The sequence below is a fragment of the Acomys russatus genome, chromosome 32 (assembly GCF_903995435.1).
Source record: "Acomys russatus chromosome 32, mAcoRus1.1, whole genome shotgun sequence".
NCBI lineage: Eukaryota > Metazoa > Chordata > Mammalia > Rodentia > Muridae > Acomys > Acomys russatus.
Window position 1 is genome coordinate 10,046,724 of NC_067168.1, and position 288,358 is coordinate 10,335,081.

The window sequence follows — 288,358 nt, forward strand, 5'->3', positions numbered from 1 at the left end:
TCCCACCCTTGGCTTTCATCAATACAGAGCACCAGCAATCTTTTCAAACAGCTCCCCTGAAACAGCCTTGATCTAGTGCCTGGCAGGACCTGGGAGAGATTTAATGTGCTATTAGTGTTGTACGTGGCGTGGTTCTGAGAGCATTCTACTTGGCAGCACATTATTACAACCGAAGGGCCATATTAATGTCTTATGAGGCTGTAAACTTGTTGAAAATGCACCTGAATTCTCAGAGGTAGGAAAATGAAGATGTAAGTAAGCCTGGGGCAAGTGGTTAGCTTTGCAGTTTGTTTTCTACTTAACAACAATGGGATGGGAAGTAGCAAATTCCTATTACTTGTGAGTCACACAGCAATATACTTTCCCCAAAGGTGGACAGCTTTGGGATGATGTAACTTCATCTTGATACTCAGGAGAAATATGCTGAGGATCTGACTGTGCAGGCCTGACAGTGTGAGGCACAAGACTGTTTACGAACACCTATTAGATGTCATTTGTGCTAATTAATATGTGGTCCTAGCATTTCTCCAAAAACACCTCCAAGGTTAGGCTGTAAATAGATTGATATCATACAAATTCCGTTTAGCTAGCCAGAGCATAAGGTGTTATGAATTTCAGTCAGCCATTACTGTGCTTAACAAAGGGGTTCATTTTACAGTAAAAGATGCTTCTATGGTTTGACTTTTGAAATATCAAATCACGTTATCTCTGTTCAGTTCACTCCATAGATAAAAACCTCCAGAGGATAGAGTTAATAATAGTAGAGCCCAGTGGAAAAAGCCTTATACAGAGAGATGCCCCCGACAAACAGATTCAACATATAGCCCAGACTGTCCTGGGAAATCTGAATACCTGTGACCTTGTTGGATGGGTAGATTTTCAACTGGTTCTAATTTTCCTCATATGTCCCTTCATAAATGCTGTTAAGTTATGCTTCTCCTGAAAAAATAATGTGTTCACTTCCCTAGTTTTGAGTTCTTCAAACACAATTTATTTATTTATTTTTCTAATATTAAGGACATGCCTTCCTCTTGCCTCATTTAACAGTTCCATTGAACTAAGATAAATGTAAAACTCTAGAAGAATGTTCTTACTTCAAAATAAATGTTGGACGGCATCCTCATGTTACATCTAAGTCTTTGTATAATGTGTGTGTGTGTGTGTGTGTGTGTGTGTGTGTGTGTTTCCCATATTATCAAGAAAAGCTAGAACCAAAATGGGGTATAAAGCTAGTGACGCAGCATGTACTCCATGCTCAGTATAAGTTTTATGCTGAAGTAATGAGATAAAAACATCTTAGGAAGGGTTCTGTGAAGATTTTGCACTAAGAAAATCAGGGGCTATGGGCAACTTGAGTTGCAACTGAAAAATAGCCAGTGATGCTCTTGGAAGAATAAGCAGAGGGCAATGATCAACAAAGGGATGATGTGATGGAAAATCTGGGGGAAATCCATTCATATTCAGTCATATTTTGTGCATGTCCTACAGCATTAAAATATACCTCACTGCTTAATGTAAACATAGCAAAATGAAATAACGCCAATCAGCAAAGTGAAAAGATGCATGAAGCACCATCTAGAAGGACACAGATGATCATATGTGGGCTTATCTGTGTATGCACAGATGCATCTTGGGTCCAGAGGCTGACAGTTGGTATCTTCCTGGATTGTTCTCAACTTTACTTACTGAGAGACAGGGTCTCTTGCTGACCCAGATCTTATTGATTCTAGCTCTCTAGCCAGCTTTCTTGCCTTGTCAATTCCCTGGCCTCTGACTTCCAAATGCTAAATTGCAGGTGGCTGTCCTTCCCTCATAGCATTTGAGTGGGTGCTAAGGAGATGAACTTTGGTCCTTATGACTACACAGTAAATACTCTATCCACCACCCTACCTCCACAGACTCTCAGACATGCTTTTTAGAACTTTGTTTGTACAATCTTTTTTTTTTTTTTTTTTTTGCTTTATTTGTTTATGGAAGTCTACATGATAATTTCCCCAGTACATTAATATTTCCTTGTGCTTATATGTCATCTATAAGAATAATTCAATGTCTGGAGGTCTTACTGAAGTTCAAAACACTGTCACCTTGCAATTAGGATTTAAATATTTTACAACTGAGAGAAATAGATGAGCAACTGGAAAAAAAAAGCCTAATGTTAAATGAAGACTCGGGTTAATAAAATGAAATTTATTTTTTACTGGAATCATATTAGCTAAGGAAGATGGTGCTTTTGCTTTTAAAAATCATCAAATGACAATATGCTGGCTAGAAAATGTTCCTATAATCTGCAGGCTAGCCTGGAAGATAGCTTGCTGGTTAAGTGTTTCTGCTTATCACAGAATGCATCCTCCCTTCCAGTGCTCTACTGCTCATCACAGATGCATCCTCCCTTCCAGTGCCCTACTGCTCTAACATAAATAATTTGGCAGAGCTCTCTATGGTTGTTATTTAGGTTGACAATATGGCAACTTTTATATTTATCCACTAGTGGCCATATACTTTATTTTATATTTTGGCTACACAGTGCAGTACTGCAATAAAAAAGGAGTGAAACTATCTCAACACTGAGTTCATTTCTTTTGGATATATATCCTGGAATGGGATTACTGGCTCACATACCACTTTATTTGTAATTATATCTAGAACATCCATACTCTTTTCATAATGCCTATGCTAATTTACTTGGTAATTGTATCAATCACTTTTCTTTTGTGATAAACTACAGTGAGCCAGGAAAGATACAGAAAGAAAGGTTTCAGAGACATAAGAGTGTTTCACTGTCACAATAAAGAAATGGAGCTGCAAGCAAGCATGGCATTTGGAGCAGAAAAATGAGAGGTCACATATTAAACCATAGCATGAAGTAGAGAAAACAAATTTGAAATAGTGCTTTAAACCTCAAATGTATCTCCCAGTAACATGCTTCCACCAACAAGTACATATCTCCTAAACCTCTATAAACAGTGCCAACAATTGGAGACAAAGTATTCAGATGCCAGACCCTATGAAAGGCATTCTTTTTCATAATATAATTTTTAACTATTATTATATTTCTTTTAAAAACATATACATCTATATTATTACACATAAATAATATAAACTATATGCAACAAGAACTGTGAAACAATCAGGAACTATATAAATGTTACATTCATAGTGATTTAGCTATTCATACTTGGGAAAACTTGAAAGTAAGCATATTTCCTATCTTGTTGAGACTAAAATTCTGAAGGAAAATCAATATATAGCATACCTTATCGCTATTAACTTAAAACACCTATCTAGTTCTAAAAACATCTTAACCCTACTCAAACCACCACACCAACAAAAAAATAATATGAAAATACAACTGTCATAATTTAATTTCCTTTTGCTGTAATAAGAACCTTGACAAAGGCATCCTAAAGGAGAAAAGAGTGATTTCCTTCACAATACCATGTTACAGTCCTTCTCTAGGGTAGTGATTCTGCAGAATTTGTAGCAGCTGATCACTTTACTTGCAGTCAAAAGCAGAGGCCAATGGACACATAAGTGCTAATGATCAACACTGTTTCTCTATTCTTATACACTCTAAAATTCCTTGTGCAGGGAATGGTGCCACTTTGAGTGAGTGAATCTTCCCACTTTAATCAATGCAGTAAAGTTAGTCCTCTACAAAGCAAATGTCTTAGGTACCTTTCTATTGCTATGGCTAAACACCATGTCCAAGGCAACTTGTGAAAGAATGCATTAAATGTGCAGCTTCTGGTTTTAGAAGGATAGAGTCTATAATGGTGGAGCAAAGATATGGTGGCAGGGACAGTTGAGAGCTTGTATCTTGCTTTAAGGGGTGGAGCCAAAGAGAGCTAATTAAATGATTAGTCTTTTGAAACCTAAAAGTCAGCTTCCAGTGACACACTTCATCCATTAAGACCACACCTTCTAGTCCTTCCCAAAAGATTCTAGCAACTGTGGACCAAGTACTCAAATATAGGAGCCCTTGGTGGCCATTTTCATTCAAAGCACCACACCAACACAATATACATAAGCTCTCACTGAAACACTCTTCTCAGGTGATTCTAGTTCAGTGAAGCTGATGATTAAATCACAATAACTTAAAGAATAAAAGTGAATATTTGCAAACTATATATTTGATTAGGGACTAATAGCTAAACAAACCAATAGCCAAAGTCCATATGCTTTCATGATCTCAGAGGTTTCTTGAAAGAAACCACATACAAACAATCAGCAAGGAGTTAAAGAATGTTCTGTGTCACTAGTCATCAGGAAAGGGAATCAAAACTACAGCCTGGAATGACCTCATTCCCATTAAAATAGTTACATCACGAAGATAAAGATTGAGGAACTTTTCGCTCATTAATTTGAGTAGTGCCTTTGTTCATTTCTAAGGTTTACTTTTGATCTTTTTCAACTTCATTAAGTTAAAGTATAAAGGTATTTTCCTGGTAGGTGAAGACTTTCATGAGACATATCCCTTGGCCTAGTGATAGGATATCCTAAGGTGGGAGAAATATAGGAGATAGGGAAATAGATGGATCCAGAGGGTCCTAGAAACCTACAAGAAGAACACTATGATGGGCAGATCTGGGCCCAGGGGTTCTGCTCGATCTATGGCACCAATCAAGGACAATATGTGCAGTCATCATCAAACCCCCACCCAGACCTAGCCAAGGGACAGAATATTCTCCACAGTTAAGTGGAGACTGGGGACTGACTTTCACACAAACTCTGGTGCCCCTTATTTGGCCATGTCCCCTTGATGGTGAGGCCCAATGGCACTCGGAGGAAGGCTAGAGGACTACCAAGAAGAAACTTGATACCCTAGCATCATATTCAAGGGGAGGAGGTCCCCCTCAGTCACAGTCATAGGGAAGAGGAATGGGGTGAAAGTGGGAGGGAGCGAGGAAAGGGAGGATGCACGGGATGGGATAGAAACTGAGATGTAATATGAATGATTTTATTTTTCAATAAAAAAAATAAAAAAGTATATATGTATTACTAGTGTTTTCAAATATTTAACAAATTGGCTGGGTGTAGTGGCACACACCTTTAATCCCAGCACTCGGGAGGCAGAGACAAGCAGATTGCTGTGAGTTTCAGGCCAGCCTGGTCTACAAAATGAGTCCAGGACAGCCAAGGCTACACAGAGAAACCCTGTCTCAAAAAACCAAAAAATATTAAATAAATTGTCCTTAACATAGAGTATTTAGTCTAAGTATTGTTTTGTGTGTATGTCATTTATCTCTGTTATTGAAGTCGAAGTATTCACAATTTCTGTTTATCACTCTATTAGGTATTTATAAACAGATATTTTGGAATGCTATCTTAGTCATTGCTGTAAAGAGACATTGTGACCACAGCAACTCTTATAAAAGAAAAAAAAATATTAATTGTGGCTTGTTTATATTCAAAGGTCTAGTCCATCATTGTCATGGTAGGAAGCATGGCAGCATGCCAACAGGCATGGGACTGGAGAGGTGCCTGAGGGTCCCATATCTCGGTGTGCAGCAGGAAGAGTGAAGGGGAGATAAACCTGTTTTTTAGGATCCCAAGTGTGGGATCAGAATGGTCTCATGAGAGAACAGGTGAGGTTAATTCACTAGAAGAGCAACCATCTCCTGCAGGAGCTTAATTGTTGCCAGCTGAAAAGATCCCATGAACAGACTCTGGGAGGAGATATATAAATGAGCCCAGAACTGGAGGTGGGGCTCTTTGTAGACTTGGGGTAGATTTGGCTGTTCATCGCCACACTTTGAGACGCTCCTAGAGAGAACCACTTGAAGGAATGCTTCAGGGCTCTGGCTCCTGCTGAGGTTCTGGATTCTGGTTACCCCAGGTTCCAGCAGAAGAAATCCTGCTGCTCACACCCGGAGAATCGTTCCTCGAAACTGATATCCTTAAGGTTTTGTTATTGTGTCAATTAATACTCAGTTCCTATTGTTCTGGTTAGTTGGGTTATAAGTGATGTATGCTCGGTTACTAAGTTGTTAATATAATATATTGGTTAAGAAAATTGAGCCTACAAAGAGAGACACTGGAACTCTCGTGAGCATTTTGAAACCCTGAAACCTATCCCCAGTGACAACCTTCTTCTAAAGAAGGCCACACATACTCCAGTAAGGCCACACCTCTCACTGTTTCTCAGGAAGCACTCCCTAATGACTAAGCAGTCAACTCTATGAGCCTTCGAGCCTAAATTCGAAATACCTCAAGTACTATTTATATACAGTGGTTTTGTTCATTTCAGTGTCTTTTTGATTGGCTTTAATTCTTACAATTTGGTTAGATAATACATTTATAGATTGGTTATTTGTAATTTGCCAAGAGTCTCTAGCACTGGTTTTTAAATATTGTAGATAGATTATAAATAAATCTCAGTGATTGATTCAAGGTCAATGTATAGTTTTCTTACAGGAAAGCCATTCTGTATGTTAAAAAAAAAATGCTGAAAAACAGCCATTATGAGACTGCTTCAAATAAGAGCAAGAATGACAGTTTAAGGCCTATAATTGTTGTGAATAGATTGACAAGTATAGGTGTCCTGACTAGTTTGTTTTCTTTGCCATTTCAAGAATTAAAAGGCAGCAGAAAAAGTCACTAGTTCTCAAGGGATATATGGTCACAGCAGGGAAAAATCTCAGCCACATCAGTCAGCTTGTGAAGAAGAGCTAAGATTAGAGTGAGGAAAGACATACAGCAAGCCACACATAGGAAGATCCTGTGCAATGCAAAGGGTCACTCAGGAAGTTGAACATGGTTTCTCCTTTAATGATGGTAGTTTAAAGCATCTTTAAGGAGTTTCATGCCTTAGCTTATTTTTGGTCAATTTCAGCAAAAAACAAGGGTTGTTGATGAGCCCACAACCTAGGGTATAAATATGTTTGATCCAATGTTAAACTTCTCTGGCTGGTCTACTGGCAGGGGCCCTAGTGGTTGGAGAAAAGTCCTTCCAGGCCTTTGTGCCTTTGTCTTTGGCCAGAAGCATTCAGAAGGAACCAGAAGCTTGTCATCTATATTATCTATTTGTGTCTCCCAATCTGTCTGGTACAGATCTGTGTGACCACTAGTCCTTCAGTATAAATGTAGTTCCCAGAAGGGGCTATTGAACTAATTGAAGCCTATAATGCATTTTATAAGACATGCTAATTTATTAACAGATGGAAAAGCTTACAACCTGGTACTCAAAATCAGCCTGGTTTAATAAAAATTCTATTTCTTACTATGTGCACAGTAAGTTCTTACCCAAGTTGTAGTTCTTAAAACTTGGTGTTTAATTATCTTAGCCTTAGTTAGATCTTTAACCCAGCTACCAATAACACAGGGTAATTAAGAAAGGGGATCAGGAAAGAAAAAAAAAAAAAAAAAAAAAAAAAAGAGAGAGAGAAAACATTAACTGTCAAATCAAGTTCAAGTTGTAATTTATTCTGTGAGAACACTATGACCAGTCTGTTAGGGCACTGTTCATTCTCCATGGGACCAAACACCTGTATGCTTTATTTTGTTCCACTCTGCTCTCTTTGCAGATTTCCTTTTATTCACAACAATACTATGCAGTTGTCCTAAACTACTCCTGAAAACTTTTCTCCAATTTAACCTGGCTCAGCCATTGTGTCCTGACAAATAGAAGGAAAAAATGCAGATGGCAGCAGTGCTGCTGGAGGACAGTAGAAAACCAAGTACTTTGTTTACCAATAGGCCTTGCTCAGTGAGATATAACCTGCCTTAAAATAAACCCATGGGAAAAGATGAGTGTACAAAGAAACCTCTAAGATGATCTAGCCACCCCTGGCAGCAACTGACTGAAAGGTTCCATACAAGGATCACCTAACTCCCACATGATTAATCAAAATGACTGTTGGCACAATTTATTTTGCAGGGGAGAGAGAGAGAGAGAGAGAGAGAGAGAGAGAGAGAGAGAGAGAGAGAGAGAGAGAGAGAGAGAGAGGAGAGAGACGAGGAGAGGAGAGACGAGAGGAGAGAGGAGAGGAGATGAGACGAGAGAGAGAGAGAGAGAGAGAGAGAGAGAGAGAGAGAGAGAGAGAGAGAGAGAGAGAGAGATGTTTTAGGGCAAAAGATGCTTTGTTCCTGTGCCTGAAAGCCTGTGAATATTACCCGGGATTGTCTTCAGGCTCTCTTCACCTTACATAATATACTTTGTTCTCCATTTCCTTCCATGTATCATACTTGAAGATGAAAATTGGGATATGGAAGCACCAAATCATTCAGAATATCCTTTCTCAAGATAATAAGCTGGCCTGCTAGGCTGCTGTTCTGCTCTATAAAATAACTGAGTTGTAGAAGCTATTAGCTCTTTCTTGAGGTAATCCTCCATGATAAATTCTAATCCCCTCCTACACTCACTGCTCCCCTTCTTCCAAAAAGGATCCCTACTGTAGACTGCATTATTCATAAAGGCAAAAGGCACATTCAGGTTTTAATGTAAAGCTTATATTACATAGATCCTATGTGGGTGGTCCTGGGTAACTACCCATAAGTGACTTGAAGGATATTGCTAATCTATGACAAACTAGATATTACAACTTGGCTCTATTGTAGCCTCAGGCAGAGCTTACTCCTCCTGCCTCAGCAACTCTCTTTAAGTGACAAATGTAAGAAAAGTTGCTTGCAGGTTTTGCGCTGGCATCCTTTCGTAAGTATAAGAGTACTACCAGTTTTAAGACTGGCCAAAAACATAACACTCAGATTTGCATGGGGAAATGTTTTCTATTTAAACTTAGGTTTAATGCATGTAATAAATGCATGGAAGTTAAGGATATATCTCCATGAAATTTTATATATGTAGATACTTTGTAACCACCATTCAGATCAAGATATGTCTCATTTCTGGACCATGAAGCCTCTTTAAGTGCCTTTCCTTGTCAGTATTCCACACAGAGGTTCATGTTATTCTGGTTTAATTGCAACCATTGTTTGCTTTATTTGACCTCTAATATATACATGTATTTTTAAAATATGGCTTATTTAGTTACTCAATCTTTTTTTTTATTAATTTATTCACTTTATATCCCAGTCCCACCCTCCTTTTTCCCTCATCCCGCATCCCCCATCCCCATCCCAAGTCCTCAGAAAGGGGAGTCATCCTCCCTTACCAACTGATCCCAGACTATCAAGTCTCTTCAGAACTGCCTGCATCTGCTTCCTCTGTGGCCTGGCAAGACTGACTGGCCCCTGGGAAGTGATCGCAGTGAAGGAAACAGACCTCATTGTCCTTAGTCATCTGGGAAATACACCTACCAGGATGACTAAGATCAATACTCAAGTGACAGCACATGCTGCGAGATTGTGGAGGAAGGAAAACACTCCTCCATTGCTGGTGGGAGTGCAAACTTGTACAACCACATTGGAAATCAATATCGTGTTTTCTCGGAAAATAGGAAACAGCTCTACCTCAAGACCCAGCTATACCGCTCCTAGACATATGCCCAAAAGATGTTCCACCATACAACAAGGACATTTGCTCAACTATGTTCATAGCAGCTTTATTTTTAATAGCCAGAATCCAGAAACAACCCAGATGTCTCTCAACAGAAGATTGGATAAAGAAACTGTGGTACATCTACACAATGGAACACTATTCTGCTATTAAAACAAGGACATCATGAAGTTTGCAGAAAAACGGGTGAAACCAGAAAAGATCATTCCTGAGTGAGGTAGCCCAGACCCAAAAAGATATGCATGGTATATACTGACTTATAAGCGGATATTAGCCATATAATACAGGATAACCACAGTACAATACACAGACCGAAAGAAGATAAGTAACAAGGAGGACCCTAGGGAGGATGCTTAATACTCACCCAGAGGGGGTGAATAGAATAGACACTGGAAGCAGTTGAAGAGAAGGAATAGGACATTAGCCTTCCATAGATGTACTCTGAAAATCTCTACCCAGCAGGGGATCGAGGGGGCTGAGACTCACAGCCAAACTTTGGGCAGAGCAAGGAGTTGGAGGACAGAAAGACTTGGAGGGGACAAGAGCACCACAAAAAAGACCAACAAAGCCAACAAATCTGGGTCCTGGCTGGGGGTGTGGTGCTGCATAGACTGATGCACCAACCAAGGGCAATGCATGGAGAGAACCCAGGCCTTCTGCTCAGATATAGCTGATAGGCAGCTTAGTCTCCATGTAGGTCACCTAATAAAGGCACCAGGGGCTGTCTCCAACATGAACTCTGTTAGCTACTGAATCTTATTTCCATAAAATCTACTCAGGTTGATGGACTGGGGCCACATGGTATTTCCATGTGCACATGTATCATGTTTTATTCCTTGAATTTTGATAGTAACTTCTGTTGTTTCCAATTTTGGACTAGAGACTTTTCATGGTATAATATAAATAACATAACATGTACTATTTGGTCCCTACCCCCGACTTTTTCTTGTTCTATGAGAGAGGATTCTATTCTGTTACCTGTCCTGGCTCTGCCCCCTCAGTGGTGAGATTAGAGTCCTGTGCCAGCATACCCAACCACTATGGCAGTCTGTGAGTGTATACCTCAGTGGTATTATTACAGTCACTTTGTAATGACATCAATCACTATTCTTCTCCAGTAATTTTCCATCTATTCAAACTAAAGCACTTCACTATTAAAGAACGTTCTCTTTTCTTTTCCTATGCCTCAACAAGTAGACTACTCAGACTACTCTGAGTACCTTATAGACATAAGCTTACCTTATCTGACATCTCTTAACATTCTTATCAATTTTGCATAATGTCTTCAAGGTTAGTTTACATTCTAGTTAGTATTCAAATTTCCTTTTTTTAAAAACTTGTTCAATTTACATCCCTATTGTAGCCCCCTCTCTTGTCGCCTCCAGGTCCCACCCTCCTTTCCTCATTCTCCCTCTCTTCCTTTCCTCAGAAAGGGAGAGCCCTCCTCCCCTAACACCTGACCTCAGCTTATCAAGTCTCATATAGATTACATGGATCTTCTTTCTCTGTGGCCTGGCAAGGCAGCCCAGCCAGGAGGAAGTGATCAATGTGTGGGGGACAGAGTCCATGTCAGAGGTAGCCCCTACTCCCCATTTTATGGGACCCACAAGGAGACTGTGCTGCCTATGTACTACATCTGAGCAGAGAGTCTAGGCCTTCACTATGCATGGTCCTTGGTTGGGTCTCTGCAACAACCCACCACCCCCTCTTGCCTGGATTTGTTGGATCCATTGGTCTCCTTCTGGAGCTCTTGACCCTTCCAGGTCCTTCTATTCCACAACTCTTCCACAAGACTCCCTGTGCTCCACTCTGAAGTTTGCCTGTGAGTCTCAACATCTGCTTAGATCTCTTGCTGAGTAGAGTATTTCAGAAGACCTCTATGGTAGGCTCCCTTCCTGTCCCTTCTCTTCAACTGCTTCCAGTGTCTATTCTATTTGTATTTCTAAAGGATAATTAAGCATTCTCCCTAGGGTCTTCCTTATTATTTAGTTTCTGTAGGTCTGTGTATTGTAGTGTGGTTATTCTGCATCATGGAGCTAATATCCACTTACAAGTGAGGATATACCATGCATATCTTTCTGGGTCTGGGTTACCTCACTCAGGATGATTGTTTCTCATTCCATCCATTTGCCTGAAAATTTTAAGTTTTCCCTGTTTTAAACAGCCGAGTAGTATTCCATTGTGTAAATGTACCACAGTTTCTTTAGCCAGTCTTCAGTCGAGGGACATCTAGGTTATTACTAGATTCTGGCTATTATGAATAAAGTTGCTGTGAACATGGTTGAGCAAAAGAGTCACAACCCACATTAGCTACTGTCCTGAAAAGGCCTGTGGGACAGTCTTTAAAACAAACAGACCAACAAATAAAAAAGGCTAAACAACTCAGTGCTTGTGTATACATAAGCAGATAGATACTCTGGTTACATCCACACTTTGACTATTACAGACAGCGGTTCTATGAACTTGATCATACAATTATGTGACTCAGTGCTCTCAGTTGTCTCTTGTGTATAGTCAGAGAAACTACACAGTAGTCCTCTATTTACTTTTCCTCTAGGAACCATTGTCATGTTTTACAGTGGTTAATCCACTTATTTTTCTCACCAACAACACACAAGTGTTATGATTTCTCAACATCATTTGACAACATTTGTTTGGTTGACTAAGTTCGGTTTTGTTTTATTCTATAATAAATATGTTAATGGATTGAGGAGAATTTCATAATCCCTTGATAGAATATTCCTATTTACTAGCAATGTTGAATATCTTTTCATGTGCTTATTTTCAATTTTTTTGGATGGATATTTGTTCAGGTCCCTTGCTCATTTTCATTAAGATGGCAGATTTTTGTTGTTCTTGTAAACAAGTAAAGATTTCTACCATCCTTCTTAATCTCAGCTTATTTTGTGCTTATGGGAATAGTCTTCATATGAAAGCAGGGTTTGTTTTCTCATTTATCATCTATGAGCAGTTTTTATATATACAGAAATACATTTAATTGTCTTTATCTGCAAAGTACTATAGTTACTTGTTTTGGACAGAGAAAGAACCTAGATTTTTAAATAGAAAAAAAAATGTTGAGTTACGATTCTTTTTTTTTTTTCCCCCTTCTGGATATAGTCTAAATACAAGCTTTTTAATTTATGGGTCACAGCCCCATAGAGGGTTACATATTTGGATGTGATCATTGTGATACATATGTCATCAGTAAGAAGGGGTTTTTTTTTTTTTGAGAACTTAATTTAATTCACAATCAACATATAATGAATGTGAGATGTTTCTGGTAGTGTTCATGTGACTTGAATCACATGACTTCAGTGCATCCTTGATTCTGAACACTTAACATGCGTATTTTGGCCTCTGTTGGACACCATGTTGTGCAACATAAACCAAAACAACTTGAAACAACTTCTTTGATTAAGATCTGAGACTATTATAGATTGTGAATATACTTTTTAAATTTTGTTTTGTTTTCATGTATATACAAAATGTACATATCAAATTAGTATGTATCCGGTTTTACTGTGTTTATGTTGTGTTAAGTTTAAGTATTCCTGCTCTAATTGTTTTATGGAATTGTCAAAGAGTTGGTTACCACATCATTATGATTTTTGCATAACACAAGGTTAAAGAAACAAATATATAAGATATAAAGTTACTTTTAAATATGCTTCAAGGTTTTCCTTGATAAATATCAGTAGTCAAGAACAACATTACAGCACCTCATCCTTCAAATATCCAAACTCCCTTATTTTGGGGACTATAAAATACTTTAACAGGAGGTTTCTGAGCTTCAACATCATAGAGAGTTGAGATTACATATATTTTCTATTTTTGCATTATAGCTTATTTGGGAAGATTTTATTCTTTAATGGCTTTTGCACCCACAGTTATAATAAAAATTCTCCTAGGAATTCTTAAGTGAGCCTTGGAGGTAAAATTTCCCTGGTCAAGAGCTACTGCTCCCAGCTAAAAGCATCACTTTGGTGTGTGATGTGTTACTTAGAGTGGTCTCTTACTAAAGAGAGAGTAGGTTGTGTTTGGGGCCACAATAATATATGAAGTGTAGCATTTACTACAAAAACAACAACTGCTACTACTACTATTATTATTAATATTAATTATTTTCTAATACAATATATCCTGACTGCAGCCTCCCCTCTCTCCACTCCTCTCATTCTACACACACACACACGCGCACACACACACACACACACACACACACACACGTCTCCTCTTCCCTAGATCCATTGATCCTCCATTTTTCTTCAGATAAGAGCAGGCCTCCCAGGGATAGCAACTGAACACAGCATGACAGGGTGCAATAAGACAGGCACAAACCCTCATCTCAAGGCTAGACAAGGCTACCCAGTAAGAGGAAAAGAGTCCCAGAATCAGGCAAAAGAGTTGCAGATACTCCCACTCCCACTGTTGGGAGTCCCACAAAAACCCCAAGCTAAATAACCATAGCTACAGAAAACACAGTGCAGCCTCGTGCAGGCTCTGTGATTGCTGCTTCATTCTCTATGAGCCATACTTATTTGATTCTATGGGTTGGGACATTTCTCCTGGTATCCTTGACCCCTATGGCTCCTATAATCCTTCCTCTTCCCACACTGGTGTATTTTAAATGTCTGGCACTGCTGTAACTTTGGTCACCTATGCTGTCTTCCTTTTTTTCTCCCTTGAGGAAATGTAATAATGTGTGGTCTATGCACACATGCTCAGACTAATGGAAATACCTAAAAAGAGAAAACTCTTGTGTCTATCAGGTAGGATTTGCTCATTTAGAAGATTGATAAGAAAATCAATATGATTGACATGTATATGTCTGGTTTGGTTTTTTGTTTGTTTGTTTCATTGGTTGGTTGTATTTTTTTTTCATTTTGTTTTTGCTTTTTTGCTCCCATCATTGATGCAGTCAGACTTCATAGAGAAAACACGTTTATTTAGCCCAGAAATTTTGTGGTTGAGTGACATTTACATTGGTGTAAGCTTACCTCTTCTGAGAGTCCAGTTTAGTACATATATGAGAGAAACAAGTAATATATATAAAAAAAATAGCTTCAGAGAAGTGGATGGGGCCAGCCTCACGCTTTCATAGCAATCCTGTCAAGAGAGCTGTGGAAGAGTTCCACAGGAACTGCCTTAATCATATCAATGGCAAAGCACTTCCCACTAGCGCCTACCTCCCTGTGAACCATTGGAGGACCAACAAACCATACCCAAACCATAGTAGCAGAAAATGAATCTGTGTGAAACATAAAGGCAGTGTACTCCAGGATATGAGAGGGAAGGAAATGATGGTAATAAACTGTGAGGAGGTGCACATCTATGGTTGATCATACAATAAAGAAGTAAAGTAACATCAGGACATCACGAAGTCTAACTTGTGGAGAAAATGTCTCATACATATGACCATGACATTTTATATTTAGCATTGCTTGAAATATTCTAAAAATCCTTTCTTTAAATGTTTTCCATCCATTTTCCTATGATTAGGCCAGTTGTTACGCTTGAGTAGAATGATTGTTTCTTACTGCCCTCCTCAGGGTAACAAAGCCTGCTTCAAAAAGATTTAAGCCTTCCTAGGTCTACAGGCAGAATGATGGAAATTCACACAACAGTCCCTAAGTCACACTAACAAGCCTTTGACCAGTACAGGATATCCTGCCACTATACTTCTGGGAGGTTAAAAGAATTAAATACGACTCTGGGATTCCATCTTACACCCATCAGAATGGCTAAGATAAAAAAAACTCAAGTGACAGCACATGGCGAGGACATTGTTAAAAGGGAACACTCCTCCATTGTTCATGGGAATGCAAACTTGTACAACCACTTTGAAAATCAATCTGGTGCTTTCTCAGAAAATTGGTAATAGTTCTACCTCAAGACCCAGCTATACCTGAAAGATGCTGCACCATACAAGGACATTTTCTCAACTATCTTCATAGCCGCTTTATTCATAATATCCAGAATCTGGAAACAACCTAGATGCCCCTCAGTAGAAGAATGGATAAAGAAACTGTTACATTTGCACAATGGAATACTACTCATCTATTAAAAACAAGAAAGGCTTGAAATCTGCAGGCAAATGGATGGAACTAGAAACAATCATCCTGAGTGAGGTCCCCAGACCCAGAAAGATACACATAGTATATACTCACTTATAAGCAGATATTAGCTACATGATACAGAATAGCCACACTACAATACACAGACCTAAAGAAATTAAATAACAAGGAGGACCCTAAGGAGAATGCTTAATTCCCATTCAGAAGGACAAATAGAACAGATACCAGAAGCAGCTGAAGAGAAGGAACACAAAGAAAGCCTTTCATAAATGTCCTCTGAAAGACTCCACCCAGCAAGTGACCCAAATATATGCTGAGACTCACAGCCAAACTTTGGGGTGGAGCACAGGGAGTCTTATGGAAGAGTTAGGAATATAGGAATAGAAGGACCTGAAGGGGTCAAGAGCTCCACAAGGAAACGAATGGAGCCAACAAATCCAGGCAGAGGGAGTAGCTGCAGAGACTGATGCACCAACCAAGTACCATGCATGGTGAGGACCTAGACCCTCTGCTCAGACGGAGTAGATAAGCAACACAGTCTCTTTGTGGGTCCTATAATATAGGGAGTAGGGCCTACTTCTGATATGCACTATGGTCCCCACATGTTCATCACTTCCACCAGGTGGGGCAGCCTTGCCGGGCCACAGGTGAAGAGGATGCATGAGACTAGATAGGCTGAAGCCAGATATTAGGGGAGGAGGGCTCCTCTTTCTGAGGACTAGGGTAGGGAGAGAGGGGGTATGAGGGAGGAATGGGGAGCTGGGTGGTTGGAGGGAGAAGGTTGCAATTGAGGTACACAGTAAACAAATTAAAAATTAAATAAAATAAGCAAGAAATGTTGCTGATACATGGAGGCTCCGTGAAAAGAAGCAGGGTGTTTCATCATGACGGCTGTTAATGTGACATTCTAGAAATGATTATATTAAGGATACCAGTAGAAAGTGGGTCCAGAACTGATCTGTGACATGGCTGGAGTTGATATCCTTGTGGAAGATCAGAAATAAGGTTTCTTGGTGACTTTCACATGAGTATAGTCAATGGATTATTCCTGCTTAACAGTCTTTTATTGTGTATCCAAGAGGGACATCATTGATGCATAAGAAGATCTGGATAGATTTAAGGGATCAGAAAAAGATTAAGCCTACAGGAAATATAGGAAGCCTTTAGATCGTTGCAAAAATAACTTTAAAAATACACGTGGTCTAGTAAGATCAGTAATTAAAGAAACGAACAATCAGTTTCTAAGGAAATTAAATTTGTTAAAAATAGAATTGTGACAGTATTTTGGGATGCTGCAGTGTGAGAACTGGGAGAAGAGCAATCAGTTTTGCTTTCCTGAGCAGTTAAGCCCTACAACTGCAGAAATTCAAAGACTGCAAAGTTGTGTAAGTAGTCGTGCTTCTTTTCAAAATTATTATTCCTAGCTGGAATAACATGTGCTTATTTTGTGTAAAGAAGGGTAATTAGAAGGACAGGATTTGTATTATGTTCAAAAATGCTGTGTGTTTACTTTGTACAAGACATACTAATTAACAGTAAGTCACTTGCAACTATTCCTGTAAAAGTTGCTTATAGATGTTAAAAACCATTGACTTCATCTTCATATGTCTGTAGATTTGAAAATTGGCCTCACTACCTTTCTTCTCACTAATTGGTTGCAAACTAAAATTAACAAATTGTTATAAAACCAGGAAAAACTAAGAAATTATGACATTTCTAAATTTAATTATGCTAATGAACTATCTCCATGATAAACTAATTTTATTACAGCAGAGATAAGACTGCAATAGTTTGGCAATCTATATTCCAAGAACAGAGAAAAGAGGAAAATTAGGATTGCCATATGGGAATTAATTATGAATCTTCTCATAATGTAATAAAACTGAGATATTCAAAGACATTATGTAACTTGGTGTTACATAATGGATCTCAGGTCAAAATAAGTCTGAAAAAAAGAAAAGAAACATGTCATTTTGAAAGCAAGTGAACAACTTAGGAAAACTGAAAAGATGTGAAGTGGAGAGGCCTTGGTGGCTGAACACAGCCACCTGCTCAAATGAGAAATACCTGGCCTTATTTTAACTGATACCTTCGTACACGGCAAAGGTGTGCCTCTTGTCTAGGCTACTTCATGTTCTTGATCACCAAGTGCCGTTCACGTTATCCTTTTTTGCTCCAACATCATGCTCACTAAGCTAGGGCTATACAATCTAATATTCTAGGCATTGAGATAAAGGCACAACCCGCACCAGTGTGAGCACATCCGTCCTAACAAAGAATGAGAATGAGCAAGTTGAGATTCTATCTTGTACATAGCTTCTGAGCATGCAAGTTTGCTCCCAATATTATATGACTTTGAGGCACTAATAGCTATGATCTAGCTTCTCATTTGTGATCACTTCACCAAGACAAAAGTCACTTTGTAACATGCTTTGCAGCTTTGAGGCACCACCTGTAGGTAGTGTGACCATCTCTCCAAACCCTTCAGCAGTGTATTATTATACTGGATTACACTTCTTCACTGGGAAAATTTAAGCAAACCGATACATCAATATCATCCTGAATGTTTGAGTCTTATAATTTGAATCTTAAACATCTCTTTAAACCTCAAGTAATACAGGCTTGGTCTTAGCTAATGGTACTATTGGAGGTGGTGGGTATTTTAGTGTGTGACAGTTGAAAGAAGTAGGTCATTGGGAGCATCCTCTTATAGAGTATTTTATTAATCACTTCTCTGTCTGTTGCTGTGATAAAGCTAATAGAAGAAACAGTTCATTTTAACCAATAGTTCTAGAGGAAGAGACAATAATGACAGTGAATAAATGGCAGCAGGCAGTTGAAGCAGAAGCCTGATACACTGTAAATATGAAACAGGAATCACAAAAAGTGGGACCAGATCATAAACTCTCAGTACCCACCACCCATAACATACTTCCTCTAGTAAGGCTGCACCTTCAAAAATGCCCCCTATCAACCTCCACTTGAGGACCAAATGCACAAATACTTGAGCCTAGGAAGGACATTTTTCTCTCAAGCCACCATGTGCTTGTTCAACTGAGACCTATGCCTCTCTCTTCTTTATTTTCTGGATACTATAATGTGAGCCAGTTTTCTACAATAAGCATCTATGATGTGAATTTCTGCCTGACCACCAGTATAAAGCAAAAGCACCAAATGTTCACTGACTAAAACTTCAGAAACCATGACCCAAAATAGGCCTTCCTACCTCTACATTTATTTCTTTCAGGTATTTTTGTCAAAATTGTGGAAGGCTGACCAACTTCCAAGATGACCAAGTGTTCTTTTCTGTGTCTAGACTTTGATAATTCTTTGTCTCTGAGAAAATTCTTTCCAATTCTCTTCTCTACTCACAAACTTCATGTGTTCAAACCCACTAATCAGTGATGACCTTCTCTCACAGAAACAGAAGGTGCACGGAATTTCCTATAATCCATTTGAATTATGTGAATTTACAAGTTTTTCACGGAAAGAAATCTTCTATTTCCATCTCTGAGAAACAATTTTTTCCTCTGGAGATCAAATTTATCATTCATTATTAGACTCCATTTCATATTGCATTAAGATTTTGTTTGCCAACAACTATCGTATTTCCTTTGTATCAAACCATGAAGAAACTACCATTCAACATTCCCTCTCTCAACTCAAACAGAACACAAACGCTATGTAATCAAAGATATCTTTGCCCTCACATCCTCTGTAGACCTACTAAGGCTTCACAACCAAGCTTCTTTGGAGAGTTGACATCAGACACCATCCTTACACACGTCCTCATCTTACCTATGCCCTCAACCATTTCTTTCACTTCTTATACACTTGTAGAAAAGGATACTGAGGTTCAGAATCCCGATTCAGACCGGAAACAAATGCATTTTCTATTTGTTGATGTTATTTGAAAATGTGAAAAAAAAATTTAAACTTATAAGGAGTGAATGAATGATAAAAGAGGAATAGCAAATACGTCCAAGTAGAACATGGTACCAAGAAGTGAAGCATTCCATAATACAAAGTTTTACATATATGTGTCGAATATGAGTATAAATAAAGTCACCCAAAGTATTTAAGTGCATAGGTCTTAATAATGAAGAGTCTCAGAATAAAGTTCTGGGCCCATGAAACTTTGATGTTTAACAGAAATAGCATATGGAGACACAAGCACATTACAAGATGACAGTGTTATTGTGGTACAGGGCAAATGTGGGCATTTCAGTGTGAGAGTTGTTATTAAGGGAAGGAAAAATAGTAGGGGGTACTGTAGTTTTATTTTTGATTCTCAAAAACATATGCTCATGTAATCATATGCTTACTAACAAATTATATCCTTATGACTATATTATATAATATCTAAAAGGGTACTTGTTAGAAAAAGAAAGTTTGACAGATAAAGCAGTGGGTAGCCATTCTTTTGAAAAAAAAATAGTGATAAGTTATAGCTATGAAGCTATAATCCTAGGGTTAAAGCTACAGTCCTCTGATAGCTAGAAACCCCCAGCTAGTAGAATCAGTAGAGAGGGTTCTTTTCTGGAGCCAAACAAGAACACAGCTCTACTGGTGGGTTCAGACCTTGAGTATGCAGGACTTCACAGGAACAAACTGCTTCTCCTAAACTATCAGGAGTGTGGTGATTTGTCTTGTGAGTATTAACAGACATTACATGAATAGAAATAATTTGATACAATTTTGAATATACTTTTAACATATTTTATTGAGAGTATTTGAATGTATGTTTATCAGGGGACTGGACAAAAATTTTCTTTTTGTTGTTGCTGTATCTTAATCAGGGTTAGGTACCAAATGTGATGCTGGCTTCATATAAAGAACTCTGAATCATTCTATAGTCTTGTACTTATAGACTAGTTTGAGAAGCATTCATTTTAGTTCTTCCATACAGGCTTGATAAAATTCTGTAGAAATTTATCTGGACCTGTGCTCTTTTGTTATTGTTTAAGGGAATTTCTTTTATTGTTTTTTTTTCAGTTCCATTGCTTGTGGTGGATCAATTTCTTCCTTGGTTTAATATTGGTACGCCACATGTATTGTTTATTATTTAATTTTGAAAATATTACTTTTATTTGTTTATTTAATTAATTTATTCAGATTACATCACAATTGTTTTCACCTCACTTGTTTCCTCCCATTCCTCCCTCCCTCCCTCCTGCTTTCACCCTATCCCCCTCTCCTAGGTCACCATACGTATTTTTTAAAAATTCATCCATTTCTTTTAGAGGTTTCAATCTCATGAAATAATGTTTCTGGTAATATGTCCTGGATTTTATTGGTGTCTGTTGTAATATTACACACTTCACCTATGATTTTATTAATTTTTGTTTTATCTTTTATTTTATTTATATTTTAGTTGATTTGGATGAAAGTTTGCCAATCTTGTTAATCTTTTCAAAAACCGAACTCTTCATTTCATCACTTCTTTATTTTATTTTTTTACTTCTATTTCTATCATGATTATTTCTATGTTCTATCATATCATTTTTCTCTACTCCTTTTAGCAGAGGTAGAGTGGTGAGTGTCGGGGAATGCTCCCCCCTGGAAGGTGATCACGGGCCACTGGTGGCCTGAAGTAATTTTTATTTGCACAATAATATTCTATGACTAGAAGATCTCAGTTCCCCTCACCATTCTGTGACGGTTTTTTTTTTTTTTTTTTTTTTTTTAGGCTTTTCTTAAATGATCTAAAATGCTATAGTGAACACTTGTAGACATTATAGTGGTTATATTTTGATTATTTAAGTGTAGAATTCTGCATTAATAATAATGGTAATTATGAGTTTAGAATAAGAATATTTACATGGAAATGAAACCTATAGCATTCTGAGAAGCACAGCAAATGCATGCATTTTAAAAGCCAACTTTAACCATTAGCTGTTAAGAATTTATGTACAAAATATTGTCTAGATCTTCTCAAACTCAGACAGAATACCATGGAAATACAAAAACAAAACAAAACAAAACCACCCTGGAATCTATAGACTTCAATGGAGACAGTGTGGCCTTCTTTCATAATAGATTAAAAGCCGCTGTGTCAAACAGACCCTCTAAGGGACACGTATTAAAATTACAACTGAAATTTTAACTCACTATTCTTGTTAGGAGAGGAAGAAAAAAAAACCCTTCTGGTGAGATGACTGAACTGTTTGTGCAGGAGGAACTATGAAAATGCTGTATTTGCACTTACTTTATGTGCACTGAGTGACTGTGTGTGGAAACAATAGCAGTTGTTGAATTTAAATGTTAAATTGAACGTTAAAGAATGACCTTGACCAATCATTTTATAATTTAGATTCCTGGCAATAATGAAGGGGTGGTGGATAGGTAATGTGGGCAATAGACTTGATTTTAAAATTAACATTATTTACATGATAAGTAAATAATCACAACAATTAATATTTAGGGATGCCACTTCTTACAAATTTATGTAACATAATATATTCTAAATTGTTAATAATCTCCCCAATAAAGTCATATGTAAATGTGGAGGAAGTGCCAAAATATATCATTTTTACCTTGAAGTTCATAAAATCTTTATGTGAAAAAAAGTCACTGAAGCAGTTCTCCAAGGATATTACATTCTGAGCTAATATTAATAACTTGTGTGAAATATTGGAATATTTGACAAATACAGCATATCTGCCAAAGGGCCTGTGAGAGTGTTTTCTCCCATCAATCTAATGAAGTTGACCATAAAAGAAAAAATACATATATTGCCATAGAAATGACTTGAAAAATATTTCTTAAATAATTTTAGTAGGTTACCCAATATAACATGATAGAAATAGTTATCTGATCTTTGGACATTTATTTAAAATGAAAGGTTTTAATATAAACTATTATCCATATGTTTAAAAAGTGAAATTTTTGTTTAGTTTTTATCCTTGCTTTTAGACAAGACATTGCTCAATCTGATCTAAAATTTACTATGCAGCACAGGGTGTCCTTGACTTCCTGATTAGCATATATATATATATAATTTGTGCTCTCTTTTCTTTAAAGTTTAAAGGACATTCTCCACTTTGGAGGCTTATTTGGACAGTTCGCTTCTAAATTGAACTTTGTCATCATCCATCATCTAATTTTAATCACAACTGTACACATTTTATATTATATATATATATAAACATATATGTATTAAAACGTGTATATATATATATAAATATGTTCTTCTGTTGGCTATCATTTATCAAGTTGCAATTTTGTTGTCTACAAATGAAAATAAAGAAATGTGAAAATAAGTTCTACGGTTCATCTTTCCCACTTATTACTGTTCTGCCTTCAAGCAGGCAAATCAGGGGCAACCTTTGATCACTTTCCTTTCATCTCACTTGGCTAAATTTACTTTCCCTTCAGCCAGCTTCTAAAATGTATCCCTTTGTCCATTAAGCTCTTGTGAGGGACGTTTCACACATAATATGGTGCTACTATTTTGCCTTCTGAAAAATTTTTCTTTATGCTTATGCACTCTTGAATGTAAAGAAATCATCAGTACCATTTTTCTCATTACATTAATCATTTAATTAATTTCTTTAGTCAGTCTTTCAGGTTAACAATCACATCTTTTTTTCATTCTACTTTTTGAAGATCTAATTTTAAAATCTTTTTTCTTTTATTGAAAATAGATTTTTTTAAATATAATATATATTTACTACAGTTTTCTCTCCCTCTACTTCCGCCAGTCTCTCTCCACCTGTTTTCCTATCTAGAGCAATTTTATTTCTGTCTCTCATTAGAAAACAAGCAGACTTCTAAGTAATACAATATAATCAATATAATACAATATGATAAACCAAAACATGTCACAATATGACAAAACAAGTAGAATGAAAAGAGGCTAAAAAAAGGCACAAGAAACAGAGAGTTGATATTTTGAAGCAAAAATATATACATAAAGGACGTATAAGGCAAATGAGTGACAAAATGTAAGGAAAAAACAACAACACATTGGAATCAGATAAAACAAACAAAAAGGAGATGACCCGAGAAAAAGCACAAGAAACAGAGATCCACTAGTTTACCTTCTAAGGAGGTCAATAAAAACACTACTCAGAAAGCCTTAATACATACACAGAAAACAAGTGTAAAAGATAGAAAATAATATATAAGCAAAATAAATAATAAACAATTACATATTTAAAGAAGGAAAAGCCATGATACGGCATTACAAGATGAAAATGCCATTCAGTTCACTTTCCGTTGGTTATCTATTGCTAGATATGCAGTCTGCCCTTAAGAGTAGTTTGCTTACCCAGTGAGACTCTTTTGGGGGAAACTAAGTTTTCATTTGCAAGAGTTAATCACTTCTCCTTTCATCTCGGACCCCCTCTTGTTCAGACATATGCAGGTCCTATGCATGCTGCCTCAGTTTTTGTCAATACATATGTGCATTTACAGTATAAGATTAGAGAGTCTTGTTTCCATGGTACTCTCTATCCCTGCTGGATCTTACACTTCCTATTTTCTCCTCCACAGGGTTCTCTGCACCTTGAGGGGAGAAACTTGATGAAGATGTCCCATTTAGGGCTGAGTGTTCCAAGGTCTCTCACTGTCTGAATGCTGTCTGGCTGTGGATCTCTGTATTTGTTCCCATCTGGTGAAGGAAGAAGCTTCTTTAATGATGACAGAGCCAGACCTCCACTTGATCCCCCTGTTCCAGTCCTGCTCCCATCCACCCTTGAAATTGACAGGTGAATGGATGGAAAAACATCCTGAGTGGTTTAACCTAGACCCAGAAAGACATGCACAGTACATACGCAGCTATTATTCTTATCAATGAGAAAATTTCATTGGTATTGTTATGCATAGAAAACAAGAGCAATAGAAGACCACACATGGTAAGAGAGAATGTTGAAGAGATGAAGCTGTGAATATAAGTCACAGAGTAATGGGCACTATCATGATTTTATTTTAAAATAGTTGAGCAGTAATTGCTAAATAAATAACTGGAAGTAATTATTTAATGCAGTTTTGTAAATCCTACATGAAACAGACACCCAAATGTTGAGTTCAGTGTATAAACTAGACTAAGGATAGGCTTTCTTTTGACTAGTCAAGTTTAACAGGTTGCCAGATTCAATTCAAATCATCCAATCTCCATGAAGTTGTTTAAAATTTAAATTAGTCCATAATTTCTTATACACTTGTCTGTATTTATAAAGATTTTAAGAAGTAAGTGAGGAAAAAAGTCCCAAACCTTGGACCAAGTGGATTTCTCATTTCAGAAACATGACACCAAGAACTGTTTGTGTGTTTATTAAAGCTTTTAATATTTTATCAATAGCTTAGTGAGGGAAGGGAACAGGTGATGGTAAATTATAGATTCATGAAAGGAGGAAAAGAAAAAGTGACCACTCTCAATCTCTTGTGATGCTTTTGCTCTGTCTTCAAAGAAATCACTACGATGGAATGAGTTTAAATTCTCAAAATTGTTCTCTAATTCGATTTTAAAAACTGCCCAAACAAGGAAGGCATACTTAGCACTGGAAATCTAAACAACTCTCCAATCCTAGTGAATCTGTGATCTTGGAGGAAAACCCACAACCGCCACTTTACTAAATCAGCACAATGCCTAACTACGTTCTAAATATCTGTCTTTATTCCCACAGATAAATGGAATCTTCACTTCTCAAGGAAACTTCTCTTTGCAACAAATGAAGACCATTGCACAAAACCACAACAAATCAAAGTGTAGAGGTGTAGACCCAATCGCAAAGGATGCAGCTACAATCCAACTCTTGTACCTAAGGCTCCGGAATGATTGCAGAAGACGGAGCAAGAAGTTTCTAAAAAGCCAGAGGATCAGGAAGGCTTCTGTTCGAGATTCTTAACATTGTCGGAAGATGCACCCACAAAGTCTCACTAACATGGCCGCCTAAACATGAACAGAATAATAACAATAACAATAGACAGGCTGAAGTGTATAGCGTGGAGGGGGGCCACACAGGAATCCCATGAGGCCTGAACACTACACAAAGAACTACATGTAATTAAATAATACTGAGAGCAAGAGAAATAGTCTGCCCTGAAAAAATAATATAAGTAACATTATATTATAGGGACTGAGCAGCTTGTATTCAGGTATTTAAGAAAATATTCATATCTACTTAAATATATGTATACAAGAAAAATTAATGAAAAGGAGACAAAACTTTGAAAGAGACCAAGGTAGGATAAATGGGATTGTTTGGAGGAAACAACCAAAGAGGGAACATGATACAATTATATTAAAATCTTAAAAAATTAAAGAAATAATTGAAAAAGAATTTCTCAAGATTGATCATTCATCCAGGTTCTAAGTCACAAAAACGTTTATTGTGTTGCTTAACAGGTAGGCACACATTTTTTGCATGCTCGTTATTTATTGGATTAAATATTATATTTTATTTCATAAGGAAAAAGATAGATTTGCACATTTATTAAATAACTATTGAGGGAACATAGCTTTTGGTAGTACAGACTGAATAATTTTACCATTGTCTGTTGGCTTGAAGGTTTGAAATGTTTGGAGGCTCATAGCTTTTTATCACTTTTCAACTCACAGAACATAGAACTGTTGCATAGATAAATGATGTGAATTATCCCGAATAATTTCTAGAAAAAAAGGCAGAAAGACTGTAAGAGCAAGAGGTGGTAGGTGGCTACAAAGAAAGAGTATTTTCTGAACACATCAAGACAGTTTCACATATGATCTCAGAGCAGTGTGACAACATGTACATCACCTGTGACAAGACAGACAACATCCTCTCACAGAGAGGGGAGATGGACAGAAAGCTCACTCACTAACTAAGGAAACAATGGCAACTGATGGGTGCTAGGACAGAAAAGGTATATTTTCCTAAAGAGTATTCTCCTTGCTAAGTCAACCAAGCCCAGTAGAGGGCCACATATGCAGCATATATGGGTTGTGGATGAGTTTTATTCCAGCAACATGACGTCTCTGGCAAGGGATCACATCTAAAGATCTAGGACTGTGTGCTCAGGCTAGAATGCAGACATGCCACACAGCTTTAATCTCTCTGGCTGGCATATAGATATTCTTTTAGTACACACCTTTAATCCCAAACAATAAGGTTAGTTTGCAGAAGGAAGCAGCCATGTTTGAAAGTGATGTCTAACTGAAGGGTAGACAAAGTGACAAAGCAGAGAGAGATTTGACAGAATGAGTCAGAGGTAGGATATGCCTAACTATAAAGAGACTTTGGACCACCAGCTCCCGCATAATAACATGGAGACCTTTTATTAATTATGACAACTTGGTCTTAGGTTAGGCTCCCAACTAACTCTTACAAATTAAATTAGCTCATTTACTTTAATCTAGATTGTTCTGTCAAATGGCTTGTTACCTTTCCTTAGTGCCAGCACCTGTTTCTTCCCCTGTATCTGGCTGGTGATTCCCTTGTGCCTGATTCTTTTCCAGAGTTCCTACCTCTCTCACCTATGCCCTCCTGCCTTTGTCACAGGCCATTCATCTCTTTTTAAAATATATTTTATTAATTTATTCATATTATATCTCAATTGTTAGCCCATCCCTTGTATTCTCCCATTCCTCCCTCCCTCCCATTTTCCCCTTACTCCCCTACCCTACGACTGTGACTGAGGAGGACCTCCTGCCACTGTGTATGCTCATAGGGTATCAAGTCTCTTTTTGGTAGCCTGCTATCCTTCCTCTGAGTGCCCCCAGGCCTCCGCACGCAGGGGACGTGGTCAAAAATGGGGCACCAGAATTCTTATTAAACCAAACAGAAGGTGTTGGAAAGAGTGTTTGCAAAACACTCTCCATCCATAAGAATAAAAATATTAAAGTCTAACCTGTAATCAGGTCTCTACTGGTACAGAAATAAGCATTTGAATAATAGAAAGACAACTTTTACACAGTGCACAAGAGATTATTCCAACACCCAACTCTCACAAGGATGGAGAGGAAAGAGTCTCGACTTAAAAGAGCAGCACTGCACTTCCAGTTCACACAAGTAATTAAGTTTCATTCCTTCTCAAGTCTATGATGGGGTTGAAGACAAGATAGTTTGGTCTTAGAATTAACCTTAGCTACTTAGGGGTTAAGATGTTTTTAGGTGTAGATAAATGTTTTAATTTGACAGAGATGAGATATGATGTATATTGATTCTCATTCAGTATTTTAGACTCATTAAGATGGGAAAGATGCTTTCTACAAGGTTGACAAATACAATTAGCCAAACCCTATGAATGTAACATTTGTATAATCCCTGATTGTTTCGTGGTTCTTCTTGCTGTATGTAATTTTTTAATTTACTTGTAATAATATAAATTTATATGCAAATAAAATAAAATAAAATCTTTGGAAAAAAAGAGAAAGCAGCACATAGAGGAAGAGGGAGGGGCAGATTTATCTGGACAGTTTTACAGAGACAAGTTGTAGAGAGAACAAACTAGACACAGGTCAAGGCAGATGAGCCAGACAGTGAGAAGGAGGCAGAAGATTAGAACAGAGTGCTAGAGTTAATTTGAGGCCAAGCAAAGAAATTCAGTCAGAAACTGAGCGAAGCCAGTTCGAAACAGACAGCTTTAAGAGGAGTTTGAGCCAGAACAGCTGAGTTGAACCAGACAGTCAGAGTTCAGCAATAGTCCTCCAAGACAAAACTTACATCTGCTGAATAAAAGCTACTTTTACAATGTGAAGAGTAAATAAGGCTTCCCAAAGGGGTTTGCTGAGACTGAAGCACCAACCAATGACCAGCCTAGGCCCCCCAATGAAGATGTAGCTGATGTACAGCTCAGGCTTCATATGGGACCTGTAGTAAGGGGAATGGGGGCTGTCTCTGACATGGACTCTTTTGTCAGCTTTATGATCACTTCCCCATGGTAGGACTGCCTTGCCAGGCCTCAGTGAAAGAGGACATGCTCAGTCCTAATGTCACTTGACTACATGATGAACTGAGATGGATGGGAAGGGAAGCTTCCCTTTTCTGAGAAATAGGGGAGGGGGATGGGGAAAAAGGGAGGGATGGAGGGTAGGACTGAGAGGTGAGAAGGGATTTAAAGTGAATTAAAAAAAAAAGCCATGAGGACATATAGTTGAGTGTGTGAAAAGGAAGGGTGGATGTGGGATGAATTGAGAGACGGAGTGTATGATGAAAAATCATCGCATGAAATTCTCAAAGGATTAATGAAAAAAGGAAAAACAAGTTCAGAGAAAGAAACAAATCTAACTCTGTGATCGAGGTAGTCATTTGCTAGTTTGTAATACTTCAAAGCTCAAAATAAAGAACTCTGATGACTTTTGAGAAATATCGTTTCATCTGCCCACATAATGGTGATTTTCAAATAAAGTAATGAGTTGTAATGCATGAGAAATGGTATGGCTATATGGGCACGGTTATATATGAGACTGGTTGTAGAAAAAAAACACTCTAAACTATAATTATAATTCTTCTAACCTGAACTTGAGCAGAACTTTGCTTTAGATAAATCTAAGTCTACAATAATTGGTATACTGAGAACTCAGTTGCTTTTTCTGTTTGTTTCACTTACTGACATAGGAGCATAGAATTAGGCTTGCAACTAGTTGATAAACTAATGAACAAAAGGGATTGCAACCTGTGAATTATGTATTTAATAGTCTTCTGGGGAAGTAGAATTGGCACAGAAACAAAACAAAGCAAATTCAGGAAAGGCTTCTCTGCAGACTCTAAGTACTCCTAAATGCTTATCCGTCTCCTACAGCCTCATAATGTGTTGTTTTTCTACTTTCAATTCCCTCCACCTCCCTACTTTGCTCAAAAGTAGTAAGACTTCATAAAAAGTGTGCAGTACTATTGGGAACTATTCAAGGCCTTGGCTAAATGGATCCTCACTTACATTACTGGGAGCTGAACCAGCAGCAATAACATGTTCTAGTCTGCAAAGAAAAAAATTAAGATATATTTGGGTACTTATTATTTCTATCTTTCACTATTGAAAATTCCAGAATGTTAAATTGTCTTGGCATTTTAAAAAAATGGCTAGAAAGTGTGTTTTGAGATGAATACTTTCTGAATTACTTCTCTCTTGTATCCTTGGCTTCTTTTTCTATATGACAGACAAATTTTGTGTGAGTCTTTTCAATTTTATTCTAAAAGGTAGACAAGTAGCCAACTAGAATTGATTCAAACAGAATTGCATTCATTTTTTTCACATTCTAATTCTGAGGAGGGGATACTGGGTAAAGAAAATACATTTTCTATTAATTCTTTTGATAAGCCAATATGTATGTGTGCTTTGAATGGAAAATCATATAATATAAAGAAAATGCATGTCTGCATAATTATTAACTTTCTTAAAATATATAAAGTGTTTACAATGTCTGGCTAAAAACCTAGGAGTCTTTATGGTTTTGCAAACTTTGAATGAAGTCTTAGTGGCAAATTATGGATGTTTATAATTGACAAACCTAAGGAATAAATGTAGATTTCTATGTCTTTGTTATATTAATCATTTGAGGAAATTTTATTATTTATTTGTGTTTGTTTTTATTCAATTTTGAAAGTCCTATATACCAATGCAGTATAGTATATCACATACTATTTGTTTTTCATTTCATATAAATAGGTTTAAAATTGTTATATCTTTTAATTTTTTGAAAACCATTACATTTCTAAATTCTGATCCCAATACACAGTGGCTTTATTAATATAGATTTATGCCACCAAGCAACTCTCATTTTTTAATCTGTCAGTAATCAAACTCTAGAATCTACTGTTCCTTATGGTTCAATAGCATAAGAACTGAATGTATATGGAGTGTATTTAAATGTAGGATGCCAGGGCCAGCCTCTGGGCATTTTACTGAATGAAACATGGAAAGCGTTCTTAGTGTGGCTCCTGATAAACTCCAATATGTGTTCAGAGTGTTTATACCATCACAGGACATTGTTGTTGTCATCACTGTACACATGAAATATTGTAGAAGCTGAGAGGTTAAACCGCATGACTGAAGGTAGCACAAGTCATTGTTTAAAATACAAAACAGGTATCCTCCAGGGAGCTGCATATATTTTAAAAATTGAAATCTAATTAAAACTACTCAAAATTTAATAAAAGCTCTTGACAAGAAAGGGGCTGGTATGTGTCTAGTTTCAAAGTTTTCCAAACAGATTCTATTAATTACAGCCTTGTCTACCCATTCTCTTCCAACGGTGCCTGTGTGGACATCAGAGATTGACTTTGGGGGGTCAGTTCTGTCCTTTCCCTGTGTGTTCTAGGAATTGAATTCAAGTCCTCAGCCTTGTGTGGCATTAAGTTTTTACCTACTGAGCCATCTTGCTGGTCTGATACTCTCTCCTTTAAATGAGCCACCATGTCTCCACCCTTTACTTCCTTCTCATCCTATTCTAGTGACATGACACTTTATTCCTAGATCTCAAATCAGTTTAACACATATTTTCTGTCTACAATGAGAAATGTAGAACCCTAAGATGTACATTTATTTTGTCTTCTTTTATATTTTAATAGAAACGCTGTTCTTTGACTGCACTTTGTGTTAACATATAGCTCAAAAGAAATGAATTATATCTCATCAAACTTGATATTAAAAATAAATGACTAATCATATTTCATACTCAATAATTTTATACTTTGGATTGACTCTGTAAATTAATTAGCTATTTAAGCTATATAAAGTCTTAATGTGTTGAGTTATGAATTTTTAATACAGCAATTTTTTCTGTTCAATTTTAATATGCTTCTGGCAATAATTTTGGAGGCGTAGAGAGCATTTATATCTACTTTTCTTTCCTGTTGTCCTGTTCTAATTTTAGATGTAATGCCAGAGATCATACCTTCGAAAATAAGTTTTTGTCCTGGACACAACAAACAATTCTGATGGATGCTTTTGTCAGGAAGAGTATGGATAAATAATCACACAGAAACCACAAAAAGGAATGATTCTATCTACCTCCTTCTCCTCTGGTGCCTGCTTACTCTCCTCAGTGCATGTTCTTATATTGCTGCCAGCTTTACTGAATAAAGACCACAGTCACTCTGCTGAGACGTCTAAGTATAAAGAGAACAATATGTCTGTCTGATATTTCAGTGACAGTGAATACCTTTCCCGTGTGCCAGACATTTTGTTATGAGCTCTCTGGGGATATCCTCATTTAATTTTCATGTCAATCATATTCTTCATCTTCTACATATGGACCCTAAAACTTGGAGACAATAACTTCCTTTCTCAAGGTGACTTGGTCAGGATGAAGCAAAGCTTGAATCTGAAGGGAATTCACTGGATACTAGAAATGCAGTTTTAAAGACAGTGCTGAACTGACTGTTCAATATAGGCGGAGGACCTTCATAAATCTTAAATAATGCATGTACAGAAATGAATAGGTAATCGGGTAGAAGACATCCATGCCTGAAGCTTCAGGGAACGTTAGGTTTCGGGAGCATTTTGCTCTTCTCATAAGACATTTGTGTCTTATAACTCAGTTCCAAAGATATCTGGGCTAGAATTAATATAATCGACAAAAGTCTAAAAGTGTCCTTAACATTGTTAATGTTCTACAAGCTTCTTCAATCTCCACCTCTGTCTCTCATGACTCATCATCAAAAAACCAAGTCAATTTCTGACCTGTATTTGAGAAATAAATTTGTGTAATCTATATATTTAAAATATATATTACAGGTTTTAAAGGAAAAATATCAACTTGCAGCAATATATTCAAATATAAATATTTCTACAGATTGGGTTAGAAAAATAGTTTCCCAAATATTCTGTCAGTTTTCTGAAAATACCTGCATAACTGTTTCAATTTATAGTTCCCTGCTATTTCTTTCTTTTTCAGAGTTGCTGAAATAAAGTTGTGTGACAAAGAACACAGCCCTGACTGCCACCCATGTCATTCAGAACTGGTAAAGATCATGACGGATCTCAGAGGTTTACCTTGCTAGTACACAGAGACATTGCAGTCCCACGAAGTTGTAGGAGAAAACAGTTTATAAAGGAAGCTTCAGCGCTTCAAATAGGTTCTCACACCGTTGATGCATCTGTTCCCTTAATATGTCCTATCAAACCACACAACAAACAAAAGGGGGTCCATCAGAGGATGGAATTGAAAGCAAAAGCAAGAAAACGATGAGGACCATATTCTTCTGATGTGTTTGCTATCAAGACAAACATGCACCGCCAGCTGTGGCTTTAAAACTTGTTTATCTGGAAGATGCATCCATGTACAAAGCTGTCCTCAAAAGAGTAGCATTTCTAAAACCTGATCCAGTAGGGAAATCATCAAGGACAAATGGCCTCATTTATATGAAGTTACATTACAACCATTGCATTTTGACTTCTGAAATGAACTAGTATTCATGAAAAAAATTCTACTGATTTTCAGCCTAAAGATAATAACTTGAAAGCATAAATAAGAACTGCAATTTAAATACACAAAATTTCCTAAATGAATGTACAAAGGTCCAGTTCACAGTGAATAATTAGGGTTCATAGTTTCAGCAGGGAGATGAACTATATGTAAGCAGATAAGGCCTCAGACATGATCCCATAGGTAAGAAAGTGACAACTCAGACATGGTCTTTCTGTAGTATAGCTCAGGCTATTTCTGAAATTCAGAAAAAGAGAAATTTGAAATTATTCTTGGCACTCGATATCATTAGGTTTGGGGTCAGACTGGAGATTTTCTCTTCCAAACACTACTAATTTTGAGTAGCAGCACTTAACCTTTCCCAAAGCCACTAATTTCCTCTCTACAAGAGAATCTGGTGTCTACTCCTATGTTATTCATGGCTCCCAGTGTTGACCATTGTTAAAGTGATACCCTAATGCTGAATTAACTCACCTCTGTCTTCACATGACTCTAAACTCCTTAGTAGTATTTCCTTCTCTCTGTCTGTCTCTCTTTCTCTCTCTCTCAGTACCCTGAATGATAGACAAGATGTCCAATCAACATTCCAGTATGGGTCACTATATTAGTTACTTGTGTTATTGCTGTGACAAAATAACCCAACAAAAGCAACGTTAGGATGAAAGGGTTTATTTTGGCTCATAGTTTGAGCATACAGTGGCATGGATGGGAAGCCACCGAGGCTGAAGCTTAAGGCTGCTGTCAAATTGTAACTGTAATTAGAAGGCGGAGAGTGAAGAGTGCTAGTGCTCAACTTGTTTGTCCTTTTCATTACGTCCAGGACCTCAGCCCATGAGTGGTGCTGCCTCCAATTAAGACAGCTCTTCCCACCTCAGTTGACCCAATCTAGATAATCCCTCACAAAGGCCACGCACAGAGGCTCGCCTTCTACATGGCTGATAACCAACAGTGAGATATCACAGCCATTAAGAAATTCATACAATCCAGGCACAGTGGCCCACACCTGTAATCCCAGTACTCAGAGAGGCAGAGGCAGGCAGATCTCTGTGAGTTCGAGGCCAATCTGGTCCACAAAATGAGTCCAGGACAGCTGAGGCTCCACAGAGAAACCCTGTCTTGAAAAGCAATAAATAAATAAATAAATAAATAAATAAATAAATAAATAAATATTCATATAGTTGTCTCCAAATGCCTATCATATATAACTTGTATATTGAAATATCAAAAACAGCTAAGGTAACCTGAGTTTTGCAGATGATGTAGTGAGCTGGGCAAAAATTAATAGCAACTTGAATATATTTAACCTCCCACTTAATACATATTAAGTTATTAATTTTCCTCTTATATATACATATATGTCATTGTAAAAACAAAAAATAATGGTGAAAGTAGAGGTCATAGAGGAAGATCAGTTGACATCAGAAGTTTGAACCCCTCCTTCTCCCCAGGCAGAGCCAGAAGCTCACTGCAAGGCTTTATTGTGATTCTGTTGAGGCCTTTGCCCAGTGAAACCATTCATATTAAAAAAAAAAAAAAAAAAAAAAAAAAAAACCCAACATATCAGGTGAAGGATATTTTAGAAGTAATAAGACAATAATTACAACACCAAAGTTTGAAAGAAGTTGAAAATTATTGATGTGGCTGGGAGTATGGTTAGAATATTAGACCATAAAGGAAAACATGGTCATCGTGTTCAGTTTTCTCATTTTACAGAGAAGTGATGCTTCACAGAGTTACAATGCAATAGAGAACACAATCGAGATTTAATCCCAGATATTCAGAAACCAAAACCCACTCTCTTTCCCCAGGATATCGTAGCTTCGTTTGGTGCAAGCAGAACTGGCATGTTTCCAGCTCTCTCTTAGCAAGGACACCAACAGATGGTTATTGCTGCGTAATGTAACTGCAGAAGATGATGTCTGCTAACATTTGTGATGCAAATTTCTTCTACCATTGTAAGACAGTACCACTATGATCAAAAGAATAACTCTTTATATTGTCATCTGGAAGAAGACATGCAAATGAACACTGGCTAATGAGAATGTATAAGGAAATGGTCTTACTTTCTTTTTTTTTTTTTTCTTTTTTTCTTTTTTTTTTTTTTTTTTTTTGTGATGTTGGGATTGAACTCCAGTCTTCATACAAGATAATATAAAGAATGGATGTTTATTTCATATTGCAATGTTTATGGCTTGCAAAGTCCTTAGCAAAGAGTATCTTATCAATGAACAGTAGCTACTTGTCATTTGCTGTTGTCTTCACATACTAGGTTTGCCACTTAATGCGTTAGCTAGGATATTCTTCTTATATTCATTTTCAAACTAGAATATAAAATAATATATTCCATTATGTAATATATATATGTGTGTGTGTGTATGTGTATATATATATATATATATATATATATATATATATATATATAGTGATCTTTTTATGCTCTTCCAACTTCCCCCTGTCTCTTTGCTCCCTCTTGTTAATTTTCTCCTCTTTCCTGCAACACTTTTCCTTTTGTCTTCCTGCCACATGGATTCTATTGCTTTCTTTTTGTCCTTAAAATTATTTCTTTCCTGGGACTCAACACCCCTTTAGTGGTTGTCTAATGCAAAGTAGTCAGCCTGGGAACTTCATACACACAAACAACAAAATCAGACTCAAAAGGCTGTTTTATATATTTGTGTATATATAAAAATTTGACATATATATATTATACTATATGTCACATATTATAATGTGTATAAAATATATATGTAACAACAATAATCAAAGAAAAAAAGCTATCAACTTGAGATTGGTATGGGAGGCTTTGGAGGAAGGGTACCTGGGAAGTACTAGAGGGTGGAAAAGGAGTGGGAAAGTGATGTAACTCTACTTTTATTAAAATAATACTTCTTCCTTTCTCATGACCCTTTTTCCTGTTCATGACCTAACCTCATTCCCACAGCCACACACACCAAAGCCCTCCGACCCACCCTGAACACAACAAAATATAAAACAAAAAACTTCAAATTGAAACATTTTAACATCTTGACTGAAGTTCAATATAAAAAAAATTTTAACGAGCATAAAATGAAGCAAAAAAATGTACCAAACTTGTGTTGAGCATCAAAAGTGTGTTGATTATTTATTTTTCTTCTCTATAGTTGTATTTTATATATGTATGCATAATATTATACAAAATTAACAACATGTATTTACTATATCTATGTATCTATGCTTCTAAAATGTCTGTGAGACACCTACACTAGTTTTGAATAATAGTTGGTTTTACATAATTTTGCAACAGCTCTATAAATTTTGTGTTTTGAGGACACAATAGAGTAAAAGAATTTGTGCTATTTATTTGACATTCTATAATTTATTTTAGTAAATTTTATTTGGAAAAGATTGCGCACAATGGTAATGTTTTCCTATGGGATTTTTGAGTTGCAATGCTTGGGGAATGGTTGGGAAAGATTTGCTATGAAGATGTGCTTCTATGGTAGACTACTTCACTCATGAATTCCTGCTACCTACAGTAAGTAGAATGAATTATGTAATGGAAATCTGTTGTCAAAGTACATTTTCTATATTAAAGTAAATATGTACTACAATAATCTATTTATCTTTGTATTTAGAGTTGCTTTAAAAAAAATCACCATTAATGGGAGATCAAAACCTCAAGCAAAGTCATTACAAACATTTATCTACAACAGTATGACTCCCACACTAAGGTGCCATGCACAAATGGTACTATTTAATATGAGTGTGATTATCATTATCTCATTGTCATAGGTTAGAAAATTAAAATCATAAAAGCAATCAATCTGCCCTGGTTCATTGTCATTTGCTCATAAGAGTCAAACCTGGTAGTCAGAGCCCGTACTCATATTTTTATTTTGCATATACCTATTCCTGTGAAAAACAAGAAAGATTCATTTCAACTCAAGATAAAATAAAATATTGAGTTTGCCAAATTTCAGTAGTCTTAATAGCAGCCATTTGACCATTTTTAAGCAATTTGTATAATACAAGGCTGTAGAACAGTTTTCTGTAATACTAAAACCTCCCCATTTTAAAGAAACTTCTTGCAACAAAGGAAATAAAAAAGAAAAGTAAGAGAATACAATGTTTTTAAACAGTATGATTTACTCTCTCTCTGTGTGTGTGTGTGTGTGTGTGTGTGTGTGTGTGTGTGTGTAACAACAGAATACTCTAGAGTGTGGTAATGCATTCCATCTTTCAGGGAAGCTCCTTAAGGTTAGGAAGTAAACATGTCACATAGCGTCAGGAAGTCCCTGAAACTGACCAGATTCAGTAGAGTCCCTTTCCCCAGGCATTCATAGATGCAATAAGCACTAGTAGGAAATACTCTGGCAAGCCTATATACCTAGAAGACCATCAGATAAGACAAGCATCCTAGAGGACTCTCAATCTGATGTGAAGAAGCTCAGCTCAGCCACACCCCCTGGAAGAAGCTGAGACAGGGTGATCCATCTTCTAAAAGTAGAAACTGGCTGTACTGTTTAGAAGTAGAGAGTAACTGAATTGCCTAGAGCAGTGGTTCTCAAGCTTTCTAATGCTGCAACCCTTTAATACAGTTCCTCATATTCTGGTGACTCCCAACTATAAACTATTCGGTTGCTACTTCATAATTCTAATTGTGCTACTGTGATGACTCATAATGTAAATATCTAATATAAAAGATATCTGATATGTGGCCCCTGTAAAAGGGTAACTCCACTCATGAAGGGGTCATGACCCACAGATTGAGAATTGCTGGCCCAGGGGAAATAGAAACCAATGAAACTGCCTAAGGAGGCTTATACTTACTGAGTCACCTGGATAGGACACTCTGCAACTTGCTGAGTTGCTTAATGCGCAGATTTCCAGCTTTCATGAATTTGTACTTATACTGGGGTGGAGATGTGCAGAATGGACAAAGTCCTTAGTGAATGTGTATTACTGATATGAGCGTAGCCATGTCAGAGACCTAATGCCTCTAACCCTTGGGAATATATTAACTCTCCTGGGTCAGGGTCAGAGGAATGGCAAAGCCTTCCTCTGTTCCAAATACAGAAGTTATGAATGATTGACCTTTAAGTAAAACTCAAGGCATGCAAAAATTTCCTCCTCTTGATGACAGCAAGCTGAGACTGCTCCCCTGTGGAAAGCCCACTATGGAGATTACTTAACTCACCCCCTTATCACTCAGTGGTATACAGCATACCTGCCTCTTCACTCAGAAGTATATAATAAATGTGCTGAATCTCAAGGCTGCTGGTGTGTCTCCACTAGAGTACACAGCTCACCCAATCCTGCTTTTTTAAATTTAAATTTAATTTTATTAATTTATTCAGATTACAACTCAATTGTTATCCCATCACTTGTATCCTCCCATTCTTCCCTCCCTCCCACTTTCACCCTATTCCCCTCCCCCAGGCTCTATGACCGAGGGGGACTTACTTATATGTCTGTTTTTTCTTCATTTCTTCATCAACCTAATCAGGTCAAGTCCAAAGTCATGTACTGTAGAAGAATTTTAATGCAGCAACATGGCTACTCTGGCAAGGAGTCATATCCAAAGACCCAGGTCTGTGGGACCCCAGCTGGAATACAAACACATCCTTAGCACACACTTTTCATCCCTCTGGTTTGAATACTCACATTTAATGTCTCTATTTGGAATACATACACACCTTTAACCCAAACAATGACTTCTAGTTGAGGAACAGACAAAGTGGCAAATCAGAGAACAATTTGACAGAATGAGTCAGAGATTGTATATGCCCAACTAAGACAGGAACAGCAGGAAAGAGAAGCTACTTAAAGAGAGCACAGAGAAAAATCAAAAGAGTTCATGGAGACAGTACAGTATAGTTCAGGAGCACAGTACACTTCAGTGGCATTCAGTGCAGTTCGGTTTAGTTCCTGCAGTTTAGTTTGTGGAGGTCACAGGCAGTTTTCCCAAGAAGAGGAATTCAGTGAGAAGCAGAGAAGCCAGATTGAATCAGTCAGCATGGGAGAGGAATATTGAGCCAAAACAGCTGAGTTGAACCAGCCAGCCGGAGTTCAGAAAGAACTAGAAAGGGGGTGAGCTTATTCAGTAGTAAGTCTAGGAGGCTGAAAACATTCTAGGCCTAGGTTAGCAGAAGGAGGCTGGAAGCTGAAGCCTTCAAGGTCAAGGCTTGCAGAAGATTAAATTGTTCAGGGGCTAGAAGCTTCCAGGCCTAGGCCTAGGGATAGTTAGAAATGCTCTGGGCTCAGCCCAAGCCATGTGTTCATAAAGCTTGGAAAAGGCTGTCATCTCATCCCCTAATTTGAGGAAATTAAAAAACAAATCATTTACAATGTATCATGGCTGGTTTTTAAAAGTGCCTTAGGATAAAAGGGCCAGATAATTAATACCAATGTCTGAAATGTTTTAAATGCTCTGTCAGATCTTGCTAGTAGTGTATTTTAGAATCGTCTTGGTTGTGAACCTTTCAGTTACCTGAATCTTAGAACAGACGACAACAGATTCTTCAGAGTGTTTCACCAAGGTTATCTCCTTAACCCCACTATATGTTATGGGATGTTGTTTTGGGATTTTCATTATTATCCTGCTCACCCCTGTACAAAAATCCCTGGTGTGTATAGACAACAACGCTAACCCATATGTGTTTTGCTGATTTAGACAACTATTTGCGTATCATGTGAGTACACCCAAAGGCGTAAAGATTTGACAATCTGTTCATAAAGAGTAAACAAAGACATTTTGTAAAGAGTAGGAACAAACACTCCCCAAAGCCAAATGGTTGCCAAAAATCCCAGTGCTAGCATGAGTTATCTCCCAAGAAGTTGTTACCCAGGGAGCCCTAGAGACCCGTAAAACAATAAAGACTATTTCCGCTGATGTTGGTCGCACTTTGGAACTGGATGGTAAGAATATATTGCTGAAGATATCACATGCTTTTGTTACAGAGTTTTGGGGAAATAAGGCTAAGACTGAGCTAGAATTGTCCCCTTCTTGTGGTCTAGCTTTTGTGCATGACATCCACTGTTCCAAGATTAATGAAAAACCATATTAAACAAATTTGTTTGTATTTTAAATTATTGACGTTCTTAAACAAGCACATGGATAGCACCATGAAACTTAACATTTCCAATACATTTAAAATAATAAAAGTTCATCTATGTAGGAGAAGGAGATGAGATGAGCAGAACTCTAGTTACAATACTTGGTAATTTATACTATACAATTCTTTTTCTTTTCTTTTCTTTTCTTTTTTTGTTTTGTTTTGTTGTTTGTTTTTTGTTCTTCGAGACAGGGTTCTGGGCTGACCTCGAACTCACAGCAACCCACCTGCCTCTGCCTCCCGAGTGCTGGGATTTACTATATAATTCTTGAAATGTCTACCTATTAGTGACTTAGCACTTTTTTAAAAAGTTTTATTTATTTATTATTAAGTACACAGTGCTCTGCCTTCATGTACACTCAGGACTTCTGGAAGAGCAGTCAGTGCTCTTAACCTCTGAGCCATCTCTCCAGCCCTGATTTTGCACTTGTTTATTATAAAGACTACAGAACTGCTTTTAGAATGCTTAGGCTCTATTTTGCATCTTAACGAGGGATTTCAGTATTTAAGGGAAAAATAAATTTAAAAATACATTAAAATATCATGACAGATGGACAATTTTAGAAGCATAGTTGTAGAGTAATTACATTCCCCTGAAGGAACCAAAATTTTAAAAACACCTTTGGAAACTAACATACCAACAAAGTCGAAACAAAAAATCCATTTTCCTGACTGTTTTCATGTAGAGTCAGAAGTTTTCATGAGATTTTCCATTTTCTTCGAGGCCCAGGTCCTTCGGGCTCGCAAGTCTTGTGGGGTTCTCTCCTTAGAAACCAGGCACAGTCCAGCCTCTCAGCAAAGGAGCGGCAGGCTGTCCTAGACAATTATGGAACCTAGCATCAGGCTCCAAGATACAGGAAACTCTCACCTCTTCCCGCCAAACCCGCTCCGAGCCCGCCCGAACCCGCCCGAGACCCTCCGAGGTGTGGCGCAGTGCCTTCTGGGGCTTGTGGTCTCTGCGTGCCCCCCTCTTGATTGGCACGGGAAGAAAGGAGCTGGGCGGAGTAGAGCTCTGGGCTCTGGCGCCTACCCGCGGGAGGCGCTTGCATCCGCTGGCGTGCGGAGAATATCCGCCCTCCTGCTTCCCCCGCCGCCTGAGGGCGTCCTTCCTGTTCAGGAAACCTAGGCTCTCTGTTCTCTCAGGCCTCTCGTGCCCTCAGGCAGCGCTGTGGCTTGGGGTTCGGTTCGGTGTCGCGCCTTTGGAGGAGGTAGGTCTCCTCACTCGTGAGGAAGAGTCTTTCTTTACCTGATTAAAGTAGATTGCATCTGGAGCCTCAGAAACTTGGTCGGGCAAAGCGTGTGTTCTGTGGTGTGTTCTACACGTTTGAGTGTGTAAAAGCTTGGCTCCAGCAGCATCAGGATGGTTTCTGAGGCTTCCTGGAGAAGAGAACATTTTGGGGACCAGTTAGCTACTTGTTGATCAGATCTTTTATTTCTCAAGTACCCACCCAGAACAACTGCAGAAAGTACTGAGAGTGTTAAAGTTGGCGCAGGTGGGGTCTCCTTGACTCAAGGATCTGACAAGTGATGTATCAATAAAAGCCATCTAACGAAGGACTGCATCATGGTGGGATATGTACCCTACCTGAGCAACAGGGCAAGGTAGGGATCTACATTACAGAAGGAGCTAGTGAGGGTTTGGTGAGTCTGGATTACCCAAAGGAGCAGAAAATACGTGATTTGAATTGAGTTAGGTAAAGCCTTGAATGAATACTTGATAGTCTGCAATTTGCTATTTAGCGTTTGAACTCCATCAGGAACCAAAGAAAAAAAATAAACTAGTGTGTTGATATTCACAAAGTACGCGTATTGTAAGAATTCCGTAACATGGAGTCAGGAGCTGGAGTTTTCCCAGATGTTTTGGATTTTTGAGACAAGGTTTCACTCTCTAGGCCAGCCTGACCTCCTGCTCTCAAGACTCAGTCCTTATATCCCAGACTCCCAAATGCAGGGACACCTGTGTTAAGTCACGAAGTCTGAATATATCAGGCCATTTTCAATTAGCAATACTTGTATCGCGTTCATTACAAACATTCTGATCTGTTTTGGATTGTTTGTATTATCTTTTCCTACTTTATGGTATTTTTCGGTATGCCGTGTGACTACAGTATTGAGATTCAGGAGTTACCTTCACCCACGACACTTCTTTCGTTTGTGATAGCTTCAGAAAGGGCTTTAAACCAAACACAATCTCATGTAAGCACGTGTCAGCCAGATGATACGAAAGGCTGTCAGTGGATCACAAAAATGACATAATTCAGATGTAAAATTTTGTCATGTGGTCTAGGAACACAGATTTGTGACTGAGTTTTTTTTTTTTTTTCTTTTAGTTCTTTTTTTTCCCCCATGAGTGGCAGTGGGAATATCAACATTTGTAATCAGATATTTAAAACCAATATTATTGAAGCCTTGTTAAAAATTATATAATATTAATATATTCCATATTCAAAGGAAACTTGAAGTCTAGTGTATTTTAGCTTTCATGGCACATATATGTTAAGTTCTTCTGTATGAAAACACTTGAAGCCAAAAATCAGAGCCTCAATTTAATAGGCAGCTAAATTAAGCCAAATAAGTTGAAGCATTAGCGAGGCAAGCATATGCAATGACTGTATTGTGGAGACCGTTTTTGGAAGAGTTGAGAGTTAGCTAGGTTATAAAGACGAAAGATGTTAATGAGTTGAAAAAAATAAATGGGTAAGTTAGTAGATACTGAGGTAAGTGTTTTAAAAATAGGGAAGTGCTTTTGAGTCAGATACAGCAGCTGCAAGAAATGGCACGGGGGATTTGTCTATTCCGTCACTTGTAGCAATAGTAAGAACACTGAGGTAGTCTGGGAGTATTGAAAACTTCTCTTAAAGCTAATAACTTAAAAGATTTTTGTAAATGTACATTTTATGCGGAGCACAATCCACTTTGGACTCTGCCCCTCCACTCTCCTTTTTCAATCCTTTCCTTTCCCTTTAGCACCCATTGTTCTCCTAGACAGTTTTCCCTGCTTTATGTCATATGCATGCACATGACCTTATGTATCTATATAAACTCTAGGAACCACTCTGAATGAGAGAAAACACATATGTTCAGATGTTGGCTTAATTGCTTTAAAATGATTATCTCCAGTTGCATCAGTTTTCCAGCAAAGGACATGACTTTTACTCTTTAAGGTTGAAATGATAGTCCATTTTGTATATGTAAAACATTTTTCCTTCTCCCTTCCTCTGTTGTGAACACTTCCTGGGTCCTATAATGTGGTTAGTGTCAAGAGCAACTCAGTAAACACTAGTGTGCATGTATTTCTGTGAGAGGTTGACTTGAGTCAGTCGACTAAATACTCAGGAGTAATATAACTAGGAAACATAGATTTATATTTACTTTTGGAAGAACTTCCATTCTGAGTTCCATAGTGGCTGAACTAGTTTACAGTTTACCAACAGTGTATTTGTGTTTACATCCTGGTCATAGCCCCATTCCTCCTCTCCTCCCAGTTCCACCCTCCCCCCCCCCCCCGTCCTGCATCTTCTTCCTTATTCCTCAGAAAAGGGGAGCCCCACTTCCAGTCCACCTCAGCTCATCAAGTTGTGTCAGGCCTGAGTGTGTTCTCTTTCCCTGTGGCCTGGCAAGGGATCAAAAAGCAGGCAACAGAGTCCATGTCAGAACTGTCCCCCTCCCCCCACTAGAGGACCCTCATGAAGCCTGAGTTGCCCATTGGCTGTGTCTTTGTAGGGGGCCTAGGTCCAGTCCATGCGTGGTCCTTGGGTGATGTTTCAGTCTCAGCATGCCCCTCTGGACCCTGGTTAGTTGGCTCTGTTGGTCTTGTGGAGCTCCTGTCTCCCCCAGGTCCTTTTATCCTTCCTCCTACTTTTTCACAACACTGGCTATACATCGCCCAGTGTTTGGCTGTGAGCCTCAGCGTCTGTTTTGAAGCAATATATGTGCTCCTTTTTGTCCATGGTTTCATTATCACTTTCTGTTAATAGTTATTTTAGTTATTACCATTCTTACTGTGGTAATACATGGTCTCACTATAGGTTTTTAAACTATTTTAAACGTTTTTTGAATTTACAATATAATTAACATCATTTACCGACCTTCTTAAATTTCTTCTCTTTAGCACCTTCCATGTACACTCTCCCCTTTGCACTCATTCAAATTCATGGCCTCTTTTTCTCTAATTGTTCATATATATCAGACATACACACACACACACACACACACACACACACACACACACACACATATATTATAATTACACATATACAACCCGCTCAACCTTTATAATATTTTGATTTGTATTTCTTGGATGACTAATAAGGTTGAACATACTTTTGCATGTGCATGGATGATTTGCATTTCTTATGAGAATTTTCTTTTTACTTCATTAGCTCATTTTTTTTATTAGGCTGTTTGATTTCTTGTTTTTTTTGTTTGTTTTTTGTTTTGTGTGTGTGTGTGTGTATGTGTGTGTGTGTGTGTTCTTTATCTATTCTAAATATTAATCCTAAAAATAGCTAACAAAGAGTGTCTCCCATTCTATAGGCTTGATTCACTCTATTAAATGTTTACTCTTCTATGCTGAGAAATTAATTTCATTATATCCTAATTATTTATTGTTGATCTTATTTCATGAATGACTTGAATTTTCTCAAATCTTTTCCTATGCATATATCTTAAAGTGCCTTCCCTACTTTTTCTTGTAACAGTTACAGAGTTTCAGGTTTCATGATGTCTTAGCTAGGGTTTTATTGCTGTGATGAGACACTATGACCCTGGCAACTCTTATAAAGGAAAACATTTAATTGAGGCTGGCTTACAGTTCAGAAGTTTAGCCTGTTATAATCATGTCAGGAAGTAAAGTGTCATGCAGGCAGAAATGATGCTGGAGAGGTAGCTGAGACTGTTTGGCAGGAAGAGAGAGTTACCACTGGGCTTGACTTGGGCTTCTCTGAATCCCTGAGTTCCACCTTATCCTTCAACACCTCCCAACAGTGCCACCTATGAGCCTATGGAGGGCATTTTCCTTCAAACCACCACAGATGTTAATCTTATTTTTCCGTTGTTAGTGGTGAGAGCAATCCGAGACTCATGATATTTTGAAAGGCAGAAGCCAAAGTGTATGGGGGAAAAACCCATGAAGCTTTAACCCTAAACTTTAGACAGTTGAGTTAAGCTGGCTTGGGAAAGTTGAGCTTCCCCAGGGTAGAACACACCAATTGCTTGTCCAATGCTATAAGGTTAGCCCTGAAAACATACAGAAAAGGAACATTATACAGACTGAGCTTGTTAGTTAGGAATATATATATATATACACACACAATAATAGTGAAAAAACAGGCCATGAATTTGAAGGAGAGTGGGGATGGGGACCTGGGAGAATTTGCAGGGAGGAAAGGGAAGGGAGAAATGTATCATACTCTTAAAAGTAAAATAAAGAAATTGTAAGAGGATCCATTTGAGTTTATCCTTATTTTTTGTTTTCTGTGTTAGGGATGGAACAAAATGCCTTGATCTCATTAGGCAAGTGCCCTATCACTGAGATGTACCTTCATCTCGAGTGGTCCCCAGTCAGAGGAGGGGATTCCATGTACTAAAGAGGGGAGATTGTTAGTGGAGAAGGCACACACGGGTTTGATAAGGAATTGGTGTGTATTTGTGGAACATTGCTTATGTTATGTAAGGACGGACAGACACTGGCTGTTATTTTTGAGGTGCATATCACAGAATAATCACAGTTTTTCTCATGATCTTGCTGAGTGCCTAAGCATCTAGCTTGCTTTTCTGCGCATTCACTTGCTATGTCAATTACCTCATGCTTTTTCAGTACCCATCCTGTGTTAGTGATAGGGGTTTCTCCTCTAGTCACATGGAATGTAATCAGTGGCATTTTCTAAAGATGGAATGATATTTATATAAGATGATCCAGCTGCAGTTATAAAATCTGATAGCAAAGAGTGTAGGTTAGGGCCACCTGAATTAAAGGGAAGAACCATGTCCTATGAGCATCAAGGAAAGCAATTTCAAACATAGGATAAACTTAGGTCCTTGTTAACAGGTCAGCCACACCTCTCCCATGCTGACATTTCTTCACTTACCATCAACTACTTCCTGGGTCTAATTTCATTGTCTTCAGCGTTGGGCTCAGTCTCCTCTCTAGGGCATTCACAACATATTTTTCTAGTGGGCTGGTGAGGTAGGCCAGGAAGACTTGAAAGAACCAAGACTTTGTAAGGTTCTTCCTCAAGCTTAGTATTGCTGCTTCATAGTGACTAAATATGAACTAAGTGGCCATTTAATTTGTTCATGGTACCATTATTTCTATGAGGGGAAAAGGAAAGGCTTGGGAAATAATACACTGATCAGCCACAGCCACCACAGACTGGGTCTCTTCACCTCCTTTGGAGAAGCCACAACAACACAGTGCCTGTCACTTCTTATTAGGAATTTTTGGTAATAGCTAATGAAAGTAGCTTTTCTCCCTTTCCTGTTTTAAATCTTAATGCTTTCTGAGTCAAATGATTGGGGAATAAGCATCCACTCTGCAGGGAAGCAAAGTGGCTATTGCTGCTATGATTTGGCATTATAGCACCAAGTGTTGGCTAAGTGCTTTTACAATCAATTTTATTGTTCAATTTAAAAGATAGACTAAAATCACCTCTGTCAAATTTTGTTTGGTGTGATTCAGAAAAAGGATCTTTTCTTAAAAGAGCCTCTTCTTTGATGCGGAAGAAGGTGACTAATGAGAACTAGATAAAATATAAGAAAATGTTATCATCACTTGAAAAGAGTAAAGCCTTTAACAGACAATATGAGCCATATGGTTCTTTTTTGTTCCTGGTTTTAGCAATGGAAATACAAGTGAAAGTTAAAACAACAATAGCAGAAATACAGTGTTGTAAGATGACAGCTCTCCTCATGTTTTTTAACTAGGGTTTGTGTGTGTGTGTGTGTGTGTGTGTGTGTGTGTGTGTGTGTGTGTGTGTGTTGCAGCATACCAGTGTATGTCTTTTAATATAAATAGAACATTTTTAAAACACTAGGATTTATTTAGAACAAAGGCTGGCAAACATTCTATATATTGCCAGACAGTCAATAGTTAAGGCTTTGTAGGCTATTATATTTCAGGTTCTCAGCTTTGAGGTTGTAATGTAAAAGCAGCCATCCATAATCGAATGAATACATCCATTTTATTTCTATCTTTGGTTTCATGTTTCATAGGAATAAGATGCCCACATTTGACCTGTGGGCCATGGGTTGCCAATCTTTGATTTACAGCACCACTGAGATTTTCTAGTAAATAGGGAGTACTACAGGTAATGGTTGAAAGCTGAATACTACATAAAGTCAGAGATGGACTAGTTTTATTGACTGTTATAGCGTCATTTCTAGCACAGTGTCTGATAGGTAAGAGTTCATTTAGCTTCTTTGTTGAACAAAGTAATAACCAGCAAGGCTGTCTGGTGGAAGATTACCCTAGGTAGGCCAGGACATTCTACAATTGAATTCCAGGTCATGTGATAGGACTCTAAAATCCTACCATTTTGGATAGGACAGGTATTTCCTTTGAGTACTTAGTTCAAAGAAAATATTTAGGGAAAGTGACTGAGGGAAAAAGAGAGATACTATAAAATGATAGTAAGAGTTATAAGGCTTGTGAGTCTCTACCAGTGAAAATGAAAATCATGTTCTTTGGAAATTGACTGAGAAAATGTACTTCAGCCCCTCTCAGTCTTGGGCTTTTTTGGACGCCCTCAGCTCTGTGTGGCTTTGTTAACATCCGTGAGCATATCGTCCTCTTGTCCCTCCAGATACTGTATCAGTTCTTGGAGTTTCTTGGAACTTTCCACTGTGCTTCCTCCTGCTTCCTCCCACAGCCCTCAAGATGCTCCAAAACCCCCATCAGAAGTCCTCTTCTTACTCAACTGTCTCTTGCACTTCTCCTAACTGATCATTTGTCTCATGTCCTTAGGCTGTGATCAATGGAGGGATGCCTCTGTTGTACTGCTGTGATTACCAACTCCTGGGTCAATGTGTTACCATCTTAGTTGCCCCCATACTTAGAAACAGTCTCCAGTAATTGTATTCACATTATTCAGATTGGGGTACCATCAGCTTTTCTATGGACTATTGGTTTTTATAGAAGGCTTAACATTTTCAAGAGATACATATTGTAGGTCAAAGCATGACTTAGATTAACCAAAGTCAGTGACTCTTTTATCTATCTATCATCTATCTATAATCTATCTATCTATTATCTATCTCTCTCTCTATCTATCTCTATCAATCATCTGTCATCTCTTTGTATGTGTGCACCTGTGCATGTGTGGATGTCACAAGGAGTCAGTTCTCTCCTTATGACTGGGTTCTGGGCATCAAACTCAGGCCATCATCCGGCAAGCACCCTTACCTCTCGCCATCTAACCAGCCATCTGCTCCTAATTTTAGGATCTCAGGGTCAAAATGGTCCTGGAAGGTGACTTATCTGACATCAGAAGTTAAGGTTGTCTACCCCAATTCTATCCTATCCTGCTATACATGAATACTTTGTTTAGTAGGGAACTCAGTTGTCTTTACATCCTAACACATCTTTAAATTCCTGACTGATGGAATATATGAAAATTACATTTGCATAGTCTCTGTTCTCTTCATTGGGGCTTCTTAAAATAAGTCTTGTTTGTACTCCCTTCTAGCCTCTTGACAAAAGACTTTCAAGTTACTTTGTCACCTCTGTCTGAAATTGGGGTGCCTAGGCCAAACCCGTCCTCAAATGTGTTGCCTGATCATGCTGGATTGAGCCTTGATGGGCAGGATAACTTCACCTGGAAGATGAAGATGAAAAGGAGCAGCATCTCCTACCTTGTTTCCATAGATGTGGGATATTTGGGTCCATGGGCATCACTCCTTACCTGTCCTTACACAAGCACCAATGATGTGAACTGTTGTATTCAATAATTCCTTAGTTTTCCCCTTCTATCACAGACTTAGCTATAATTAAAGACTATATTTAAAGACTTTCAATCAATGGGATAAACTTAAAAATTGTGGTATTTATTAATCACTTTTGTTTGTTTTTACTTAAAATATATAAGGTATGATACTTATAATTTTATTATTTTAGGGAACGGTATTTCAAATATTTTACTAAACTTTATTTACATGTAAAATTTATATAATAAGCATCACCACACCTCTGTTGGCATGTTCTGTTTCTGTTTTTAATTTTTTTCACTCTATTTTTTTCCGGACTTCAATTCTCCACTATATCCATTACTATACACCTTAAGTCTTGTGACTTTAACAAAATATGTATAAATGTTTCATCCTTTTGGTTGACTATCAAAATGACTGCAAAGATGTTTAGAAGTGAATCCTTAAGCAAGTCATTAAATTTAGGTGGTTTTTATTATGAAAGTCCAATTTATTTTTTAACAGGCCTCTTGTATACGTCTTAGCTTCTCCAATTCTTCCTTCTTATTTATTCAGTGAGTTCATTTCTTATTTCATTTTTGATTAGATTGTATTCACCGTGGCAGAACTCAGGAAAATAAACCCTCTTGTATTTGACACATGCTTTAGTTTAGTTGGAGTAAATAGAATAATAAAAAAGCCTATTAAAAACTAATTTTGATGGTTGATGTAACATTCTTATCTTTAGTATATTTCAAAGTCTGCTTCTTTTCCTGTATTTTCCCTTTGCTTACACAAATTTAAGTTTTCTTTTTGCAAAATGAAAAACCAAACAAAAATCTTAATTTTTTTTTCACCTCACAATAATGATTGATTGTTTCGTCTCAGAACAATGGACAGATAAACTTACTTTTCTTTCTTCACACTTTGTATATAGGCTTGTCATTCATGTTTGTTTGTAATTTGTTAATTTTCTTATTCTTTTATTTCTACTGTCTCCCCAACACAGTAAAAGTCCAGAGGGATGGGACTTCTGGGTCTGTAGTGTCTGGCACAACCAGTCATTAATTATGAATGCTTACTGACAATATAAAATTGTTCAATATTCTGCTTTTCTATAACAATGCACAGAATATTTAATGTAGTTCTGAAAAGATTACTGCTTCCCCAAATTGTATTTGTCTGATGGCTATATCTTAAATAATCCATTATAATGCAAGCTTTGTCTTTTAAAATATTCATGACTTTCATCCATTAATCTAATGACTAATCATAGCTATTGTAACTATGTAACAAAAAGAATATATATATTTCTGATAAGCTCATCATCAAAATAAGTTTCCCAAAACAAATATGCTAGTTTCTTTCAATGCTATGTGAATACAAGTGGGCCCAATTTAATTGGAGCACTGCTTCGGAGAGTGGATTTCATCATAGGTCACTGTTAAAAGTATGGTAAATACCAGACAAAAAGCAAGTTTCCCAGCCTATCCTAAAAAAGACAGATGCTGCATAAAATCAAAGTTATAGGACATGGTTGGGAAGTGAAGTTTTTCACTTATGAATGTGTATACCTCCTGTTTTACTATTCATTGATTAAAAGAAAAAAAACCCTAAGGTTCAGTGAAGAATTACGGAAAAATAAAAAGCTCAAGCTGCGTGAGTAAATATTTTATCAGCATTATTTTGAACTATTTTTTACTTTCTGATACTTTTAGTATGTGCTTCTGACTGGGGTGCGTCACTTCGTGGACACAGTAGAGCCTTTCTCTACTTGTCCCGCCCAGTCTGGTAGCAACCTTCCCGAGCTTCTAGCATTTTTTGTGCACACTTTTGCTGTGTGCGCCTGGTTCTCTTTCTAGATTCTTTTTTTTTTCTTTCTTTATTTTTTTTTATTAATTTATTCTTGTTACATCTCAATGTTTATTCCATCCCTTGTATCCTCCCATTCCTCCCTCCCCCCCATTTTCCCATTATTCCCCTCCCCTATGACTGTTCCTGATGGGGATTACGTCCCCTATATATTCTCATAGGGTATCAAGTCTCTTCTTGGCTACTTGCTGTCCTTCCTCTGAGTGCCACCAGGTCTCCCCCTCCAGGGGACATGGTCAAATGTGAGGCACCAGAGTACGTGAGAAAGTCGTATCACACTCTCCACTCAACTGTGGAGAATATTCTGACCATTGGCTAGATCTGGGAAGGGGTTTAAAGTTTACCTCCTGTATTGTCCTTGGCTGGTGCCTTAGTTTGAGCGGGACCCCTGGGCCCAAATCTGCCTATCATATTGTTCTACTTGTAGATTTCTAGGACCCTCTGGATCCTTTTATTTTGCTGTTCTCCCATGCGTCTCTCATTTAGATTCTTTTACTTTCTAGTGTCGGCATCTCTGCAATTTTTCTTACTAAGCAGAATGCACTTATTCTTAGATTATTTCTCTTTTCTGCTCAGAAGGCTAAGCTATCTGCTAGCTAGCTAGTGTAGCAAGTTCACATTTTGCCAACTGACATTCAAGGTCTCATTTTCCCAATCTTATTTTCCTTTAGTCCCCAACTATTGCCGAGGATGACCTATGGCTTAATATCATCTTGGATGGTATTGAGGAAAGGTTCAAGAGTTGTAGCTGATTATCTTCATCACTAAATCGTAGATTTGGTACTGGATGTCACTGAATATGATTTTTTTCCCAATCAGAGACTCATCAGAGGAGGCAGGCATGATGAAGGGAGGCTGTGGTGTTGGGAGGGATGGCTACAGAAGCTGCACTGGGAGAGCTTGATTGCTCTATTCAAATCCTCGGAGAGTGATGTAGGAAAGTGAACTTTATGCTGTTTTACCACCAAGTGCAGACTTGGGAATAAGAAGAGAGTGCAGAGCATATAGAAGGAATTTCCAAACATTGATCCATCCTTCGGTAATCAGACTTTCAGTATCATTTGTATCTGTGTTGGATGTCTAATTCTGCTATTAGCTAACATACTAGACCATCCTTCTGAAGTGAAGCTCTTGGGAGTTCATGGCATATACAGCATGGTTTTGGAGTTACATTTTATTATACCTGAAATATACTCAAAAAGTTATTTGTGGCCCAGATGCTAATTTACGGTGTTCACTTGGTACCCAGTATAAAAAGATTAAAGGTGGTGAACCCAAACTGTATCTTTATTTCCTAGTGTGTGATTTTGAAAAAGTGTCACTATAGCACCTCTTTAGCATAACTATGCAATAAGATCAATTTTAATGAGCTTGCTGATGAATTTGAAAAGATGAACAACACCCCCCTCCAGATATCATAGTGCATTAGCTTGGTTGAAAATATTGTCCAAGTTTCAAGATAGAAATTGGTATTATTAAGTATTATATTTGTGTGTGAGTATGTGTGTGTGTGTGTGTGTGTGTGTGTGTCATACATGCATGCACACATGGTTGCATAAGCATGTGGAGGCTAGTGATCTTCAGTCACTGTCCAGTTTTTATTTTGTTTTATTATTATTTTATTTTTGTAGATAGGATCTCTTAGTGAACTTTGAGCTTGCCAATTTGGCTGGACTGGCTGACCAGTAAGCCCCCAGGGATTCTCCTGTCTCCGCTTGCCCAATGCTCGGACTATAGGCATGTGTCAGGGTCTCAAATGTTAGCAATTGTCCCAATAAATCATGCATTCTGTAAAATTGTTCAGCTGGTTGCTGCATGACCCCGATGACCTTAGCTCCATCCCTAGGACCCATCTAAAGGTAGAAGGAGCACTGACTCCACAGTGTTGTCCTATGACCTCCACCAGTGTGCCATGGTGTGTGCATGCCTGCACACACACGCATGCATGCACACATGCACACATGCACACACACACAGATACACACACATAAACATATAAGAATAAAATTTTACAAAAGCTTAGAAGGCTACACTGATTTTTCATTACACACACACATAAACATATAATAACTAAATTTTACAAAAGCTTAGAAGGCTACACTGATTTTTCATAAGTTTCAAAAGGTGGCTCAAACTTTTAAAATATAACATAAAAAATTATCTTGTGTTAGAGATAACTGCAATATGACTAAATTTGAGAAAAATATATAGACGTTTATTATTTCTGCAATTTTAGTATCACCATGTGAATATAATATATTATAATTATGCTGAAAGAGTTCAGTTTTGGAGCATTTTACTCTTTTTTGTGCTGAGCAAAAAACTAAAAGTAGAGAGAAATGAATTTATTCCCATCATGTATATATTTTATATAGTTCTCTTAGATACACAAATCCATATTGTAACTGATCCATTAACATGCCTCCCATGAGCGAGGCGCTGTATTAACTCTTCTGTGGGAGTTTTCTTGCTCAATATTCCTCAGAAGTGTATGGTAGCATCTATCATCTGCTTTAGTTTTTTAGAAGGCAGCAGGCTTGTGGAGACCAAGCAAACACATGTTTTGAGTGGCAGAGCCTGCACATTAACCGTGGTCTTGGCCTTTGCAGCTGGAACTTTTCACTGTCGTGTAGCACTTGTTGGATGCTTCTGTAATTACAGATTCAGAATTGGAAAAGATGGTGGTCAAACTGTATGGCTTTCATAGCATTGCTGAAATCTGTCCCCATCTCAGGCACACGGCTGCTCAGCTTCTGCTTGAGTAATTCCTGTAATTGGAATTTCATAACGTCACAAGACTGCACATTCTATTATTGGGCAGCTCTTATCAGTAGATAGCTTATTTGTCTGGTTATTGGAAATTTGTCTCCTTGTAATTTCTACCTGTTGGTTCTAGTTCTGCTTCTGGAAAAATCCTGAATGTCTGTCCTTCCCCTTTTGCCTGGCAGCTTTCCAAGGCCACACCTGAGTTCCCGGCAGCCCCATCTGGGTGTAGCACTCTTTTCTTTCTTTTCCTTTTCTTTCCTTTTCTTTTCTTTTCTTTCTTTCTTTGTTTGTTTCTTTCTTTCTTTTATTCTTTCCCTCCCTCCCTCCCTCCCTTCCTTTCTCTCTCTCTCTCTCTCTCTCTCTCTCTCTCTCTCTCTCTCTCTCTCTCTTTTTTCTGTCTCTCTCTCTCTCTCTGTTTTCCTTGTTTGTTTGAGACAGGGGTTCTCTGTGTAGCCTTGGCTGTCTTGGACTTGTTTTGTAGACCAGGCTGGCCTTGAACTCACAGAAATCTGCTTACCTTGGCCTCCCAAGTGCTGGGATTACAGGTATGCACCACTACGGCTGGCTTGGGTGCAGGATTTTTTAAAAATTAATTCATTTATTTATTCACTTTATATCCTACTCAGAGCCTCCTCCCTTCTCTCCTCCAAGTCTCACTCTCCCTTCCACATTCCCCATTCCCCATTCTCTATTTCTCCAAAAAGTGGAGTCCCCCTACCCATCAAGTCGCATCAGGACTGAGTTCATCCTCTTACCCTGTGGCCTGGCAAGGCAGTCCTATCAAGAGGAAAGGGTTAAAAACAACAGACAATGAAGTCCATGCAAAAGACAACCCCACTTCCCTTACTAGTGGGTCCACATGAAGCCTGAGCTGCCCATTGGCACTATCTATGTAGATGACCTATGTCCAGTCTATGCATGGTCCTTGATTGGGGCTTCAGACTCCACAGACTCATCTAGGTTCTGAATAGTTGGCTCTGTTGGTTGTGGAGCTCTTGTCACCTCTAGGTCTTTTTATCCTCCCCCTGCCCACACACTTTTCCACTAGATTCCCTATGCATTGCCTGATGTTTGGCTGTGAATCTCAGCATCTGTTTCGAAACACTGCTGGGTGGAGCCTCTCAGAGGACAGCTATAATACGCTTCTGTTTGCAGGTATAGCAGAGTATGGTTAATGGTGTCAGGACTTGGCTCTCTTCCATGGGGTGGGTCTTGGGTTGGGCCAGCCATTAGTTGGACATTCCCTCATTCTCTGTCCTATCTGTTCTATCTTTATCCCTGCATGTCTAATAGGCACTGTCAGTCTTGGGTCAAAATGTTTGTGGGTAGGATGGTGTTCTCCTCCTCCTACTAGGAGTCTTGTCTAGTTAGATAGTGTCCTCTTGAGTTTCTGTGGCCCCTGGTACTAGGAGTCTCAGCTATAGTCCCCTGTAGAGGCCTGTTCTGCTTCAGGTCTCCAGCTTGTCACAGAGATACCCCCACCCACAGATTCCCATTTCTCTGCATGCCTTCTATCCTCTCACCCTGTTCTCCCCAGGTCTGATTTCCACCCTCATTTCTCTCTGCGTTCCCTTTCCTACCTCATTCTCTCTCTTTAACCGCTACCTCTGTCTGTTATATTTCCCCTTCTGAGTGAGATTTAAGCATCCTCCCTTGTATCTTCTTTGTTACTTATCTTCTTTGGGTCTGTGCATTATGGTGTGTTTATCCTGTACTAAATGGCTAAAATCTGCTTGTAAGTGAGTATATATCATGTGTGTCCTTCTGGGTCTGGTTCACCTCACTCAGGATGATGTTTTCTACTTCCACCCTTGGCCTGCAGAGTTCATGATTTCCTTATTTCTAATGGCTGTGTAGTATTCCACTGTGTAACTGCACCACAGTTTATCTATTCTTCCCTTAAGGGACGTCTAGGTGTAGCATTCTTAGGGAGGAAAATCCAGCCGTGCTTGGGACAGCATTGCTTACATCTCAGCCACTAGGTTTCCACTGCCCTCTCCTAGGTATGCATGTCCACGTTCTTCCCTATCAGTGGAGCTTCTTTTTGCATCTCTGCTAGGAATTCATCTGTTAATTGGGGTCATTCCTGATGACTTGTTAAAATTGGGACAATTTTTGTCTTACTATTCATTTTATCTGAGATGTTTGTAGCTACTTATCGCAATATGAAATATGTACACTTTGCTTATTTTCTTAGTGTCTCCTCCTGTTTGAATGAAAGCACTAAGTGGTCTACCTGTTTCCGTCACTGCCACAGTCTTCAAGGGCTTGAGGCTGCAGTATGCGGCCAACAGGCATGCGTTAAGTGAATTAATGCATTGCCGTCACACTTACATTTCAGGGTGCTGTGCACGCCAAAGAGCTCACGGAGAGATGCTGCTCACATTCTAAGTTTTCAAATTAATAGTAATAGAAATAAATCAGTGTTGTTATTAATATGTGTCTCTCTGTGTGTAGGCCAGAGGACAACTTTGTGTAGTCTGTTCTCTCTGCTCTTGTTTACATATTTCTAGGCACTGAGCTCAGGCTGCCAGACTTGCATGGCAAGTTCCTTTATCTGCCATCTTGCCAGCCTTCCCCGTCTTCTTAGCAGAAGAAAATGTACAACCGGAAACTGTTACTTTTTCTTTTCATCTTTCAATTTCAGACACTTATTGGTCAGTTAATTTCCCTTTGACCCAGGAATGTTATCTGACAAAATATTTGCCTGTCTCACATTTTCTGGTGTTGAGTATTAAATAGTAAAATTCTACTATACAGGTTATGATGAGAATGAACTTTAGCATTGGTTTATCTTTTAGAAGCCCAAAGTCATCCGTTAGTGGGTAAACGTATGCTGACTTTAAAAAAAAAAAATTTATTACTCCCTTTGTAGCTTTTCATCTTGTTTCTTTGATTGACAGTGTGTCATACATGTTTATTTGGGTTTTGTTACTATTGTTTGTTTGTTTGTTTGTTTTTGTCCCTGAAAGTGATCACAGCCTCATATAGTAGGATATTTCTTCATTAATTTTTTTGGGGGCACCCAGTAACTGAAGATAGGTGAGAATAGATGGACTTGTTGAAGTGTAGACTCTAGGGAAGTGGTTCTCAACTTCCCAAATGCTGCAACCCTTTAATAGAGTTCTTCATGTTGTGGTGACCAACAACCATAAAATCATTTTTGCTGTTACTTCATAGTGATAGTTGTTTTCTACTGTTATGAATCGTAATACAAGTAGCTGTATTTTTGATGACCTTAGGTAAGCCCTGTGAAAGGGTACATTTGATCCCCACAAAGGAGTCACTACCCACAGGCTGAAAACCACTGTTTTGGGGGCGCTAGACTGTCTGTTTCCCGGTGGGTAGATTTTAGGAAACACTCCTTGAGTCCTGAGAAAACTTTGTTTATTTCCAGAAGGTGAATACAGGATGTGGTCACTGAGAGAAAGGACAGGTTCCTAACAGATTGCTGCTTTGTCATGCACAGCAGATGGCTGAGTGCCTGGCCTTAATGGAAGAAACCAACTAAAGTTAGCAGAACATCTCACTTTAACAGGTTATCTGTCTATTGGCAGAGTGAACAGCAAAGAATTTCTTTGTAGTTAAAAGGTGTCGAGATGCAGTTGGAAAATAAGAGACAGCTGTGCTTTCCATGCCTTCATAGTTGACTCTAGACCTGTGAGTTATTGACACATGTGGTTATGGTTATTGAATGTTTCGACATCTTCAGAGATCAAATGATGCTGCCAGTCGTTTGTGCTCTGTCAGGCCATTCTGAATTTCTATCTGCCGAACTGTGATTGGTCAAAGTGCTGTAAAACACTTGCGGCTACTTAAAAGTTATTTTTTAATGTGTTTGGAAATGTTTTAATAACAAGGGGGCTTTCAGCAGTATGTTGAGAATCTATCATCATTAATGCTTTGCAGATACATCTGGCAAGGCAGAGGATGTGCTCTATATTAACATTCCATTTTCTATCTGAAAGGGAAGGCTATATATTTTAGGATAGTATATATTTATGATGTAATTATAAAATATCTTGAAATATTTTGTGAAGTATATCAGAATTAAAATGATTTCACTGGGAATATAATTTCAGTATAAATCTTAATCCCAACAATCGCGACTGGAGCATTTGTTAAACTAACAGATACCATTGCTTGGGAGTGAACATTTGGGAATAAATGTGAGTAACTGTTCCTTGTATTACACAAAGAGCTGTGATTTAGATTTGGGTTCACTGATTGGTGTTAAGGGGTAGGGAGGACTGGTTGCCATAATGGCTGAATGGATAAATAAGGAAGAGCAAAAGTAAGGAATTACGTAGTTAAGAAAACTTCTCAGATAGCTTTCTCTTTCCCAGATAAAAAGTAGCATCATAGTGTGGCTCTGACAGTAGTAGGGAGAGCACTGCCAATGCTGCTGATGCTGCAGATGCCAGCTGTCAGTGTAACTTAAAGCCTTCATTTTATGTATATATATCTCTGTGCATACATGGACACAACACAACACAAGTGTCACATCAGATAGCAACTCAAGGGAGTTCTCTCTTTCTACCATATGGTCTCTGATTTGACTCACATCCTTCAGCTTGGCAACTAATGCCTTCAATAATCATGAGTTATTGTTTATTTAGAAACAATCTATAAGATTATTGTAACTATTACATATATAAAAATATATACATTATACAAAATATAAATATATATAAATAATTAAGTATAATATATAATAAAATAATATATAATAGATATAAAAAGTATTAAATATAATATAATAAAATATACATTTATATACAAATAATTTTATATAAAACATACAAATATGTTTGTTTCATATGCTGTGTTAAGGAAGGGGCAGAGATTTCTCTGAGACATCTGAAGAGCTGACTCAGAATGTACGACACAGTTTGAGTTCTGTGGCTCAGGCCTTCTATTTGGTTTAGTTGGGTATATCTTCCTACTTACAATTTTTGGGTGTTAAGGTAGTCTTCACCTCAAGGAGGTTAATGCTACTGCACAAAAAGATAATGTTGATGGTAATTGATTATGACCCCAAAATGGTGTTGTATACTCCAGCAACACTGGGGTCAGGGGGCAGCACTAGGGTTAACCTGTTAGAGAAAGCTGCCCAGAAGAGGCCGACTTCACCTTATACTTTCAGCTATCTACCATAACATGTTGTGGGTTTTGGTGTGTAGGTTCCGGTAAGGATTTTTTTTTATCTTCTTTATGTTTAAAGGCTTTTGAAAATGCTTTTTAAAAAGGTTCAAATGTAAGGCACCAGCCAAGGACAATACAGGCGGTAAACTTTAAACCCCTACCCAGATCTAGCCAATGGACAGAACATTCTCCACAGTTGAGTGAAGAGTGGGGTATGACTTTCTCACGTACTCTGGTGCCTCACATTTGACCATGTCCCCTGGAGGGGGAGACCTGGTGGCACTCAGAGGAAGGACAGCAGGTTACCAAGAAGAGACTTGATACCCTATGAGCATATACAGGGGGAGAAAATCCCCCTCAGGAACAGTCATAGGGGAGGGGAATAAGGGGAAAATGGGAGGGAAGAATGGGACGACACAAGGGATGGGATAACCATTGAGATGTAACAAGAATAAATTAATTTAAGAAAAATAAAGAAAAAATAAAACAAGAAACCTGAAAAAAAAAAAAGTTCAAACGTGTGTATACTTTTGATGTGGTAACTGGCTCACATCAGAAATACTGCCTTTCTAATGTGTTATCAGCATATATGTGGCAGGGTGAGTTCTGAGAAGTCTTAGGAATCTGAAAAACAAATCCATGTAGTTCATATGTTCAAATCCAGCCCAGTAGATGCTGAAGGACTCATTTACTCTTCGTGGGAAAACACTGTCCCATTGTGATCCAGACCGAACACTTTTCCTTGTTTTCTTCTCAGCCTGGGTTATAGTCTACCTGTTATGGAGGTAGGCAGGTCCTGAGGTCAAGGTGCAGAGCCATGCAATGAGCTGAAGAGCAGTCTGTGTATTTTAAATTTGAATTTTTATCACCTACACTTTCATTTATGTTTTGCATATGATTGTATTTTAAGACAATAAAGTTCAGAGGCAGGCGGATCACTGTGAGTTCGAGGCCAACCTGGTTTATAAAGCAAGTCTAGGACAGCCAAGGCTATACAGAAGGACCCTGTCTCAAAAAAACAAAAACAAAAACAAAAAAGACAATAAAGTTCTTTATATTAATTTCATAATGCTGCATTTGATGACTTTTTAAAATCAAAATTCACTTATTTTAATGTGTAGTTCTATTTCATTTATTTTTCACAACTTAAATTTATTCATCTAAATATATCAATTTGTTTACATATAATCATATACATATTAGTAAATATTTAGGTTATAGATAATTTTTGTTATATACAACTAAGTGAAAACACATGAACATTTCTCTATCAACTTTATGTCTGTCTTTTCTGTGTTCACATACTATTTTTATGAATAGCTTTTTCCCATGTAGTGCCTACTTGTTTTAATATGTTTTAATTTCCCTATTGACTTATAGGTATTCTTTTGATATTATGAATATTAATCATTTATTAAAATCTAAGTATTGAGAATGTATTTAGCTAGATCATGGCTTCTTCTTTTTTTTCTTTTCTTTTTCTTTCTTTCTTTTTTTTTTTTTTTTTTTTTTTTTTTTTTTTTTGGTTTTATGGTCACTCAATGCAGAAAAGTTTGACTTTTTTTTTCTTTTTTTCTTTTTTTTTTTTGAGACAGTGTTTCTCTGTGTATCCTTGGGTTTCCTTGACTCAATTTGTAGACCAGGCTGGCCTGGAAGTCACAGAGATCAGTCTCCCTCTGCCTCCCAAGTGCTGGGATTACAGGCGAGTGCCACTAAGCCAAGCAAAAGTCTGACAATTTTATGAGGCGATATTTATCATTTTCTCTACTATCGTTTATGTTCTGTTTTGATTTTAAAAGACTTCCATAATGTCAAAATAAAACTTGAGTTAAATATGTTCTACAAAGCATTTCAAATACTTAAGATAAAAATATTAATAATGATCATTTTTTAAGTTGAAGAGTCAAAATTAGCCTGTCACACCCAATTAAAATATTGCTTAGGATTACTTAATTACTACAAGGCAACATTTACTGTGCTACCATTAGTATTATATGCATAAATTTACTATTCAAACTAGATATTTCATTTAGATAAGACGTTTTGGGTAAGGAATCTATTGCTCAAGACACTCACAATTCTGAATACTCTTGGATTTATTAAGCATTCATCTCTCTCTATATATATATAGATCATTCTTTATATTAAGTTTGTTTCTGAAATCTGTGTTTTATCCCACTGGGCTATTTATTCTGTCTGTATTATACTATTATAGTCAGTGGTGCCTAATTTAAAATGTGTGTGTGTCTAAAGTTTCTTTTTAAGTAATTTGAGTTTCCCAATGTTGATATTTTCATGTTAGTTTGGCTATTACATATTTTATTTTGATAGAACTTTGTTTTTAATTTAGTAAATTAATTTATTAGTTGTTTTTTCTTTTTTTGAAACAGGATTTCCATTTGTAGCCTTAGCCGTTCTGGACTTTCTATATAGACCAGACTGGCCTTGAACTCACAGAGATCTTCTTGCTTCTGCCTCCTCAGTGCTGCACCACCATGCCAGTTTATTATCTGTTTTTTGAGACAGAATTTTACTATGTAGCTCTGGCTGTCCTGAAACTCACTATGTAGACCGGGGTGGCCTCAGACTCACAAAGTTCTGCCTTTCTTTGCCTCCTAAATGCTGAGATTAAAGGCATGTGCCAGTGTGCCCATATAGTTTCTTTTCTTTTTTCTTTTTCTTTTTGGTCTTTTTAGACAGTTTTTCTATGTGTAGCCTTGGCTGTCCTAGACTTGCTTTGTAGACCAGGCTGGCCTCTGCCTGCCTCTGCCTCCTGAGTGCTAGGATTAAAGGCGTGCACTACCATGGCTGGCCAATATATTTTCTTAATTGTTTTTGAGACAGAGTCTCACTATGTAGCCCTGGCTGTCCTGGAACTCTCAATGTAAACTAGGCTGACTTTGAACTTGCAGTGAGTTTCCTGCCTCTGACTTCCAAGCAATTGGAGTACTGTGATGTCTACCCTTGATTTAAGTTTGAAATTGGTTTATTAATTCTATAGTGAGTTGACTGGAATTTTGGTTACAATTATGTGTATAGGTGTAGATTTTATATCTCACCAATGTTTTCTAAGCCATGACTAAAGAACTTCTTACTTGATTTGGAACTTTATCTCACTTATCTATTGTTGAATTTATTCTAAGTTGTTTTATTAAGATTTGCATATGTAAGGAAGTTGATTTTTTTTCTCAATTATCTTGTAGCCTTAATATATTTCCTCAAAAATTCTGAAGGCATTAAGATTCATTAGTTTTTTTTTTTTCAGAGACAATCACATCAATATCGATAAGGATATTTTTAAAGATAATTTTAATCCTTTCTAATACTTACATCCTTATCTGTTTGATTATGCTATTACCAGCAGAAATGCAGAGTAGACAACCTGTTGCTGCTTTCATCACCGTTTTCTGCTTCTTGTCGATGCCTGTTACTGCAAAGGGTGCAGCTTTAGAGCCTTTTCTCTTTCCTTCCAAAGGATTCTGTGCGTGTTTGTGCCAAGAAAATGTTTTAATATATGAGTCTCAGAGCTTTGAAGGTTTTGTGATAGAATCTTGATTTTAAAATTATTTTGTTATTATTTTGAACTGTAGTGCTGGTTTTGGAGTATTAAGCTAATCCTATATTCATGAAGAAAACTTTGTGATGATGGTTTTGATTTTCTAATAGTTTCTAAGCGACTTTTCGAATCCCAGTTTATGATTTATGTAAGACTCTTTTCATTTGAGGTTTTTACAGCATTGTTAAGTAAATATTATAGATTATGCTCTTTTGTTTTTTTTTTTTAATGTTAAGATGTATCTTGTTCCTTATACTTTAGAGAACTTTAGGGTAAATGTTTGACAGTTGCTTCTTACTGTTTTGTTAGAGTTCAGCTGCAGAATTGCGAGGACATGCGCTCTTTGAGCGTGGCAATGTTTTTAATAAGAAGCCAACGCCCTTAGCTGGTGCAGACTGAAATGTTTTGTTTCTGTTAGTCAGTTTTAATATATTTTGTACAACATTTATTCACTTGATATTAAGTTTTCAACTTTATTAGCATAGGTTGTGCATAACTTCATTTCCTTCTTTTCTGTGCTCGGAGCATGCTTTCCTCTTTAAAAATCAGTTATTTTATCACGCAAAAGTAGTAAGCCCATTAATGTAACATAGTGTGACACAAATACTAATGCCATTGTACATGGTTAGAATCTGCTCTCCTCCCTCTGTCCTCCCTCTGTCCCACTCCCTGCCTCTGGCTGCCCTCTCCTTCTCCACTCTGTCTGACGATTGCTGCCCTCCCCTTCTCCGCTCTGTCCAGCCCATTGTTCTGCTTTTGTGGTACACACATTTTCTTACCGTTTTTCCCTCTGTCTCCCCCCTTTCTCAAGACCTCGCCCCTCTCATGGTTTTTTTTAATCTTCTTTTGGGACCATGCTCTCAGCCACAGATGCTTGCATGTGCATGAATGTGCACACACACGCATACATTTAAGTCTAGCATTGAATATGAGAAAATATCAGTATCTTTCTAAATCTAATTTATTTCCAACCCTTTACATGAAATATCATGGTTCCATTTTCTTTTACAGCCGGAAAAAATCCATTTGTGCCTGTAGTATACACATTTGTCTGTGTGTATGTGTGTGTGTGCTTATATGTGTGTGCTTATGTGTGTGTGTGCATATTTTCTTTGTTCATTTGCTGTTGATAGACAGCTAGGCAAGTTTCTACTTCTTAGCTTTGGTGAGTGGTGTAGCAATTAACATATATGGATGTTTAATGTTTATCATCTCTGTTTCTTAGGGTTGTGAAACCAGAGTTGTCATTTAGCTTGGTTTAACATATGAACCCATGAAGGGAAAAGGCATTAGATTGTCCTAGAAAAATGAAGGCCCGAAAGAGGCCATGAAACACTGTCAATTGCCACCAGGAATTGGTAGTAGTCTTCCTGAGCTTTCAGAAGAGCAGACCATATTTTCAGAGTTAAAATGAGTACTAAGTGAAATGTTTCTGTATGGTTCCTACTGTTTATCTTGAGTTCATATCCTCAGATTATACAGAAATAAAGTTAAAGTAGGTGTCACAATAATAGAACATTTTGTTTTTGTTTTTTGTTTGTTTGTTTCTTTTTGGTAATACAGTATTTATAAAATGGACCTTATTTGGAATTGGCCATACTTGTACACTGCTGGAGACTTGGCTTTCCATCATCCCTCTAGTCCTTTATCCTTTAAAGATGAAGACCTGGCTTAGCTGCTCCTTTGGAGCCACTGCCTATCTCTACTGGGACGGGGGAAGTGCTCTGCCACTTCCCCTGGCTGTTTCTTTAGTCTGTGTCCTGCATAGTCTCTTCATTTTATGATGTGTAGTTTTTGTCAGATCTAGAATATAGCTTTGAAATAATACAAATTTGTGTGGTTTGTGTACTTGAGTTATACAGTTGTGTAGCTGCATAGCTATATTTCATGTCGTTTCTCAGGTGTTTAATGCAGCTTACAATTAAGGTGGGTTTATATATTGGTTATATTTTCAGGTTTATACCTATTTCATCTTATGAAATGGCAGTGCACTTGACAGGCACTGATAATTCTTTTAAACTATTTTATCAAATTCATGTAAGTATCAACCCTCTGAACCTGTTTCCTTTTATGGGTCTATGAGGATCTTTGGTGATATGGTATATGATTTGGTGTCTAAGCAGTGTGCTTTTTAGAAATTTATAAAGTGTTTGTGAGACATCTTTTCCATGTGTGTTTCTGCAAAAGTTCAAAGAAAATACACACTATGACAAAGAAGGAATTCGAAGGAGAAAGTGAGGGCATAAAAAACAAAACCAGTATCAGGAGGCTTTTAGACAAAGTCTATGATTAGGTAACATGTTATGTGTGTGTGTGTGTGTGTGTGTGTGTGTGTGTGTGTGTGTGTGTGTGTGTGTGTCAAAAATTATAGTTGGTTTGTTTTGATGGGACTGGAACAGAAATAGAAAGAAAGAAAGAAAAAAGAAAACTGAAATGCTGTTGTTTTATCTTTACCAACCTCTCATCACCAAGACTCCACTAAAAAGGTTTTTAAAGCTGCCTTAATAATTAAAGTAGACAGTGTTGAAATCTTGAGTAACTCCTGATCCTCTTATGTAAGACTTCCCATGATGCTAATCTGCTGAATACTTCATAGTCACTTAGTGCTGAAACTATAACAATAATTAGTAAATTTGTCAGCTGGATCTAATGCAAAAATTAAATTGTGACATTGTCTAAACTTTAGTGAACTAACTATTTTTTAAAATCTCATAATGACTGGTATTCCCTGTGCTATGCTGACCCAACATTGATATTTGATAAGTGCCTATTTTCCTATCATGGTTCATAGGTATTTTTTTTCCTATTTTTACGTTGTCTGATTATGTTCATCTCAGTGATTTCAGAAATGCTTTATCACTGTCTTCTAATTGTTTTATTGGAGGATCAAGTATTTCTTTTAGAACTCACAGCAGATAAAATCTTTCTCCTTTAGAGGTTACCTGTGACTTAACACTATATATGAATAGCTGTGATTCTGCTATGTATTGAGGTGGTGAGTGATGCAGGCACGAGAAGACCGGCATAAAGCTCTGCAGCTTCATTCTAAACCCTTCTTCCATTTTCTATTCCTGAAGTTCACTTCCATTTATTTTTGTAAATCTCATAATGGATGAATATCCCGTACATGACACTTGAACTTATAATTAATACTCATATATATGTAGTGTACATTGAAATGTTTTGACATGCGTATTATTTTTATTAGTTCTTTGATATTTTCATGCACATATATACAATAGATTACCTATGGAAAGAAGAACTAGGACACAATCAGGAATTATTTCAATGTTACATTCTTAGTGTTTTGGCTATTCGTATTTGACAGCCTTGAAGAAGACATCTTTCCTATCTTGGTGCATCTAAATTTCTGAATGTAAATCAATCTCCATCACATATTGTCATTATCAACATAAAACACCTATCTAGACCTAAAAACATCTTAACCCCTAGACAACTAAGCTTCATTGTAAAATTAAGCTACCTGGTCTTCAACTCCCTTAGAGACTTGAGAAGGAGCAAACTTGATTATCTGAGTATGCCAGGAGTACAGGTTAGTAGCTTTTCAAATGAAAAGATGACAGAGACAGTTTTCTACCTGAATAGTCACCCCAAACTCTCTATAACATTGGAGCATCTTCTTCAGCCTTCTGGCCCAATATATCTGACAGACATATTTATGAGGCAGGAACTATTGAGGACTTGCTTACCTTGTCTTGGCAGAGTTTGGCCATCTACTCTGCCTGAATCCAAGCAGGCAGAATTGTTTGTAAGCAGAATTCTGTCTGTCTGCGGTAGGAATGAAGACCTTGGATGTAGTAGCACAGTCTCCTTGTGGATCCCACGCTTGGAGAGTAGGGACTACTTTAGGCATGCACTCTGGCCACCGAATTTAGATCACTTCCCCCTGGCAAGACAGCCATGCCAGGCTATAGAGGAAGAGGTTACAGCTAATACAGATGAGACTTGATAGGTTGAGGTCAGATATTAGGGGAAGAGACTAAGGAAGGGAAGGAGAGGAGATGAGGTAGGGCGGCGGCTTCAGGAGGGAATGAGGGAGGGGGCTACAATCAGGATGTGAAGAATTTAAACTGCAGAACAAGCAGGTAACTGACATTGCTAATCCCACCACATGGGACTAGCTCTGAGACTGGCTGAAAAGAGAATGTCTAGGCGTAGACAATGCTTCTTGTTGACTACAGAACCCCTATGAATTACTATTAGATGCCATTCTTCATATGGCATGAATGAAGATTTACAGACGTCTTCTTTTCCTGCTCATACAAAGAGCAGAAATCCAGCCTTAATTGTTCCATGCATCATGCACACCATTTATACAGTTATAATTTTAGGATTGTATAATGCTTGTGAGAAATTATATGCTTTCAGAGCAAAAGAACCAGACACTGACACTTCAAGGAAAAAGGTCTTAACCTTTTTGTGGATTCTTAGAACATATTAAAGATTGACTCTTGTTTGTAATTATCTATTTTAAATTCTCATCAATGTCATAGAGGAGCGAGTTGTGGCTTTTATTATAATAGAATTTTCATTAGTGTTCTTGGAAATTAAGCAAGTCCAGAATCTTGGATTATACTTCAAATCAGTTTGGATAGTTCAGCAGTTTTGGTTGTTAATCTCGTATTACAGTTCTTTATGGAGAAGAGCGCTAGTAGAATTGCAGAAACCATTTTGACAATAGCATTCATTGCCAGGTACAGAATCCAAGGGTAATAGGAATCTACCAGATTAGTATTCCACAGCTCAGTGGAGAATTTTTTATGATAAAAGCTTCTCCCAAGTGGAAAAATCCCATTTAATGTAATGTATAACACAAATATAAAACTTTATATTTCAAACTGCTGAGAATTCAAAGACACTAAAGACTTGCTTGGGGAACATTAAATGTTCATTTTAATTATTTACTATAATTATTTCCGTATAAATTGAATTTTAAAAGGCTTTCTGAATATAGTTAGGAAGCTAAGGTACTTTTCAGTTACAACAACAAATTCTCTAATTCCCCACATCCCAATGGCGTGTTCCACAGTTCAGATCATTTCTGAACTTTGTGACCAAGGACAATGTTAGACTGCATGGATGTCCCGGCCCAGTTTACAAAGACGACCACAAGCTCAGGTGCCTGATGCAAGCAAGGTCTTCAGATTGCCTGTGCTCTGTACATGTGAAGAAGGGATTTCACAATCTACTAATCAGAAAGGAAATCTGCGTCCTAGAGTTTGCCACAAAAGATCCGTGTCAGGAACAACCTCACGGGAGAGACTCTAATGGTCTCTGTGTTGTGGAATATACAAAACGGTGATACTCATTTTGTGTGCAGCGTACTCCTATCATCTGCATGTGCTTAGTAGCCTGGAAGTTGTCCACTCTCCGTTGTTTACAGGTTTTTTTTCTTATTTATTGCTCGATGTGTCATTCAGTAAACACATGTCCCCATTATCTAAATCATCTGTCTCTACTTTCCTTGAAGTTGAGGTGGGAGTCGGTCATGAGAATTCCAACTATCTAGTTATGGTTTGGTCTTCCTGGGACTCAGTTCCCATTTGGAGACATGGTAGAAGTTACCTTATTAGAACAAAAGTATACTCTGCCATTGAGGAATTTCTAATCTAAAGGAGTTAGTAGCTTTGCATCAAAGTCTGGGGACAAAGGCCAAATATATATTTCACATGTCATAGAAGCCTGTACTTCTTTCCTTTTTTTCATAAAATTTTGGGGCAGATACATTTGTATGGCTGCTCTAAAATTAAAAAAAAAAAGACACAATTCTTTCCTCTTCTCCCCTCCTTGCCCCCTCCACACACCCTAGGAACCCAGTCTGATTGTTTGTAGTTTATAGTCTGTATGTGTTCTCAGTTTGATTTATAGTCTACAACTCTATACCAGAGATTTCTATTAAAATCATTTCTGCTCATTTGTGATTCAATTCTAATTAATGTTCAGAACCTGAGCTAGAAACAAACCAAACAAGTTGTAATTTCATCTTTTTTTCCTCAGGACCAATAGCATTGTTGAAAGACAAATCTCATACAAAGACTAAAAGTCACAGTATGTAGTCAATCAAATGACTTTAATTAATTATTTCTGCATAATTTTGTGAATTTGCTTGCTTTTATGATCAGGGACCTTTTCACTCTTGTCTTGCCAAATTATATTTTCTTTCTAGGCTATCTGCCCCACTATACACATTTGTATTTGATAAGTTTTTTCTATCAAAAACAATATTAAATAGATTTGTGTGTGTGTGTGTGTGTGTGTGTGTATAGGGTGTCAATATTGTTAAATATACAAGCAAGGTTACTTCTTCAGGGAGGATCATCCATGTGTCTGATCTGCATGCAGGATGCTTCTCTGAGATTAATAAGTGTCAGAGCCCTTAGCTCTATTCATGATACAGCAGATGGAGGATGAGCCAGCAAGTGAGATGGCTGTTGCCAATGTTAAAATAAGTGGGGCTATAATTCTAATTAGCATTTCTATCTCACTAGTATAGTCCTTGTGTGTTTATTCAGTAGAGGTGAAAGATTCCAAAAATGTCACCCTGTTCTTATTTTGGAAATATATTCTTTAATACTTAAATATAATGAGATACATGATCACTGATAATAGGATAACAAACAAATGAAATAGAAAAAAATCTATAAATCTAAAATTGCACATAAGTACTAATTTACAGTTTTTGTGTTTCTATTTTTTATATAGTTGGGGCTCTTACTCTTTGTGGATTTCCATGTTCTCATGTATCTCAGTCAGTATATCATTAATGCTTTTCCATCCAAATAAAAATTTTATTAATATGTAATTTTTGTTGACTAAGTAATAGTTTTTAATCATGACCTTATATACTTAACTATTCAATTGTCAGTCCCAATTTTCAATATAAAAGTAGTGCTGTGAGGATCATATTGCATTCAGAGTTTCGTGTTTATCACACTTAGAGTGAAACACTAGGGGCTGGGGAGATTGTTCAGTTAACAAACATGAGGATCCTAGTTCAGATTTCTGTGACTCATCTGAAAAGCAGCTTTGATAGTGTGTGTGTGTCTATAATAGTACTGCTGCGGAGGCAGAGAAAAAAGGATCCCCGAGCCTTCCATGCAGCCTGTTTAACTGATGAGTAAGATTCTTGGGTCAGTAAGACAGACTTTGCCTCAAAAAATAAGTGGAAACTTGGTAAAGAGGAAACTCAACACTGATTTCTGAGTTCCCTATGTACATGCACAAACATATATGTTCATCTCCTCATATATAGACACTCAGGAGCACAGACAGACAGACACACACACACACACACAGAGAGAGACACACAGACACACACACACACACAGAGAGAGACACACAGACACACACACACGGAGAGAGAGAGAGAGAGAGAGAGAGAGAGAGAGAGAGAGAGAGAGAGAGAGAGAATGTTAGTTTTAGGGTACTTGTCACAGAGTGCCAATTTTTCCCCAGTGGCAGGAAATCAGATAGGCTCATGTGGTTCTGGGTGGGGGTGAATCTCAGGAGTTTCATTAATTCTCAGATCATCTTAAAAGTGCACTGCAACTAGTGGCCTTTGGGTTATCCAGGAAGGATCCAGACAGGCCTTAGGCTGCTATAAGGGAGTTGGGGCATCATAATTGGTGAAAATTCATTAGCAGAGATATGATTGGGAAAGAACATGGGCAGTTCAGCCCTACTGCAGTTCAGCAAAGGCCTGAAAAAATTGAAGTTAACAAAATATGGGGTATAATGAATGTGAAACTATGTTTGTAGGATCAATATTGTAACTAGACTCTGAGCTTTTGCAACATTGCATTGTCATCTCTGAACTTTGAGGAAAGGGGTTCTTGGAGCCTCTCAAATATAAAGATAAGCAAATGCACAAATCTTTTATGTAAAATGGTTTACTATTCACATGTAATCTATGCATATCTCTTGTATGCAATACCTAAATATGTGAATACCATGCAGAGTTGTTGCATGGTATTAAGAAACAACAAGGAAAACAATCTGTACATGTTCAGAATAGGTGCAAGGTTTTATTCAAATGGCTTTGCTCTGCATATGGCTCAATGCATGCACATGGAAGTGGGCACTGCAGGCATGACCAGTTACTGTACTATTTAACTACTCAGCAAACATTTTTATAGTATGCTTTATGGTCAAAGTCTCTTTGGTAGTTTTAAAATACAGTAGAAGCCGCAAAGTATGTAGCCTTCAGTAGAGGTGATGGAATTAAGCTGATTAGGCATTGTGTTCTCCCTTTAACTTCATTCAGGTTGCAAGACTGTGAAGTGTTAATGCTTTGGAAAAGTAAACTCTTGGCAGCTGCTGGAACAGTTGGAAGAGCAGGAGTCTAATGACTTCAGCAACACAAATATTTAAGAGATTTTTGTTACTTTAATTTTTTGAGATTATAAAATACATTATTTTTCCCTTCTCCATTCTCCCTCCAAACCTTCCTATGTACCCCTCCTTGCTCTGTTTTTGATTTATGCCCTCCTATTCCTTACTTGTTGCATGTTTATACATATACATATTGCTACATACAGCCTGTTCAACTTATATAATGTTACTCATCTGTATGTTTTCAGGGCTGACCATTAAGATTGGATAACTAGCTGTTGTCTCCTTCCCTGGGGAAGACTGTTCCTCCCACTCTCCGTATTCCTTCCATTCCTGTAGTTCCTTGTGTCTGGCTGCTGCCTCTGAGATTGTTTCCAAGGAATGTCAGAGACTACAGGCAGAGAGTCTCGCTACTATGACTACTTAAACATGAGTTGACCAGGACAGCAATAGACATGCCAAAGCAGACTGTGGAAGCCCGTCAGATGTCATGTTAATTTTTAGTTCCTGAGAATTTTGTTACTGTTGCTTGGAACTGATTTATAATATAAGCTTTTTAATTAGCACTACTCCGAAAGATCGATTTTGTTCAAATAAAACACACTTCTAAAGTTAAAAGGAAATGTTGTAACTTTTTTTTATTCGTACAATAGGGACAAAAACGAAGATGGATATTCAGACATGGTATTTGAAAACGTCAAAGCTGGCAGTGGCATTGGCAATTATCCATTCAAAACCAGCGGACAGAAGCATCAGAGAATACACTGAGCACCTTGCCACCCTGGTGACCCAGCAGGACAACAAATGGAAATCAAAAGTTGAAGCTTTAGAAGCTGAAGTTCTACAATTACGTCAAAAACTTCTCCTCAGTAGAATTTCCTCAGAATTGCTTAAGAATGGTGAGTATGTGAAATTACTTTTCAGGACCATAATTAGTTAGAAATTTATTACACACCTGAGGATTTTTTAAAATTCAAGCATAATCTTCTTGCCCTAGTAGATTTTTTCCCTTTTGGTTAGTCATTACAAGTTATTGTCACTTTGTAATGATCAGAACCATATTAGACTATGTGATTGAGTTAACAGAATTAAAGTACTCCAGATGTGAAAACAGTGTGTATTACTGTTGCTGTTGTGGTAAAGAGGGTTGAACCCATGGTATCTGAGAGCAAGCATTCTACCACTCAGTGACAATAATGCTTGTTGCCAATTGGAGAAATTTATTTTAAAATCTCATTCTTCAAGTCTACTATTTTATTTTTCTCCTTTATAACTGCCATTTATAAAGTACCAGCTCTGGTGAATGAATAAGGCCCCAAAATATTCAAGATGAGCTACTGTTTTTCTCTATTGATCACCTAGAATTCTAGTGGGAGAGACAGACCTAAAATTAATCCAGTTGTGATGTGTTACAATAGAGAGCAATTGAGGCATGGAGAAAACGCCAAAGAAGCCATTCATCCTGGCTAATTCCTCCGGCACGTTTCAGAGGTCTGGTCCTCTGGGTTTGTATACTTGTCAATGAAATTGTTACAGATGATGTAGTAAAAGGCAGGAGTATGTGCAAAGAGGGAAGAATAGAGAATGCACCCCCATCCAGAATCCCATCCCAAACCCTGTATTTTGGCGTTACCGGACATGACAGGAAGAAAGGAGGAGAGATGACTTCAGAAAGTTCAGAAAGGCTCTTAGCGCTTATCCTGGGGCAGTGAAGGCAAACCAGCGTTCCCTAGAGCAAACCCATAGAAAATACACATCTCATGATTAACTTCATTCAGGAACATTTTGAAGCAGAAGAATAATTGGAAGACAATTCTGATAACTTGGGGAAAAACATCAGATCATATTGTAAATTAGGTCATGTTACTTCTTTAAAAAAAAAAAAACTCTTCCTTGACTTCCAGTTTTGTTTCAGTTTAGATTAAAATTTTTTTTAGTGTCCCATACATGATGTCACTTGTACTCATCCCTTCTTCCCAGCTTATCCAACCTCCTATGATAAGCTACTTGTGCCTTTGAAGGCTCCATTTGGGGTGTATCTCTGCCAACATTTCTGACATTTAATGTCTGTTCCTCGTCCTTTGGCTTTTATTCTAAATGCATATCCTCAGTGAGGTCTTGCCTGAACCATTCTGTTAATCCTCCATGTAAGTTTTGCTTGGTTGCAGCCTTCCCTCCAGATCTAGAGCCTGAGCTCGCAGAGGAGAAGGGGGAGGGGGAGGAAGAGGAGTAGGAGGAAGAAGGGGAGGAGGAGGCATATTTTTATTTTCTCAGCCTAAATCGTAACACATTACAAGGTGCTCAATAAATTCTTGGTGAGTGAATGTGGAACATAGCCATCTCTAGAGACAGGAATACCAATTTCAAAAGCTTTCACCAAAGCTCAGGATTTGAACTCATGTTAAAGTGTAAACAATTAGTCTGAGCTATTAAGGGGTGAGGCTCATTGAGGCCTATAGAAGGTGAGTTGACTAGTTTGATAATGGATTATTATCAGAATAAGTCTGTTATTAATGACAAGTTGGATTTTGTGTTTTGAACTCCTTTACTCCACCAAGATCAGTGGACTATGCAGAGTCCTCCGTATCAAGAAATTTGTTATCAGCTGTGGCCCCTTAGCTGTGAATTCTTGAAGTATCAGCTGAATAAACCTGTATTTTTTAACCTATTATAAGTCAGTGTTTTTAATGTAATAACAGAAAAACAGACTAAGACATTTTGTATGAAGATTAATGAATTGAACTAGGTTTATGAGAATCAGAGCTTAAAAGACAGATGTTTTTGGACGATTTCCAAAATGGACACTTCTGGTGTCTGTTGGGAATGAGTTCAGAGACTGGATGAGTGGAATTTTAAGAATATTGAGGCATCCATGCAAGTTTCTTAAGTGGATTGTGATCATTTCTATGTTCATAGAAAACTTATAGGAGAAAATGTTGAGTGTAGGCTTACCTGACTTTAGGCTGATCGCAAAAAAAATGTAGGTATTACCTAGAAGGGAGGTAGATATGTGATCAGAAAACTCAGAGCAGATGAGTAGTTAAGTAATAGTTGAAATCGCAATTGTGGATAAAACTTACAGGGAGAAGTGAACTGTGAGGGTAGAAAAGGGATGTTCGTACCTACTATTCCAACAGAGAACAGAGGCAAGGAAGCAGCTTCATATTTTGTGTACCAGTGTATTTAATGTGAGCATGAAGTGGGTAATGGGGAGACAGAAACACGGAGCAATTATATGAATGACATGGTGACTTTGTAGAAAACATGGTTGAGTTAGTATGTGGAAACCATGATGACTTAGTATCTAAATGTTACTAAAGTCTCACAGTATAAGCCAACATACTACTGTATAACTTACTGTCATATTTTGTCTCTATAGAGTCCTTTTTGACAATGAGCTGTTTAGTATATACAGTGAGCAATTAGCAAACACAATCAATTGTTATTTTACTTCTGGGAAGTTATGGGATTGATATAATGGCAAAATGTAAAAAAATCCAGCAAACTTGACTTATGCCTATCACAAGCTTCCGTGATATCAACATTTTTGCTTGCCATCCAAAATCTATTTGTAGCACTGAAATAGTACACATACAGTGTGTGAGTTTGTATAAACAGTGACTGTGTAATAACTTGTTTTCCCCCCTAGGTAGACGGTTTTATTTTTAATTTATTATAATATATTCAGATTACATCCTGATTGTTATGCCCTCTTTTGTATCTTCCCATTCCTTCCCCTCCCTCTTCTGTACTATTCCCCTCCTCTAGACCTCTGACAGAAGGAGACTCCTTCTCCTACCATATGGTTATAGCCTATCAGGTCTCATCCAGATAGCCTGCTTCCCCTTCGTTGCTGTGCTGCCAGGCCTCCCCATTTTTAAGGAGAAGTGATCAAATCAGGGGCACCAGAGTTCATGTCAGAGTCAGTCCCCACTCTCCATACAACCATGGAGAATGAGCTGTCCATTGGCTCGGTCTGAACAGGGGCCTAGGTTTACTGCATGCACTACCCTTGGTTGGTGCAACAATTTGCAGATGCCACCCTCCATCCAGATCCACTGGCCTTGATGATTTCCTTGTGGGGCTTCTGAACCCTCTGGGTCCTTCCATCCCCCATTGTTCCATACCACTCTCACCTGGAGTGCAGCAGCAAGTCCCAGCATCTGTCCCAATCCCCTGCTGGGTGGAGTCTTTCAGAGGACATCTCTGGTGAGCTAATATCCACTTATAAGTGAGTATATACCATGTGTGACTTTCTGGGCCTGGGTTACCTCATTCAGGATGATCATTTCTAGTTCTGTCCATTTTCCTGAAAATTTCAAGATTTCCTTGTTTTTAATAGCTGAGTAGTATTCCATGTAAATGTACCATAGTTTCTCTATCCATCTTTGGTTGAGGGACAGCTGGGTTGTTTCTAGCTTCTGGCTATTACGAATAAAGCTGTTATGAACATTATTGGGCAAATGTCCTTGTATGGTGAAACATCTTTCCAGTATATGCCAAAGTGGGTATAACAATATTCCCAATTTATTCCACTTACAATGCCTGCAAGAGAAATTTTCAAAAACCATATAATTAAGTTTTTATTGTGGCAGGAGTTGCACGTCCAGTGTCTCGGTGGAGGTGTTTGGAAGTAGTCTATCGCGCCACCTGTTATCTCAAACTTAAAAATAGGAATAACCAAGTATATACAGAAATTGAGTAACTGTTAAAGGGATGTGGTGGTTTGAACAGAATGGCCACCACAGACTCATGTATTTGAATGCTTGGCCCATGGTGAGTGGCAGTATTAGGAGGTATGGCCTTGTTGTAGTAGGTATGGGCCTTTTGAAGGAAGTGTGTCACTGTGGGGTGTGGCTTTGAGGTCTTAAATGCTCAAGGTATACCCAGTGTGGAAAAAATCCAGTTCCCTTCTGTTGCTTGTAGATTAAGATGGAGAATGCTAGCCAGGCATGGTGGCACATGCCTTTAATCTCAGCACTTGGGAGGCAGAAGCAGGTGGGGCTCTGTGAGTTTGAGGCCAGGCTGGTCTACAAAGTGAGTCCAGGACAGCTGGCTCCTACTCCAGCACTGTGTCTACCTAGATGTTGTCATGCTTCTTGCCTTGGTTATAATGGACCAAATCTCCTATACTGTAAACCATCCCCAATTAAATGTTGCCCTTTATAAGAGTTGCCGTGGTCATGATGTCTCTTCACAGCTATAAAACCCTGACTAAACCAGACTAAGACAAAGGGAGACAAAAATGAAGCAAAGGTGGCATTAAAATGTCAGGAAAGTAAAAGAAGAATTTAGTGGTTGTTTAAAGATAGAGAGTTTGACTGGAGAGATGGCTCAGCGGTTAAGAACACTGACTGCTCTTCCAGAGGACCTGAGTTCTATTCCCAGCAACCACATGGTGGCTCACAACTATCTATAATACGATCTGATGCCCTTTTCTGGCATATAGGTATACATGCAGGCAGAGCACTGTGTATGTAACAAATAAATAAATAAATAAATAAATAATTAAAAAAAAAAAAAAGATAGAGAGTTTGAAAGAATGTCACAACTTGTTCTATAAAAACCTATTCCAAGGAATCAAAACTATAATAGAGAGATATTTATATTATTAAGTATTTTTTTCCTGGAGTTTTCAGTGTTTCTTTATATTTGTATCTGTTCTTTAGTGTTCCAGGACTCTTAAATAGATGCTGAATTGAATACATCTGGAAAGATTGACAGGCTAGGGAACATAATTTACAAAATCAACTATCCACTGAAGCAGTGAACAATCTAAAGTTAAATGAAGCAGAGCTGAAATGTTTTATATGGCATCTTAGGAACCCAGCTAATTCTGTATTCTGATTTATTTTCTATACTTTCTCAATGACGAATAGATCCCTTAGGGAACAACACTGCAGAAATGGTAAGAAGAATCTCCTTCTAGAATTGTCCCATGGGTTTATCTTACTTAACTGTTCAGTGCTAGTAATGAAGGAGGTGAAGAAAGAATGGCGCACGTGAGGCAAGGAGACCAAAGGGGGAGAATCCTGAATATCTGTGACACCTTTCTCAAGCATTTTTTTTAGTGATTTGTGCCAGACACAACTCTCTAGTCAGAAAGCAAATCATCTCTTTTAAAGTTATTCGTCTTATGTGGAAAACATGCTAATCTTCAGTGGGTTGATCCACAAAAGGCTTAGGGCTGTTTTTGAGAGTTTTGTTCTCAGTTTTGTGAGGCTCAATTTTGGCCAATGAAAGGAAGAAAGCAATTGGGAGTAGTGACCTATTTGGATGAAAAGTTAAAGGCTCATCAAAGATAGGGATTAGGAAATCATTTTCCCTAACCTCTTGTTTCTTGTGTATACCCTGCCAAGCCAAGCAATGACTTGGGGCTGTGCTAGCTATTGAGTAACATGCTAAGACTGGAAAGCCATGAGGGTGACATGAGCCTGTATCCTAGTGACATTGTCTTGTATCTGAAGCAAATCTTGTTAATGAACATTTAAAAGGTAGAGCTGTTGCTCGCAAGTCTTCTATTCTTCAGTTTTTGTGCAAGGGTCGAAGGTCATGAATGAGTGGAATTAATGATGAGTATGGTGTCTTTCACCCTGAGAGTCTACCTGTTGTGTAGGGGAGAAAAATGAGAAAAAAAGAATAATGTTCTTTAATCTGGAACAGATTTGTTGAATATAGCCTCCAGATGTTTGCTAGTACTACTTAGTCTGGGGCTAAATACAGGGGAGAAAGAAACCTGAAGGCAGAGAAGCATGCCAGGAACCTGCTAATGGCAGTCCTTACCTTGTAACAGAAAATGTCAAAGAAGAGGAGATATCAGTAACAAGGCTTCCATAGTGAAAAAAATATATGGGTCTTTATTGAGCATAATGAAGATTAGACTTTAATGACAGTTGGGGAGGGGCATTTTGACCCGTTATTTGTACCTTCACAGTCGTTTGGTGTGCCAACGAGGAGAGTAGATGGATAAAGCATGGAGTATATACTATTTACACTACAATTTTCATGCTTTCATCATGACATCCTACAAGATGACCAATCAATTGGCCAGAGCAAAATATTTGAAAGAGAAAGACCAAATTAATTAATTGACTTATACACCTGGTAGTAAGTGCTCATTGAGCACAGGCATGGAAGTGATGCTCACCATGTACTTGCCTATGGCTGAGCTTCGGGTTTTGCCACTGTGTCCAGGAGACAATTAGCTCAACTAGATTGTTTTGTCAGTTGTCTGGCTGACACTGTGTTTTTGTATTTGTCTCCCCAGACTCCTAACTTATGTTTGTCCCGAGGATTAATTCCTAACCGCTCCACTACTTCAACAGCTCCTACTTTTCATCCAGTGTAAATGTGGATTCAGCAAAATGTTCTTAGCTGGGCTGATGGCAACAAGGCAAGAGAACAGGAGTTGTATATCACTGCCTCCTTGTGCACACTCTGCTAAAGCTAAGGCAGAGCTTGCTTTAAGAAGCTGAGTGCTATTCTGGTTGTAGCCTATTCAGCCTTAGTCCATCCCTGTGTTCTTATCCTTTGTCAGACCACATACAGAGGATCTGTCTCAAGGATCCAGCTGTGAAACTCAACATTATTTATTGGAATATCAACTATTTATAGGTGTGCAGAGAACATAGACAATGAAAACCTAAGCATTTACTTCTCTGTTATTATATAGCAATCATAATATATATTATCAAATATGATCATAATAGAAATTTGCCTAAAATTGTGGCTAATTTAAAAGTCACAGATATATGCATTAAACAATATGTACTCAATGGAGATTTTATTGAAAGTCTTTATAATGATTGAAAGGAAATTTACAATTGTATGTTAGAAATGCTTTACTCATTATACAAAATTGAATTACCCTGATATTAGGGATCCTTGAATGGAAACAATTAAAATTAAGTTTAAACTGATTAAAATATCAAATAGTGTTAGCAGTGAGAAATCCACAATTAAGAAATATAGGTACCTAAATTATCATAACAAATCCTGATGAAATGTATATACTTCAATGACCTTAACAGAATTTCTTTCTATAGTAGTGATGGCCCATAAAATGCGTGGAAGGACCAAAGAAGTGTGGACCCAGGGAACAAATAGATCAGATCTTCAAAAGCTCATCCATGAAATTCATACTGGTTAACATCTCAGACCGACAGCATCCTTCATCCCATCTTCCTGGTACAGGGCTCTGAATCTGATTGTTTAACTGTCCTCTTTGAAGTCCCTGGGTTCTAGGACATTTTGCTGGGAGCTCAGTCAGATAGCCTCTTGAGTTAGGTGGACTCTACTTTCTGAGTACCACTGGACTCTCTCCATATCTGATATCTGACCATTCCTAATGGAAATATTTTTACCCAATTATCCAAATTGAACTGTACAACATTATTTATCTTGTTTAATTTCCCCTAATTGTAGTGTATATATTTTTGTAGCATTGGCTTTTCTTGCTCTAGATTGTTCCCAATCTCATCTTCTAATTGCTTTGGGAAGAGCTCAGAAATCCTTTAGCTGTTCTACAACTTCTTCAGTCGTTGAGGCTTCCTTGCTCCTCTATCCCAGCCTGGTCACATCCGGTTCCTTCACATTATGTATGGTGGACAGAGAATTTTCTCACTTACAGTACTGTCTTCCTTTTGCTTTGCTCCAGGCTTGCGCACACGCTGTTTATTTCTGGTGGCATATACTCTCTCTCCTTGTCTCTAAATACTCTTCATTTTTTCTGATACAGTTTGAATATTCTACCTCTTCCAACCACCTCTCTAGATCAGATTAGTTTTTCATGTTTTGGGTCTTATCATCTGCCTTTTCACAGCACACATAAGGTCAATTGTAAATGTTTAGCAGTCTGCTGCCTTTGTGGAGCTGGAACCATGCTTACAGAAACTGTGGTTGATACTCATCATCAGTATATGATGATTAAATACACAACGCCTGCCATATTAAGGGTGGTTGGTGGCTATTTGCAGAATAAATGCATGTAGACATGTTGATATTTGTAAACATCTACCCTTTCTCATTTGTGTGTTTCTGGAGATATCTCTACCCCTTGTAGCAATAGACATAAGACACAGGAAGCAAGTGCAGTATGTTAGACGAATCTCTGGAAGAGTGAGGGAGGGTGGTACTGGGAGGAGAGGAGGGAGGTAGTGGTGGATGTAAAAATGTTTTTGTTTTGATTCCAAGTATGGGATGTGAAACAGACTTGTGTGAGGGTGTGCAGTGTTTGTCTTCTGGAAAAAGACTTGTGAGAGAACACTTGATATGTGTCCACTGGAAGAGGAAGTGCCTCTTATGGAGGCATGGTTTTTGTCAGCTGATAAACATCTTAGTATGGACTCTGAGAGGATATATATATTAGCCCCAAAACAAAAGCCCTTGCTTTTTGGTCTTGACATTGTTTCCTATTGTTTAGCTGTTCATTGCTTTGTTTCAAGATGCTCCTAGAGAGAAACACTCCAGAGAATGCTTGGAGGTTCTGGGTTCTGGCTTCTGTTCTGGATTCTGGCTGCTGTGCTTGACCTCACCTTTGGTGAGTTGCTGCTTTTCTGTTTAAGGAGTCTGCTGAAATCCTAACTATGAAGAGTAGAATCACTCCAAGGAACTGAGTCTAAGAAGGTCTACTTCTCCTGTTCCCATTAACCTTTTTTCTCTCCTACCTAGGATAGGTGGGTTGGAAGGGAGGTATAAGCCTTAAAGAACCCCAAATAAAGTAGGTGTGAAAAAGTTTAAAGCCTACAACATGCATGGTATAAGTGGATGTTAACCCATCATAGATGTCCTTTGTGAGACCCAACTCAACTTGGGAACAGGACAGATGCGGAGATTAATGGAGATTTCCTTCAGAAATGTGCTTTTCATTTTCAAAGCAAAAATAAAATCAAATAAGCGAACCAAATGGGGTGGGCTTAAGAGCATATGTCTAACCATCTTTAAGAAGTGTGGTGACTGGTAAAGGCTAAGACTTGTTTTTGTTTTTGTTTTTGTTTTTTTTTTTTTTTCTTCTTTTTTTTCTGGTTCTTATTTTATTTTATTTTATTTGTCAATATATATATGCTTATTTATTACACATACATAAAATAAACTACATACAGCAAGAAGAACCACCAAAAAAAAAACCCCAGGAATTATATTAATGTTATTCATAGTGTTTTGGCTATTTGTATTTGGCAGCCTTGAAGAAAACATCTTTCCGATCTTGATGCGCTTACAATTCTGAATGTAAATCAATATCTATCGTATCTCATCTCTATCAACTTAAAACATCTATCTAAACCTAAAAACATCTTAACCACTAAACAACGAAGCTTAATTGTAAAACTAAACTATCTGGTCATCAACTCTATCAGAGACTTGAGAAAGAATGAAATTGATTACCTGAATAAACAGGAAGTTCAGGACAGCGGTTTCCAAAGTGGAAAAAAAAAAAAAATGACAGAGACAGTTTGCTGTCTGAACAGTCACTTAAAACTCTCTATTAGATAAGGTCTTCAAAAACCTCAGAGACCTACAGAATATGGCATTTAATGATGTTTTTACTATTTTAAAGATCCATTGAGTCAGAAGACTGAAGATGATGCCCTGATGTTACAGAGAGTCTTGGGTGACTATTCAGGCAGCAAACTGTCTGAGACTTGTTTTTAATACAATGAGCTCAACTGGAAAGAGTAAGGGAGTAAAAGTAGTTGGCTAATGTGTGAAGGTATACATTCACTGGCTCCGTTCTGTCACTTTAGCTAGAAGGAACTAGAAGGCAGGGAAATGGAAGCTATTGAAGGAGGGTGTGAAAGGAATCCTATGTAGCCTACTACTTCTGTTCAGAATAGAAATGAGTAGAAGCAGGAAAGGATGGCCTGAGCCCCACAGAAGGGCAGACATCACAGAGGCTCTCCTGCCCAGAGTGCACATCAACCTGGCATTATCCTTTCAGGTTCACATTCTTCTTCTGTCCTTCAGGCGTCTTCACTTGCACATCTGCCTTTTTAGGCCTGTTGTTTAATCTTTCAACTGCCTTGAGTGTTAATTTCTGGCTTTATTTCTCTGCTGCCTTTTAGAAGCCATCCATAACTCTTTCTTGATCCTTGTTAAATGAGGAAAGCAGAGTAAAGGCATATCTAGAATTAAATCAATAGTAGCCAATACTATAGGACCCTCTGCAATCTCCAATAATATTCTCCTCCAACATGAAGGTGTTTTCTTAAATTATCGGGGATGTTGTTGGAAAAGTAACATTCTCTGATTCTATTCATAAATCAAATGAGAAACTCTGGACACCCAGCAACCCGTAACTTTACACTCCTTTGGGTACTCATGATGAATACTAAAGTTTCATTGCTACCAGTTCAAAGAAAGAAAATTGAAATATATGTTCATGAGACATAATTGAAATTTTATTGGAAGTGAACCAATAGAAACCTAATTAGTGCCTGGAAAAATACCTGCATGCAATAAATGAAGAGGGAAATAAGCCTTGGAGCGTTATGTAATACCAAGTGAAAATACCGAGCCTGCAGTTCCAGAGTTCAGTGTTCATTTGTTGTCAGTTTAAAGCAGCACAGTAAAGAGAAAGCAAGCAAGCTCCCATGCTGTTTAAGGTCTACTAAGATACAGCATACTGTATGGTATGAAATGTACAGTTATTGAAGGCAGCCTTTCTTCTCACCTCAGGAGAGTTTCTGTTTCTTATATCAATTTAGGTAATTTTAAAGACATTTTATAGGGAAAACACCATTAGGAAGAAATTCTATATATCGCATACTAGAATTCTATATGAACTTTAAATTGGACTAATTATAATAACCATTTGAAAAGTATACATGCTAATTGAGGTAAAAACACATTGCTGTGGATGAATGCCAGCAAATTCTAGACAATAAGATAAAACAATTTTACCATGTAAATAAAGTTTCATATCACAAATGCAGAAGTGTATTTGCATTATATTCCAGGTCATATAAAAACCTAAAGTAACTGGCCTTAAAATATATTTTGAGTGGATTTCTAAGAATAATACATACAATAGCACGTTCAGTATAAGTGGTACATGGCCAGCTGAGAAAACCACAGAGGGATGTCTTGGGATCCTGGTGTGCTGCAGGAGACACTAGAGTGGTGGGAGCTGTTCTTAGCCTGTGAACAGATCCATTGTTTCATATCATCAGCTGTTTTACAGAAAGTATATGATCATTTTGCTGTTCTCAATGTCTAGTTTTTCTCAGAGCTAAAAGGAAATATTGCTTATATGTCTATAATACACTCAAGGCCGGGCGTAGTGGTGCCCGCCTTTAATCCCAGCACTCGAGAGGCAGAGGCAGGTGGATCGCTGTGAGTTCGAGGTCAGCCTGGTCTACAAAGGGAGTCCAGGACAGCCAAGGCTACACAGAGAAACCCTGTCTGGAAAAACAAAACAAAACAAAAAACAAAACAAAACAAAACAAAAAACAAAACAAAACAAAACAACAACAAAACCACTTGAGAAATGACTGGTGAAATCTGACTTTTATCCTTTTAACATTCTGGAGCTAAAGTGTTTCTTTATGTTTTAAGTTAAATTTTCATGAACAATTGAGTTGTCTTTGTGCTTTTAGATTTTGTTACATCTTGAACATAGATTTTCTCTCAAAAGATATTTCCATTTCTAGTTATGGTATCACCTACAATTAAGCTAACAGATATGAAATAATAGAAATTATGTTCATGAGGGTTGGTGAAGTTTTCAATGTAAATTAGGTTATAAATTATAGGAGTTATAATTTTATGTTAACAGACGTACCTTGGTGAAAGGTGACTGTTGAAAATTTAAATATGTCTGCTCCTCCTACATATTTTATGATATTTAAAGTTTTCTAATTTGTAGTTAAAACACAATATAGAGGCTTTAGGCATCTTGCCTCCGCCTACTGTTATTCTGATAACAAATACTGTTTACCGTGGAGTTTAGTATAATTTGCCCATTTCTTTCCATAAAGTAGTATTTTTAACAGAATGTCCCCATTCTTTGACCTACTTCATACAAATTAGATTGCAGTTTGCATAATTTAATGCATAATTTCGTTAATAATTTACTGTGCTTTCAATGACTCTGAAGCTGGTGCTCTCTGTGTGTTGTATGAAGCTCTTAACCTTACTGCATTAGTTCTTCTTCAGTGAACCATGAAGCATCTCATTATATCTGTAATTTCTGAGCAGTTGTCAGTCCATGATGGTGGGCAGCTTTGTGTATCTCTGTGGCTCTTTGATGGAACTGTAGAGAGGTAGGGATATCTGGAGCCAGAGAGGTATTTGCCTTTGTGGTCTGGAGAAAGAAAGAAGGGGAGGGAGGGAGAGAAAGTGGGAGGGAGAGAGAGACAGAGGCAGAGACAGAGAGACAGAGAGAGAGGGAGAGAGACAGAAAAGACAGAGAGAGGGAGAGAGAGACAACAGAGACAGGGAGAGACAGACAAAGAGAGACAGAGAGAGTGAGAGTGAGAGTGGGAGAGAGAGAGAGAGGAGCCCTGCCCGCAGGGCTGGGATTGTGAAGACAGACATGGCAATCTGAGGTGTCCTTTTATACCTTTTAACAGCAAATGAGAAGTCCAAATCTTTTGCTCATGATTGTCTCCCCCACACTCCAAAGATGAGTTACCACAGAGACATTTGTAGTTCACTTTAAATTTTTATGGGCTTTTCAGAACTATATCTGAAAGTGTTTGTTATTTTACTGTTGGTGTACAAGGGCAATTTTAGGCATGGCTCTCATCAGCCTTGGTTTTAATGCCAGAATCCCCTGATGCCTGGCTACACCTAGGTTTGTGATATCAGAATCCAGAGGTGAGGCATTGGACTCAAGAATCAGTGGTTTTCATTTTCCACAATATTTGGGTGTTTTCTTTTCTTTAATTTTAATTTTATTACTTTATTCAGATTACAACTAAATTGTTATCCCATCACTTGTATCCTCCCATTTCTCCCTCTCTCTTGCTTTCACCCTATTCCTCTCCCCAAGTCTATGACTGAGGGGGACCTCCTCCCCCACCATATGGTCATAGGCTATCAAGACTCATCTTGGTGACCTGCTTATTCTGACAAAGAAGCCAAATCTATTCAATGGAAAAAGGATGGCATCTTCAACAAATGGTGCTGGTCTAACTGGATGTCTACATGTAGAAAAATGCAATTGGATCCATATTTGTCACCAAGCACAAAACTCAAGCCAAGTGGATTAAAAACCTCAACATAAAGCCAGAAACATTAAAATCGGTTTAGAAAAAAAAGTGGGGAAGAGCCTGGAACACATAGGCACAGGAGACAACTTCCTGAACAGAACACCAACAGCCCAGGCCTTAAGGTTAACAATTAATAAATGGGACCTCATTAGGGTATTTTCAAATACATCCAATGTTAAAACCACTGTTTTAATGTGAACTTATATTTTCAATATTAAATATAACTGTACTTACTACCAGCTTATACTATTAATGTCATCTAATTTGAATTCTTTTATGTCATTGAAATATTGACATACTCCATCTCCATAGTTCTTTTATGTGCCTCTGTGAACTCAGTGTTTTGCATTCCACATACAAGCACAGTCATGGATTTTTTTCGTAGTGAGAGCATAGAATGGTGTTGATCGAGTGGTTTAAAATTTTATGCAGACAAAGTGAATAAGGTTGGAGACATCCTCTGCAGCATAATGATCATAATTAATAAGAGTGTGTTTGTGGAAATTATTAAAAGAATAGTTCTTTAATATTCTCATTACAAAATTTTAGCAAGTTTTGTTTGTAAAATATATCTTAACAAACCAGGGAGAATAAGGCACCTGACATAGGCCACTGGAAGGAAGAAAATAGAGATTTGTACAGATTCCTGTACATTAATAGCTCTACTTGTGAGATGTGAGGGAATCCAAATGACTGGTAATAAAGGACAGTGGAACAGTGGCCTTGCGTATTAGGTAGGCTGATAGCACAGCTGTGTTTCGAACTGGACTGTAATTGAGGCAGCTTTCAGGCTCCTTTGTGTGAATAGTTAGCAATTGTTATTCCAGTCCCCTTTGACTTTCTCAACAGCACCTAGTAGCACAAACTAAGAGTGGAGCCTCATGAGCCATTCTACCTTCCATACTGGAATGTCGACTTGTTCAGTCTCTTACAGGTCATTTATATAGACAATAGCCATAGCTGCTATGAGTTCACATGTACAAATGCTATGATCCAAAGAGACCAAAGGCTGTATGTATCTCAAGATAGTAGCACAACTTGGGAATGTGTAAGACTCTCTCCCATAGTGCTGGTTTTGAAAACATGAAGGGATCATAAGATCAGCTGACTCTTGGGTCATTGTAAGAGAACAGGAGAGGCCACTGGTGTTGTTACAACCTCAGTTACAATGAAGACCCTAGGTTAGGAAGACCCCAAGTGAAGACTACAAAGGATGGTGACAAGGGAGTGCTGAGCTGGCTTGAGCTCACCAAACAAGATGTATGAGCAGTGGGTGTCAGCAATACAGAGGTGAGGCTGCCCAAACCTTTTGGAGCCCAGACTATGAAGAAGTCTCAGACGTTGGACATTTAACTATTCATAATGCTGATTTCAATTTTACTTTGACCTGTAACTATGCTCTATTCTTCCCTCTTACAATAACAAAGTATATAACTTGTTTTGGATTTTACAGAGACCATAGTTGAGAGGCTTTGGATTTTGAAGGAGACGTTGGAATATTATTATGTAGAACTTTTGAAAGACTATGGGACTTGGAAAGTTTTACTATATTTTATGTTGTGATATTAACATGAGACCTTGGGAACAAAGAAAGGCAAAATTATAGCTCAGGGTGTTGTGTTTATATGTCAAGTTTGACAAGGAGTGAATTGTGCAGGTTAGTTTTTGTCAACTTGATACAAGTCTAGACTTTATCTAGGAAGAAGGAATTTCAACTGAGGAACAGCTTCTTTTCCATTGAATTGTGGCCAGGGTTGTGTGATATTGTACTGACTGAAATTTTATGTAGGAAATGCCAGCCTGCTTGGGGTGCTACCGTGCCTGGACAGGTAGGCCTGAGCTGCATAAGGAAAGTTAGCTGAGCAAGGCAGAGGAAGCAGAAGAGAAAGCAGTCTTTTCCCTTGGTCTCTGCTTTGTTCCTACCCCCAGGTTCCTACCTTAGGTTTCCTCAGAAATGGACTGTATGTAGCCTGTTAGCCAAAGAAACCCTCTCCTCCCCAACGTTGCTTTTGGTCCTGGTTTTTAACACAGCAACAGAACACAAACCAGAACAAATGTGGAGGCCAGCAACTCAATGAAAAGGTTCCATATCAATGAACTTTGAAAGAAAATTAATATAATTTCTTGAATAACGTACTGGTCATAAGAAGAGAAGGAAAAGGCTACTTAAAGGAGATCAGAACAGAAACAGTTTTCTTCTGTTCAAACATGGAGATTCTGTGTGTAAGCCAGACTAGCCTAGAGCTTGCTGTAGAAAACAGGCTAACCTTTATCTGTGTTCTAACTTTATCTCTGTACATCTTGCAGGCAGGGTAAAATTTGGGTTGAAGTATTTGAGAATGGGTTGATGTCCTTCTCCATCCACTGGAAGTCCTGCCAGCCTAGGAGCTGGTCACTTCTCACTTCCCTCTCCCTGTCCTCCTCTGCTGGGAGTCTCAGTTAGGGTCACCTCCATATCCTCCCAGGAACATACCCTGTGGAAGGTCTCCAGCTGATCTCAGACATGCCACCCCCACCATTTCCCTTCTCTCCAGCGGCCCTCTCAGCAGCCACATGCATCCCCCTGCTCTCCCCACACCTTATATTCCACACTGTTCCCCTCCACAACCCCTTTCCTCTCTTCATCCATTTCCAGTGTCTATTCTATTTCCCTTCTGGGTGAGATTCAAGCATCCTCCCTTGGGCCATCCTTGTTACTTAGCTTCTGTGGGTCTGTGGATTGTTGCATTTGGGTCTGTACTATATGGCTGATATCTACTCTAAGTGAATACATACCATGTATGACTTTCTAGGTCTGGGTTACCTTACTCAGGATGATATTTGCCTGCAAATTTCATGATTACAGAGATTGTGGGAATGACCAATCAATGACTGGCCAAACTTGAGACCCATGAGAGACAGCCAAATCCTGACACTATTAATGGTACACTGCTATGCATGCAGACAGGAGCCTAGCATAACTGTTCTCTGAGAGGATCCACCACCCATCAGCAGATGGTAACAGATGCTGAGACCCACAGCAAACATTAGGCAGAGCTCGTGGACTCTTGCAGAAGAGTGTGAGGAAGGATAGAGGGATGCAAAGAGGACATGACTTCACAAGAAGGCCAACAGATTCAACTAATCTAGGCCCATGGGGGTGTACAGAGACTGAAGCACCAACCATGGCACTTGTATAGACTGGACCTAGGCCCCCAACACATATGTAGCTGATGGCAGCTTGGGCTTCATGTGGATCCTTAGAAAGTGGAGCAGGGGCTGCCTTTGGCATAGACTCTGTTGCCTGCTTTTGGATCACTTTCCCCTAGCTGGACTGCCTTTTTGAACCTTGGTGGAAGAGGATGCTTTTATTCTTAATGCGACTTGATGTGCCAGGATCGGTTGGTGGGGAGGGGCCTTCCCTTTTCTGAAGAGAAGGAGAGGAGAAAAGGGGAAAGGAGGGTGGCAGGTGGGACCAGGAAGAGAGGAGAGAGGGGGTGTAAAGCGAATAAATAAAGAAATGTAAAGAAATTCTCCAAAAATTTGGATGGAGCGGCAAATGGAGGATTTCTCTGAGAATTTGGGGAGCTAATTTAAAAAAAGTATAAAAAAGGACAGGCTGCCCTTGAACTAAAAAACATCCTCCCTTAGATTCTTCCATGATGAAATTACAATTACATCATGCTAAACTTCAGAATTATTTTTCACCCAAGAGTAATTATTGCACATGTGATTTAACTATTACTACTCAGAATACCTGAAAGTATTTAGCACTTTAAAAGAGAAAAGGGAAGAAATTTAATGAGCCGTTCTTTTCTTTTCTTTTCTTTTCTTTTTTTTTTTTTTTTTTTTTTTTCATTTCTTTCTGGTATCTGAAAGATTTGTCAGATTTCTCTTGTAGTGAATGGTGTATGGGGGGGGGGGGAGACGTGCACATGGCTGTTCTAAACTCTCAAGGCAGACTCCTCTCACCTGGGCTAGTAGGGTTCAGAGGTACTGAGGGAGGTGGGGACATGCACATGACTGTTCTAAACTCTCAAGGCAGCCTCCTCTCACCTGGGCTAATAGAGTTCAGAGGGACTCTCAGTACTCTGGACAGACAAGAGGCAAATGCATCAGGATTCTGAAAGACACTTAGAGATGTGCATTGCAGATTTTATCATGACTGTCAGCACTTGAAGAAAACACAATCAATAGTCACTAAAAGTAAATATTAAAGAGGATTTTATAATTGTTTTCTGTTTCATAGGACTGCAAGGTTATATCATTGGAGATGTTAAGTTATTTTAAGATGTATGCTTAGCAGTTAACTGGAAATAGTATGACCATCATTAGCTCTGAGGAGGAACTAACACCTCCTTCCAAAGAAAGGGCATAGGAAAGTAGGATTGCCTACGATAGCCACACTAAAGCAATAATGTAAAAAGACAGTGATAACCATTATTGCTTGAATTTTGTGGTATTTCCCTTCCTTAATAGAAAATAATTCCCTTAATGCAATAGGTGTTAGTAAAAATGTTTTATTTTAGTGTAGCACACTGAAAGTTTTGATGGTATTTGAACAAGGCTTACATTTCATGGACTAGTTTCAGTGTATGGAGTATAAAAAGCAAAATCTTGAAGCTAGACCAATTTTCAAAGCCACAAATTATACACAGTAACCTGTAAAAATGCTGTAGTCAGAATGTTTATATTCAGTCCGGCAGCTCAGATGTGGGACATTTTCTGATTAGGATTCCTATCTGTTTCATTTTAAGCAGATACGCATTAGTAAAATGTGTGTGGCTTGCAGGAGGCAATCAGGACCTATAGAGCCAATCCTACAACTGTGGATCAAGCTTTCCCCATTGTCTTCCTAGAATATGGAAAAGATTTAGTGTGTGGATTTGAAAGATAAAGGAATTAGGGTGTGCATAAATTTTACAGATGTCTTGTGTGCTTTTAATTATGATATAATAAAATGACAGTTTAGGCTAGTGTTTACAGATTGAAAGTCTATGGAGAAACTGTTATACTGTTGCTCAGTACTGTTGAATTCAAAAATATGCTGAAATACACTGAAGCAGAAAAAATAATCAACCTATGCGTGAATATGTCATGTTCTCTCACTATGGTGCTTGAGTTTGAAGACTAGAAAAGGAGAAAAAGTATGTATATTCATTAGGTGTCTATATCTGGTTAGAGAGACAAGATCTCTCCAAATAGTTACTTTAATTCATCAGTTCATTCCTTATTCAATATACAAGTGTTATTTCTGCCATTCCTGTAGTGATAATACATAAAAAATAAAATTTCTATTTGCATAATAGACAATAACTTATTGAACCAATAAGCAAGGGAGATCAGAGTCTGTTAAAAAAAAAAAAAAAAAAAAAAAAGAATACAATAAAAGCAGGCTGTGGTGGTGAACTGCCCAGAGAGAAAAAGAACAGAAAAGTTAGATTGCATGGGTAGTTCGCCTTTGTTCAGAAGGAAGTGGTTGAGCCAACTCCATACAGAGCAGCTCACCCCATGACCTTGAGAAAGGAATGCTCAGCAATAGACACAGGCCAGACTAATTGTGGAACAGAACGAGTAAGGACTATTGGGGCTGTGATGAAATCCAAGGAAGAGACAGGCGTATAACGTATGTAGGATTTTCATCAGTGGGTAAAACTTTTGTGACAATGGAGAGATGCTTTGGCTAAAATAACTATGCGTTTACATTTTTTTGCTGTCATTTCTGTGTGGATTGGGCTGTTGGTGGGAGAAAAATCAGAACTGCTGGGCAGGAAAGAGGCTGTGGTATCATGAAGAAAATAATAATGACTTAGGCTAAGGTGGGAAAAGGTTGAAGACATTGGAGCTGCCGCTGAGCTTGGAGATATTCCATAACATGATAAAGACAGTGAGAGAAAGTAGGAAGACATTCTGGAAGTTGCAAAGGTGCTATTTGGAACAGCACAGAAACCATTCTTCTCCCCTCCCCCCAAAAAAAAATATCAAAATAAATATGACTCAATATATAACAATTGTATATTGGCTTTTAGGCTCTGTGCTTAGATAGTCTAGTGTATTTGGTATGGATTATGAGCTGACTCTACTGGATTCTAAAAGAGCTGAAAAAATTCTCACCTGCAGGTAAAACAGAACATTAGAGATGAAAGGTGTTTCAGAAGTACTTCTTGTATCATAGAGATTTAGACCTGGTAAGGCAGGTACAACATGCTAAAAGGTTGATTTTGGGAACAAGAAACAGCAGCCATTGTGAGACACACATTTCCTTTGATTTTGTGTCTGAGAAGGAAATAGCAGTATATGACATAAATAAGAGAAACTCTTTAAAGGTTTATTTGAGATACAAGTTTACCATCTTCCCCATGGACAAATTGAGTCCCTGGCGCAAGGCTACACAGTTGAAGTATATTTCCTTTGTGATGTAAGTTTGGGAAATATTGCAATGGTACAAATATTTCACTATGCGAGATTTTTTTTTAAATAAAGACTACGAAGCAATTATTTTTAGAGAGCTCTGTGTAATGAGTGTTTTAAGCAGGAGAGAATAGTGTCAAGATAAATATAAGAATCTACTTGAAAAAGTTTAACTTGACTTTGGCATATAGAGCAGAGGAATAAGGGTTGTTGTAGTAAGTAATGAAAAAACTAGGGTATGTCCTTTCAAGGGAGGGGATGACATGGGCACACAATTTGCTTTTCAGTTGGTAGTGAAGAGCCTTGGGGTTTTTTTTCTAGGATGCAAACAGAACATTAACGTAACATTTACTTGACGTAGATTATACATGTTGCGAGTAGTATGTATTCTTTAAGGTATTCATCTACATTTATCTGGGTGATAAGTTATTCATATTTAGATAGAGCAATTGAACAAAAGATTGAAACTCCCTTGTCCAGCCCCACTCGTATAATCACATGTGCATGGAAATAAAAGAAGCTGTGGTATAAGAAGGGTTTTTATTTGCTTAATATTACTTAGCTCTTACTCAGAAACACGTACTCTGAGATACAGCAATAGACCACATGTCTGTGTCTTTCTTGGAGCATATATTGTTAAGGGTCACGACAAAAAATTACCAGTGGGAAATGGTTGTGAACTGATGACAGACTAGGGAAATAACAGGAAGCTAAGACAAAGATTGATCTGGAGGCTTCCTTTGGTTCAGGTGGCTAGAGAAGGAATTTCTGAAGAAATGATGTTGAAAGAGATTTTGAGGGACAGGAAACCAGCCTCGAGAATATTGTAAACGAGTCAGAGCAATTTGCATAGCATGTTTAATGCAAGGGAAGTTTCAAAAATGGGAGTAGACGGAACAGAGTAGATCCTCAAGTTTCAAACACTGGAGTCCACGGCGTAGAGTGCATGCCAGGATGCTGAAGTGAGTCTAAGGGAAGCTGCTGGCTTCTGGGCTTGGAAGGTATTAGGTGCAGAGCCAAGGACAATACAGGCAGTAAACTTTAAACCCCTACCCAGATCTAGCCAATGGTCAGAACATTCTCCACAGTTGAGTGGAGAGTGGGATATGACTTTCTCACGAACTCTGGTGCCTCACATTTGACCATGTCCCCTGGAGGGGGAGACCTGGTGGCACTCAGAGGAAGGACAACAGGTTACCAAGAAGAAACTTGATACCCTATGAGCATATACAGGGGGAGGTAATCCCCCTCAGGAACAGTCATAGGGGAGGGGAATAAGGGGGAAATGGGAGGGAGGGAAGAATGGGAGGATACAAGGGATGGGATAACCATTGAGATGTAACAAGAATAAATTAATTAAAAAAAAAAAAGTCTTGTTGAGCTATTAGCCACACTGCGACTTGGATATAAAATGTACCCCCCCTCCCCAGTTAACATGTTTAAGCTCTTCAAAACAAACAAACACACTTCTAATTAATCTTTTTTTTTCACTTTCTATCCCAATTGTAGCCCCCTCCCTCTTTGCCTTCCAGTCCTACCCTCCCTTCCTCAAACCGTCCCCTTCCCTCCCCTAGTCCTCAGAAAGGGGAGCCCTCCGTCCTATCACCAGACCTCAGCCTATCAAGTCTCTTCTGGACTGCCTGCATCCTCTTCTTCTGTGGCCTGGCAAACCTGCCCTGCCAGGGGGAAATGTTTATTCAACAAGTGGGCACCAGAGTCCATGTCAGATTTTGTCCCTACTCCCCATATTATGGGACCCACAAGGAGACTGTGCTGACTATTACATCTGAGCAGAGTGTCTCGGTCCTTGGTTGGTGTATCAGTCTCTGCAGCACTCCTGACCCCAGCCCCAGATTTGTTGGCTCCGTTGGTCTCCATGTGGAGCTCTCATCCCCTTGAGGTCCTTTTATGCCCCAGCATTTCCATAAGACTCCCTGTGTGCCACTCTGAAGTTTGGCTGAGTGTCTCAGCATGTGCTTAGATCCCCTCCTGGGTGGAGTCTTTCAGAGGACATCTGTGGTAGCCTCCCTTCCTGTTCCTTCTCTTCAACTGCTTCCAATGTCTATTCCGTTTTCTCATCTGAATGAGAATTGAGCATTCTCTCTAGGATCCTCCTTGTTATTTAGCTTCTTTAAGTCTGTGTATTGCAGTGTTGTTATCCTACATTATGTGGCTAATATCCACTTATAAGTGAGTATATACCCTGCGTGTCTTTTTGGGTCTGGGTTACCTAATCCAGGATGATCTTTTCTAGTTCCACCCATTTGCCTGCAAATTTAAGGTCTCCTTGTTTTTGTTTTTGTTTTTGTTTTTTTCCATTTTATTATTTTATTCATATTACATCTCGATTGTTAGCCCTTCCCCTGTTTCCTCCCATTCTTCCCTCCCTCCCACTTCCCCCCTTCTCCCCACCTCTATGTCTGTGATTGAGGGAGACCTCCTCCCCCTATATATGCTCTTGGAATATCGAGTCTCTTCTTGGTAACTTGCTATCCTTCCTCTGAGTGCCGCCAGGCCTCCCCATCCAGGGGACATGGTCAGAAAAGGGGCACCAGAGTTCGTGTGAGACTCAGATCTCACTCTCCACTCAACGGTGGAGAATATCCTGTTCGTCGGCTAGGTCTTGGTAGGGGTTCGAAGCTTACTGCCTATATTCTCCTTGGATGGTGCCCTAGTTTGAGGAGGACCTCTCAGGTCTCCTTGTTTTAATAGCAAATGTACCACAGTTTCTTGATACTTAGCTGATGACACTGTTGTAAGAGGCTGTAGATCCTTTATCAGCTGTGCCCCATGGGAGTAAGTGAATCACTATGGGGCAAGCTTTGAGATTTATAATTCTGCTTTTTGTTCACTTAGCCATGAACAAGTAGTTTTAGGGTCCTTTTACTACAACAAACTGGTTCTTCCACCATGCCTTCCATTCTATGGAGGGCTTATGTCTTCTCAAACTAAGCCAAAGTAAACACTTACTTAGCTTGCTTCCTATTAGGCATTTATTCATGGGATGGGTAGCTAAATGACCTGATTTATGTCTGATTATTTATCTATTTCAGTATAGATGGTCACACTCTGGGTTGTCAGCATGCTGGGCAATCATGTAAATTTGTTCACTGTACTGTCTCTGATTATTTTTTCCAGTAAATCCTTCATTCTGCCCCATATATCCTAAACCTAAGTATAAGTTCAAAGCAAAGAAGTAGTTATTTTAACTTAATGTTCAATAAAATGTGAAAAATTATTGTGTAAGGAATAACATATTCTGAGATAGCCCCTGCTTCTGCTTTAGGAGTCTCACATGAATACCCAGGTACACAATTGTTACATAGGTGCAAAGAGCCTAGATCCATCTCTTCAGTGCTCTCTGGTTCACAGTTTAGTCTCTATGAGCTTGAATAGGTCCAGGTTAGTTGGTTCTGTAGGTTTTCTTGTGGTACATTTGACGTCTCTGGCTCTTCCAATCCTTCCTTCCCCCTCTTACACAAGGTTACCCAAGCTCCACTTAATGTTTGGCTATGGGTCTCTACATAAGTTTTCATCTGTTTCTGGGTGAAGCCTCTCTTGATGATATTCATGCTAGACTCTTGTCTGCAAGTATAATGGAACATCATTAATAGTGTCAGGGTAAGCTCCCTCTCATCACATGGATCTCAAGTTGGGTCAGTCATTGATTGGCCCTTCCCTCAGATTCTGCTTCATCTTTTACCCATGCATACCTGGAGGACAGGACAAATTCTGGGCCTAAGGTTTTGTGGCTTGGTTGGTGTCCCAATTCCTCCATTAGAAGTCTTGCCTGGTTACAGGAGATGACTCTTACAGGCTTCATATCCTCCATTAGTAGGAGTCTTAGCTAGGGTCACCCTCCTAGATTCCTCTGGAGTTTTTATTATCCTGGGTTTTTAGCTCATCCCAGAGATGACCCCCCCCAATCCAATGGTCTCTCCTATTATGTGCTTCTTCTGTCCCCCACCTCATCCCTCCTGTTCCCATCTTTACATCTCCTTCCATCCACTCCCTATGTCTAATCTACTTTTCCTTCTCAGTGAGGATTCAAGTGTCTGTCCTTGGGCCCTCTTTGTTACTTAGTTTCTTTGGGTCTGTGGTTTGTAGCATGGTTATCCTGTACTTTATGGCTAATATATAATTATAAGTGAGCATGTACCATGCTTGTTTTTCAGGGTTACCTCACTCAGGATGATCTTTTTCTAGTTCCATCCATTTGCTTGCAAATTTCATGAAACCATTGTTTTAATGGCTGAGGAATAAATACTCCATTGTGTAAGTGTACCACATGTTCTTTGTCTGTTCTTTGGTTGAGGGGCATCTAGTTGGTTTCCAATTTCTGGTTCTTACAAATACAGCTACTTTGAGTGTAGCTGAGCAAGTTTCCTTGTGGTATGATGCAGATTATTTGGGGTGTATAACCAGGAGTAGTCTAACTACATTGCCTGCTTTAGGATCCCTTTCCCATAACTGGGCTGCCTTGTTTAACCTCAATAGAAGATGCACCTAAACTTACTGCACCTTGATATGTTAAAGCTGGTTGATATTCATGAGAAGCCTCCCCTTTTCTGAGAAGAGGAGGAGGAGTGCATTGGCAGAAGGTTAGGTGAGAGGGAGGGACCTGAAGGGAGAAGAGAAAGGAAGCTGTGATTGGATATAATGTAAATAAATAACATAGTCAATAAAAAAACAATAACTTACTAAAGTGCTGTCATCATTAAAAAACAGAGACAATAGCCAGCAAAGAATGGAATGAAATATAGATTTGAGTGCCTTTAGCTAAAATAATTCATCGAGACTGTCTGATTGAGGTATTCACAAAAGCTAAATAGGTGGAGAAAGCCACAGGTACAACAGGTGAGGAAAGTTCCTGTTGGCAGCTAGAAGATGTCTTAGGAAAGAGAGAATGAGGACATCCCAAAGGTTGAGCACTTGAAGACATGAGGAATAATGGTGTCAAATTGTCTAGGATGAAGTCGTCTCACAAGTACAGACTTTGTTTTGTTTACATTCAGAAAATACAGTCAATCAAGAGAAATCATTCCATTTAGATATATTTCCATGAATACAGTAGTTTTCTTTTTTTGGTGTATTTAAATTTAGAATGGTGATGCACATTGATATATATGGAAAAATACTTTGTCAGCATTTCTCAAATATACTTTGTCATGTGCTAAAATGTATCTTCCTAAAGAAAGACGCAAACACATGCTTTTAAGTGAAACAGTATCATCAAGAGCTCCCAAATTGTTGGTTATCCTATACCAAGTTGTCAGCCCCCAGATCATATAAATACAGGTAACGTGGACTAAAAATGTGTTTATTTATGTAATTACATATATGTAAAAAATAAAAAGAGCCCAGGAATTTCAGGGGGGAGATGGGAAGTGTTGGAGGGAGGAAGTGGAAAATGTAATTTTTAAAATAAATACAAAATGTAATAATCTTACAACTGCAAGTGTAATTATATTATAATTACAAATATAATTATCTTATTATATTTTCAAAAACTATAAAAAGTATTAACTAAAATGGAATTATAAGATGGCTTTAACTAATATTTTCTGTTTGACCACTAAGTGGCCTAAACATTACTTTTACATTTTTTGATGCATTAGTTTATGTTGAGTAATGTTTATTAATGCTTGTAAATCATAATTGGTAGTATCAAATCATAATGCCTACATTGAGTATATTTGAATGGATGTTACTTGATTTAATCATAGTGTGTGTGTGTGTGTGTGTGTGTGTGTGTGTGTGTGTATGGGTGTGCTGTGATACTTTTAACAAGTATTCAAATTACCACATAGGAGGCAAGTATCAAGTATCAGATACACCACATAAATAAATTTATTTTAAAAATTATTTATTTAATTAATGTACTTGAGATCTATTTTTTAACTGGCAAATAGATTTAAATTAGAATTTAAAAATAATAAATGTGAGGTCCATGGCTCATAAAAATAATGTAGAATATCTGTAGGATTCACTATGTAGGAGAGACACATGCAGCATTTATAGAGAGAATCAGTGAGTAGTATTTGATATAGCTTTTAGTTAATATTTTCTTCCCTGTATTTTTGTATATGATACATATTCACTATAGATTTCATAAATGTGCTGGTGTTTTACTGCAATGGTTTACGTTTATTGAGCACAGACTATTAGAGTACAGTACCAATTTGTTTATGTGTATTTTGTCTCTATTAAGTCTACTGATGAACACGTTAGGAAGCTCACATATACCCAGTTGGAAAGCTCTTATATTCCGAACTCCAGCACAATAGTAAGTTAAGAAAGGGTCCTCTCGTTCAGGAAGATTTCTATTTACTTAGTCAACTTTTTTGTAATAAGCATTTTGTAATAAGCATGTAAATAAGCATTGTAATAGTAAAAAAAAAAAAAAAAAAAAAAAAAAAAAAAAAAAAAAAAAAAGCAATGCCAAAACCAAAAAAAAGCATCTCAAAGTCTGTACTAGGATGCTAGGATGTTTGTCAGTTGACAAAGACCTTGCTCCTGTCCGGTTGCTCACAAATCTGTTTCCAGCTGAAAAACACCACACACCCTCACACATGTCTTTCACATCCCACACTTGGGATCAAAACAAAAACATTTTTACATCCACTGCAACCTCCCCCCTCTCCTCCCAGGCCCACCGTCCCTCACTCTTCCCAGTGTCCCCTTCTGCTACCCCTCAGAGAAGGGAGCCTCCCTACTTACCCAGCCCAGCCCCTCAAGTTGCATTAGGACAGCGCATATCCTCTAGCACAGTGGCCTGGCAAGAGAGCCCCACCAAAAGGAAGTGAACGAAAAGGATGCAAGAAAGTCCTTCTCAGAGACAGCCTGAGCTCCCCTTACTAGAAGACCCACATGAAGACCAAGCTGCCCATCTGGTACATAGCTGTAGAGGGCCTAAGTATAATCTATATATGCTCCTTGGTTGGAGTTTCAGTCTGCGCAGGTGCCCTGGACCCAGGTTAGTTGGCTCTGTTGCTATTCTTGTGGAGCTACTGTTCCATCCAGGTTCTTCTGTCCTCCCTCCCACTCCTCCACAAGGCTGTCTGCACTCTGCCCAGTGTTTGACTGTGAGTCCCACATCTGTGTTGATCTGTTGCTGGGTGGAGCCTCTCAGAGGACAGCTATGCTAGGCTCCCATCTCCAAGTATAGCAGAGTGTCATTATTTGTGTCAGGGGTTGGCTCCAGGCATTAGTTGGATATTCTCTCAATCTCTGTTCTTTCTTTATCCCTGCACATGTTGTAGGCAGGGTAAATTTTAGGTCAAAGTTTTTGTGGGTGGGTTGGTGTTCCCCTTTCTCTGCTAGGAGTCCTGTCTGGTTTGAGGGTGGCCTCTTCAGTGTCCATGTCTGCTGTTAGGAAGGGTCTCTGCTAGAGTCACCCCCATATGGTCCCAGGAGTCTACCCTGTTGTGGGTCTCCAGCCTGCCTCAGAGATTCCCTAGGCTGTGGTTTCTCTTCTTTCTGCAAGCCCTCTGCCATCCTGTTCCCTTCCCCCACTTGCCTCACATCAAATCCCCACCCTCATCTCCCTCAGCACTCCCTCTCCTATCCTGTTCCTTCTCTTCAAGCATTTCCTTTGTCTGTTCTGTTTCCCTTTCTCAGTGACATGTGTGCATTCTCACTCGGGCCCTTCTTGCTCATCAGATCCCTTGAGTCTTTGAATTGTAGTCTGCTTATCCTGTACTGTATGGCTAATATCCATTTATAAGTGAGTACATAAAATGTGTGCCATTCTGGGTCTGAGAATTCTCAACAGAGGAATCACAAAGGACTGAGAAGCACTTAAGGAAATCCCCAACATCATTAATCATCAGAGAAATGTAAATCCAAATGACTCTGAGATTCCATCTTACACCTGTCAGAATGGCTCACATCAAAAACTCAAGAGGCAGCACATGCTAGGGAGGATGTAAAGAAAGAGGAACAAAGAGGAAAATGGGAGGGAGGAATGGGAGGATACAAGGGATGGGATAACAATTGAGATGTAATATGAATAAATTAATAAAATATATTATTTAAAAAAGAAAGAGGAATAGTCTCCATTGCTTGTACAACCATTTTGGAGGTCAATTTGGAGATTTCTCAGAGAATTGGGTATAAATCTACCTCAAGATGCAGCTATACCACTCCAGAGCATATACCCAAAAGATACCACATCATACAAGAAGAACATATGCTCAACTGTGTTCATAGCAGCTTTATTTGTAATATCAAGAAACTGAAAACAAACCATCTGTCCCTCAACCAAAGAATGGATAAAGAAACTGTGGTACATTTACACAAGGAAGTCACAAAATTTGCAGGAAAATGGATGGAACGAGAAAAGATCATCCTGAGTGAGGTGTCCTAGACCCAGAATGACACACATGGTATATCTTCTTCAATACCTTAAGTGATTTCAAAGGATAGGTCTTCACCCCTTGGTTAAGTTTATTTCTAGTTATTTTGATTTCTTAAATATATAACAAATGATACTCCTCATAACTGATTTCATTCTCAGTTCATTTTTAGCATATTGAAAGGCTACTGCTTTTTACATGAGGATTTTGCACCCTGCTGCTCTGCCGGACATGATCTCAGATCTAGCTTTCTAGTTGTAGTCTAAGATATTTTAAATACTGGATCATGTTATCTGCAATTATGGATACTCTGGCTGCTTTTTTCTTGTTCACATTTCGTTTTATTTGTTGAATTCCATTTTATATCTTTCTCTTGTCCTGTTCCACTACCAAGACATCAAGTGCTATATTACAAATAAATGAAGAGAGTGAGAGCCTTTGTCTCATTCCAGGTTTTACAGGAATTGTTCTTAATTTTCCATTTAGTATAGAGTTTACTGTAGATAGCATTGTTGATAATTTTCTGTGTTGTGTTGAGATATGTTCCTTCTTTTCTGAAGTTTCTTCAGAGTTTTGATCATGATAGGATGTTAAGCTTTATCAAAGCCTTTTCTACGTTAAGGTGATCATGCAGTTTCTGTCATTAAGCCTACTCATGTAGTAAATTACACTTACCGATTTATGTATGCTGAAACAATCTTGCATTCCTGGAATAAAACCAATTCAATCATGGTATATGATCTTCTTAATGTGTTCTTCAATTTAGTTTGCCAGAATTTCCTTTAAAAAATTATTGGTCTATAATTCTTCTAGCATACAATCTCCCTGTTTATACAATTCAATGGTTTTTAATGCAACATATTCATAGGATTGTGCAGCCATCACCACTTTTAATTTTAGAACATTTTCTGAATATTTCATGAATGTATATTATAAAGTACTCATATTTATTCTTCATCACTTTCTTTTCTTCTTCCCACTCTTTTTGACACTTTTGTTCTTCCAAACTACTTGTTATATCATTACCTTTGCTCCCACCCTTCCCCACGCTGTGTGTGTGTGTGTGTGTGTGTGTGTGTGTGTGTGTGTGTGTGTGTGTGTGTGTCTTGTACAGGTATTCTTGCTTGTTCTGTGTTTATGATTGTAATGACCATGATACATCTAGAAGCGACAGTGTTTTGTACTACTCCCCTCCATCCTCGTGGTCTTCTCCACACCATTCCCTGGGCCTTGCGTGTGTGTTAACGGATGCCATGTTGGGTGCTACGCACTTGTCATTCAGTTGTTAGCAATATTTCAACAAGTTAAGGGTCTCTATGTTAACTGTTTCCCACTGCATAAAGCAATTTTTAAAGCAAGATTAAGAACATTATTAGTCTCTAAGTGTAAATATAAATGTTTATATGGCATTTTCACTTCATGTTCATTTAACACAAACATTAGTAGTACTCCCTGCCCCATCCTGCATAGGCTTTTGTCCGGTTTATAATACTAGATGTGAATTCTCTTTTATGGAGTTGGTTTTAAATCTAATCAGAAAGTAGATGATTACCTCAGAATAGTTGTGTTCCTATTGTACCAGTGGATAGATCATGGATACTGTGTTGTTCTGGTAGCTCCCAGAGGCCATAGCTGAGTGAGACTGTTAATGACCTTCCCCACCAGCACCCTGCATTATGTATCAGGTAAACTGGTCTGTAGCTGTTTCATTCTTATGTTTCTGTTTTTTATGTTGTTATTGTTGCTGTATCCTAATCTACTTTTGTTATCAGGATAATGCTGGCTCCATAGAGTGAGTTTGTATTGTGTTGTTCCTTTCTATTTTGTGGAAATGTTTACAGAGTACTGGTGTTAGTTCCTTTTTAAAAGTATGGTAGAATGTAACACTGAATCTGTCCAGTTCTGAGTTTTTTTGTTGATGGGAGACATGTTATTACTGTTTCAAGCTTATTACTTGTTACGTATCTGCTTAAGTTATTTGTGTCTCTTTAATTTAAGTTTGGTAGAATTTAAATGTCTAGGAATTGATTCATTTCTTCATTTTTCATCTTTTTTTCTTTGTTTGGTTTTTGTTGTTTTTTAAAAATTTGTATTTATGTTTTCAAACCATATAATTTGAGAAAAATGCCAAAATGAAACCAAATGTTCACCAAAACATAGAGGTTTTTTTGTTTTGTTTTTTGTTTTTTTGTTTTTGTTGTTGTTGTTGGTGGTGGTGTTGTTTTTAATCAAATACTCTTGGAGCCCTGGAGTGTAGTTGATATGCACAACATGTATATCAACAGTTTTGTTTTGTTTTGTTTTGCTGTGGGGTAACAAGTGACTCAGAATAAAAGGACAGTGGATGGTGAGGTTGGTGCAGCAAGACTCAAACATCCTGAGTAGGACCCTCCTCGGGCCGTCAGTCATATCCCACTGGAGAAAACTGATTTTTCTTTTGCCAGTGTATACCCATTGCAAATGGCTTCTCGGTTAAGAGTACTTTCTTGGTGTCCACTTTCCCCTCTCAATTCAGGGAATGCTTATAGCTTGAACCTGTGCAGAACTTGTAAGTGTTGCTATTTTAGTTTCCATTTTATTAATATCTTCATGTCTTCTCTAATCTATATAATGTACCATTGGTGAGAACGGTACTCTCTCTCACTTTGCATCATTCCTCCCCTACACTACTGAACATTTCATTTGAACATTTTTGCCAGTATCTGGATACACAAATAGCATTGTTTCTGGCACCTAGAGATCCTGGGCATCTTACACAAAATGCTTAGGAAATTCTTATAAATCAGTTAGTAATATTGGCACTAAAGAAATTACTTATAATCAAGTTATGTAAAGGAACAGAACTGGTGTACACACACACACACACACACACACACACACACACACGAATGAGAATATAGCTCATGCTCTTGCAATAATTAAAACATCTGTGCTATGGAAAAAATTTATAAACAGCCAGGACAATTGATGGTCAGTTTCAGAATTGCTCTCTTCTAGCATTCACATGCGAGGAAATAACTCCTGTCCAAACTGCTGGTTTGGCATGAGGGGATTCTCGGTGGTTAGCAGTACCTGCCTCTCTTGCAGAGTGTCTGGAAGCTACATTCTGTAACTTCCTCCCCAGATGTGGCCCATTTGTGGCTTCTTCATGGTGCACTGAGGACTATGGACACATATACATACAGAAAATAATAATAATAATAATAATAATAATAATAATAATAATAATAATAATAATAATAATAATAATAATAATAAAACTCTGATCCCTGGAGTGGCTGTGACTTCCTGAAAACATGCTTGTAGTTGAATGAGAGCTCCTATCTGAAGATGCTTAAAACCGTTTCTTTAGCCAAATCAAGCCATTTGCTTTTGCCTCCACTCAGCCTTTATACTGTTTGCTAAATGCTTTATATGGTTTGTGTTTTGTTTTGTTGCTAAGATTTGTCAAGCATGATCTTTTTTTCTCTGCAATCTAGAAAAAGAAAGATGACTCTGGTAATTGGGACCTGAGTGATGAAGGCGGACTAGAACACGTTTCAAATTTTAATCTTCGGGATTTTAGTCTTTTAAAGCTGAGTCAGAGAGTTATATGAAAGAGGGACAATAATCTTATCTTCACCATGAACATTACTTTTCTAGATTTTTCTATTAAAATTTATTTCTGGTCATTACAGAAAATGATTATATATTATAATAAAATACAGCATTCCTCAGCTTTACTCCTGTATAAAATAAATCATTACACATTTCTGGATGGAAACACACACACACACACACCACACACACACACACACACACACACAATTTCAAAACATGACAACAAAAGGTAATAAAAACATAACTTTTATATTTGATCTGTGATAGTAACAATGTATGAATTTTGATATTTCTGCTTTATTACTCAGATCTTCAGTCCTTCATACTCCCTGTTTGTCCTTCTTTCTAATCCTATCTCTGCTCACACCCCCCACTTGGCTGCCAGAGTTGCCAGATCCTGTGCTTTTATTGTCCTTGTTCTTCTGTCTCCTTTGTCCTGATTTCCCCATTTCTTTTCCAGACACTCAATTTCAGAGTTTTGAATACTTCATGTCTTCCTAGACTCACTCCGCTGTTTTCAGGAGAATGTTTTCAGGAGAAGGGAACAGAGACAATATGTCATATATCCCAAGTTGGTCTTCGATTTGCTACATAGCCGAGGAGGACCTTGAAGTCCTGATGCCCTTGGCTCTTTCTCTTTTTAAATTTTTTATTATTTCTCTTTTTTTACATATACATTTATATTATTACACATAAATAAAATAAACTACACACAGCAAGAAGAACCATCAAACAATCAGGAATTATAGAAAAGCTACATTTATAATGTTTTGGCTATTTGCATTTGGCAACCTTGAAGCAAACATCTTTTTTATCTTGGAGTCTAAAATTCCGAATGTACATCAATATCTATCAAACCTCATCTTTACCAACTTAAAAAACATCTATCTTGACCTCTGAAAACATCATAACCCTTAAACAACTAAGCTTAATAGTAAAACTAAACTATCTGGTCTTCAACCCCATCAGAGACTGGAGAAGGAATAAAACGTAATTACTTGAGGGTTAGGAGCTTCCAAAATGAATAAATGACAGAGACAGTTCTCTGTCTGAACAGTCACCCAAAACTCTATAACACTGGAACATCTTCTTCAGCTTCTGTCCCACTATAACTAACAGACATATTTGTGAGGCAGGGACTACTGCAGACTTGCTTACCCTGTCATAGCAGAGTTTGGCTGTTGACTTTGCCTGTATCCAAGCTTGCTCATTTTTAGGCAGAATTCTGTCTGTGGGATATTGTCATTTAGAGCAGAGTCATTGTCTAATTCGTAATACATTTAGCTGCAGGAAGATAATGTGTCTGTCTGTTTGTTTCAGAACATGGTGTGCTCCCTCTGTTGCCAGATCAGGAACCTACAAGTTCTGAAAATTCATTGACTTTGATGGATGATTCTGGATGCATCTTATCAAATGAACAGAGAAGTGAACCTACTCCATTGTCCCAGCATTTTGTGGAGAGCTGCAGTCCCCCACTCCTTCTGCCACTGCCTCTCGAGAAAAAGCCATGCTCTACCCTGGAAAATCCCCCGTCTTCTCACCTGCAGTTCTTGCAACACCTGCTTGAAATGAAGAAACTGGCCGAATCCAGTAGTCTGAAAATATACTTAACCCACTTTGAAAAAGACTCTTCCACAGTGTCCGATTCTGTTTCACAGCTGTTAGATGGCCTGATCACGTTTTACCGAAACCCCAGACTCCCCTTCTCAAGCTTTTGGACAGAAGCAGTTGGTACATTAGCCAGAGTGGTGGGTGATTTTAATTTATCTAATCATATTCTTAAAAAATGTTCCAAGAAGTTGGAAGAATTTCAGAAAACTCTACTCCAGGCTATTTTAGGGAACAGCAATATAAACCGGGTAAGTGATATATACTACCTAATTGTGCCCTAATATGTAAGCCATTTCTATGATCATCCCTGTGGGCGGGGATATTGGTGGTTCATTCACATTTGTGCCTGAGCATCTGTCATTGGGCCTTCCACGTGTGTGCACATCTCTGTCTAGTTGCATGTTTCTAGCCTTCCCTCGCTACGGTGTTGTTATTATCTCTTGAGATGCCTCTGCTTCAAGCTTCTGCTGCCTCTAGTTTGAATGCTTTAGCTGTTGTAACTATTTCTCAGCCTTTTGACTTTTTCTCTTTTTAAATTTTCACTTGTCCATGTTTATTTTCCATAGGTCAAAAAGTTGCATTCCTTTACCCTCTTCTGGCATGCAGGTGTAGATGCAGATAGAGCACTCATATACATAAAAAAATAAATAAATCTTATTTTTAAAGGTTGCAATCCTTTCCAGATAAACCTAATGCACTAGGACCCCACACTGGGACCACTGCGATAAAGTTCCTGTGGCCCAGCATCTGGAAAGGGATGTAAGGGAGATGTAAAGGCAAAATTATTAGCATTACAAGCCCTCGGCAAGAACCAGTCTGGTTTAAATGTTCAAACAGACGTCCCTTAGAATATCTTGATAGGCTCAAGAGGACACACGTCTGTTGGCAGCTCCATACTTCTGTACTTCTCTTTGGCCTACAAGGCTGGTCTCTATAATGATGAGCCCAGGATCTGCTTCCAGGCTTTTTGATAGTTGTTGAAGTGGCTAGAATAAACAAGATGCCCTCCTCATGTGGATTCTAGATATTTGGTCATCATCCAGGTTTTAGACTAAGACAGTAGTGGGTTTGTGCCTTTTTCTTGTGAGTAAGTGCTATTGTACGCTGAGGTTTGAAGTTTTATATCTGGGCACCGTTTTTCTTATCAAGAAGAAATTAACTAGTGATAAATAGTTGTCTAAGTAGCATCTTATTAGATCAGTGCCATTAAAATATTTGGGGTTATGCTTCTGGAACTATTGAAGTTTCTAATATACTTTCTTGCTGGATAAGGCATTTTAGCTATCCAAACTCTAACCTTTCCTCCTCCTCCTCCTTCTCTCCCTCCTTCCCTCTCTCTCTCTCTCCCTCCCTCTCCTCCCCCCTTCTCTCTTTTTGTACCACCAAGACTAGGTGATGATCTTCTCCTCAGGAATCTCTTGGACTTGAGACAAACCTCTGCCTCATCTAGTCTTTCTTGTATCACCTGTTCCGTTTATGTGAGGATAAGTCAAAAGCCTTGCTTGACCATGCTTCACTCCGAAGCACTGAAGAAATCATCCCTTTGTGCTGACCTTGATCTTTGTAGAGCGCTCATGTTTTAGAATACACCACATGAGGTTTCCATGACCTTCATGAACAAGAGAACAAGTGACTCCCCCGCAATTACCAAACATTTCTAGAGATACCAGACAGTTGACCTTGGAGGGAGAAAGAAAAATATTCTCCTTTTTAATCCATGGATCATTCTTAGAGAATAGCCCTCCAAGTATGTTTACTGAATACAGAGAAGGTCAGTTACACTAGTTTTGTACTTTTAAATACTGTGTAATAGTTACCAGAGCTCCATGGTGTTTCGGTGGTTTTGTTTTGTGTTGTGTTGTTTTTGTTGCTGTTGTTGTTGTTTCGTTTTGTTTTAACATAGACAAATTGTTTTACCTGATGTAACTTCTGGCTTCTACAAGAGACTTAAGAATTTTTCATGCTCTTTCAGCACTAGACAATGACCAAAAGGAGCTGAAAACTTGAAGTAGCTAATCTTGGAAATCAAATGTGATTTTACAGTAACCCAGAGAAAAAACATGGGTGAGCACAGAGCCCAACCTCTACCCAAAGGATAAATTACAGGTGCTAGACAAGCTTCTGATAAAGGGCAGCTACAATAGCCAGAGGCAAAGGGAAAGCATCCCCTTATTTCTGATAAAAATTCACTACCGTTATCACTTAGCAGTACAGCCTTTGCCTGAGTCTCCCATTTCCAGGATCCCATTAGGCAGCTAGGGATGAAAAACAAAACAAAAAAAAAGAAATGAGAGAAAACGGGGACATGTGGCTAAATGAACGCCGGTAGCACATGAAATTCAAGGGGTGCCAGGAAGTTTTATGGTTTATCACATGGGACTGCATTAAGAAAGGTAGCAGTTAAGACATCATTGCTTTCCCCCTCTTGACCATGTCCCTAGAGAAATGCTCATCATTGTAGACTGGACACTGGCTTGAATTTACCAGGTGAGGTCTCCCTGGACAAGGGAACAGGTGACTCCAAGAATTACAAAAGAAAAGTGAGACACATCCCACAGTCCTCTGGGACCTACTTGACTTCAGAGGACAAGGAAGAGAAGGTTAATTATACGAGTCTGCTACTTTTCACTATTGTATAATATTTAGATATAAGTGGGGGGAAAAAATCAAACACTTAAATTTGATTAGAAACAATCTTTTATTATTTAAGCTACTCCTTGTAATTATTATGGAGTGTATTATATCAATTGGCTTAAGCAGAAGTTTGACATCATTGTATTGAAATTTGATCTTGTGAATAACTAAAATAACCTGCTCATACCCTTGCAACTTGCTTAAATTGTCCAGATTTATTTTTCATTTTGGAAAAAAATAAACCACATTATGGGACATGTTAATAGTAACATTACCTTACTAAAAGGAATTTGAGCCACAAATGTATGCATAATAAATTAATATTACCTGTGTGGAGCTTATTATGTTCTCAGGTAAACTTTATAGAAACCACAAGACATACATCATGATATTAAATAATAGTAACAGTGCCTTTACTCCTCTGATGCTTTGCTTTTCTCCTTTTCCCTGTCATAGAGTCAGAGAGCCAGCCTGACTCAGAAAATGAGGTTTTGGAGAAGATTTGAGATAAAATACTTGAGGGTGAAGTTGGAGGGCCAAATCCCATTTCCCGAGCCAGCATCTCTGTAGGTTCAAACAACATGCGCCAATTAATGTATACACAGAAGGCATTTGTTCCTCCATTAATCTAGGCTTGGTGGCTTACACTGAAGAAAAGGCTTGCTGTTGAATCTATTGACAACCTGAAGCACCTCTCCTCCTTATAACCAGTATAGATTTGATTTGTTCAGATGAGTCTTATCTGACCTGTTCTGCGTCGTGATATGAAAAGGGATTGACAAGCTTTCCTTTTATTTTCTTTAACCTTTATAAATTCATGGGTAAGTGGTGGTGTGCCCCCATGATCAACAAGGATAAAACATTGTCTAACCTTGCGGTAAGCAAATGCTTGGAAGCCTGTAATAAACTTGTTTTTTTGCCTCTGAATTCTTGCAAGAAAACCTCCCAGGCAATATCGTGGCAATGCCTCCTAGCAAAAGAAAGTCGGCAGAGGCAGGTAATAAAGTAGGTATATGCATGCAGATCTAATTCTATTTCTGCTCAGTGTTTAAAAAGGCATCTGAATGGTCACTTTATTAAAACCAGCTTGTCCCATCGGCAATGATATAGATAAAGACAAATAGAGAAATCTTGGTTCGGTGTTGTTTCATTTCCTAGTTCCCATGGACGGGAATGTGCAGTCTGTCAGCAGAGAAGAGCTAGTGTCGTCTAATGTGTCCCCCGCAGAGGTGACACTGAGCATGGTATTTCTGTACCTTACCCATGGATTGGTACATTGTCTTCTTCCAGTTTCCTTCTTTCCTGAACCACATATGCTCTGAGGGAAACCAGAAGCTCCATTTGCCTCTGTGATGGGTCCTGCTCTACACTGACCTCCCTTGATCTAATGATCAGTCACAGAGCTACAGACAGAGCCAGGTGCAGAAAGGAGGCTGATAGGTTCAAGCTCATTCCCCCATTGATCTCTTAGGGGACCTCAAGCGTCACAGTTTGGACTTCCTCATCCCGGGACCCATCCACCTACCAATTCAAAAATCAAGTCATTTGCAGAAATCTGCTGACTATTAATTCTAAGTCCGAGAGGGAATACCAGGGTACAGTTACAACCACATACCAGCAAAATGAAAGTCCAGCATAGTAAACAGCTCAGTGCCCAATATCTAGGACTCACTCGTGATCTTCTGGGCTCTGAAGGACTTGGGTTGCTCTGTTTCTCTGGCTCTGTACTTCAGAGTACATGCAGCCCATCTAGTCATCACACAATCCTGGCATTTCCTTTGGCTTTTATGACCTCAAAGCTAGCACCATGTTGGAGACCTTTACAAATTACCAATTCTGTCTTACAGAGTCAGGTTCACCCTTGGTCTCTCTGGACTGTAGTCTTTGTGTGCTGACCCTTAGGAAATACTTTCCAGAAGATTCATCTCAATGGCATTGCTCTCATGTTAGCTACAGCCTGTTTTTCAGGCCAAGCTGAGTAGAACCACACAAGGATTATATGAATAACCCTAGGGTAGTCTTTAAGCGATTCCAAACTTCCCCCTGACCTTCATAAAATCATGTCTTCTAGCCATTAGCCACAGCTGGCAGACAGACTTGGCCCTCCCTCACAGGCTGACCTCTAGGGCACATCACATTCCTGTCAGTCCCCAGACAAACAGGCTGGAGGCCTTTTAGGGGATAACTGTGACTTGGCCCAGAGTCTGATGCTACCCAACTGAAACAAAGTTACCAGCAGGTCATGGGTACTTTTAGATTTGGCCAGCAAGATTTCAGACATGTGCTGGGCCTGCATTCATGCCACTAATAGTTGCCAACTATTCTGCCAATAGTTAACAGAAACGGGCTATTCATCTCCACCTTCCCTATTAGATCTCACTTCAGAACCATCATGCCAAGGGTTCAAGGTCGTCACAAGTTGCACCTGTAAGAGAAAGAGTCACGGTGAGGGTAGATCTTCAAGGGCAGGAGCATAAAGCCATTCCAGGTGGAGCAGCAGTATCTAATTGGGAGGAAAAGTGGAACATCTGCCAGGACCCTCTTACCCAACAACTGTATCCTTTGCCCTTTTAGAGATTCCCTGGCCACAGTGACCAGCTGGTAGCAGGTAAAAGGCTTGGTTCTGAGGTGGAGAAAGCAGGATCAGGGGAGGAAAAAGTAGACACTACATACTCCCTCTTAATCATAGGAAGCCAGCATCTAGGATAATCACTCCAAGTGCTCATAGCCTGGCAGTCTGACTTCAGAATGTTTTGTTCTCTTGGCCCTAACAAGGATATGACTCTCTGTTGTCATCGAAGACGCTCCTGAAGGTGCTTTCCTTCTTGACACTTGACAGGAATTGTGAAGGAGTTAGGAAACATTGGAACTTATAACATGGGTTTCCCTCATTAAGAAACATCCTAACTTCTAGTCAGCTCAAAGCTATGGAAGCATTGCCCTTGTTGATCACTATGTATTTCGCAATAGAGGCCATGCCTTTTATAGGTCAGACCCTTGTGCAGCAAAACAACAGCTATTCCCTTCTTAAGGCCCGTGCATCAATGGTGCCCCAGTGGTTAAGGACAAGTCTTGGGCGCCTTTGTGGACAATTACCCATCTGTAGGCAAAAGTGGATGTATTGGACCATCTTCCAGGTCTTCTTTGTTTCCTTCTCCAGAGCTTCCTTGGGAGATATCACAGACATGAGATTCTTTATTAGCAACCATGAAAGAAGGCAGAGCCTGTTCAGAGCATTTGAGTTCCTATTCATTCACATCAGGTCTAATACTTAGAAAAATCTCTGGAGAAGATGTTCTCTTTGACCTTCTCTTTCTCAGATTTATAATCTATAACCAAAACCAATCCACACTTCAAGTGAATTATTTACTGCATATAAATATGGAATGCCTTTTTGTCTCTCAGCTGGTTAATGGCACAGCGACTGGAAAGCAAAAACAAAACTGGGAGCCCTAAGATGCGATGGGGAAGGGACAGGAGCAGACAAAAAGGGACATACTTGGCTTTCTCCTTTCTCTCCCACTCTCTCTTTTCAGTTCCTCTGACAAAATCTAAAACAACATGATGAGACATGGTGGTGTCAAGCATCCCTACGTTTATCAAAAGTTAGAGGAAAATATTCAAAAGCTTATTGATTATTATTTTAGCAGTAGATTTTTTATACATATCCTTCTCTACATTGGGATGGGACCCTATGATGTCTATTTTGTTTTAGTCGTAGTTTGTCAACTGCTTTTCCCATAAATGTTGAGATTGGCCCTCTATATCTCCTCTCTCTCTCTCTCTCTCTCTCTCTCTCTCTCTCTCTCTCTCTCTCTCTCTCTCTCTGTGCTAACATGTTGTATCATGTCAACCGGCTGCCATGAAATGAACTTTCCTTGCATCCTTGGGATACATTTGAAGTGAACATGGTGTTTGACCACTTTAATATTTTGTTGAATTCGGTTTGCATTTCATGAAAGAGTTTCTCACCTAACTTCAGAGAAACAGTCATATTAACTTTTTTTTGTAAAATATATTTCTTGCTTTTGGTAACTTTTGGTGGTAGTCAGAAAAAAATATATTTAGAAAGTGTTTTAGAAGAATTAGCTTTGAGTCGTTGGTTTTTGTGATAAAATTCATCTGTAACAATAGAGGGATGTTGGCAATATTTTTCTTCATTATTATTATTTAGCTTGTTTCATATTAGTTTGTCTATTTTTCCTATTTCTTCTTCATCCAGTACTGTTTAAGTTTTATTTTTCTAGGAGTTTATCATTAATTCTGTTACTCAGTTTGTTAAGATTGTTCATATACCTGAGACATGCAGTGTGTCTCCTTGGATTCTTAATTTTACTTTCCTTTGTATCATTGTTTTAGTATTTGCTCATTTTTTCATTATATAAAAATAATTTGATTTGATTTTTAAAGTGGTTATGGTCTGTTTTCTTTTTTCTTGGTCTAATTTTTACTGTTGTATTTCTTCTGCTAATTTTTGACTTTGTTTGCTTTTCTTAGTAAATGTTAATACTTCATTTACAGTACTGGATGTAGCACATCTGGAGAGAAAATCAATAATAGAACCGTCTACTTGAGCAACAGTGTAGGCCAAATGCTTTTAGCTGGCATTGACAGAGCTCTCCACTCAAGAGAAGAAGAATGCTCATTCTTCTGAAGCACACTTAGCATGTTCTCCAGATAAATCACAAATTAGTCATAGAACAAGCCTTGGGGACTGTAAAAGTCTGCAATCGTTCAGCGGATCTTTTCTGACAACAATGTTGTAAAGCTAGAATTGAAGGAAAGCAAATAAAATGGGAGGATTTATAGGAATGTAGAAACTAAGGCACAGTTTAGCAATGATTAGGAACAAATCGAAACGCAAAAGAAAATTTAAAAAGTATCTTAAGGTGAATGAAGGTTTACCAAAATTTGTGGATTTCACTAAAAAGTTGTTATAGAAAGAAAATATATGTGTATGGGTGACTACTACATTAGAAAGAAGTGAAATCTAAAACCAAACAAAGCAACAAAAACAAAACACCAGCAAAAAACAAAACAAAACAAAACAAAACAAAAACCCCAAAAAACAGATGTTTTAAACAGATTTATAGCTTAAATTAGTATGAGAAAGCCTTATTTACTAGTTGTGACTTTGAATAGGTCACCTAACTTACATGTCTGTAAAGTAGAACTAAGAAATGTCACTGCATAGTAGGAATGTTAGAAATATTCATTGATTAAAATAAACTACCTAGCATGACACTTAATATCATAGAAACTCAAAATATATATTTCATATCTCTCTTTTTCTTTCTGAAAATTAAGCCCACCTACCCTGTTTTCTGCCTGAGCTCACACTAGTACCCCAAAGAGCTCTCTGTTTAAAAACAAATTATATTTAAGTTACATGTATGGCAGCTTTGACGGTGCATATGCGTGTGCACCACAGGTATGCAGTCGCTGTGCACTACATATGTGTCATGACTAAAAAAGGAGAGAAGTCATTGAATCCTCTGGAGAAGGAGTTAAGACAGTTGTTAGCTTCCGTATGGATGAGGTAACTTGACAAGTCCCCTGCAAAGAAGCAAGTGCTCTTAATTGCTGGTTCGTATCTCCAGGCCCCTGATGAGGGCACCTTTAAACTGAAAATATGCGGTCATTCATGTGTCCTGTCACTCTCTAGCAGCTTGTCTTACTGACGTGGTCTGTGCATTCCTGGCATACTTGCATTTGTCAGGTCATTGGACATGGTGTGCACTGGCACACTCAACCAACCTTCTCTAGTTGCAGCTTGCGGTGACTAGTAGGATTTCCTGGAATTTGTTTTCTTCTAGTTGAATTGTAGGACTCTACTATAAATTAATTATTTGAGCATCAGTAAGTTTTACTGACTGTTTGCACTGATTCCTTCCCCTAAAGATCCATCATGCTGTGGCTCTGATCTAGAAATTTATAGTTGATGATTTCCTCATAGATGGCTGGGTTTTTGTTTGTTCGTTTGTTTTACCCAGCATGTGTGTTCCTTAGGTGTACCTTAAGATTCATTCTTATCGTAATCATGCTGACCACTTCTTAAGCAGAGAGCCTTTTAATTTCTTTCTGTACAGACGTAGCATTAGGTACACATTGCTTTGCTGTGAGGTAGAGCATCCTTGCAGTAATGCTATAGATTTTGTTCTTATTCCTTTTGTTCCTTCTCAAAGCCTTTGCTAGCCTCTCTTATCTTTGTTTTTATCATAGGCATTTATCAGTTTAGTTACAGTGTGCCAGAAAGATTTTTTTTTTTAACTAGACTAAGTTGGCTGTGTTTACATTATTCCTCAAGAACAGAATAAATGGATTTCAAGATTAAGGTTCTGTCTTACCGGTGTTTTGATCTAAAGAGACACCAAGGCAACTCTTCTAAAGGAAAGCATTGAATTAAGGGCCGGCTTACAGTTTCAGATGGTTAATGCACCATTATCATGGCTGGGAGCAAGGCAGCAGGTGGGCAGGCATGGTTCTGGAGAACTAACTGAGAGCTATATCCTGATCCCCCCGCCGTGGCACACCCACGTGGCAGAGAGAAAGAGAGAGGAAGGGAAGGAGAGAGAGGGCGAAAAAAAGAGAGAAGAGGGAGAGAGAGAGAGAGACAGAGAGAGACAGAGACACAGAGAGAAACAGAGAGAGACAAAGACAGAGAGATAGGGAGAGAGCCCACTCCTAGTGACATACCACTTCCAACAAGGTCACATCTTATCAAGGCCTACACCCAACAAGGCCACACCTAATCGTTTCCAGTTTACTTACTGGTGGCTAAGCTTTCAAATTATTGAGCCTGTGGAGACCATTTTTATTCAAAGCATCACAGGTCCTATGAACCATTTTCTCCTATGCATAGAGCCAATATTATTTTAAAAATATTTTATTATGTTTCTTTTTTAGAACCATGAGACAATTAGGAGTTATATAAATGTTACATTCATAGTGATTTGGCTATTTGTATTTGGCAAACTTGAAGTAACCATCTTTCCTGAGGCAAATTTTATGGTTGCTTTGCAATTTTCAATTAAACCTTAAGTATTTATTAAAACATTTGTGTCACAAGGTACAATCTACCTGCTCTTTTTGATAATGGTATCGGTATGTAAGCAAACAAGTTTTAGATTTTCACAGTAGTTTTAACTTTCAGGTTGATGAAGAAGGAGCAGACAGACTGCACTTTTTTCAGTTTAATTTCAAAGTGTACTGTACACCTCAGTATCTCTTTTTATGATAATTAATAGCAGTCTGCCTTCATAATCCATCTTACAGCTTTAAAAGCACTCGCACTGAGAGTCCATTATCTGTACTGACCACAGCTGAGAACCATGTAGTGGGTATCAATCCTATCTAAGTTTAGAGATGAACAAACCGAGGTCAGGAAAGTTAAAAGACTCATTCAAAAACGTAATTAACCTGTAATGAAATGACTGAGTCTCAAATATAAATAGATGATGACAAATTCTTCTTCCTACTGTATTATATTTCCATTTTAGTTTTAAAAATTAGTTGTGCATTTTTCCTAAATGCAGAAGAAACAAAGTGACTTATATTTATGAGCTAAAATATAGTCACTGGGAAACAAACACCTTAGTAATATTTCTCTCAATTTCATAATGAGAATATTTGCAGTTTGCCTTGGTAAGTGTTGCTTATATTCATATTTATAGATTACTGAAAAATGTCCTGTTCTGCAGTACAATGTAGAATTACATTGCTTTCTTCGTTAGCTGTAAATAAATATATCTTGGAAACTTTCTAATTGTGTGCTCAGCCTTATAATCTCCTTTCTAACTGAATGAAAGTTATATAATTATGGGTGTATCTATATTTTCAAAAGTCCTCCTCCTGCTCCAACAATTCTTGTGCAATGCATTTTGGATCCTCTAGAAGCTCTATAAATAAAAATAAATGAAAGATTACTTCTGCATAGCTCATGGTTTTTTCATCTGTATGTCACTAAGTTAATCATTTCTGTCAAGAAGCTTCTTCCGCATGAGGTAGTATTAGTCACAAGTTCCTGGGACTGAAAGTGAAAATCATATTTATTTATTTATTTATTTATTTATTTATTTATTTATTCACTTTACATCCTGGTGGTAGCCTCATCCCTCCTCACTTTCCAGTATCACCCTTCTTTACTCTCCCACTCACCTATATCTCAGAAAAGGGGAGCCCCCCTACCCACCCACCCCTGATCATCAAGTCTTCTTCACCTGTGGCCTGGGAAGGCAGCCCAGACAGAGAGAAGTGACCAAAAGCTGGCAAGAGAGTCCATGCCAGGCACAACATTTTGCTCCCCTCAATAGAGGACCCACAAGAAGCCTGAGCTACCCATCTGCTACATCTTTGGAGGGGGCCTAGGTCCAGTCCATGCAAGGTCCTTAGTTGGTGCCTCAAGTCTCAGCAGGGCCCTCTGGGCCCTGGTCAATTGGCTCTCTATTGATCTTCTTCTGAAGCTCCTGTCACCTTCAGGTCTTTTTCTCTTTCCCCCAACTCTTCCACTGGACTTGTATGCTTCATCCAATGTTTTATGGTACTGCTGGGTGGAGCCTATTAGAGGAAAAGCCTGCTAGGCTCTTGTCACCAAGCATAGCAGAGTATCATTAATAGTGTCAAGGATTAGCTCTCTCCCATGGGTCAGGCATTGCTTGGACATTTCCTCAATCTCTGCTTTACCTGCTCTACCTTTATCCCTGCACATCTTGTAGGCAGGGGGAATTATAAGTTTTTGTCTCGGGGTTGATGTTCCTCACCCTCTACTAGTTAGAGGGTATGCTCTTCCCTACTACCAAGAGTCTCTGCTAGAGTCCCGGGAGCCTACCCTGACTTAGGCTTCCAGCTTGTCACAGTGATGCCCCCACCCCACAACACAAAGTTTCTCTTTTCCCTACTTTGAAGACTTTTTGAAGTATTGTCTACCTACTTACTCTACTTAGTATATATTTTCCAGCATAGCTCTTTAGCCTTTACTTAAATTGTGTACTCATTTCTTCATATAGCCATGTACCTTCCTAATGTTCTGTGATCCATGGCTAGTCCCCTGTGTCAGGAATAGAAAGAGAGTGCATCTTTGGTTGAGGCCCGGAAAGGGCTTTCTCTAGCTTCTGGTTTCCCTTCACTCTCTGGGGCATACTGTGAAGCACTTCTTGGTCTCTTTATGATGCTCTCTCCTGTGATGATGTAAAGCTGAGATCTTACAGTCACCTTCCTATACCTGAAGGGTTAAACAGTCATGTCAAGGAAGATAAAGCCCACGGAATAAAATAAAATTTAACAAGAACTAGGTTAAATCAACCCTGAGGCCTACAGATTTTATAGATATCCAGCCATAAGTGTCAGTGAATTTTATTAGCGTTCAAGGAGATTTAAGCTGTTTTTTTTCCTTGAAAATTGAGTACAACGTGGTTCAACTGAATAATTTTTTGCAAAAATTGAAGTTGAGGCAGTAGGTTATGGGAAGTCATTGATTGTTTTGGGGTTCAAAAATCTCTCATTGAGTAATATCAGTATTATTGATTAGCAGTAGAATAGGTTACCTACTCAGACATCATACAGGAAGACTTTTCTGGAAAAGCAAATGACTGTCCCAAGAGGAAAAACATGAAAGTTCTACCACAGATGATTCCGAAAAGGAAAGGACAATATTAATACACCATGAAACTTATATCACATTAGCCCTTGTCAAAAACCAAGATGTCCTAATCATCCTTTCATCCTTGATCTTAAGTAATAGAATATAATATAGTATTTTCAAATTTCCAAAGTAGGATACTAGTAGGAAAATTTGACTTTGACAACAGCATGCTGGAACCAGAGAGAATGCAGAAACAACTTAAATTTTAAACTCTACAAATGTGTATGCACTTTAATACTCTCAGAAAGATAAAAGCATGCTTTGTAATCACTGAAAAAGAATCAAGTACTTTTTTTTCTAGAAACAAAATAGACCTTTTTAAAACTAAGACAATAGTGATAAAATATACAATTAAAAAGTTAGACAGTCAGGTAGGGAAAACTACCAGGAACTACAAGAAAAGGAAAGGAGAATATATGGAAACAGAAGCAAAAATGAGTCCACCTGTAGGGCAGTGTTTAAATGGTGGGAATTCCAGAGACAGGGAACTGTGAAAAATAGGAGGGTGGGGGAATAATTATAGATTATATTTTAAAGATATTCCTAAAATTGAAACCCTGTAATTCAAAACTGAATACCTACTAAGTATCCAATACTCTCAGGAACATATATTTTTATATTAAGGTCATCATTGTCAAACTCTAGAATGTAAAGACAAAGAAAACTCAAACTCCTGTATACTTCCTGATAGAAGAGAAAAATACTAAAACAAAATCCCTCCAGAGTTCTCAAACAGAATGTCAGGAGTATAAACAAATCAGAATTTTCAAATACTATAGTGAATGAATTTAGAACAATGGACACATCCAGAATTTTCATATTTACTGTTTCTTTATGATCTCACTTTGTTTCTGTGCTGTTAGAGATAATTTGAATAAATTTTCAGACATACTGTCTCCAGTTGTCTTTAAGGATATCTTCTAGACCACTAACAGTGGGAGAGAAGGTTGTCCCCTACTCTTTTCTCTGCTCTCGTGGCCCTTTTCTTCCATTGGGTTGCCTCACCCAGCCTTGATATGAGGGTTTGTGTCTTGTCTTATGCAATCTTGCTATGCTGTGTTTGGTGGATATTCCTTAGAGGCCTGTTCATTTCTGAAGGAAAACAGACAAATGGATCTGGGGAGCTGGAAGGTCGGGTAGGGGAGAGTGGGAGGAGTGGAAGGAGAGGAAACTGTGGTTGGGATATAGTCAAAACAAACAAGTGTCTCCTAGGCCGCCCTTCTTGGATGCTGTTGGATCTTACTCTCTGATAAAATGAGCTAGCAAAGGAAACAAAGTCAAAGGCATTAGATTCAAATAACTGCAAGGAATGATGAGTGAGGAGGACACTGACAGGAGACTTCAGGCTGAGAAAACAGCCATCTGGGTTTGGGGTCAATTACAAAATAGTAGAAATTAAGACAATTATATTGGTGGAATAGTAACATGCAGGAACACCTTGAGAGTAACTAAGGATGAGTTTTTATTAAGTGCTTAGAAAACTAACCTGGTGAATAAAATAAGACCATTATTAAATGGGGAAAATATAATATTCTTATGGAATGTAGCTGTGTGTAAGTAGTTATAATGACATGAATAATGCCGAATAGTGGTTTAGCCAAAATTAAGAATAACCTGTATATAAGGGAAGAGTGAGGAGAGATGAAGGAATGCCAAAGACAGTCAAATCTAAGCATCCAAAATGTAAAAGTAGGTGTGCTATTTATAGTGTTCAAGGTATCAAAATAATCAGCTAAGACAGCTTCAGATATAATGACAGGGAAAGGGGTATCCTGGAAATGAACACACATGCAGGGTAACATATGTGTGACCATGTTGGGTACTATTAAAAATACTAAGAACATAAGTATTAATGCATCAAATTTTTACTGTTTGACTATGGGCCTCAGGTGGAGAGTAAGGAGAAATAGACATGAAATTGTTTCAAGATTTTGGTAGCTAGTACATGATGAGGTTTCTTTGGCAGAGAGGACGCGTAACCCGAGTCCCTATTCTGGCCAAAGGTTTAATAATGATTGCAAGGTAACTGTAAGACAGACAGCAAAGCCAGCAGTCAGCATTACAGTATGAAGTTCAAGACAGAGCAGTGGCCATGAGGTAAATTTATAGAGATAGTAGAGATGGGTGCTTTTGTTTGTTTGTTTGTTTAAAAAAAAACTATTAGAGAACAAATTACAGAGAGAGAGCAGTGTCTGAGGCCTGGGGAAACAAGTGGTCAGGTACAGATGAACATTAAATTAATGAATTAGAAGCCTGAGCCTTAGAGGAAATGTTAGGAAAGTATTGTAGATGCCAACAAAGGAACTCAGACATGCTGCATGTTACTAAGGTCTCATAAGGTCAGAACTGAAGGATGTGCTTAGTTGCAGTCATTGCATATGGATGTACAACTAGATAATTTGGTGCTGTTGTCATAAGCTACTTTGCTGTTTCAAATATTAATGGCTTGTAGGTCCTAATGTTACTCAAAGAAAATAGGTGAAAGGAAAGGCCAGTTGGGTAAAGTGCTTTTTCGGATTATCTGTGTTCAGCACAAGAACTTAGCAGGAAAGGAGAGGAGTGACACCTGAAACGTATACTCTTATATAGTTCATGTGCCGTAGAACAGGTATGTCTGCATTCAACTCACCTCTCTCTCTCTCTCTCTCTCTCTCTCTCTCTCTCTCTCTCTCTCTCTCTCTCTCTCTCTCACACACACACACACACACACACATAAGAGAGAGAGAGAGAGAGATGCACACACAGATGCACATACACACATATATGCATACACAAAGACACATAAAAACACATACATACACATGTACACATATACATGTACACACATATGCACACATATCATACAGACTTAAAACCGTGTATCATACACACACACACATAAAAAAACCAAACAAATAAACTGTAAAGACAAGTAGGTTTATTTTTGAGTTAATGATGGGATTCTGTATCGATAATCCAAATACCAGCATTGAGCATTTTACATTGTTTCATTTTGTTATTTGGTTATCTTTTTGAGGGCTTTAGACAAGAAGAAAAGGAAAAGTAGAGAGTGTGGAGGAAAAGAGAAAAGGAAGTTTTGAAAGTTGGGATACAACTCAGTAGGGATGCTCGCCTCACAAGTCCTTAGATTCCATTCCTGGAACCATAACACAAAAACAAAACAAAAGGAAGAAACACCACACAAAAGGATACAGAATAATATGCCAGGATCATGGCAAAATCACCAAACTCCATCCATGAGCCACACATATGGATAGAAACAGGTAATAGTTTTTTTTTTTTAAATACTACATAACTTAGTTAGGTAAAACATTATTAAGGATAAAAAAAAACCAATCCCTTAATAGTGTACTGTACAGTAGTAGAGATGGCCACGATAGGTCTAGACAGAGACTGTACCTCCTTTTTAATTTTTTTAAAATTGCCGAAGCCCACATCACTGAAGTTAGGTTTTGAAGAGATCTGCTGTTCTTTTCCACAGCACGTGGATGATGGCTCCTGCTTTAATGTACATTAGACCTTGCAATACTAAGATTCTCAGAATGTAGTTCAAGAAACCGCCATGTGAGCAATCGCTGCCTGAAAGCTTGTTACAGGCTCTGAGCCCCTATCTCAGAACAATGGAATTTCATTCTGTATTTTAATAAGGTCCCCAGGTACTTCATACAGACATTAAATTGTAGAAGCAACTCATTACCAGATTTTGATTCCAACTTCTAATTTGTTAGACCTACATTTACTGAGTTCTTGCTAACTACTTTGAAATAATCAGTAAGTGTAATTTTAGTAACAGTCTGGGAAAGTGGTTGTTCCTGCTTCACGGATATGAAAAGTGAGGTGTAAAGAGGTGACAAAGTATTACTATCAGAGCAGCCATGAAAACCCCTGATCTCACTTCAAGCATATGGGTTGTAAGTACTTTCCCTGAAAAAAGAGTTGGTACCTTTCCAAGTCTTTACTTCTAAGCTGCATCCCACAGAAGTCCAAGGTTTTGTTCTGAACTTCACTCATTTCTTTCTTTGTAAGTTTTACTTGAGTTCTGAAAGTGAGTTATTATGAAACACAAGGCCATATTTTTATCCAAAAGGAGAGATTTTATTGATGTCTTTTAGGTATAGTATAGGATTTTGGCTTGGTTTGGTTTGGTTTGCTGTGGATTTTTGGTTTTGTTTTGTGAAAAGGAACATCAACTTAAACAAAATGCTAGATATTAGATCCTTCGTTGTGAACATGTCATGATTTTTTGAGTAAAATTAATTTGTAATGTTTTAATCACTAATACATATCAACTAATACTTGAATATGTTTATATGCAAATGCATGAATTCTGGTGCTTAGTTTTGCTCTTACTTATATGAAATAATGCTATGAGCCAGAAGGCCAGGATATTGGCTGTAAGTGATAGGGAATACCCATGAAATCTGAAAAATATAATCACCTAAATAAGACCTGTACTACACCACTACCATATGACATGCCAATGCAGGTGGGTAATTTCATATGGCCCAACACCTATAGGAAGAGCTACAGATAATAAGTTGTTTCTGAGAGAGGAGTTAACCTGTCTTCTCCAGGACTGAGTCCCCTCATAGGTTATGTACTCCCAAGTGCTCAGCCTTATGTAAATATACATATGAGCAACACAAGTGAATGCACACTACTCACACCTGTAACTATAATAAAGGAAAATTTGGTCAGGAATTTGAGAGGGAGCTAGAGGGTGTCGGAGAAGCTGTAGAGGGAAGTGGAGTGGTGGGAATGATATAACTGCAGCATTTGTGTGAAATTCTCAATGTAAGTTAAAGGATGTTTTGTCTTGAAAATAAATTAGAAACTTCCAAATTTACCTTACAGAGCTAAATTAAGAAAAATCACTTGGAACATTTCAGTGTAGAATCCCTCCTGGTGTATGGACTAGCTGCTGTTTAATGAACACTGTTCTTGATTTGATCTCTGACCAGTGATGCCTATATGCCCACTGGATCTTGTGGTATATGAAGTTTCCAAGAGTTTCACGGCTTATTTTAGGGATTAGAGCTGATCAGAGCAGTCATCGCTATGCTAAGAGGCATGGTATTTAAACATCAGTACACAAATATGTGTAGAAACACATATCCTGCTTAGTAACGGACGGAACAAGCTCTCGTTACCTTTCAATTTAGTATGTGAGCTATGCAATATCTGTGCTGCAGTGAACACTGGTATCTTAATATATTGTTTGCTTACCCTCTGTTTGAAGTGGTTCAAGAGACAGATATCATTTGCTGGTTATTATTTTTAAAAACCCTCACAGTCAGAGTCTGACTCAGCAACTAGGGCATGCTTTTGAGAAAGGTTGTATACCAATTCTAAGTAAAACTAGATTTACATATTTTCGAGATGCACTTCAAATCTATGAACCTCAGGGTTCATTTTCTATAAATTAATTAAATACCAAGGGAATGAATGCTGAGAAAACACTGTGCACTCTTAGGTGCAAGTGTCAATTAAAGCTGGCAGAACAGCAACTCAATTACAGAGGTTACTACAAAGCTCTTTGTCAAAGCTGCAATCTGCTAAGTGTCAGCAAGTAACCTGGTGCTGAGCACTGTTAAATGTAAATGCCAAAATTAATTGACTTGCCATACATTGCCTTTTCAGAACGCCATATTGGCTGGCAAAGTTTCTAGTCTTCTACCCCAAGATAAGTGGGAAAGAGGATATAATTGCCCACCCAGACGCTGTTCAGTTGCTCTCCTATGCATCCCCTATTTTTCCTTCCTCTTTTCCTAGTGACTCTGATGTTAGTTGTAAAGCCTAATAGGATCCTTAAGGAATGAGCCTCAAGAGAACCTAATAATAGTGCTTCCTGCCACCCTGCTTGTCATTGTCACATCAGATGCTTGTATAAGAATTTTCCTGTCCGTAAACATTTGGAGTAAGGATAATGTAGAATTCAGAAGTTCATAGGGATTTGCGTTAGGGAATAAGAAAGCTTTCACTTAGTTTCATAAGTCACCTAAGTCCTCTCTGACTACATTTTACCATTTGAAAATGGATTAGAAGAAGATAAAATAATATTCTTGAAATTACTTTGTCAATTTGTAAACCTTTATGCAAATACCATTATTTTATTATAAATACAGCTGTCTTTCTGAAGTGAGAGAAGATATGTAGATGTCAAATTAATCATTAAAACAATTGTGAAGGTGTGTTCAAAAGAAATCTCCAATTATGCATATCTGCTTAAGATGAATAATTTGTTCTAGTCAGAGGTATAAATATGTTCCATACTGTATAATAATAAAGTTTTAGGAATGAAGACTAGAATTAAAGGTGATGGGAGGACAAAGCAAGACACTTATTTTTTCCTTCCTTTCTTTCTGTTTTGAATGTGCCATGTGATTATGCAAAGGAGTTAATGGAATGGAACAGTGAAAATAAAGTCTGTGGAAGATTGCATGTGAATGTGCCACAGGACTTTTCCTAGTGTATTTTGCTGTGATAGAGAGAAATTGTTAATGTTGACTTTAGGATGAGGTAACAAAATATTCATTTCTATTTACTCTTCCTCATAAGATAACCTTGAGTCTCAGGTAAGAATCATTTGACAAATACAGCTTAACTGAATAAGGTTAAAAGAAGAAATTAGAAAGGAGGAGGTGTGATCTTTAACTCAAATCTAAAATTTGTTGATTTTGTGCCACGATAGTACCAACCTAACTTGCAGGCAGGTTACCATTGTAGATTGAAGGGTTTGTGTCAGGGTTGGTGTTTTACTTTCTCCTTTGGTAACATGCAGAGTAATTACCAATACCATGAACTTTATTTATAGAGGCAAAGGCTCTGTGTCCAATGAGTTGTTCAGGTACTGTCTTCATCAGCAGTGTAATTTCTATATTCTGTAGGTGACTACTCAGTTTTCTCAGCATTACTATTGAAGAGACTGTTATTTCTTCTTCTTGTCTTTGTCAGAAATTCTTTGTCCAAAATTTCATGGGATTTTTTTTCTTGATCTTTCTTCTAAAGAGAGAACATCAGATATTTAAAAAAAATACATACCATATACCATGTTATATATAATGGAAATTATGTATGTCAAATTTCCCAACCAGAACCTTGCAATTCAGGGATATTCAGAATGCAAAAAGAAAAACAAACCAGAAGTAAACAACCAGAAATAGTTTACCCCTAAAGACTGTCCTACAGAAGTAAAAAAAGACATTTTTAGACACTGTAAAGTCAGGGGAGTTTATCATTATAAAGTTTATCTTCTAGAAATTCCAAAGGAAAAATTTTAGAGTGAAATAGAAGAGCATTTAATAGAATCCTGAGGTAAAATAGAAAATATATGAACAAATTGAGACTATTGTATCACTATGTTAGAGGTTTGCAAACTATATGTAAAATAAGTACATAAATTGTACTTTAAATCAAATCACACAACCACAAAAACTTAATAAATCAAAGGATAGCATAGTAAGATAGGAAGATATGTACAAACCTTCAAATTGAAAAAATTAACAAAATGTCAGTAGTAAATTCTTATCTATTAATAAGTACTTCAAATATAAATGATTTGTTATTATGTTTTTATTTTCTCATACTCAAGAGAAATTAAAAGTTAGAAATGAGGCATAACAAAATATATGTTAGCTCAAAATATACTTCCTATATGTAGAACAAATTCCTTTAGCAACAGATAAATTAATTTTTCTTCCAGTTTTCTTTTCAGTGTATTTAATGTATTGTTTATGTGCTTTTGTTCACAATTAAAAATTACTAGGGAGCTATAGTGTTAATATACCAGCTTCTATTCTGCATTCACATGTTTATCTGATATGTAGGGCACCAAATTGATATAATAATATTGAAATTAACTTTCTTAACTATATTGAAATTTTAATCCTGAGTTTGTATATGCACTAGATATAACACATAAGGTGGTGAAATTTCTATGTCAGATTTATGAAGAATTTTGGCAATGTATTTAGCTGAAGCCAACTTGGAGGTTAGACATTCATCTCTTGGTTGGCTTTTGAAAGTACAAAGGCACCAGCCAAGGACAATACATGTAGTAAACATTGAACCCCTACCCAGTTCTAGCCAATGGGCAGGACATTCGCCACAGCTGAGTGGAGAGTCTGACTTTCACATGAACTCTGGTACCCCATATCTGACCACATCCCCTGGATGGGGAGACCTGGTGGCACTCAGAGGAAGGATAGCAGTCTACCAAGAAGAGACTTGATACCCTAAGGGCATATACAGGCAGAGGAGGTCCCCCTCAGTCACAGCCATAGGGGAGGGGAGTAAGGGGAAAATGGGAGGGGGGAGGGAGGGAGAGAGGAATGAGAGGATACAAGGGATGAGATAACAATTGAGATGTAATATGAATAAAGTAATAAAATATATTTTAAAAATAAATATCATTTCAATGTTCATGTGAAAAGAAAGAAAGAAAGAAAGAAAGAAAGAAAGAAAGAAAGAAAGAAAGAAAGAAAGAAAAGCTTCAGTACAGTAGGATATTCTAACCTGGCAAATAGAAAGTTCCCAGGTTGGTTTGTAGAACTTTGAGTGATACAAACTTGTTCTGTATCTAAAATATTTGTAAACCACCACTCATTAGTGCAGCTAGAATGCCAGTTTGTCACTCAGAAATGCTTCATTCCAACTTCAGGGCTAATCTTTATGTAATTATTTCAAGTGTGACAACTTACAACCTAAGTAGGAAAAAAAAAAGCCAAAAACCTCAGTTGATGAAAATTGATTCCTAGGAAGGCTGAGCCAAACTGGAGCATTGTATGTTAAGCTTGTAAAACCTAAGAATGTTTACGCATGTGGTGTTGGGTGTTTGTGGCACAATCAGAATTAGCAAAAATGTGGTGGAGCGGACAGAAATTCTCAGGTGAAATATGTACGTTTAGAAGGGAAAAAAAGAATCCTTGGATTTTACTTAGCCCGTTTGAAAAAAAGTTAAGACAATATTTCTTTATCCAAGGTTGAGTTTCAAATTGTTTTGGTGGCTTTATCTGTACCCATGTTTCGAATGAATCACAAAGGAGGTTGCTTAGGGCAAACAAGAGAAGGCATGTTTGTTTCTGTAGGAATTTAGAATTAGAATACAAATCTGAGTGAACTGTTGGCAAACACAGTGGTTTTTAGTTAAACAATCTATGAGTTGGCCAAATAATTAGTTGTGTGAAGAGTTAAAAATCACATTTCTAGAAAAATATCAATGTTAATAAAATAGTAAAATCAAAAGTTCCTGTTGTTCCCAACAAAACGAACAAACTGTGGACAGAAATGTGGGACTAGGCGTGGCAAACTTAACTCCTTACTGGTCTCTATTCTTCCTGCACATCTGGCCCATTCCCCTCTTTGTTCTTTTCCAGCAAATGAAATTCAATTTGTACTCAGCTGATAGGTTTATCTTGTTTAATGTCCCTAAGATAGGGACAGATAAGCCAGTCCTGGAATTTTCTAGCAACTAGTAGTTCATATGCTTTGCTATGTATTAGGAGGATTAGCCTTGAATAATAATCATATCCAGGGTTCACTGCAGAAAATTAAGATGCTCAGCTAGTAGAATTCAGGTGTGATATCATTTTCGAACTTTCCTTGTGATTCTGAAGTGTACCTGGATTAAGAGGCATTTATGTCATAATGTTGATTTAAGATGGGATCTTCTGAGATAGCCACTTGTCATTTTTATCTAATATAGTTTTAGTTATACTTAGAAATGTCATGATTTTGGTGTGTTGTGTCAATAAATTTTATTTTTGGATACTGATAATCATAATCTGAAAAGATCTAGATCCAAGTACCATAATTCTGAATGTTGAAATCCTGAAAGATAAATGTACCTAATATGTAAATCCCTAAAACAACCACTGGGAAATATTAAAATCCTAAATGTTCAAGTCTTATATGCTAAAATAGTGATCATTTTGTTAGATATAGGCTATATACATAATTTATATATGATATGTACTACATTTCATATATAATTTATGTATATAATATATCCATGATTTATATGATATATAGAACAAATATTTTTTTTAAGTGGCATTATTTGGGATGTATCTATGAGGGTTCTTTCTAGTGGGGTTAATGAATCAGGCAGGAAGGGTACCTCATCCGGGGGAAATAACCTCTAATTTTCTAGGAGCCTAGAAAGAATGAATATGATGAATTTCAGCCTGTTTTGTTATAGGACAGAGTCTAGAACTCTGTGCTCACTGGCTTTTGGTTTGTAGAACATGTACGAGTGGCCCCATGGAAATTCAGGAATTTGTTCTACAACTGACAGATACACAACTTGTTTCTAGAGGTCTCAGGCATTTAAAATTGATTGAACAATACCACCAGCATCTCAAGTACTCTGGCTGGCAGATGGCATATTATGGAATTAAGATCTAAAGTACTTTTGGCTGATTTCATTTCCCATAAAGCTGGCTGCCAAGAATTGCCAATCACGGTGGCATGCTTTTTAAATTTGATCTTTGCACTATTTCTTTATGTATAATTTAACTGATCATTACGTTTAGGCCTATGTGACTATTATTAATATATATATGAGTGGTTTTGTTTGAAAAGATGTGCATTATCATTAATCCACATTATTGTATAAAGTAGCCTATGGCATATCCTATCATTCTTTATGTATCAATTAATCTTAAGAGACACAGGGGCAAACATTCATTAAGATGGAGTTTATTTAAGCTGATCAAAAACACTAATTTCTGGGAAGTTACAATATGCTGAAGGGTCTTAGAGAATTCAAACAAATGTTTAAAGACAAAAACCACTGGTTGGGAATGAGATTGCATCAGGTTCTTGTCAATAATTAATATCGGTGCAGGCAAGCACTACACATAGCATGGTTCTCATAAAGAGATGTGAAGAGGGCAAAATATAAATGTCTTGTAACAGGAAGAGAATTAGACCAGGTGGTAGTTCTTCCATATACAGGACATATAAGCTCTCAGTATGTTGCAAACCATCATGTAGCAGGCTACATATTGTCATATATTTATACGAAAATAGACAAAGCTGAAGCACACTTGGAATCTTGTGTCCCTTCAGCATGGTGGCTTGGGGAACTTCGGTCTACCTTTGAGGTTTAGTTTTAATTTTTCTTATTGCTTAAATAAATTCTGTTTTAAAGAGGTAAATGATTATGTTAAAGAATTTTTTCCAGAATTATTGTTTGGGAATTTGACATTTCAGAATTTTAGATGTAAGGTATCTAGACCATATCAATTTTTGTTTTTGTTTTTAAATCTTTATTTATTCTTCTTTAATACAATATACCTGGACCGCAGCTTCCTGTCCCTTCCCTCCTTCACCCTACTTCCCCTCTTCCTGAGATCCACAAAGAAAAGAGCAGGCCTCTCAGTGATGTGAGGGCTTATGCCTGGTCTTATGGCACCTTGTTAGGCTGTTTCCAATTTCAACATTTTTAAATTAAATTAACAATTTAATTTGGAATTGTGACATTCTGGACTTTTATGTATAGAATAAATCATTTATGAAGTTTTGTGTAAATGTTTTTATTTCTTCAGATGTGGGCATGAGATGAGAGCTGTTCCCAAGCCTTTCTAGTTCTTTCTGAACTCTCCCTGGCTGGTTCAACTCAGCTATTCTTGCCTAAACATCTCTCTAAGACGACTGATTCAAACTGACTTCTTTTGGCTTCTGACTGAAGTGCTCTGCTGGGCCCCAAACTAATTCTCGCAATATGTTTTAATCTTCTGGCTCCTTTTCCCTCTCTGGCTTGTTCTGTCTTCTTGTGCCCAGCTTTTCTCTCTGAGACTTATCTCTGTAAAACTCTCCTGAAGTGGAAGTTTCTGGTTTCTTAGAAGACTCAGTTTTGTCATGTGAATGTGGTTTTTTGTTTGTTTGGTTTTTTTTTTTGTTTTTTTGGATGCCATGTATAGGATGTGGGAGTGTTTTTCCACCACTGAAGACAATGTCATGACAGTGTCATCTTTTGTTAGTGGAAAACAGACCTGTGAGGGCACCTGATGTTTTGCTGGAAGCTGACTTGTGAAAGGGTCCTGTTTTTTTTTTGCCAGCTGCATCCTTGTACGGACTCTGAGAAGAGATAAATAGAAGCCCACTGCCAGTGAGACAAAACTTTCGCATCACTGTGCTTTTCAATGGTTTACTTGGTTCCGTGGTCTTCCTTTTTCAGCACTTCACAGAGAGAAACACTCCAGTGCTACTATGGCTGATTCTGTTGACTTCTGTCAATTAGGTAGAGTCTTTATCTGCTGGATCCTGCTGCCACTGTTGATTTGTGTTGCTGTTTTGTGTTTGCTATTTGACTAAACTACTGGTGTCCTGACATCGTAGAGTGGAATTGCCCCAAGGAACTTAAAAAGCACCCTAAAGTATAGTTCTTAAGCTTACACTCCTCTCTCTCTCTCTCTCTCTCTCTCTCTCTCTCTTCTCTCTCTCTCTCTCCTCTCTCTCTTCTCTCTCTCTCTCTCTCTCTCTCTCTCTCTCTCTCTCTCTCTCTCTCTCTCTCTCTCTCTCTCTCCACTGCTCTTAAATAGCTATATTTTTCTGGTATCATGAGAGTTGGGCATATCCTATCTCTGATTCATTCTGTCATATTTTTCTCGGATATTTCACTTTGTCTATCCCTCAATTAGATACCATGTTTGAAACATGTCTGTTTCCTTCTATAAAGTAACCTTACTTTCATTGGGATTAAAGTTGTGTACTAATGGAATGTCTTTATTCCATCCCGATTGTGTCTGCATTCCAGCTAAATCACATAGACCTAGAAGGTCTTTAGATGTGATTCCCTTGCCAGACCAGCCATAATTCAGGATTAAAATTCCTCTACAATATTGAGGTATTTATTTTGTTTTCTTTCTTGTTCAGAAGGTTTTATATGTATTTCATTGTAATTATTTAGCATATACATTTTCACTATAAATCAGGTTTTAGGTCCTGATGAACAATATATTGTTTATAACTTTTATTATTATATATCAAGAAGCAATAGAATAGTATTAGGTATTTTTAGTCTGAATGAAGATGATAATATAATGTTACTCAGTAGAAGATACCTTTAATTGGAAAGGTGAATACTAAGACTTGATACAAGCCAGAAACAGAACAGAACTTTTTTGTGCCACCCTTTGTAATCCTGGGAAAATTGTTCTTTGAATATGGATGAAATAGGATTCTTTGGTTCTTTGAGTGATCACTATTCTTTACCATATGTTTCTTATTCAAGATGACTCATTAAAGTTTCATGAACTATCCAGCCTCCTAATTTAGCTAATGTTGTGCTCATTTATTTTCAGTTTGATACGTGATATAAAACTGTGTTTGAAGAATCTTCTCTGTGACATATGTTAAAAATGTACTTTATTCCAGGGACATCATTTTTTAGAGGGCAAAGAAAAGAGCATGGGTTGATTTTTAAATTATATGTTCTTCCATTTGAATATTAATCAGAACCTTACATTTTATTGAAAAGTAAGAAAATAAGACCAGTGAAATAATTATTTACTTGTTAATAGTTAATAGTAGAAAGGCTAGATATTTTGACTATAGTTTCTCATAATACAGAGTGTGAAAACCAGAATCACTCATGAAAGAAATGGATTTCCAGAAAGGTGAGGGCAGATAGCTTAGGGATTAGTTTGCAGTGATTCCAAGTGTAAGAAAATCTTACCCCAGTAATTAGGTTGTCTTTTCCAACTTTGCTGAAAACAGGATAAGAAAAATATCATTTCATTCTACAGACTTAAGCAAAGATTTCTTTTGACAGAACAACTTGTTAGAGCATTAGAGAACATTACTAGAGCAGATGATCAAATATTTTCCTAAGGTCCTGAAATTGGAATCAGCTTTCCATTCCCTCAGAGCGTAAGCAATCTCCAATTAAGTACAAATGTCCTCACCTCTCCTTGTTCTTACATCTGGCTTGCCCTCGGGTTGCTGTATGTAAGGAGGAAAAGGGTCCCAACTTTTATTACTGGTCTAGCAAAATAAAGAGATAGTTAATAAATATAGGTTCACCACAAACATGCGCGGACAATGCATATGGGGCATGCGGCTGATGTGTGTATAGTTTTATGTCTGTGTATTTGTTGCTTTGGATTTTAAGGAAAAAATGTGGCTCCCTTTTACTAGTGTCATTCAGGTGTCTTTCTATAAAGTATAGTGTCACTAAGATGCTGAATTGTTCCTGTCTGTGTCACTTACCTGCTGCTCTGTGAAACCACGAAGACATACCCATGGTATTAGACTGTAGGCAACAGAAGCAGTGCTTGAGGACATGCACAGTATAGCAGATGGCATAAGTACATGTGATAAGTACATTAGTATGCGTACATATATTATACATGCAGTGAATGTGTTATTGGCCCTCCATGGCATAAGATATAGAGATTTTCTTTAGGTTCATATTCAGAATTTCCACTCCATCACTGCTTAAGTGTGTTCATTGGACCTGCAAAGCATATCTTTACCATAACATGTGGCACAGAGACGAGGTCCACCTATGACAAGAAAGCAAAGAGAAAGAAAAAATAAGGGTACCATAATTCCCTTGGAGGCATAGCTCAATGACCTTAAACCTCACAGGAAATGATCCCTCAAAAGGCACCACTGCCTCCCAAGAGCATCATGGAGTACATATCTCCTAACATACAGGCCTTTAGGGAACACTTAGCATCCAAATTATAGCATTCTACCCCTGGCTCCAGGACATTCATGTCCATCTTCTAATGCAAAATTCACTTAGTATATCTCCCCAAATTTCCAAGTCTTAACCTCCAAGAGTGTTCATGAGTTCAACTCAAAGATCTCCTATGAGATTCAAGACAAACTCTTTATCTATGAGCTCCTGTACAAAAATCAAGAGAGTTACATACCTATATGATACATGGTAAACATTTCTATTGTAAATGAAGGAACAAGAAAGTAGCAAGGATCACTATACTAAAGCAAGTCCAAAGTCTAAGAGGACAGACATGAAATTCAATACCTCCATTGTATGTGTGTGTGTGTGTGTGTGTGTGTGTTTGTGTGTGTGTGTGTGTGTGTGTGTGTGTGTGTGTGTGTGTGTGTGCTTGTGCACGCACACGCGCGCGCACCTAAGATAACTATAATACGATGTGGACTCTCCTAAGCTTTGGCAGCTATGGACCTATGCCCTGACTGGATGTAGCCCACACAGCCATTGTTTGGGATGCTTTGTCCAGGCCATTATGCTTATGTGTGAGTCAGGGGTGGATGCTGGACCATCTGGGGATGGGTATAACTGTAGATAATCTAGCAGCTGAGCAGCTAGCTGAAGGATTTGGCAGCTGGAGGTTTGAGACGGCAGTCCTCGTAGCTGGGATGACAATGATTCAGCACATGGGTTTCTGGGTGGTACATCAGTGTCTTCCCTAGAAGACAAATTATATCATCTTTGTTTATCTTCGTACTCAAGAGATTTATGGAATGCTCATGTTCTTCCTGGCAGTAAACTAAATTCAGGTAGAGAAATGTGCAAAGCTACTATCACATTTTGGAAAAGTGCAGAGAATGAATGAACAGAGCTATATTATGGTGGGCATGTTGGGATTTACCCAGATTACTTAAGGGTATCATCAACATCCCAACAGTATTAGTTATCAGAGTGCTGTGGGAACAGACATACAAATAGCAATGAATGAAGTAGTTCTATTTCAAATATTAACAGCTTAGATTTTTTTCCTCTGTGAAAACGGACAATTACATTCCTTTAATAACCCTCCCCCCCTTTTTTTTTTACTTAATAACAAAGCTTTTGTTAAAAATTATTCTCTGGAATGAAATCTTGGCTCTACCTGCAAATATTTGTATTTAAAAGGCCTCTTGAGATGCTTAAGGATATATATATATATATCTCCATTTACTTGTTTATCTCATCACTTTACACCCAGATCCCAGCCCTTTTCTCTCTTCTCTCTGTCACTTCCCACTCTCCCTTCCTCTCATCCCCCCTCCTTCCTCCCAGAGAAGAAGAAGCCCCCTATTGGTATCAATCCACCCTGGTATCTCATGTCACTGCAGGACTAAGCACATCCTCTCCCACCTGGGAGTGACAAGGCTGCCCAGCTAGGGGAAAGTAATCCAGGGGTAGATAACAGATTGAGAGACAGCTCCTATTGTTAGGGGAACCACATGATGACCAAGCTGCACATCTGCTACAGAGGGTCTATGTTCAGTCCATGGAAGCTCTTTGGTTGGTGGTTCAGTCTCTTTGAGCCCCCATGGGCCCAGGTTAGATTACTTGAAGGTTTTCTTGTGGTACCCTTGACCTTCTGGGTCCCTCTGTCCTTCCTCCCACTCTACCACAGCACTCCGCAAGATCAGCCCATTGCTTGGCCTTGAGTCTCTGCATCTGTCTCCAGCAGCTGCCAGAGAAAGCCTCTCAGAACATAGTTATGCTAGACTCCTGTCTGCCAGCATAACAGTATCATTAACAGTGACAGTGGTCTGTTTGCTCCTGTGAAGTGAGACTCAAGCTGGGACAGCAACCGGTTTGCCATTCTCTCAATCTCTGTTCTATCTTTGCCCTGCACTACTAGTAGACAAGACACAATTTGCGTCAAAGGTTTTATGTGTGGGTTGGTGTCCCCCTCTCTCCACTGGGTGTCCCATCAGGCAATGGGAGGGGCCAACTTTATGCTCCTTAACACCCATCCCTTGGAGTCTCAGCTAGAGTCAACCAGATAGACTCTCAGGAGGCTCCTTTGTCCCAGAGATGCCCAGACGCCAACTTCTGTTCTCCCTCCCAGTTCTTCTCCTCATACCCCCTCCTCCTTTCAGCCCACCTGATCCCTACTTCCTTTATGCTCTCCTCCACTTCTCCCATCTAATCCCCTCCCTCCATCTATTTCAGATGTCTATTGTATTTCTTGTTCTGTGTGAGATTCAAGCACCTCCATTCCCTTGGACTCTGCTTGGCTTCTTTGGATCTGTGTATTATGTATGGTTATCCTGTATTGTATGGCTAATATCCACTTATAAGTGAATACATATCAAGTATGTCTTTCTGAGCCTGAGTTACCTCACTCAGACTGATCTTTTCTATTTCCAATTATTTGCCTGGAAATTTTATGGTTTCTTTGTTTTTAATAGCTGAGTAGTATTCTGTTGTGCAAATGTCTCACATTTTTTTTATCCATTCTTCATTTGAGGGACCTCTAGGCTGTTTCCAGTTTCTGGGTATTACAAATAAGGCTGCAATGAACATAGTTGAGCAAGTGTACTTGTGGTAAGGAGGAGCATATTTTGGGTATATGCGCAGGAGTGGTATAGTTGGGTATTCAGGTAGCACTATTTCCAATTTTCTGAAAAAGCACGAGGTTGATTTCCGAAGTGGTCGTATGAGTTCACACTCCTACCAACAATGGAGGAGTCCTCCTTTTGTTCTGCATCTTCACCATCGTAGGCTGTCACTTGTGTTTTTGAACTTAGCCATTCTGACAGGTGTAAGATGGAATCTCAGGGTCTTTAGATTTGCATTTCCCTAATGGAGTACATTGGGCATTTCATTTTCTTTTATTTAGTTATTATTATTTATTCAGATTATTTCCCAACTGTTATCCCCTGGCTTGTATCTTTCTGCTCATACTCTCCCTCTTTTTTCCACCCTATTCCCCTCCCCTAGACCTCTGACAGAATGAGACCTTCTCCCCTACCATATGACCATAGCCTATAAGGTCTCATCTGGATAACCTGCATCCCCTTCCTCGGTGTGCCCTCCTGGCTTCCCCCGCAAAGGGAAGTGACCAAATTGGGGGAACCAGAGCTCATATCAGAGGCAGTCTCTGCTCCCCCCACAACCGTAGAGAATGAGTTGTTCATTGGTTAGATCTGAACGGGGGTCTAGGTTTACTGCACGCATTGTCCTTGGTTGGTCCAACAGTTTGTGCAGGTGCCTCTGGGTCCAGATCCTCCATCCTTAATGGTCTCCTTGTGGAGTTTTGAACCCTCTAGGCATTTTTAAAGTGTTCTCTTCATTCTAGATTCCTATGTTGAGAATTCTCTTTTTAGCTTAATACCCTATTTTTAATTGGGTTGTTTGATTTGTTGGTGTTTATTTATTGGGTTCTTTATATATTTTGGATATTAACCCTCTGTTAGATGTAAGGTTAATGAAGATGTTTTCCCAGTCTGTAGGCTGTCATTTTGTTCTGTTGACAGTGTCCTTTGCCTTACAGAAGCACTTCAGTTTCATGAGGATCCATTTATTAATTGTTGATCATAGTGCCTGAGCTGCTGTTGTTCGGTTCTGGAAATTGTCTCCTGTGTCAATGAGTTCAAGGCTCTACCCTGATTTTTCTTCTAATAGATTTAGTGTATCTGGCTTTATGTTGAGTTCCTTGACCCATTTGGACTTGAGTTTTGTGCAGAGGGAGAGAGAAGGATCCATTTTCATGTTTTTCTATATAATGACATCTAGTTAGACTAGTACCATTTGTTGAAGATGTTATCTATTTTTTCTTTTTTTTTTTTTTTTTTTTTTTTTTTTTTTGTTTTGGCTTCTTTGTCAAAAATCAAGGATTCATAGGTGTGTAAGTTTATTTCTCAGTTCTTCAATTCTATTCCATTGGTCAATCAGTCCATTTCTATGCCAGTACCTTGTAGATTTTATTACTATTGTTCTGTAGTACAAGTTGATATGAGGGACGGAGATACCTTCATAAGTTCTTTTATTGTATAGAATTGTTTTAGTATTCTGTTTTTTTGTTGTCGATGTTTGTTGTTGTTTGCTTGTTTTCTTTGCTTTTTCATATGAAATTTAGTGTTGTTTTCTCAAGGTATGTAAAGAATTGTATATGTATTTTTATGGGAATTGCACTGAATCTGTATATTGTGTTTGGTTAGATGGCTTTTTTTTTTTTTTTTTTTTTTTTTTTTTTTTTTTACTGTGTTAATCCTACTGATCCATGTGCATGGGAGATCTTTCCATCTTCTTATATCTTTGTCAGTTTGTTTCTTCAGAGACTTGAAGTTTTTTGTCATGCAGGTCTTTCACTTGCTTGGTTAGATTTACATGAAGATAATCTGTATTATTTTTGGCTATCATTGTAAATGGTATTGTTTCCCTAATTTCTTTCTCATCCCATTTGTCTTTTGTATAGGGGGGGAGGGTACTGAGATTTTTGAGATAATTTTGTATCCAGCTCCCTTGCTGAATGTATTTATTAGCTTTTGTAGTTCCTTGGTGGACTTTTGGGGGTCACTTATATATACTATTATATGAGCTACAAAAACCAATCATTGTTTTTTTGTTTTTTTGTTTTTTTTTCCTTTCCAGTTTGTATCCCCTTGATCGCTTTCACTTGCCTCATTCCTCTCGCTAGGACTTCAAGCACTGTGTTAAATAAATATGGAGAAAGTGGGCGGCCTTGTCTTGTCCCTGATTTTATTGGAAATATTTTTCTCTCCATTTAATTTTATGTTGGCCGTTGGCTTGATGTATATTGATTGTGTTTAGGTATGTGCCTTGTTTCACTGAGTTCTGCAAGACTTTAAGCACGAAGGTGTGTTGGATATTGTCGAATACTTTTTCAGCATCTAGTGAGATGTGTTTTTTTCCTTTCAGTTTGTTTATATAGTAGATTACATATATGGATTTTTGTATATTGAGCCATCCCATATCCCATGGATGAAGCCTACTTAATCATGGTGGAAATATCTTTGATGTACTCTTGGATTTAGTTTGTTAGTATTTTATTGAGTATTTTTGCATCAATGTTTATGTGGGAAATTGGTCTAAAATTTTCTTTCATTGTTGGGACTTTGTGAGATTTAGGTATCTGGGTGACTGTGGCATCATAGAATGAGTTTAACAGTTTTTCCTTCCGTTTCTTTGTTTGTTTTTTTATACTTTTATTGAATGTCTATGATTTACATGCCATGCACCAAAATCCCTCTTCTCTTCCCAGTAAAATAAAACAAACAGATAAAAAATCTTGTCTCAGAAGCTGTAGTATATCACACAGTATAGCCTTTTGTCCACATATGTTTACTTTCAAATGTTCATTGCTACAAGTCATGGGTCTGGTTGGAGGCCTACACTATCGTTACTGGATCCTCACTGGAACTATTGTTGGATATCCCTTTGTTGCTGTGTGTCAAGGAGATTCTTAATCTTTGAATCTGTAGGTCCGGCCCCTTGTGTTCCAGCAGGTCATACATGAGGTAGATGTTGGGGTGAGGTTCACTCAGAGCCCTGGATCAGGGCCCACACCCTTATCTGCAGGGCAGGGCTTGCTCTCTTGCTCCCACATCCCCAGGGCAGGGCCCGCTCTTCTATCCCCACACCATTGGTGTTAGCTCTTTGAATAGTCTGGTAGGATTCTGCACTAAAACCTTCTGGTCCTAGAGTGTTGTTGTTGTTGTTATTGTTGTTAGGCTTTTAATGATTCCTTAGGGCTTATAGGAATATTTAAATAATTTGCCAGATCTTGATTTAGCTTTGGTAAGTGGTATCTATCTGGGAATTTGTCCATTTTGCTTAAATTCACAAAATTTATTGAGTACAGGTTTTTGTAATAAGAGCTAATGATTCTTTGGGTTTCCTCAGTGTCTCTTGTTATGTCTCCCTTTTCAATTCTGATTTTGTTAGTTTGGATACCATCTCTCTGACTTTTATTTAGTTTGGCTAAGGGTTTGTTTATCTTGTTGATTTTCTCAAAGAACCAGCTCCTGGTTCCATTGATTCATTGTATTTTTCCTTTATTTATATTTTATTGATTTCATCACTGAGTGAGATGAGTTTAGTTATCTCCTGTCCTATACTCCTGAGTGTGTTTGCTTTTTTTTTTTGTTTTGTTTTGTTTTGTTTTGTTCAGGTGTGTTATTAAGTCAGTAATGTGAGTTCTCTCCAGTTTCTTTATGAAGCCACTTAGTGCTATGAGCTTTCTTCTTAGCACAGCTTTCATTGTGTTCCATAGGTTTGGGTATGCTTTGCCCTCATTTTCATTGAATTACAGAAAGTTTCTCATTTTTTAAAAGACTTATTTATTTCATACAATGCACATTAGATCACATTATAGATGGCTGTGCAACACTATGTGGTTGCTGGGAATTGAACTTCTGGAAGAACAGTCAGTGCTCTTAACTGCTGAGCCATCTCTTCAGCCCAAGTTTCTCATTTCTTTCATTCTTCCTTGACCCTGTGATCATGGAATTAGAGAGGTTTTTAGTTTCCAAGTCTGTGGTTTTCTTTTCTTTTTTTCTTATTGTTGTTGAAGTCCAGCTTTAATCTACAGTAGCCTGATAGGATACAAGATATTATTTCAACTCTCTTGTATTTTGGGGGGTTTGTTTTATGGTCCACTATATAGTCAGTTTTGGAAGTCCCATGAGGTGCTGAGAACAAGGTATATTCTTTTGTGTTCAGGTGAAATAATCTGGTGATGTCCATTAAGTTGATTTAATTCATAATATCTGCTAATTTCATTATTTTTCTGTTTAGCTTCTGTCTTGATAACCTGTCTAGCAGTGAGGGTAAGATGTTGAAGTCTCACACTATTAATGTATGGGGTTCAATGTGTGATTTAATCTTTACTAATTCTTCTTTCATGAATGTGGGTGCTCTTGCATTTGGGGAATATGTGTTCCAAATTGAGATATCATTTTGGTGGATTTGGTGATGAGTGTGAAGTGTCCTTCCCTATATGTTTTCATTATTTTGGTTGAAAAACCTATTTAGTAGATACTAGAATAGTTACTCCAGATTGATTCTTGGGTCCATTTTCTTGGAAAACCCGAAAATATCTATCTGTGTTTCTGTGGTGTGTTTCTTATAAACAGCAGAAAGATGGATCCCATTTTCTCATCCATTCTGTTAGCATGTGTCTTTTTCTTGGGAAATTGAGTCTATTGATATTGAGAGATATTAATGGCCAGTCGTTGTTAGTTTCTGTTAATTTGATATTTGAGATGCTTGTATGTGTGGTTATGTGTGCTTCCTTCCCCCCTTTTATTTGGCTGGTGTAGAATTATATATTTCCTGTGTTTTAGGGGTGTAGTTACCCTCCTTGGGTTATATTTTTCCTTCTAGTATTTTCTGTAGAGATGGCTGACTTTGTGGATAAATCTTGTTTAAATTTGGTTTTGTTTTAGAATATTTTGTTTTCTCTATCTATAGTGTTTGAGAGTTTTGCAGGGTATAGTAGTCTAGGTTGGCATCTGTGGTCTCTTATGAGTTTCAAAACATTTGTCAAGGCACTTCTTGCTTTTAGAGTTTCTTTGAGACTCTGATAGGTCTGCCTTTGTATGTGACCTCTTTCCCTTGCAGCTTTTAATATCCTTCCTTTTTCTGTCCATTTAGTGTTTTGATTATTATGTGGCAGGGGTGGGGATTTTCTTCTCTGGTCCAATATAAATGTTGTTCTGTATGTTTCATGTATACCTATAGGTATTTCTTTCCTAAGGATGGTGAAATTTTCTTCTATGGTTTTGCTGAAAATATTTTCTGGTCCTTGAAGATGGGACCCTTCATCTTCAATTCCTATTATTCTTACGTTAGATCTTTTCATAGCATCCCAGATTTCCTGGATATTTTGTGTCAGGAAATTTTTAGATTTAGTATTTTTTTTGACTGATATACTATTTTGTCTGCTGTGACTGAGATTCTCTCTTCTTTCTCCTATAATCTGTTGGTGATGCTTGCATCTGTTGTTCCTATTCTCTTCTCTAGATTTTTTTTATCTGCTGGATCTCCTCAGTATGTGTTTTCTTTATTGCTTCTACTTCCATTTTCAGGGTTTCAACAGTTTTATTAACCTCCTTCACCTGTTTAATTGTATTTTCCTGAAATTCTTTTTTTTTAAATATATTTTATTAATTTATTCATATTACATCTCAATTGTTATCCTATCCCTTGTATCTTCCTGAAATTCTTTAAGGGATTTATTTGTTTCCTCTTAAACGTCTCTACCTCTTAGATGGTATTTTCCTGTATTTCTTTAAGGGATTTATTCATTTCCTCTTATGGGTCTCTATCATCTTCATAAGACTGGATTCGAGATCATTCTCTCATGCTTCTGTTATGTGAGGGTATTCAGGGCTTGCAGTGGTAGAATCATTGTGCTCTGCAGTTGCTATATTGCTGTGGCTCTTGCTTGTGTTCTTACACTGTCCTCTAGCCATTTGGTTAGTCCTGGATGTTCTTGCTTGATGCTGGAGTATCTGGCTTGGTGACCTTGGGTGGAACTCCTAGATAAAGCTGGGGTATTCTGCTTGGTGGCCATAGAGGAGTGCCTAACAATTCAGGTCGGGACAGCAAGCAGCTCAGGGCAGCTCAACTTGTCCCTGGGCCACTGGTGGAAGAACTATTAACAGCCTTCAATAACTTATACATGGAGATATCTTCAAATCACAGTTAATATTCTCCATTTCCATGTACATAGTTTATTCTCAATCCAGTACTTTCAAAAAGAAAACTTATGCATTTCATGTAATAAATTATGATGCTAGATTTCATAGGCTTCGATTTCATAGGCTAGAGTCTGTGCAATCGCAGAGTCAGTAGAAGCTCCTGGGCCCCCTATCCTTTTATACATCATCCATGATTTCTCCAACAAGTAAAACTGACCTTCTGAATGATTGGCATTATGGAAGTCTTAAATATCAGGTGTAAAATTCAGATATCACACATGGATATCTCTGATCAGATAATATAACCAACTTATTCAAATTAATTAGGTTTCCTACATTTTAATTTCCTAAGTCTGGCAACTGTATTTGTATAATCAAACAATAAATCTCAGGTTTCTTTTCAGACTATGCTAAGCAAATTAAAAAGGTGAACTTGCTAATAGCATGTGAATTGACAACAGTGGAAATATAAGGTCTGCCAAATGTATAATTCGTGTCGATGGGCACAACTAGATGTGAGTTAAAGTGAGCTAAATCAATGAATGCTGAGCAAGTCTGGTTGGGATATGTTGCCCAGTCTCAGCTGTGGAATCTCATTACTGTCCACCTCATCTTCCCAGGTGAGAACAGACACGAAAAGATAGTTTTAATGAGTATAGAGGTGTACTTGGCAGATGGCTCAGCATTTTTTTTTTTTTTTTTTTTTTTTTTGGTGCCAAACTGCAAAAATTTGCAGTTAACACTTGACTAAATCTCCAAATATTCCTCCAGGCCACCTGTTATTGACTGTGGAAGCCTGGCTCTGGCATCAGGATGGTAAATGCCATGGAATAAAGCCCTAAGAGTAGTTTGTCTAAGTTACCTAGGTACTAGACAGATCTCTAGGCTAATGGCGATCCAGAGGAGCCATTGGCAGGAGTTTGATCTCAGGAGTAAAAAATCTCTATTAACCATATAGGAGCTGAGCAGTGCACATTAATATGGCCAGGAACAGGTGAGGGCAGCGCATAATATAAAATTTACAAGCATTTGTTTAGACATCAGAGTGAAAATTGCCAAATGAGCTCTTATTTCATGACACAAGAAAGTAGTAGAACTCATACAGTAGGGGACTTTTGAGTATTTATCCTTAGTTCTTTCTGTCAAAGGGAAAATGCATGTCATGGATACTCTTATTTCTTTCTTTGTTATTTATTTATTTATTTATTTAATCATTTTTGAGTTCTTGGTAAGGAAATATAAATGTAAATATCGTACAAATTATAGTAAGACATATCCATAAATAAGTTGCTTTTTTTTTTCAAGTGTCTAGCAGGGCTCTCTACCTTTGTTCATATCCTATATGCGGGTACATGCCCCCCTTCTCTCTTGTAAATATGCATTCTCTTTGTCCAAATTAATGGATTGGAATATATCCTCTTGATTCGATCTTTTTCTGAAAGTAAAAAGAGATGGAGGGAAAAACAATTGAAATCAGAACTTCTTGCACTGAAATTGATTTCATTACTGAGTATCAAAAGTTATTAATTAAAACTTAGTTATACTATAATTTTATTTTAAAATTGATGAAGGCTGTGTAAATAGACATCATACACACGTAATTCCATTGCTTACAGATGCAACTCAGTTATTGGAAAACAAATGTATTCAGGAGAACACATGGACGCAGTAGTAGTTTTGTATTTACTTAACAGCACATTCTAGTATCAGGTTGTCAGGCAGTCTCAATTTATTTTATATTTTTCTTCAAAATTTTTAATTTTATTTTTAATTTTTTTCCATATGCATTTGTATTATTACACATAAATAAAAATTGAATACAGCACAAAGAACTGTGAAACAATCAGACATTATATGAATGTTACGTTCGTGGTGTTTTGGCTAATTATATTCGCTACCTTGTAGGACTAGCATACAGCCCTGTCTTATGCTCTAAATTGAAAATCCCTCCTCTCAGATGAATTCAGCTATGTCATATTGATATAAATCTAGCTAGCTAGGATGTTCTCTAAGTTTTTTTGGGGGAGAGTTTGGACAGATATTTTATCACAACAATAATAATGAAACTAGGGCATTGAGCAGTCATTGATCATAAGTGTGTGAGTTTACTTTTTTTGATTGCCTATTCTATTCCAGTGATCAATATACCTTATTTTCTTCAAAATAATATGCCGTTTTGATCACTTGGTCTTTTTTTCCCAAACAAAACTACGTTGATCTATTTTCGCAGTGTGACAGCATGGTTGTGGGGCTCAGAGAGGAGCTTTCAGGGGTGAGTTCTTTCCTTCCACCATCTGTGCTTTGGAGACAGAGCTCAGATCACTGAACTTGGCACCAAGCCTTTGTAGCTTTGTACCCAGTAAACCATCTTGTTGCTCTTACTATAAACTAAAGCACATGATAGACTCCATTCTGGTTTGTCAGAATTTCTTCATAGCTTATCATATAACTTTTAAGATTTATTTCCCCCCAGTGGAGAATGATGTCGAAGTTTTGATCGTAATTACACTGAGTTTTTGTATTGTTTTGAGTGGTATAACTATTTTAACAATAATATTGGTACTCATGAACATTAAATGTCCCCCTGTTTATTTGTGTTATCTCACTTCTTTTGCCAGTGTCTTCAATTCTCATTTAGATCTTCACTATTTTTTGGCTAAAATTTCGCTAAGGTGTTTTTAATGACCTTATATATGGAATTACTTTCTTATTTTGTTTTTCTGACAGGTGGTATTTAGAATCAGTTAAGTACTTTTGTAAGTGTTTTCGTGTCACAAAACCTTTATAATCCATACATTTTCAGAATTGTGTGTGTTTGGCCTTCAGGATTTTCTCTCTATTAAACGGACTAGTCCTTTTCCTCTATTCTTCTAAAGTGCAGTTGGCATTAAACTAGTTCACTTTTTAGTCCTACAGAGACCTGTTCTTTTTTCATTAGATCTGCTTATTGTTAAAAAGAAAAACCCACCGTGCCACCTACTTATATATTGTTACTTTTCATTGTGCACAAAAATTGTACTTTCAGTAAGGTTGTAATTTGAGTGAAATAAAATGTGAGCCTCCTTTTCTCCACCTTTTCGGTGTACACTTTTAAAATGTAAGGACTTTTTTTTTTCATGAGTCTTTCTTTTTTAAATTATTGGCCCTCACTATCTAGAACACATTAGAGAAGCCATCCAATCAAAGTGAGTTCACTTAGCTTCCTGAAGGCCAAGCCTGCAAAGTCAGGACTTTCACAGCAAAAGTGAGTCCCGGAGCAGCTTCTTACCAGAGTCTGAGCTTCTGCTGTGCAACTCAGAAGAAAGATTAAGAAGTGGAAATTGGTTTCAGAATTTGTTACTGTCAGGATCAGGGGCCAGGTTACTAAGTGAACATTTCCGTGATCTTTGTCCAGGAGATTAGAAGAACAAAGCAGGGCTCACTAGTCATCAGTAAGAAAGCTGATCCCTGCAAAGGGAGGACTTGCTGTTTATTTCATAGCAGCTGTGCAATGTGCTGGCTGCACCCAGCTAGAAGTACATCTGTGCTCTGGTAGGAACTTTATGAGCCAATTGATACCTGGGTTTTTTTTTTTTTTTTTTACTTTCTCACAGGATAACACAGGCTCTCTCTATATGTGTGTATTGTAGAGATTCTTAATTCCTCTTCTACCACATAACAGGACCTTGTATCTGAAGAAGCATTCGGTAACTCTTGCATATGCCTGACTGGCCCCTAGAAATGTAATTTTTTTCGTCTTTTTTTCCTGCTTTATTCTTCTTTCATACAATAGATCCCAGCCACAGACTCCTCTCCCTCCACTTCATCTACCCGCCTCCACCTCCCCACTCTACCAGATCCACTCCTCCATTTTCCTTCAGAAAAGAGCAGGCTTCCCAGGGATAGCAACCAAACACAGCATAGCAAGATGCTATAAGATTAGGCATAAGCCTTCATGTCAAGGCTGGACAAGGCAACTCATAGGAGAAAAAAGGGTCCCACAAGCGAGTGAAAGAGTCAGAGATACCCCCTGCTATCACTGTTCGGAGTCCAACAAAAACCCAAGATAAAAACCACAGCATGTATGCCGAGGGCAGACAGATGCAGCCTCTCCCGTTGCTGTTTCAGTCTCTGTGAGCTCCTAGGAGTCCTGCTTAGTTGAATCTGAGGGGGTGTTCTCCTGATGTCCTCAACCCCGCTGGCTCCAACAATTCTCCCCCTCTTTGTCCACCTCCCTGAGCTCTGCCTAATGTTTGTCTATGGGGCTCTGTATCAGCTGCTGGAGGAAGCCTTTCTTATAACAAATTGACTAGGCACCAATCTATGACTAGAGCAGAATATTAAGAAACATATTCACTGACTTTTTTTTTTTTTTTGTCAGTCATGTTTGGTTCTAACCTAGGTCTCAAAATGTCTAGCTTCTGAATCCGGGGCATCCAGGAAGTGTCAGGCTCGGGACTCAAGTTAGAACAGTCATTGCTTGGCCACTCCCACCAGCTCTTAGCTACCGTTGTTCCACACATCTTGTACGCAGGACACATCGTTGGTCTAGGTTTTGTTGTAGGGTTGGTGTGCCAGTCCCACCACTGGGAGAGTAGCCTGGTTACACAAGACTCAGCAGGTTCAGCCTCCATCTTCTCAAGGAACTTTTGCGATGCATTTCACATGAAAAAATAGTGGCTTCAGACGGATTTCACTGTGTGACTAGTTACAGGTTCACTCCCAGTATTGACACAAACCGGGTCTTTATAGTCTCAAGTTTTCGTTACTGATGGCTGTGAACAGCAGAGCACTAGCCAATACAGTTAATTACAACCCACATTGTTGAGCCATCTCTTTGGAAAATGCTGCATTGACGGCTTGTCAAAACTGGTTATGGTATTTCTTTTTTTTTTTTTTTTTTTTTTTTTTTTTTTTTTTTTTATTTTTGAGACAATGTTTTCTTTTTTTTTTTTTTTTATTTTTTTTTTTTTATTTTTTTATTTTTTTTTTTTTTGATTTTTTTTTTTTTTTTTTTTGGTTATGGTATTTCTATGTTCCACTGTTTCCTGGGAAGGCAGTGGCATATGATTGAATCATCACTGGATAGATCACCTTTGAAGACTGACTAGCTAATATAGGTCACACCCACTGCTTTTAATGACCTAAGGTGATATTTATTCAATATTGGGAAGTCAGACTAGTATTGGCTTAATTGTTCTTTATTTCTTAATTGTTGCTTATCTCAGCCTTGTGATGGTCTTAACTCACTTGTTTGGGTGCCAGATTTTATGTATCCTAACCTGGCTAAGTGTGAGAATTCTACGACTAAGGTTCATCAATTCCTGGTGACTAGCAATGCAGACAAAACATGGGGTCTGAAAGTGCTATCCAGTTGGCATGTGGCATGTATGACAAAGTGTCATTGTGGAGTGACTGCTTTAGGCTATTCTGAAATATCTGGTTAATTAGTCAGTTCTGTATTATACAGTCTTAGCTGAAGCTCCCATACTCTAACCACCTGGAGACTAAGCCAAAAAACTGGCACTGGTGAAATTGCTGATGTGATTTTAGGTTTCATGTAGTCCACCTCCAAAAATTATTTTATGTTTGCAATGTGGATAAAAATTACATGGTTTCTTTTGAGCCAAATGTAATTATGTCTCAAAAAGTTGAAACATTTCAGAACAAGTACCTGGGCAATCATAAAAAAACATTATGTATTTTATCCCAGAACATTTAGTTTTGAGAAAATACCTGGTTGCATAAGCCATTCAGGAGGAGTACACTAAAAAGCTATGTCTGCCTTCCTGAATCTGATGGGTTTCCTGAAAGAATTTAAGATGCTCTATTTGTATGGGAAATAATATCTACTCAATTCACAGTTTGACCTTTAACCTGTCTTCATCTCCTCTTTATAACATTAAGAGAAAGGGCATGATAATGCACACCTGTAATCCCACTGGTCTGGAGGTAAAGGCAGGTGTATCTCTGAATTGCAGACTGTCCTGATATACAGAGGGAATTCCAGGATTGCCAGAGCTACTGAGAAGAACTCTGTCTCAAAAACTAGACACACATACACATATATACACACATATTTTATATACAATATACACTAATATATATACTGTGTACATATATTTTAACTTAATACATTAATTTATATATTATCTATAACTAAGCAATGACTTGTATTGTTTGTAAAACTGCATTTTTATCAAAATATACTTCTTGTAAGAAGATGGACTTGATTTAATTTCAGATGGATCATAGCTGATACTTTTAAAAGGCAGCAAATGTAAATTTAAAAGAATAGTTGCAATCATTCACATTTCAAGCCACTTGAAAATTTAGTGAGTTTATTTGTTTTTGTTTTTATTTTTATTTTTTCTTTTTTTAGAGACAGGGTCTCTCTGTGTTAGCCTTGGCCATCCTAGACTCACTTTGTAGACCAGGCTGGCCTCGAACTCACAGCGATCTGCCGGCCTCTGCCTCCCGAGTGCTGGGATTAAAGGCGTGTGCCACCGCACCCGGCCTTAGTTTTAATTTTACATAAATTTAAATTTTTGTTTTACTGATAGTGCCATGGATTCCTTGGCTGCTAAAGAATAGAATGAGATCACCTTGACCATTACATAACATCTGCATGGAAAATCATGGGAGGTTATGTATTGTCACTAGGGAGACACATTGTTTTTCTGTTTTCTTGACAAGATAAAAACCTGGCCTTATTTTAATCAGTAGAGAATGTACACTTAAGACTTGGTGGATCTTCTTGAGTGCTCTTATGATCAGAGCCTAAAATTCTGTTTCAAAAAGAAAGAATGAAAATTAAAGTGGATCCAGCTGGTATCTGAAACTGAGTAGAGAGTTCTGGTTATTCTTACTATTATGGAATGGAACTTATTCCTTTCACTGTTGCTATGTTGCTCAAAGAGCGAAAAAAAATGAGCCCATACACAATCTATAAGAATTCAAATTAGGCTAGACACTATGAAAGTCCATATACGAGGCTCCTTAAAACACTGAAGTTAGAACTATCACATAATTCAATTATAGCATACTTAAGTATGTACCCAAAGAAATGAAACTCAGAATAAAACAGAGATATCTGCATACTCATGTTTATCACAACAGTACTCAAAGCACTATCTTATAGAATCAGAGTAGATGTGCATACATATTTTAGTTTAGTGTAGAGGAATTTTAATCCAGCAACATAGCTGCTCTGGCAAGGGATCACATCTGAAGACAGGTCTGTGTGATCCTACTGGAATACAGACACAACCTTAGTACACACCTTTAATCCCTCTGGCTGGAATATAGACAAGACACACCTTTAATCTCTATGGTTGGAATTTAGTATACACTTTTAATCCCAAACAATGACTTCTAGTTGAGGGGCAGACAAAGTGACGATCCGAGAAAGATTTGAAAGAATGAGTCAGAAATAGGATAGCCAACTCACAGGAGAATAGGTAAGAAACAAAGCTCCATAAGAGCATCCAAGAGAAAGAAAGAGAAAGGGGGGGGAGGGGAATGTTGTGGAGACAGTACAATGGAGTTCAGAAGTACAGTACAGTTTGGTGCAGCTCAGTTGAGAGCAATTGAGTTCAGTTGAGTTGATGCAGTTCCATTCAGTTCCATTCACTATGGGAAGTCAGTGCAGTCCATGCAGTTCAGTTTGGAGAGTCCAGAGGCTGTTTTTCCAAGCAAAACAAATTCAGGAGAAGTGGAGAAAAGCCAGTTTGAATCAGTCAGCTTGGAGAGGAGTTTTGAGCCAGAACAGCAGATTTGAACCAGCCAGCCAGAGTTCAGAAAGAACTAAAAAGTGTGAGGTTATTCAGGAGTAAGTCTCAGAGGCTGAAAACATTCTAGGCTTAGCTTTGCAGATGGAGGCTGGAAGCTGAAACCTTCAAGGTCCAGGCTTGTAGTGGATTAGATTGTAGGAGGCTAGCAATTTCTAGGCCTAGGCCTAGGGATAGTTAGGTAGACATGTTTTGGATTCAGCTTGGGTATGGCTCTCATCTCATCCCCTCATCTGAGGAGATTAAGAAGACAATATTTACGATTTAGCTTTTAATGGGAACTAGCCATCCTGTTTTCAGGAAGTGAAATGGAGATCATCATGTTAAGCACCACAATCCCAGAACAACAAACATCAGGTTTTCTCCTCTGGGCAGGAAGCTAGACTTTTCAAATGTAGGATAAAGAAGACAATCTTTTGTGGCTTTGCAGTCCCCTGAGTTCCTAGGGCTCTCTGCTGGATTCTTTGCATTGTGTTGAATGTGGGGAATCCTCTGTGTTGCACCAAAAGAGATTTTAAGAGGGCATGCACTTGGCAGTATGTACTGGGCCACACTTGGAATTAGGGTGTGTAATACCTTGGTCTGTTGTCTATAACTGTCTTTTCCAAGCAAGTTTAACTCCTAATGAATCAAAATATTCCCAAGACGATTACTATTCATCTTTGAATTGAAATAATATATAGAACTACCGTTGTACCTTGGGATTTACATTGAATAACAGTTAATGTTTAGCATCTGTGATTTTTGGTCAAGGAACAAGTGGAGTCTTTAAATTTTTGTTTTATGTATATATATATATGTATGTATATATATGTATATATATATATCCATATCCTTAATGTGTGAACAGATATAGTATTGAAAAAAAATCACATGCAAGTAACAGTAAGAATTTAGTGAGGACAAGTAGAAATTGAAAGTTAGGAAGAGAGAGGAAGAATTAGAACATACGAAAAACAATTCATATGTAATCTGAATAAAATATAATAAAATTTAAATAAAGAAAGAAAGCTAGCTGTCGGCCACATGAGTCAGTAGTATTTAGCAATTGCAATGCTGCCAATTCTTCATCATTCCTGAACTATTTTAAAAGGATCACTTGGAATCGGGTTACATAATTTATATTAGCAATACATCTCTATTCTTAATTGTTCCAAATATTTGACTGCATGTGCTTACCAAAGTCAAATGTGTTGAGCCGTAGTGAAATGGTAACCTTTAAGCTCATAATGGGTAATAACAATTTAAATATCTACTAACAATTATCATTTAAAACCAACGACTCAAGAAGAAAAAAATAAAGCAAAAGTTGGGATGGCTGTGTGTTTAGACTCTTTAGGAAAGATTGTCTGCATTGGTTCAGCTAGTTCTGTTGTTGAGAAATTGTAGTTGTAATTACTTTTCTGTAGTATAGGGGAAAAAAACCCAACATTCTGTGTAGGCATAAAGAGAGGAAAAAATAAGTACAAGTTACAAAGAAAAGGACATGACTGCTTGCAGTCACGTTAGGAACAAGAAGTGACTGATGAATGTTACTCTAGAACACAGGCGTCAAGGGCAAAACAAAGCAACCTTTGGCAACTACAGGAAAGAAAGGTCTGCTTGCTCCATAATGTCACTGAGAAAGGAAGTAGTAACCTGCTTGTGTTAATAAAAACGTCTCGGTCATAAAATATTATCCCCATACTTCAAGTGTTCAACAGCAGTGACATGAACGGTATTAGAGAGGTGCCCTGCAGGGCTCTCTGTCCATGGTGTATATAGGGAGGGCACACTCAGAAATTAGTTTTAGCCTCTGGTGGACAATAAATCTGCCTCAGCTCAATAGACATCAGCTCACAGACAAAAAAGAAAAAAAAAAGTGAAGACCCAGATGACATGAAAGAAAATCAAATAACGCCCTGGGAGTAAGAGGAAATAGCACTTGGCATCTCTCTACCCCCTCCAAATACAGCACCTCGGTACCCCCGCCTGATACAGCACCTCGGCCCATTCCTCTGCTGGGTATCTTTGTATATTGTGTAAGTTCTTGACTCCAAATTCTCCAAATTCTGACTTTGCTATATCCTTGATACCTAAATGTAGCTATTGATGCTTTAGACAAGCAAACTTTACTGCCCCTTCCGGTATTCACTCGCATTTTTTCTTTTTTTTTTTTTTCACTTGTAGAAGGGCAAGGGACTTGATACAGAGAGTGCTGGGTAATGGGTAGTAGATTCTTGAAAACTGGAAGACCTTTAGCTAGCAAGAGGAAACATATTCCCAGGCACTTCTTATCTCTATAATGTGTGGGAAGAACAATGGAGAATCTAAATTAAATAATATGATTCCCACAAAAATCTCCCTTTCAAAGCGAGGGTAAAAATGTTTTAACTTTGTAGAAAAGAATGTATTCCCAAAGGTCAGATCTGATATTTCCTCCCATATATGACATTTCCATATTTTCCTACTTTATTAGAACCCTAGATGAGATTCCTCTTTTTAAATCTTTCCTTTTATTCTCTGTGTATGCATATTTTGCCTGCATGTATGATGTTTTGTCATATGCATGCTCTGGCTTCAGAGGACAGAAGAGGGTGATACATCTGAGAGCAGAGTGACAGGGCGTTGTAAGCTCCCATGTGGACACTGGGAACCGAATCCAGATCCTCTGGAAGAGCATCCAGAATTCTTGGCCACTGAGCTCCACCTCCCCATTTTTATTTTGCCAAATAAATTAGTATCTCTCTGTAGGTTAATCTATTGTTCAACTTGTAGAACACTTCAGTCTGTGCTAAGGTTATTGGACTAACTTCTGTGTTCTAGCTTTCACATCCCTGGGTTCAGTTTTGTCATATATTTTTGTTTTCAAAACAATAAGATGTCTATATTCCTAAATTTTAGACTTCAAATCACATACGTATATACATACCTCTGTGTGTGTGCATATAAAAAACATGCATGCATGCAAATGTGTGCAAGGAGTTGTTGTCCTGGCTTTATGGTCTATATTTACATTTTGATAATCTCTTTATTTGAAATGGAATTGTATCACTTTTTCCTTCATTTTCATCCCCTGATCCCCTTCTTTCTTTCCCTTCTTAAGTGTCTCCCATTACTCTATATTCTCAAGTTGATAGCTTATTTACCTTTGCTATTATTGTTATGTATGTATGTAGTACACAAATATGTGTATATATATATATATATAATAAGCAAAGAAAAATATATATTTGTGTTGTCCATTATGAAAATCAGATTCAGCAATGCAAATATCTATCTATCTATCTATCTATCTATCTATCTATCATATATCTAATCGATATCTGTTTAGATATATAAAAATATATTAAAATTCATATATGATATATAAATATACATTATATATTATATGTATATATACATATATATATATACACATGTTTATATGCACTGTTGAATCTGTTTTGGATGGTATTGGTCTATGGTTTCAGGTCTGACCACTCTGCATTGTACAATTACTAAGGTGCCTTGTCTGGGAGGGCATAGTTTCTCTCCCATCAGTCATTAGTTGCCTGTAGTTCTTTGTCTAGCGGTAGGAACCTGGGAAATTTCCCTTTGTAGTTACTTTCTTAAATACTTGTACAACCAACATTTTATCCTAACTCATTTATATTATTTTAGTGTAGAAATATATATATATATATATATATATATATATATATATATATATATTCTATTCATTTCTACCTATATATTTGTTATCCTTAGTGTAAGCAATACTTATAAACAATAAAGCTAGTCTTTTTCTTTTTCATACTCTGTGCCTATGGTTTAGAAGAATTTCAGGTAAAGTTAAATATTTAAATTCATTCTTTGTGATAGTTCCTCAATCCTTTTGAATGACAGAGCCCTCTGTGAGGACAGAGACAGAAAAATTCCCCGAAAGACACACATTGTATACATTCATTTATAAGTGGATATCAACCCCACATAGGGAAGGATCCTGGGACTTGTATCCAGACTCTGGGCAGAGATCTGAGAGTTGTGTGGAAGAATGAGGAGGATGGATGGGCCAGGAGGGGTCAGGAGTTCCATAGGGAGACCACCAAGGCCAGTGGACCTGGACCCACGGGGGCTAAACAAACTGATGGAACAACCAAGGACAATGCATACTGCGTACCTAGAACCACAGTTCAGATGTAGCTGATGGACAGCTCACTCTCCATGTGTGTGGGGAAGGGGTAGAGAGTGGGCTGCCTCTGACATGAACTCTAGTCCTGGTGATTTGATCATTCCCTTTTAGTGGGGCAGCTTTGCAGACACATAGAGGAAGAGGATTCCGGCTACTCTGATGAGACCTGAAAGAATGTGATCAAATGGTGGAGGAGGAAGCCTCCCACCCGTTTTAGAGTTCTAGGGGCGGGGAACAGAGTGGAGAGGGACGGAAGCAGTGTGGGAACAGGAAGATAAGCAAGATAACGATGGGAATGTGAATAAATGTGTAACAAATTAAAAACAGTTTAATTATTCATTTCTCATCTACAGTTGTCTTTATTTTTCTAGTACTTGGTAATTTTATTCATAATTATTTTTATTCCCATACTTGATGTGTGTCTAATGCTTCACATCTTTGGAAATCATATTTGTCATTTCCATCATTGTTTTTTAGATGATAGCTTATTTTCAAGTTTTTTTTTTTACAACTTTTATTATAAGTCCATGTTTATCTGATTTTAATCTGCAGGAATCTTGAAAACCAAAATTGAAGTAGCTTTTTCCCAAAAATTGTTTTACATTTTCATGTTCCAAATGCCAGGAGTAGTCAGAAGTACATAGAATCCTTGTAGAGGATCAGAATTCAGTTCCCTGCATCCATGTGCCAACATGAGGCAGCTCACAAACCTCTGTAAATCTAGCATCAGTGAATGTCACATTCCCTTCTGGCCTGTCTCCATGCATTCCTATTCAAACACACACACACACACACAGAGAGAGACAGAGACAGAGACAGAGAGACAGAGACAGAGAGATAGAGAGAGACAGAGACTGCAACAGAGAGACAGAGACAGAGAGACATAGAGAGACAGAGGAGAGAGAAAAGAGAGAACACATTACAGAAGACGAGGTGCTACAACAGAATGATTATCCTCTTAGCAGACATCCGCATTCTCTGACTGTCCAATTCAAGGCCTAAGTATTCTGGGGAATGTTACTTGAGTAGATCCTGCATCTGTGAGGTTCTGTAGATCCTTCTCTGACATAGATGTACTATTCAGTAGCAAAAGGAAGTACAATAGTTATGTATGCATTTACTTTGCATGATGTTAACGAGCTTATCATCTAATTTACTAGTTTGTAACCAGAAGGATGGCTCAGTGGTGAGGAAAGGACTGGAGTTGAGTACCCAGATCCCATGTCAGGTGGCTCACACCTTCCTGCAGTTCTACCTCCAGGGGATCTGATTACTCTCTTCTGTCCTCTGCAGGCACCTATACATTTACACACACATGCACACATGTGCATAAATAAATTTAATTAAAATAAATATTTATTTTTGAGATAATTTTTTAAATTTTATTAATTTATTCATATTACATCTCAATGGTTATCCCATCCCTTGTATCCTCCAATTCCTCCCTCCCTCCCATTTTCCCTTTATTCCCCTCTCCTACAACTGTGACTGAGAGGGACCTCCTCCCCCTGTATATGCTCATAGGGTATCAAGTCTCTTCTTGGTAGCCTGCTATCCTTCCTCTGAGGGCCACCAGGTCTTCCCATCTAGGGGACGTGGTCAAATATGGGGTACCAGAGTTCGTGTGAAAGTCAGACCCCACTCTCCACTCAACTGTGGAGAATACTTAAAGCCATTAATTCTTTGACCTTTTTTCCTGCTGTATCATCAGTTCTGCCATCATGACAGCTCAGAGTTAAAAGGTACAGTTGGAGCTGGGTGCGGTGGCTCATGCTTGCAATGTGGATACTCCAGACACCGAAGCAACAGGCCCTCCAGAAGTTCCAGACCGATGTGGGCAGCCCAGTAGTTTCTAGGCTTGCCAGTTTTGTATATAATATTGACCATTACAGAAAGCTCACAGATCCAAGTATCAGACCTACTTTTTCTTACTTTATGCTTGTTTATCAAGTTTTAAAGTCTTTGGATTTATTCAATAGATGTCTCTAACTTGTAAGACAAATGGATAGATTTTTCCTTAATTACTCAAAAAGACCTTCCCAACATTGCATTTCTAATCATAGGAAATGCACACTAAACCAACTTGTTTTACACCATGGAGAAAATATTACGATATTAATCAATCAAACACTGTTCACATGTTCTTCTCATGAGCTCACATTCTGAGATTTATCTCTTACTTTCTGGAATATTCATGTTTTTCTAGAGTCTTCAAAATACCATCCCCTTGGTGGCAAGGCCTGAGAGCACTCAGAGAAAGAATAAGCCGGCTACCAAGATGAGACTTGATAGCCTATGACCACATAGTAGGGGAGGAGGTCCCCCTCAGTGTTAGACCTAGGGGAGGGGAATAGGGTGAAAGCAGGAGGGGCGGAAGAACAGGAGGATGCAAGTGATGGGATAACAATTGAGTTTTAATCTGAATAAATTAATTAAATAATAAAAAAACAAAACAAAAGAAAAAATACCATCCTGATAACCTTAATATACTACGTCAACCCGATGTCCTGTGGAAAAATTTGAAAATTGCAATGCATGTAAACTAACAGCTAAGAGAGAACAGATTGGCATAGATTTGAACAGTACATAAAAAGTTACCTGCCTTTTAACTATGCAAATGCAAACTGCTTCATTTTGCCTGTGTACTAGGATCACCGCATGCCTAACAATTGTAGGCTGGTGTTGCTTCTTCCAGGAAATGCTACCTCTGCAGGATAACACTGCGTGCCTTGCAATGCCTAGATCCAGTTGATCACCTTCTGATGTTCTAAGATCTTCCTACCTTCTATGGAGCTCATAGGGACAAATAATCGGGCAGGTGGTAGGAATCTCCACCCTCCATATTCCAAGACTTTAATGTGGCAGTGTACCCAATGAATCTTCCAGGGGCTGTGGGAAAAAGCACTTTGGGAACTGAGTTTTAAGGAAGAACTCTATAACCCATAAGATTACAAATGCAGTTGCTGCTTCTGCGATGGTAACAGAGAACCTGCCTAATAGGTAGATTCGGAATGATCGCTGAGTCAGATCCTTGTCAATGAACAGCACACCCACTACCTACTTCTAGCCAGTTCTTCTGTAATGCACTCTTAACTCAGGCACAGTGAACAGTCTCATCAGCAGAACTTATCTCATCCTCACTACACAGGCATTTGGGAAAAGATTCTTTCTAGGTCTTAAGGCTCCTGAAATAAACGATGGTTTGATAGGGGGCGAAAAAGGTTGATTTGAGTGTTAAGCCAGGCCTTTCATAGTTAGCGAAAATATTATATTGTGATAGTATTAACCTTTATTCAGTCTTTCCAAAAGGCTCCATTTTGTATCAAGAGGGAAGAAGCATGGATTATTACTTCAGATATATAGAGGTCACTTTAAAATAACAGTTACGGAATTGTAAACAGTACTAAGAGTTATATAAGTCTCTTTCTTTATGAAATTTAGTTAGAATAATAGCTTTTTGCTGTACTATGGAGGAGGTCTTTATTTTGAAATTGTCTGTATCCTCAATATCATTCACTAGCAGGATTACATCATTCTATAAAAAGTTTATTCATAACATTTCACTTTTCAGTGGCTAGTGATTTAAATTTATATCATATAACCAGGAGTGCTTTTATATTATTATTATTAGGAATTATAGTGTTGTGTTTCTTATTGGGCACCTTTCTAGGTGTCTGATACTATGCTAAGCGTTTTTACTGCCTTAATGTGCCTAACAATTCTACGAGGTAGTTAGGGTCACATCTGTCATTTTGCATGTGTGGAAGCTGTGACGCAAAACGCCAAATGAGGGCTAGTACAAGCTATGCAACAGGCACGCTTAGATTTGAGTCAGATGACCTTAGTCAGAATCTCAAGTGTAGCCTCATTACTGGCAAGACCCCTTTACTACGACTCCAAAGTCTCCTTCATTTTCAGTAAATTTTTGTACTGACTAAAGCATTAAAATATGGGGAAAGGTGTGCACAGAATTAAAGGACCACTTAAAATAAAATAACCATCTGCAATCTCTCAGAGTTCAGAAAAGGGCATGTTTTTCTTTCACTACAAAAATGAACGTGGTATAAAAAAGTCAGGCTTACAAGCAGAACTACATTTTTATGAGGAATCTGAAACTTAATCAATTATGTTGATAATAAGCAATGATAAGAAATATCTAAGAGTCCCTGTGACAGTGCATTTCCAGAATAAGTTTAGTTTAGCTCACTGTGAAGTTTAAGCTATATAGTCCAGAATTGTGTACATATTTTCATCGGCTCTTTAGCCTGAGTGTTATTGTCATTGTGAACTTCCTAAAGGAATATACACTCTTAAGTATCAACCAGAGATGTATCTGTAGATACATGTTCATCCTAAAAGACACATGCAACATTTTCTAGTTTTATCTGGCATACATAGCACTGAACTCGATGTCTCCTCAGTGTTATTTATGCTTATGGAGAGCACTAATCACATCTGGCCATTTCTGCCTCTAGTCTCTTTCTTTCAGCTACGCTAATGATCATATTACATAAAATCCTGCTCATGAACTATATACATCACACTATGATTTTAAATCCCACGGCTTTATTCCTAATAGCAGAGATCTGAGGTGTTGTGTCCTGTTGGCATTTGCAGTTTTCTTAACAGTGGGGGGTTTGGCAGGATAGCTGAGTGGGTAAAAGCTCGGCAGTCAGTCACATGACCTTGGGACCCACATGTACAAAGAGCCAACTCTCTCAAGTCTCCATTTACCTATACTTCTATATTTTGGCACTTTTACTGGTGCACATAGACATACAAATATGAACATGAACTATAAAGAAACAAATATATAAATTATTACATAATTTTTAAAAACTAAAATGAGGAACTCAGGCTGTCATGTGTGTTTTGTTTGTTTGTTTGTTTGTCTGTTTGTTTGTCTTTGGTTTTGGTTTTTTTTGTTTTTTGTTTTTTGTTTTTTTTTGGTTTTTTTTTTTTTTTTTTGCTTTTTGTTTTAGTCTGCAACTATAAAGGGTGACTCCTGGTAAGTAGGGCATATTCTACCATGCCCTGTCCACTGTGGAAGTGGGACACACAGTGTCTCAAGTTCTCATAGCCTTCAAAGTTCACCTACCACCTTGCAAGTCTATTTGTTTCTATGTCTGTCTGTCTTCCTTCTATGAAGTGAGGACTTAAAGTTAGTTTTATTATTTTCTTTAGTCATTTTGCATGTAGTCTCTCATCTGTTCTAAACTCAAACTTTATGGTCATTCAACTTCTTCCATACTGTCATACCTTTAAAACTTTTGACATAAAATTACAGTACCTATACTATATTTTTTTTCACATTTTTCTCTTAGTACTAACCCCGAAGTATGCCAACATCTTGTAGTCTCTGCAGCATTTACCTTAGCAAGAAAGCTCTTAGAAGCTGTCCATTAAGTATGGTGAGATGATAGAAAACAGAATCTCACTCATTTTCATTTGTAGTTTCAGGTGCAGCATTATGTCTCTCAGAGTCTTGTGACCTTAGGAAGTTGCAGCTTGCTGAGGAAGTCCGTTATACTGCTACTGCTATCAGAAGTGAACAGCTTTGTGGATGACCTGGGAGCCATCGAGCAGGTACATGGAAGTTGAAGCTTTAGCTGATTAACTTGTGCTTAACGCAGCTATCAGCTTCGGCTGCATTCATTTCTTTTCTCCTTCTCATACTGATTTGGTACTATTTCACTTGTTCATATATATTGCATTAACTCTAATGTACGTGCATATTCCTGGCTACCGAATTTACAGGAAGGTACTTCCACCAGGAGGGATTTTGAAGTGGGTTAGTGTGTTATCAGTATTGCAGAAGTATGCCTGGTAATTATGCTATTTGGCCTAGAGCTACCACCAGTTCTCCCAGCCCTGTCACCTATACAAAGCGTTACATGTGTATGGATAAACAGGTATACATTCCCAGATTTTGATGTTGATAATTGCTGTTAAATGTGTTTACCTTATAGTTACTTTATTATTCCTATCATCTCTATTGTAGGATTAAAAAGAAATCAGAGATAAGTTCACATATGTAGGTAAATGTAAAAGAAGTTTAATAATTCAAATATATCATAGGGTTTTAAAGTGCTTTCAACTAAGTACTTACCTCTAACTTCTCTACATTTTATGGAACAGTCTTAAAACTGTTGTTCTAGTCTTGTTCAGTGGAAAGCATGGTACACCATCTAGTCAGCAGCTGTTTGACTCTGAAAGATGAGTTTATAAAGTCACTGCCACAGATCCAAAGGAGAAAATGTAAGACCATGGTGAAAAAGAACAAAATATTGAAACAAATTCATACTGATGTTTGTACAAGTTCCAAGGTCAAAGAACTGGTCATAGTAGTTTACAAGCTCAAAGTACTTCTTGTCAAAGAAACAACTTTAAAAAATGATTTGAGTGGTATCAACAGAGGCTAGCAGAATACACAGGAACTGGGTTGTTGTGTAATAAGAGGTATCCCAGGGACTCTGAGGAAACAATATGCATTTGGCACTTAACAGGAAACAGTGTGGAAAAATAAGTTTAACTAGATTGAGTCATTTGTTTGGAGCATAAGAACAAGTTGAGAAATCAGAATTTTATCTGTATAGTTTCATTTAATTTTGAAGCACATACACTTCGTATCCAATTCCTGCACACAGAAAACAAACCTTAACATTGATAAGACATTTGACCATGACTGCAGAATGACATCTGAAAATGCATAATTTATACATAGATGTTCTGTTATGCTACTTTAAAATAATAATAAGGGCGTGGGAGAGATGAGTTAATGGTTAAGAGCATTTCCTGTTCTTGCAGTGGATCCAGGTTTAGGCTAAAACAGCTATCACAGGTACCAACAATTCCACTTCCAGAGGATTCAATTGCCTCTTGTGGCCTTCAAGGGTATCAACTTGCGCTTGGCACACATTAATGCATACTGTTTAAAACACATATAAAGGAGGCAGTGAAGTGGGGGTGGAAAGGAAGAAAGGGTGATTTTAAATAATGAAAGATGGAAAAGCAACCGTAAGACAGAAAGCAACTAATTGTTGGCAGGCATTTGATGAACTGGTTCACTTGAGCTCTCCCAATCAATCCTTTTGACAGCTCTTCCAAATATTAGTATTGATCAAAAACAAAGAAACTGTAAGTCAGCATTCCTAGTGACAAATAGCAGAATACTGTGCAGCCAATTTAAACAAATGGATTAATGAGCAGCTATGAAATTTGATAGTGGGCTGAGGTATGAGACTCCAGCTGTACTTTGATGGTTTAAGCCATTACTACACAACTGAATTAGGCTACCGGGGCCATTGGTACTGCTTTTGCCATATGACCATGAAGCTGTGTGCTGAACTATTAGTGCTTGTTCTTCTTTGTGGTTCTGAGAGTTCCGTCCTAGTGCAGCATGAACAGACAGTGTGAGCCCTGCGTAAGATCTAACTCACTTTATTGCTTACTTTCATCTCAACAGTTTTTTAATACAACCAATGAATAACACATTCAGCCTATAAACAAGGAATAGAGATATGTTTATATGCATTCTTAACTTATTTGAAACTGTGGAAAGAGGATAGAAGGATGGATGAGAAGGTAAGTCATGATGTCCCTCACATCTAAGGGTCAGAGAGTCGGTGTCAAAGTCTTAGAGGATGAGCAGGGATAGGACACAGTTGAAGAGCTTACATTTGGGAAGCCACAGGGAGTGCAGAGATACACAGTTGAAGATTGGATGCAGGAAGCCACTGATTCCCACCTCTCAATGTATTTTGTATACAAGCAGATTATAAAGAAAAATTAATGGGAAGAGATTTAATTTAACCCAAACAGTGTTGCCCAACTAAGAAATGTGGAAATATCAGTGAGAATAATAGGCTACTGTGGAATGAAATGCTTGTGTATGGACAGATATTGAGTTTGCATATAAGGAACGTGAAGAAGCTTTGAAGTACCATAAGTGTAGGCAGATGAGAATATGAGACAATGTTTGAAGAGTTCTTAGCTGATTCACAATTGGATGCCTCTCTACTAGAGCAACGTAGGAAAACAAAGTCCATAACATGGCATCAACATCTTCTCTCACACCTTTATTTCAACCCTCAGGGATCCAGAGACAGGTGGACCACTGTGTTCGAGGCCAGCCTGGTCTAGAAAGCAAGTCCAGGACAGCCAAGGATACAAAAATAAACCATATATCAAAAGGAAAAAATAATAGGAAGAGGAAAAACAAGGTTGAATAACCTATAACCTTTAGGGAAAAATTAGTAGAAATAAAATCCAAACTGGAGCTGGAAAGATGGCTCAGTGACCAAAGCACCATATAATTTTCTAAAGGACCTGGGTTCATTTCCTGGTATCCATAAGACTGCTTACATCAGGTAGTAAATCCTAAGTAATTCAATGTCCTCTCGTGACTTCTGAGGGCACTGCACACATGTGGGGCAAAGACATCCATGCAGAATGCTCATACACATAAAATAAAATGAAGAAACTGGCAGAAATAATGGCATTGGTGTTTATTATACATATGATATAATACTTTAAAGACATCTCTTATACATCTGTTAAGTATCTTAAAACAAATGAGAATAGTTATAAGAAAATAGATTTCAAAAAATAAAATTGAAAGCAATATACCTATGAATAAATCTGTGACCACTGAAATAAGTATAAGAATGAAGGAAATCCTTACTGATAATCTCAGTAATTATGTCACACACACACACACACACACACACACACACACACACACTCCTTCATTGCCAATTTCTAAAGTGCCTGAAGAAGTAGAAGGTAGCGTAACCTTCTGTGCACTAGATGAGTCACATGTACAATTATAACCGATTTCCCTAGAAAAAGTTCGGGATCAAATCATAATACTCTTCCACAAACACTGGAACAGCGGCTCTCAACCTGGGACCACGACCCTTCCGGCGGGGGTTGGAGGTTGGGGGTCGCATGTCAGAGATCCTGCATATCATATATTTACATTATGATGTCTAACAGTAGCGAAATTGAAGTTATGAAGCAACCACAAAATAATATTATGGCTGGGGTCACCACACAAGGGACTGTATTAAAGGGTCACAGTGTTTAGAAGGCTGAGGACCAGTGCTCTAGAACATGAGACGCTTTTCTGAACTCAGGTTAGAAGGCCACTCGTCTACCAACACTGAAAAAAGACACTAACAGCATCTAAAGAGAAGCTGTACTCAGGATTAGGATATGTAATCAAGCAACATATGAAAATGATAATAATACCAAATAATCACATAGAATTTACTCGAGGAATAAAACACTGTTTTCACATCCAAAAACAACATAGTCACCATATTTTTAAGAGTTATAACAAGTAATATTTCAGAATACGTAGAAAAGGCAGTTGACAAAATTTATCTTTTGTTCATGATTTTTGAGCAAGGTACTAAGGTGGGGAAAAAAAAAGATTCTCTGTATGTTACAGTTCATCTGTGAAAAACTACAGTTACTGTAGTCCTGTTGTGAAAATATTAATGCTTATTTCCCTGTTCTCACAATATGGAACATTCTTCTTTAAATTTCTATTAGAGTATAATGTAATTGCTACATTCCTCCCTTCTGGATCCTCCCTTCAATCTCTTCTATGTACCCAGCCTGCTGTCCTTCATTATAATGACCCATTTTTCACTAATTCCCAATTCTTATTGCATACATACATACATACATACATATATATATGTGTGTGTGTATGTATATATATATATATATATATATATATATCCTAAACATAGCCTTTCTTTTTTCTGTATATTGCTTGGATGTATGGTCATGGTTAGCCATGAAAACCTCTCATAGTTTGGCATCATTTGTATTCATCAAGTTAGGCTGCTGTACCTTTGAAATAATATAGGTCAACTGATCATTGTTTACAGTCAACATGGCCATGAATATAGAAAATCCAAAATTGTTTTCTAAGGTAACAGTCTGTAAACAATTCCATATATATATATATATATATATATATATATATATATATATATATATATATATATATAATCAATTTATTTTAAACTTACCTTAAGGGATTGGGGCAATGCTCTGTATAATAATGGGGAAAATATTTGAAAAGACCTGTTCTACAAGTTGCTATATTAATGGTGAGAAAGAATGTGAATAATTCACAGCAACAGGAATATGCAGTGGGTGGAATTGCTAAGTTAAAAAAAGATCTACCAGTCCTATATATTGAAAGGTGGGTATCAACTTGAATTTATGAATTTTTATTGGGATGTAACAAATGCACATATTTTCTTAGAAAGCTAAGCATTCTCTTAAGCCACCATATGGCCTCACAATCCAAAGCTCTCTTTACATTTTTAAAAAATTACTCATGAATGTTTGTTGTATGTGTGTGATAGCTTGCACGACACATGGCCACCATAGGCTCTGGTATTTGAGCAGTTTTAGTCCCCAGTTGTTGGTGCTCTTTGGGGAGGCTTAGGCAGTGTGCCTGCTGGTGGAAGTGTGTCACTGGGAGCAGGCTTCGAGAGTTTACAGTCTGCACCACTTCAAGCTTGTTCTGTGTGTCGTGCTTGCATTTGAAGATGTGAGTTCCCAGCTACGTGACCTTGCCTGCTGCTTCTTGCCATGTGCCCCTGCGACGATGGGCTCTTGTCCCTTTGTTCATAGATTTTGAAAGAATTTTATTAGGTTAAAAAGGAGGTTGAAATATCCAAGGAAAAGAAGTACTCAGGTGCGAAATTATAGATACAAAACCATTGTACACATCTGACACTCTTCCGACAACACACGTACTTTTAAGTGAACTTTCCTAAATATAGACTCAGAAGTAGCCCATGAGAAAATATTACTGTGCTTAAAGCCACACATTTTATGAGTAAACACCTGTGACTTTTGAATTATAAATATTTTATTTTGAAGAGAAAAGCTCTCCTTACATATCAGAAGTATATTGACTGAAGATGAAAATCCAAATTTAATTGCATTTTTACAGAAATGTTTTTCTACTTAGATGCAGTTCCCTCTGCCATCTACTCATCACATTTTTTGGAAACAGCGGCCAAACTATTAAAATGAAAATTACATTGGGACATTAGTAAGGATGGGTGAGATCTGAATTCTCAGTAGCACATTCATAATTAAACAGTTCAGTGACCCAGTGTTTACAAAGTAGGTCAAATTTCTACTTGATGACAGATTTAAAATTTAGAATAAAAGCAAACTAGGAAAGAAACTCAAAATCTATGTTGTTTATATCTTTTAGACATCTGCTTTTTCTAACTAAAATAAAAATCAAGAATTTCATTAATAAAAGTAGATATGCAATATTCGGAATATGGTCTGTTTGTACATGCATATGCCTGACATAAAGCTAGCTAAATTTCTTCATCAGGGTAAATTATGTCAAGAAAAGAAGTATTTTTAATCTGAGACACTGAGAAGACAATAATCATAGCCATAAATCTGAGCAAGTAACAGCTGGCATATTTCATATGAGAAATTGTACTCTTTCGAAATTATTAATAATCATTTGGCAAACCAAAAAGCCCCAGTGCATGCAGCAGCCAGCCAATCCATTGTATAGAATAGAATTTATATCAATGTGCTCAAGATAAAAACTAAAGATAAAGGAAGCTTGGCTTTTTTGTTTTACTTAAAAGGAACTTAGGAGAAATTCCTGACTCATCACACATGCATTTCCCACATGTGCATTTCCTCATGAAAACAATCATTGTGTGTGGCTAGGAAGCAAAGCTCAAAATTCAGAACGAACATAAAAAACTCTACATTTTCTGAAAGCCCATTTAAAACTGTTGACAAAAAGTTCATCTGTCAGTTCAATGATCAATGGAATTACAAGTTCTCTGGAGTGTTAATCGCTGCCGACTAGATTATTTTACTTTATCCTTGCATTTTTGGGAATTTTATACATGAGTACTATATTTGCATCATTTCCACCCCACCCCACTGGAACACCTATCGTGTCCCACTACTCTATCTCTTATGCATGACCAACTCTTCTTTTTTAAATTTATTATTATTATTATTATCTTATTTTTATTATATTATTATTATTATTATAAGTAGAGAAACTATGGATTGCTCGATTTCTCTGATAGTAATATGGAATGAAGCTTTTACAATGGGCAGGGGTAAAGAAAACAAAAGAAGTGCTTGGTATCTGGTAAATATGGCAGAATAGGTTATGGTTGGCTTCTTAACAGTCTCCCAAAAGCGCACATATTAACAGTGTGTTCTCAAGTGTGACAGTCTTGAGAGTTGAGCCTTGGGAGGTGATTGGCTCTTTAGGGCTCTATCCTGATAAATACGTTAATCCAGTTGTGGTTTTATAGTTTTGTTGCTGGTAGATTTTTACAATCTTGACACAAGCCAGAAATGTCAGGAACGAGGGATTTCAATCGGACAAGTCTCTGGGGCCATTTTCTGATCAATGTCGGAGGTCCCAGCCCACTGTGAGCTGTGCTACCTTTTGGCCAGTGGCCCTGGGATGTGTGGCCGAGTGAGCCACAGTGCAGCCCAGAAAGCATCACTGCTCTGTGGTCTCAACATGAGTTTTTGCCTCCTACTTCCTGTTTTGAGTTCTTTTCTGATTCTCCCCATCACGGTCTGTGATCACGCCCTGTATCCTAAATAAGCTCTTTCCTCCCCAAGCTGTTTTTGGTTGTGATTTATCATAGCAATGAAAAGCAAGCTAAGACAAGTTCAGTGGGCATGGGGCAGGGGATGTTTTAGAGAGGTGCTTGCTTTTAGTTTCCCCAAACCATGAGGACAGCAAGCTCTCTCCATTGAGTTCTTCCTCCATAACTTTCTTCCTCACCCCACAAGCCAGGCTGACTATGGACAGAAAGCTCAGAAATCATATGGTAAAATAAATCTATCTCCTTAATATCAATTTTCTTCAGATTATTTTTTCCCCACACTGATAGAAATCTAACAGATCATACTGTTTTCCTTATGTGTTATAAAATCTAGACTACAACATTATTAGGTCTGTCTGGATATAATGTAAATGTCAACTAAAATGTAAAGGGTTCAGCTATCTGGGAGCTATGATTGTAAGGTAACTAATTGCAAAGAACATAGTAACACTAACACTGATGCAACCAATATGGTAAGAAGTTGAGAGCTTACTCAGAAAACTAAAAGTAGAGCTTCTGTAAAATCCGGACATACCTCTCCTGGCCATATGTCCAAATGATGGCGTATGATACAACAGAATTACTGACACATCCAGGTGTATTGCTGCACTTTTCACAGCATCAAGAGAATGGAACCAAACAAGATGTCCAACAATATAGGTTAGTAGACTATGAAAATGTGATACAGGGCTAGAGCAATGGCTGGGTGCCTTTCAGTTGGCCTTGGTTTGTTCCCAGAGCCTTGCTTACAATTGTTTGCACCTTCAGTTACAGGATACTCAACACCCTGTTTTGACCTCCAATGTCAACAGGCATACACATGCTACATACACACATATAAAGTCCAAACATGTGTTATACACAAAAATAAATGTATGTATTTTTAAAAAGAAAATGTGCTGCAAAAATATGAAAGAATTTTAGTTAGCAATAAAGAAAAATGAAATTTACAAAAATGTGCCTGGAATTGGTAATTATCATGTTCAGGGAAGTAACATAGAGAAATACTATATGTTTTCTCTTATACACTCTTAATTTTGTATATGTGTGTGTGTGTGTGTGTATGCAGATGTAAGTGTGAATAAAATTCATGAAGTTAGAAAATGGACCAGGACGGTGTTCCAAAAGTTTTAAGAGATGGAGGGATAGGAATAGATCACTTGTGATATGAAAGTATTGTAGAAAGAGGACTTACTGACATTAGAAATGTACCAAGGTACAGAAAAGTAGGATAGCTCAGTTAAAGTACTCATATTTGAAGTTGATGTCATGAAACCAAGTACTTGAATATTAACTAAAATTAGCACATGTAAACAAAAATCAAGAATGTGTTTTAAATCTTTAGTAATCTATAGTTCTAGTGGTAGATACATATATGAGAAACATAAATAAATTATTCACATATAATATTTGTACTCTTTTCCATCACCATTTATTGGGAAGATCTTTTTCCAGTTCACATTTTGATACCTTTGCAAACAGGAATTTATACTTGGGCCTTTGTTGTTCTGGTCTATTGCCTTTATCACTGTATCTCTGTAGAAAACCTGAAGGGCAGATATTATGATGCTTAGGATTTTTTTTCAATATATGTGGTATTACGCACTTGGGATGCTTTTCTATTTCTGTTAACAAAGTCATTGGATTTTGATTAATATTGCGTTGAATCTATAGCTATTGTTGGTACCAGCATTTTACAATATTAGTTCTGCCAATCCCGCAGCAGGGGAGTTCTTATCCTCTCATATCTTGTTTATTCCTGTGTTCCTTCATCTCAAATATTTCATTTTGAAGATCTTTTATTACCTTAGTTAGGTTTATTTCTAGGTACTTACTGTTACTGAAACTGTGGGAAATGGGATATTTTTCTCAATTTCTGTCTCTTGTCATTTATTAATGTTATATATAAACCTACCTATGCTTGTGTGTAGTTTACTGAAAATATTTAAAGTAGTAAGTCTCTGGTAGTTTGTAGAGTCCCTTAAAATTAGAATAGTTTCATCTTCAAGTAGGAATTGTTTAACCTCTTTTTACTGTCCTATCTATTTAGATGTTTCTTTTGTTATATCTATCTTTTGTTTATTTGGTTAATTTAAGCAGTATAATGAACAAAAATTGGTAAAACTACAGTAGAACAGGAGAGGTCTCCAATTGTTCCAAATATTTTTAGCATTAATAGCTTAGTTATAGATAGTGCAGTAGATGAAAAGTCAATAAACACTATGGAGAAACTGCATGAAGCTATTATCCAGTTTGGCCTCAGTGTTATTTCTGGAGTAGCTCATCAGTCAGTCAAAGACTGCATCATTGTTGTCAAGTGTGAGTAAGACAGGCAACTCAAAGTATGACATAAGAATTAGTGAGGTTCACATAAAGTAGTAATTATTATGGAATGTTAGAATATCAGGGCTTATGAAAGTACCGAAGAATCCTATCCATAATGTAGGAAGTGATAAAAGCAAGGGAGAGCATTTAAGCTCAAGAATACAAAAAGAATAAAATACTAAATATCACTGATATTAAAAAGAATGAAAACAATAGAAGTAGTCAGTAACCCAAAGCTAATTACTGGGGGGAAAATAAAACAAAATCAAAGTTACCAGTGTCAATTTTGAATGCCACTCAATATGTGAACCAGCTCTTAGATACAGTCTACTGAATATTCGGCAGAAAGGAGCAAATAGTTTGATAGTTTACCACATCCATTAAACAAATTGAATTTTAAAACCTTCCAACAACAGCAAAAGCAACTGCTAATATCGCATGGGTTCAAAGAGCATGCTGCTATACTAAACATTTCAAGAAGTGTTGCCTCTGCTATAGCCTATTCCAAAAAACAGAGATGTTTGGAAACTCATTTTAGGAGACTGATGCTATCATGAAACTAGCAATAGGCAAAGACATTATAATGATGTCTCTAAATGTAGAGCACAGGAATCTGTTTACAATGATGACCTGCTACGTAGAGGACAGAGATCTAGTGGTTGGAATAAAAGGCATTCTCTAGACTGCTGTTGCTGAGTCTGCTGGGAAACCATGGAAACATTCAGTTCAGTGAAACAGTTCATGACATACCATATTACCAGCAAATCTGACTTGAGCAGAAGCTATGTGATAGCTAAAATAGGCAAGGAGAGTCCCAAGGACTTTAAACAAACTTTCAGGGGGATGGCTAATCCAGCACTAAGTATGGGCTCTCATTTATGACCAGTTAGTCTGGAGATTGTCCTGAGGGTTATGGTCAACAGATGTCCACATAAAGTACATCCAATAAGTGTTGCGTCTTAGAATGGCACATTAATCTGTTTGTATTTTTCTTTCTGTTGACACCCATCATATGGGTAATAGCTCCTTCGAGTTCAGGATCATGAAGAATGCTCTAAAATTTGTACTCATAATTCCTAAATACGTTATGCCCTGAACAAGAAGTTCTTTTTATACTCTGAAAGCTCACACATTAAAATATTTGTCAAGGCCTTGGAAAACATCAGGAACATTACAAAGGAATGCTTGAGTCCATTGTAGTTACTTTCAAATACATGTAGATATACAACAGTCTTTTCTCAGTGACTTGATTAACCTTGCTGTTCTCACCATTTCTCTCAGGAAAAAAAAAAAAAAAAAAAACATGAAGTACATATGGCATTAGGAAGTGTGACTCAATAACCCAAAAGGAATAAAACAATCTGATGTAATTTACATGAAAAACATTCTCAGGCTTTGTGGACAAGTTAGTGATTTTACTAGATTATTAGACTTTTGGGGGGGTTGTTATTGGTGGTGGTGGTTTTGGTTTTTTGTTTGTATTTATTTGTTTTTGAAACCACTTGCAGCCACGTGAATCCAGACAAGTCATTCACTTGCTGTTTGAGTTTTGCATTTTCTTTCCTTTGTGTACTGTTTGATGTGATGATGGCTCAGCTTTGTGTCCACAACTCAAATCAAAACACTTCCTCTTGCAGCTAACTGTGAGGAACAAGTCAGGACAGAGTGAGAGACTGCCATTGCAGGACAGCTCTCTATAACAGACTGTCCCTTGTCATTTGGTGTTTCTCACTATTGCAGACCCTCCAGGGAGAGTGTTTGCAGATGAGTAGTTTTTAAACAATGTTAAGACTGTGTCTTCATGATTCTGTAAAGAAGAAATGGGTGCTAAATACGTCAGTTGATTTGGAAGGTTAATTTGCTTACTCAGTTTTTCATACTGTGAAGGATCTGTTCTTTTGAGACGTAGTTTTTCATGCTCAGTTGTCTGGTGTCTCTCAGAAGTGCACTGGTATGCAGAATGCAGTGTTCAGTGGTTAGCTGCTCTCACCTCTCTCCCTTAGGATTTGATTCTTCTTCCATTTTATATGCAGTTTCCTCATAGGCAAAGATTTCTGCTTGATTATTCCATCAATTTCTTCACACATATGGCACTATTGTAGTGAGTTCTTTTACTCTCTATGTTAATACCTAAACCTTGTGTCTTCATTCTAGTGAAAAACCATCTTGTTCTTTTATCAAATGACCTTGAAATTAATTTCTCAAGTACACAAGTAATACTTTTTTAGATTCTTTGTATTTATATTTAATACTTTTTAATAGAACTTTGAAGCAAATTTCTTTAACTGTTAAAATGGAATGAATATATGCACATATGAGAAACTCTGAGTAAAATTTTAAAATAAAAATTACAAATGAATACTTATTATTGTCTTGATATAATGCAGATTACCTGGCAAGATGGCTAAGGAGAGGAACTTGTCATCAGGTTCTTACATGTTGTTCTCTGACCTCTGAATCTGTATTGTAATACATGTGTCCCTCAACACATAAAATATAAATAAAAACAAATAAAACTACAATGTTTGGTCATGTGTTAAAAATTACTTTCAAATCACTGTTGGTAACTTTAAAATCATCATGCAAACTACTGTATGTGAACCTGACCGTCTGTTTATTTTTTATTAAAAAAAATAGTTTTAATTTTAAAAAATTTAGACATGTAAAAAACTAAGACATTTTAAATTAAAATAGAATTACATAACTTTCCATTTCTTTCTTCAGAGACTTGAAGGGTTTTTTTTTTTTCATACAAGTCTTTCGCTTGCTTGCTTAGATTTACACCGAGATACTTTATACTATTTCTGGCTATTGTAAAGGGTACACTTTCCCAAATTTCTTCTCAGCCCACTTGTCATTTGTATACAGGAGGGTTACTGATTTTATTAAAATTAATTTTGTATCCAGCCACTTTGCTGAAGGTGTTTATCAGCTGTAGAAGTTCTCTGGTAGAATTTTTGTAGTCACTTATGTACACTATCATATCATCTGTGAGTAGTGATACTTTGACTTCGTCTTTTCTTATGTGGATCTCCTTTTGTTGTCATTTTGCTGTAGCTAGAACTACAAGTACTATATTGAATAGATATGGAGCGAACGGACAGTCTTGTCTAGTCCTTGATTTTAGTGGAATTTCTTTTAGTTTCTCCCCATTTAATTTGACGTTGCATATCGGCTTGTTGTATATGGCCTTTATTATGTGTAGGTCTGTCCCTTGTATCCCTGATCACTCAAAGACATTAAACATGAACAAGTGTTGGATTTTTTCAAATGCTTTTTTGGGAACTAAGGAGATGATTATTTTTCCCTTTCAATTTGTTTATATGGTGGATTATTACATAGATGGATTTCTTTTTATTGAACCATGTTTGCATGTCTGCAATGAAGCCTACTTGATCATGGTGAATGATGTCTTTGATGTGTTCTTGGATTCTGTTTGTGAGTATTTCATTGAGTATTTTTGCATCAATGTGCGTAAGAGAAATTGGTCTGAAATTCTCTTTCTTTGTTAGATATTTGAGTCATTTAAGTATCAAGGTGACTGTGGCCTCATAGAATGAGTTTGATAATATTCCTTCCATTTCTATTTTGTTAAACAGTTTGAAGAGTATTGTTATTAGCTCTTTTTTGAAGGTCTGGCAGAATTTTGTGCTGAACCCATCTGGCTATGGGCTTTTTTTTTCTGGTTGTGAGACTTTTTATGAATACTTCTCATGCCATAATGGATATAGAAATATTTAACTTGTCTACCTGATCTTGATTAAACTTAGGTAAGTGTAATCTATCAAGAAAATTATCCATTTCATTTATATTTTCAAATTTTGTGCCGGGCGGTGGTGGTGCACGCCTTTAATCCCAGCACTCGAGAGGCAGAGGCAGGCGGATCGCTGTGAGTTTGAGGCCAGCCTGGTCTACAAAGTGAGTCCAGGACAGCCAAGGCTACACAGAGAAACTCTGTCTTGAAAAAACAAAAACAAAACAAAATCAAATTTTGTGACATGTAGGCTTTTGAAGGAAGACCTAGTAATTCTTTGGATTTCTTTGGTGTCTGCTGTTATGCCCCCTTTTCATTTCTGATTTTGTTAATTTGGATAGTATCTCTCTGCCTTTTAGTTAGTTTGGCTAAGCGTTTGTCTATCTTGTTGATTTTCTGAAAGAACCAGATCTTTGTTTTGTTGATTCTTTAAACTGTTCTCTTTGTTTCTAATTTATTTATTTCAGCCCTGAGTTTGATTATTTTGATTCATCTACTCCTCTTTGGTGTGTGGCTTCCAGGTGTGCCATTAAGTTGTTTGTATGAGATGTTTCCAATCTCTTTATAAAGGCACTGAGTGCTATGAACTTTCCTCTTAGCACTGCTTTCATTGTATCCGGTAAGTTTAGATATATTCATTTTCACTGAATTTATAAAGTCCCTAATATCCTTATTTATTCCTTCCCAGTTGTCATTGAGTAGAAAGCTTTTCTGTTTCCATGTGTGTGTTGGCTTTTTGTTATTTCTGTTGTTGGTGAGGTCCAGTTTTGTCCATGGTGGTCTGATAGGATACAGGATATTATTTCAATCTTCTTGTATCTGTTGAGGCTTGCTTGGTGACTGACTACATGGTCAATTTTGGAGAAGATTCTGTGAGGTCCTGAGAAGAAAGTATAATCTTTTGTGTTTGGGTGAAAAGTTCTGTATATATCTGTTAGGTCCATTTGATACATGACTCAGTGTTATTATTTCTCAGGTTAGCATCTGTTTGGTTGACCTATTCTTTGGTGAAAAAGGGATGTTGGACTCTCCCACTATTAATGTGTGGGAATCAATGTGTTTTAAGCTTTATTAATATTTCTTTTATAAATGTGGGTGCCCTTGTATTTGGGGCATAGATGTTCAGAACTGCGATGTCATCTTGGCTGTATTTTCCTTTGATGAATATGAAGTGTCATTCCTCACCTCTTTTTATTCTTTGGAAGTATATTTTATTAAATATTACAGTAGCTACTCCTAACTTGTTTCTTGTGTTGTTTGTTAGGAAAACCTTCTTCCAGCCCCTTATTCTCACATAATGCCTATCTTTGATGCTGAGATATGTTTCTCATATACATCAGAATGGTGGGTCCTATTTATGCATCAATTATGTAAGTCTGTGTCTTTTTGAGAACTGACATCATTGATATTGAGAGAGATTAGTGACCAATGACTATTAGGTCTTTTTATTTTGATGTTGGTTGTGGTGGTGTGTTTGTGTGCTTGTCTAATTTTTGTTTTGCTAAAGTGAAATTATCTATTTCCTGTGTTTTCCTGGGTGTAGATAGGCTCCATGGATTGGAACTTCCTTTAAGATCTTCCATAGGACTGGATTTGTGGATAGGTACTGTTTAAAATTTAAGACTATATCTTTAGAATTGAAAAATCTTTATGGCTTATAGCTCTCGTTGTTTATATTTGTTATATTTTCTCATCACTTTGATTTATTTATTCTTTCTCAAGTTATATCCTCATTATTTCCTCAATTTCTTCAATACTTAATCTCAACAATGTTCTATCAATGGTGTACATTTCAGTTTTCCTTTTGTCATATTATGTGTTATTTCTTCTTTTCATTATATTCTTGTTTTCTTTAACTATATATATGCCTTTTGCAATTCAGTGCCTGCTTATCTTTTTACATTTTAATCAATTTTCTGTAGGTTAGGTATTTTATGTCAGTGAAGATGTAGATTGAACTCTCTTTTCTGTTTTTCCTTCTGGCTTATCTTTAATAAGTCATTTTCAGTCTTGAATTTGCACTTAATATTTAAGTTACCATTCCTTTTCTTGGCCACTTAGTATTTCTGAGAGGGTCTGTTTTTATTCATTTATTCACTTATGTTTATTAAATTTGTTTAATTTTCAATTAAACTCTAATGAGGCATCATCATTGGACCTTACTATGGTTTCCTAGAGGGTAGTCATATGAGTTGCTCATTTTCCTAATGGCGGTGTACTTAGGCATTAGCTAGCATGCCTTTTCTATGCTTATGTTCAGTCCTTTTTGACTTACACCCATCTGGAATCCTGTACCATGGACTATGGTGTTTTGATGGATTCCTGAGACCCTCAAACTAATATATTGAGTTCGGCAGTTTTCAGAGTTTTGCTTCACGGTCTTGTATACACATCACTCACGCACCTAGGTCCCCTCCCTCACTATTTGTAGAATCCAGGAGAGATTTTAACCATGGGTTGTATTTTCCATCAAACTTAATCAGACACTGGCCTAGAGCTTCCTTTTCCTTTTTCCTTCTATAGTGAGAAACTGGAGGACTGAGTGTTGTAGAAAATATTTTCAAGAAGAATCCTTATCATCCATAAGGATTACTTTTGTTAAGAATTGAAAGGAGTAAGAGAACATGTTTATTATTTATTTTGGTGAGTTAATGAAAAATGGAAAATGGGCTTAAATAAAATAGCTAGGAAGGCTTGCTATGAGCATTCTGAAGTGGGACGTGAATCATTATGTACAGAACATGGTGGGGAGAAACCAGGTGCGCAGTCACTGTCTGAATAATTCTGTGCTTTAGATGATAATTAATTCAAGAGATGTTTTGAGTAACTACATAAAATAATGCTAATTATTTTCTCTGTATTTGGCTACCCTGGTAATAAAATGCAAATTAAAATATGATTAATTCTTTCTTTTTCCATGTGTAAGAATATATTGCTATAGCTCTAATGGCTTTTGTGCTGAGGTTTATCAGTAACTAAAAAGAAATCACTAGTCATTTCAGTGTAATGAAAAAATTCTAATGTATCTCAGCCTACCTTTTTCTGGTTTTCTGTCTTGTTATTGGTGGTGAATAGTGTGTTCTGAATAATTTTCTGGTGAAATTAAAACCTAATGCTTTCTATAAAGTTTCCTCTAATCACTATAACCAGGACCAACTGTCTCCTTATTAGTCCCACTTTGTACCATACATATTAACACATTTTTATTGGCTACAAATATAGTTATGCTTCATTGTGTCTATTTGCTTCTTAGAATGTACTAAGATTAGCAGAAGTTTTACACATTGTTTCATATCTCACATGTAAAAAATAATTAGCTTACTAACAAGGAATTTTCACCTTCAAACAAAAAGTAGCAGTTTTCACTTAGAACATTCCACTGCTTGTTTTCTAACCTGGAGTCATAATTAGAGAGAGAGAGAGACAGACAGAGAGACAGAGAGACAGAGACAGAGACAGAGACAGAGACACAGAGACAGAGAGACAGAGAGACACAGACAGAGAGACAGAGACAGAGAGACAGAGACAGAGACAGACAGAGAGAGACAGAGAGAGGGGGAGAGAGAGAGACAGGGAGAGAAAGACAGAGAGAGAGAGGGAGAGGAGAGGACAGGAGACAGAGAAGACAGAGAGAGACAGAGGGAGAGACGAGAGAGGAGACAAGGACAGGAGGACAGAGAAGAGAGACAGACAGAGGAGAGAGAGACAGAGAGAAGACAGAGAGAGGAGAAGAGGAGGGAGAGAGGAGAGACAGAGAGAGAGAACAGAGAGAGGGAGAGACAGAGAGAGACAGAGAGAGAGAGGGAGAGACAGAGAGAGACAGAGAGACAGAGAGAGAGAGAGAGAGGGAGAGAGAGACAGAGAGAGAGAGAGGAATCACTGTCTCCCCTTCAGCTCATTCAGATAGCTTTTGATCCCTGAAGAGACTGGTTTCAGGTACAAGATGAATTTGAAGATGTTTCCTTCTTGGAGGATATAGGATAGATCCATGCCACATATTTGGTGCTTTAAAATGTATTTACTGAAGGAGTTAAAAGCGACAAAATGATCAGGAAGAAAAATCATCCGAGATGGTGGGGAAGTTGTGAGTGGTACTGGGGTGTGGCAGTGTCAAGTCAATGAAAGCAGCCGGAAGGGGGAAGGTTCCAGTCTGAGTGTGGAGTCTACATCTGCTGTGTAAGCGCTTACAACTATAAGACTTCCAGGGGTTAGTACAGAGTAGATGTAAAATTCACTGGAATGTTCTACCACTCCTACCCAATGTGCATTTTCTCTGGGCCCACTCGGCTACAATTAAGTTGCCACCTGCTAAGAGCACTCAGAATGCAAGGCAGGCAGATCACAAGTTCAAGGCCTACCTGGGATAGTTACACCTAACCTCAGAAGTTGGGGGGTGGGACAGAAACCATTTATTTGTTCCTTGTGCTTGGTGTTTAGATGGTTTGTCCACAGGCATGGGAATCCCTGAAGAGAATGTCAAACTGAAAAGCCAGAGAAAGGGGAACCTGAGAGAAAGGTGTCAGACACTTCAGCTCTTGTAAGAGTGAAGGCTGCCTTGGGTCTCCTGAGTGAGTGAAAAAGCAGAAAGAACAGTATAGGAAAACAGCCTTAAGTCCTTCTGTGGACCGTGAACTTAATTCTGCTGAGACCTCTGGAAGGTGAGCTTGGTGGCTATGACATGGCACATCCAGATCTTCTGCTATGCATCCCCGCTCCCTCTCAACTAGGTCTCCATGGAAGCTCTTCTCTCAGAGGACCTGGAGTTGGCCGAGTAAGTGAAGAGGTTGGTTTCATGAGGACAGAGAGGGAAGAGATCATCTCTCTAATTGTGCCTTGTAGTTAATAAGGATGTAATTTTTCACTTTTTTAACTATGCCACTGTGAATCTGAACTGTAATGTCCTTTAAATCTGTATTGTTATATAATAATCTAATGAACTTTGTTGAGCGACCGTGACTTTAAAATGTTCTGAAGGGCTCAGAGAGGGTACATGGTATATATATATATATATATATTATAATATATATATATATATATATATATATATATATATACATATATATATATATATATAGCGATTAATTATAAAGAGAAATACTACAGCATCCAGTGTAAAACATATCATCAATAATTATTCTAAGTGAATACACAAAATTGTTGTTACTCTTTAAGGAGTGATAATGTTGATCCCAGAAACCATAGTATATTAAATAAAAAGCTCAGTTCCATCTATGGGATATATCCTTTCAAGTTCTTGGAGAGGGTGTTTTGAGAGACCCAAAATAATACAGGTAATCACTATTGCTCTCGTATCAGAACTTTATGGTAAAAACCTATTCCTTAAGGCAGCACACATTGTACTCTCACGAGAAAACCTGCGTGGCACCTTTGGGTAATACAAAGGCTTTCCAGAAAGGAGGACACTTAGTCGTCAGTACCAGTGCTGCTTTGGCATGTCTTGTGTCCCCAGCTGTACAGTCTTACCATCAATTCCTGATGAGCTGCCAAAAGCAGTGGCAATTGCTTGTTTTGTTTTGAGGCTTTCTGGGCCGTCTCTGTCCAACTTCTTTGACAGAAGGTATTCCTTCCCTAGCACTGGGTTTTTTATTTGCCAGTCTATGGTTTCTGGGAAGAGCACTGTCTTCTTGATCTACTCCCTGCACTTTACCCTCCTCTTCCTCTCTGCATTTCAACCTCCCTTCCCCTTATTACTGTTGCCAATCATAATCCCCTGTGTTATATGTAGATCCTCCCTTCATTAAGATCTCTTTCCCCCTCTCTTTACACTAGAAAGGGCCATTGGTATTAAGGGAGAAAAGTGAGTTTTATGGTGGCTGGTATTCTCCAGAAGAAAGGATTTTCCCTCAGAAGGAAGGTGGTACACACACAAAGCACCCTGTGCTAGCTCAACAAATGATCAACCGCACCACTGTTGTGTGTAAGAGGGCTGCATGCTTCCACTCATTTACTGTGGAAAGATTATACTCCATATCCCAGTTTAAAATATAACCTGTACTTTATGATTTATTGTATAGACATTAATTTCTTCTTCGTGTAATCTCTTCAAAGTGCTTAGATGGATAAAGAACATGAATAAGAACAAGAGAAACTTCAAAGAGATTTGTGGGAAAATCCACTTCTTTACACAGCTGTGATGTTTCCAGAACTGCTGTACATTGTAGGCCAGAGTAACTGTTTAGTGGTATTTAGAATGCCATAGTGATCATCTTATGGTAGTCTCTGTAGCACTATAAGAAATCCTTCTCCACTCAGTCAGTGAAAATATGACACATTTTGGTGGAACTGCTAGTCTCTACCGAATTATGTCAACATGGGAATGTTTCCACAAATACTCAGAATCTGCTGCACACTGATCCGAAGTGCTTGGTTATAAACACATCTGGTATGGAAGGGTAAAAGCAGTGGCAGACATGTAGGAAATGGCTAGACATGTGAGAGACTATATTATACATTCTAGTTCAGCCTGTAGAGTCCCCGCTTTCTAGCACCATCGCATTGTTTCAGCATGTGAATTTTAAGACCGCAGAAATAAATAATCAGTAGAGTCAATGAGAGAGTTAATGTGAACAAAGCAACAGTTTCATGACCTGGAACATTTTCCTGTACATTATATGTTATAGTATCATAGGGACTCAATGGAAAAGAGAAATAATGTATCTGATCCTTTTGTTTTAGTAATGAAAGATGAATCACATCTATTCATTAAATTACAAAGTCAAGTCTGCTGTTGTGCCTCTGTAGGTTACTCAAGGCCCCATGGTTTTAGGGGGACAAAAGAACATTTAATATTCTTAGCTCCTACTTCATATGTTATAATTCAAAATTAGCAGATATCTTGCGTATATAACCGAAATGGCTGTGGAAAAGCCTATGAGGAAATAAATGTTGAGATGCTTTGGAACTGTGATGGATAAGGTTCTAGAGAAATCTTATTCTCTGTGAAAATGCCTTTCTCAGAGGCATTAAATTGAAAGTATGGTCGGAAGTCTTGCATGCATGTTTTATATTCCTGTATTGAGTCATAAATTAGGTTCTACTAGAATAGAAAGTAAGATACTGAGGGGCATAGGAAATACAAACTAAAAGAAAACTAAGTTGGACAGTTTGCTGGTGTGTTCTTCAAATATGCTCTCAGGAAAGCTGAGGGTCTTCGTTTGCTTCTCTGTTGTGATAAACCACTGACCAAAGGCAACTTGGGGAGAAAGGGGGTTATTTGGCTTATGGGGTACAATTCACATCAAGGATAGTAAAGAAGGGTTTACTACCCTCTCTCTCTCTCTCTCTCTCTCTCTCTCTCTCTCTCTCTCTCTCTCTCTCTCTCTCTCTCTCTCTCCTCTCTGTCTCTGTCTCTCTGTGTCTGTGTCTGTGTCTGTCTGTCTGTCTCTGTCTCTGTCTCTGTCTGTCTGTCTGTCTGTCTCTCTCTCTGTCTCTCTCTCTGTCTCTCTCTCTCTCTCTCTCTCTCTCTCTCTCTCTCGTCTCTCTCTCTCTCTCTCTCTCTCTCTCTCTCTCTCTCTCTCTCTCTCTCTCTCTCTCTCTCTCTCTCTCTCTCTCTCTCTGTGTGTGTGTGTGTGTGTGTGTGTGTGTGTGTGTGTGTGTGTCTGTTTGTGTGTGTGTATTCTAGTTTGCCATAAGGAAAATTTGCATTTGTGCAATGCCAAGTCTTTTCTCCAAATTGCATTTTATTCCTATTTATTTCCAAGTGTCTTGATTTTATGGTGAGCATTATTGCTATCTTTTTCATTTTAAATCTAATTAAATTATATTATGCTCAAATTTGGCCTTCATGATTTACACTTGAAAATTTCTTTGGGATCTAACATATGACTACTGTTTTTTCTGTTTATTTTTTCCATAAGATGTGGCTTTTATATAGAATGTATTCTGTAAACCGTTTCTGAATACATTAACTATGCTGTCTTATTCTATGCATATTTAATTATTTTTTATTTCCTCTCCTAAATTTTTGTCTTACAAACATTAATCTAGTAAGATTGTGGATACTATATACAACTATTTTAACATATTCTGCTTTGTGTGTTCCTTTATTGTTTGTAGCTATGGTGTTGGTATGCTTGCATATCTTTCTGGTGCTTTCTAAGTTTGTTCAAAATTAAACGACTTTTTCTACCTTATTCAATAATTCTTATCTTGAATACTGTTGTTGTCTATCATAAACGTATACTTCATCAGTTATGTTAGTATTTTCTGACTCTTTGATCCATCTATATGATTTGTACCTTATTATTTTGTAGTTGTGTGATGTAAGCAGCATGTAGCACAATATGAATGTCCTAAAAATCATAGTGAATAAGAAAATAATAATCCCTAATGGTGCTCTCATTCTTTGGGGCCTGAAAGAGAGCCTTACCAAAAACTGTAAAGTAATTTCAGAATTGTATAATCCTATGAAGAAAGCAACTGAGTCTTACATAGAAGTCAGAGCAAATAAAGTCACTAATATATTATCCTTTGCCTTATGTTCTATACTTCTTATTTTACTTCTGATTATCCTAATAATTCATTATTGTTTTGCCACCCCTTCCTCATCTTTTTTATTGAGGCTGCTTACCTAAAATTCATTTAAAAGGGGTTCACTCTATTTAAACTCATACTATATATTAATTTGGAGTCAGTATTAAAACTAATTAGTATTTCTGTCAACCAAGAGTAGGACCAAATAACATTGTCATGTTATTCATCTGTCTTTTCCTTGAACACATCACCTTTGATTCTGTGCTCTCTTGAAATTTTATTTCCATAATTTAGTAATTTATTTTGTAAACCAGGCTGTTCCAAGACTTTTCACAATACCCTGATAAATAGAGAAGAAATGTTTTTCCCTTTCTAAGACAAGGAACATGTACGGTAAAGCCAGGAATACCATGGAGCCATGGTCTTGCGCAAGCCATGACTTTTGAACTCTTAAAGGACTATGATTAGCAGTCCCATGACCACTGTGTTCTCAGTCTGTGATACACTTCTCATATCCTGTGTTCTTTTTATACAAAGTTATTTGATGAGTCCTCTACTGACTTAGTCTCGTGTATGTATGATAGCTTTCTGTTGACTTTCTCACATTTTTTTCTCTGAAAACCGTGTATAAGATGTTGTACTTCTTAATAACGTCATTGGCATAAGCTATAGCTTATACAAGACTTCCTGACTCCAGTGTCTCTATCTTTATTTTCTCATCTGATGGTCTCTCTCTTCAGGACCTGTCATTGAAGAAACACCTGATTTTCCAGGTCACTTTTTGTGTCACGTTACATGTTTGTCCTAAATTCTCATTGTTCTGAATTTCCTGCTCCCCATTACTTTAGTTTCATTGGTTGTGTGTGATTGCATGCCTAAAGATGTTGTAGAAATTCTATTTTAATAGCCATATATTTTTCTTCTAGAATTCTCTTTTTATTTGATAATGAATAGACTCCTCAAATTCTCCCAGAGTCATCATAAAAGTGGAAATTTGGGTTAAGTTTTAGCGGTTTTGAATAACTATTTTTTTGTGCCTAGCTTAGAATGCTGTATTTCATTGAGTCATATAATTCCCAGTAGATGATTAATGCTATTTTTAGTTACTTATTTTGTAAAAGATCTACATAGATAATATGTATAAAACACACATCTCAGGAAGACAGAGGCAGGCAGATCTCTCTGAGTTTGAGGCCAGCCTGCTCTACAAAATGTGTCCAGGACAGCCAAGGCTACACAGAGAGGCCCTGTCTCCAAAAATCAAAAACCAACACACACACACACACACACACACACACACACACACACACACACACACATGAGTTCATGCACACACACATACTTCTCAATGTAGCATGCTATTAAGTAAGTTACTGTAAGAATTAAACTTTACTCTTAAACTAGTTGGAGAGTGAGTATCATTAAAGAATGGGATAGTACCTTAACACAGTGAATAGTTGGTAGTGCTTTAATCACATTCTCTGGTCATACAGCTCATAATTTGAAGGTGCACATGACTATTTCATAGAAATGACAGTGTCAGTATCTCAAGTTAGTTTTATACTTGTTCTTTCCTCCAAAATCACCAGTATGAGTTATGATGGAATACGTCCCTCCAAGAGTTCCATTAAATTTTTCATCATTATCATCACTTTAATCACGCACATGTCTGCTGCGCAATTTGATCTTCTGGGGTATTTAAAGGTTCTTTTGAGCAATAAGACATTCAATCTTGAGCAGTATGTTGGCAAATGAGGATATTTTCCCAAATAATGTTTAGTGTATATTGTTGTCAGATATGTTTGTTCATTCTTGAAATTGATGATTCTTCATGAAGAGCCATGCTTTCAACTTTACATGAAGGGATGCTTTGTACACAGTGACATTCCAGACACTAGTGCTGAGATGCAGTCTGCCTCAGAGGAACTACGAAGACAATTACACAACAAACACGAGCCCTTTACCGACTTGTTTAACAGTCATGTCACATTTTCATGTTAACAAATGATGCCCAAAGGTATGAAAGGAACTACAGTCAAGTTTATTTAAGTGCTTCTAGCTAAAATTAAGTATTTTAAGAATTTTTTCAGTTATTGAATAGAAAGCAGTTTCTTTAAAAACTGTACTGAAGTACTTTAGATAAAGAAATATTATGTTGTTAGCTTTCATTGCTGCACATTTTTGTTGTTTGTTTTGCTTTGTTTGCTTTGCTCTGCTTTCTTCAAACAGGGTCTCATTTATCCCAGGCTGTCCTTGACCCTGCTATGTAGTAGAGGGTGATATAAAACTTCTGGTCTTTCTTCCCTACTTCCCAAGTGCTAATATTACAGTTGTATACCACTAGACCAGTTTATGCAGTACTGAGAATCAGAGCCAGTGAACCCAAAGGACAGAACTTGGATGTAGGACCAAATTCGCTTTGTCTTCCACCTCAAGGTGGCTGGACCATCAGGGTAACTGGAGCAGCTCTCTGCTAGGATATCTTTCCTCCTGCCACCTAGCTGCTTTGCCCACCTGAGTCAGAAACAGGGAGTAAGCAGCGACAGGAACTGAGAGGAGATGACTTGGGTGTGAGCCTGAAGCCACATCATGTATGCCTATCCCAAACTTCCAGGCCATCAGAGACCATCAAACCTTCTAACACCAGAAACATCATAATGGAAAGAGGTCATCTTAAGAACACAAGCAACAATTCCTATGGCCATTTGACATCACCAGAAACTAACAATCCTACCACAACAAGCCATGGAGATACTATCACACCCCATACACAGGAGAAAGATTTCAAATCTGAGGTTATGAAAATGATAGAGGCCTTAAAGGAAGAAAATAAATCCCTCAAACTAGAACAGGGATATACAAAGAAGAGGTGAGTAAAAATTGAACAAATCACCTAAAGAAATTAGTGAAAAACAGGAAACTACATTCAAACAGGAAAAGGAAATGAACAAAAGGATTCAAGACTTAAAAATGGAGATAAAAGCTGAGACAGTCCTGGAAATGGAAAGTCAAGGGAAGAGGACAGGAACTACAGACATCAACATCAGGATATAAGAGATGGAAGACAGAATTTCAGGGGTAGAAGATATGATTGAAGAAATTGATACAATAGTTTAAAAAATGTTAATTCTAAAAAGATCCTGACACAGAATATCCAAGAAATATGGGACACTATGAAAAGATCAAACCTAAGAAATAAGAAGAATAGAAGAAAAAGGAGACTCCCAGCTCCAAGGCCCAGAAAATATTTTAAACAAAATCATAGAAAAAAAAACTTCCCTAGCCTAAAGAAAGAAATGTCCATAAATGTACAAGAAGCCTACAGAACTCCAAATAGATTGGACCAGAAAAGAAAATCCTCCCACCACATGATAATCAAAACACTAAATGTACATAACAAAGACAAAACATTAAAAGGCTGCAAGAGAAAAAAAGACCAATTCACATATAAAGGTAAACCTATCAGAATCACACCTGACTTCTCAATAGAGACAGATTGCTCAACAGACAAGCCTGGACAGATGTCATACAGACACTAAGAGACTAATTTGCCAACCCAGACTATGCCCAGCAAGACTTTCAATCACCATAGATGGAGAAAACAAGATATTCCATGAGAAAATTAAGTTTAAGCAGTACCTAGACAAAATCTATCCCTACAGAAGATACTAGAAGGAAAACTCCAACCTAAGGAGGCTAATTTTACCCAAGAAAAGAAAGGTAACACATAACCCTACATCCGCAAAAAAAACAAAAAATAAACAAACAAACAAAAAAAAACAAAAGAAAAAAACATACATAGGCACTCTACCACCTTCAACATCAAAAAGGCAGAAACCAACAACCACTGGTCACTAATATCTCTCAACATCAGTAGCCTCAACTCCACAGTAAAATGGCACATTTACAGAACAGATGTGAAAACAGGACTCATCGTTCTACTACATACAGGAAACACAGCTCAGAAATAAAGATAGACATTACCTGAGAGTAAAGTGCTGGAAAAATGTTTTCCAAGCAAACGGACCCAAGAAGCAAGCTAGAATATCCATTCTAGTATCTAATAAACTAGACTTTCAACCAAAACTAACCAAAAGTAATGGGAAGGACAGTTAATATTTATCAAAGAAAAATATACCAAGGTGATGCCTCAATCCTAAACACCTATGCCCCAAATGCAGGAGGAACACCCACACACATAAAAGAAACATGACTAACGCTTAAATCACACATCTAACCCCACACGTTAATAGTGAGAGACTGCAACACCCCCACTATCCCCAATAGACAGATCATCAAGACAGAAACTAAATGGAGAAATAAAGAAATAGCTATCACAAATCAAATGTACCTAACAGATGTCTGCAGAACATTTCACTCAAACAAAAAAGAATATACGTTCTTCTCTGTAACTCATGGAACCTTCTCCAAAATTGACCATATACTTGGTCACAAAGTAAACATCAACAGATATAAGGTCGAAATAATCCTTTGCATCTTCTCAGACCCACCATGGATTAAAGCTGGAATTCAACAACCCAAACAACCTAAAGCCTAAAAACTCATGGAAAGTGAACAGCTCCCTACCTAATGACCCCTGGTTAAGCATGAAAAAAAAAAAAAAAAGAAAAGAAAAGAAATTAAAGACTTCCTATAATCCAATGAAATTAAAGGCACAATGTACCCAGACTTATGAGACACAATGAAAGCAGTGCTAAAAGGAAGGTTTATAGCAAAAAGCACCTTCATAAAGAGATTGGAGCGATCTCCAACTAACAATTTAACAACATCCTTAGTCATCAAGGAAATGCAAATCAAAATGAGCCTGAGATTCCATGTTACACCTATCTGAATGGGTAAGATAAAAATCTCAAGTGACAGCACATGCTGGCGAGGATGTGGAGAAAGGGGAACACTCCATCATTGGTGGGAGTGCAAACTAGTACAACCATTTTGGAAATCAATCTGGTGCTCTCTCAGAAACTTGGGAATAGTGCTACCTCAAGCACCAGCTATACCACTCCTGGGCATATACTGAAGGATGCTTCAACATACTAGGACATTGCTCAACAATGTTCATAGCAGCTTTATTTGTAATAAGTAGCCAGAATCTGGAAACAACGTAGATGTCTGACAAATAAAGAATGGATAAAGAAAATGCGGTACATTTACACAATGGAATACTATTCAGCTATCAAAAATAAGGACATCTTGAAATTTTCAGGTAAATGGACAGAACTAGAAAAGATCATCTTGTGTTAGGAAACCCAGACCCAGAAAGACAAGAATAGTATGTACACATTCGTAAGTGGACATTAGCCCAATTTAGATGTCCACTGATGCACTAACCAAGGACATTGCATGAAACCTAGACCCCCTGTTCAGACAAAGCTGATGCATATCTAATTCTCCACATTGGGGCAACACGCTGGGAGAAGTGGTGACTGCCTCTGACTGGAGCTCTGGTGCCAGTGATTTGATCACTGCTCCCAGGCAGGGTGATCTTGTGGGCAAACAGAGGGAGTTAAGGCAGGCTATCCTCATGAGACCTGATAGGTTGAACTCAGCCTGTGTGGGTCAGGAAAGATGCTGGGACTTGCTGCTGGACTCCAGGTTGAGTGCTGAGAGTGGCATGGAAGAATAGGGGGAATGGAAGGGCCCAAAGGGGTTAATAGCTCCACAGAGGAACCATCAATGCTGTCAGATATGGACCTAGGGAGCCCTGCATAAGCTGTTGCACCAGCCAAGGACAGTGCATTCAGTAAACCTAGACACCCTGTTCAGATATAGCCAATGGACAGCTCATTCTCCAGGGTTGTAGGGAGAGTGGGGACTGCCTCTGACATGAACTCTGGTGCCCGCCCTCCGTTTGATCACTTCCCCCTGGTGTGGTGGCTTGGCAGGCACACAGAGGAAAGGGAAGCAGGTTTTCAGAATGAGACCTGATAGGCTGTGGTCATATGTTGAGGGAGGAGGTCCCCTTCTCTCAGGGGTCTAGGGAAGGAATATACGGTGAAGAGGGAGGGAGGGAGGGTAGGAACTGGAAGATAAGATCAAGGGGATAACAATGAGGATGCAATGTGAATAATTTATAATAAATACTTTTTTAATGTTTAAAATTGAATCATACCAAAAATGATAATGCATTATCTTATTTATTTGCCAAAAATGTCCTTTGTTGTTATGTAACCATTTTAAAGCTCTTATATAAAGCTCATTAAATTATATATATTAATTAGGATTCAATTCTTATTCATATAATTATTTCTTGACCATATTATGAACCACTTACTGACTAGTACAGCGTTCAAAACAATCAAGTAATCTAAGCAGATGTAGGCTTCCCTTTGTAAGACTGAGTCTTTAGTTTTGCCTCAGAAAGTAACATAAGAGCCAGGCAGTGATGGCACCTGCCTTTAATCCCAGCACTCAGGAGGCAGAGACAGGTAGATCACTGTGAGTTGCAGGCGAGCCTGGTCTATAAAGTGAGTCTAGGACAGTCAAGCTACATGGAGAAACCCTGTCTCAAAGAAAGAAAGAAAGACAGACAGACAAATAAACAAAAAAAGGTTATTATATACCCTTGTTAGATTTTCATACTTTTTCCTACCATTCCTTATATTTCCAGGCAGAAATTTTGGTTTGATTTGGGTTTGGGTTTTGTGAGTTTGGTGTTGTTATTTGTTATTATTATTTGTTTTTGTTTTGTTAAACAAGATATTACTTTGTAGTCCTGGCTGGCAAGGGATTCATTATATAGTGCAGGCCGGTCTGGAATTCCTAAGTTATGAATAGAAGCATGAGCCACCACTCCTATCTGCAAGTTATTTTCATTGAGAGGCTAAACAATAAATTTTAAGTTTTTAAAAAAAATTCTTTTAATGTAGACTTCTTTTGATTTTGAGCACTCTAAGTGGGAAATGAATGAACATTATGAAGAAAGAATTTTATTATAAATACCATGCTATCTTTGCTTTCTCTTTTCTTTCTTTCTTTCTTTCTTTCTTTCTTTCTTTCTTTCTTTCTTTCTTTCTTTCTTTCTTTCTTTCTAAGCTACTGATCTTCAGTCTGCAAATTCATCTCAAGAGCAGACTCAGACATCTCCACATCCACAGAGAGAATGATGGCTGTAGACATGCCTGAGTGTTGGTATCCATATGCTTCTGATCTATGTCAATTGAATTATGCCAAATGCCTGCCATTGATCAAAAGCCAGATGAAAATCTTACAAACATTCCTAGTTGATCTTATTGATTTCTTCCCGTTTGATTTCAGTGACTTATTAAACTCATTTACTTTGAAGAATTATAAATCACAGGGTAACAAAATTTTATAATTTCCAGGATTTTGTTCACATGATTTAATTTGGGTTTTCACAGTATTGCTGTGCCAAGAAGAACAAGTATTGAGTATTCATACTGTTCAGGGAAAATTAAGTAGGAATTGGGCTGCCTGGTTATTTTTCAGAAGGTTTTGAGCCTGCATTTTCTGACTCCGTTTTTGTCTTTTTTCTACTGCAATGCATGCCGTCCTAAAGTGATTCTGCAAAAACTGTGGAATGAAATCAGAGGAGAGAACCAATAACGGTTTCCCTATGTACCTAATTCTATTCATAACTGGTTTATGACTCCATGGAAAATGGAGCCATAATCTTGTTTAGAAAGATTCAGCAAATATTCTGGTTAGTGTGCTACATTAGAAAAGCTGTTGTTCATACTCTGATGAATGTTAACATTGATCATAAAACTGCATTGAAACGCTGTGAAGTTATCTTATTTAGTTAAGAAGCATGATCTTATTTAACAACAGCACTTTCTGATAGTACTCTCTTAGACTTCAGAGCACCATGTCAAGCCTTCGATGGAATCTTGAGCGTGTCCCTTACACATGTTCCTCAGAAATTTTCTCAAATTTGTGTCTTTGAATGCTTTTTACCCAAGTCTCATTATATCCTAGCTCCTTCTGTCCCTTGATCTTTATGTAGAGAACAATACCACTTTCTCTGCCAAGACTCTTTTCTAATGCAACCCCATTACCCAAATATGACTTATCTAGAATAATACTTCCTGTTCATTGTGGTCCTTTCCTGCCTTTTCCTCTTCCATAGTCTCCATTAGTGCCTCTTCTTCCATGTTGCTCTTTAGATTGAGTGCAAATGTTTATGTAGTGAGTGAATTATCTACCTCTTAGCCCTTTGTACAGTTTCCCTATACAACATCGAAGGCCTGGCTCTTTCATTCAGCAGTTACTATTGCTGTCTTCTTCAAAATCGGTGTTTGGACTCAAGCGTCACATTAGTCAAAATTTATTAATCATTTTTCTTAGAAAATTGGAGCAATAGATATTATAGGAACTCGTATGCTGTAAAATGTTCTGGTTTTTCTTTCATAATTTTTAACGTTTTTAACGCATTCCTCCTCCTTCTAACATCAATATAGATGTGCTCTGAGAGGCTGTTCGCAGTCAGACAAGTTTAGTTTGTGCAATCAAGCTGCCGTGAGTTGAGAAGCCTGAGCAGGAACTCAGTAGCTTAGGAAACCATCATTACGTTTGAGCTTCTTTATCTGCCCAGTGTGTGTTGTTACAGAATTCATCAGAAGTAGCTGTAAGGATAAAACGACGTAGCGTGTTAGAGGCACTTAACCATTGCCTGGCACATGACCACTTATATTATTTTACATGTGTAGAGGCATCTTTTTCTCTGGCTGCAGCATTGGCTTCAGGTTTACATCTAAGAACAGTTTATGCAGATAAATGTCATGGTTTTTCTGTCTTTATTATCCTAATAAAACTCAGCATGCAGAGCCTTTATTAGTTTGGCTTGCTTTCCCTAATTGTCTTGTTCTGGAATTGTGATTTTTGACAACTGGACTTCAGGTCTCCCCTGAACTGATTGAAGCACAGATACTTAATAATAAAAGGCAACATGTGGGTATTTTAAGCTGTAATTCATTAATTCTGTAGTCATAAAAATGTCTTCCGTGAAAAGTCACATATACACAACCAAATATATCCTTGGATTTTGCTTTGCAAAATTAAAAAATTTATTAGTGACAGAAGAACTCTCCAGACCATTCACTAAACCAATCTTCTTGATATATCTGCCTTCGCTCTCCACATAAAATGGTATAATGTTTTTAGCATGTTGTGATTCAAGACTCTGGGACTGATGCTCTTTGTCCGTACTATTCTCTTTAGACAATCGTAGCTCATTCTCCCTTATTTCACTGTGACTGGCATCCAGGTGGCACCTTGCAGAAGTCCACTCTGACTGCATCAGTTTGCCATGAATACTGCAATGAGATAACATAATCCGGGTGACAGAAATGGCATGTTGATTTTTTTCTCACAGCTTCAAAGTAATGGAAAAGAATAAAAAGCAAGACTCTAAAGCTTTCCTCAGTCTTTCGCTCAAAAGTCCAATCTTTCCAAATAATGAATCTAGCATGGATATCCTGGCCTCCAAGGAGAAGGAACATGCAACTCCAGTCTCCATGCTTGCTCAGCATCCTGTAGTCAACGCTAAGACTGTAAGAAGCAGCGTCCACATGAAGTGCTGCATGAGCACTGAAGTGATAAGGTATTAGATAGTAATAACTAAGAATGCCCCAAGAAGCAAGGCCTGTGAAAGCAGAGGAGAGGCCTTTCAAGCAAGCCAAGGCTGCCGGCACCTAGGTTCTGGACTTTGCCTTTGCTGTATTTGGATAAATATCTGATTAACACAAGAAGTGCCAGAATGAATGGTAAAGTGCAGATTCAATTCAGTGCTTTCATGATAAATCGGGAGACACTGGGGTGAGCTGTAAGTGCCTGGAAACTTCCACAACACCTGGAAATTCTTTCCTGTGATGGCTTTGGAGGACAGGGCCAGCAGAAACATGACACTTTTTCTCCAAGCTGTCCTGCCAAAAACTGGAGAAGAAGGGGGGTTAAGGTTCTACAGTGTGTTTCTAAGTAGCAGGAACAAACACAGATGGGAGGGAAGATGCAGAAGGGACAGAGATGAACTTGTCCCCTCAAAGGTAAACTTTTTAGTGATGGCAATGTGTAGATTCCAAAAGGAGAATGAACAGAGTCACTCTCAGAGCAGTTTGCTTAAGCCAGACAATACTCCTGAGGAGTGGCCCTTGCTTATACAGCTATATGTCCAAACTGTGAAGTTAAGGAGTGTGTCTTTCATTTGACTTTCTTTAATTCTAGAATGACATTTTTATTTAAGGCATCTGAACACAGTGGTCCAGGGACAGTATTAGAAGGAAACAGATAATTACATGCCATTCAAACTGTTGACAAACATGAATGTAACTGTGGCCTGGATGAAGCCGCGATGTGCTGGATTCGATCAGGATGTCACATTATTAGTTCTTTTGCAGCACATAAAAGGAAGTTTGGGGTTTGAATTTCTTATGACCATCCCCCACCGAACTGCTTTCTGGCAATAGATGACTAAATACTTCCCTTTAAAGCAACTTCTGCCATACACAATTATTTCAGACTAAACCCAATATAGGTTTGCCTTCCGGCAGATGTGGGAAGGTGATGCATTTCTGGGAAGGCCTGTGAGTGGTCCTTTCAAGGGGCTTCAGAAGTAATAGTGATGCACCTGCTTGTCTTCATCCTTGTAGGGTGGGCTTGGATTCTTCACATGCAGAAGGGGCATTACTTTTCTAGAGGTGATAGAGAGGGTTCAAATACCCCGCAGTTAATCTCTCCATAAAGGTGAGCTAGAGCTAAAGAAAAAGTCAGTCGTGACACAGCAGGTCAGCAAAGCAGATGACAAAGTTGGGGGAGGGTTTGGAATGAGTAGAGTTCCCAGTGTGACTTTGCTGTTGAAAATAAGCAGGTGAAGACACTTTAGAAAGTATAATCACGGTATAATATAAACTTACTTCAAATTCATTTTGTTTTTTGATGACTACTACATACATGTGAGTATAACATAAAAAAGTTCTAACCTGAAAAAAAAAAAAGAAAACAAAAAGCACATGTAGGAAGGCATTGAGGTAGAGCCTGTAAAGAGAAAGGCAGACAGGAAGTCACTTATGTGCTCAGCCTCGTTGTTGTGAAGCTGAACAATACGCAGAAGGGGGGCAGCCACTCCATCTGCTCCATGTTAGGCTTTTCCTTCCCAGCAGCTCTCTTCCTGTTTCTTTTCGAAGGTGGCAAGACCCCTTCTAGGGCCTTCATCATGAGTAGATCCATTTCTTTCCTTTTCAGCATGCACATGCACATGCCTGTGTGGTGCGGTGTGTGTATCTTCTTTACTAGACTATAAAAAGCACTTTCTCCATCATTTAAGGTCACCCTCAACAAGGCTGTTCATTGTATATAACACACATTTTGTAAAAAAGTTATATAACTATATGGGCATGAGAATAAATGATTTTTTTTTATTTGTGTGAGGGAATTATTTGTGATCAAAGCGTGGTTAAGTGACAGCTTAACCTTTTGCTGTTTGCCACGACTAAAAGGTATATGATCCTGGAGGCACACTTCATATCTGGGGTATTGGAAAAAGTCACTCTTAAGCGATATGTAAAATAGAGTCATATAGGGATTTGTGGGACTTTCAAGATCAGAAACTTAGAAGCTGGAAAAAAGAACTGTTTACTATGACAATAAACACTGAGTTCTCAACACACGGCTTTGTATTAAAGTAAATGAATTAATAACATAGTTCTGTAACAACAGAAATTGACATGTTTTGAAGATGTCAAAATCATCAAGATCAAGAGGCTCTGCAATACAATCGTTAATATTAGAAACCTTATCATACAGTGTAAGTGATGGTTTTGCCACATTCTATGACGTCTGTGGAGCTCCAATCAGTATGGAATTTAACAAACCAGTGTTCAAGGAATGGTCACATTGAAGTCTTCAAAGAACCTAATCCCAAAAATTTACCCAGTTCAGCACATCCTCTATAGATATTTTTGTGGAGTTATACAAATCAATACATAACTGAAATTGGAGTCATACAAACAGACATTGTAATTTATGAAAGAAATAATACAGACTTCAGAGCTGTAGTAAACGAAGAAACAATCCTATCATGACAAAAGCCGAAGTCACTGGTTCCTTAACTTCAAAACAGAGATCCCTGTATTACCTAATCTCTGAGGCTTAAATGGGAATTTAAATGTTTATTTAAAATCCATTGATTTTCAAATATTACTTTCCATGTCTTTGCTTAAATGCTACCTCTATTGATACAATGTTCAGTAACAGAAACCCCATCATAGTGCTGCCAATCAGGCTGTTTACGTGCACTGACATAGTTAAAATTGAAATCATCACAACCTAATGGTTAAGCAAAATACCATAGTAACTTCAGTTGCAAAGTAGTCCAGTGAGTCCTAAATTAGGAAGAGAAATAGAAGAGGAGGAAAAAGAGGTAAAGAAAACATAGGGTGGAAGAAGGAAAATGCAGACTAAAATTTAGAAATAGCAAGGTAGTAGCCATTGGTATAAGGGCTCAATGAATCTCACCTATTAATCAGTCAAGAAAAACTATGCTTTGAAAGTTGATGCTGGTAGACTTATATAAATATCCATCTTTAAATTTAACTATATGTTTCAAATAGACACACATATGTGTATTCATATATACAAAAGCTTTATTATAATTTAAAAATGAATGTAATGATCCCTCCCAGAACTCCAGGAAAGGTGCCCACAGACCACCTCCTTTCCCTTTTCCAGCAGTCTCATCTCTAGTGGAAAAGAACACCAGCTATAGCTAAACCTTACCCCTACATACAGTTTCTGTGGATGCCACAGACCATCCCCTCTTAACCTCCTTCCTTCAACTCCTCTCTGTATCCTCACTGCACCCACTGCTAACCCAAGGCCTGAAACTCCTCTTCCCATGGCAGCAAGTAGGCTGAAGGCAGATCCACCACTCTGCTACTACTCCTGAGATCCAGTCTCCCCAATCTCTTCCCTAGTTCTGTAGTAGAAGTCCTCTGTAGTTTCCCTTTCCTCCCTCACCCCACTCGGGCAGGACACAAAGCCCTTCCACTCCAACCTTTCTTCCCCAGACCAATCACAATTACTCAGTCCCCAACAACAGCAGGCAATACCTATGAACACCCTAGCTGACCAGGTCAGGAAAACAGGCAACACACAACCATCACACTCTGAAAATTCAAGGAAAAAACATAAACCAGGGAACAAATTACCTACTCAACAAAGACAAATCCAGAAATCAGCAGGTAGACCTTTAATTATCCCAAACCCCAGTTACAGAGACACCAGCATAAAAACAAAATTAACACCAGCCAGGACAATATGTCTCCGCCAGAGCCCAGCCTTCCTACCACAGCAGTCCCAGAATATTCCAAGAGAGCTGAAGCACAAGAAAAACACCTTATTCATTGAAGAAATCCAAGAAAATGCCAACAAACAGTATAAGGGAATAAATAAAACTGTTCAAGACAAGAAATTGGAAATAAAATCAATAACAAAAACACAAATTGAGGGAATTATGGAAATAAAACTTTAGGAATTTGAGCAGGAACTACAGAATCAAGCTTCGCCAACAGAATACAAAAGATGGAAGACATAATCTCAAGTGTTGAAGATACTAAAGAAAAAATGGATATAATAGTCAAAGAAAATGTAAAGTCTCCCACCGCCCACCAAGGAAAAGTCCAGAGACAGGTCATCTTAATGCAGAATCCAACCTAATTTTTAAAGAAGAGTTAATGCCAATATTCACCAAATTATTTCACAAAACAAAAACAGAAGCAACATTAGCCAATTCATTTTATGAGGCTGCAGTTACCCAGAAACGCAAACTACATCAACAATCAACAACACAGATACAAAAATACTCAGTAAGATACTTGCGGACTAAATCCATAAACTCGTCAGAAAGATCACCCACCATGATCAAGTAGGCTTCATCCCAGAGGTGCAGGCATTGTCTAATATATGAAAATCAGTAATGAAATGTACCATGTAAATAAACAGAAAAACACAAACCACTTGACCATTGCAGCAGATGCAGAAAATACTTATGATAAAATCCACTACCCCTGTATGATAAAAGTTCTGAAGAAATTAAGGATACAGGGAGATACCTAACATAATAAAGCAAATAACAACAAGCCTATAGCCAAGATCAAACTAAATGAAAACAAAACAACAACAACAACAAAAAACCCAAAACTCAAAGCAACTCCACTAAAATCAGGAAGGAGGCACAGCTGTCCACTGTCTCTTCTATTCAATATAGTATGTGAATTTTTAGCTAGAACAATAAAACAGCTGAGTGAGATCAAAGGGATGTGAATTGGAAAGTCAAAGTATCATTAATTGCAGATAATACACCAGTATACATAAGTGACTTTAAAAATTCTGCCAGGGAGCACCTATAACTGATAAACATTTTCAGGGAAGTGTCAGAATACAGTCATTTCTAGTTATTTTTCATCTGTCAAACTAAGATATATATTTTTGTAATTAAATAAACTTGTATCTAACATGACCATGAGTTTGAATGACTGACTGCTATAATGCATTTAATTATCCTAAACATTTGGTAGTGGCAGCTTTCAAAATAAATAGAACTCCACATTGCCTTTTAAAATAATGACATGGGTACAATATCTTAGCAGATTATAAGAATATAATCTTAATTCTATATTCAATATACAAATATCTATAGCAATATAAGATTTTTAGCTTATTAATGCTCTTTGGTCTAAAAGTAGATTCAATGATCTACCTTTCTACTTATCATTCTTGTAAATGACACCTTTAAAACAGTAACAAACATCTATCACCTGTAAAATGACCAAAACCATCTACCCTCTCTTGGGAATGGTACATAGTTTTCTTTTTGCTCCCTACTGATTTGGCATGTAACTTTTCTTTCTTTCTTTCTTTCTTTCTTTTTTTTTTTTTTTTTTTTTTTTTTTTTTTTTGAGGGTCGGGAGGCAAAAAAATAGGATATTGTCCAGTCTCAAGGAAGTTAGCTATAACTTTTGCTGCCCAGTCTCACTTTCTCTCTTAACCCAACAGTTACACAAATAATTGAGACTATTTTATATTTGTTTAAAAATAAGCTTCATAACACAATAACTGAGCACCTATTACTCTATTCTTAAACCTCTAGGCTAATTTTGTTTCCTCCCAGCATACATTCCAGAGATACTTGCCTTTTGTAGCTTTCCTGCTCCTGCTCCAGCTCCTTCTCCTGTTGTCTCTTGGAACTCTGTCTGTGGCTAAATGCCTTGGCATGGAACCCCTCATTTCTTCCTCTAAATCTTCCTCCCCAGGCTGGCAGGAAGTCCACCCTATTCTCTTCACTGCACAAATAGCTGTAAGTTGCCAGGGGACAACTGGGGAGTAGTGTTTGCATAACATTGACACAGGAGATTCTCAGAACAAGGATTGCAACCAAATATGGGAGGGAGTGTACAAAAATCAGCATTTGAATTACATAGTAACGTTAAGACTACAACAATCTACAGATTAGATTCAATCCCCATCAGAATACAATACAATTTTTTTACAGAATTTGGAAAGATGATTCTCAACTTTATATAGAAAAACAAAAACAGAACATCCAGGATAGCTAAAACAATGCTGAACAATAAAAAATACTAGAGATTTCACCATCTCTGAATCCAAGTTGTCCTACAGAGCTACAGAAATTTAAAAAAAAAAAAAAAACATTTTATTGGCATAAAAATAGACAAACTATTCAATGAAATCAAACTGAAGACCCAGACATAAATTCAAACACATATGGACACCTGATTTTTTTTTTTTAAAGAAGACAGAAATACACAATGGATTTAAAAAGGCATCTTCAACAAATGGTGCTAGTAAAATTGATGTCTGCATGTAAAAGAATGAAAATAGATCCATACTTATCAGCACAAAACTCAATTCCAAGTGGATCAAAGACCTGAAGATAAAACCGCATACACAGAACCTAGTAGAAGAAAAAGTGGGAAAGAGTCTTGAACTCATTGGCACAAGAGACAACTTTCTGAGCAGAACACCAACAGCACAGGCACCAAGATCAACAATTATTAAGGGGACCTCATGAAACTGAAAAGCTTTTGTAAATCAAAGGACACCATCAATCAGACAATGTACCAGCCTACAGAACAGGAAAAGATTTTCACCAAATCTATAGCCAATAGCAAGCCAATATCCAAACTACATAAACACAAAAAAGCTACATATTAAAAATCCAAATAGTGGATCCAAGATGGCGGCGAGCAATGTGGACCGAGTTTGGAAACTCCAGTGAATAGTTCAGGGAATTACACAGATTTCTGAGCCAGGAACACCGAGGTCCCCACCCCACAGCAGCAGGGGTGCTCCACGGTTCAGAGGGACCAGGGTGCGGAGGACCTGCTTGTCCCTGCACACGGGAGGAGCACAGATTTTCTTGGATTGGACCAGCAGCGGCAGAGGCAGCAGCAGCAGCGGCACCAGCAGTGATGGCTGAGGTTTGCAGCTCAGAGCCTTCCGGTGGAGGCTATTGGTGTGGTGGCCAGTAGGAGTTGCTGTGGAAGAGGGGACTCTGGGCAGGATTTGGGTCGCGCGGTGCCTTAAGACCCAAACTGGACTTGGCGGACAGTTCAGGCCCAGAGTCCTGGGTTCAGCTCAGTGCCGTGGAGATGCTGGCTCAGCTCAGCAAGCAATTCTGCCTGAAGCATTAGCTCAGCTCAGCCACAGCTCCCGTGCTGTGATGCAGGCTGGGCAGAGCTCTCAGTTCCGCCCAAGGCAGCTCAGCCACAACTCCCCTACTGTGACACAGGCTGGGCAGAGTGCTCAGTTCCACACAAGGCGCTAGCTCAGCTCAGCGAGCAGTTCTGACCAAGACACTAGCTCAGCTCAGCGTGCAGTTCTGGGGCGCTGACGCAGGCTGAGGTCAGCACGCAGATTTGGCCCAGAGTCCCTAGCTGGACTTGCCTGGCAGATTGGGCCCAGAGACTCTAGCTGAGCTTTGCGCACAGGCTCGGCGGCCCTAAGACTCTGGCTGGACTCTCCACACAAGTTAGGCCCGGAGTTCCGGGCTGAATTCAGCGAGCAGTGTGGGTCCAGAGTCCCTGGCTGAGCTCGGTGCACAATTCCGATCGGGAGTCTTGGGTGGAGCTCGGCGTGCAGTTTAGGGCCGGAGTCCCTAACTATGCTTGGCAGACAGATTGGGCCCAGAGACTCTAGCTGAGCTTTTGACACAGTCCCAGCTCTGAGACTCTGGGTGAACACAGTGCATAGTTTGAATCCAGAGTTCCTGGCTGAACTTGGCGGATGGTCTGGCCCCCGAGTCTATAACTGATCACAGCACGCACTTTGGGCCAGAATACCCTAGCTGAGCTTGGTGCACAGTCCCAGCCCAAACATTCTGGCTGGACAGTGCTTGCATTTTGGGGCCAGAGTCCCTAGGGGAGCTCAGTGGGCAGATTAGGCCCAGAGTCCCTAGCTGAGCTCAGCAGATGGTTTGGGCCCTGAGAATCTAGCTGAGCTCAGCATGTGGTTCGGGCCCAGTGTCCCTGGCTGGACTTGGCAGGGGACCCAGAAGTCTGTGGATTCCTTGGTCTGAACCAGCGCTCATTCAGAGACCCTGAACGATTGCAGGACCCACAGTACAGGGGAGCTGAGGATCACTGGCTGTGAGAGTCCAAAACGACAGGGCTAACCTCTTGCCATCCACCCCAGTGAAGCATCAGAGTTCCAGCCTAGGGAAATTGTGAGAAAACAAGTGAATCTATCATCAGACTCCCTCCAACCAACTATGGAAGCTACCCAACAAAAACAGAGGTGGCAAGATGTCTAAAGGACAACGTAAAAGCATACGCAAAAAAAAAAAAAAAAAAAAAAAAAAAAAAAAAAAAAAAAGAAAGAAAGAAAGAAAAGAAAAATACAACGGAAATACAAGAAAATGACCTCAAATCCTTAGTAATGAGGATGATGATGGAGGAAACAAATAAAATTCGTAATCAAATGCAGGAAGAAGCAGCCAAACAGGTGAGAAACAAAAAAGAAGCACATAGAATGGAATTGGAAAAATTTCAGGAAAATGCAAACAACCAGATGAAAGAAATAAATAAAACGGTTCAAGCTCTGAAGACCTATAAGGAGGCAATGGAAGAAACTCAGGAAGATGCAAACAATCAGTTTAAAGAAATCAAAAATTCAGTTCAAGATCTGAAGATGAAAAAGAATTCAATGATAAACACACAGACAGAAGAAAACTGAGAACGTGAGACCTCAGAGGAGAGGACAAGCAACACAGAAGTGAGCTTTTCTAACAGAATCCAAGAGATGGAAGAATGAAACTCAGATCTAGAAGATACAATCACAGATCTTGAAGCAACCATTAAAGAAAATGCCAAATCTGGAAAACTCCTGACACAAAACATCCAAGAGATTAAGAACACCATGGAAAGAAGATATCTGAGGATAATAGGCATTGAAGAAAGAGAAGATATCAAACTCCAAGGCCCAGAAACTATTCTCAACAAAATCATAGAAGAAAATTCCCCAATCTAAAGAAAGAGATGCCTATAAACATACAAGAGGCCTACAGAACACCAAATAGAACTTACCAGAAAAGAAAAACTGCCCGTCACATAATAATCAAAACACAAAACATACAGAACAAAGAAAAAATATTAAAAGCTGCAAGGGAAAAGGGCCAAACAACATTTAATGGTAAACCTATCAGAATTACGCCCGACTTCTCAGCAGAGACCATAAAAGCCAGAAGGGCCTGGACAGAGGTCCTGCAAACCCTAAGAGACCACAGATGCCAGGCCAGACTACTTTACCCAGCAAAACTATCAATAACCATTGATGGAGAAAACAAAATATTCCATGACAAAAACAAATTCAAACAGTACCTATCCACAAATCCAGCTTTACAGAAGGAACTAGAAGGAAAACTCCATCCCAAAAGCTCAAGCTACAACCAAAACTACTCAGGAAATAGATAACTATACCATGGCAAAAACACAACTACACAAACGCTCGACTTGAAACAACATCAAAATTAAGACTCTTAACAGTCATTGGTCACTAATATATCTCAATGTCAAGGGTCTCAATTCTCCAATAAAAAGACACAGACTAACTGAATGGGTTCATAAACAAGATCCAACATTCTTCTGCATTCAAGAAACACATCTCACCCATAATGATAGGCATTACCTCAGGGTAAAAGGTTGGAAAAAATGTTCCAAGCAAATGGTCACAAGAAGCAAGCAGGCGTAGCCATTTTAATCGCGAACAAAATAGACTTTCATCCAAAATTAATCAAAAGGGATGAGGACGGACACTTCATACTCATCAAAGGTAAAGTCAACCAAGATGACATCACAATTCTGAGCATCTATGCTCCCAATACAAGGGCACCCACATTTGTAAAAGATCTGCTAAAAAAGCTTAAACCACACATCGATCCCCACACAATAATAGAGGGAGATTTCAACACCCGACTCTCACTGAAGGATAAGTCATTGAAACAGAAACCAAGCCGAGAAAAACATTAACCAAAACCATGGGTCAAATGGATGTAACAGATATCTATAGAACCTTTCACCCAAAAAGAAAGAATATACCTTCTTCTCTGCACCCCATAGAACCTTCCTCATAATTGATCACATCGTAGGTCATAAAGCAAGCCTCAAGAGATACAAGAGGATTGAAATAATACCTTGTATCCTATCAGATTACCATGCTCTTAGGCTGCAATTCAACAACAACAGAAATAACCAAAAGCCTACACGTACGTGGAAACTAAACAACTCTCTGCTAAATGACACCTGGGTCAGGGAAGAAATAAAGAAAGAAATCAGGAGTTTCTGAAATTCAATGAAAATGAAGGAACAACATACCCAGATTTGTGGGGTACATTGAAAGCAGTGCTAAGAGGAAAATTCATAGCACTAAGTGCCTTTAAAAGGAATTGGAAACATCACACATAAGCATCTTAACGACACAACCGGAAGCCCTAGAAAAAAAGAAGCAGAAACACCCAAAAGGAGTAGACGTCTGGAAATAATCAAACTCAGGGCTGTAATTAACAGATTAGAAACAAGGAGAACAGTACCAAGAATCAACAAAACCAAGAGCTGGTTCTTTCAGAAAATCAACAAGATGGACAGACCATTAGCCAAACTAACTAAAAGGCAGAGAGACAGTATTGAAATTAACAAAATCAGAAATGAAAGGGGAGACATAACAACAGATACTGAAGAAATACAAAGAATCCTAAGATCCTACTTTGAAGGCATATATGCCACAAGATTTGAAAATCTAAGGGAAATGGGCGATTTTCTTGATCAGTTTCACTTACGAAAGTTGAGTGAAGAACAGATAAACAAGTTAATAGTCCCATTTCCCCTACAGAAATAGAAGCAATCATTGATAGTCTCCCAACCTAAAAAATGCCCAAGGCCAGATAGTTTCAGTGCAGAATTCTACCAGACCTTCAAGGGCGAGCTAATACCGATACTATTCAAGCTACTCCAAAAGATAGAAATGGATGGAACATTACCAAATTCATTCTATGAGGCCATAGTCACATTGATACCTAAACCTCACAAACACTCAACAAAGAAAGAGAATTTCAGACCAATTTCTCTTATGAACATCGATGCAAAAATACTAAATAAAATACTTGCAAAACAAATACAGGAACACATCAAAGATATCATTCATCATGACCAAATAGGCTTCATTCCAGGCATGCAGGGATGGTTTAATATATGGAAATCCATCAATGTAATCCATCATATAAACAAACTGAAGATGAAAAACCATATGATCATCTCTTTAGATGCAGAGAAAGCATTTGATAAAAATCCAACACCCATTCATGTTTAAAATTTGAGAGATCGGGGATACAAGGCACTTTCCTCAACATAATAAAGGCTATATACAGCAAGCCAATAGCCAAAATCAAAGTAAATGGTGACTCAAGGAAATTCCTCTAAAATCGGGAACAAGGCAAGGCTGCCCACTCTCTCCATATCTCTTCAATATAATACTCGAAGTTCTAGCCAGAGCAAAAGGACAACAAAAGGAGATCAAGGGTATACAAATGGGAAAGGAGGAAGTCAAATTATCTCTATTTGCAGATGATTTGGTAGTGTACATAAGTGACACTCAAAATTCCACCAGAGAACTCCTACAGCTGGTAAACACCTTCAGCATATTGGCTGGATACAACATTACCTCAAAAAAGTCTGTAGCCTCTTATACACAAATGACAAGCTTGCAGAGGAAGAAATTAGGAAAACCACACCCTTCACATTAGCCACAAGCAATATAAAATATTTAGGAGTTACTCTAACTAAACAAGTGAAAGACTTGTTTGAAAAAAATTTCAAAACTCTGAAGAAAGAGATTGAAGATGACATGAGAGGATGGAATGATCTTCCTTGCTCAGGGATCAGGAGAATTAACATAGTAAAAATGGTCATCCTACCAAAAGCAATCTACAGATTCAATGCAATCCCTATCAAAATACCTACACAATTTTTTAAAGACATTGAAAGTTCAATTCTGAACTTCTTATGGAAAAACAAAACACCCAGAATAGCTAAAACAATCTTGTACAATAAAAGGTGCTCCGGAGGAATCTCCATACCTGATCTCAAACTGTACTATAAAGCAATAGTAATTAAAACAGCATGGTACTGGCACAGCAACAGGCTGGTTGATCAGTGGAATCAAATCGAAGACCCAGATATGAATCCACACATATGGTCACTTGATTTTTGACAAAGAAGCCAAATCCATTCAATGGAAAAAGGATAGCATCTTCAACAAATGGTTCTGGTCTAACTGGATGTCTACATGTAAAAAAATGCAACTGGACCCATATTTGTCACCTTGCACAAAACTCTAATCCAAGTGGATTAAAGACCTCAACATAAAACCAGAGACACTAAGTCACTTAGAAGAAAAGGTGCGGAAGAGCCTGGAACATATTGGCATAGGAGACAACTTCCTGAACAGAACACCAACATTCCAGGCCTTAAGGTCAACAATTAATAAATGGGACCTCATGAGGCTGAGAAGCTTCTGTAAGGCAGGAGACACTGTCAAGAGAACAAAGCAACAGCCGATAGACTGGGAAAAGATCTTCACCAACCCTACATCTGACAAAGGTCTAATATCCAAAATATATAAAGAACTCAAGAAATTAAACACCACCAAACCAAATAACCCAATTGAGAAATGGGGCTTGGAACTAAACAGAGAATTCTCAACAGAGGAATATCAAATGGCTGAGAAACACTTAAAGAAATGTTCAACCTCCTTAGTCATCAGGGAAATGCAAATCAAAACAACTCTGAGATTCCATCTTACACCCATCAGAATGGCTAAGATCAAAAATTCAAACGACACCACATGCTGGTGAGGATGTGGGGAGAGAGGAACACTCCTTCATTGCTGGTGGGAATGCAAACTAGTAAAGCCAGTTTGGAAATCTATCTGGTGCTATCACAGAAAAATGGGAATAGGGCTTCCTCAAGACCCAGTATTCCACTCCTTGGAATATACCCAGAAGATGCTCCAGCACACAACAAGAAAATTTGCTCAGCCATGTTCATAGCAGCCTTATTCATAATAGCCAGAACATGGAAACAGCCTAAGTGTCCCTCAGTAGAAGAATGGATAAAGAAACTGTGGTACATATACACTATGGAATACTACTCAGCTATTAAAAACAAGGAATTCCCGAAATTTGTGAACAAATAGATTGAGCTAGAAATTATCATAATGAGTGAGTTAACCAAGAAGTAGAAAGACTCAAATAGTATATACTCACTTATATCTGCATACTAGCCTAAGGGGCATGTCTCATGATAGCCTTCACTTACCAGGAAACTGGGACAGAGGGGAGGACATCCTATTGGGACTCTAAATGAGAGAAGCATGGGAGAATAGCAAGTAGAAGGATCCAGAGGGTCCTAGAAACCTACAAGTAGAACATTATGATAGGCATTTTGGGCCCAGGGGTCCCGCTCAAACTAAGGCACCAGCCAAGGACAATACAGGCGGTAAACTTTAAACCGCTATCCAGTTCTAGCCAATGGACAGAACATTCTCCACAGTTGAGTGGAGAGTGGGGTATGACTTTCACATGAACTCTGGTGCCTCATATTTGACCATGTTCCGTGGAGGGGGAGACCTGGTGGCACTCAGAGGAAGGAGAGCAAGTTACCAAGAAGAGACTTGATACCCTATGAGCATATACAGGGGGAGGTAATTCCTCTCAGGAACAGTCATAGGGGAGGCGAATAATGGGAAAATGGGAGGGAGGGAAGAATGGGAGGATACAAGGGATGAGATAACCATTGAGATGTAACAAGAATAAATTTTTTAAAATTAAAAATAAATAAATAAAACTGTAATTATACAAAAAAAAAAAAAGGATACAGGGACTCACAACTAGACATTAGGAGGAAAGAGTCTAAATTGGAGTTCTCCATCAAACCCTTCCCCTCTGAATCCTGTGGTAGAAAAAGATTGTAAGAGCCATTGGGGATGGAGAGCACCATGAGAACATGGCCCTCTGTGTCAGCTAGACAGGGTGCTATGAGCTCATGGAGGCTGAAAGAGCAAGCACAGGCCCTGCAGGGGCCTGCACCAGGATGTCTGCATATATAGTATAAATATTAGCGTTTCTGTGGGACTCCTGACTGTGAGAACAAATGGCTCCCTGACTCTTGTGCATGCTTTGGGGACTTTTTTTCCTCCTCCTGTGTTGCCATGTCCATCTTTGATATGATGGCTTTTCCCTTATCTTCCTTTTATTTTGTCGTGTTTGGTTGTCATCTCTCAGATCCTATTCTTTTTAATGAGAGACAGAAAGGGAGTGGAGTCAAGGGGAGGGGAAGTGAGGAGGAAAAGGGAGGAGTAGATGGAGAAGAAAGTAAAATCAGAATATACTGTATGCGAAAAGAACCTATTTTCAATAAAAGAAAAAATAGAATGAATGTGCTCACACAACTCATACATATTACAAATATGTGTGTGATGTTTTTTAAATTTTCATTTTCAGACACTACATTCCTTCCAAATTATATAGATTTGATCCCACCAACAGATAGAATGACTTAGATTTTTATGGACAGCTATATCAGAAGAAAATATTTTGATGGTTGAATGGCCAGTTTTCAGAAGCTAGAAGTAGGCTTTCCATAGCTTCCATTGGTAGCTCGTGGCAGTGGAAGTTTCCTTCACGCTGTCAATCTCTGGTAGTTCACTCACAATAGATTAGTGATTCAGTCTCCAGGGACCATGTTAAATATTGATCCTCAAAGAAGTTGACTCCGGAAATTTCAAAACAAACACCTTAAAACCGTTAATGTTCAAGGCAGGTGGAAGCCTTTGTCCCTTGGGACTTAGCTTTACAGAGGGTAGGAGTACTGTGTTATGGAACACAGCCGTGGTCTGTAAAACTCACTGAAACAGAGCTGGAGAAATGCCGTTGGGAGATTTGGGAATGATGCTCTCACCTCAAAGGCATTTATTCCTGTGGAGGCACAATACAAGATCTTTGTGGGGACAAACAGGTTGCTGCGGAAAGACCATCCTTATTATGGGCATCCTGAAAACAGCCAGGCTGTAACAGATTGAACATGATGGAAATGAATCATGACTTTCTAACAATGGCCAGCCTTTAAAAATGAAAATATAACATAGCGGATTAGTAATAAAACACACCTAACAATGAATTCACAGTGACTGCTGCTTTTCAAAGATTTTATTTTATTTTTTGATCCAGGCACTGAGGATGGTGCTTTGTGTCTATTGGTAAAATCTGGCCCTTTTGGGTTCTGTATATTTTTCACTGCTTGGGTCAAAAATATAATATCAATATGAACAAATAAATAACTTTATAATCTGAAAACATGATAACATCCAACTGGTAAATGTATATTAAATCTTATTTTTGAAATAATTAAACAATATACTAGCTATTAGACTTTTTCTGAGCCGGGCGTGATGCGCACGCCTTTAATCCCAGCACTCGGGAGGCAGAGGCAGGTGGATCACTGTGAGTTCAAGGCCAGCCTGGTCTACAAAGGGAGTCCAAGACAGCCAAGACTACACAGAGAAACCTTGTCTCAAAAAAACCAAAAAATCAAAAAAAAAAAAAAAAAAAAAAGACTTTTTCTGACTAAAACTAAAAATAATTTAAATTATTTTATATAGTTTTAAAATTCCTTTGAGAGTATAAAATAATTATATGATTTTCTCCTTTCCCTTCCTTCTTCAACTCTTCTTTATCTACTTTCCTACATTCACTCAAAATCATGGCCTCTTTTTCATTAATTATTGTTACTATAGGGGTGTGTGTGTGTGTATGTGTGTGTGTGTGTGTGTGTGTGTGTGTGTGTTTATCTAAATATAAAAGGGTAACCTTCTTGGTCTGTGTACTGTTATTTGTAAGTATATATTTCAGGCGGTACATTGGGTATTGGATAACCAGTCGGTGTGGAGGACCTTCTCTCTGGAGGACTTTTTCTCAGACTCTCAGCATTTTTCAGTTACCTGTAGTTCTTTGTTAAGGTTTGAAGCCTCACCAACATGGGGCTTAAATTTATTTTCATTAAAATGCCCTGTAGTTAAAGAGTGATTATAAGTTTTAATACATTTTAGAAATATGAAGAAAATGTTGAGCCATTTCAAAATGTAATCAGTATTTTACAAGTTTGTTTCATAGAATTTAGGGTAGATCCTTACCAATCTGAGTTCAGAAGTGTTTTTAAAGACTAAGTTATAAACAACTGTTTTTTATTTATGATTTTACCTATTTATTTATTTCTGTATGTATTTATTTATTTTGTTTTTTTGAAACAGGCTTTCTCAGTGTAGCCTTGGCTGTCCTGGACTCACTTTGTAGACCAGCCTGGCCTCGAACTCACAGCAATCCACCTGCCTCTGCCTCTGGAGTGCTGGGATTAAAAGTATGTACCACCAGGCCTGGATCTACATTTGGTAATTGCCATACAAATAATTTTCAGGACTTTATACTTTTCCTCTGTTTCATTTCTTTTTAATTTAATGAACCAGTTAAAATGAATTTTATACACACACACACACATACACACACACACACACACACGCACACACACACACACACACACACATACCGCCTATAACTTTGAAATATATGAAAGCACTGTCTTATTGAGTCAAATCTGATATGACCTAACTTGATACATCAAAGGTCTGCTGTGTCTGGGCATTATTTTGTAATGTTCACAGTGTTTGAGATTGAATTTGGACCTGCAAATTTAAGGCAAATGGATAGTACCAACCTGCATCCTGGTGAGGGGCATACATTTTAAAATGCCACTGACCGTGGAAAGCATTGGAAACTCTATGAGAATTGCATGCTGGTAAGTTAACTATTGCTCTGATACTGCGGCTCCTGAGTGTGAGGTGAGGGGCTCCACTCTCCTTCCTCAGAGCCTACATTGGCTCTCCTGAGTACCTGTAGCATGCTCACAACAGAGACTGTTAGGTCTACATAAGGGAGCCATCCAAAGCAGGCTGTTTTGGCTATGAAATTGTGCTTTAGAATGAGACAGGCATTATTATCCATAAAAACCAGAAAAGCCACTGGAGCAACAGAAGTAGAGCACTCTCTGAAAACTGGATTCCTCCATCGTACCACTTAACACAATTGGAGAGATAAATTATTTACACAGCTGCTCACTCCATGCTTATGCTACTCGAGAAATAAGCCCTGTGATGGCAACAAATTGTGTCTGTCCTCTGCATTGTACGCATCAGAAAAAATCATTTATGTGACTTTGTATTTGTACCATTTCACATAAAAATTGCATAGTTTTAATTATGCAATTTGGCAGAGAATAAAGGAGGATGTGTTGTTTAGCCACTGACTTGTGCTAAGTGTGGGACTCACTCCCATGTTTGCCCTGCAAGTATGTGCAGATAGGCTAGCACCGTGTTCTTGAGCTCTTGAGTGACACTGGTCATGGAAGAAGACTCCGCCCATCCTCCACACAACACTTCAGAAACAAGCAGCCCATGTGGGAACAGGAAGGTTGAGTTACCACACAGGGAAAGATGGCAGACCTTCTCATCGTAGTCATAAGCAAAACGATGTCAGAAAACTGGGCAGGAGTTTCACTTTAGAATGTACTGACCTTATTAGTGGTTCATCAGTTCTGAAGCAAAAAAGTCTATTAGCTTCTATATATAGGAAGCTGGACAGACTGTAAAGGTTTTTAATTAAGATTAAAACTACAGTCACTGCAATGTGTTGCTGTATTTCTTTAGAATAAGTGTGCTTAGGGATGTCAAATAAATGAGGCTTTAAATTTTTATTTATTTATTTTACATCTGGATTTTAGCCCCCACCCTCCTCTCCTCCCAGACCCACCCTCCCTTCCTCTTCTCCCATGCCCCCTCCCCTATTCCTTAGAAAAGGGGAGTCCCACCCACCCCAGCTCATCAAATTACATCAGGACTGAGCTGGTTATCTTCCTCTGTGTCCTGCTAGGGTAGTCCTACCAGGCTAGGCAGCCCCGCCAAGGAGGAAGTGATCAAAAAGCAGGCAACAGATTCCATATTAGGACCCATGTGAAGCCTGGCTTGCCCATCTGCTACATATGAGTAGGGGGCCTAGATCCAGTCTATGCATGGTTCTTGGTTGGTGTGTCAGTGTCCTCAAGCCCCTCTAGGCCCTGGTTAGTTGGCTCTGTTAATCTTCTTGTAGAGCTCCTGTCACCTCCAGGTCCTTTTATCCTCCCCTCCCCGACGCCCCACTTTTCCCTACACTTTTCCCAATGTTTAGCTGTGAGTCTCAGCATCTGCTTCCAACTGCTGCTGAGTAGACCCTCTCAGAGGACAGCTATGCTCGGCTCCTGTCTGTGAGCAGCACATTAATAGCATCAGGGGTTGGCTGTCTCCCATGGGATGAGTCTCGGGTTTGGCCAGGCATTGGTTGGACATTCTCTCAATCTCTGCTCTATCTTTATCCCTGGATATCTTGTAAGCAGAGTAAATTTTGGGTTGAAGGTTTTTTTGTGCATGGGTTGACGTTCCACTCCCTCCACTAGTAGTCCTGTCTTTTTAAAACATTTTAATGTAAATCTTTTTCTTTCAAACAGTGACAATTGAAGCATCTTTTAACTCTTATGTTACCCATGTTTATCACTTACCAGTCCTAGTAATGTGTTGTGCAGTGTACCAGTTCCTCATGGGTAAACACAAATTCATTCGGTGTTCAAATTGTGTTACGCCAATTTGCTGAAAGCAGGTCAAGGTTTCAGTCTGAATCATGTGCCTTCAGAGAGACACTTTCGGTTTTTTACTATTTTCTGCTTTCTCCAAACAGAGCTCTCTTGCCAGATGAACCTCCCAAGTCTGGTATTTATTGAAACATACTCAGGGTGAAGTGCACTTTCAAAAAAAAAAATTATATAAAATCATTGCAAAAGAAAGTAGAACTTTTCTTTTAGATGACTTCTGTCTGATTCACTTAATAGCTTAAATAACTGCCTGGATTAAAATTGTAAGAGCTATGAATTCAGTCTCATAGTTAGTTGCATTTTCCCAGATGACAGCATTGCAGAGGCTTCATGTGCAAGGCAGGTTTCACTGCCCCTGACCTGTGCTCCTGCCTCTCCCTGCCTCATGTTTGTGTTAATGCATGTGCCTGCTTTTCCCAATAACTACACCAACTTCTCTACTTAGAAGATTTTGGGCTGAAAGAAATGAAAAAGATTTAAACAGAAAGAGGTCACCTAATTAAATAGCATGTGCAAGACCATTAAAACCAGAAATATGAGCAGAAAGGTTTGTGAAATTTTATAGCCTGTGACTTTGTAAGTTTATTTGCATACCTACAAATATTTAGCATGACCTCCAGACACATGGGTGTGATAAAGTTCAATATAATTCAGTTTAGTGCTGCTGCCAACCACCTGGTATCAACACATGTGTCTGAGGTCATAGGCAATGCCAAGTAGAACTATTTTTATTCCAGAAGCCAGTTTGCACTTTTAGGGGTCTCCAAGGGCCCTGCATTTCTGACCAAATAGATGTAAATGTGCAGGCATTCCTAATTTCCCTTCACCTTAGGCAATTTCACAGGGGTATAGAACTAGATAAATAAATGTTTGTTGGTTGGCTTTTCTTTTGTTTTGCTTTGCTTTTATTTCAAGGAACTTATACCAGGGTCAGACAGCTTAAGAGATGCACAAGGTGACTGCTGAGAAGGCTCAGCTAGGTGTTTACTTGGCTTCTCCTTGGAGCCTCAGCCTCTTAGTGTACTGGTTTGTTCACCAACCCGGAAGTGCCAGCAAGCTCAGCTGTCCAGAGTTTTAATGGTTCTTTTATTGGGTAATGATTGATTGACTCATTAGCTGCATGATTGAACTCAGACTCCACCATTTACACATTTCCTGGAATCGCTACCTGTTTTTAATCTGTATGCTATTAGATTTATGTCTGTGGGAGTAATTTCAAGTACATTGAAGTCCATTCCCATAATAAAACACCAAGAAGTGTGTGTGTGTGTGTGTGTATACTTTACAGTGTTTCCTACTTTCTCCATTGTTGTCAATTCTCACTTTGGTTGATTTCTTGGAGCAGCATCTCCTTCTCCACCCTGTTACCCTCAAAGTGAGTTTCTTATATGGTTGAGAGGAGGTAAACCTGTTGTTTTTTTTTTTTAACAAAATCTCAAATGTTTGATTTTACCAGTGAAGACTCAGGAAGCAGATACAGGGGTGAAATCCTACTAGCTCAGATAGGCAGAAAAAGCATCCAGCTGACCTTCCTCCTCCAAAAAGAAAAGCAAACTCTCCTCCACACTGTCTCAAAAATTTCTCAAACTGAGTATCCTTTCCTTCTACATCCTGTGTGTCTCTCTACCCATTCTTCTGACTTCCTTTTACTCTCTATGTTGTTTTCCTGTGCTCACTTCCCGTCAGCTGGTTGCTTGCTCTGCCTTGGTTAACTTTATTTAATCCTGTTTACAAAACTCAAGGAGAAAGCATCTTCTATTAAAGATGTGTGCTAGGGCTGAGCCACACCACAACTAGAAATAGGTTTTCCAGGAAACAACACAATCTAGGGGTCCACAGTATGATCAAATATCCTGCAACATGGACCCAGAGACCACCTATGTTGAGAGCCATAGTCAAAAGGATGGCGAGCATGGTCTCCTGGGGTCATTGCACTATCCTCACTTGCAGATCCTGGATGCTTAACATGCAGGTAGATATTCCAGAAGGTAGATATTCCAGATAAGCAGTAAATAATTCCTTTATCAAACAATTTCATTCTGTACATGTGAATCATAATGAGTTAGATTAGAAAAATAAAAGATTGGGGATAAAATGAGTACTAATATTTGCTTTATAAAAAGACCATGCCTGAAGTATCTAAAGGGTTTAATATCACTGATATATTAAATTCAGGCAGTATATCTGGGTGTGTATTTGAATAAGGAATATATCACCTTGTAATGTTAGCAGAACATTTTACTTTCTAAGAAAAGTAAAATCTACTGGAATTTCTGACTAAAGATAAGCAACAAGCAATTATGTTCCAAATGCGCTTTAATAATCCTATTTTTTTCTTTACAGCTAAATAGTATTCTATTGTATCTGTGCCACATTTTTATTTTATTTTTTTTATTTTTATTTTTTATTTTATTTTTTTTTATTAATTTATTCTTGTTACATCTCAATGTTTATCCCATCCCTTGTATCCTCCCATTCCCCCCCCCCCATTTTCTCATTATTCCCCTCCCCTATGACTGTTCCTGAGGGGGATCACCTCCCCCTATATATTCTCATAGGGTATCAAGTCTCTTCTTGGCTACCTGCTGTCCTTCCTCTGAGTGCCACCAGGTCTCCCCCTCCAGGGGACATGGTCAAATGTGAGGCACCATAGTTCGTGAGAAAGTCATATCACACTCTCCACTCAACTGTGGAGAATATTCTGACCATTGGCTAGATCTGGGAAGGGGTTTAAAGTTTACCTCCTGTATTGTCCTTGGCTGGTACCACCCTGAACGCGCCCGATCTCGTCTGTGCCACATTTTTAATATCCATCCATTTGTGTAAGAACATGTAGGTTGTCTCCATATCAGAGCTGTTATGACTAGAGCAACAATAGCCACTACTGGGCAAGTGCCTGTGGAGTATGAAGTTGAATCCTGTCAAGTGGTACATCTGAGTCATAGGGTAGACTTATTTTTACTTTTCTAGGGATTCTCCATGCCTATTTCCAGAATTGGCTCTCAGCAGCAGTCAATGAAAGTCCCCCTTTCTCAACAGCGTCATCTACATTTGCTGTCAGTTCTTTTGTTGACCTTAACCATTCTGACCGGTTTGAGGTGAAATTTCAAAGCTGTTTTAACTTCTCCCTCAGTTACTGCTAAGGATGATGAATACATTCTGTGATATTCCATAGTCATGATGATTTCTTCTACTGAGAACCCCCTCTTTAGATCTCCATCCCTCATCTGTTTTGTCTTGGGTCATTACTTTCCTTGATTATGTTTTTGAGGGCATTGTATATATGGCGTGTGTTAACCTGTTGTCAGATATCTGGCTAATAAATATCCTTTCCCAGTCTGTGAATAGCTTTGCACAAGGCTTGAAGTTGGCCTTCATTCCTGAGCCAGCGGAATCATGTTCAGAAAGTCTTTTCCTACGCCTAAGTCATACATAGGGTTCTCCCTCTGTTTTCTTATAGCGGGTTTAGGGTTTCTGGTCTCAAAACAAGGTCTTTGATACCACTGGATATAATTTTGTGCTAGGTGATAGATAACAGGCCAAATTTCACTTTTTCTGCCTGTGGACATTCAGTTTTCCAAACGTCATTTGTTGAGGATGCTGTCTTTTCCTCCTTTGGGGTTATTATTAACTCCCATGACATGCACTCTGCTGTTTACCTGCTTCACTGTCTTCCTGAACACTAATACGATAAACATTTGTAAATCCGAAATCTAACACCCTCCATAGTCTGAGACCTCCTGAGTCCCAGCATGAAGCTATAGTGGAAAATCCCATACCTGACTTCACAGGTTACAGTAAAAATGGAGGCATAGCAAGAATAATTAAGTCCAGGCCATACTACAGGGAATACATATTGCATATTGCATTTACTTCATGTTCAGAGTTGGGTCTCATCCACAAGAAATGCTTTTGTGTGTGTGTGTGTGTGTGTGTGTGTGTGTGTGTGTGTGTGTGTGTGTGTGTGTGTATAACATTATATAATCTGGAAGATATAGAGAGCTGACATTTTAAATATGCCTTGTCCTGAACATGTTGGTTTGGGGCTATTGAAGCCATGCTAGAAATACTCTAAGGCAGAAATCCTGTTCTATTTATCACTGTGTCCCTAGCACCTTGAGCTATGCATACTAGAGTGCCCAGTAAGTAGTAACAATAGGATTACAGGGAAAGAAAACTAGCTTCACAAATGTGCAAACTTTAAAGTTCCAAGCACCACCACTCAAATTAGTCCTTAGAGACTAACTGCATTTGTTACTGTCCCTCTGCCCTGTTTTTTTAATGGCCTTTTTGTTGTTGTTGTTAATGCAATCACCTGGTTTCTACCACTTTGTCAAGATTTGTGAGGCAAAGTGGAATGAATAAATTATTCATATTTGAAATATATGCCCAGCTTTAGACCTCTGAAAATAAGCTAAAAAGGTCTGTATGGCTAGAGTTGATAGCTCCAAAAGTAAGATCTCAGATCCTAAGAAACAGTAGGAATGCTGCCTAAACCCACCTAAAGTTTACTCAGAACACAGAAATGCAATTTACATCTATCAGGAACTCTGCTTTTTAGTGTGGAATCTAAGAAGTAATGTTGCTGTCAGCTCTCCAATATAGTTACCCACCTGTTTGATATACTAACCAACAAAGTTATAAGTGGAAATCAGACCACAGATATTTCTCCAAGAGAAAAGGGAAACACAAAATCTGAAAGTAGTTTGGATGCATCTGTGATGTTATTGGGTTACATACTAAAACCTGACTTTTACAGACAGAGGTCTGGAATAGATTTTGGCATGTCCATACTTCATCTTAGATTACTAGAGAATAATTTTTAAATTCTAAAGGAGCCAGTTTATCAAGCATAATACCTTGTTAGGGAATTGAATGTAGGGAAGAAGATTATAGGGCATTTTACTTTTTGGTAATACTCCATTAGACGGTGTTGATGATGAAATTACACTTTCTTTGGTCTTTCTAGTGGCATCTCACATTTCGTCCTTCGTACTACATGCTTCTGCATTGAAGCAGAAGGAATCGTTCCACCACTGTGTGTAAAAGACTTTCTTGGTAGGAGAAAATAGGTGACAGTACATTCATATGGCTTTGTGTCTATACAAGCCTAAAATTCACAGAAGCCTGACAATCATCCAATAATCAAAATCAGTGTCTTTCTTCAATAATTACAGCTTCCTTCTATGTGAAAATGGGGACTCTGTTTTTCTCATTTTCTTTAAATTAATAATGAAGATAATAGCAAAATAGATAATGCTTATCTGAAAATCTGTGCATCATTATTCTTATTTAAATGCTTAATGTATGCTAATCCTTTTAGTAATTTATTACTAAATAGATATATGCTAAATTAATAATTGCCTTTCACATGCATCTTGCTTATCAACATTCTGTTATCTCAGACACTGTCACAATTAAGGACATTTCCCATGAGTTCCCATCGTGTGCCTCAGTTCATACCATTGTCAGACAAATACCTGCCAGTCTCTGTCTTGGATCTTTTTTGTACAAATTGTCTTCTTGAATAATGGCCGCTCATTTTGTTGTTGCCATATGAATTTAACCTCCAAAACCACATTTAAGAAGATTGATCAGGTAGATATTGATTCACATTCAGAATTTTTGACGCACCAAGATAGGAAAGATGTTTTCTTCAAGATTGCCAAATACAAATAGCCAAAACACTGTGAATGCAACATTTATGTAATTCCTGACTGTCTTGTGGATCTTCTTGCTGTAGGCAGTTTATTGTATATATGTGTGATAATATAAATGCATACTTATATACATTATACATATTTTTAAAAGAAAAAATAAAAAAGATTGGTCAATATAAATATCATTTTAAAGTATATCTGATAATGAGAAACAGATTTTAAGTGTTTCTATTGTATATATTTCTTAGATGAATACTTCCATGTAAATACAACTTCACATACTTGTTGAGCTCTTTCCCACAGAAACAAGATAGAATACTGAAACCTCAAACACCAGTCTTAATAATGTAGACATTTTCACTCAAGTTAGCCCAAAGACCAAACAACATCCTTTTAAAGCTAATCTACAGGATTCCACGGTTTAGACAGGCAAGTATACTGCTATATGTAAGAAGGGCAGTGAATTTGTACCCACTGTGTCTGCCCTTTGTAGTCTTCTTTACAGGGCCTTGGATTAAAGGATGACGGCTGAGTCTATGCCAGCTCATCAATTGAAAATCTTTTCTGATTAACCACACTCTTCTCTGACCAGAGCTTCGTATACCCTCGATATAGGCCTAAAACACAGGGTGTAGGGAGGGAAAGCCTATTGTGGTGCCTCAGAAAGAGGCACAGAGTAAGTCAGTGTGAGTTTCATTGCAACCACAGGCTATTGGTTATGTAGATGGACAAATTCTCTGGTGAACCTTCTCTGAGCTTTAGTCTGCTGCATGCGTGTTCAGGCCTTGGTACTGCCTAGGCTGAGACCAGTTCTTTCATTGCTTCTTCGGTGCCTCAGAAGCTGCCGGCTCCTGAGCAAAGGGCTTCGAGAGTTAACTTCTTCCCCAGAAATCTTTGTCTGAAATCTACTTTGCTGTCTTTGCTGTCTACTAAATAAAATGGATAACTCACGAAAGGTCAGGGGCAACTTTCCCACTTAATTATCACAGTGACAACTGACCTTTTTCTTAAAGTGTTGTGTTGAATTCATTCTCTTAGGAGAAGACTAATTTTAGTTGCATCTTACTTTTTCTTCTGTCCAACAAAATCTGGCACGTAGCATACCAAGCTAATGATATATTATATTCAGTGAACATTTAATTTAACATTTAGATAATACAGCCATAGTCTTTGACTTAATTTTCCTCTCTGTAACGTTCTAATTTCCCCTACGTCTGCCTCTGTAGCAATATGAAATGTGGTGTGTTGTGTGTGTGTGTGTTTTGTGTGTGTGTTGCGTGCGTGTGTGTGTGTGTTAACACTTTGTATGGCAGGCTGCTTGTGTTTCAGCAGGCCAGGCTACACCACTGTGTGCCCATGGTACCACATCTGCCTTATCTGCATTATTAATGAGCTGCCTTGTTTTCATGTTTTGCAGTTAAATACAAATATCCAAATGACAAACTAAGCCTCAAGTGTACAGTACCTTTTGTTCTTTTATTTATTTTTTTTTTCTGTCTTTTGTTTGTTTGTTTGTTTACTACTTCTGTTGCCAGAGATTCTGGATTTCTTTTTTCTCCTTTTGTTATCTCTCTTTTTTTTTTTTTTTTTTTTTTTTTTCTGTAGAGGATATAACAGAATGTATTTTTCAAAGCCAAGGAACCTGGAAATCTCTTCCTTGCCTGAGTAAGTTGTACAAGATGCAGAGTTGTAAGACATGGAACTCCAGCACAGGGCAGACAATACATGCATCCCTGAGTGTTGAACGTGTGTGACTACACAGTGCCTCAAGAGTCTGACACTTCGTATGCACGGTGTCATTCATCCTCTGGCTTACCAGATGACAGTTTTACCTTTAGGCCCTGTGTACTTATTACCTCATGGGAGCAATAATGAAAGGGTTAGGGCAAAAGTGTCTTCCAATATATCTAGTTTACACTCTGCTTTCCTAGGAGCCCCATCACTTACTTGTGCTGTCATCTTTTAGCCCAGAAGTAATCTAACGAATGCTAAAAATATAGCGGTATTGTAAAATTTTTGTTATTTCATTTATACATTGAAGACATCTAGGGGTTTGCTGATGAGGACATGGGAAAAACTAATATGACTGACTTACTCTTCTGGGGAAGACTATTTCTCCCTCTCAACATTCTTAGTTGTCTGTTGTTCTGTGTAATGTGAAGGCCTCACAAGATTTGCCCTTCCCAGTTTATGTGTTTAATGGTGTTCTCCTTGCCTGGCCCATACTTAGACAGAGATGCTGCTGAAAATTTCTGGGAGGATCTTCTGACATTCCTTGAACACACAATCTCACAATCTCTGTTCCCAGGCTCTTCGAGTCTTTCTGCATCCTCTTATGCAGTGATCCCTGAGCCTTACGTGCAAGAGCTGTGTTGTTGTAGATGTAGTTGGCACTGGGTTCTACAACTCTACATTTTGAATTTTATGTATCTTTTTTTCCTTTTTTGCTTGCTGTCTTTTTACATGATTCCATGTTTTTTGCTAGAGGTATACTTTGATTACATAAATTTTTCATGTTTCTAGTATCTATTACATGTTTGTAGTTAAAAGGAGTTCTATAGTTAAAATAGGCTATTTTAAGCTGATAATTTGGTCTGATGAAAAATGTTCACTTTACTTTTCACATTTTGTGCTTTTGGTGTCACAATTTATATATTTTTATATTGTTCATCCAGTTAAAATATTTGAAGCTACCTTTCTAACATTAAAACTAAATACATTATTTATTTATAAGCAATGTTTATGGAGCTTGAGTACTCTGAATATAACTGTATATATATATTACCAGTGTTTTAATTATTTCATCTGTTTTTTTGTTACTAAATTACTGAGCAGCATGTTTTTCTTTAAGCTTAGAGATTTCCCTTCATTGTGTATTTATTCTTTAAAGAGATTTTTGAGGGTGAATAATGCATATTTGCTTGTTTGTGAAAGTCTTCATCTGTTTCTCATTTCTGGACTACGATGCCACATTAAGTGTCTTTAGTTCGGATGTTTTCTTACTTCCTCTTCTGCCATCTGAATAAATCATCTTCTGTCTCGTTGATTATGGACATTCTACTGAGAAATCTTAACACTGAGCCAAGTGATAGTTTCTTATATGTAATAGTTTCCCTGATGCTTTCATAATCTGTTTTCATCTTTTATTTTTGAGCATTTGATTATAAATGTAAACGTGCAATCTTGTCCAGACTGAGCTGATGCCTGAAGCACAAGAACACGTGGGTACGCTGTGTCTTTGGTGTCCTGAGCAATAATTGTCCAGATTTCTGTCACAGCATAGTTGCATCAGTAATAATACAGACATCATGGGCACTGTCAATGGGAACCCAAACATGCTTAGAGTTACAATAGCTTTGATCCAGACCGCAGGCACACTGATACATGGAGGCTGTGGTGTCTGAAAGACCAATGCAAACTGTTGCAATATGGCAGTTGTGAAATGTAAAAATCTATATTGCAGGCACAGAAACCATGTCCGGAGTGTGGGCACTCTTGGCCTAAGCTTGGGATTGCAGCATGATTGTATTTGCAAAAGGTGGTAACAATCATGGCTGCTTGTTGAAGCCTGATGGTGTCTACCCACATCTAAGAGAGGCAGATGGGCCTCATTACATGAGTCTTTTTGAACTATTTATTTATTTTCAACTGTCTTTATCTGTATAATTGGGTTTATCAGGATACCTTTTTGAAAAGTAAATCGCTCTGATTACAAAAGTTTCTTCCATGTAAGTGCCACTACAGTGTCCTGCATTGATGAACGGTTCCAACACAATTCTTTCTCACCTAACCCCAATTGTAATACTTTCTATAATGAACTTCAGCAAAATTGCATAAGAAAAATCCCTAGCTAAGATCTGTAGGCGTGGAGTTCTAATTAGTGTGCTTCTGTGGCTTTTTCCTTGCCTGTAAAATGGTGATAAGCATTCAGCTTACCTCCTAGGACTTCTGACTTACTTCTTCATTAATAAGGAAATAGTGAAGCAAGCTTATGCTTCTAAACTAATACGTCCATTCTCTTAAGTTTGCCATTACATTTCGTAGGCCTTTTTTTTTTTTTTTTTTTTTTTTTTCATATCTAAAGCCATCGAGGCCAAATAATTCCTACAAGGCCACATCTGAACTTTTTTGTTCATATATGTGATTCCATACAATTTAGGACTACTCGTTAACGTGTGTAAACTCAGGATGAGAAGATATCCAGTGACCTAACCTTCAGTCTACGTTTTGTACCTTTATCCATGTTTCTAAAATCCTGCTCACAAAAACCGTTCTATTATCCTTGGCAGGAATGTCATGCATTGAGAATAGTAGATGCAGATTGAATTTGACACTGTCATGTGTAAAACCATTTACTGAGTACTTAAGATGTTTGCTTGTAAGTAAGTAATTACATGCACACAAGTAATGATGTATACTATTCCTAATTCAAACGCTTGAGGCCAGAAGTTTTTTTGTAACTTAGATTTTAATCATTTTGAAATGGGACACAGTTCTTACACAAAATTGCATTATGTGCCATCAACACTTTATTTATGCAGTCTGTGATATTTTTAGACACTATATTCATATACCTCTACTGTTATTACAATGTGTCATATGAGGTCACTTACGGAAATTCCTATTTACACTATCATCTTCTGATCTAGAATGCCTTGATTTGAAGACATTTGGATTAGAGTTTGAAGAATAGTAATGTGTAGAAAAATAGTAGGAAATGACGTCAAGAAAAATATATTTATCATACTTTTAAAGTCTTTTAAATAGTTTTTTCTTTCTTCCCATTCCACTAATCTAGCTGTGTACATATTACACTAATCAAAGGGGTAGGGAAATAGAAGGAATTAACCAAATCAAAAACTTTTCTTTTGTCTGACACTACAATTCTGTATAGGCATTTCCTGATGTGAACCACACAGTGTTTTATGAACTGTATCATTTCTTCGTAGACGCAAAGCCTTTACAGTGTGACACGCTATGAAAATATTTTCTCTCTGTTCTGGATTCTGGAGCAACTTCTTCAACCGAAAACCCAGGGAGAAACCACGCCACACATCGACCCTAGCAGCCCGGAGATCCAGACATTTCTTGAGAGGCATGATGAAACCATATTCCAATTTTCAGATGCATTTCCTTTATTTACTTTTTACTTGTGGAGACTGGGTATTCTCTTGAACTCAGCAGAGATGCAAACTGTTAAGGAAGAATCATTTCATTAGTGGTTTACCATATATCAGAAAATCAGGTGTGCTTCAATATTTTTCAAAAAATGTTTTTAAATGAATATTTTAAGTTGACTGACCAAAGTAATCATTAATTCAATTTAGTGATAAATCCTCTTTATAAGAGATGATGCATCGCTGTTGTATATTATAATCAGGCAATTTCAGTTGAAAATGCCCCTGTTTGTTCATGCATTATATTTCACTTCACAGCGCAGTCTAGCTCTTTTCTCAAAAACGATCTGTCTTATAAAATAAGATCAACTGTCAATGATTTCCATCTGATATAAATGCACAAATGGTAATGAAACAAATATTAAGCTGTCAATTAACACACTTAACTATAAAGTTTAAGTAAATGGTAAAAAATACATTTATTACAAAGTTGTACTAATGTCGTTTTCCTCTTGAAGGATAGTTCTGTAGAAAGACAAAAGGCATTGGAAACCAATGGCTTTTCATTTTACATAATCATCATGTTTGTAAAGTATTTTTGAAGTGTTAATTAGTTCTTTAAAATGTCTGTTTTTAAACATTTTTTCTGTTGATTAAAAAACATCATTGTTGCTATGATTGTTAAAATGTAGTAAAGTTGCATGTTATTAAGTCGTTAGGGATGCTTTTACAAATTTTAATATCCTCCAAGAAATAAACTTTATACTTATTAAAAGTACTGAGTTGAATTTTTCCATTACACAATTTCCTCTAAGAGACAAGCTTAATGAGCACACATTTTGTGCTTTCCTATTGTGTAATTTAAAGAAAATACAGTGTAACTTCTTTTCTTTGTTAATTATGTTTAAATCTGTTTTATAAGTTAACTATTATTTCCAGATGCTGGTTGTGCTAGAAAAATTATTCTTGCTAATTTCTTCTACAACATATGTAAAATTATATCATCATCCAGAATGATTTTGGAGGGTTTTTTTTTTAACCAGCATATCTGTTATGGAAAAAAAAAATGTCTCATTGAAACGGCTGCATAAACAAGACAAAACTACGGCAGTGTCAGTGCACATAGTAGCATGGAAGAGAGAAAAATTTCATGGGGCTGCACTCCTAGATAAGAAAGTAAAAACAACTAATGACTGCTGAGAAATGGAGACTTAGCTACCCCAGGAATGAGCCCCGTTATTTGTTTTCCATTGAAGAGTGGTCAGCCCAGAAACCATTAAACAAATAAGCCAGACCCAGCCAGTTATATTTTTATATTTAGAAATACATATAAGTGCATCTTTATATGTATGTAACAATAAGAAAAAGAGGCTATCAACTTGGGGAGGAAGCATGAGGGTGTCTGGTGGGAGAAAAATGAGGTGACTTAACTATATTTAATTTATAAAAATATACTTTAATGGGTATCAACCCAGTACGTGATCTTTGTGTTTGAAAACTCACCCTGAGAAAGACTTAGGGCTGTACTGGGATCTGGGACACCCAGTTTAGTTGACGGCAGGCTAATAAACTTTATACTGGAAAAACAAAATTCTCCTTCCTTATGTGGTGGAGCATTGCCTCTTTGCCCCAGCATTCAGGGATGACACTGACCAGGCCCTGGGATGACTAAGAAGACTGGACACTGACTATATCTCCTGCTACCATGGCCCATGACCAAGAAGAGTTTGGTATAATTGACTGGATATTTTATCTTGTTACTTGATAAGGTCTAAGCAAAACACAAGAGACTGTGCTAGGAAACTTATATTCTACTAGGTATAATTGCATGACTTAAGTATTCTTTTTCTTTTTTAATATCTATCTATTCATTTTATATCCTGGTTATAGACCCATCCCTGCTCACTTTCCAGTTCTATCGTCCCTCCCTCTCCTGCATCTCCATTTTCCATCCTTAAAAAAAAGAGGAGCCCCCTTCTCATACACTCCAGGATATCAAGTCATAGGACTAAGCATGTCCTCTCCCACTATGGCCTGGCAAGGCAAACTCACCCAGAGGAAGTAATTGAAAAGCTGGCAAGAGAATCCATATCAGAAAGTGCCTCTGCTCCCCTTACTAGAGGACCCACATGAAGCCTGAGCTGCCCATCAGCTACATCTTTGTGGGGGGTCCATGGGTGATGCTTCAATCTCATCAGGCCCCTCTAGGCTCTGGTTGGTTGGCTCTGTTGCTCTACTTGTAAAGCTTCTGTTATCATCAGGTCTCTTTCTCCTTCCCCCACTTTTTCACAGGGCTCCCTAAGCGCTGCTCAATGTTTGTCTGTGAGTCCCAGCATTTTTTTCAAGGCGCTGCTGCTATGTCGAGCCTCTCAGAGGACAACTCTTCTGGAATCCTGCCTGCAAGCAGAGCAGAATATCTTTAATAGTGTGTCAGGGCTCCGTCTAGTTGAGGTGTCCAATTGATGGTATTCATTTAAGTGGCATAGATAAAAATTCTACTCTGGAATCTTATGGTTGTGCAAGATAATATGACAAACATTTCCTGAGGATAAAGCACATTAAGTCCTTAAGCATGCAAAGATTAAGATCAGCCACCCATACATGGATTAGAGTTAATTCCCAAGTCTTAGACATGGAAATAAATAAAACATTTGAGCAGAGTTTATGCTGGCTCCAAAATCAAACTATTTTTTTTTTCAGTCAAAAGAAAAATATATCTCTATTTCATGACTAGAATTCATAGTATGATCCTATTTTTTAAGTATGATGCTTAGATATATGTTTGGATGTGTGTGTGTATGTAGTTCTATATTCATATGGAAGCATAAGGTCAACGAATGCCATTCCTCAGCATCAGTCCCATTTGTTGTTTCTCGTTTTGTTTTGTTTCTTTGGGTTTGAGATAGAGCCTTTCACAGGCACTCTGAGCTTTCAGAGTATGTGTGGGGTTGGTCATCAAGCTAAAGGGAGAATCTGCCTCTGCCTCTCTAGTGTTTGGGTTACAAGCACGTGACACCATGGCTTTTTACAGGTGGCGACTTTACCAACTGTGCTGTCTCCTCAGTCCCACGTTTGATGTTTTTAAACCACTCTAGGAGGTAACAAAATGTCTTTGTAACTGTAGTACAGAGAAAAATGGACGGCAGAATTAATTAATTTAAAATGCATTAGCAGTAGCGGGGCATGTTGATGCACACACCTCTAATCCCAGCACTCAGAGAGACAGAGGCAGGTGGATCACTCTGAGTTTGAGGCCAGCATGGTCTACTAAGTGAGTCCAGAATAGCAAAGGCTATACCGAGAAACCCTATCTCAAAAACAAAACCAAACCAAACAAACAACAACAACAAAAAAAACTCCAAAATGCATTATTGGTATAAATGATGTGTTCCCCAAAGTAATTTTATTTATGTAGTTCTTGTTCACATCTTTTCCTGAAATCTGGAAAATGCATATAAGGCTTTTACTTGCCCTCTGCTTGTCAAATGGCATTATGTAGATTTTCTCTTTTACCATATTGAAAAAACAGTGGAGTTCAAATGAAAGCACATTGTAGGAGGTACACATAAAAGGCAAAGGAAGGCAAGAGAAGACAAGGACATCACTCAGTCATTTTACAACATACGATGAGTAGTACTGTGGTTTCCTTGTAATAGCATCTGTCTTCCAGTTTTAAAGAATAAGGAACAAACAGTATTTATTAATATTAGGACAAGAATGTGTTCCTTTTGAGTGCATGCCTAAGAGATTAGGTGAAATTGTGAATTTAACTACTCATTATTATTAAGTACCAGGAGTTTTCTTTCTCTTTGTGCCATCTTTCAGAATAACAATTGGAGATACTCACTTTCTTCCTAGTTGAAATGTGATCAGGTGATACAACCTAAGCTTTATTAAATGTTTCTCTAGACTTAGAATTCTATGCAAGATTAGCAAAGATAGTTGTTGCTCATGTAACACGGGGACACTGGTTTCATAAAGTTAAAGAACCAAATCATTAGAGAAGAGTGGGGCATTTTTGTCCCCATTTTTACATTTATCTTCTAACTTCTTAATTGAATATGTGAACTATCTTATTTTTTTTACTATGACATATATTCCCCGGCTCCCTAGTTAAAGAGTTTTTTAGGACAGCTGGTACCCAAACAACATACCCATTAAGCAGTTTGGACCCATGCGTACCCTGTTATAACACAGCTAGCGCAAACACCTATTTTCTTCCTCTAGTTCTTCCACACTTTCCACGACAACAACAAGTCAACAACTCTCAAAATACCTCCCCTTTAAGCAAAACATTGTGTGTCACTTTGAATAAACACCAAGGACTTGTTAAGGCACAAACTATGAGACACTAACCCTCTCCTAGCCTGGTCTGTTTGTGCCTGAGTTACATAGTCCCTTGGGGCTATTAATTTCAATGTCATCATCAATCTGTCCTGACAACAGACATCACATCAGATGTACCACCACTTATCCTTACATTTCATGTGGTGCACGTGAGCATATTCAAGGCAGAAATGTGCCATTGGCTCTATTAATCAACCAGCCAGCCACTCCTTGAGAATGCCAAAAGATTGCTTATGAGAACTTGTTAGCACTGGTTCCTTTATAGGTGATAATCATGCAGGCAATAATGAGTGAGCTCCAGTAACACTTTAGTCGATAGACGGGCCTAAAGCTACTTTTAAAATGATGTAAGTGGGCTCTTAATTGGCCCTTAAATTTTTACCACTCAAGAGGAGTCCATGTAAGCTTAGAACTAGGCATTTCTGGCACATAGTAAGAAGCCAATAACTGCAAATAACATTACTAAGTTGAGTATAAACACACTGTTGATTTCCTCAATTTCATGTGGAAGCTGGAAACATTGCAGATGATGCTGCAGTGATAATATACCCCATCATCCAAGGGATGGAACTGTCCAGCTGTGACTGAGCTGTATACAGGGAGGTAGGTGAACACACATCTGAAGAGACCGCTGCCGCTTCTGATCTAGGAAACTCCTATTTACTTCCTGGACTAGATGACTAAAGACAGATGTGCAAACCTGGATGCACAGCTGTGATGCTCTCTCTTGTTTTTTCTAGATGCTGGTTCCTAGGCAGATTGAGCTGAAAATTTAGAAGGTGTTTTATGGAAACAAATACTACACATTGTGGATACTTATGAATAAATAAAACACCAGTAAAAAGCACACCAGCTTCACTGCTGATTAAGCTAAGCTTTTGTTCACCAAAAACCATCATTTTTATATATGAAATGCCTTTTAAATTAAAAAGGTTTTATTTCTAGTTACCCTCTTTAAAAGTGATTTTTTTTTTTGTCTCAGCAGACTCTTGGTAGAAACTTCTTTTCTATCTTTAATTGTCACTGAAGAGCAGCCCTGCATCAAAAGTTACATAAAGCTCAGTCACAGGAGTGTCCTATTTATTTCCCTTCCTTCAGTATCTGAAACGGAACATTGTTTTGTGATGACAGGACTTAGATTCTGGCACTGTTCAATGAAAAACTAGCCATGGGATTTCCATGCTATATATAGATGATTTTTATTGACTGTTGGGAAATAACAGTTTACTTCTGTATTCTTTCCTATAAGACACATTTGGGTGTAAAAGAAAAGCACCATGTAACCAGCATACCATAATGCTGGTTCAACACCATAATGACTGCATGATTATGCTAAAGAGTTGGAGCTACAGAAGACCACATCTCTATCTACTGACAAATCAAGAAAATGAAAAAAAAAAAAAAAAGGAGTCCCTAAAATAGGACAACTGTCAACATAGAAAAATAAGAGGAATGAAATAAAGACTCAATCTTTGCTTCACTTTTTATATTCTCCATATGCAGGGACTTATTCAAACTCTACCTCATTCAAAAGAGAGATAAGCCCATTTCCGCCCATGAACTTTTTTTTTTACTAGTATAGAAGGTAGTTCATTACAAGGAATTAGATATGAGTATATAGACTATATTTTTTTCACTTCAAAATGGGGCAATAAACCATCACAATAAATGTGATCAATTATGGCAGAATGATGCCACAATGTATTAATAGTCAGAAAAACTATCATCAAACTAAGATGCTACTCAGAAGGAATATGGGAAGTCCATTAAAATGTCAAAAAGCATATATCACAGAGGCAATATTTACAAGCACAGTACACTGCTGAGCAGGCAATCATAGAATAACTAGGTTTGATTCCTCCTGCAAGATGATACAACATAATTTGACTTGCATTTTTGGAAGGATAATTACTGGCATCTTAGCAATTTTGAAAATTGTCAAGCCAGTAGAGAAAACAGAAAAGCATGGAGAACATTGTGGTGTGGAGAATACTGAAAAAATGCAAAAAGTTAAATGTTACTAAGGAAAAAGGTAATGTAGTTATGAATAGGGAGATTTTCTTTGAAAGTTGTCCTTTACTTTTGGTTGTGAGCCTAGCCTTTAACAGCTGAGCCATAGTACAAGGATCCAGAGGGTCCTAGAAACCTACAAGTAGAACATTATGATAGGCAGATTTGGGCCCAGGGGTCCCGCTCAAACTAAGGCACCAGCCAAGGACAATACAGGCGGTAAACTTTAAACCCCTACCCAGATCTAGCCAATGGGCAGAACATTCTCCACAGTTGAGTGGAGAGTGGGATATGACTTTCTCACATCCTCTGGTGCCTCACATTTGACCATGTACCCTGGAGGGGAGACCTGGTGGCACTCAGAGGAAGGACAGCTGGTTACCAAGAAGAGACTTGATACCCTATGAGCATATACAGGGGGAGGTAATCTCCCTCAGGAACAGTCATGGGGAGGGGAATAAGGGGAAAATGAGAGGGAGGGAAGAATGGGAGGATACAACGGATGGGATAACCTTTGAGATGTAACAAGAATAAATTAATTTTTAAAAAAAAAGAAGAATGTTGTCCTTTACAAAGGAGTAAGCTTTAAAAAAAATATTTCCAGGTAAAAGTGACTTTGATCTATTTCCTTGGAACAGCACATACCTGATGAATATTGGGTTATAATTAAGTCAGAAATAACATTTGATTTACAATTAAAATTTTTTACTTCCCAGAAAGTACAGGAAATGGTGGGTGTCATGACAAAATGATCTTGAAGCATGACCATTTATAAATAACCTTTCTTCGTTCGTTATTTATTGCTGGGCATTTTCATGCCAAAATTAGATCATGCTGAGATACCACTGAAGGAAAAAAATATATATATATTATTCTTTTGCTTTTCTTATTTTATTTTAGTTTTAAATTTTGACAACCGAAACTTTGAAAATACTCATAGGAAAATGAGAGTATCCAATAATGCAGTAATTGCTTTGCTAGTAAATGCCTAAGAGAAAGCCCTGCATATATGTAGAAGTGAATGATTATTAATCTGATTTCGAACAAACTGTAATACTCAAAATATTCAATGTTATCGAAAAGCTCAGATAAGAATTTGGCACCTGTATTACAATACCCTTCTCTCTCTTTACAACCTAGCATGATATTGACTTTGAGCTAGCACAGAAGGAAGGGCAAGAGATTAGCAAAGGTAAAACAGGTAATTAGATGCAAACCATCTCTATGATGCTTGGGTTTCATTTCACATTCCTGCATCGTTGTGGGGAGAATGGAGGGTTTGGGTGGAAGAGGAAGAGAATGTGATGAATGAGCCAAAGTAAGCTTGGGTAGCATGATCCCAGCAATGTTCAGAACAGAAGCAAATGCACAAAAGCAAGAATGAAAGACTAAGGACTTCTTGTCTGTTAAGACGCTGGTCAAGTCTCTAATGGGTAAATTGCACATTCAAATAAGCCATTTGTACTAACTTCCAGTGACCTTGATCTAATAGCAAACACAGAAATAAGAATTGTAGATACTTGAGGCACAGTTTGAGGCCTTGGGATAGACTATGAGATAGCCTGCTTCTACATACCCATGAATACTTTGGACTTTGGTGCAGATACAACCACAATCCATAAAAATATTATGTGGAAGTTTACTGGGAATAAATTTATTTGACGCTAACACAGAATAGATATTCAGTTATTGTGAAGTACATTGTAATTATATTTCTGTTGCTGGTGTTAGACACTGAGCAAAACAACTCATAGAAGAAAGAATTTTGCTTCCACTAACAGGTTGCAATTCCAAGTCCATCACTGGGAGGATGTCAAAGCAGTAACTCAAGCATCTAGTCATATCCACACTCAAGAGCAGAAAGAAAACAAATGCACTGTGCTGCCTGTTTGCTGCCTCTGCCCACATCAACCTTTGTCCTGTCATATACAGTTCAAACCCTAACCCAAGAAACACGCCACCCACAGTAGACAGAGCTGCTCTGCAATATTAATGATCAAGACAATGCCTCATAATTATGCCCATGTGCCAACCTGGCAGAAACAATTCTTCAATTGAGACTTTTCTTAGATTGTTTTAGGTTATGTCAAGTTGATATGTGAAACTAACCATAGCTAGTATGACAAAGCAAATTCTATTTCTCCTTAAAGTTTCTCATTTTAATTAGATAGCAGCTTCTCACTAAGAATAAATATTAACAGGCAATGAGATAATGTTTTTAAAGCCGAAAAATGTTTTAATATTTTCTATACAGACATTACCAAATTTCTGGTAAGATGCTCACATGCTTGAGAACCAACAATGAAGTGGTGTATTCTTGTTTAAATCACTGTGAGATTACTAGATACATAAACATGTAGATAGAAATAATTAGGCACTTCTGAGCCTCGGATTGCTTTCACAAAATTAACTTAGTATCTTTCGAAGAATATTTTTCCATTTCTTGTGGTATCTTGATGACTTTGTAGACTATGATCCAGACAGCACATGGCTTTATGACAATAACTTCAAATAATAAGAAACAGCATCTAAAATAAAACACTGAAGTATCACCCAGAACTGGAATTTGTAGCAGGTTCTGAGAAACATATTTTTTTCACTTGTTCGCTCTTTGTTTTGTTTTGTTCACGTCAATCTAAGATGAAATGTCATTTGATTGTTTCACTAATACAATTGACCACAGCCACTTTTCTATCTGAGGCACTGGTAATCCATTTAAAATTATATCAAGATTCTGGTCATTTCCAGATACTGCAGGGTGCAGTAAGATATCAATAATGTATTGAGCTTAACTAGACCCCTCACATGTGTGTATGTGTGTATGTGTGCCTCTCTGTCTCTCTGTGTGTAAGGGGGGTGGTCTGTATGTGCATGTTTGTATGTACCCTCATTATAAGTGTTGGAGGGGATGCATGCATCTCATAATACTCCTGTGAGGTCAGAGGATAACCTTTTGGAGTTTCTTCTCTCCCCCAACACCTTGTTATGGGCGCTAAGAATGGAACTGTCGGCTCCAGGGTTAAGTGCAGACAGCAGTCTTACCCAGTGTGAGCTTTTACCTGCCTGGCCAACCCCTGAGACTCTCATTTTTTTTTCTTGTAGTGAATAACTTCCCTTTAGAATTAATTTTCTGTTAAAATGCAAATAAATAAATTTAATCACATCTTCATTCCAGATGACCTGCTTTCTTTACCCATTTAGTTTTCCTTTCAGCTTCCCATGATTGTTGTATTCCTATCTCCTTTAAGATCCTGCGTGACATGATCTAGGGTGTACAACAATGACAGCTTCACACTGGAAAGGCTGTGACTCTGGTGGTCGCTCAGTACACAAGGCTGCCTGTCTCCGTTGTCTCAAAACAGTGCTAAAAGCTTTGAGGGTTCCAGTAGATGTTGATCCTTAAAGAACGTTGGAAACTCAAAGAAGCTGGTTTCAATATTTTTTGAGGAATACTGAAGCAACAGGATAGATGAACTTGCTATAAAGTTTGGAGACAATTAGGATTTTTAAAAAGTCAGTTCCCTTCCTATATGGCCTGTTATGTGGGCTACCACCAGAAGGTAGTACATATGCTAAGGTTAGGTCTCCCCATTTCACATAAGATGACTAAGAAAGTGCCTCACTGGAGTGCCCAGTCAGTCAAGTTTTAGTCGATTCCGGATTCAGTCTAGTTGATGACCTGATAACCATGATTAACTGTCATAGACTAATGTTATTTTCTTATAAATAGACTTAGTTATCATGAGAGTAGATCTGAAACTCTCCTAACTTATATAAACCTATAAAATATTTCTAAAATCAATTTTCTCCCTCACTGGTCAATTTTTTTTTGATAACTTACCATATACATCATGGTATACTGCAGCCCAAGGGATCCTGATAGATACAGAAATTGTGCTCTTGGATTCTTTAATCCTCATTCCAAGTCAAAAAAAAACCACCATTCTTCATAATTATACAGTCTACAGCAATATGAAAAATAAAAAAGCAAAAACTGCACTGACTTGAGAGTCTATTGGTCTTAGGGAGCTCCTTTCAAATACACTGTCTAAAGGTCTTCAAAAAATTAATTTCAAAAGAAAAAATTTACCACTACCATTGTGATTTTCAATAACATCAGCATGCTGGATTTTCCATTTTTTTAAAAAAAGATATTTGCATTCTAATCTATTGAGACTTCTTAGGAAATTTATCTAGGGATTAGAGTCATCCGAATAGTCCATGAATATAATTCCCATGGTTTGTTGAAATTATATATTTATGTTTCATTTACTTATAGATACCAGTTAAATAGCTATAGGACTATGGTCATAAGAATGATGGAGACCTAGTAAAGGTAGATTTGTTTCTGTTAGGAATGTTGAAGGAAGGCAATGTCCACTGGAACAAACACGGAAAGACTGTTTTGCTGATGAAGCATTCTGTGAGATCTCAGTGCTGGGTGTTCTCTTAATTGCCCCATTTTGGATATACAATTATACCCTTCTACTCAACATGCTACTGAATATAACAAAGATTCATGTTCAACTTAAGTTGGACTGCAGCAGTTCAGACCACCAGACAGGTTGTCTTATTCATGGGTATGTCAATACTGCTTTTGTGACAAAAGTACTTTGGACACAGACCTAGTAAGATCCAGATTCTTTTACTCTTTGGTGAGCCAAGAATTTAAAACTTCACAAACCTTTACAAACATAATTTTGTAATGAATCTCTTCAGTAAATCACAGAAACTGGCCTTGACCATCTTTGTAGACCTCAGTTTTTCAAAAAAAAAAAAATTTAGAAGTATAATTTCAGGTTTGTAAAAATTAGGAAAAAGCCAGAGAGCAAGATTATAAAGTTAAACTACAAAGAATGTGACACCACACCACAAGTGCTACTCTGGAAGATATTATCATAGCCAGTTTAGTGATGACCCGAGACTTTCTAAACTGAAATGTATTATTTCATGAGCATGTTCTGCAAAATTCCAACAGTATGACAGTGATCTCTTGACAAGGATGCTATAGCTATGTTAGGAAGAGATAGAGGAGCAGAGGAGGAACCAGCCGCATGCAAAAATAGAGCATGTGAGAGGGTGAGTTGAGACAGAAAACCTGTCACTTTCAATGAGGATCATCTTTTAAAGATCTATCAACTCCTCTCAATATCATCAAACTTGAAACCCACATATAAAGCAACACATGGTAATTATATCATGGCCATGCTTCTGGTAACTAATTTCCATGAAGACAGGATAATTGATGTTTCATTCATAATTTGTGTATAGAGAAAACAAGGTCGTCATTATTACAGAAGCTCCTGCTCCACATTGGTGACTATGTGTTTGTAGTTTTATTATTGGTTCTTTTGGAAGGTTGTATTTATGTGTTTTAGTCATATTCACACCCCCAACTCTTCTCAGATCTAGCTACTCTTCATTAAAATCCCCACTTTATGATTTTTTTTTTTAACACATGGAGTACAATTCAAGCTGCCTTCATACTGCCATTAACTGGAACATGGGCAACCTGCTAGAGGCCCCACCACTAGCAATACCTGACTCACTTTCTATCCAGTGGCCATCAATTGCTAATAGCTCTTCAGCTAGGGTGGGACTTTATGTCTAATTTTCCTAGTCATGCTGTAGCTGGAGCATGCACCCATCTTGTGCGTGCATGTTGTCTCAACTATTATGAACTCATATTACAATCTCCCTGTTATATCACCCAAAGCACTATTTCTTTGTAGTCATTTACCACCTTTGCTTCTTACAATCTTTTCATCCAATCTGCTGCCATGATACCTGAGCCTTAAGAGGACAGATGAACAATTAGGACTGAGAAGTCCATGCTCTCTTCCCTTGTGTACCTTGACTAGCATGAGTCTCTGTGTTAGTTGTCATCACCACCTAACATGAACAGAAGCTTCTCTGATGAGGTTTGAGAGATTTACTAGACTATGGATGTATGGACATCTTCCTGTTTTCAGTTATTATATAGTGGAATACATAGACCCTATCAATGGATAGACTTCTTTAAAAATAGTTATTTACGGACTGGAGAGATTGTTAAGCCATTAAAGACTAGACCCACAAACAATATTTATATATTTATTATTGTTAGTGTCCTGTCCTTGTGCATGCATGCATGTGTGTGTGTGTGTGTGTGTGTGTGTGTACATGTGCCATTACACACATGCAGTCAATTTGCTGACTCAGTTCTCTCTTTACATCTTTATATAGGGTTCAGCAGCCAAATTGAGGTCACCTGATTTGTATAGCAATCTTGTTTAGCTGCTTATCCAAGTCATCATCCCCTATATAAATTTTAATGATGTTATTGTCCTCAAGGTTCCAATCACTTTTTAGTAGCTCTCCCAGCTGCGGAGAGATTCTCAAAAGTCTTTTGAGAATACACTTCATATTTAAGCCACAACAAAAGGATTAATAAATAAATAAATAATGGTATTTAAATTTTAAATCTAGTACAAAAAAACTGGGGTGAAGGAACATATCATTTTCTAAATAATTAGTTAAGAAAGAGAAAGACAAGGCTTCAGAGCAGTTTCTGTGAGGTGTATGGTTGTGTTTCTCTACTTAAAAACTGAAAATGTTGACCCCCCCCCCACCAAACATCAAGGGTACAAGTTGCAGAACACAAAAAGGAAAATGGTGTTTGTGGAAAGTGGATATTGCTTTTAAATAAGGGGGAAGTAATTATCTCTGCCTTCTGACATAGTGGGTGGTGGTGAGCTCTCAAACAAAGTAGGGATCACTGAGCATATGTTTATTATGAAGGCAGAGTACAGAATTAGCCTTTCATCTGAAACCAGTTTTATTTGCAAAGAAAAAAATTTATCCTCACAGATGTATTCAGTGTTGGCACATGAATGAGAGCATGTTGAATTTGAATCAATTGCTTCAGTCCTTATGTTTTCTGCTAACTGTTAGTCAAATGCCCTTCTGCTAAGTTGGCAAAATAACAATAAATAATACATTTTAATCCTAAATAAGATAACTAATCATCTAAGAAGCAATCACAAGACTGGGACTTTTTAAAATAACCTTAATACAAACTCTACCATAAGGCATTTAATATTTGAATAATAAATTTCATCCACAAATGGTTTAGATGCAAATGTCACTAAAAATAGGCAATTATTTAGGTCTAAATTATTTGACCATATTGTTTAATTTTGGTTTCAAGTCCATGTAGACCATGGGTGGGACAGGGAGCTGGGAAGAGAGGCTGAGCAGAGAGAGCAATGGGGTTAAAGAGAAACAACCCATTTCAAGAGAAAGGGTTAATCTTGAGCCAAGTGCACCACCAGAGCAGTGGCCTAAGATTACAACGTCATCACCTGATATCCCAGTAACTGTGCAGCACATGCCTGCTAATGGTACTAACTATAGTCATGATGAGATAACCTGGCATCCAATAGAAATGATACATCTGTGGTGTTTTAAAGAGTCTGCTCTTTCCTATTGTTGAAATTATTATTAACATTTAGTATAGATTTATAATTTTAGTAAAGTCAGTGGTTACTTATTAATCAAGCATATATCCAAATAACCACACAGAGACACTAGGATATATTTAATTAGCCTAGAGCACAATACTGAGCAATAATTATTCCATCATAAATCTCCAAGCCAGAATACCTTCCACATGTTCAGATTTCCCACATTATACTTGTCTTCTATTCATATCCTAGGTCTGGCTTATGCCTCCTGGTGCTTCCCAGTCTTCTCCTCCAGGCTCCATCCTTTTTTTTTCCGTGTTCTTCCTCCTCCCCTCACTGGACTAGAATGTCCTACCATATTCTCTGTCTTGTTCAGCATTGGCTAGTTGTCTTTTAATCCATGGTAGTCTAATAAAATGCAAGGGATTATTTTTATCTTCTTGTATCTGTTGAGGTTTGCTTTGTGATCAAGAATATGGTCAATATTGGAGAAGATTCCAAGAGGTGGATATATTCTTTTATGGATGGATGGATGAAATGATTTTTAGATATCAGTCAGGTCGATTTGATTCATGACATCTATTAGTTTCATCGTTTCTACATTTACTTTCTATCATTATGATAGTGGGTGTGAATTCCTACGACTATTAACATGCGACTATTAACAAGCCAAATCCATACAATAGAAAAAAAAATAACATCTTCAACACATGGTGCTCAACTAACTGGATGTCTGCATATAAAAATTACAAATATATCCATATTTATCACCCTCCAAAAACTCTTAAGTCCAAGTGGATTAAAGGCCTCAGCATAAAACCAGACACACTAAGTCTGTTAGATGAAAAAGTGGGAAAGATCTTTGAACTTATTAACAGAAGAGACAACTTCCCGAACACCAATAGCTCAGTCTCTAAGGTGAACAATTAATAAGTGGAACCTCACGAAACTGAAAAGCTTCTGTAACACAAAAGACACTGTCAACTGAACAAAATGACAGCCTAAACACTGGGAAATTATCTTCACAAACTCTGCCTCCGACAAAGGGCTAATATAAAATATATATAAAGATCTTAAGAAATTAAACACCACCGAACCAATTAATCTAGTTAAAAATGGGATACACAGCTAAACAGAATTCTCAACAGAGGAATATCAAATGACTGAGAAACACTTAAAGAAATGTTCAATTTCCTAGTCATCAGGGAAATGTAAATCAAAATGACTCTGAGATTCCATCTTACACCTATCTACTAGAATGGCTAAGATCAAAAACTCAAGTGACAGCAGATGCTGGCAAGGATGTAGAGGAAGGGGAATGCTCTTTGGAACTTTGGAAAGCAATCTGCGGCTTTCTCAGAAAATGGGAATAGTGCTACCTCAGAACCTAGCTATACCACTCCTGGGCATATACCCCAAAGATGTTCCAGCAAACAGCAAAGTCATATGCTCAACTATTTTCATAGATGCTTCATTCATAATAGCCAGAATTGAGAAGCAAGCTGTATGTCTGTAAACTTAAGAATGGATAAAGAAACTCTGGTACATTTACACAATGGAATGCTATTCAGGTATCAAAAACAAGGAATTTTTGAAATTTGGAGATAAATGGATGGAACTAGAAAAGAACATCCTCAGTGAGGTAACCCAGCCCCAGAAATACTCGCATGGTATATACTCAATATAAGTGGATATTAGTCCAACATGGATATTATTTGAGAAACTCCACCCAGCGGGAGTTCAGGACAGATACTGGGACTTGCAGCTGCTGAGAGCTGTATGGAAGAGGCAAGGACTTGGAGTCATCAGGAGCTCCCCAGGGTGACCACCAAGACTTGTGGATCCAGACCCAGGGGACCTACACAAATTGATGCTCCATCCAAGGTCACAGCATTCAGAGTACCTAGACCCCTTGTTCAGATGTAGCTGATGGGCAGCTCATGATCCATGTGTATGGGGAGGAGAGAGAGGGGGGACTGACTCTGACATGAACTCTGGTGCCTGCAATTTGATCACTGCCCCTTTGCAGGGTGGCCTTGGTAATACACCAAGGAAGGGGATGCAGGCTACTCTGATGAGACCTGAGAGACTATGACCAAACGGTAAGGGAGGAGGTTCCCCTATTAGATGTCTAGGGGAGGGGAATAGGGCAGAAGAGAGAGGGAGGGAGAATGCGAACTGGAAGTTAAGAGTGAGGGGATGATAATCAGGGTGTAATGTGAATAAATTTTAATTTAAAAAGGAAAAATATATAGCTTCTTGCAATCCCTTTGCTTGAGCATGATAGAGAAAGACTTGGTTTCTTAGTGCCTACTTGTAATAATAGTTGTCTGATAAAGAAATATCACTGAAAAGCACTTCCACAGGGAACGCTAAACAGTCCAATTTTAGGACAATATGTTGTGCAGCAACTGCTAGCAATATTTTGGAAGCAATTTCTCAATCTATTATTTAGCATTATGTGGATGATATTTTGTTGGCTGATTCTGATATAGATACTTTAAAGAAAATGTTTAAGGAAACACAAAGATATCTGCCATGCTGGGGGTTACAGATTGTACCCGAAAAAATACAGAAAGGAGATTCTACTAACTCTTTGGATTAGGAAAAACATCAACAAAAAATTCAACCATGAGGTACAGATCCATAGAAATCAGAGGCAACTTCATAATTTTCAAAACTTAGTGGGAGATATTAATTGGCCACCATCCACAACCACATTAATTATGCATGAGTAATTTGTTTCAAACATTACAAGGAGATTTGCACTTAAATAGTCCAGGATGGTTAACAGCTGAAGCAGAAAGATGTCAAGACCTGTGCAAGAGGAAAAACAATTGGTTTTATAATTCACGGAATTTGCCTCACTGCTTAGCACCACCATGATAGGTGAACCTCAGTGAGGCAGAGCCCTGAGGCCTATGTGTCCTGCGGACTTCATGGTGTTATGGAGCATCGTTTGGCCTGTTGTCCTTGCAGCCTTTATATTCTTCTTAGCATATAAAAACTCTAAGATGGTTTCCAGCCCTTCACTGGGCAGTATCACCGGCATTCACAATAGTAATGCTTGGACTCTTTCAGACATTGTTGCTAAAGAAGATGAATGATTCAGTCACCACCCATGGAAGGATCTTGCACGTGTAGGTTGTTAGCAATGACCACCACCCTAAGAAAGACTTCGGAAAAAGAGAATGTTAATAAGGTTGGCTTAAAATGTTTTTGTCAATGGCTCTGATGTAGAAAATATTTTTACTAATTTATTTTCTTATTTTTTGCTTTTAGAAATATTTTCATTTTTTTACATATACATTTATATTATTACACATATATATAATAAACTATCTACAGTAAGAAGAACCATGAAACAATCAGGAATTATATAAATGTCACATTCTTAGTGTTTTGGCTATTTAATTTTGGCAGCCTTGAAGAAAATACCTTTCATATCTTGGTGCATATAAAATTCTGAATGTAAATCAATATCTATCATATCTCATCCTTATTACCTATCTAGACTTAAAAACATCTTAACCCCTAATCAAGTAAGCTTAATTGTAGAACTAAACTATCCGTTCTTCAACCCCATCAGAGACTTGAAAAGGAATAAAATTAATCACCTGAGTATACAGGAGGTGCAGCTTAGCTGCTTCCCAAATGTGAAGATGACAGAGACAGTTTGAAACCTGAGCAGTCACCCAAAACTCTCTATAACATTGGAGCATCATCTTCAGCCTTCTGGCCCAAAATATCTGACTGATATATTTGTGAGGCATGAACTATTGAGGACTTGTTTACCCTGTCTGGGCAGAGTTTGGCCATCAACTCTGCCTACATCCAAGCTTGTCCATTTTAGGCAGAATTTTATCTGTGGTGGGAACACAAATTTTCTCCAGTGGCTTGTTTGCCACATTCGAAGCCATCTCCATAAGGAGGTTCTTTGATGCTCATCATCCTCTTTGTGGTAGGCTGGGTTTTCCCAGGAGTTAACCTGTCTCATTGTCAGTGAATCTTTAAAATAATAAAAACATTTAAAATGCCATATTCTGCATGTCTCTGAGGTTTCTGAAGACCTTATCTAACTATCCTACCTTATCTTTCTATAGAATCATGTCTATCTGTTGCATCTAAGATGTATATTCTTGTGATAAAAATAGACTAGCAATTCATATGAGCATGATTTGATCAACTAACAATTAACTTGTATAACTTATTTATCCTAGACAGCCTGCAATAGCACTTTCAAAGTATTGGAAGTAAACCTTGTATTAAAATTGAGTTATATGGATACAATACTGCATATTAGAGTAGAAATATATATATATATATAACGTGTGTGAAGAATAATCTTAAATCTGAATTGTATACCACTTATCTAAAATTAAACTTATTTTGCATTTAGATACCAAATTCTATACCAATGCATTAAATTTAACGTTGGGAATGACAAGTCATTAAGTTGAGGAGTAGATTCACTAATCTACTTTTTATTCTATCTTCTGTCTATATTCCTCCTTTTTCTTATCATCTACTATCTCCAAACCTAAGAATGGAAGATAAAGGAAAAGAGAGACATCCCTGAGTCCAAATTTGTTTTCTCTCTTAAAAAAAAAAACAACAAAAAACCCCCCCAAAAAACAATAATAACTTACATTGAAAAGAACCTTCTATGCCCGAAGAAAGCAACCAAAAACCTACCCCCCTTGACGGAAATAGAGTGTCATTATCTTAGGGTTTCTTCTGGTTGATTTGGGATGAATAATACCATTGTAGGGGTCCAATTAAAATTGGGGGAATGGATAAACAATCTAGGAATAGCATTTGTGGTCTAGTTTCTAAATGTTGAGAAATTCCAGGCTTAATTAGAGTCCTGTGTGTGACCATCTGAAATGTGGGACCAATTGGGATTGGAACCTTTCTTCGAAGGTGTCCGAAAATCTTAAAGAACAATTTGAAGTTCAGAAAAGAAAATATTTAATAGTTGAGCTAGGGACTTTTTGAGGGTAGGGAGCACAAACAATACTCCAGTTAGCACTTGATGAGGTGAATCTCCTACTAAAGTTGGGCTAGTGATTAAGGTGATTAATTTCTTATAACATTTTTTTGCCCTCAGCTTCCTGATATGAATTAATAAAAACTGTGAAAGATTAGATGTGCACCTTGAGCATTTAAAGTTGAAATAGCTAGTATTTTTTATATAAAAGTTTAGATTTGTGATTATTTTAAGACTTTTACAAGATTACATTTTAAGATAATTAATTTTCTCTTTATAAATGCAAGTAAAGTGTTACTGGTGAAAAAATTGCCTTACTTTTTTAAACTGTGTTAATTTATAAGAGGTTGCTTAGTGAGTTTTTGGAAATAATTTTTCATACTTTTTTCTCACTCATAGATAATCACTCAGTTAATTGTTGAAGCCTGTTGGAAGTGACTAATTAAAGCTTGTCTTGCTTCACCCATCTAGAGTGTAAGTGTGTGTGTGTGTGTGTGTGTGTGTGTGTGTGTGTGTGTGTGTGTGTGTGGTCTTTTTTCTCCTTTTCTCTAGTCATAGCCACTATCAACAGCAGTCCCCGCAGGTTATGATCAGTTCCAATTTGAGAATCAAGCATTTTACCTTCAAAGAAAAGGTTAGTGGCTGCCTAGTTGCCAATTCTATGCCCCACCTCAGTTTACCCTGTAGTGTCACAGTTGGTCTGTGACAGAAAAAGAGTTGACTCTGGTTGAACAGAGACTGTCAGATGCATATGTTAATTGAATTAATCTTAATCTCTATTGTATTTTGTATTTTTGCCTTCAACTCATTCTTTTACTGGGCTCATTATGAAAGGGAAGATAGTATTATGGAATGGATTTTGTAACACATAAAGAAAGTAAAAATTTGAAGGTTTCTGAATTAATCATAAAAGGTAGAGTAAGATTTTCAGGAACAGACCTCCCTTGAATTATAATGTCTCTTACTAATGCTGAGATTATGTCATTATAGGTAATCAATGAATATTGGCAAAGAGCTTGTCATTAACTATTTGGGAGAAATTAATAACAAATATACTTAAAGCAAGCATCTGCAACTTGTAAAAAGAACTATCTGGATTCTCCTATGAATTGTAAAGAGAACATCAATTCCTGAAGCATCTACATTCTATATGATGCAAATAAGTTGAGAATAACAGGCTATAAGTTAGACAAAATAATCAAAATGATATAAAGCCCATGTACTTCAGCCAAAAATCAGAGTTGTAGCCAATCTTTATGGTTTTATTAGATTTTCCTGAATCTCTTAATATAACTACTGACTTCCAATATGCAGAAGAGTTGTTTTGCACATAGAACTGCTAAATGTATTCCTAATAATTCAGAATTAATTTTATTTATGTAGCTACAACAGGATATCAGAAATAGAAACAATCCATTATATATTAGTTACATTTGGTCTCATACAGGTTTTATAGGTCCATTGGCACAAGGAAATGAGGAACTTGATCAATTATTAATAGTAAAAGTGTTAGAAGCCTCAAATTTTCATTAAAAACGCCAGGCTAACAGTAATGTTTAAAGAAAATTTCTATCACTTAGCAACAAGCCAAGGAAATTAGAAGAAAATGTCCTACTTGTTCTCTATGTAACCAAACTCCATTACCCAGTGGAAGTAACCATAGAGAAACCAAATAAAAGAAATCTGGCAGATTGATGTGGTTTATTTTGCAGAATTTGGAAAACTAAAGTATGTACACTATACCATTGACACATATTCATGGTTTTAATGGGGAACTTCTTTGAGATCTGAAATAGCTGACTCTGTAATTACACACATATTGGAAATAATAGCAGTAATAGCACAAATTAAGACTAATAAAGCTCCTGCATATATATGCAGTGAATGAAGCAATTCTTTGCATATTAAATATAAAGCACATTACTGATGTACCACACAACCCTACAGGACATGCAGCTGTAGAAAGATCTAATTGTATTTTAAGAAAGGTGTTCATTAAACAAAAAGAAAGGATAAAGACCCCCAAGGACAGACTAATTAGTGCTTTACCTCTAAATTTATTAAATTATAAAAATATATGTTTGTGTTTCTGTAAGTATGTGAGTGTGTGAGTACTCACAGGTAGTCAGAGAGCCCAAAACATGATTTTGGATGTCCTGGAGCTAGGGTTGCTGCAAGTTGTGATCTTCTTGATTTGGATCCTCCCAGAGGATGGTACATGCTCTTAATCTCTGAGCCATCTCTCTAGCCCTCGATGGGATGATTACACTCCTAAAGAGTTATACATTCTTGTGTCCTTTTACATTTAATTTGTAAATGAAAGTAAAAGAAAAAAAATCACACAAAGTTATTTTGAGAGGAATATTTCTATCTTGAAATTCCCAAAACAATGTTTTGGAGTCTCTGAAGAGTAAGTCTACGTCCATTTCTAAATTTCCTCTACTGATATTTTCCCCCAAGTAACACTGGTGGAAATTAAATACTTCTTAGCTTCTGGGGGAATCTTAGTCTTACCCAACAGTTTAAATTTAAGGTATATTTTTCTTTCACTTTTGTTTTACTTCTACCCGACAAGCTTCAGGCAGAATTTAAACCAGGAATAACCTGCCTCTATGTTACAGAAATAAAATAGAAATGAGCTTTCTACAGAATCTTTACTTGAAACTTAGTGATCAGTACTGCCCTCTCCCATTCCAATAATTTAAATAAAATTCAGTATTCCCTTCCTAAAAGAAGAATAAAGAAAACTGAAGAAGTCTCCCATAATATTTTTGAGGAAACATGAAATTCTATAAAAATGTAAACTAAACATCAGTAGGCAGTCACTTCAAAAAATGACAGTTTTTCTCAAAAAGATATATGAAAAGCTATTACTACAAAAACTTTCTAAAAAATACATGTACAACTATACACATGCATTTGTATAGTATATACATATGTGTGTGTGTAAGAGAGAGAGAGAGAGAGAGAGAGAGAGAGAGAGAGAGAGAGAGAGAGAGAGAGAATGAATCTTAAGTGTAATTACTCTGAAGCATAATAATGCACCATAGACTATCAAATAAAAAGGCTAATGTTAGGAATGTGTTAGCCCTATTGGAGTTGTTGGTTAATGGGCATGTCTAAAACACTGATAGATCTAAAACACTCTAGTATACAGCCACAAACCCACCCAAAACCATAAATGCACCATTAATGGGAATAAATGAGTTTATAATAAATTGGGACACAGAGTTAGTAAGGTATGAAACTGTGGTGTGTATCTCAGAGCAAACAGAGCCTGGTGGGTATGACAAAAAATACAACATATGCAATCCTCAAAGTTTTAATGAAAATATTTTTAAATGTAAAAATGTTAATAGCTCCAGGAATGTTTTTACAAAGGAATGTAGGAATTCTTAATAAATGATTCAATAATAGTAAAAATAAGGTTCACATTTTTTATTAAATATTTTTATTCTTTACATATACATTTATATTAGTACACATATATACAATAAACTATCTACAGCAAGAAGAACCATAAAACAATCAGGAATTATATAAATGTCTCATTCTTAGTGTATTAGCTATTTGTATTTGACAGCCTTGAAGAAAACAGCTTTCTAATCTTGGTGCATCTAAAATTCTGAATGTAAACCAATATCTATCATATCTCACATTGTCAACTTAAAACATCTATCTAGAATTAAAAAACACCTTAATCCCTAATCAACTAAGCTTAATTGTAAAACTAAGCTATCTGGTCTTCAAACCCCATCAGAGAATAAAATTGATTACCTGAGTATACTAGAAGTGTAGGTTAGTAGCATTTAAAAATGTTTTTGTTATTTTAAAGATTCACTGATGATGAGACAGGTTAAGTCCTGCCAACACCTAGCTTACTTCAAAGAGGATGATGAGCATCAAAGAACCTCCTTATGAAGATGGCTTCCAATGTGGCAAACAAACCACTGGGCAAAATGTCCTAGTTTTTCCCATAGACAGAATTCTACAAAAGAGCAAGCTTGGATGTTGCCAGAGTTGATGGACAAACTGCCCAGGCATGGTGAGCAAGTCCTCAAATAGTTCCTGCCTCATAAATATGTCTGTCAGATATTTGGGGCCAGAAAGCAGAAGATGATGCTCCAATGTTATAGAGAGTTTTGGGTGACTATTTAGGTAGCAAACTGTCTCTGTCATCTTATCATTTGGAAAAATAAGTTCTGTTTTTATTCACATATTCATCTTCATCTTTCAAGGAATCTGTCCACAGAAGTCTATTCACAAGAATCACAGATAAAATGAAAAGCATGGCAAGGCTTCTAAGACCCAAGATAAAAGGTACCACTTTTAGCTCAGAACAGGCCTGAAGGTGTGACTTGCTAACAAATATTTGGTTAAGGGAGCTTGTGTGCCCCTGACCACTTGTCCATCATCACCACAGAGGATAAGCTAAGATTCCAGTTTAAACTTGGGAACCCATGATCCCACATAAGATCAAGTCCTAAGTGTATATCAGCCCACCTGTAAACTTTAGTGGAAGACTGTTTCCCCGAAAAAAATCCAGTTATCCTGAGCACGGTTATGATTAATGTCCCCTGATTGGTTTCAATACACAGCAGATGCTGGAAATCTCTGACGGGTGAGGAGTGTGAGGCAAAAGAGTCTATAAAACACACTTTATTCAACCATGTTAAGAATTCAATAAACACATTATGGGCAGGCTTCTCTGCCTTTCTCTGGACATGTTGCTGCCAAGCCTGTATCTACTGACAAATGCATAATTGCTTCTGCTTTGTGATTCTAAGAGAAGCATAAAGTTCTGAAATTTAGAATTGAAGGTGGAATACTGTTTCCTGCTTCTCATAAGAGGTGATTAATTGTAACCAGACCAGTTTCCTAAAATCAATACTAACAGCAGAATCTTTAGGTTACAAAGTAGCTCTCAGTGCCATTTGTCTGGGCTTTAGAGTATTCTCAGCTTTATTAAAATGCAGACTCCCCCTGGCTGAGCCTCTGGTAACACATGTATCCCTATCTCCACCTGTAACTTTACCCTTTGGAAAAGAGGGGCTATTCTCAGAAATAAAATTAGGTCTTGTTTCTCTCTTCCTCTCTTTCTCTGTCTCTGTCTCTGTCACTGTCTCTCTGTCTCTGTCTGTCTGTCTATCCCTTATCTGTCTCTCTGTCTTTGTCTGTCTCTCTGTCTCTGTCTCTCTGTCTCTGTCTTTCTTTCTCTGTCTCTGACTGTCCCTGTCTGTCTCTGACTGTCCCTGTCTGTCTCTGACTGTCCCTGTCTGTCTCTGTCTCTCTGTCTCTCTCTCTGTCTCTCTCTCTCTCTCTCTCTCCCTCTCTCTCCATATATAATATATATACAAAAATGAAAAGAGTTAAGCATTATCCAGATTGCACAATGAATTAGAAGCATACAGCTGCCTCTGCCTGCCTTACATTCAAAATCTCTCTCTCTCTCTCTCTCTCTCTCTCTCTCTCTCTCTCTCTCTCTCTCTCTCTCTCAGGCACCCACTTCCTTTTTCCTTCATGCTCATATATAAACCTCTCAATATCATAAAAATACTAAATAAAATACTGGCAAAACGAATACAGGAGCACATCAAAGATACCATTCATCGTGACCAAGTAGGCTTCATTCCAGGCATGCAGGGATGGTTTAATATATGGAAATCCATCAATGTAATCCACCATATAAACAAACTGAAAATAAAAAACCACATGATCATCTCCTTGGATGCAGAGAAAGCATTTGATAAAATCCAACACCCATTCATGTTTAAAGTTTTAGAGAGATTGGGGATACAAGGCACTTTCCTCAACATAATAAAAGCTACATACAGCAAGCCAATAGCCAAAATCAAAGTAAATGGTGAGATACTCAAGGAAATTCCTCTAAAATCGGGAAAAAGGCAAGGCTGCCCACTCTCTCCATATCTCTTCAATATAGCACTCGAAGTTCTAGCCAGAGCAATATGACAACAAAAAGAGATCAAGGGTATCCAAATGGGAAAGGAGGAAGTCAAATTATCCCTCTTTGCGGATGATATGATAGTGGACATAAGTGACCCTCAAAATTCCACCAGAGAACTCCTACAGCTGATAAACACCTTCAGCAAATTAGCTGGATACAAAATTAACTCAAAAAAGTCTGTAGCCTTCCTATACACAAATGACAAGCTTGCAGAGGAAGAAATTAGGAAAACCACACCCTTCACATTAGCCACAAGCAATATAAACTATTTAGGAGTTACCCTAACTAAGCAAGTGAAGGACTTGTTTGAAAAAAATTTCAAAACTCTGAAGAAAGAGATTGAAGATGACATGAGAAGATGGAATGGTCTTCCTTCCTCATGGATCGGGAGAATTAGCATAGTAAAAATGGCCATCCTACCAAAAGCAATCTACAGATTCAATGCAATCCCTATCAATATCATTTAAAAAAATGAAATCAGGAGAGTAAAAGGTAATAAGAGAGCACAAAGGTTCACAAATGGACAGATTACAATTTCTGTGTATGCAACTGCCAACGAATTTCCAAAGCCTGTTCAAATCAACCCCCTACCCACTCTGGACCTCCAAGGGAGGCAGAAGTTGCAGTCAAATAGATTGGCTTTTGATACTGATTTCACACAGTCTTTCTCTCGGCATGGACTGAAGTGTCTTCACAGCCACATTGATGGCTCATCCTATGCAGCTTTCTTAATCCTTTAATTAAATCTTAAATAAAATCTTCTCCTATTTAGTTTTAGAAAAGAAAACGACGGAGGTACAGGCTAAAATATTTCCACTTCCTTTAGCAACATAAAAGCCAAGCTGCTTTACAGATGGCCTTTGATATGTCAGTCATATCAATGTGTTCTTTGAAACACGTCTGAATCTTGAGTATAATGCCAGGTGAAGAGACCACATAGGGGGGACTTTCCCACCACAATTTACAAGGATGAGGCTCCACACGAATTCTACCCTACATTGCAGCTAACAGTCTTCTTTCTTTTTCTGTCTTTTTAGACTCGAAATACTCGTCTCTCCTGTTACTCTAAACCCAGACAATGTCACAGAAAGATATACAAATAACTTGGAACTGCAAATAATTTAGTTTTTGTAGGCTTACTTCCCTTGAGAATTTATAGCCCTAGAGATCTCCACTGCGGGTGGGAACTTCTCCAAGCGTTATAAGCAGGTCAATACTAAGAGCATTCACAGCGATTGTCCACTGAAGGATCATTATGAGTGAGGCACTGGTCTGAATCGCTCTTGGAAATTAATACAGTTAATCTTTATGATGTTCTATCATTTAAGTGTTATAATTATCCCATAATATAAACGATGAATCTAAGACAACAAAATTTGCCATAGGTCACTAGCTGGCAATTTACAAAACAGTAATTTTAGCCTAGGAAACAACCATTATAATTCAATGGCGTAGCATTAGCCTTAGTGTAGTAATTAATTATGCCAGTCGAAAGTGACTTCCTAACATGTAAAACCTGCCCCACTAAAGAGAGAATGCTCTGGTTTGGGATTTCAGAGAGGATAACTTGGAAATTAAGGGAGCGATTGTGAAACACATTTCCAGGGTAAGAAGCAGAGCTGAGCTCTTTCTCAATAAACTATATGTTTGTTTCCATTAAGACAACTGAAGAAACCTACCAATCCAGTTTCCCTGTTTCTCTCCATAACAATACACTCTACCTCTCTTTCCTTGGAAGGCCCTTCCTGAATCCCTTACTAAGGTCTTAGTCTCTGTGGTTATATGGATTGTAGCATGTAGTTTAATATCAAAATATTAAACTAACACAAAGCTAACCTTCACACATAGGGGAAAATGTACAGTACAGTATTTGTCTTTTGGAATCTGGGTTAATTCATATGAGATTATTTTGCCTAGTTCTATCCATTTTTCTATGAATTTCATAGTTTAGTGATTTTAACAGCTTAATAATATTCCATTGTGCAAATGTACTTCATTTTCAATATTCATTCATCATTTGACAGATGTCTAGGGTGTTTCCAATTTCTGGCTCTTAAGACTAGAGGAATAAATAGGGATGAACAAGTATCTCTGTAGAGTCCTTTGTGTATTTGCCCAAGAGTGATATAGCAGTATCTTGAGGTATAGCTACTTTCATCAGCTTCCTGAAGAACTGTCCCATTGATGTCCACAGCATCTCTATACATTTGCTGATGCATGTATCAACTCTAGAGACTATGGCAACCCACACATAGGGATGCAACAGTATAAAACCAGATGGTGTCCCATTACTGATGCAGAAAGGAACACGGGCTCCCACTCCTACCCAAGAAGCTATCTGCAATTGATACTTGCTGGCAAAGGAAAATTTATTTTTCTGCAATGGAAGCTGCATACTCATAGTGGGTCTCGTGCCAAGGAAAACACGGCCATTACAGATAGTCTTGGTGGTATTTGGAGATATTTTTGTCCCATATAACTTGATTTGGGCATTTTTGCATTAGACTTCTGCTTGCATATTTTCGTTCTGAATTTTTGTTTTCTGTGTTTTTATGTATATGAGTTTACTGTTTTATCTTTATTAGTGATAAGGGGTAAGGAATAAAATTAGATGCGTATGAAGATGGGGAGAGTCTAGGAAAACTTGGGAGAGAAGAAATACGTAAGGATACATTCTATGAAAAATTTTTTTAATAAAATAAGAAGAGATGTAATTTAATGCAGCAATCACTTCGAGACTGATTTTGTAACTTTCTGGCTGTGTATAATTTGAACACCTGACTCAGTATTTAAGTAATTAAACAAGATTGGGTCAATATTCACCTCCAAGGTTGAAAAATGGAATATGTATTTGAAGAAGGAGAATGCAAAATAGCCCCTTGGATGGTTTCTAGGAAGAGCCTGAAAGTTTAAATGAACAAAGCAGAGAGACACTGTAGATAGAATGCTTCTAGGATATTTCAAATGAAACAACCTCTGAATATAACACTTGGAAGTGATGCCTCTTCTCACCTATTACTCTTCCCATGGAAATTCAGTTTCAATTTTCTAGCTCACTAAATACACCCTGGATTTCATTACTGGCTACTATGGCTGAAACTGAACTCTTCATATCATATAGAGTATCTAGAAATATTCAAAAAGTATAAACCGCAGGGGATCAGGGAAGAAAAGGAGCAAAGCACTTGCAAGAACTAAGTTGCTAGGATGAGAAAGGTTGAAAAGGGATTGTGGGTAAGAGGAACAAATAAATTTACTTGAAAAAACCAAATTTATGTTTTGCTTTACCATAGGCTGAGGGAGGGAGTAAAAAGACATACAGAAAGATATTGTAAATGGCTACAAGGTTTCAGCTAGCCTGGAAGTGTAATTATTACAGTAAAGAGTGTGATCTAGTACACCACATTCCACTCACAATGAATAGTAAATTCTTGTGTATTCTTTAAATTACTAAAACAGATTTTTAGCTTTCTTATTACCAATTAAGCCACAAAACACAATCAAAAGGATAAACTGCTGAAAGTGAGAGAATGAATGTGTTAATTACATGGTAAAATCTTTTTTTTCTTCAGTTTTAAAATTGGTGTTTACATAATGCATAACATGATGGGTTTCATAATGGTACTTTTATACATGTATATCATGTATTTTACCCATTTTCAACACTATGTCTCTCTTTCTCCCCTCCATCCTCTTCTCTCTGGTTCTCTCCATTACCTTCATTCCTGTATCTCTCTGTCTGTCTGTCTGTCTGTCTCTCTCTCTCTCTCTCTCTCTCTCTCTCTCTCTCTCTCTGTGTGTGTGTGTGTGTGTGTGTGTGTGTGTCCATATGTAAATCTAGGCTACATAAATGCAAGAACACATGAGTAATTTATCTTTTAAGTCTGAAACATTTTCCTCAGTATTATGATCTCCAATCTTCAGTTGTATCTGTACAGCCACCTCCCAACGGTATAATCCCATTCCTCTTTATGGATTAATAAAACACCACTGTGTCTACACATCACATGTTCTTTATCCATTTCTTTTGGCATATTCTTAGGCTGACTCCATGAGCTGGTTACTGTGACTATTGCTGCAAGAAATATAAATATACAAGTATCTCTGTAGGATACATATTTACTAATTTGGGCATATACCCTGGAGCCATATATCTGGATCTTGTAGTAGGCCTAATTATAGTTTTTAAAGAATCACCTTCATAATGATGAAACTAATTTATATTCCTACCGGGAATGTATAAATATTTACTTTATCCTATATTCTCACTAGCATTTATTTTGTATTTTGCTAGTTATATCCATTCTTACCAGGCTGAGGGAAAATCTGAGAGTAGTTTTACTTCACATTTCCCTGATTAATAACAATATTTTTATGTCTATTTCCCATCTTGAGTTTATCTTTTGAGTGCTACGTATTCACTCCACTATCTCATTTATCAGTATGTCGTGTAGTTTTTGGATACTTAATTTTTTTTTGAAATATACATGTATCAGTTTTTCATCATGTGCATACCTATGAAAGAAATCTTCTATTTTGTCATGTGTGTACTCATGCAAACATTTCTTTTAGTGAAAAAAAGGTTTTTAATTTCAAAAAAACAATCTCATTCATTAATTCTTGCTGATATTTCCCGAGATACTGCAGTACTTCACTGAAGTCCCTGGCCTGTGGTTTGTTGGCTCTGATTCCTTAATGATTCTACTTTATTAGTAATTTATTAAAGGAATGCACCTCCCTTACAACCCGGCTAACCTAAATAGGAGGGAAAGGAGATTAAGGAGAACAAGAATGAAACCTTCTGGGTATCAGTTCCACAGGGCAAATCCCCTGGCATAGTTCTCAGGAGTGTAGCAGATGCTCTATCTTACAGAAGAAGCCGCACATACATAGACTGAAGTGGGAAGAATCCACCGAGCTCCTTGCTGGCAGCCAAATCCCCCAACTCCGTGTGCCTTGGGCAGGAACCTCTGATCTCTCTGACTCCTGTTCCTCAATGTCATCCATCTCTCTCTCTCTCTCTCTGTCTCTCTCTCTCTCTCTCTCTCTCTCTCTCTTTCTTTCTCTCTCTCTTTCTCTCTCTCTCTCTCTCTCTCTCTCTCTCTCTCTCTCTCTCTCTCTCTCTCTCTCTCTCTTCTCTCTCCCCTGGTTCCTCCGCAGGCTTCCTCTTCCTATCCATGCTCGGTTTTGTAATGCAGTCCCCTGGGCAGAGTCGCTGGAGCCTGTCTTAGTCTCAGGCTGCAATTTCCTCTCTCTCTCTCTCTCCCTCTCCCTCTCCCTCTCCCTCTCCCTCTCCCTCTCCCTCTCCCTCCTCCCTCCCTCATCCCTCTCCCTCTCCCTCTCCCTCTCCCTCTCCCTCTCCCTCTCCCTCTCCCTCTCCCTCTCCCTCTCCCTCTCTCTCTCTCTCTCTCTCTCTCTCTCTCTCTCTCTCTGTCTAAATCTTTATCAGTTTGTAGAGACAAAGTCTCAGTGGGGTCAACCAACCACCCAAGATTGCTTTCACCTTGGGCCCAGCCTAAGGCAAGGTTACATTCTCTTCACAGTGCTTATGTATAAAAGTGGTTTTGTCCATTTCCTCTAAATGTTTTAGATCTCATGGTCTTTTACATATTTCAAGTTGATCTATGTACAGGTTGAAGATAGGGATCTAATTACATTCGTTTTGGATATTGGTGTCTTGTTTTTCCAATACCAAAGAAAGGCTGTTTGTTTGTTTCCTTTAATAACTTTTTGGGCATTTTTGTCATAATTCAGGTGAGCACAGCTGCACGAATTTGCTTCTGAACTGTCTACTTTATTCTGTCAGTCCATACGTATGTTGCATTACTATACTGTTTTTGCTACTGCAGTTCTACAATTCATTACTAATTTGTTGGGAATCCTTATTGCTATTTTTACTTAGGATTGCTTTGTCTAATCAGTACACATTTACTTCATGTGTTTACATATGTCCTATAGGTCTCTGTTTGGTTTCTACCTTTATTCCATTGTGTTCAGATAAACTATAACAAATTATTTCAGTTTTTCATTTTAAACATTCAATTTAGTAAGACAAACTGTGTAAAAAGATAGTTTACTTTAGAAAAAGTCCATTATTGGCTGGGAGAAATACATGTTCCACAGGCTTAGATGGGAATATTTTGTAATGCCTGTCTGTCAATTCCGTATGGATGTCCTTTAACCACTGTCTTATTTTTCTGCTCAGTCACATATCTGTAGATAATAATGAGGTATTGGCCTTTCCCACTGTCACCATGTGATGCCAGTCTGTGCCTTCACATCCAGTAGTATTTGCTTTATAAAATTGTGCTGGCCAGTGTATAATGCATATACTTTTTGGTTTGTAATATTCCCTTAGTGGATTTCTCCTTTAATCTGTATTTATCTGTCTTTATAGTTTTCACATCTGCTTAGTCATTCATTAGTATAGCTATATCTTCTAGCTGTCTGGTTCCAGTTTTAATGCCTGTTTTCAACTTCTCATTTTAAGTCTGTATTTATCTTGGCTATTGAAGTTGTTTCTTAAAAGCAACAAATAGATTGTACCTGTTTTTAATATTTATGTCAGTACCTTTTGTTGGGAGAATTAGGACCATTAACATTCCAAGTTGTTATAGAAAGATGCGTTTTAATTCTTGTCATTCTTTTATTTTTACTATATTTAATGCTTTTCTAGTAACCATTATTTTAAGTTTTTATTAATTTATTCTTGTTACATCTCAATGGTTATCCCATCCCTTGTATCCTCCCATTCTTCCCTCCCTCCCATTTTCCCATTATTCGCCTCCCCTATGACTGTTCCTGAGGGGGATTACCTCCCCCTGTATATGCTCATGGGGTATCAAGTCTCTTCTTGGTAACCTGCTGTTGTTCCTCTGAGTGCCACCAGGTCTCCCTCTCCAGGGGATATGGTCAAACGTGAGGCACCAGAGTACGTGAGAAAGTCATATCACACTCTCCACTCAACTGTGGAGAATGTTCTGACCATTGGCTAGATCTGAGTAGGGGTTTAAAGTTTACCTCCTGTATTGTCCTTGGCTGGTGACTTAGTTTGAGCGGGACCCCTGGGCCCAAATCTGCCTACCATAATGTTCTACTTGTAGGTTTCTAGGACCCTCTGGATCCTTCTACTTTGCTATTCTCCCATGCTTCTCTCATCTAGAGTCCCAATAGGATGTCCTCCCCTCTGTCCCAGTCTCCTGGTAAGTGAAGGCTTTCGTGGGACATGCCCCTTGGGCTAGTATGCAGATATAAGTGAGTATATACCATTTGAGTCTTTCTGCTTCTGGGTTAATTCACTCATTATGATCATTTCTAGCTCAATCCATTTATCCACAAATTTTGGGAATTCCTTGTTTTTAATAGCTGAGTAGTATTCCATAGTGTATATGTACCACAGTTTCTTTATCCATTCTTCTACTGAGGGACACTTAGGCTGTTTCCATGATCTGACTATTATGAATAAGGCTGCTATGAACATGGTTGAGCAATTTTTTTTGTTGTGTGCTGGAGCATCTTCTGGGTATATTCTAAGGAGTGGAATAGCTGGGTCTTGAGGAAGCCCTATTCCCATTTTTCTGTGATAGCACCAGATAGATTTCCAAACTGGCTGAACTAGTTTGCATTCCCACCAGCAATGAAGGAGTGTTCCTCTCTCCCCACATCCTCACCAGCATGTGGTGTTGCTTGATTTTTTGATCTTAGCCATTCTGATGGGTGTAAGATGGAATCTCAGAGTTGTTTTTATTTGCATTTGCCTGATGACTAAGGAGGTTGTGCATTTCTTTAAGTGTTTCTCAGCCATTTGATATTCCTCTGTTGAGAATTCTCTGTTTAGTTCCAAGCCCCATTTCTCAATTGGATTATTTGGTTTGGTGGTGTTTAATTTCTTGAGTTCTTTATGTATTTTGGATATTAGACCTTTGTCAGATGTAGGGTTGGTGAAGATCTTTTCCCAGTCTGTAGGCTGTCGCTTTGTTCTCTTGACAGTGTCTCCTGCCTTACAGAAGCTTCTCAGCCTCATGAGGTCCCATTTATTAATTGTTGACCTTAAGGCCTGGGCCGTTGGTGTTTCGTTCAGGAAGTTGTCTCCTGTGCCAATATGTTCCAGGCTCTTCCCCACTTTTTCTTCTAAGTGACTTAGTGTCTCTGGTTTTATGTTGAGTTTTGTGCAAGGTGACAAATATAGGTCCAGTTGCATTTTTTTTACACATAGACCTCCAGTTAGACCAGCTTGTTATTTTATTTACCATTTCAACTCAATTTCTCCCTTCCTGTGGTTTCATGGATGTGTTTATCTTTGTCTTCAGTGTGTAGGATTAGGATTTCTTTAATTATTTTCTTATGTGAATTCCTTTACTTTATCTGTTTTGTGGAAAAGTTATGCTTTAATTATTCAATGACAGAATTACTAGATTTTGCAATTTGGATTAGTAGTTATTGTCTTATAGAGCCTTAACTACTTTCTTTCACTCATATCAGGCATTTGGAGTTTCTGTTGAGGAATCTACTGTTATTCTGTTATAGTCATCTCTATCTGTGAACTGACACATCTCTCTTGCAGACTTCAGTATTCTTTTTTGTTTACTTAATGTTCTATATATAGCATGAGACCATGAGATGGTAAGGTTTCTTTTTGTTTGTCATTCTACATACTTCCTGTATCTAGATAGCTATGACTTTCTCTATATTTTGGGAGTTTTCTCAAATGATATGGTATATATTGTCTAGCTTTTTAGCTTCTACTTTTTTATTGTTTATATCCATTGCTTATAAATTTGCTCTTACTGACTGCTATTATCACTAGTCTTTTTAATTCTTTGTCTAAGACACCATCTGGCTTATTCTCATTAAAATACATTACTGTGAGATTGGTTACATTCAGAGAAATTATGTTGCCTTGATTTGTCATGTTTTTGTATGTCTGCACAGTAGCTATACCCTCAATTCACATCTTCATGTTTCTGGGCATGATATCTAGCACTACTCCAAGTATAGACCACTAACAGCAAAAGCAACCATTATTCCCACTAACATCCACCCCTTCAACACCAGTAGATCCCAACACATTCAAAATGTTAGAAACAGAAAATCTATTTGAGGAAATTACAAAAAAAGCAATTAGGTCAACAATGGATAGAAGCAATACAGAGAAAGTTGGAATGGATATTGTCTTGTAGGTTTTTTTTAGTTTGCCTGCTTTATGTTTACCTGTGATAGTAAATAGATAGAAAATAGTGGTTGCTCAGATAGCCAAAGATTACTTTTCTATATAAAAAAAAGGAAGAATCAGAAGGAATGACTTATTAAGAAATCAATTGAAACTTGTTCTGTTGAAATATTTTATTTTGTTTCACATGACTAAGGGATTAAAGTATTTAATTTATTTAGAACAGTGTGGTCTCTGATGATATTTCATCCTAAATCTCAGAGGTTCAAGACAAAGCTTATATTTTTATCATAGTTTCATTTTTTTTTTAACTATAATAAAATTAAGAACATTTTCCTTTCCATTTTCTCCCTCCAAATCTCCATTATTCTCCTTCCTGATCTCCTTCAAATGAATGGACTGTGTTTTAATGAGCTGTTATACATGCATACATACATATGAGTCCCCAAATCTAACTCACTCAGTCTGTATGCTACTCGCAGGTATGTTTTCAAGGCTGACCATTTGGTACCAGCCAACCAATGGGTGTGCTTTCCCCTGTGGAAAACCATCTTTTCGGCTTTCACCTTCCCTCAGATGTCTATTGTTCTTTGTGTAGGGTTTGAGGCCTTTCACAGTACAAAGTCACTGTAGACTCTGGGATTCTCCAAAGGGCTAAACTCAATGGACTGGGTGAGTTGTTCAGGCTATTTCAAATTTGCAATTCTGCTCTTCACCCTTAATGTGTGACCCTTCTCATCTCAGAGGCTCAGGGAGAAGTGGAAGAACCTCAGGAGGACTGTCCACCCGTGGGTGGGAAACCAAATACAAAGAAACTGGAAGTTAAATCCGTACTGAATATTACTGATGAGGGAATTAGTTCATCAGATATTTCTTAAACCATCTCAACCAACTCAACATCAAAACCAACTCAAACAAACAGCCAGAGGTTTCAAATACACTCTTTCCTAAAAAAAAGGCCTTCCAATTTTTAAAAAAGATTTATTTATTTATTTATTTGTTTATTTATTTATTTATTATGTATACAGTGCACATTAGGTCACATTATAGATGGTTTTGAACCACCATGTGGTTGCTGGGAATGGAACTCAGGACCTCTGGAAAAGCAGGCAGGGCTCTAAACCACTGAGCCATCTCTCCAGCCCCCAATGCTTCCCAAAATTTACACTCAAAAGTTAATTTGAAGTAGATAAAGCTTTTGCTATATTGTTTTAAAATTGTTAGAGAAGAAATGTACATAAAAAATCTTAAACTTAGTGAATTAGTTCAACAGTGCTGTCTTCTATTTATGGTTATTGCTGATAACTCTTGGGTGAGAGAAAACACATGTATATTCTACCAGATGGAGGAAACAGAAGCATCCAATTGCTCTGTTCTCCTTCCTCTCTTTCCTACTCCTTTTCCTCCTCCTTTAATTTTACACTCCATTTTATGTTTCCTCTCCTGATATCCCTGAAGGACAAAACCAAGCTGTGTAATAACTTCCTCCTTCCTGTAAATACTTTCTTCAAAACTTGATTTCTATTGGGGACTTATGAAGAAGAATTTTCGAATAGAAGTAAACTTTTTATCTTTACACTGCAGAAAATAGACAACTGTTTTATATTTTTATTAGCTATATTTTATATTGGCATAACAATTCTCATAAAGGAACACAATTGACTGACCCTCACTGAGAACCAATGTAACAGTTCACAATAATAATAGAAATAATTAGGTAGAGCAATGTGAACATGCTAAGTGGAATTATTTCAACAAAGTGCTTCTGGCATGTCTTTGCTTTTTTCTGTGGCGCAAAAATGTCCCTTTGGTTCCTAGTACACAAACTTAATTTTGATTTAGATTCACTAATTCTGAGAGGTTTAATACTGTACTAACAATTTCCACTAATGCTAAAATTGTGTTGTTTTAAAACATATTATCTTTGGTTGTGATTATGCATCAACACAAAATACGTGTCTCTTAAATAAAACATCATATCTTGTTAAGTCTTTCCATTTTGAATTATGATACTGAAAGGTTATAATTTTTTACATATTGATTTTAATATACATATATATATATGAAAAGTTAAATAAAACATCATATATTGTTAAGTTTTTCCATTTTGAATTATGATACTGAAAGGTTATAATTTTTTACATATTGATTTTAATATACATATATATATATATGAAAAGTATTTTCCCAGGATTCATGCATCAGCCTCCATAGTTGAATGAAAAGTGTCCCCAGATGATAAATGTGTTAAGAATGTGTAAATATGACCTTATTTGGAGAAAAGTCATTGCAGCTGTGATTAACACAGGTCTTAAGTTGGGATTGTTGTAGGTGCTGGTCAGCCTTATATATGGTGCCGCATGAGAAAAAAGGTGATGTGCAAACTGGGCTTATTACACAAAGAGGAACAACAAAACTGACCTCCTCTCTCAGAAGCAAGGATAAGCAAAGACGACTTTTCTAGCATCTTTGGAGAGAGTGCTGATTATCTGACACCTTTATCCGAGATTTGTTATTTTCAGAGCTGCAGGGACTAGGTTTTTATGTCTTCAGTCAGCCAGATCAGTGGCCATTCACTATGACAAACATTAGAGCTTCCAAGAGTCTCCTGGAAATTCTTCCATCCAGAAAATGATTTCACGAAAGGTCTTTGAAGAGCTGAGCTGTGTTAGAGTCACACAATTTGGAAGGCTTCTTTATTATCTTTTATTTAAGGAACACCAGCTCCCAGTCATGACACTAATTGACTATATTGTCGTTAAATATTATTTGGTTTTGTTAGAACAATGATGAAGTTACTCTTTTAGTGGTCAAAGATATTACATCAGAGAAATATTTTCTTCTATTCTTCCTAGGAAAATGAAGTTTATTGGAGAAAATGATGAAAAGTTCCATTGCAATAATGGTTCATACATGAACTTAATTAATAAATAAAACAACTTAAGGTGCCCACATTAGTACTGCTCACCAAGAAGAAAGCATGGGCTCTAGGATTAGTAGTCCACATGATAAAGACAAAGAGAAGTCTCTCAACTATGACACGTATCATTTCACCAGCTCTTTCATCTTTCTAAATAACCTTAAAATTCTTGAGAGACAGAGACATAGAGTAAGAGAGAGACAGAGTGAGAAAGAGACAAAGAGAGAGAGAGAGAGGAGAGAGGGGGGAGGAGCCAACAAGACATGAATATGTCACAGAGAAGTTTCTTCTCAGTCTTTAAAAAAAACCAACCAAACAACTATTATATAGAAACTAGTCTTATAATGCTTGGCAATTGGAAATTGTCAGTAATGTTAATCTTAGATTTAAGCAGGATGGGTTTCCAGTATTGCTCGGGCTTGACATATGCTAACTGTTTGGATGGTGTATGCTTCCTGGAGATGTCCTACCATCTTGCTCAGCCCCAGGAGCTTCGTCTATGGATTGCTTCTTGCTGCTAATGTGCCATCTCATGTTTGTCATTGCTATATTCCTCATATATCTGGCATGGTGTGATTGGGCATGGGGAGACCTTCGCTGCCTATAGTTTGGTGTGACTGCTTCCTGAGTGACAGCCCATTCATTTGGGCTACTTTCCTGCAGCTCAATATAAAGATGAACTTTCACAAAATAATATGGTTTCGATGAATTAATAGTTTTACAGAATTACCTATTTGAATTAAGTAGTTTTAGAAAGTTAGATTAACATGTTGTGCTAGTGGCTTACATGTAGAAAAGCTTGAGGAACAGTTTTAAGTTCAGAAAGGCAACACCCTTAGTAGATGACCTAGGGATGTTTTGAGGTTAGGGAGCAACAATAGCCCGCATTAGCACTCGTTGCTGAAGCTGAGCTCATGATCAGGGTGCTTAATTTCTTGAGCTTACTTTTTCCCTCAGCTCCCTGATATGATTTAATAAGAATTGTTAACGTATAGATGTGCATTTTGAGGATTTAAAATAGAAATGACTATATATATATATATATATATATATGTTTAGATTCTTATTCTTTTAAGATTTTTGTATGATTGCTTTTTAAGATAATTGATTCTTTCTTTGTAACTGCAAATTGCAGCCTTCCAGTAAAGAGAAACTGGCTGAGTAATTGCATTGCATGTTTACACTTTGTTAATCTAAAACACGTTGCTTAGCAAAAATGTATTTGGGTTCATGAGAATAATTTGTTTTTCACATATTTTTGCCCATAACACATAAAACATTTGTTTATGTGAGGGTTTGGGGAACATATTACTTTCTACATATACCTGTTGCTGTTAACTTAAAGGTGGGATCTAATAAATGTTTATTATTAGCTCTATAATTATTACAGTGGTACTTTCTAGCATGCTATCAGTCAATAAAACACAGACATCTGTTATATTTTAAAATAGCTTTGCTTCACCTGGGGCAGGGTAGAAAGTAATTCCCTAAACTACCTTCCAAATCTCCTGTCCCTATCCCAGGCCATCTGCTTCTAATAATTTCTCGCAAGCTACCTTTCATTCATAATTCCAAATACTTGCTAATGTTCTTAATTTGGGCCAAATCTCCATCCATGACGGCCATGTGCTTCTTTCTACACCTAAGCCATGACAGCAGCCACCTTCCTTCTCCTCTTCCTCTTCTGTCTCTTCTCCTTCCCAAGACACTTCACTCTCTGAGCCCAAGAAGCTTTGCCACGCCTATCTTCTTTCTGCCCTGCCTAGGTATCGTCTTTTTTTTCATCAAAGAGTAATACATTCTTAGGCTAGATTACAAAGATCATTTTGGGGGACATGAGAGAATGTGGTCATGCCGCAAGCCGACCTTAGGAGCCAGTAATTAGCATCAAAATAAACCAGACCAATCTCCAACCTATACTCTTTATAATTGCTCACCTAAAGAAAAGTATAATGTAACTTCATTATGATTTTTGTACTGCTTGAAAGATTTTGCTGGGATATGAGTTGTGGAAGAAAAAATAAATTAGTTGGCACTTTAGGAGTTTGCTCCACCCATCAAACATGTATATGTGTGTAAATATATATATATACATATGTGTGTGTGTGTGTGTGTGTGTGTGTGTGTGTATAAAAATGGTTGGAGCCTATGGAGTTTGCTTCAGTCACCAGCTGTGGCTTCATATATGTATATACATATTACATAGATACATATACATGTATGAATACATATAGGTATATGTATACATGTATAATTAAGAACACATGTATATGTGTATTTATGCATATGTATATATATATACATACATAAATATATATATATATATATGAAAAGTGGGAGCTTGCTTGTTGAAGTTTTGTTCCATCTACCCAATGTGTGTGTCTATGTATTTATGTATGTATGTATGTATTATGTATGTATTATGTATGCACATATGTGTATATGTGTGAAGTTATTGAAGCATTTTGGAACTTGTTTGTTGGAGCTTGTCTGGCTTCATCTATCGTGTGTGTGTATGTGTGTGGTGTGTCTTTCTTTTGCTTTTCTTTCTTCTAATTGTTGGCTACATCAGTAGCAGCCCCTGTTGGTTAAGATAAGTTCCATGAAATTCTAAACAGGTTTTTCTTATGTTTTCAGAACACATAATGTGTAAGAAAGAATAAACTAGCATATAGTGGCAGGTACCTTTAATCAGAATTAAAATTACATCAGAAATATTCTGACAGCTTGCTATTTCAGGGAAGGCAGAGAACTAAAAAGTAGTAAAGAACTTTATTACTCCTTGGCACAATAGTGAGTATTTACCTTTCTTGCATGAAGAATAGAGTTAGGTAATAGCCAGAAAAGCATTCAAAATATCTTTAAACAAAACGAAGTTAACTCCATTAAAAGTTTCAAAAGATGTAATGACTTACCCATAAAACATATTTTGTTAGCACCATAGTTACCTTGTCATCTTTCTTTAGATTAAGTGAGTAGTCATATATATTTATCAACTACAGAAAAACCTTATTAAAATTTCCTTGTAGTTCAAAGTTATAGAGAAAGATAAATCATATACTATTAGTCATAGAGGACAACTCTCCCAATATAGCAAAGAAATTTCACTGTGATGCATTGTGTTTATTAATCTAGATTCTTACTTTATTATTTCTATGGATATTGGATATCATTTCAGCTATCTGCAAAATTGCATAGTTTAGCGGTAGTGTTAGTTACAAATTAAGAAAACAATACCAAGAGATTCACTAAGAGTCCATTTTAAAACTATTTTTTTATTCCACAAAGCAATATGTTAGCATGAAGAACATGCCTTACCATAATTGCTAAAGCTTTTTATCTTTTGGTTTTTATTTTAATTTCCTCAGAGTATAAATAAATAATAGAGGGATAAATGGTGATGAGTGAATTTTGCTTCTGATGTAAACAGGAGCACTGGAAATTAAAGAGTTGTATTAAAATTATACTTGAAATTTACTTACAATTGTCTGGCTATTTAGGTGACCTTGAGCCGTGCATATGCATGTGTCCTAATGTTTCCATGCATTAAAAAATGACTGGAAGACACAAGTTAATGAATAAAACAAATTAATTTCATGAGACAAGAGGTGCAAGGATTGATGGCAAAGGGAGTCACTGGACCACCAGAAAGAAGAATGGAGCACATGAAAATAAGAATAGAAAAAGAAAGAGAAAGCTGTTCAACTGGCCCTTGGATTCTTGGCAGCATCAAATATTACTTATAGCTGCAACGCTTCTGTCTGCTTCAGAGGTCTAAAGGAACACTCAGTGTTCTGCTAACCCCATATGCTATCTGTCTTCATTATTTACCTTTTGAGTTCATGATCCTATTCTGTTTTCTTTCTGTCCTTTATTTCGGTCTTTTAAGCTCACTGTCAATTGTAATGTTTTTAAAAGATGAAGCAGTATATTAATGTTTTTATAATATCTTGACATTCCCATTTTGACCAAGAATTTTCTGAAGAACATTAACGTGATATCGTAATAAAAGGATGCATGACAATATTGATAAATTTTAATGCATTTAATGAATAATTAGCTGTCATCAAATAATATATAAGAGAATGAGAAAATAATTCTCAACATGGAGGATTCGTGTCCCTAAAATGTACATGAAATATAAAATTTCCTATGACTCAATAATGAAAAAATGAAAAAAAAAACCACAAAGAACAGAAAGAAACCAACCATTCAAAATATGAAGTTCCAGTGCCATATATATTAAAAAATTCTATATTTTATTCATAATCAGGTAAATTTAAGTTACAATGGTTTAAAATAGGACAAGTTATTTGGCTGATTCAGTGAATATTAAAATATCTAACAGCAAATGCTGATATAAGTGAAGCAACAAGAATTTACATATATTGGTTATGTTACTTTTTATGAAATGATTATCATGAGAAAGGCCAACTGCTGTTTAAAAAGTGCTCAGTCATTTTGAAAAGGAGTTTGAGTCATCAACTTAAAATTTTTATCACAAAACCCATCATTTCTACCTCAATGAATAGAGAAAAACAGTTGCAGATATGCATAGGAAGTAATGTCTCAGTATATTTCAGCTACATCACATTTCACAGACTTAAAGTTACAACACAATATTACTTTAAATTGGGACCAAAATAAGAATCTTAAAAAAAAAAAAAAAAAAAGAAACTTATAGTTGTACCATTGCTTTTTCAAAGTAGTATAAATGAATAAGCAATGTTTGCATGCAAAAAGTATTGTGCATGAAAACACAATTGCCAGCAAGCCTTGGAAGAATGCACAGAGCAAAATTGATTTATAAAAAAAGCTAAAAACAAGCAGAACTAAATCATATTGCCTTAGGATATATGTAAAAATAATAAATCTCTAGGAAAGACAAAGAAGTAATTATAACTAAAGTCAGGATAGACAATAACTCTAAGCAGATTTTAGTCATTAAAATTAGGAGAAAGACAAAAATGGAAAGGAGAGTGGAAAGAGTGTCTATTGCACTGGTTAGTTTGTTTCTTGACATAATTGATGTTTTATGAATATATAACTGCTCCTCATTAATATTAATTTTGAGATGAATAAGAATAAATCACATAGCCTCCAAATATGGCTTTCCAGTATACATGCTCATAATTATCCAGGAATCTGAGCTGCCTTTCACCCACAAAATATGATGAAGGTGATGCTGTGTGACTTATCTACATAATTAAAAATACTGTTGCTTTATTTGTTCTTTTTAAATGTTCTTTGTATTTTAGTCAATTTTTATATTCTCAATATCAATTTGCCCATCATATGGGTTGCAAGGCCAAGGTTCTCTCTCAATTTGTGGGCTTCCTCTATACCCAGTTGATTGTTTCTTTAGCTGTGCATGAACTCTTTGTTTTATGAGCCCTTGCTTGTCAGTTGTTGGGCTCAATTCTAGGACAAGTGTTTTCTTATTCAGAAGCCCTATCCTATCACTGCATCTTGTTAGATGCTGCCTATGTTCTTTCAGTGTCTGGGGTTGCACATTTAGTCCTTGATTCATTTGGAGTTGGATTCATGAAAGGTGATAGATATCTTTCTAATGTGATTCCTCTATACATGTGAACATCCTCTTTTCCCAACACCATTAGCTGAAGATGTTCTCTTTTCTCCAGTCTGTGTTCTTGGCATTTTTTCACAAAGTATTAGATGACTGCAGTATTGCATATTCACGCCTGGTTCTTTAATTCTCCTTAAGGGCATTGTGCTGCTTCTTTCTGTGTTTAAACTCTTTGGCTACTTGATCAAGTTTATGATTGTGATTTTAAATTCTATGTTCTGAGTTCACCTAGGTGATTTTTATTGGTGATCATTTCTATAGGACTAATGGATTTGGGGGAGAAGGTAGATAATGCTTTTGTCATTTGTGCTGGCATATGAGCATGTGAACCTTTTTGTTTGTTTGTTTCGCTTCAGGTATAGCTAGAGCAGGTTGGGACAGAACACATGGTATGGAGACCAGTTGGGCCTAAGGTTGAACATGGTGTAGGTAGACTAAAATCAGCTGGACACAGGACTTGGCTGCCATAAAGTATGAACGTTCCGGCCCAACCCTGGAATTTTACATTAGATGGGGAGGTTGGGGGAGAATACATGGAGAGCAAAATTAGGCAATCTCAGTCAGCCAGATTCTAGCAACAGATTGCAGGATCTGACTGGGTGGAAGTGCTGGATGATAGGCAGTCAGGGATGGTCAAGGAAGAAGGCTAGAAGTTGGGAAAGAGCAGGCAGGAGTAGCCATAGTAGGCTGAAGTGCCAGTGTGTTACCCGGAGCTAAAAAATGGAGCTTATTAAGAGTATTTAGAGGCAAGAATAAGACAGTCACTCAGCTAGACCCTGGGGCAAGGTGTATAGGATCTAATTGGGCATACAAATTGTATGTGTACTTTTAAATTTTTAATTTAAACATAATTAATAATCATTTCCTCCTCCATTTTCCTCCATCAAATCCTTCCCATGTTCTGCCCTCATTCACTCTCAAATGGTTAGCTTCTTTTCCTTATTATTCTTTCTTTTTTCCTCCTTCCTTCCTTTTCTCTTTCTTTCTTTTCTTCTTCTTCTTGTTCTTCTTGCTCTTCTTCTTCTTGCTCTTCTTCTTGTTCTTCTTGTTGTTGTTCTTCTTCTTCTTCCTTCTTTTTCTTCTTCTTTTCTTTTTCTTCTTCCCTCTCTCTCTCTCTCTCTCTCTCTCTCTCTCTCTCTCTCTCTCTCTCTCTCTCCCCACACACACAGACATACAGTATATATAGCCTGCTGAGTCCATTCAGTGTTGCTTCTGTGTATATATTTTCAGAACTGACCACCTTGTGATGATTACACAACTAAGGTCCCTTCTCTTGAAAAATTTAATCTTCATCCCTTTGTAGTAATTAATTACTTGTAGTTCTTTTACTATGGATGAGACTCCATAAAATTTCATTCATCTACATGGCTATTGGTGTTGTCATTGTTCAAGTCTTGGTTAGGTAACCATATTGTTGTGCTTACATAGGAGTAACTTCTCTGTCATTTCTAGAAGACATAATCTCACAGCAGACTGCCTGGTCCTCTGACTCTTCTTCTAAATTCATCTGAAAAAAAATATTATCCATCCCTAAAATAAACTATTGTCCTAAATGAATATTTCTGTTCATATCTGGTTAAATCTGACTCATCTTAGACTCACAGTCTCTGTTTTATTTATGTAATGAGATAGATTCTAGCTTTCATCTGTGTACTCCATCCATTGATTTATGAATTGCTACAGGAGATAGTGTCTGCTAAATTTTAGTCACAAAACTGGCTTCTAAGATACAAAAGTGTTGCCTTCCATCATAACGATTTCATGTCTAAGTCGTGGTCTATCTAATTATAGACTCTCTGGTTTCATTTTACCTATGGGTGTGTTCTTTTGAGCTTTATATCTTCTGGAGTGAAGCAAAGCTAACTATCTCAGAACAAGTTTTCCTGCCTCCTGTTTTCAGAGCGTTGGCTTAGCCATCCTGCCAGAGTAATCATTGCACTTTGAGTATGTATTCTTCAGGAAAAAAAAATGATTTACTGATATTTTCCAGATCCCTTTTTCCCCCCAGATGTAGGATACATTTTCATATCAATATCCTTTCTTCTTATTTCCTACTCATAATTCAAGACATATTTTAAATGTAATCTCTCATATGGTACCTTTTTATTTCATGTGATATGCTTCTGTCCATTTTGTAACCACTGCACTACAAGCTGCTATTCTTCTGTGTATCGTACTCATTTCAAATGAGTAATTATTACCATTACCAAGTCATAGACTTAGTAATTATAATCTTTCAGTTTTGCATAGATTTTCCTTTGGTTTTAAAATTTATTTTATGATAATTCAACAAAGTCTCATTTCTTATTCTATGTCCAATCCAATAAAGTTTCCAACTGTTAAATTCTTTTCATCCATGTTAAGGCTTTCTCTCTGCAAAAGACATACCTGTAATTGCTGTGAATGGAGAAGGAGACAGAATCAGATTTTTAAAAGAACTTTCAAGACTAGTTTATATTAACTGGTCTGCAAACTGGCTAAGAAGATAAAACCCAATTTAAACAATCTTATTACAACTAGGTCTTTTAAAAATGGATATATCATCTAGAAAATCATGCTCCTTTCTACCTCATAGATGCATAGAAGAACATGCCAAAAGTAAAGAAATAGAGATATATATTCTTCTGGTAATTTCCCTTCTAATTCTTATTACAAAATAATTAATCAGGTATTATTTAATAACAGAAAATGTCAGAATTTTCTGTCAATTGTTAAAAACTTATTTTTGAAGTATTTATATTTAATAATGCCTTAAAAGAGAATTATTTTATTGTGCAAGTAATTTCTAGCAGTTTCATCTAACATTTAGACGTCCCTAGATTTTCATTTTAATTCACTATAAAATAAATTTCTTTAATTTTTTGAATAAAATTATGGCCTTAAAATAAAAACATCACCAACAATTAGACTGGTTATCTTTAATCACACAGCACTAATTATGAAGGAGTTAATACTTCTGAAAAGCATAAGTCACATGCCTTGAGGACACACAAGAAACTTCTTGGAATTTTGCATTTCATGTTTCTGTAGTTCGATGAGAAAAGAACACTGCACTCTGATTTTGAAAATTTCTTTAGAAAATATGCATGTCAGGCATTACTTTTAATATATTTTATTAATTTTTAAAAATTTTTTATTAATTTATTCTTGTTACATTTCAATGGTTATCCTATCTCTTGTATCCTCCCATTTTTCCCTTCCTCCCATTTTCCCCTTATTCCTCTCCCCTATGACTGTTCCTGAGGGGGACTTCCTCCCCCTGTATATGATCATAGATATTTTATTAATTTATTCATGTTACATCTCAATGGTTATCTCATCCCTTGTATCCTCCCATCCTCCCTCCCTAACATTTTCCTCTTACTCCACTCCCCTATGACTGTGACTGAGGGGATTTCCTCCCCCTGTATATGCTTATAGGGTATCAAGTCTCTTCTTGGTAGGCTGCTGTCCTTCCTCTGAGTGCCACTAGGCCTCCCCATAGAGAGGACATGGCCAAATATGGGGCACCAGAGTACATGTGAAAGTCAGACCTCACTATAGAGTGTGTGGAATTGTACAGATGAAGTGTGAGCACCACTGTAAACACAGACCTCAGGAAAGCAGGGGATCTTGGCTTTACGCCAGCTTCTCCGTCCATACCAGCTTCTCCCCCCACACCAGCTTCTCCTTCTGCAGAGTGGAATTCTGAGAAGACTAAAATCAGATAATCTGAGGAGGGGTCAGTGCTTTGTACTACTTGCAACAAAACTACAATAATTAATTATGGGGTATTGGATAAAGAAAAAAAATTTTTTAATAGTAAATAATACTTTTAATAATAATGATGATGATGATGATGATGATAACTTTCAAACAAAAAGAACCTTTACATGTGTATGCCATAATTAAGAGTTAGTGGTCCACATTCTCATTCCATTTCTTTTTTTTTTTTTAATTAATTTATTCTTGTTACATCTCAATGTTTATCCCATCCCTTGTATCCTCCCATTCCCCCCCCCCATTTTCCCATTATAAAAGATGACATTGTATACATTTTTATTTAAATACATCAAGAAGGGGATTATGCTCATGTTTCACAAAGGCATGATAAATACGGCATCTGTAAAAATAGAATTTCATAAGGAATAAATTCCTTACCCTTGATGGTACACCATCTTGTTTACTAAGATGAATCCCATCTACCATGCGATATGCTGCTCTCTGAATAGGTGGTCACCATGGCTGCACTGAATGTTGTTGCATTGTATTTGGGAGTGTGAACAAATACACATAGCACAGTCAGAAAATTTCGATCTTATTCAGATATCATGCTTTTTACCTCATAATGCCACATGGCTAACTGAAAACCATCCTCAGATATCTAAGCAACAAACCCTGAGCGATGTGAGTCATAGCTACAACTAAAATTTTACTGCTTGATACAATATATTAGATTCTTGTGTTTTATTTACTCTCTATGTTAATGAAACGAATGCTAGACTCCATAAATGCCCAGTTCCATTAAATTTGTGGCCCAAGAACACATAGAGAAATTCCAAGCATGAAATTCAAGCACAGAGATAACACTGAGATGTTCTATCCAAAGCTTGAATATTGTCTCTCTTGGAACTCTGCATATTTAGCTTTGGACCCCTACTAGAGAAGAGACTCTTCCCACAACTTAGAAGAATGAGAGAGGTACGCCATCCAACACTGCAGCTCTAAATCTGTGTTATCTTCATAGATAGTGCCACAGTGGATATGCTCCTGAGACCTTTAGAGACTTTTCTCACAGAGGAAAGTGTGAGGAAATCAAAACAGAACAGAACTCTTTTGGAAGGAGTACAGTTGACTTTTATAAATCTCCTATTTTCTATTTCTATAAGTTGTAGTATTAACTTGGTTCTGTGAAATGACAGACTAATTATTTGATAAGAATGCTAATGGGACACACTAACTCAAATATGAAACCAATACCAATGAAAATGCCAACAACAATCTACTTGTCTAGTATAGAAAATTCCTTGGTCCAATCCAAGAAACGTGCATACATAATGTAAGGATGGAGAGCGAAGGAGTAGCCAGGCTGTATTTCACAGAGAAGATGTTGAATGGGTCATGGTTAAGAAAACTAAGGCACCAGCCAAGGACAATACAGGAGGTAAACTTTAAACCCCTTCCCAGATCTAGCCAATGGTCAGAATATTCTCCACAGTTGAGTGGAGAATGGGATATGACTTTCTCACGTACTCTGGTGCCTCACATTTGACCATGTCCCCTGGAGGGGGAGACCTGGTGGCACTCAGAGGAAGGACAGCAGGTTACCAAGAAGAGACTTGATACCCTATGAGCATATACAGGGGGAGGAAATCCCCCTCAGGAACAGTCATAGGGGAGGGGAATAAGGGGAAAAAGGGGGGGGCAGGAATGGGAGGATACAAGGGATGGGATAACCATTGAGATGTAACAAGAATAAATTAATAAAAAAAAATAAGTTAAAAAAAAAGAAAAGAAAACAAAGCCACTAGTATTTGATAAACTTTAAATAAATTTTATAGCTCACTGTTTCCAGTGTTCCTATTTGACCACCATGCATGCCCCTTGTGTCCATGTGTCCCCACCACGGTAGACCCTTTTCCTTTTGGAACTGTAAGCCAAAATAGACTCTTTTCTCTGTAAGTCTCCTTGTCCATATTGTTTCACCACAGAAGCAGAAAAGATTTTTTACAGTTTTGTATGTATGTTTTCAAACACTTTAATTTCTTATCCTACTTAAACCTAAAGATAATTGGTTGCACCCAATATCTGTGGACATTACTACAAACAGAAATGTGTTCAGTACACACGTCTACGATCGTTAAGTACACCGACTCAATTACTCTCTGTCTCTTCTGCTCACTTCCTTGCCTCTTAATTTTAAACACCCCAGTTTATTTCAGTGAATAAGTATGAATTTGTGTACATTTATTTTAAATATATACATGTGTAATAGCCTCCATACTTATTTGTCATTATTTCTGGTTTTCTTTTGAATAATGTAAGGATGCTGTATTTTGACAGTGCCAACAAATTCTCTTGACTGTTGACTTTCAGAAGCCACCAGTAACAGACTGGAGATGAACAAAAACCCCCTCCATCTCTTGTTTCTCCTCCTCTTCTTCTTTCTCCTCTTCCTTCTCATCCCTACTCTGTCTTTTCTTCCCACCCCGCCTCCTCTTTCTGTGCTCCTCCTCTTTGTTCAATCCTCTTCTTCTCCTGCTTCCCTTCCCTTTATTTTATTTTTTCTCTTAAAATTGCATTTATATTATTAATTTATTTTTGGCAGAGTACGTCTTTGTAACATAGGCTTCCCTCTCTAAGTCATGATTCTCCTGCCTCATATTCTCAAGTGTTGGAATTACAGATGTGCCCTCATGGCTACCTTGATCTTTTCGTACGTAGTGAAAATGGGCATCCTATATTACTTGACTAAATCTCTCAGCTCCAGCAAAGATCATAATGATGACTCTTCTTTTCTCTTTATGTTATGGTGGTAGTGCCTCCCTGTATTGTTGGTAGCATTCTCAATATTTGCAGTTAATATACTTTCAAATTGCTTTTTCATTAAATTCTCCTGACATCACAGTTTGAGAACAACCTGTTTCTGGCCAGAAATCTGTAATTACACTCACTGATTAATGGTTTTAAAATTATTTATAGTATATCTTATTTCAAAAATACATTGTTGGACCCCTTTGTGCAGGTATGAAGGAACTTTACATACACCTATCTTCTTTTTATTCATATTTTATCAATCTCACAATAACATCTTATTATCTGAAAAAGAATATTCCTGAATGTATGAAGGCTGATGAGGCTGCAAACCTACTTCCCATGCTGTCTACAAACTAACATGAGTAATTTAACAAATCTTTTTTAATTCGTCCTTCATTTTCAGTGTAAATTACCAGCCATTGTTTTTAGCGATCACTTTTTATGTTCTAAGGTGGTGAAAACAGACTGAATTTCTCAGGGTTTTATGCCTTCTTTATCCTCAACACCATCCCCTGTCTTGTGACTGTGTCAAGATGACCCAAAATTACACTGTGTGGAGTAAGGCAACTGTTCCCAGCTTTTCACAAAGTTGTCTGTGTGTTTTGCTTACACATTTGTCACCTAACACTAACTATAAACTCAGACTTGTTAGAGGAATAATGGAAGCAAAAGTAAATGGTTGTGTGTATTGTATGTGCTTGCTACTCTTGGTTCCTTACCTACAGGAATGCTCCCCACTCCATGGTAATCCCTTATCAAAAGTGATCTTTAAACACTTTGTCAATCTCCTCCACTCCAGCAATGGGCAAAGAGACCCTGAGCTCATGAGAGTGGGTAAGTTAGTCTGCCCTTCCAGGGCTGCAGTATTCAGAAGAACAGGTCTTGTGCCTCACCTGGTAGGCACAGTAGAGCTGGCTCCGCTACTCCTCTGACATGAGGTGGAGTGGGTGTGGGATTGATGTCCTCTTCTACTTCCTTGTCACCTGCAATAGCCAGGAAAACTGGCTCTGTGATCAGGAGATCAGGAGACGTAACCCTGTCACCTCAGTGATTACAGTATTCCAGAGAACAGTCCCTGCATCTCATTTAGCCAACACAGAGTAGCTGACCTTGATGAAGAAGGCATAGGTGAGCCAACCCTGAGGCTGTGAGAATGGGAAATCTGACTCAGCAGCTCACAGTCTGTAGCACATGGGAAAATGGGCCCTGCCCCTTTACCTGGCAATATGATGGATTGGACTCTGGAGATACAGGTGCAGGTCAGCAGGCCCCTAGGGCATAAGAGCAGGAGAGTTGATTCTTCCTCCAGATGATGGCCCCTTTAGACAGAGTAGTGCTGAAAATCTGGCCCTATTGGTGTGGATGAGGGGAGCAGGAAACTGACCAACTCAGTTACCACTAAGGCCCAGATATAGGGCTCTGGACTGGCCCAACCCAAAATCTCTATCATCTGCAATTGAATGGGACTAGGGAAAGGGCCAGTCCTGATGTTTCAAAGCTTCAAGATCTCCATGACATATGACAACAACAGAATAAACCAGAAGGAGTCCCAGTAGGCACCCAACATTGATGGTGTCACAGAAGCCAGACACTGAACGAGACCAATGAGTCATCACAATATACAATTACAAGTGAAGATGTGTGGACAGTGTGGGATGATACACTGTAACGCACTACACTTCTTTTCCATGCTTTGTTTTGTTGATGTTGGTTGGTTGTTGGTTTGCTGTGTGTATTTCATTTTTTGGTAGGGGGAAGCTGAAGGGGCAAAGAGCAGATATGAGGTCATAAGGAGCTAGGGTGCATAATGTGAAACCCACAAAGATTCAATGAAAGTTTTTTAAAACTACCAAACATCTGCCTTGTTTCTTAACCAAAACTTCAGATTTTCATACTTCAAAAATAATTATCAGATTTTGTATATTCCACATTTGAATGTAATATCTTTATTGATTATTTGGGAATTTCACATCATGAACGCCATCACACTCGATTCCCAGTCTTCCCAATCTACCTTCTTATACATGTGACCTCCCCCACCTTAACAAGAAAAAGAATAGGAAAGAAGAAGGAGGAGGAAGAGGAGGAGGAGGAGGAGGAGGAGGAGGAGGAGGAAGAAGAAGAAGAAGAAGAAGAAGAAGAAGAAGAAGAAGAAGAAGAAGAAGAAGAAGAAGAAGAAGAAGAAGAAGAAAGTCTAGTAAGTGTTGCTCATATACTCACTGGAACATGGCCAAACTGCTATTGGCCAGCCCCTTAAAGAAAACTGAGTCCTTCTTTACCCATAGTCCTGCCAGAACCTATCAATTGTGGAGAGCTATACTTCATTATCCTTATCACAATTTTTAAGAGTTCTCTTTGATGGCTTCTTGTCTAGGCTATTGCTTTTGGAGAGTGGCGGATGGTGGGGGTAGGGCTTGTCACAGAGGCCTTCTATGTCTCTCTTTCTCAACTGTGAGTCTATAGTCATCAATACCACAACAGTTTTAATCCTCTAGTAGTATTGATATTCATTTATTCTCTCCCTAATCACTATTTTATTGAAATGTACATTGCTTAAAATAGAATGCCTGCATTTCTTCTATTATTTACTTATTCTTTGTGAGTTTCACATCATGCACCCCAGTCCCACTCATCTCCCTGTCCCCTCAAATCTACCCTCTGCCCTTGCAACCTCCCCCCAAAATTAAAAACAAACAAACAAACAAAACATCTCATTGTGGGAGATGTAGTGTGTCCCACAATATGCCCCTCTATCTACACAAAATCATTTGCAAATGTTCATTGCAATGAGTCTTTGGTCTGGTTCAAAGTGACTATCTTATGTGGGGCCATCAATATAGGATGCTCATCGTGACTTCTCCCGGCTATCTTGTTGTTGGCCTGTCCATGGTGAACCTGGAGCTTTGAAACAACAGGATTGCCTCTTTCATGCTCTCCAAGAGTTCACAGATGACGTAGATTTTGGGATGGCCCAACTTAAAGACCTGGATCTTGGCCTGGTTAGTATCTGGATTGGTCAGCCTTCGGGCTTTCCTTTATTTGCACCACCAAGTGAGCTCTCCAGCACTACTCTATCCAGGTCATCCAATGTTGCCATCAGCATGAGGCAAGGTCAGATCCTCTGCTCTCCTGCATGCCTGTGGGTTTTCCCTTACCCATACCTCAAAAGCCATTTCCACTGTACTGCCCAGCCAAGCACTGGGCCCTCTCTCCCCAGTGCTACAGGTGGCAATGGGCTAACCAAGCATTCCCATTCTCATACCCTTGGGGTTGGGTCACCTATGCCTTTGCCATCTGTGCAAGCTCCACTGTGTTGCTCAGGCAAGGTATAGTGCCTGCTCTCTGGAGTGCTATAGGCAGTGTGGGTTTGGCTTAGCTCTTTTGCAGTCATGGACTTGAGGCAACAGCCACAGCTACACAAAGAAACCCTGTCTAGAAAAACTAAAAAACAAACAAACAAACAAACTTGAGGCAAAAGGTGTAGGAAAGTGCCCAAATTTTAAGTATAACCTATCTGTGACTCTAATTTATGTGTTAACCAAAGGAATAAATACATTTTTATTACTTCAGATAAGTCCTTGTCCTACTGATAGCAGACTTTCTGTATTGTGCTGATATGTTTTTATTGTGATGCCAAAATACTTGAGCAAATCAAAAAAAGGAGCATGGATTTATTTTTTTTTCATAATTTCAGAAGTTATTTTTTCCTCTAAAGGAGGTTGTGATGCGTCTGGACCCATGTGAAGGCAGAAAGTCATGGCTTCCATGCCTGTTTGCCAGATAAACAGCAGTCATTTAGCTATATGTAATAAAGTGACCAGAAATACCCAAGAGCTAAAACTGTGAGTAGGTTCATTTCTTTCTGTCATCTATGATGATAACAGAAACCTAGAGCTTAAAAATATGCACTATTGTTCTTGCATTGCTAGGAAGTTCTTATACAAAGAAAAACAATAGCGAAGACTTTCTAGACAGTTAATTGAATTGATGGAATGACTGAAGAATTACCCTCTGCTATTATATCAGGGAAACAAATACTCCATTCACAGAGTTATGGCTACTTTACCACAGTGAGGATGGTCCATATCTGAAAAGTTTTAATATGAGAAATTCTGCATTTTCCATTAACTAACAGTCCTAATTTACCTTCATATTATCTGTAAGGAAATACTTTATTAAAATACATTTAATAGTGTAAATTAGATTCATAAGTGGTACTTACTTTAATAGAAGAATAACTGCTTTTAAGTATACTTCTGCCATTTGAAACTACACATTTAAAACCAATCTACTGAAAGACTAATTAGAACTCATTCTAATCTTTTCGCTGAAGCATGAAAAGTAATGTAAGTGTGCTTTAGGATCTTGTTAGCTTATTTTTAATTTGAATATTTGCCATTTTAAGTCTTTTCCATTAGTACCTCCATAGCTATGACTAATTCCACAGCATAGCATAGCTATGATTTTGCCTATCTCTCTCCCTTGAGTTCCTCAGTCTTGCTCAACTTAATTGTCCCTATTTTTACCATGAATCCTTAGAGTGGGAGGTAAATTTCAGTAAAATTTGACTGTGTATATATTTATTTTAATAACTTATATTTCACAGTTTCTCTGGTTGATATTTTATTACATTAAAAAAAAAACTAAAAGTCCATTATGCTGAAAGTTCTGAGAGTATAGATTATACTAGGCAGAAGTGTAATAAAAAGAATTCTTATGCAAAGTCACAGCCAAGATTAGGATTGGGTCTGAAATTTGTTTCTCAATAGCCTTTCAATTCTCTGCCACGTACTTCCTGAATATGCCAGGCTCATAGATATCACATTGGACCTGCCGCTTAGAAACTCTATTTGCTGTTTTGTAGTTGAGGCACACCATCTAAACTTGCATTCTGTATGCTAGGATCTCAGCTAATGAAACTCATAGATGCACAAAGCCTAGTTACCCCTCTTACCTCCTGTTTTATGATGACTTGTTTAATTATCAAATTATTTGTCATAGTATTAACCTTACTATGTAGCCCAAGCTGGCCTTGGACTCACGATGCTCCTGTCTTGTTCTCTTCTCTAGAAAGGCGCACAGTTATGTCAATTTATAATATGAAACCTATTTTCCAGAAATGAAATAAAAGGAATTGTAAGATACATATAATATGTAGATGACTCAAAAATTAATTTCAATGAAGATTGCATAAACAATATGAGACATTAAATGTAACATCTTATTTGTACTGAGTCATTTGTAGTGACTTCTTGTAGACCAACTTCTTTTCTGAATATCCTTGTCACAAATGTAGATATATATATATATATATATATATATATATATATATATATATATGCATTATATATACATACATACATATCTGTTGTGAGAACAAGGTAAGATCTAATGGATCATTTGTGAAAACAGCTATGACAATAAACTCTCTTGTTTTCTTCCTATGTGCACATGAATATGTGACTTAGGCCATAGGGAAGCTCAGCTGTCCTATGAGTCCTTTGATTTTTTTTTTTATGGTGTATTTGTCTTTCTATACAACGTGTATTGTCTTCCCTATGCTTATGTGATGAGCTCTTGTTGGATTCTTAGCGAAGAATAACATTATTTGCATTTGTAAATTGTTTGTGAGGAAGGGCCCACAATATTGGAAAATGCTATAGTAACTTTGTATCTTTCTTACAGAATTTGGTGAGAATCAACAATCAATATAATAAATGCAATATATAATATTAAATGTGTGCTAGGTGCCATTTCATGCATTGCATATATTGACATTTTAGCTAAGAAATAATTTTATGGCCAGATGTACTGATACACTCCTGTAATCCCAGTGTTTTTGAGGGTAAAGGCAAGAGGATCATAAGTTCAAGGCCAACATCAGCAATATAGATAAAAACCAGCCTAAGTTATTAGTGGGAAGTAGGGGAAGTTGGGGGTGCAGGGAGTGATGCAATACATGATAAAATGCTTGATGTGGAAGACTGAGACTCCTTGGTCCGGTTTCCAACACCCATGTAAAAGCTATTTTTAGTTGCATGTAGCAAAGCTCCTAATTGAGCACCTGCTTGATTTCCCCATGTCCAATGCCATAATTATATGATATCTTCAGCAATAAGGTCATACTATCAGGTTGTGGAGGGTGACCAAGAATACTAGCAATGTAATGTTTGGCATTGTCTAATCGTACCACTTTATCCAACGACTCAAAAAAGATTAACACAAGCTAGTACTGTGAGTTTCACTTTGTTGTTGGGCCACTGTGTTACCCGTTATGTAGTAACTCCATTTAAATTTCTTGTGTATGTGTATGTGTTTTATAAAGCTTCTTCAAAAAATCTTTTGAAAAACTTTAATTTCAATGTCTACATAACATGTGTGGTGACCTGAAAATTTAAATACCAAACAACTCAAGAAAAGACAGAACCTCTCAACAAATTTTAATGTGTTCTTTCTCACACATGAAATTACAAATTGTGAAATTTTTTATTTAAAATATTCCAATCTCAGGTAATTTTACAGGAGATTTTTGACAACCTATATTGCTAAATTGAATTTTTTCATATTTGTGACATGTCCTTGGCACGGAAAGATGTGGAAACACTTCGGACCTGTTTCAAAGGGTGTTTACTCCTTTAAAAACATGACCTTATATTCCAAGTTCAGGTTTAATTACTATTTAAATTTTCACATGTACTTAGTATTATTCTACTTCATCTGAATCATGATATAAGTTATCAAAGTGACATTCAGTCTTTAGGTTATAAGAAGGGTGGTTCTTTTTGCCTTTCTTAATTTGTACTTTGTTTAGCAGATACTGTCACTACATTCCTGTGAACACTTTACATTTTCCATTTTTAAATTAGGGCCATTATGTAATTGATTAAATATCATTGCTAGATATCCAAGCAAAGTATAGTTTGAAACAACTAATACTTCCTTTATGATAAAGACAGTATGGCACTGAAATTCTAACCATTGGGTTTTTGAATGTGCAGTTCCCCTAATTGTAACATGCTCTGGTTGCAGAAGCATTTTCTGTTCTTGTATCTAATTAGGAGGAAAATTATGTACAATATGAAATTTTGCTTTTTTTTACTTTGTTAAATTAGTTCTTTATGAATTTTGTACATTGAGTTTTGGGCATATTAACCTTCCTCCCCAACTCCTTCCAGATTTATCCCCTCTTCCTATCCCTATCCACTCAACTTCTCTCCTCTCTCTCTCTCTCTGTCTCTCTTTCATGACAAGGTTCCTCTGTGTAGCCTTAGCTGTCGTGCACTCACTTTGTAGACTAGGCTGGCCCCCAACTCACAGAGATCCCCCTGCTTCTGCCTCCCTGAGTACTGGAGTTACAAACGTAAGCCACCGTGCCCAGTTTATGGTTTTCTTTTTGTCACCAATTATTTTCCGCTGCCAAGGTATTCTTGCTTATGTGGCCTTCTATTGGGTTGTGCCTATCAAAGAAAAAAAATTAGTCTTTTGATTTTGTTTATGGGAAACTCTATATAAGGAGTATTGTTTTTGGTATTCTCCTTCCAGAAGCCATCAAGAGCCAATAGCTCCTAACTTAGGGGTGGGGCTTTGTGACCAGTTCCTCTCTTCATTCTGTGATTTGCTCTGGCTTGAGCTTGTTCCGGTGTTGAGTAGGTTTTTAAAACCTGTGTGAGTTCTTATTTGCAGCTGTCCTATTCTGTATGATTTGTACTGTTTCATTGTAGTCATCGACCACCTCTGGTCATTCTAAATTTTGTATACCACTTCTTGACAGTTAATCCTGATCTTCAGATGCCCTGCTGTGTCTGGAAAAGACTGTTTCCTTTAGTATTCATCTACCACTTCCTACATTCTTTCCTCCCCTTCTTCTGCAATGATCCCTCAGGCTTTAGAGGAGGGACTTCATATCCTATTGAGCGCTGATAATTATCTGTCTTTTATCATCTCCACTTTGAACAGGTATATTAATCACTACCCACTGCAAAGGGAAACTTCTCTGAGATTTTAATTTTAGCATTGTGCAGCACTCACATCAATGTTATACCGGTAATTTAGGTATTCAAAGATCTAATTTATATGAGCATTTTTTTTGGTTAAAATGTTTAGTGGCCAAGAGATTTTTATGATAAAAATCTATGTTTCTGGTAAAACTGCACATCATCTTTATACACTGCACACATTGTCTCACTCTGTAAAATCTTGTGTTCACATGGTTGTCTAGACTGAGGATAATAAATATTTTTGTTCTAGAAGTCATCAGTTGGTTACCATTAAGCACATGACTAGTGTGTTACCTGTACCTCATTAACACTAACAAGAACACATGACCTGAATATCTATATGTAGTCTCTTCATAAGGAGAAGAAAGAAAATATTGTACTTTATTCTTTATAATTGATATGGACAGAAAAAAAATGCTGCTAAGGAATGTGGTATATTTTTCTGGGCAATTCTGCAATGTAGCATCTTCTCCAATTAAAAAGATGTCCTTTTCCTATAAGTTTAAGAAATCACTGCCCATGTTTCATTGTGCTGTTTAGCTTTCAGTTATTAATACCGCTCTTGACATCTTATTAAATTGCATAGGATTTCAGGCATACTATCAAATGGAATGTATAAATTTCTTCATGAAATGTATTTTATACCCACATGAGCAACTACCTTTGTTATCTTTTTTATTATTTTCATTACTTATATGACTCATAATCACCAAGATCCCTGAAGGAGCCACATTCCAAAAAGAAATTATCTTGATAAAAAAGAATCAAAACACACACACACACACACACACACACACACACACACACACACACACACAAATATGCATTCCTCAAGGAAAGCAAAACACACAAAGCCTTATCTGTTTTTGTACCAGGTCTATGGAGTGTGGAGGAATAAATACTAACCCCCATTTACCAAAGTAGGCTTGCTTTGCCTAGGATTCAGATAAAGTGAGTTAACTAAATAAATTTTTCTATATTTATATATTCTTCTTTAAACAAAATCCCAAGGTACTAGCTCCAAACTACTTTTCAGAGAATAAGGTGGAACGAGTTTTAAAAGTTGTAGCTGGAGGTTGTAATATAATTTGATGTTGACATCACTCATGTTTTTGTAGTGACTGCAGGTTTCATCTTTTTCTCGTTTAAACTTTCCATGTTGTAGTCTGTATTGGAAGGAAGTCGGAATAGCATGCTTAAGAAGACTTGATACCCTATGAGAATATACAAGGGGAGGTAATCCCCCTCAGGAACAGTCATAGGGGAGGGGAATAATGGGAAAATGGGTGGGGGGAGGGAGGAATGGGAGGATACAAGGGATGGGATAAACACTGAGATGTAACAAGAATAAATTAATAAAAAAAAAAAAGGAAAAAAAAAACAAAACAAAGCAAAAAAAAAAAAAAAAAAAACATTTTACCCAGAAAAAAAAAAAAAGAAGTATGAAATGCATTATATCTTCTTCAGGGAGGAATTTTAACGTGTGTGTGCGTGTACAGGCGTGTGTGCATTCTTAATTAATTTACATAAGTTGGTATGAATTCATGGACATTGCTTCGTACTTTTGAGCTATAGTATAATACTATACTATTCATTTTATTTGTAAATTGTTCATTATTTTGTGTCTAGAGATTTTTCAGTTGCCTAATCTTTCTTTTTCATATCTTTTGTAATGAGAATATTTTTTGTCTTTCCTTGTACTTCTCTTTTTACCTCTCCTCATTCTCTGCTATTGTCAGATGCTTCCTTTTTCAATATGTGCCTAATGCTGAGTGTCTGAAACAGCCCTAATAACACATGCTGATTCTTTTCATTGAAGAACTATACTAGAAGTCAAGAACTAGGCATACCGGTTCCCACCAAGTAATTGTCTAGGTCTTCTGAGCTAGCAGAAAAAAGGGTGTTTACATGCATATATTAATCCAAGTAAGAGAATATATTAATAAATATTTCTGTATGTCTCTACCTGTATGTAAGAAACACATGAGTTTACACTGAAGTATCTATCTCTAATCTACCATAACATGGATCGTCAGTCATCTGTCTGTTATTTTCTGCAGCCTTCCACTTCAATAGTAGACTCTTTTCTCCTACGACACTGTTTTATGTAAGGTTACATTTGCCGTAAAGAAGCACCATGACCAAAGGAACTTGAGGTGGAAAGTGTTTATCCAGCTTATGTTTCCACATCGCTATTCATCATGGAAGGAAATCAGGACAGGACTTAAGCAAGGCTGCAACTTGGAGGAAGGAGCTGATGCAGAAGCCTTTGAGGAGTGCTGCTCACTGGCTTGCTCCTCCTGGCACAAGCCTAGGCATGGCTCCACCACAATTGATACGGTTCTTCCACATCAGCCACTAATTAAGAAAATGTCCTACGGTCTTTCCTACAGCCTGAACAAATAGAGTCCATTTCTCAACTGAGGCTCCCTCTTCTCTGATGACTCTAGTTTGTGTCAGATTGATAAGATTAGCCAACAAAAAATTTTCCCTTTAACTTAGTTAATAAGTAGCTGTGTGTTTGTCCATATGTACGTGTGTACAAATGTAGACATAAATACATATTCATGGCTTCTGTATGCCCAATAATCTGTTTTTATGCAGAAAGCAGTTTATCAATTAGAATGTTAGACACCTTTTCTCTCTTGTTAAGATTTATAGATGCCACTGTTTTCTTAAGATAGCCCAGCACTTGCTCAAAGCCTTTTCCATTTTGGTGAGGCTGCTTCACACACTGGCAATGCAGTTCTAGTCTACATTCGATCCTGGAATTCTTGAGTGTTCATGGTTTAAAAAATGCATATATTAAAGTTCACTGTCTTATAGGACCCCTGGGTTTTGTAAACATATATCAATACCCTGGCACCAAGAATACTCTTTAACTGCTCTCAGTTATCCTCTGTGATTCGTTCATATGGGCTCTGCTCTCTCTAAATCTCTTGCAATCCTAAATTTGTTTATATTCCCATAGTTGTAATGTTTCAGAGTGTCATTTATAATCATTCACTATGCAATATTTTTGAGACAAACCACTTGCATTAAAAATACATAGTGAAGATTTATCCATGGCTTTCATGACCTCATAGCTCACTCATTGTTATACATTCGGAGCATGGTGTACTACAGTACGCATATGCATTCACCTTCTAAAAGTCACCATGCTTGCTATCAATTTTTGTCGGCTATGAATATTGAAGGAATCCATGTAATTTCAATTTCTTTTCCAAATGTCTAACTTTCCCAGAAATAGCAAATATCGTCTTAAGTGACTGAATCGCTTTCTGTCACCATCAGAAAAGTGTGAGAATTCAGTCCTCAATGGCTTTGTCAGGTTATTGCATGTTCACCACATTCAAACAAAGCATATTTGGTTTTTTTTTCTTATTTTTTTATTATTATTAATTTATTCTTGTTACATCTCAATGGTTATCCTATCCCTTGTATCCTCCCATTCTTCCCTCCCTCCCATTTTCCCCTTATTCCCCTCCCCTATGCCTGTTCCTAAGGGGGATTACCTCCCCCTGTATATGCTCATAGGGTGTCAAGTCTCTTCTTGGTAACCTGTTGTCTTTCCTCTGAGTGCCACCAGGTCCCCCCCTCCAGGGGACATGGTCAAATGTGAGGCACCAGAGTACGTGAGAAAGTCATATCCCACTCTCCACTCAACTGTGGAGAATGTTCTGACCATTGGCTAGAGCTGGGTAGGGGTCTAAAGTTTACCGCCTGTATTGTCCTTGGCTGGTGCCTTAGTTTGAGTGGGACCCCTGGCCCCAAATCTGCCTATCATAATGTTCTACTTGTAGGTTTCTAGGACCCTCTGGATCCTTCTACTTTGCTATTCTCCCATGCTTCTCTCATCTAGAGTCACAATAGGATGCCCTCCCCTCTGTCCCAGTTTCCTGGTAAGTGAAGGCCTTCGTGGGACATGCCCCTTAGGCTAGTATGCAGATATAAGTGAGTATATACCATTTGACTCTTTCTGCTTCTGGGTTAACTCACTCATTATGATCATTTCTAGTTCAATCCATTTGTTCACAAATTTTGGGAATTCCTTGTTTTTAATAGCTGAGTAGTATTCCATAGTGTATGTGTACCACAGTTTCTTTATCCATTCTTCTACTGATGGACACTTAGGCTGTTTCCATGTTCTGGCTATTATGAATAAGGCTCCTATGAACATGGTTGAGCAAATTTTCTTGTTGTGAGCTGGAGCATCTTCTGGGTATATTTCAAGGAGTGGAATAGCTGGGTCTTGAGGAAGCCCTATTCCCATTTTTCTGAGATAGCACCAGACAGATTTCCAAAGTGGCTTTACTAGTTTGCATTCTCACCAGCAATGAAGGAGTGTTCTTCTCTCTCCACATCCTAGCCAGCATGTGGTGGCCCTTGAATTTTTGATCTTAGCCATTCTGATGGGTATAAGATGGAATCTCAGAGTTGTTTTGATTTGCATTTCCCTGATGACTAAGGAGGTTGAGCATTTCTTTAAGTGCCATTTGATATTCCTCTGTTAAGAATTCTCTGTTTAGTTCTGAGCCCCATTTCTCAATTGGGTTGTTTGGTTTGGTGGTGTTTAATTTCTTGAGTTCTTTATATATTTTGGATATTAGACCTTTGTCAGATGTAAGGTTGGTGAAGATCTTTTCCCAGGCTGTAGGCTGTCGCTTTCAAACAAAGCATATTTGAGTGTCATCCCTTCTTTCCCATTTCTGAATCTCCTGCTCCCTGTGAGTTCCCTTCAGGTGGCCTCCCTCTCATTCCCTTCATAGTTTTCTTGTCCTTTGTGTCTTTTTTACCACCATCTCCTCTCATCAGTGATTATTTTCATCTCTTAATCTTCTTTCCAGCATTTCAGACATTGGTGATAAATTTTCAATTGTTTATAAATATATGTGTATACGTTATATTCTGTGAATCACATATCAGAAAGAAGATGTACTTTTTGTCTTTCTGAGTTTAGGTCATCTTGATTAATATTGTAGTTCTGAGATCCAGTGCTATGCAGGTGTCCTGTAAATTTCATGATTTCATTTATCTGTAAAAACCAAATACATATGCGAATTTTATATACATTCATCTGTTTACTGATATCTAGAGTAGTTCAATTTTCTGCAAATATGTCTAAAGTATCAATAAACCTGTGTCTCCAAGTATGCCTATGGAGTCTTTAAGGTACATTTGCTGGAGTGGTGTATCTGGGTCATATGGTAGTTCTGTTTTTAATGGTTTTTCAATATGTTTGTAATTGAAATAGAATTACATCTCTTTCTTCTTCCCCTTTTCTCCCTCTGGCCTCTCCCAGACACTTTACCCCAAGCCCCTCCTGTGTATTCCAGCACTCAAGTTGGTAGCCTCTTTTTCTTTATTAATGTTATATACATATGAATATACATATAAACACAACTGCCAAACCCATTTATTTTACTTTATTTTTAAATATAATAGAATTACATCCCTTTGCTGTTGGTATGCATATGGTTTCAAGATTGACTACTGTCATTGGACAACAAAGGAGCTGAGTCCTAAAAGAGATTAAGATAATATGTAAGCTGCCAAGGGAAGGGAGCGGTTAACAGTTCTATCCAGTTGCTGCAACAATGAAAGATAAGGTATGATTTGCATGAAAAAACAAAAGTGTTCTTGCTGCACATAGGTTACAATTTCTGGTGAAAATTAGGCAATAATGGCATGATAGAAACCATAGAAGTCACATCTGAGTGTTCACAGGTTACCTGTAGCAACGTGGATGGAATGAAATGCATTGGAAGTCACATCTGAGCGTTCACAGGTTACCTGTAGCAATGTGGATGGAATGAAAGGCATGGTTTACAGTATCCTCTGGAGGACAAATTAGAAATTTGATAGGAAAAACAATTGCTATGAGCTACGAAAAATAGGAAAAACCAAAGACCAGGCTAAGTTATATTTTTGAGTCACCGATATGGATAAAGATATCATTAATTGGAACTAAAACTCTAGAGAATAAAATGTTTTTTTCTGTTTTTGGTTTTGTTTTTTTTTTTTTTTTTTTTTGCTGACCATGAATTAAAAATGTGTGTTAAATTGTAAGTCTTATTGAATATCTAGGAAAAGTACTTACATTGACTATCACAAAAAGGTGTTTGCCATTTCCCTGGCCTGAGTTGTAAATATTTCCTATACTAATATTTTTATGTAATGTTGATTATGTTATAATACACAATTTTACTGAAAATGACATCTACATGCATCATATATTATGCAGGAAGATGAACTATATTTATTATTTAAATTTATATTCTAAAATATCCAGTGTATTTTTAGACTTGAAATAAAATAAATATATCTGGTACTTAACGAATTAACCTACAATCATTTTCCTTATCTGTTTTCATTGAAATTACACATTACAGGCTTATTACGTTCACATTTAAGAGCAAAGTTCAGAATTGTCTGATGAGACACAATTGTCCCTATACTGAGCAATACGGTAGCAGAGGGCAATCTGTAAGGATTCCTCCTCAGAGCATTTGGTTAGTGCTAACCTATTAGACAATACTAGTCCTACATGTCAGTGGCAGAGAATAAGGACCACAACACAACCAACTAAGAAAGTAACAAAGCACAGGGAATAATGCATGCAAATGTGTGTTCTCTTAGTTTAAACGTGTAAAACGAGGCTGCAGCTGGGTGTATAGAGGTTCCCTGTGTAATTTTAACATGGGTTCTAATCTTTAAAGAAGCAAAACGAATTCCCAAGGAGAGTTCCTTGTACAAATGACACTTCTCATTGTCACAGTATGTGCAGTGCTTTCTTCCTGCAACATGGAACTCTGTAGAAAATAATAGGTCCTTGGCTATAACTGGGAAGATGACATTGATGAGAGCTTTAAGTAAAAAAAAAAAAAAAAAAACCTCAATGTACAATTCTGTGGACATGTGACAGTCACTTTCTACTACTGGAGGGTCATTAGCCTTCAAGTAAATTTAACTGGTGTTTGTTCTAACAGAAATGGATTTTCTGGCAAAGTTAAGCCTCTGTGGTATGGTATGCACAAGTAAGTAAGAACATTTGATTGATCAGTTAATGAACACGTTCCTACTGACAGTTTAAACAAGCATTAAATTACATAAATTAGCACCATAGTGGCTTTTTTCACAGCTTTAAAAAATTATATTGTACAATTTAATTTTGTTTCTCATGTTTAAAAAATTTTAAACTATCAGCAGGGTCCAATTTGTTCAAAAGAGACCATCAGGTCTAGATTAAGACAGGCAAAAAGAAGGGATAAAGTACCTGGGTGTGAGAGCTCAGTCTCATTTCTCATTGATTTTTGTAATGGTTGTAGATATTGATTGATTCTAGGGTGACTGGATTGATCAGCCATTTTTGTGAGAATCATAATTTGTCTACTACAAAAAGATATATGTTAAACTTTCCTCCTCTCTTATGCACAGGAATCTCTGAGACCTATTTAAAAAATACTGAACGGATGAGAAAATCCACAGTTACTTTTGGTTAAGTATTTCCATCTAACTTGCAAGCGTACATCTCCACACTTCCCACATATTCTACAGGTGCAAATGGCTGTTATGCAGCACAAGCTGGGTTAACATAATGAATCTGAATTTTGGGGCCAGAGATAGTAAATGAGGGTAAATGAATAGCCCAGCATTCAAATTAATGATCACTGGTTCTTTTATTCAGATCAGTGATGGGTGCCCCCCAAAGGAGGGCAGTTTAACAGCTAATTATATGATTATAAGTGAACAACTTATGATTTTATATAAAACATTTTCTGTATAAATGCATTCATGTCCCTTAAAATTAATGTATATAATAGGTACTGTGACAACCATTATACAGCAAGGGAAATTATAGCAGTGTGTTAGTGTACTGACCATATGATACTAAATTAAAACACTACTTAGGCAATGAAGACAATGAAAGAGCTAGGTGGATGTATATGGAAATTATTAGAAAGAGGAAAAGGGACAACAGTACAATTGTGTTATAATGTAAAATATATATTATGAATTATCTCATATACTTATATTTCAAATACATAAATTTATAGGTAATTAACAATTTAAAAGTATTTTAAAATTAAATTTAATCAATTACTAGATCAAATTAAATTTTACTATTAATTGTAATTTTTAATTCAATTCAATTAAAATATGATTTGTCAGAAGACATTTGGAATCAGTGATTACAAGCAATTTGTCCCTTCAGTTCATACTTTTCTAAGGTTTCCTGGTATTCTATAGCCACCCAGTAAATAATAATAAAGTCACACACTTAATTATTAAATCTTTTGCTCACATATTATCTTGGCAGTAATGATTATGTTCTGAAGGGTCCTGAATGCTGTAGACAAGCCCTGATAATGATTTATAAATAACCAAGGAGTTTTTCCGTGACTCATAAAAATCTCAGCATTCCATTTGCTGTGCTCTAACCTGTAACAGCGATTTGCCTGGAATTCAACAGCCTTTTTTAATTAATGCTCTTTTCATTCCCACACGATTTTGTTTCTGTTAAACTCAAATTTTCTTTTGTGTTCAAAACCTGGAGTGGGATGAGTTGTGTAAGATTTGGGCCAGAAAAAAAAAGGATGTTTGCTTCTCTACAGTATTAAGGATATGCTCGTTCATCACCTGAGAAACCAACCAACTTTGGCCAGACTGTCGTTCAGACACCCCAAACCACATGATGAATGTTGTTTCTCCAGGAACAAGGGCATAGTTACTCTGCGCTGTAAAAGAAATTAACCCTGACAAAAAAAAAATATTAGCTCCGTGAAGGAAAATTCCCACAAAGAAATGCCCCACACTGGAAGATGACAAGGTTAATCTGATCCATCTGGTGCAGATTATGGAACGCTGAGCAGAATCAAAGCTCAACAAGCGAAGACCAAAGAGAAGTGAACAGGCACAAGGTCGCGGCAGTTCCTTAAGTGGATGCTTTGAAGACATGAGTTTTATCTTACAACCCATATAATGAGGATTTGTGTGTACAAAGGGCCAATGTTTTCTTAATATCTGTCTATGATGACAATCAGCGCTTTGGAAATATAAACTATGGATTTGGGAATTGGGTAGCACAAGGTTCATTCCTTGCTCTTACATCGTGAAACCATGCCCCTGGTTCAAATCGCCCAAATCCTGTGAGATTTAGAATGTTCCATTGTTAAGTGGGGAACCTGAAACCTCGATCACAGAGCTAGGATTGACAAGCAAATGACGTAATGTGGGCAGAGCAGGATCTGAGTTGCATCAGGTGCCGTGCTGGCTGATCAGATCGTCAGGTTTGTTAGATTAATAAATATCAAGGACAACAGTGAAGCACACCTTTGAGTCGGCCTGTGGAGGCCCTGCCACGAGAGGACATGTGGACATGTGGAGAGTGGAAGACATGTGCAGAGGGCAGAAAGAACCATTCCATGAGGTAGGGACAGGGTCTAGGAGAAGAACTAAATCATCTGGCACCCCAACTGTATCTGTTTCTAAGCTGTAGATGTAAGGTGACCATGACCTCCCCACCAAGAGGTGCTCAAACTGAAGGGAGCAATAAACCCTTCCCAATGTTTTTTTGGCACCTCTATATTTGTCACAGCAATAAGAAAATTAACTAATTAATAATACCCCCCAATAGATTTCAGCCATTACTCTACAACTGAATTTATTGCATGATATCAAAAGCTTGTGTCATAAGTAACAATAACAAATAGGACCTCGGGGTGGGCGGGGGCTGAGCTGAGACACTTGTTGCTTCAGTCTCAAGCCTAGCTTTTGCTTGTGTGATCTGGACAAGTTATTGAACATTCCTAAGGCTTCATTTCTGCACCTGTAAAATACTGATAGAAAAATGTACCTCACCGAGCTGTTCTGAAGATGCAATTACAAAGTTTATAGAAAAGCGTGAAAGAACCCTAAGATTCGCTGAATGCTCACATGGATTTGCATGAACGTTTTAGTTCGGAGACACGCTGCGAATTGAAGCTTTAGTGGTCTCTTTGCCTGCCAAGTCTCCAGGCTTTGTAAACCCCTTGATCAAGCAGGACTGCTTGTATGAACATGTGGAAAAGGGTCATTTTCAGCCATCTGTCTTGTACCTACTTGGTATTCAGCATAGAATTAACTGGTTTTTTTTTTTTTTTTTTTTTTTTACCCTACTCCTGATGTCCTCATGTGGCTGATCGGAAGGCACCTGCTCATCTGTATACATCTCACATGCCTTTGTTCAAAGTTATCTGCCTCCATAGGTTATCCCCAGCAGCAATGGGAATGGATATAAATGAAAACCTGACAAACGGTGAGGAACCTTGTGCAGCCTTAGTGGTTGATGTTTTATCTTTACGTAAGGTTGCAGAGTGCCTTGTAAGCTGGGCGCAGGGATACTAAGCTCCAAAATCATCAAACATATTTTTAAAATTGTTTTGGAGTAGTATCTCTACTCCCAATGTCACAGTTCCATATGCTCAGTCAGTGTCACCAACCCGCTCTGTAATTAGCAGCAAATTTTCATTTTGGGGAACCCGAGCTGTTCATAGTTAATCACCTGTTATGTGCAATGTAAGATATGCACATGATCTTCGATCATCCCCACTCTCAACAAGGCAAATATCTCCATTCTTACTCTATAGGGTGCACATTAAACTCCAGAAATATAATATACTGGTGGAAAAGGAAGATTTAAAGTATTAATGCAGGTTTTTCAAAAGATGATTGAGATGATCAGTACAGACTCTTTTAAAGAAGTATGTACATTCATGACTCATCTGAGATGCCAACTATCAACACACCATTATCTGCCTATAGTATTTATACGATGTCAGACCTGTCAGTTTCTGCCACTGTGACTGCACTCTAAATAATTGCAAACCCGGTTGAAAACACTTTAAGACTGTGAGTACCAAAGTGCTGCACATATTAAAGATTCTGTTTTCTTTTGTAAAAGATTCTTCTCTCACTCAAAGTAATGGTTCTCTGACATCTGACTCTGAACAATGAAATTACAGATTTGGATCACCACATATGGCTCGCTCAATTATTTTTACCTATTTTTGCTGCAATGGTAGTAGCATTGTTTTAATTTCAGATTCCATTCTTTATCACTAGCATATGGGAATTCAACTTACTCTGTGTAGTAGCCTAATAGATTATAGCTTTCTCTTCACTTGTCTATTACTTTCAATTTTCTATATAGGTAGATTATCATTATATTTAGTTCTTAAAAAGACTTTTATTTGTTCTTTCCGATCTATGTTGTTTGCCTTCATGTTCATTTTACCTCCCAGTACCTTCTGTATGTGTTGAACAGAAGTTTTGATTTTTTGATTTTTTGGTTTTGTTTGTTTATTTTGATTTATTTTGTTTCTATTTTGGAAAGAAGACATCTAGATTCTTGACATTAAGTATGATGCTACCTGTAGGTGTTTTGTATATATTCTTTTGTAAATCAAGCAAGTAGGGAGCTCTGCCTAGAGTGCTGAGTGGTTTTCTTTTCCTAAAGAAAGATTGGCCTTGCAAAGTACTTTTGTGTCTATTGACAGCATCATTGATTTTAAGAAAATCTTTGATGAAGAAGATTGCATCCATAGCCTTTCAAATGCCCAATCAGTTCTGTGTACTTGAAATGTCTCACTTGTTTGTTGTTTATTATAGTATTCTGATGGGCACGTTTACATAAATGTCTCTGACAGGTTCTTATCTGTAGTTGTCCTTTTTTGTGAAACGTTTAGCTGGTTTGGATATCTAAACAACGCTTACTCCAATGAATATGTAAGAATGTGATTTTCATTTTACACAGGATATTTCGGGAAACTGGCTCTTTAGATGTTCGCTAGAATATACCAGTTTGATCTGTTAGATAAAATGCTTTCCTTTTAAGAAGAGTTTATGTTAATGATTTTATTTCTTAAATGACTATAAATGTATTCAAATCATCTGCATTTCTCCAGGGAGCTCTGGTAGCCATATCTTTAATGAAATTGACCATTTCATCTAAAACTTCAAAGCCTTTGGCCATCAACTTTCTCATAATATTTTTCCTCGTACGTTACTGTTCATAGGCTCTGCAATCATGATTCTGTCTTCACGTCTCATACAGGTCCTGGAGCTTTCTCATCTATTCCACTGGTCCCCTGGATAGATACTTATCAACTTCACGGATCTTTGTATTTTTCACTTATTCTTCCCTCATGCATTACATCCCAACAGCCATCTCCCTCCATTCCTCCCAGGCCCCTCCCGCACCTCTTCTCTCTTCCAGATCCTCTGCTCCTCCATTTCTGAGCTTCAAATTATTGTTGTCTACTTTCCACTCCAATCTTCTTTACTTTTGCTCCAATTTTCATAATTTCTATTGTCTGCTTAAATTAATATTAATTTTTGTTCTAGTTTCCTGAGGTGTGTATTTGAATTTGTAAATGTTGATTTTACCGACATACATGCCCCAGTTATAAGATTTTTCCAGCAGTTTTGTAAGACACATTCCTTGGAGGGAACTGGGTAACTAATGGATCTATAGTTATGCTAAAATAAAGAAAATTTAATTAAACATAAAGAATGAGAAAGGACTCACAAAGCCTCTTCAAGATTTATGAGCATTATGCTTATCTGTTATTAGCAGCTCTAAATTATATCGAAACACCAGGAGAAGACAGGTCAACTGAAATTTGATGAAATATATGAAGTGTGCATGTGTGTGTGTGTGTGTGTCTGTGTGTGTGTGTGTGTGTGTGTGTGTGTGTGTGTGTGTGTTTCTGCATGTCTTAATTCAGAGTCATATTAGGAAGAAGTGAGTTTTATTTCCAATATCTAAGAAAATTGCTTGAGGTAAAAT

At 37.6% G+C, this 288,358-nt stretch overlaps 1 protein-coding gene across 1 annotated transcript; it reads left to right on the forward strand.

Moving 5' to 3' along the window:
• The first annotated feature begins 41,036 nt into the window (after positions 1–41,036).
• On the forward strand, positions 41,037–158,735 carry Mei4 (meiotic double-stranded break formation protein 4). The gene is made up of 5 exons (XM_051139965.1): positions 41,037–41,183; positions 71,221–71,466; positions 104,445–104,983; positions 157,768–157,899; positions 158,472–158,735. The coding sequence occupies exons 2-5, from the start codon at positions 71,235–71,237 to the stop codon at positions 158,733–158,735; spliced, it is 1,167 nt and encodes a 388-aa protein (XP_050995922.1). The 5' UTR covers positions 41,037–41,183; positions 71,221–71,234.
• Positions 158,736–288,358: the final 129,623 nt, after the last annotated feature.

Coding starts and splice junctions, on each gene's coding strand:
- Mei4 (XM_051139965.1), top strand. CDS start 71,235: ATGGATATTCAGACATGGTATTTGAAAACGTCAAAGCTGGCAGTGGCA. Junction 71,467..104,444: donor CTCAGAATTGCTTAAGAATG/GTGAGTATGTGA, acceptor TGTTTGTTTCAG/AACATGGTGTGCTCCCTCTG. Junction 157,900..158,471: donor ACCTGGGAGCCATCGAGCAG/GTACATGGAAGT, acceptor CTGTTGTTCTAG/TCTTGTTCAGTGGAAAGCAT.